This window comes from Urocampus carinirostris, chromosome 18, assembly GCF_059441175.1.
Source record: "Urocampus carinirostris isolate Australia breed hairy pipefish chromosome 18, RoL_Ucar_1.0, whole genome shotgun sequence".
Taxonomy (NCBI): domain Eukaryota; kingdom Metazoa; phylum Chordata; class Actinopteri; order Syngnathiformes; family Syngnathidae; genus Urocampus; species Urocampus carinirostris.
This window is the reverse complement of record NC_142366.1, coordinates 1107803-1381506: the sequence shown is the minus strand read 5'-3', so window position 1 is coordinate 1381506 and position 273704 is coordinate 1107803. Positions and strand designations below refer to the sequence as shown.

At 41.3% G+C, this 273704-nt stretch overlaps 2 protein-coding genes across 7 annotated transcripts; one reads left to right on the top strand and one right to left on the bottom strand.

The window, feature by feature from the left end:
• Positions 1 to 50189: 50189 nt before the first annotated feature.
• LOC148347979 (cadherin-7-like) lies at positions 50190 to 120050 on the top strand. 5 transcript variants are annotated; one of them, XM_088322757.1, is made up of 13 exons: positions 50190 to 50340; positions 57945 to 58330; positions 58884 to 59178; positions 88512 to 88631; positions 90459 to 90626; positions 92115 to 92305; positions 93622 to 93878; positions 98674 to 98810; positions 98900 to 99021; positions 107723 to 107840; positions 107939 to 108190; positions 115522 to 115790; positions 115875 to 120050. In XM_088322757.1, exons 2-13 carry the CDS (start codon positions 58121 to 58123, stop codon positions 116100 to 116102), a joined length of 2367 nt encoding a protein of 788 aa, XP_088178883.1. In that variant the 5' UTR covers positions 50190 to 50340; positions 57945 to 58120; the 3' UTR covers positions 116103 to 120050. The 5 variants fall into 5 exon arrangements, with proteins under 5 accessions (XP_088178883.1, XP_088178881.1, XP_088178882.1 ...); XM_088322755.1 differs by having other exon boundaries at positions 115522 to 120050; XM_088322756.1 differs by lacking the exon at positions 50190 to 50340 and adding an exon at positions 50419 to 50473 and having other exon boundaries at positions 115522 to 120050.
• Positions 120051 to 127429: 7379 nt separating this feature from the next.
• cdh7a (cadherin 7a) lies at positions 127430 to 228583 on the bottom strand. Of its 2 annotated transcripts, XM_088321960.1 has the most exons (14): positions 228314 to 228583; positions 206459 to 206569; positions 206238 to 206376; positions 205907 to 206141; positions 192938 to 193232; positions 187021 to 187140; positions 179767 to 179934; positions 171034 to 171221; positions 168402 to 168655; positions 157315 to 157451; positions 155789 to 155910; positions 149757 to 149874; positions 139710 to 139958; positions 127430 to 128376 (listed from the first exon to the last, which is right to left on the bottom strand). In XM_088321960.1, coding segments are annotated over exons 3-14 (2451 nt in total). In that variant the 5' UTR covers positions 206240 to 206376; positions 206459 to 206569; positions 228314 to 228583; the 3' UTR covers positions 127430 to 127813. The 2 variants fall into 2 exon arrangements, with proteins under 2 accessions (XP_088178086.1, XP_088178085.1); XM_088321959.1 differs by lacking the exon at positions 206459 to 206569.
• Between the last annotated feature and the right edge of the window lie 45121 nt (positions 228584 to 273704).

The following is a 273704-nucleotide window of genomic DNA, read 5'->3' as shown; positions in this document are numbered from 1 at the left end:
TGGGAAGATGGATGGAGCCAAATACAGGACCATTCTGGAAGAAAACCTGATTGAGTCCGCAAAAGACCTGAGACTGGGACGGAGATTTGTCTTCCACAAGACAATGATCCAAAACATAAAGCAAAAGCTACAATGGAATGGTTCACCAAAAAACATATCAAGGTGTTAGAATGGCCAAGTCAAAGTCCAGACCTCAATCCAATTGAGAATCTGTGGAAAGAACTGAAAACTGCTGTTTACAAACGCTTTCCATGCAACCTCACTGAGCTCGAGCTGTTTTGCAAGGAGGAATAGGCAAAAATATCAGTTTCTCAATATGCAAAACTGATAGAGACATACCCCAAGAGACTTGCAGCTGTAATCGCAGGAAAAGGTGGCGCTGCAAAGTATTAATTAACTCAATGGGGCTGAATAATTTTGCACACCCACCTTTTTTTTATTATTTGTTAAAAAAGTTTAAAATATCCAATAAAGTGTGTTCCACTTCATGATTGTGTCCCACCTATTGTCAAGATATTATGGTCCACAGTGGCCATTGCCAGAAGATTCTTGGTTACATTAATCAGGGCTGTTTCAGTAGAGTGGTTAGCCCTGAATCCTGATTGCATGGATTTAAAAAGATTGTTTTCGGATACAAAACAATTAAACTGCTGTGCCACAACTTTTTCAAGTACTTTAGAAATAAATAGGAGTTTGACACAGGTCTATAATTACATAAGCTTTCTGAATCAAGTTTGGTTCATTTCAGTGTAGGTTTAATAACAGCGGACTTAAAAGCCACTGGAACTACACCTAAGGAGAGTGATATGTTTATAATATTTAGAACTGAAGGTCCAAGGACCCCAAAAAGACCATTAATCAGCGAACCCGGAAGCGGGTCCAACAGGCAAGTAGTCGGTTTGGCTGTATTCACCACCTGTTTAAGATTATCAAGAGACAGATCACTAAATTGGGAAAAAAATCCTTGGACAGCCACCATGTCGCACATCTATAATTTTCAGACCTTTGATATGTGACATATTTACATGGTCTCTATGTGTTGAATCTTCTTACTTAGGAAGACCATAAAGTCATGGGCTGAATGGGTAGAACTATCTGGAATAATCTGTTGCCTTGTTAGCGATGCTACAGTGTCGAAAAGGATTTTGGGGTTATACTTTTGTGCCGCAATCACCTTCTAAAAATAGGCTGATTTTGCAGAGGCAAAGGCTGCTTTATATTTTAGAAAACTGTAACACCAGGTTTGACGGAAAACGCAAAAGCATTATTTCAAGCACCTGTAAGAACCCTGCAAAATGGTCTTTGAAATTGCCAAGCACTCACAGGCTGATAGCCCCTTTGTTATTTTCTCTCGCTTCGTGCGGCCACCCATCCTAAATAGGACCACACATCACCCGACAGGAGCTCAATTGATGTGGCGTTAGTGTCCGCGCTAATGCTAATCGAGCGCAGATAATTGAAAAGAGAATTGAATGAGGTCAACGATGGCAGCGGAGAGATGTTTACGAGCCATGTCGCTACTCGCTCTAATATCAAACTGGCGTCTTAATTGAGGCCACTTTTCACCGGGACGCAAAGTTGTCCTTCCATCTGTTTGTCCATCCGTTCGTCCGTCCGTTCGTCTGTCCGTTTGTCCGTCCATTTGTCCGTCTGTTCCTTTGTCCATCCGTTCATCCATCCATCATCTGTACGTTAGTCTGTCTGTTTGTCAATCAAGCAGCTTTGCACGATCATTTAATTTGCAAATATTTTTCCATAAAATTCAGAGAAATTCTCTCAACTCCCAGTGTGCTCCAATTTTGTTGCCCGACAAAGTTAAGAGCAGTTTCACTAATAATACATTAAGTCCCTTTGTGAAACATTACATTTGATACGGAAGCTGAGTGGTAACTACGTCTGCAGCAGAGGTCTGAGGTAATGGGTTCAAATCCAGCTAACCAGCCTTCCTTTGCGTAGTTTGCATGCTCTCCTTGTGCTTAAGTTTCCTCTAGGCCAGGGGTGTCAAACTCATTTCAATTTGGGGGCCACACGATAGAACAAACATTCTGTCGGGGGCCGGACTAGTAGATTAAAGAGAAAGAAAAAGAGAGATAAAGAAATAAGAGAAAGAGGGAGGGAAATGGAGAGAGGGCGGGATAAAGAAAGAAAAAGAGAGAAAGGGAGAGAGCGTGAGAAACAGAAGATGAAAACTCGTGAGAGAGGGGGAAAAGAAAGGGAGAAGAAAGAAAGCCAAAGAGAAATAGAAAGACAGCAGGAGGGAAAAGAGAAAAGAAAGTGCGAAGGGTTTGAAGAGAGAAAAAGAAAAGAGAGAAAAGGAAGAAAGGAAGTTAGAGCAAAAGAGGTTAAAAGACAGAGAGAGAAAGAGACAGAGCAACAATGGAAGAGAAAGAGACACAGAGGGAAAGAGACAGAGACAGAGTAGAAGAAAACGGGTGGAAAAGAAAGAAAGAGAGAGAGAGAGAGAGAGAGAGAGAGAGAGAGTGAGAGAGAGAAATACAAGTACAGTGTCTTTGTCAGAGGCACCTGGCTTTGACTCGTTTTTCTCTTGCGCTTCTCTGAGTGTTGTCTTGCGGGCCGGATTCAATCCCTTAGCGGGCCCGATTTGGCCCGCGGGCCGCCTGTTTGACACCTGTGCTCTAAGCACTCCGATTTCCGCCCATATTCCCAAAACATGCATGTCAGGTTAATTGGCTGGTCCAAATTGTCCCTAGGTGTGAATAAGCAAGTGAGTTTTCTGTGTCTGTGTGCCCTGGGACTTGGCTGGCAACCAGTTCAGGGTGAGCCGTGACCACTACCCAAAGATTACTGGGATGAGTTACTGAGGATAAGCGTTACAGATAATGGATGGATGGATGAGTATTACAGCAGTTGTATTTTTTTTTAGTATTTGTGGGTGCGGTGGTTGTATCCCAACTCAGGTCGTAGGGGCACCACTTCCTATTAAGTGGGAAAGTACAGCCTGGTGGCGCCCATCCCTATCCATGCCAACAAATGTTTCCACCTGGTATTGAATCTGCGACCTTTCGCATGTTAGGCTAAAGTGCTACCTCTTAGTTTTATTTTCGTAGTATTTCATTTGTAATATTTTTGGGGAGAACATACAAACTCCGCACAGGAAGTCCGGAGCTGGATTTGAACCCACGACAGGTTCCCATGACATTAACTGTGCCGCACAAGCGATAACCACTGCGCCGCCGTGCTGCCTGATACACGGTCTGTAATGGTTAAAAAAAAAAAAAAACATGAAAAAAAAAAAGCTTTTCTTTTTTTTTTGAAGGGGCGTCGCTACTTTGCAGAGTTTCACTTTTTGCGGCAGACGACCCTAGCACGGCGCGCCGTTCTCGTTTCCCGGTGCAGCTTCCGCTTCACCGCCCCCCCCTAACCCCACAGGTCCCCCTAGCTACCCCTTTCCCCCGCGGCCGACGGACAGTCGGCCGGAGCCATCGAGGGCCGTATAGCGCCATGTAGAGCCATCGCGGCCCAGGCGGGAGACGCCGGGCGCCGGCCCCCGCGCCGAGCGCCCAACCCGCTCGGCTTGTCGCGGTGTCGTGCGTATCGCGCCCGAAAGTACCTGCGCCTGCGCCGCTACTTCGCGGATTTTCACTTATCGTGGGTGGTTCTGGTCCCCATTAACCGCGATAACCGAGGTCTTACTGTATTATAGTTTTATATCTGTAGTTTTTTTTGTAGAATTACCATAGTAGTATTTTTGTAATATTACTGTAGTTTTATTTTTGTCGTATTTCTGTTATAATATATCTATAATGGTAATTTGGTGGTAAAATTTCTGTTGAAGTATTTTCTAAGTAATTCCATTGTATTTCTGTAGTCTTGATTAAAAATAATATCTTAGGTCCCTGTTTTTAAACACTAATTTTTGTATTTATCTTTTTAGTAAAATTGTTGCCCTTTTGTAGTCTATTTTCATTGTAGACACACAAAAGGGTAGCTGGGACAAAGTTAATATAAAAAAAAACGTTTCAGTAGTAGTACTTTATTTCTGATTATCTATATTGTCATTGTATTCTGACCATTTTCATATGGAAGCCAGATGAAATAGCCTGACGGGCCGCATGTTGCCTGCAGGCCGTAGTTTTCTCACTCTCATCTTTGAATAAATATACATGCTGATATTTACATGTGCATTTTGTATTTTATTTTATATTTGTTTATAAAGAGATGTATTTAATCAAATTGTTTTTAATCACTCAGAATTGGGGCAAAATAATATATTTGGACCTGTTTTTAAGCACAAATTTTTAAAAATTTAAAAAGTTATTTTCTTCCTTTGATAAGCGCATGTTACCATGGGGACAAGGCTGAGGCTGCAGAGCAGCGGTCAGTGGACATGTTGGGGCCTCGTCCAGGGGGAAAGCATCGACCAGCCCCGTCACCTGGGCGTCCCTGCCAAGTGATGACAGAAATAAATTGAGTGCCGGCAAATTCATCGTCAGGCGGGCCTGAAAACCAAGATTCCGCCGACAGGACGCCGTCGTCCTCAGGTGAGGGATGAAGAAAATTGACGACTCAAATGGGCGCGGCGGCCTCAGGACACTTGGGTTCAGCAAAACTCTCTGACCCTTGAAACTGTTTTGATCTGAATCATTTAAATCCGACTCAGAGAAAACCGAACCGGCTCAATAAAGAAATGGTCACCGCAGACAGGACGTTGGAGGAGAGGACCCGGGTTAAAAAATGACTGGGATTTTCTGAGGACCCAGGATTGAATCAGTATTCAGCCAAATTGAGAAAGGCTTTAAATGAAGATTGCCAAAAACAAGTTTTAACATCACTTACCATTAGAGAAAGGAAAACATGAGAAAACAAGGGTTGACACAATGATATGACCCATGAAGCTGTTTTGAAAGTCTAAAAATACTGAAATGATGAGCTTTCGTTTCAGATCCTCGTTAGGAAACTCTCTCTCTTTGACTTTTCCTCTTGTTCTCTCTCTTCCTTTCTCTTTCTCTCTTTATTGTTTTACCCTCACTCTTTCTCTCTTTCTCTCTCTTTCTCTTTCACCCTTTCCTTTGCTCTTCTTGCTTACAATCTCTATTTCTTTCTCTCTTTCACTGTTTTTTCTTTTTTGTCTTTCTCTCTTTCTTTCTTTCTTTCTTTCTCTTTTTCTTTCACTCTTTATTTCTTTCTTTCTTTCTACTTATAATCACAAACACAGTAAAAGCAAAGTAACAACATAGTAAGTAGTACAAGACAATTTGTTATTTTAGAAATCCAACTCAAACTAACTTTCCTTTGTGCTAACAAGTAGCAAAAAGTAGCTCGACGCTTTAAAAGGTTTGGGGACCCCTGGTTCAAATAGTGAAGAGAGACAGATGTGATAATTAGGACAAGTGACATAAGGTGTGGGATGGAAATTAGACAGGGAAGTGAGTGATCAAATAAGCTATGGGCATGCGAAAGAGCCAGAGAGAGAGAGAGAGAGAGAGAGAGAGAGAGAGAGAGAGAGAGAGAGAGAGAGAGAGAGAGAGAGAGAGAGAGAGAGAGAGAGAGAGAGAGAAAACATAGGACAAGGGTCTCAAGCTTGCGACCCTGGTACGAATTGTGTCCCTCAGGATGATAGTTTGAGGCTCCTGCCTTAATATGTAAGTCAAAGGTGTGTTATTTTCCCACTAGATGTCGCTGTATTCTGTCGTGCCCCCAAAAACGAGTGCTAAGAGCACAACGGAAGAAAAAACAAAACAATATACGGAGTGATTAAAACACACTTTATAACTTTGGAAAAGAAGAGTAATAAGAAACGAAAAAAGTCAAGTCAAGTCAAGTGACGTTTATTTGTATAGCCCTTAATCACAAAGAGTCTCAAAGGGCTGCACAGATCAAAGACTATTGCAAACTATTATAACAGACTATTAACCAAAATGAGGGCAAATGATACACATATTATCAACATAAAGTATAGGTTATTCATATGCTATAGAGTATAAGTGTGTTTTAAGCTTAGATTTAAACATTTCCACTGAGGTTGCAGATCGGATCTCAGGGGGAAGAGCATTCCACAGCACCGGGGCCCGAATGGAGAACGCTCTCGAACCTGCCAATCTCTTCTTGGCTCTTGGGATCACTAGTATACCATTTTCAGAGCGAAGGCTCCGGACCGGAACATAGGGGGAAATTAAATCTGAAAGATATAAGGGAGCAAGTCCAAGTATGATTTTGAATAATACCAACAGAACCTTAAAATCACATCTTAAGCTAACAGGGAGCCAATGCAGGTTAGCTAAAATCGGGGTAGTGTTCAAACTTTATTGTCTTAGTTAAAAGCCTCGCTGCAGCATTTTGTACCAGCTGAAGGCTCCTGATTTTGGACTTCGGGAGACCGGAGAGTAGTGCATTACAATAATTGAGACGGGAAGTAACAAACTCGTGAATTATAATCTCCACATCTGACTAAAACAGCATAGGATGAGTTTTAGCAATGTTGCAGAGATGGAAGAAAGCTGTTCTAGTAATATTCTTCACGTGTGTTTGAAAGGACAGATCGGGGTCAAATATGACACCTACATTTTTAACTGAGTCGCTCTGGGTGATCTTACATTTGTCAATGTTCAGAGTAGTTTTTGAGAACAAGTCATGGCATTTAGATGGACCTACAACTAACATTTCAGTCTTTCCAGAGTTAAGGCGCAAGAAGTTGAGTGACATCTACTCTTTTATCTCAGTGAGGCAGGCCTCAAAATTTCCACAATTTAGTGTCGCAGATTCCTCTATCGGAAGATATAGTTGAGTGTCATCTGCGTAGCAATGGAAACTGATATTATACTTGTGAATAATATTCCCTAATGGAAGCATGCACATGCTGAAAAGAAGGGGGCCAAGTACTGAACCCTGCAGAACACCACCGGTAACACTAAAGGGCTCAGATGTCATTTCACCATATTTAACACAGTGCGTCCTATCTGAGAGGTAGGATCTGAACCACAAGAGGACGGTTCCCGAGAGACCAATCCATTTTTCCAACCGTTGTAGTAAGATATTATGGTCCACAGTGTCAAAAGCAGCACTAAGGTCCAGCAGCAGCAGGAGAGATAAGATACGATCTGCAACCTCAATGAAGGTTTTTAAATCAAGGTTTAAGACAAACTACTATTCCAAAGCTTATAATTGATGCGCACATCATATTCTGTATTGTCCTGTCTTTTTCCGACTGCCTGTCCTGTCTTTTTCCGACTGCCTCCCTGGTGGTGATACGAAGGAGAAGGACGATTTGAGATGAGTCAGCGGACCAGCGTTTGACCTGAAGCATGTCAACGCCTGCATGGACCAGCTGGCAGAGATGGGAAGCTGCGTCGTGGCCGTCATAGACTTTCTGGACTAGTTTGCAGGCTGGGGGGCGTTGTTGAAGAAATATAGGTCGAGAATTCGTCTCGTGCGCTTTCAAAGAAATGCAGGAATCAGATGACGTCAGAGGGAGTTCTTGTTTTATTGGTACATCTTCAGCGTCACAAGAAAACTCAGAAAAACTCAGATACGCGTGGATCTTTATAGCTTTCAACACAGCATATGGAACCGATTTGGCCCACCCCGCTTACGTAACTTCTTCGGAAATATTTTTCCCTCAGTTTTCTCAGAAAGTATTGGCAGGTCAAACGCTTCCCTTAAGGAGGATTGTTTGTACTAATTCGTCTGCCAAGACTTTCCCGAAAGTCTGATGTCAGCACGTTTCTAATTGTTTGTACTAATTCGTCTGCCAAGACTTTCCCGAAAGCTGCTGTGATTATTCTAACTTTTGTTGTTTGTTTCATTTACAAAAAAACCTCCGACACTCCAATTACTTGACTTGAACATTTCAACCCATGCACTAATCCCCCTCTGCATTTATCTTCATCCGTACATACTGGATTATACACGTAGACTGCCGATGGTTGCTCGGTACATGATAAAGGTACATGCATATATGAACTGACAAGTGATAACAGCGGTTACAACAGTGCAAACTTCTGGTTATAGTTGTTGATACATTTCAGTGAGTGCATGATTGGATAGTGATACAGTATACATATTGGCCTTAGGCCTGACCCCCGTGAACACTTTGAAGACCCTGCTTCGCCGTATTCGTCATCGGGTGTCGTAAAGTCAGATGTTGGAGTGAGAGATTATCCCAGCAGGACTCACGCTCAGTTTCCATGCAGCCCAAAACCCAGAAGCGACAATGCATCCTGACCATCTCAGTCAGCAGCTTACTCCCCGGCAGTGTGACATACCAACAAGAGAATCACAATTAGAAACCAATATATTCGTAGCTATTATTCCTAGCGCTATAGTGTGTTGCGTGTCTAACGGAAGTGCTATTGGATATTGCATTTAGTCCAGATCATCATATGTGTCTCTTCCTGCAGATGCTCCATTACTAGTGTAAGTTTTCCTGACTGTTGACGTTGCCAGATAAAATTCAAGGTGTTGAATTCAGTTGAGTCATCTGTTCTTCCTCGCTCAGAAATAAGCTTGGATATTCAATCACTAACTGTGCTAATTGAGCTTCTGCCACCTTAGTATCAGCCAATACTGTCATTTGTTCTGCAAAAGTCTCAAGCATTCCTCTTTTTAGAATACGTATGATACAGAAACACAACAAACACATAACTATTACGACGGTTAGTACAAGAATTCCCCCTTTCGCTAACAGACCACCCCAGTACCCAAATGTAGACGAGCTCCAATCAAAGGAGATACTGTTCTTCTCAGTATTTACTGTCACTTCATTGCTTAACTCACAAATCTTCCTGATTTGGCTGTATTTAAAGGTATATAAGTGCAGCATTCCTCTTTTATCATATGACACACGCCTCCTTTACTGGCTAAGAGAAAATCAAGGACCTGACGATTCTGCCAGGCCATCCTAGATGTCTCATGTAATTGTTCTCCTATTGCACTTAAGGCCTCGTTAGTGTAATTAATAAAACATTGTTGGTTGTAATAAATGTAATTAATCCATTCTGTGTTCTTATTTGGAGTTATCCAGATAAATATCGATTCCAATCCAGACTTAATTTCATTCCTAGCTTTAAATTAATCTGGAATTCATCTCTGTTGTCCGATGGCATCCAGATATACTCGTCCATTCGGAACATATGCTCTCTTAACTCTGGCTTCTCCGGGAGTTCTTAGTACCTCATAAACCCCCTTATACATTATATGGACAGGTACTTTCATTCTCACAAGTGTACACAATACTATCCAATTTCGTGGGAGCCTGTTCCTTAAATAGTCACCCCCACACATCCAGTAACTGTCTGCTACTGCGACCGATTGATCCCTAAAATAATGTATGTCCGGAATTGTCATTGTTACGTTTTCGCACGACTGATCATGCACACCCGGATTTTCAAACCATATTGTTTTCTCTGGAAATAAAGGTTGCATCTTTGCGTGTGGAAACCAGAATAAAACCTAAGTTGTCTTACACTTCACTGTTGTGTTTCCTACTTCGTGTCCAATAAGGCCACTATACTTATACCCACCATTCGCATAACATTCATACTCAGCGGTTCGATCTACTCGATACCTTGTTGGAGGGCTTTTTTGGTCCGTTGTTCGTTGAAATTCTCTACACATCCTATACCTAATTTGCTCAGGTGTTGATGTCAGCCTTGGATAATAATGTCCACCTCTTTGACCAGAAGTAAATCTACATTCTATCGTACACATTGGCAGTGGAGGAGGTTTAACCACAAAGATTTGTGAAGCAAATCTTGGGTCTTTGCAAATCCGCCGCTGCTTCTCTGCACATGTCTTCATATTATGTGTTTCTGTAATTACAATTGAAACGCCTGGCGGCGCCATCGAGCATGCTATACATTCTTCATCTGTCATGTCTCTCGCGGTATACCATAACCATCTATACCACGTGTTGTACTTTGCGTTTTCCCACCCACGTCCTTCCATTGGGTTAAAACTTTTTGGCCTAAATCCACCAAAGCCTAGTCGACTGTCCTGACTGTCAACTCCACCATCCGCACAATAGTCTTCGTATGCCAAACTTTTTGATTTTTTTACTCCAATTGGCTTACCCACTGTATTGTTTTGAGTTTTAACTTCAATTGGTCGTCTTATTGTAGGGCTCGTGGTAACACGTTCTTCTAGACGTGGCTGCTTTGGCTGTTTAACCTCTGTTACATTTTCCTGTATTTTACGTACTGTTAGTGTACTCATTTTTGGCCTTTGGCGTGTTGTAACCTCACTCTTTGGTGTTGTCGCCGTGGGTGTAGGTTTCTCTGATTTTTGGTGTATTGTTACCACTCCCGTCTGCATCGTCACTTTAGGTGCTGGAGTGACCCACCAATTGGTCCACCAGCTGTTAGGGTTTGGCTTATTATCCGTTACTTTAGTCTGTACTGTCCTTAACATATTTTGTTTTTGGTATTCAGTCGGCACTTCGACTGGTTGCACGTCTCTCTTTTGTCGGACTAATCCCATAATACTCGGGATTTTAGTAGTTACAATTTGTTTACTATTTCGAATTGTACTTTCCAAATTTTCAACCGTTTCGGTATGTTGTACAGTAGTGTCACACTTAACCGGGCTGCTGTCTCTTTGATGCGTCAAGGTCTGCAACTGCAGCGCCGCTGTTCGGATCTCCGGCTGCACTTCCGGACCCGCGATATCCATTTGCCGCTGCGATTTCTCGAGCTCTGCTCCTAGTAACAACCATATTAGACATTTTATTACCACACACAACTTTATCATCCACATCTTGTTTTCCTAATTTAACGTTACTGCCCTGTTGATCTTGGTTGGTCTCATTGATGGTGGCAGCGTGAACCTTGGTACAGTGGTTCAGATAGTACCAGGTTGAGCTGCCCTCGACCTGGACTGCGGTCGGCGTTGCCCTTACGACGGTGTATGGTCCCTCACGGCTCGGTTGGTTCAACTTTCGTCGAAACACCTTGATGTACACGAGATCCCGTCTTCTCGAATGGTTGTTCGACCTTGGACTCTTGTCGCTTCACCTGCAGGTAGATGGCCCTCTGGATAGCCGTCAATTGTCTCATATAGTCTCTCAGTTCAGTTTGTAGTTGCTCAAGCGGCGGCCCCTTATAGGGACCTCTCAGATGCGGCGCTGGCATTGGTCTGCCTGTTAGCATTTCATGCGGTGTTAAATGTGTGATCCGATGAGTTTGCATACGATAACTCATCAGCGTTAAGGGTAGCGCATCCACCCAGTTGAGCTTAGTACTCGCACAGATCTTGTTTATCTTTGATTTTAATGTTCCATCTACTCTTTCCACCATCCCCTGACTTTGGGGGTGATACACCGCACCCAACCGTTGTTTAATGTGTAATTTTTGTAGGATGCCCTTCACGACTTTTTGAACAAATGCCGCACCGTTATCTGAGCTTATTCCTGACGGTATGCCAAATCGCGGAATAACTTTTCTGATCAAAAACCTAATTACTGTTTCCGCACCTGGATATTTTGATGGTACTGCTTCAACCCAACGACTAAACCGGTCGATCACGACGAGCATATATCATTTTCCTTGGACTGTCTTTATCATATCTACATTATCAATAACGAGATGCTTAAACAGCCCCTGTGGAACTGGAACAAATCCAATTGGTGTTCGTATACATTTCCTGATATTATTCTCTGCACAGATTTCACTCTGGTTGAGCACTTCGTCTACCATGGCCTGTAAATATGGAGACCAGTAACCTTGTTTATTCAGCTTTTTACAACCTCCCCCCTTGCACAATAATCTATATTGTGCGCTTCCGATATCAACATAGTCAGCAGTGACACTGGAGCACTAATCAGTCCTTCATGTGATTTCCAAAGTCTTTTATCATCACAGGTAGCACCCCTCTCTCTCCAGGCGCGAGGACAGTAACTTTGCTTTTTGACACTTCTTTGGCTGCTTCATCCGCTGCATTGTTCCCACGTATTACTGCATCATCTCCTCTTCTGTGTGCCTGGCACTTGATGATGGCTAATTTCGATGGTAACATCATTGCACACATTAGTTCCGTGATTGGTTGATGATGTTGAATTGGGCTCCCATCTCATTTTTTGAATCCTCTTTGCTTCCAAACAGTTCCAAAATGATGGCAAACTCCATGTGCATATGCCGAGTCGGTGTATATGTTTGCAGTCTTTCCTCTTGCTAGCTTACATGCTTCTGTCAAGGCTTTTAGTTCTGCACGCTGAGCCGAACAGGGCTGTTCACATTTTTCCACTTTCTGCGTCACATACTGCTCAGCTTCTTGACTGACAACTGCGTACCCAGCATGATTTCCTTGGTAATCTCAGAAGCACGATCCATCAACGAAATATGTCAGGTCTGCATTCAGTAGTGGAGTGGACTCCAAATCCGGTCACAACCTAGTGTAATTCATCGTGTCTGCAACGCATTCGTGTGCTTCACCCTCAAACTCAAACGGTATGGTGTTAGCCGGATTTGGTTGGTCTCATTGACGGTGGCACGAAGCTGGATTCTCAGTTTCGCCGAGAGTTTCACCTTTTAATGCCTTTGGACAATCTTGGCAGGGTATTCATCCCGTAGTGCTCTCCACACTACTGCACGGTAGGCGTTAAATTCAATTCCATCCGCCATTACATCGACCATCCATCCATTGTTGCTGTGACGCAAAAGATTCTCCATCGTTGAAGCACCTACACATTGCGCCAATACTGACTTGATATCGCTGATGGCTAGCAGCTTGCCAATAGTCTCTTCTTCAAACCGTCGAATCCACTTCCCAGCACCTCCATATATGTCTGGCAATCGGGAGATCAGTCCAGCAAGGGCGAGCGTCTGCCAAGGGATGTACTGACCTTTGTTTCCCTTGATTAGAATTGGAAACTGACCAGGGTCTATATATCTCTCTGGCGGCCGAATATTTGGCCTATACCTTAGGTCATAATTTCCAGTCGCATTCGTTGACGGTCCAGGTCTTTCACTGTTCCCTCCTGCCTCATTTCTTGCGTGAAGACTGTCTATCTCTTCTTCTAATTCCCGAATAGTAGCGCAAATTTTATCTCGCTGTCCCTCTTCCAAGCCCCGGATTGTTTGCCGGACACCTCCGGCTCCCATGTCGACCCAAAACGATTCACCTGACTTTCCCTTGACTGATTCATTTCTTTCTGCGTAGCAGTCGAGTGGTTCTTTACATTCCGCTCCGTTGAACTTTCTCCCCGTGCTACAATGCTTCGGGATAGGACAGGGATGGGCATACTACGGCCCGGGGGCCACATGCGGCCCGTTAAACATCTTAATCCGGCCCGCCAAATTTGAAATAATTAAATTAATTAACCTTGTTACTGTTTTATTTCCTGTGCAATTCTGATGTTTCACCACTGAGTGGCGCACTCTATATATATTAGCTTTGTTGAGGTGAAGCGTTGCACCAGTAGGAAACAAAGAAGAAGAGCTTGTTTACATTCAGCCGACTATCGATAGTTGACGTTACGGAGGCTGCAGAAACAAACAAGAGCTGGATGTGTGACTTTGCGTTTGCTACGGACGTTTTTTTTACACTTAAATGAGCTCAACGTGAAACTGCAGGGGAAGGAGCAGTTTGTGCACGACATGTACACAAAAGTGAAAGCCTTCAAATCCAAGCTAGCTTTAATCTCCAGGCAGATTTTGAACAAGTCATTCACTCACTTTCCTACACTTGCCACACTGAAAGATGCCGGAGCAAAGGTGAAGAAATACAGTGAGTCACTGGATGCACTGCACGCAGAATTCTACCGTCGGTTTTTGGATTTCGACGAAATTGACAAGTCACTTCATTTGGTGGCCTGTCCTCTGTCACAAGACCCCGAAACAGCTCCAGAGGAGCTTCAGATCGAACTGATCAACCTTCAGTCCGACCTTGTCTTAAAAGAGAAGTTCAACTCTATGAAACTAAATGACTTCTATGCTTCACTCAATGAAACGCATTTCCAAATCTCCAACGGAAAGCGCAGATGATGTTGGCTTTGTTCGGCTCAACCTACGTGTGTGAACAAACCTTCAGCATCATGAACATCAACAAAGCCAGCCACAGATCCAAGTTAACAGACCTACACCTCAGATCCATTCTGAGAATCGCCACAACAAAACTCATTCCAGACTTTGATGTGCTGACTAAAAAAGGAGATCAACAACACTGCTCCCATTAAAATGTGTGTGTCTCCGTGTTGCGCAGGTTGTCAAAATTTGTTCGTAGTTCGTGCAAATCAAATATAACGCGCTCCACAGACTGAATTGCTGCAACTGTTTCATTCTTGCACTGGTCGTTGTTCACTTTTGGCACCGGGGAAACAAATTGAAGAGAAGGAGCAGGACAAGTACATGTGCATCTTCTACCGTTTTTGAAAAAAAAAAAAATAAATAAAATAAAAAAAAAGACAGTCAAGAGGAGAGTGATGATGACATCCTGAAGGATAACAGAATTTTCAGTGCTTTAAAATAAAATAGTTATTCATTTAATTTTCTGTGTTTAAAGACTCCTTTCAAAGTCAGAGATTTTGTTGTAATGCTTTCCTTCATTTTCATTGGAAATTAAAGCATGTGTTTTCTCTATATCCCAGATGTGTATTTTTTCTCCAATGAGGTGAGGTTACCAAAGCATGTCATCCATCTGCTCCTGTTCCGGCCCCTTTGTCAAATCTTAGAATTCAATGTGGCCCGCGAATCAAAAAGTTTGCCCACCCCTGGGATAGGAGGATGTTGAGGACTTGTTGGCGCGTTGCCCAGGTTTCGTGTTGGCGATTTTATTTTGTCTCCTTCTCATTTATCATATTTGAAATCCCCATTTATTTTCATTGTTCCGACCAAAGTTGGATACAACCCAGCTGATCAAGTTGTCATTTCAGCGTTCAATGATTTATCTTTCAGTCGAATCAGTCCTTCCCTAATTTTCTCCCTATAATGCACTCCCTTCAGTCTTAAACAGCTTCAAAACCTCCTCTTCAGTATTCCTCTTCTCCTGTCGTTTCTTGCTATCTTTGCCAGACTTGTAGTCCATGATTCTCACCTCCGTGACGCCACAAGTGTATCTATCAAACGTACCCCCTTGTGGCCACGCCGGTTGAAGATTCTTCGTCCTCTTCTCCCATTTTTGTGACACCTTTTCAATCAGCTTGGCCATGTCCGGATAACGCAATCCCAAAAGCTTCACTGGTACAAGAATGTTCATATTTATTCAATTATTGTGTACTGACCTTGCTTTTGCAAAATTGGGGCTGATTTGGTGGTTTGTTGCCGATATTCCCAAATCGGGATGGGCTGAGGAGGCTCAGAATGGTGGGGGCCCTCTCCTCTGCTCGGCCCGCACGTAGCTGTCATGCACTTTCCGGACCACTTTTCAACATGTTACCTAGTGTTTATTATGTTTGTGTATTGTAATGTTAAATGTTATTCACCCTGGTCATCCTGAGATCGTGATTACCACTTGCTCACTTTCATTCTCTGTAGTCTGTAGTCTTTGTTGGACTCATTTTTCAATAGTGAACAAATATAAAACACTTTCCCTTTAAAAACAGCAGATTGTTTTTATCAGCGCCGTTTTCGTGTAAAAACCCCATTTGGCCTACTCTCAACCAGATGCTAGCTTCAGAGGTCCCTGACTCAATTGAGTTTGAGACCCCGGATATAGAGTGCCTGTTGTGACACAAGGCAAGGTGTGAAATCGCCAATTACGACTGCGCTAAATCAGAAAATATTGTCTTGCTCGGACCATGAATACAGGATGAATGATTTCTCAGATGACATCATCATTAATGGATGACGTTTTTTGGAGAAAGGGCTGTTAGCGCTAGCAGGTGGTGGCGGCAACAGGATTAATGTTAGGCAAAGAGGGGATCAATTGCAATTAGGGGGCTTATAACGGCACACCACCGATAAGCCCGAGCGTCATCCATCACAAGCCGGTGCCGCTGCGCTAAGCTTGCCCACCTGAGGTGCTAGTGACGCCTTGTTGAAGGATGGTAGTTTTATTCTCATGTCACTGTTCGTACGGGTGCTTGAAAACCTTAGAAATGCTTAAATTTCAATGTTGTGTTTTCAATGTCAGTAAAATGCTTTAACTTTGGGGCATTGCCATATTTCTTTACAGTCTGACTCGATAGACCCTGCAAGAAATTAAGAAAAAGAGAAAGTGCTTTAAATGATGCTGACACGCCTGCTCTGGTGTTGTCATTATGGCATGTTAGCTAACCTGCATTGGCTCCCTGTTAGCTTAAGATGTGATTTTAAAGTTCTCTTGGTATTATACAAAATCACGTATGGACTTGCTCCCTCTTTCAGATTTAATTTCCCCCTATGTTCCGGTCCGTAGCCTTTGTTCTGAAAACGCTGATCTACTAGTGATCCCAAGAGCCAATAAGAGTTCCGCAGGTTCGAGAGCGTTCTCCATCCGGGCACCGATGCTGTGGAATGCTCTTCCCCCTGAGATCCGATCTGCAACCTAAGTGGAAATGTTTAAATCTAAGCTTAAAACACACTTCTACTCTATAGCATACGAATAACCTATATTTTTTGTTGACAATGTCTGTGTATTATTTGTTATTGCAACATCCATTGCAGCCTGGTCATCCTGGAAGGGGGATTACCACATGTGCGGTCCCTTCTCAAGGTTTCTTCATCTTCCTCATTTTGAGGTTTTTGAGTTTTTCCTTGCTCTCATGGAGGTTTTAGATCAATAGTCTGTAATAATAGAATGTGGTTTGCAATGACCTGTGCAGCCCTTTGAGACTCTTTGTGATTAAAGGCTATACAAATAAACAAGACTTGACATGTGAAGTGTCACCGCCCCCCTTACTGTTTTTTTCTTTTTTTTGTCTTTCGTACTTTGCTTGATTATTACCCAACATCTATAGAGCCCTTTCTGTGTTTGTAAAGAAGTGTGACTTATTGAAGCTGCCCATGCATTGTTGAAGCAGAATGGCAGCATTTATGTCAGTTTATAGCAGCCCATTGAAACAAAAATATTGTAGATCATATATAGGAACAGCTCAAAATAGTACAAAGTTTGTGCACCAGCCAGATAGCAACTTTAGTTTAGTCATCAAAGTCAACAACAACAAAAGACATTCTTTTGATCGTCGCTGAATTTCTTTCTTTAAAAATACTAAACAAAGTAAAAAATTGTGCAATGCCATCAGAGGGCACATTGGACCCTACGAAGAAATGTTGTCAACTGCGCAGACAAAAATGGTATGGTCACGTCACAAGATCATCAGAACTGACCAACATAATTCTCCAGGCCACAGTCCGAGGCGGCAGAAGGAGAGGAAGACCGAAAAAGAGCCAGGCCGACAACCTTAACTGGTCTGGACATTGGACTGGTGCCATCTTTGCCACGACCCAAGAACAGGCCAGAGACTGTCAACAGTGGAGAAGGGTGTCCAGAGTTGCGTCCTCATTGGTGCCCTGAAGACCCCTGCATTTAAGGGATTTGTGAACCGTGAAAATCTGAGGCTGGAGATGAACAATTCTGCCAATAGTGAGCAGGTGACATTTGAAGCAAGATTTTTATATTTTTTTATACTTCTTGACATGTAGTTGAACTTGGAATTTGCACAAGAAGTATCACAATATCGCCAAAGCTCATGTACTTCATGTGGTGTTCAGAGCCACGAATCAGGGAAGCAGGATGGGATTCAAGTCTGTTAAAAGTTGTGCACACAGAGACACACGATTTTGTGTGGTCTTGTAATCGGCAGCTTTGTGTCAAGGCGTCCCTGGGGTCTTGCTGGGGTTGTAATCATTTTGCTTCCCTTTCGTTGCTGTCCCCTTGTGAAGAAACACAAAGAGCCTGCCGGCTGGCCGACCGGCCCCTAATAGCAGTGATGCGCGCCGGCGCTCTTTGTCTGGCAAATAATTGCCGGCCTTGCAGTTCCACCTGCAGGGAAAAAAGAACAGAACATTCAAATTGCAGTCACCACTTTGATTTTTACGGCTCAATCAGTCCAAAAGAAAGCCGCTGTGGGATTTTCTGCCATTTGGAGAAACTGAAGCGTTCTGTCATGGCTAATGTTCCCTCTTAACTGCCCAGACCTAAGAAAACCAATCCAGCGCATTAAATCGGAGCTCAAAATTGCGTATTCAGAGGCAAATTCAGCTAAAATGATGCATTCAGGTAAAAACAACACAGGGTATCTTAACAATGTATTTTAAATCCGCCATCTTGAAGTCAATGTCGAAGTTGCACTAAGATGAGTAGGTCAATAAAGTTTTTCGAGAACCGTCTCTTTCGGCTCGGTTCATTAAATAGAGCCAACTCCAAGATGGCTCTTCAGATTGTTTTTGTTGCTCTCGGCAGTAGCAGGCAGTAGACCCAAACGCGTGACATCTCACACAAAGCTTTACGTGGGAATCGAGGAAGTCAGGTGCGGGGAAACAAACGACAGTGATCCGGTGCTCGCAGGGCAGAAGGAGCAGGAATTCCTTGAGAACGGTACGTGTTCGGAGAACGGAAGCAAGTCGGGCAGCTTGTCACTTTGGGATTACCCCTTGCCGACTGGCAGGACATGCCAATATGCGCCCATGTCCCTTTTTTCCTGATTGGGCCCAATTGATGAGTAGACAACGCGTCTCATTGATCGCCCCAACGCAATCTGTGTGTCCAATGAGGGTCGGCTTTTCCTTTCTCCTGGGGAGGTCCCGAAGGCAGCGTCTCCTTAATCGATGGATGGGCTCCATTTGTTTGTGCAAATACTTTGTAACGTTGCTGATTTTTGGGGAAGGTGAAGCAGAAGACCATGCATGGTGTTCCTTGAGGGGGGAGGGGGAGGGCAGTGCCATCCCAAATATGACTTTATGTAGAAATGAGAGCGGTTTAAAAAAGAGAAAAAAAAGTGAACAAAAGAAGAAAAAAGAAAAAAAAGAGAAAGCAAAGAAGAAAAAAATAATAAAGCAAGAAAAAAAGTAAACAGCTCGGGAAAAAAAACAAAAGAAGAAAAGGAAAATATAAAAAGAGAGAAAAAAGAAAAAGAAAGCATGAAGAAAAAAACTAATAAAAAGAAGAAAAAAGGAAAATTCAAAAGCTAGGAAAAGGGTAAACAAAAGAAGAAAAGATATAAAAGGAAAAAATAAATAAAAAATAAGGAAAAAAAAAATCACAAAAAATACAGGTTTTGATGGGTTTATTTGTCAAGTATATTACCCTTGGTGATATAATGGAGAAAACTGCTCGGTTAAATTGTAAAACTCTGGAGGCCTGCCTCACGAATATAAAGACCGATGTCATTTAATTTATTGCGTCTTAACACAGAAAAAAATGAAATGTTAACACTGCTCTGAACTTTGACAAATGTAATATCATTTCAGTTTTTTCTGGGTTAAGGCGCAAAAAATTAAGTGACATCCATCTTTGAATCTCAGTGTGGCAAGCCCCCAGATTTCTTCAACTCAACTGTCCAGTTGTCTCCAGTGGCAGATACAGTCGAGTGTCATCTGCATTGCAATGGAAACTAATATTATACTTGCGGATAATGTCACCAAGTGAAAGCATATAAATACTAAAAAGAAAAGGGCCAAGTACAGAGCCCTGTGGAACGCCACAGGGGACATTACAGTGTTTAGTTGTCATATTGCCGTAACTAACACATTGCATCCTGTCTGACGGGTAGGACCTAAACCACGAAAGTACTGTCCCTGAGATACCAATGCATTCCAGACGAACAAGTAATACGTTGTGTTCGACAGTATCAAACGCTGCACTGAGATCCAGCAGCAGTAACCTTGATGAGGCACCGGAATCTATTGCTAAAAGGCGATCTTTGGTTACTTTAGCCAGGGCTGTCTCAGTAGTGATTTGCCCTAAATGCTGACTGGACAGTTTCAAAGAGGTTATTTTCCGACTTAAAGTCATTTAGCTGCTGTGCAACGACCTTTTCAAGTAATTTTGCAAAAAATGGCAGATTTGACACTGGCCTATAATTACCTAGGTTTTCCGGGTCAAGGTTAGGTTGCTTAAGCGTGGGTTTAATGACGGCAGACTTGAAGGCTACCGGAACAGTACCCGAGGATAGCAATATATTCATAATATTTAAAACTGAAGGTCCTAAGTTCCCAAACAGATCTTTCACCAGTAAAGCTGGAAACGAATCAAGCAGGCAAGTAGTTTATTTGGCCCTACTGTCCATCCGTGTAAGACTATCAAAGGACAAATCATTAAAACTAGACAATGTTTCTGAACAACCGCCGACACGGTCCTTACCTAACACCTCTGCATCTTTGAGGTCGGACGGGGTTGCAGAGCGTTTATTTAAGATTTCGTTCCGGATGAGTTGAATCTTTGTATTGAAAAATTCATTATCAGAATAAGTAGAACTATTTTAGTTAAGTTGCTGTCTGGTAAGTTTCGCCATTGTGTCGAACAAAAATTTCGGATTATTTTTATGTATAACAATAATATTAGAGAAAAATGATGCTTTAGCTGAGGGGAAGAGCTACTTTATATTTCAGCAAGCTGTCACACCAGGCTAGTCGGAAGACCTCCAGCTTCGTAGTGCTCCATTTTTGTTCAAGTTTCCTGCAACCTTGTTTGAGTGACCTGGTTTCTTCAGTAAACCAAGGTGTGTCCTTCTTAGGTCGAAATCTATGCCGTAGGGGTGCCACAGAATCAAGAACATTAACCAAAGCAGTATTAAAATTGTTTGTAAGTGAGTCAACAGACCCAGTGTACGAAGGGAAGGCCGCAGTTACCATAGGTCGTTGTGTTGAAGATAAGACCAATTTGTTGAATCATCTCGTACGTGTTCAAAGAAATGTAGAATCAAAATGACATAAGAGGGAGTTCTTTTTATTGATACACAATTTCAACAAGAGACTCAGCGAATCAAAGATATGCGTGTGTCTTTATAGTTTTCAACATAGCACGTGTACCCGGTTTGGCCCCGTCCCTTTTCACGCCTGAAGGCGTACATGCCCAGGGTTCCGTCCTTATTTGGATGTGTTTTTGAGTTTATGCCAGTTTATGTCACCTTGCCCTTTGCCGTTATCTGTTGTCCTCCTTTGAGGAGGATTGTTGAAACTAATTCGTCCTTCGAGACTTTCCCGAGATGTAAACAACATTTCTCACAACTGTAAGCAAGTCTTTCTACATTTCTTTCTAAATGTATGCAAATCTATTCTACAAATGCAAGTTTATTTTCTACAACATATCCCCCTATTGGGAGTTTATCTCCCACATTGAACGGAAATTAAAATCAATACAGGGTAGTGGTAAAATATCTTAAATCATAGCTACACGGACAGAATTACCCGAATCGAAAATAAAAATAAAATCCTGGCGGTCAGCCTGCTGTGATCCAGCCTTGGACTTCCGGGGTGAGAGGACGCTGGCGTGTATGTCGCCGCTTCTCACTCCAAAACTCCAAAACTTCTCCAAAACTTTTTCGAAGCTCAGATACTTTTTCTGATCTTTCTTTTGCCCTTCTGTTTTGGACTGTGGGTACTTTGGTTGATGTAACCTGATCAATCAAACCCTCGTAACTTAGCCCACGGGCTAACGCCGGTAGCTTAAACATACCAGCTGTCACTGCACCGGCCTCTCTCCCTCGTCATGGCGTGCCAAAACCTCGCCGCTTTTGGATTATTTCTGATACTCCTGACGTTCTGCCATCATCCAGCGACAGGATTGCTCCACTATTCTGTCGCGGATCTTCTCCGGATCCGGTGGATTGCACTGGGGCCTCCGCCACCGGAGCTGCTCCTCCATCCTGACATCGCTCGCTTGCCTCGACGCCGCCACATTCACCGCGGATCGCGCAGACACGTCGAGTATAAAAACCCTGGCTCAATCACCTCGACCTGGTCCACATCTCGACGCCCTCCCATAAACTGCGGCCGTAGGGCTAACTGCCATACATTAGCCCGCCTAGCTAGGTCGGCTAACAGCACTGCCGCCGTCAAACAAGACACCTCCGCCGTCAACTTTGGATTACTGAACGTCCGCTCACTCAGGAACAAGGGCCACCTCATCCAAGACGTCCTCGCCGAACGAAAACTCGACTTCCTCATTTTAACAGAAACCTGGCAACAAACAAACGACTTCGCTGCTCTGAATGACTCCACTCCTCCCGGCTTTGTTTACATCTGCCGTCCCCGTGGCAACGGCCGTGGAGGAGGTCTCGCGGTAATTCACCGCGAGAAGTGGAAAGTCTTGCCTGTCTCTGTCACTGCATCGACTTCCTTTGAATGCCTGGTGTTTAAGCTCCCTGGACCCACGCCAAACATTATTGCTACAATTTATCGCCCCCCAAAGCCACATAGTGATTTTATCAATGAATTCTCCAGCTTAATTACACATTTATCCACTCTCTCGCCAAATTTAATTTTATTGGGAGATTTCAATATTCACATGGACAACCCCAACCTGCCACTCACCAGAGACTTCACATCCTGCCTGGAGAGCCTCGGGATACACAGTGTTATTGACTTCCCCACCCACATTAAAGGCCACACATTGGACTTGGTCTGCTGCTCTGGCCTCTCTACTTCCAAGCCCACTGCCGACGTCTTTCCTGAATCTGATCATGTCCTCCTCACTTTTAACACCGTACTCTGTCTCTCTAATGTCAAAACCTCCCGTCTCATTTATTTTCGTAATACCAAAAATATCAACATTGACACCCTCTGCTCCATTATTGACCGTTCCCCACCCCCAGAAGCTCCCTCAAGCCCGGATGACCTCACCACTCACTACAATGCCTGCCTCACAAATATTCTAAATTCTCTTGCCCCCCTGAAAACCAGGACTGCCTCATTCTCCACATCTGCCCCCTGGTTTACACCCGCTCTTCGGTCAATAAAATCAAAGAACCGCCAACTCGAGCGACTCTATAAGAAAACCGGCCTCACCATCCATAAGGACATGTACATTACCCATACTGCTAAATACAAGGACCAAATTGCACAAACCAAATCCAGCTACTACTCCGGCCTCATCCTTTCCAACGAAGGAAATTCAAGAACTCTCTTCTCTGTCATGAACAAAATCCTCCAGCCACCAAATTCTCTCCCCCTCCACCTGTACTCCACAGCAACTTGCAACTCCATAATGGAGTACTTCAATCACAAAATCCTTAAGATTCATCACCAACTCCATCAAAACCTGTCTGCTCCCCCCCATCTGAATTTCCTTCTCCTTGTCACTTCTTCTCCAGTTTTGCTCCACCCACGACTGCTGAATTATCCAACCTCATACTCAAATCCAAGCCCACCACTTGCCAGCTCGATCCCCTCCCTTCATCCCTTGTTAAATCCTGCCTCCCTTCCCTGCTTCCTCTCATATCTGCCATTATCCACTCCTCACTCTCTTCTGGTATTGTCCCATCACTTTTCAAAACCGCTGCTGTTACCCCTACGCTGAAAAAACATGGTGCTGACCCCAACAACTTTGACAACCTCCGCCCCATCTCCAACCTTCCATTTATTTCAAAAATCCTTGAAAAAACTGTTGCTGCTCAACTCCACTCGCACCTGTCCCCCCACTCTCTCTATGAGCCCTTTCAGTCTGGTTTCCGCCCCCGCCACAGCACAGAGACTGCCCTAATCCGTATTGTAAATGATCTCCTCATAGCATCTGACTCCGGTTTAGTCTCCATCCTCATCCTCCTAGACTTGAGCGCCGCCTTCGACACAATCTCTCACCCTATCCTCCTCAATAGACTCTCCTCCATTGGTCTCACCCATACTCCCCTCAGTTGGTTCCATTCCTACCTCACTGGCCGCACTCAGTTTGTCCAGCTGAAATCCTTCACCTCAAAGCCCTCCCTAGTCACCACAGGTGTTCCCCAGGGATCTGTCTTAGGTCCTCTTCTCTTCATCGTCTACCTCTTGCCTCTTGGTCATATCCTCCGCAAATTTAATATCCACTTTCACTGCTTTGCTGATGACACCCAACTCTACCTCTCCTGCAAACCAAACTCCATACTCCCACCTCCCTCCCTCACCTCTTGCCTTTCCGAACTCAAAACATGGTTCACAACAAACTTTCTTAAATTAAATGCCAATAAAACAGAATTCCTCCTTCTTGGCACCAAATCCACTTTATCCAAAGTAAACAATTTCTCTCTCAACATTGACAGCTCCTTAGTGTCCCCCTCCCCCCAGGTCAAGAGTCTGGGTGTCATCCTGGATAGCATGCTTACCTTCCACTCACATATCAACACCATAACCCGCACTGCTTATTTCCACCTCCGCAATATTACCAGACTCCGCCCTTCCCTCACCCCCCGCACCACTGCTATTCTCGTCCACAGTCTTGTCACATCCCGCCTTGACTACTGCAATGCTCTCCTCTTCGGCCTTCCTCAAAAGTCCCTCCATAAAATTCAGCTGGTTCAAAACGCCTCTGCTCGCATCATCACAAAAACATCTTCCCAGCAGCACATCACCCCCGTTCTCCAACAGCTACACCGGCTTCCTATTCAGCATCGCATCAGCTACAAACTGATCCTATATACATATATGTCCATTCACAACCTGGCTCCTCCTTACCTGTCCGACCTTCTCCAGGTGCACGTCCCCACTCGCTCCCTCAGATCCTCGTCCTCCCTCCGACTGTCAGTGCCCCCTGCCCATCTGAGCACCATGGGAGCCAGAGCCTTCAGTTGCGCTGCTCCCAAGCTTTGGAACAATCTACCTCCGGACCTCCAAAACTGCACACCTCTCTCCACTTTTAAGTCCCGTCTAAAAACACACCTGTTCAGGACTGCCTACAACACATAGCTTCTCCATTTCCTATGTTTTTATGATTTTATGTCTTGTTTTTATTTATTATTTCGCTTACAACTTTTTAAACTGTATTTTTTTTCATTGTCTGTACAGTGTCCTTAGGTGGCCTGAAAGGCACTTTTAAATAAAATGCATTATTATTATTATTATTATTATTATTATTCCAACTTTTGTTATTTATGTTTTGATTACAAAAACCTCCAACAATCCAATTACCGGCAGCACGGCGGCGCAGTGGTTAGCGCTTGTGCGGCACAGTTCATGTCATGGGAACCTCCTGCGTGGGTTCAAATCCAGCTCCAGACTTCCTGTGCGGAGTTTGTATGTTCTCCCCGTGCTTGCGTGGGTTTCCTCCGGGCACTCCGGTTTCCTCCCACATTCCAAAAACATGCATTTCAGGTGAATTGGCCAGTCCAAATTGTCCCTAGGTGTGAATGAGCGAGTGAGAAGTCTGTCCCCGTGTGCCCTGCGATTGGCTGGCAACCAGTTCAGGGTGTCCCCTGCCCACTGCCCGGAGATGGCTGGGATGGGCTCCAGCCCCCCTGCGACCCTAATGAGGATAAGCGGTACGGCTAATGAGATGAGATGGAATCCAATTACCTGACTTATGCACTAACCCCCCCCCTTCATTTATCTTTATCCGTACATACTGGATTATACTGTCGATGGTTGATCGGTACGTGATAAAGGTAAATGAATAAATTAACTGATAAGTGATAACAAATTTTGGTAATAGTCGTTGATACATTTCAATATGAGTGCATGATTGGATAGTGATATAGTATACACATTGGCCTTTGGCCTGACCCCCGTGAACATTTTGAAGACCATGCTTTGCCGTATTCGTCATCGGGTGTCGTGAAGTCAGATGTTGGAGTGAGAGATCATCCCAGCAGGCATCACGCGCAGTTTCCATGCAGCCCAAAACCCGGAAGCAACGATGCATCCTGACCATCCTAGACAGCAGCTTACTCCCCGGCAGTGTGACATACCAACAAGAGAATCACAATTAGAAAACAACATATTTGTAGCTATTATTCCTAGCGCTATTGTGTGTTGCGTGTCAACCGAAAGTACTACTAGATATTGCAATTAGTCCAGATCATCGTATGTGTCCCTTCCCGCAGATGTTCCATTATCTAGTTTAGGTTTTCCCGACTGTTGATGTTGCCAGATAAAAATCATGATGTTCTCCTATTGTACTAAAGGCCTCGTTAGTGTAATTAATAAAACGTTGTTGGTTGTAATAAATCAATAAATGTAATTAATCCATTCTGCGTTCTTAGTTGGAGTTATCCAGATAAATATTGATTCCAATCCAGACTTAATTTCATTCCTAGCTTTAAATTCATCTGGAATTCCTCTCGGTTGTCCGATGGCATCTAGATTCACTCCGGCCAATTGCCAACAAAAATATTTCATTTAATTAACCTTTCCCCTTTTACATTTCTTCCCTTTTTCACTTGTATGTCCCTCCAACACTTGCTTTTTAGCCCACCAGTTTAATGGGAAATTGACAAATAACCATCTCACTTAACTTTATTTTATTTTTATTTTATTTTTATTTTATTTTTATTTTTTTTTCCAAACCAACTAAATCTACTATTTTAGCTTCGCCTACTTAATGTGAAAATGACGTGCATTGATCTACAACGGGTTATCTTACTCATTTGTATTCCACTCAACGAATTTTTCCTCCATATTCATTGAAAAGAAAGTATTTATTCACGCTTTTTCACTACCTTCGTATAACAATGCTTTCATCTCAAATTAATCCATCCCAATTCACTCAATTGGATTTTTTCCTCGCCTTTACATTCCTTAATTTTCCAATTTTGAACTGTAAACCGAAACATTTTTATTTATTTTTGTTATTATTTTATCTTTTCTTGGTGTTATTCTGGCATTAACTTAATTTAATGCATCTAAAATAACTCAAACATAATTTTTCTAAACTTTTCACCCCCAAATTTATCATTTTCCAATTGAAAAACAAAAAACATTTTGGACCGGAAAAAATATTTTTTTGGGAACTCCATAGGCCCGCGGTCATTACTTTGCGCACCGTTCGTGTGAAACGCCAATTTCCCAAAAAGTGAACATTTTCGATTCCTTACGAGATGTGCTATCGGTTCCATCTAAAACAATACATTTTAAACGGTCTTACTCTTTAAAAAACGTTTTTCTCGTTTCAATGAGCACAGTATTTTTTCCTTTTTTTTTTTTCCTTCGATATTTTTCTGTTATTTCTTACAGTTACGTGGGCCGATTAAACGCCAGCGCTGGACAAACATATAAGACAAGAAAGATAAGAATATAGGAAAGAATACAAACATTTACAACATTGAACAAACATAAAACATTTGACAAGACAGAGGGCCCACAAAAATTTGTGTAATTAAGACAGTGCACATTGAAGCCATGCGTTTACACAATTACTGAGTTTTGGTTATTTTTTTTTCCTTTTCTACACAATATTCCTGAATTTTACGTACTGGCAGTGTACTCATTTTTGGCCGTTGGCGTTGTAACCTCACTCTTCAGTGTTGTTGCCGTGGGTGTAGGTTTCTCTGATCTTTGGTGTGTCGTTACCACTCTCGTCTTTATCGTCACCTTAGGTGCTGGAGTGACCCACCAATTGGTCCACTAGCTGTTAGCGTTTTGCTTATCATCCGCTACTTTAGTCTGTACTGTCCTTAACATATTTTGCTTTTGGTATTCAGTCGGCACTTCGACTGGTTGCACGTCTCTCTTTTGTTGGACTAATCCCATAATACTCGGGATTTTAGTAGTTACAATTTGTTTACTATTGCGAATTATACTTTCCAAATTTTCAACCGTTTCGGTATGTTGTACAGTAGTGTCCGTTACTTTAAGCTAGAGTTCTTGTTGGTGATAGAAAGGAGTAGAGAGGTGTTGTGAAGGATAGTGGTATTGTAAGAGGCAGTGGGATTGTGGACACGTTCTTAAGGATGGGCTGGTCACCCGTATGATGCGGCAGGGGTAAACCAGTGAAAACTGTCGGGCCCTGCTGTTGAACAAAAAGTGTGGGTTCTTTTTTTGTGTTTCCTTGTTATTTATTTCCCTTTTATGTGTGTGCCTTAGAAATTTGATTTCCTAGATTTTTGCAATGATATTATGGGATAAATAGGATGTGGAGTTCGTGATTTGGGGTAACGGGTTTGTGAGGCTTGTGATCTAGTTTCTATATGTTCCTTGCTGGAGACTCGGAACGGCTGGAGTTAGCGCCACTCGTTTCGTGAATTGGATTTTCTGGGTCGCTCATTTGTATATCCTCTAAAAACTCTTATCTCTCACAAATCTGAATCAATTTCTATGTGTAGTTGGTACGGGGCTTTTTACTTCCTCATAGATCGCCAACATTTTGCATCCATCCTTGCCGTGATAATAACTATGTCTATAATAATTGAGACCCTGTTCTACTGTATTTTGAGACAAGTTTGCATCTTAAGGAAGAAATGATACGGCTATGCTATCAGGAATAGCGATTAAAAAGTTGCTCGCTGTTTTGGCCACTCTATTTTCTCCGCGTATGATACATGGATATCACATCAATGGTGGGCGTGGCGTAGCCTGCTCTGTAGGATCTATTAATTGCTTTTGTAGAAACAAATGTGTTTGTCTTGCTGTCGGTCACCCCTCTTGAGGGATATGACCAAAGTGGATATATAGATTTTTCTACTTATTCTAAAGCAAAACAACATGTTATGTCTATGTTTATTTGCCTTCAATTAGATATTCATCCTTTTATTAATTTTATTTTATTTTTATAGCTTATCTATAAAAATACTGTTATCCGTTTTGCACAATGCTGACAACTTTTTTGCACTACAATGACTATTTTTTCGCCAAATGCATATCACACAAACCTCAACTGTATGTAACATTTTACATGCAAATTTTTTTGTGTAAATATTGTATTAATTATAACTATAACCTTATCTTTTCCGTTCATTTACCTCACTTTGAAGATGGAGTGTCATGCCAATTTTAATTGTCAGTTACAATATGTTAACCCGTTTTGTAACTATGTCCGTAAAGGTATATTCTATTCTATCATAAATGGTCTGCATTTATATAGTGCTTTTCAAGACCCTGAGGAACTCCAAAAACACTACATAATGTGTTGTTTTTCATACTTTTTTCGCAAGTTTTTCATACCCAATTTTCAGCGAATTATTCTTATTTAAATAACTTATGTTGTATATTAATATTTTGTATGTTTGTCTTAGTGTTTCTTTTTTTATTTTCAGAATTAAAGCAAAACAATATACTAGGTTAAGTATTTTGTGGAATTCAGGGGCACTTAGAGTCTCGTTAAGTTTTATCGTGCTTACGTACTGAGATGTTTTAGTAAATTAGCCAGATTATTCAATTTCTAAATTTTTCTCTAAATTTAAGTACGAGTAAAAATTATCTTAGTTTAATTAATTTCTATCCATTCATTTCCCAATTTCTATCCATTCATTTCTATCCATTCATTTCCCATGCAGTTATATTTTTAAATCACCATGATATGTCTTATCCTCGTTAGTATAGTGGTCAGTATATGTTGTAGTTTTTTTTAATTGATGTAGTGTACTATGTCTTTGTTTTAAAGCACTATATTGAATCGTTAGTTTTGTGATAATGTTTTAGTATATCTCTAGTGGCATTGTTGTATTACTGTATTACTGTCGTAGTATTTTTGTAAAATTTCTACGGTAATTTTCCTTCAGCGAATTTAATTTCACTGTGTGATGTTTGAGGGTTCCATATCAATAGAGGTGTAGGACTTAAAATTCGACTCCCTCCCGCCGTTACTTATGAGTGCTGAGGCTCATTTTGTCTGTCATTTTGTCTTAAATTATTGATTTAAAACCTGGTGCAAGCAAGGTTATTTTGTGAAAATGTCAAAAATTCCTAAAACTGAAGATACTTACGTATTTACTTTTAGCACAGGCGCTGGGCAATGGAGTAAAAGTGCGCATGTCCTGTTCCGCCTATTCTTAACACTTACCCAATCAAATTGTTTGAGTTGCTTTGCTACAGCTTCTGGGTAAAACGTTTGTTTTGGGTTAAAGTTTTTTCTGTGAGTCTCTATTAAAAAATGTCTCGATAGTGAACCTAAATTGTTTAATCAGCTTCCTTATAAAGTATTTTTAGCAATTTACATCCAAAACCGGGACTGCTGGTGTGACAGCGTGACTGTAAACTGGAATTATTGGAGTTTTCCATAACATGAGCATCACCTAGAGGCAGTGGATATGACACAATAATTAGAAGAAAACAGTGCTTTTTTTGGGCACTTCGACTATCTTTATTTATTATTTTTTTTTTTCATCGCATTTTTTCCTGTTAAGCACTCTTATTTCGGTTGCACTACACAATGCAGAGACATCTTGGTGTCAAATTATACACACTGTCCCTTTAAAAGATTTTGAGTGCATTTTTCTTATGACACCATATTTTACAATTTACATTTTGCACGTTTTCGTCTTATCTCACTTTTTTTTTTTCCCGTAATAATTTAATTTTGGTACTTTTGAGCTTCCATACCTTGGGGCCAGTGAGCCTTTCATGAGGTAAAATGTACTTGTACTTTCCAAATTCTCAACCGTTTTGGCATGTTGTACAGTAGTGTCACACTTAACCGGGCTGCTGTCTCTTTGATGCGTCAAGGTCTGCAACTGCAGCGCCGCTGTTCGGATCTCCGGCTGCACTTCCGGACCCGCGATTTCCATCCGCCGTTGCAATTTCTCGAGCTTTGCTCCTAGTAACAACCATATCAAACAACTTATTACCACACACAACTTTATCACCCACATCTTGTTTTCCTAATTTAACATTACTGCTCTGTTGATCTTGGTTGGTCCCATTGACGGTGGCAGCATGATCCATGGTACAGTGGTTCAGATGGTACCAGGTTGAGCTGCCCTCGACCTGGATTGCGGTCGGCGTTGCCCTCACGACGGTGTACGGTCCCTCACGGCTCGGTTGGTTCCACTTTCGTCGAAACACCTTGATGTAGACGAGATCCCCTGGGACCACCGTCTTCTCGAATGGTTGTTCGACCTTGGACTCTTGTCTTTTCACCTGCCGGTAGATGGCCTTCTGGACAGCCGCCAATTGTCTCATATAGTCTCTCAGTTCAGTTTGTAGTTGCTCAAGTGGCGGCCCTTTATAGGGACCTCCCAGATGCGGCGCTGGTCTGGTCTGCCTGTTAGCATTTCATGCGGTGTTAAATGTGTGATCCGATGAGTTTGCATACGATAACTCATCAGTGCTAACGGTAACGCATCCACCCAGTTGAGCCTAGTACTCGCACAGATCTTGTTTATCTTTGATTTTAATGTTCCATTTACTCTTTCCACGTCCCCTGACTTTGTGAGTGATACACTGCACCAAACCGTTGTTTAATGTGTAATTCTTGTAGGATGCCCTTCACGACCTTTTGAACAAATGCATATTATGATTATCTGAGCTTATTTCTGACAGTATACCAAATCGTGGAATAACTTCTCTGATCAAAAACTTAATTACTGGTTCCGCACCTAGATCTTTTGATGGAACTGCTACATTTCCTGATATTATTCTCTGCACAGATTTCACACTGGTTGAGCACTTCGTCTACCATGGCCTGTAAATATGGAGACCAGTAACTTTTTTTCTTCAGCTATTTTACAATCTCCCCCCTTGCACAATGATCCAAATTGTGCTATTGTCAACTGATATGAAATCAAAGGTATTTTCCTGTTACCTATTCTCCTTAAAAATCCTCCTGATGCTCCTGCATCTGGAGAGACACATCACCGTTTCCTGGAAAGCATATTCAAAATACAATTTTAGCAGTATTCCTGTGTTAAAAATGAAATGATTTACAATCCAAATTTATCAATCTTCCTCAGATTTGTAAACACTTCGTCAATCAACAAGACCCTAATGTGACTTAATGCAGACTCGTGTTGTTTGTTTTCCCGCCTCGTTGACGTCCTTGGACGTCTGGCTCAGTCCATTGTGACGTTCACTCGTAATCCGCTGCTTGAATGTGTCCATGAGCCTTATCAGTGCAACACTGACCTTGGTCGTTGTCGGTTTTCTCTCTCTTTTTTTTCTTGAAACTGGCTGCAATCAGTTCAGATTGCTCTCTCCATTGACAAATCGTTTACTTAATTTACCCAAACTATACATATCAACATTTAACACGCTCAAATTCAAATTTTAAACTATCACACTGCCTAAGAATCAAAAAGCATTAAGATGTTTAACGGAACAAGATCTCACAAATCAAGAGGCCACACGCAGACGAAGCGGGCGAGATTTGCATACAATAAAAAATAGTCACTCCACTCTTTATTTATTATTTTGTCCTTTTTTTTCCCTTTTTTTCTTTACAAATCCCCCATCCCCAGCCGAAAAAAAAGAAATAATTTAATTCGCCTGCGTGTCTCTCACACAAACCTGTTCAGCACACAAATAGTTAATACTCACACGCGCAGCCTGGGAGAAAAAAAAAAACATTCATTAAAAAACACAGCATGACCATTCGTCTCAAATACCCCCCTTGTCAGTGCCGTCTGTACCCAAGGTAAAAAAGGTATCCTCGTCTTGAGTACCGTATTTTCCGCACTATAGGGCGCACCGGGTTATAGGGCGCACCCCCAAAAATAGTTTTTGGTCCTATATCTTCCACAGATAAGGCGCACCGGATTATAAGGCGCTACAATGGGAACGTCGACAAAACAGTCAGATGATTCAGTCCAACTGATTACCCCCTTAACATTCCCAAAGCTTGCAAAGAAGCAAATACGTGTCGTAGACACGTGCGGATGGGGTGTCCGTACGATGTCACTCAAATGCATCATTTCAAATATCATTCGGAAGGTTAAAGTCTTGGGATTCAAGAAATGCCAAACATTTCTTAGTTTCTATTTTCTTTTTCGCTCGCAACTTTACTGTGCATATGACAATAAACACTTGGAATTGAGTTTAATTCACTCAACTCATCACAGCAACATCAAGATCGTTCTTAAACAAGATACCGGGAAAATATAAAGCCGCATAGCTCACCTAAGTTCTCACGTTCAATAATGATACGCAATCATGGTCTTCTTACAACCGTGAGTGAAGTAAATCCAGGAGAGTAAATTATTTGCAAATACAGACTAATAAAACATGTTTCTTTATGGTGTACTTTAGCAAGCTTGCTAAGCTTACTAAGCTTGCTACGCCATTGCTAAACTTGGCCAATTGCAGGGTTTGTTTTGGCCATCTAGCCAATCCGAGGCTCCGAATAACTTCAGCCAATAGCGATCGATTTAACGGATGATTGACACATCTTTTTCGGCCAATTGCAGGGTTTGTTTTGGCCCTCTAGCCAATCCGAGGCTCTGAATAACTTCAGCCAATAGCGATCGATTCAACGGATGATTGATACATCTTTTTCGGCCAATTGCAGGTTTTTTTTTTGGCGCTCTAGCCAATCCGAGGCTCCGAATAACTTCAGCCAATAGTGATTGATTCAAATGATGATTGACACATTGGTTAGCCAATGAAACGCCGGTATATAAATCCCAGCATACACCGCGGACTACTCCACGTTCGGGGGAAAATCGAGTCGGCGGCTGTTGCGTAAGTTGCGAGACCTTGTGATTTAATGTTGATCCATAAATAAGACGCACTGTATCATAAGGCGCATGGTCAGCTTTTGAAAAAAATTAAGACTTTTAGGTGCGCCTTATAGTGCGGAAAATACAGTATTTTGTGAAATTCTTACAAAATTTGTTCGCACCTTGTTTTGAAACCATTATCTAAGGAGAAAAGGAAAAGAAGGCAGGTGGGGGGGATGGAGTGGAGAACGGGTCAAACGGAGAAGGGGGAGAAAAGCAACAGCTGAATTAACTTGCCCACTCCACGCACCCACCTGGCGCACGCACACACACACACACCACCGAACATACATTCACAGACAGAGAATACACGCTTTACGTGGGAATCGAGGAAGTCAAGCTGGCACACACAGTTACCAAAAAAAAACAATTTTTCTAAGACACCTGAAAGACACGAACACACACGCACATACAAGACCTTAAACGGCAAACGAACACATTACCACGGATCAGAAATATGTTAGTATTCCACACACACAGTCTTTACATCGCTTTTCTATGCGATTTGTATCTTAATAATAAAACATCTGATTAAGTGCTCATTTTTCTAATCGCCGGTATAATCTTTCAGATTGCCGGAATAGCGAAGTTTCATGCATCGCACTTGTAATTAAGTACTATATTTGAACGTCAACGTCCCAAACCTCAATCCTTCTAGAGAAACACATTCCCGTATAAACTATATCTAGATTGTCCACTCTTGAACTGTCACTTCAGCCATGATGACGTCTTATCACCGCTTTTTTTCACAGATCTCAAGACAATTACACAGATCTCAAGACAATTATAAGAACTACACATCCCGGGCGACCACTGCATCTTATCAGGTTTGGCAGTCAGTCCAAAAAGAAGGACAAAAATCCCTGAGCACCGGATTATTGTCGGACAAAAATCTCAACTCACTCTATACTCAATATATCTCATTCGTCCAAAATGGGCCAGACTATGGACTTGAAAATCACGTGCACGAATTGACAATAATTTGGCTCTTACGTCACAGAAACCTGCCCTTCAACTTACCCCGACAAGCAAAACGAAATAAGGAAAAAAAATTGCCCTTACCTCAATTGCTCGTCGGGGCAGCGTTCAAGACGAGAAATCTCTTTTGTTTTGCCAGCCCCACGTTGGGCGCCATTTGTTGAAGATAAGACCAATTTGTTGAATCGTCTCGTACGTGATCAAAGAAATGTGGAATCAAAATTACATGAGTTCTTTTTATTGATACACAATTTCAACAAGAGACTCAGCGAATCAAAGATATGCGTGTGTCTTTATAGTTTTCAACATAGCACGTGTACCCGGTTTGGCCCCGTCTCTTTTCACGCCTGAAGGCGTACATGCCCAGGGTTCCGTCCTTATTTAGAAGTGTTTAGGAGTTTATGCCAGTTTATGTCACCTTGCCCATTGCCGTTATCTGTTGTCCTCCTTTGAGGAGGGTTGTTGAAACTAATTCGTCCTTCGAGACTTTCCCGAGATGTAAACAACATTTCTCACAACTGTAAGCAAGTCTTTCTACATTTCTTTCTAAATGTATGCAAATCTATTCTACAAATGCAAGTTTATTTTCTACAACAGTTGTTTTAAAGCTAATGCCGTTGCAGGGTGGATATTGCGACTACTAAAGCCTACATTTTCCTTATCACAGTAAACATTAAACAGCACCTCACATTTAACAGGATAGTGATCAGAGATGGCATTAGGATACGGTAACACTGTAATATTTGAGGCTACTATACCCCGGATCAGAACAAGATCTAGAGTGTTCCCATTTTTACGAGTGGGCACATCAACTATTTGATTAAAACCAAATGTATCAATCAGTGACTTAAAAGCAATCGCCAGTGAATTTGATGGGGAGTTTATGTGAACTTTAAAATCACCAATAATTACACCATGGTCCGCATAAGTTATTAAGTCTGTTAACAGTTCCGAAAAATCATCCAAAAAATGTGAATATTGTCCAGGTGGGCTATACACAACAACTACATCAATTGGTGAAATGAAATGATCTGCATTTATATAGCGCTTTTCAAGTCAAGACTTCCCAAAGCGCTTTACAGTGTGCTTCACATTTCCCAATAGCGGCCATGCAGCCATGTAAGGCGCTAACCTCCTTATTAAGGACATTAGGGGTTCAGTGTCTTACCCAAGGACACTTTGACATGTAACACGGAGGAGGAGCCGGGATACGAACTGCCATTTCTTGATCCCAAGACAAGCGCTCTACCTCCTGAGCCACTGCCGCCCCCACACAATTGGTGTTAACATTAAAGACCTCATAACAAGTGCTTCAAACGTTTTAAAAACAGTAGGGGTACTGGGAGTAAATTTCAACTTACTTTCCGATATAAGAGCAACACCACCACCTTTTTTCATGGTCGTGCCAAGTGCGAACACACAAAGGTCGGGGGAGAAGCGTCATTTAGCACGACCAACTCCTTTGGCTTCAACCAGGTCTCACAAGGGCCAATAAGGTTAAGATTTTGATCATTAATAACGTCATTGACAAGTAAAGCTTTGGAAGCTAGTGATCTAATATTCAGCAGGCCAAGCTTCAGCACTGTGGACCGAGCTGAACCCTTTCCTGAGTTCTGAGCCTTCGGGGTAACCTTAGTGGTAACCTCTACAAGATTATACTACCAGTCTTGTGCCTTGCATGGCGGCAGATGCGGCCCAAATTCCATACCACAGGAATATTGTTGACAGGTGGAGTAACAGGATGACTGGCGGTATAAAATAATGTTGTTTCTTCTCCCTTCTCACCTAACAAGGAATAATTGAGAAGTAAGACGCACAGCAGATGCTCTAAAAGATTACAGATCAGGGTGTGTAGTGCAGACAATGTAACGCTCCAAACTACAAAAACTATGTGAATTGCATGAATCTAGCATAGCGCTAGTTAGCTCTAGCAATACAGACTCCACACCAGTGTTTACAAGGTTCACTAATCACTTGTGACCTGGCCTGCACTAGTGTACCCTGTCATGGAAGGCTTAAACACTATTGTATATTTTTAGAAAGAGTGAGAGCACCTTCCCAGTTAGGGTGAAGGCCGTCTCTCCTCAGCAAGTCAGGTCGGCCCCAGAAAGCGGGCCAATTATCCATATACCTGAATCCCTGCTGACTCCAGAAACTTGTCAGCCACCGGTTTAGCGAGACTAGTCTGCTAAGCCTCTCATCATTGCCTCTCGCAGGCAAGGGGCTAGAGACAATTACTTAATGCCGAGTCATCTTTCTGGCGAGATAACAGGTTCTAGTAATATTTTTCTTTGTAATCTCAGATTGCCTCATTTTAGTATCATTAGAGCCGACGTGACCTCTCACAGCGCCACGCAGTGGAAAGAAGCACTACAGTACTGTCCTCTACTCGGAAAAAGATGCACACAATACAAAATCTAACTTACGGCAATGTCTGGATATTTTTCGTCATCCCGGAAAAAATGATCGTATCTGCCTGAATCCGTAAATCAAATGTTCGTAAGTCGGGGAGCGTCTGTATACAACTAAAGCTACTTCTTATTCATCATTTAATTAGCAGAACAGGAAGGAAAAATATATACTGTAGTATAGAAAAAAAACCTTTGTCTTAACTTATAAACCGTGGCACAGCTGCCTTGCTCGGCTCTTGCTGGTCGCTACATAAGTTAGCAGCCCTGTGAAATATGCTGCTGCCAATATCTGATCCCTGCGTCTATTTCTCCACGACAACGGGGAAGAGGTCATGTCTGATTTAGCGAGCAGCAAGCAGCGAGCTAGCAAGCAGCGATCGCTTGACAAAGGAAGGTGGCGGGCGTCATGGCTGTCCTTATTTTTCAGCACCGCCCACGTCTGCAGAGACAAAGGCCAAAGATCATATGAGGCGCATGCATTTTTAATGCAGAATCCTCATCAAATTGGCCGTGGACGGCTGAGCGGAATGCCAAACGTGATCTTATCCGCATTGAAGACCATGCCGCATACATACCAATGCAACGCCTTCTTTGAAGGGCGCGTCCAAGGCTCACGAGGGCTACGGTGACACGCCTGCCATTAAACTTGGTTCCCTTCTTAATGAGGATATAAAGAAAATTGCTTTAAATTATATTGACTTAATTCAGAATCTAAGTATGCGGTTACCGATTGGCCAACAGGTAGTGCTCAATTAAAAAAAAGCCTCATATTGTGTCGAGCATTCATAAGGAAGGAACCAATACTACAAACATGTTTTATTTTTGGCTTTGGACAATTGATTTTTCAGTTCATTTATACGGATAATGATTGATCAGTCCAGATCTAAACTTAAGACACACAAATAAATACTGCAAGTGGTTTGATTCTAATGAATTTATTTACATGAAAAGGACAAATAAATCAAACGAATGAACAAAGAACATTTCTAATTGACAAAGGAGAAACTGTGTGGGAAAAAGGGAGTTGAGTACCGTAAATTCCGGACTATAAGCCGCTACTTTTTTTCCAAAATGTTCAGCCCTGCGGCTTATTCAGTGAAGCGGCTTATTTAAGTAATTTTTCTAACGAACACCAGCGGCACTCGAGTACAAAAGGTAAAATCTAGACCGGTGGAATTGTGTGCCGGGGTAAACTGCATCCTCTTGGATTATGATCGAATTGTCCGTATGACAGAGGATAGAGGTTCGTTTCAAACGTGAGGAAGACGCCTTGAAGACATCAATAATGACCAGAAAGACGAGGACGGCTTGCCGTGAATTTCATAATTAAGGCACAGCTTTTTTTTTTAACAGCTACGCTTTGAGCCCTGTGAGCGTCTTAGGAATAGCGTGGTGGTACTTTTCACAGGCACGGTTTGGGATGAAAGTTATATTATTATTATTAAAGCTTTGAAAACTCTCTCGGTGTACTGTCTTTCTTCGTAAATATGTGTAACCATGTATAATATGTATTTGAAACTGTATATTTTTGTCATGTATTTATTTGTATTCATTCGTTTGTTTTCATTTTCATTTTGGACACTTGTTCTGATAAGTCTTGCACTGACCAATTAAAAAGAAGGGGCGTAACAGACGCGGGGGATTAAGGGAAGTAGGGGCCAGTAAAGGTGAGTGTTTGTGGATACCGCAGACAAAGGTGCATGTATATTTTTCCCACCCTTACCTTTGGAAATATACACTTTTTTTTCCTTGGACGGGTACCTGGACTTTGCAGGTCTGCATCAAATGATAACAACCGGTATCATTTTCCATTTAATCTGCTGATCAAGAGAATCTACATGGGTCGGCATGAGATGGTCAGTAGTACTTGACGTATAGGCAATCAAACTGCGCCGATATGTGCTGGTTTGATGGTATCGTAGCCTATGAGGTTTTGATTTTTGCAAACCGGAGATGGAATAAGAGCTTGCTCTGTCCACTCCACGCATCGGCAGTACCTCCGGGAACGGTGCATTCGGACTGATCGGGAACGGTGCATTCGGACTGATCGGGAACGGTGCATTCGGACTGATCGCTGGCTAGGACCTTGACTCGGCCTCTTGGGTGAGAGCAAGTATCTCGGCCCCTTGGCTTTGTAGCGTATTATGATTTGACCGATAACGGATAATGGATAATTGATAAAGAATATAGAACAAGTCAGGACCTTGCTTCAGCCCCTCCGCTGTAAACGAGTGTTTCAACCTAGTGGCTCAGAGGTGTAATATGATATGTCTGATAATTAGCAAGCAAGAGAGAAACATCAAATCTACACAAGTTCTCACCGTTAAAACTGTTCAGTTAAAAAGGACTTCTGTTCTCAATGTGGATACATGCGGCTAGTATACCGGTGCGGCTTGTGTATGTAATAAATCCGTTTTCCTCCCGAAATGTGGGGTTGCAGCTTCTGATCAGGTGCGCCTTATAGTCCAGAATTAACGGTAAATGTGGCAACATTATAATTTCCTAAAGAAAGACAGGATTCTGTTTCGTCATGCCTAATCTGAGAAATGTTCCTAACAAATTGTCATGGTCGCTGTGGCGACCGGTCTGCCCCGCCCCCTGGTCACCAGCTGAAGCAGATCAGCTAATTGCATGGCTGCTACTTAAGGTTGGGTTGTGGGTATTGCGGGTGTTGGCTCATTACACCTTTTCTGTTCTGTTATGCCTTGTCCTGTTTAGTTTAAGTCGGAGGAAACCTGTACCTGACCATTCTGAGTGTAAGAATGTTTTTGTTCTGTTTTGTCCCGGAGTTTTTGGACAACTTTTATTTTGGTAAATAAAAGCTTTGATCGTACGCAATTGAGTTCTCCCTTCCTGCCTCCTGCCTCCGTTCTGGTCCGGTCACCCCTTCCACTTCGTGACACAAATGCGTACTAAATTTAATGGCTACCCAAAAACTAGCCCGCGTATTGTTCGTTTTGTGGCCAAGTTACCATGAGTATTCAAGTTTGTGAGTCACGTCTTGGCATGTAGCAGGAAACATTTTGGGGCCCACAGGTGATCTAACAATCTCGCCCAGTGGGCACTGCAACTCAACGAGGGGTGGCCCATAGGTGAGAGTCAGCTCCCAGTTACCTTAAGATGTGATTTTAAGGTTCTGTTGGTAGTATACAAAATCACGCCTGGACTTGCTCCCTCATATCTTTGAGATATAATTTCCCCCTATGTTCTGGTCCAGAGCCTCCGCTCGGAAAATGCTGGTCTCCTAGTGATCCCAAGAGCCAAGAAAAGATCCGCAGGTTCGGGCCCTGGTGCTGTGGAATGCTCTTCACCCTGAGATTTGATCTGCAACCTCAGTAGAAATGTTTAAATCCAAGCTCAAAACACACTTCTATTCTATAGCATATGAATAACCTATATTTTATGTTGACAATATCTGTGTATCATTTGTCTTCATGTAGATTTTAGATCAGGTGATGGTGTCATAATAGTCTGTGGTTTGCAATAATCTGTGGTCTGTGCAGCCCTTTGAGATTCTTTGTGATTAAGGGCTGTACAAATATACATGACTTGACTTGACGAAGGCATATTCAAACTATAATCACTACTATAATTTTCGTTACAACAGCTGTAACAAAATATCAATGAATGAATGAATGAAAATTTTATTTAGAACATTAAAATAAAAACAGGACAAAAATAATGAGTCGACAACAAAATTGTTACATAACATGTTTGAAAAGGGGTAGTCAGAAGAAGATGGTTATTTTCCCTCCCCTTTTATCTTCCCTATTAAATACATTTTACAAATCCTCTTCACCTCTTGTGTCTAATATAACAAAATCTCATGGACATACTTTTTACATAGGTCAGATATCAATAATTATAATAATTACAATAATCACATATTCTATACACTAATCTTCGTAATACCCATCCCTCAACGTCATAATGCCACTAGTTACCAAACATCACTGCGGCACCAATGATAATAACAATAAAAATAATATTTATAATAACAGTTATGATATAATAATAGCAACAATAACAACAAAGTTAACCATAGTTTTAAATGCAGTATTTCCAATCTCCCTCATATCCCATTTTCTTCATCCCTGTATTTCGCCAGTAATGTATTTGGTATTTAAATTTGAACACATGAATAGTTGTACATTGTTTGATCTCATCTTGTAAATTATTCCAAAGTTTGACTCCACACACAGACACACACATAGTTTTCCTGGTTGTTCTCACCTTTGGGATTTTGAATTTACTACAGCCCCTCAAGTTAAAATTTCCCTCTTTCTGAATGAATAATTTTTGGATGTTTTCTGGCACCATGTTTTTGTTGACCTTAAATAATAGTTGTGAAATAAAAAAAATTATTAAATCATCCAATTTTAATAATTTGGACTGCATGAATAAAATTAGTATGATCCCGATATTCTACCCTGTGTATGGTTCTTATTGCACATTTTTGAAGGATAAAAAGGGGCTTGAAAATGGTGCACTACAAAGCTTAAGGTTTTCCATCAAACCTGGTGTGACAGCTTGTTTAAGTATGAAGCAGCCCTTGCCTCTGCAAAATCAGCTTATTTTTAGAAAGTGATTGCGGCACAAAAGAAAAAGCTCCAAATCCTCTTTGACACTGTAGCATCGCTAACGATGCAACAGATTATTGCATATAGTTCTACTCATTCAGCTTATGACTTTATGGTCTTGTTCAATAAGAAGATTCAACGCATATGGTGAGAGAATTCTATATACCATGTAAATACGCCACATGTCAAAATTCTGAAAATTATAGATGTGTGACATGGTGGCTGTCCAGGGAATTTTTTTCCAGATTTAGTGATCTGTCATTTGATAATCTTACACAGGTGGACCTTCAGTTCTATATATTCTAAACATATCACTCTCCTCGGGTGTTGTTCCAGCAGCTTTTAAGTCCGCTGTTATCAAACCTACACTTTAACAACCCAACTTTGATCCAGAAAGCTATGTTATTATAGAACTGTGTCATACCTGCTGTTTCTAAAGTACTTAAAAAGTTGTGGCACATGAGCTAAACGATTTTATATCCGAGAATAATCTTTTTGAATCCATGCAATCAGGATTCAGGGCTAATCACTTTACTGAGACAGCCCTGGTTTAGGTAACCAATGATCTTCAACTGGCAATGGACTCCGGCGCCTCATTACTCTTGCTGCTGCTGGACCTTTGTGCTGCCTTTGTGGACCATACTATCTTGTTAGACCGGTTAGAAAAATGGATGGGTCCTTCAGGAACCGTCTTCTTATGGTTCAGATCCTACCTCTCAGTGAAATAACATCCGAGCCCTTTATTGTTACCTGCTGTGTTCCGCAGGGTTCAGTACTTGGGCCCCATTATTTTCAGCATTTACGTGATTCCATGAGGTGATAATATCTGCAAGTAAAATATCTGCCCTACTGAATTGTGGAAATTTAGAGCCTTGCCTCACGGAGATAAGTAGTAAGTAAGTAAGTAATTTTTATTTGTATAGCCCTTAATCACAAAGAGTCTCAAAGGGCTGATAAAAGAATGGATGTGACTCAACTTCTTGCGCCTTAACTCTGAAAAGACCAAAATGTTAATTATTGGTCCATCTAAATGCCGTGACATGTTTTCATAAACTGCTCTGAACATTGACAAATGTAATTTCACCCAGAGTGATTCAGTCAAAAATGTAGGTCTCACTTTGACCCCAATTTGTCTTCCCAAACACACATTAAGCATATTTCTAAAACAGATTTTTTCCATCTTTGCAACATTGCTAAAATTCCCCCTATGCTGTCCCTGTCTGATGCGGGGATTATAATTTATGCGTTTGTTACCTCCCATCTCGTTTACTGTAATGCCCTACTCTCTGGTCTCCCGAAGTCCAAAATCAAGAGCTTGCAGCCAGTACAAAATGCTGCATCAAGGCTTTTAATGAAAACTACAAGGTTTGATCACATTACCCCGATTTTAGCTAACCTGCATTGTCCAATGTTCCCTCTAAGCTGCGCGTGCGCGCAATTGCGCACTACCCAGAACTTTTCCGCGCACAAGAAAACCTAGCCAGCTCACAAAAATGAGGGCTCGAAATTGCTAATTAAAAAGCGAATAAGTCAAAGTTACAGTGCATGAAGGTAAAAATACACAGGTTCTCCTGACGCTGTGTTCTAAATGCAGTATTTTGAAGTCAATGTCGAAGTAGAACGAAGTTGAGTAAAGTCAGTAGAGTTTTTCGAGAACCGGCTTCTTCGGCTTGGCTCACTAGAACGAACCGGCTCTTTTGGGTCCCAAACGGCTCCTCAGGTCGTTTTTGCTTCTTTAATCGCTACATGGCCAAATATTATGTAAACTTGTGCACAAAATGGAGGGGGGAAAATAGAACCAATCAAAAGAAAAAATACCAAAATGAAAAAGTAGTGAAAAGCTGAGAAAAAAAAAAACGAAACAAAAGGAGAGAAAAAGAGAAAAAAGAGCAGGAAAAATTCTGAAAAAAAAGCCAGAAGAAAAGAAAGAAGCAAATAAAAGGAAAAAAGGTAATAGACAACAAAAAAGCAAAAGAAAAAAGTAACAGCTAGGAAAAAATAAACACAATGCGATTTTTAAAAAAAGGAATTTAAAAAAAGGAGAAAAAACAGGGAAAAAGAGGAAAAAGTTCGTGTTGCATTCAAATAATTTCCAATTATATCGAGTTAATCTTGTTGCCAGCATTGTACTTCCACTAAAAAATTTAATCAAATACAGTTTTGTATCGTGCAACCGACTAAATAAGCCCCCAAAATGTTAATATTATGCGACAAAAGATACCATAATAAAATAAATGGAAATCATTTGAGAGAATTGTAAAAACAAATGATGTTTGTAGACCCTGCAACCTTTGCAATCGTACATTAGTCAATTCATTCAAAAGTAAAAAAAAAAAATGCATTGCCGGAGACTCAGCAAAATGTAACATGATGTCAAGTTTTGGACATGTTTGATAATGATTTAGTTGCCACACTCGGTGTTGCTGTTGCTCACTGTTGTTTCAAGCGTTGCTCATCAACTTTGTGTGAACGCTCAGACCCGTGGAAAATTAGAGGGAACATTGGCATTGTCTCTATGTTGGCTTAAGATGTGATTTTAAGGTTCTGTCGGTGTATTATTTGTTATTGCAACATCCGTTGCAGCATGGTTATCCTGGAAGGGGGATTACCACATGTGCGGCCCCTCTCAAGGTTTCTTCATTTTCCTTATGTTGAGGTTTTTGAGTTTTTCCCTGCCCTCATGTAGGTTTTTGATCAGGGGAGGGTGCAATAATAGCCTGTGGTTTGCAATAACCTGTGGTCTGTGCAGCCCTTTGAGACTCCTTGTGATTAAGGGTTAAACAAATAAACATGACTTGACTTGACTATAAAGACAAATAAAGTTAGGTTTAACTTACTTTTGAAAGATGAGCTTCTAGAGTTAGGCGAAATCCTCCTCCGTGGTAATAAGTGGCCGAAAAAAAGCGATCCAACCATTTTCTCAACCGCATCAAACTCTCTTATTCCACGTTTTTCAAAAGAAACGGCTCGCTTTTTCTATACACTTTACACCAACCACATTTAATGGATGCATGACATATTAAACAATGAAAATGTCAAAGATTTTAGCATGCTGGAGATACAGAACAGTATGTTTACACACTAACTAGGAAGAAGAAGGGGATTTCTTCTTCGGGGTGGATGCTGGGTGAGCTCTCACAGCGCCAACCGCCAGTAGTGGCAGAAATAAGTACTACAATGCTGTCCTGTACTCGGAAAAAGGTCAAGTCAAGTCAAGTCAAGTCATTTTTATTTGTATAGCCCTAAATCACGGAGAGTCTCAAAGGGCTTCACAGATTATTACACTATATTACACAGACCACTTTTCAGAATATTATTATACATTCCCCAGCTCTGGAGCCGACGAAAAGAGTAGGTTATTCATATGCTATAGAGTAGAAGTGAGTTTTAAGCTTAGATTTAAACATTTCCACTGAGGTTGCAGATCGGATCTCAGGGGGAAGAGCATTCCACAGCACCGGTGCCCGGATGGAGAACGCTCTCGAACCAGCAGAACACTTCTTTGCTCTTGGGATCACCAGAAGACCGGCACTCTCAGAACGTAGGCTTCGGACCGGGGGAAATCAGATCTGAAAGATAAGAGGGAGCAAGTCCATGTATGATTTTGTATAATACTAAAAGAACCTTGTAATCACATCTAAGGCTAACTGGGAGCCAATGCAGGTTAGCCAAAATCGGTGTGATGTGATCGGACTTTTTTTGTCCTAGTTAAAAGCCTCGCTGCGGCATTTTGTACCAGCTGAAGAGACTTGATTCTAGACTTCGGGAGACCAGAGAGTAGTGCATTACAGTAATCGAGACGGGAGGTAACAAACGCATGAATTATAATTTCCGCATCCGACTGAGACAGTATAGAACGAATTTTAGCAATGTTACGAAGATGGAAGAAAGCAGTTCTAGTAATTTTCTTTACATGCGTTTCAAAGGATAGATTAGGGTTAAATATGACACCTAAATTTTTAACTGAGTCACTCTGTGTGATGTGACATTTGTCAATGTTCACAGCAGTTTTTGAGAATAAGTCACGGCATTTAGATGGACCAATGACTAACATTTCGGTCTTTTCAGAGTTAAGACGCAAGAAATTGAGTGACATCCACTCTTTTATCTCAAAGGGGCAGGCCTCCAAATTTCCACAGTTTAGTGTGGCAGATTCCTCCAACGAAAGATATGGTTGAGTGTCGTCTGCGTAGCAGTGGAAACTGATATTGTACTTGCGAATAATATCACCTAATGGAAGCTTGTAAATGCTGAAAAGAAGGGGGCCAAGTACTGAACCCTGCGGAACACCACAGGTAACAATAAAGGGCTCAGATGTCATTTCGCCATATTTAACACAGTGCGTCCTATCTGAGAGGTAGGATCTGAACCATGAGGTGCACAATTCAAAATCTAATTTACAGCAATATCCAGATATTATTTGACATCCCCCAAAAATGCTTGTATCTACCGTTTCTCGTAAGTCGAATGGTCATAAGAGGGGAGCGTCTGTATTGGCTGGTGCCATATAAACCTGCTTCTGATTTGCCAGGTGCAAACTATGAAATTTGACAATTCTTGTTGGCCACACACTCTATTATTCAAAGAATAAACTGGACCTATGAATTCTTAAAAAAAACGCAGTGATTTGCAGTTACACGACCGCACTGCGTTGCATCGTGATATTTCTGTCAATCGTGCAGCTCTAGATCAAACCAATAAAACCACCCAGGACTTAAATATCCATTTAGCAACACCTCAAAAAAAAGTATGGACGACTTGCTTCACACTATTTTCTGCTGTTCAATTTTTTTCCCCGATAAGTTGCTCATCTCCAGCCTCTGATTTTACCAACATTCTCAGCCCCCGAAATTCAACAAACATGCGAACAACAAAAAAAAAAACTCTTTCAACACGATTCATGTTCGACAGCGCATTGTTGCTGATATTAGCATTGTCACTTTTTTGTCTTGCTAAATGTTCCCGCTTGCTCATTATGTGCAGGGCCTTCAAATGTCAGCCGGCAGCCGCCTCGCTCACCTGATGTAAATAAATTGTGGAGCAAATCTTTCATCTGGAGTCTTCCTAATGAGGTCGGGCACAATTAGACATGGCCGACACGCCGCTCCAGTTGAAATGTCAGCGAGCAGGCCTTGACATTTCTTCTTTTGATTTGTTGTCATACTGGGCGAAAAGCGGAACTCAGTGCATTTGAAGGTGGGCCGGTTGTGCCTGGGTGAAATTTGCGGCCATCCATTTTCTTCAGCACTGTAACGATGGTATCCATGACGTTTGGGTGCGTAATAAGCCCACTTGGTAAGGATGGACTTGACTTTGACCTCCAATCGGCAGTGCAATTGTGGTATTTTCTTCAGCCTGACAGGGATTGTGCTAGTTAGTTGCACGTTTACACATTGATCGTGTTTTCTTGCCACAGAAAATTGCATCAACACTAAAGTTTGTGAGGTTTATCTAGTCCAATTTGATTGGGTGGGCGGTAGGAATTGGCAGAGCTATACACAAAACAGGACGTGCGCTCTCTCACTTTGCCAAGCGCTGTGTGCACTGAAGGTTAATACGTTGGTATCCTCATTTGCAAGATTTTGTGACATTTTCACACACAAAAAAAAAATTGGTTGCACCTTGTTTTGAAACCATTATTTCAGACAAAATAGATAGTCAAAATGAGCCTCAACACTCCTAAGTAACTGAGGGAGGGAGACACATTTTAAGTGGTATATCATTGTTATGGGACACAGGCTCTGGCATTATTGTTATTTCATAGACTTTGTGATACAGTACCATCAAACATCACACAATAAAATAAAATGGAGAACAGGTTGGTGGTTTTGTCGAATTTTTCTTAAAGTAAATGCTGTGGCTCAAAAATCAATATATTCTTTCTTTTATGGCTCTTTGGGTCAAAAAGGTTCACCACCCCTGTTCTAATGTAAAGGAAAACCAGTGCAAAATGAGCATAGCATAACAGCAAGATGCCAGACAAACACGGTATGGTATGGATTCAGCTATGTAAAAGAAATAAAAAAAATATTGACGTATTAATATTTATAGACATTAACTCTGGTATGATGGTTCATTTATTTCCATTATTCAAATTATTACTTTTTTCACTTAATTAAGTTTTTTTGTACTACTAAGAGGCACTAAATATTACACACTGTCCCTTTAATAACAGCACAGACAAATCCCTAGCATTTTATTGCTGATAGTAATGCCCATCGGCAACGCTCTCCAAAAAGCCCTCAACACCCCTTTTGTTTAGTAGGTTATCAGGAGACCAGAACAGACCAGGAAACCCCAGAGCATTCATTTCAGTTCTTTTTTTAAGGAAGCGTTCAGGGCTTGCGGGAGACGTGATGGCCGTCAGACATCAGCAGCAGAGCCGGATAGATAGCTTTGGATCAAGTGGCCAATCGGAGTGCAGAAGTCAGGCAGGTCGAGTTTACCAGGGCTGGAGAGGAGATCAAAGCGTGGGACGGAAACAGGTCGGATCGGAGGCAGGCAGAAACAGGTAAGCAGAGTTATTTGACGAACGGGAAATCAGGAGAGTCACACAGAGTTACCAAAGTACACTCTGACGAGGTCTGGGCACAGCGTGCTTAAGAGCGAAGTGCCAGCCAATCAGAAGGCACCCACATGATTGGTCCAGGTGATCAGAGTTAGTAATCATGACCTAGGTAACACATTTATCCAGCTTTGCCTTTTTAAAAACTGTGTTTTTTGTTACCTGTTTTTCGATTCCCTTTCTTTATTGAGCGCTTTTTGGCACTTCCATTGTTTACATTAAAGACTGTCACTCCGACACTTTTCTTCGCATTATCTGACTATAGCTTTAAGTGCTATAGCTTTAAGTAATGTTATCAGTTACATGTGACTGAGTTTCTCTACAGGTTTCGCACACCTTTTTCATGGTCACATTCGAGCACTTCTTAAAGACTTTTAAAGCCAAACTTTCAGTTACTTCAGTACCACAAAAACAAAAAATCCCATGTGAATCATGTATACATATACATGCAAATTTCAAATTTCATTCATCAAGACATGATTATTTTTAATCTTGAGTTAATTGCGAAATATATTTCGGGATCCGGGTGGCACAGCAGCCGAGTGGTTAGTGCGTCCGCGGCACAGTTCTGAGGTCATGGGATCGAATCCCCCTGTGCGGAGTTTCATGTTGTCTTGTGCTTGCGTGGGTTTCCTCCGGGCACTCTGGTTTCCTCCCACAATCCAAAAACATGCATGTCAGGTTTATTGGCCGGTCCAAATTGTCCCTAGGTGTAAATGAGCAAGTGAGTTGTCTGCCTTGCGACTGGCTGGCACCCAATTCAAGGTGTCCCCTGCCCACTGTCCGAAGATAGCTGGGATGGGTTCCAGCACCCTGCGACCCGACTGAGGCAAAGCCGCGCAGATAATGGATGGATTTCTGGATCTGGATCGACCTGTGTAAATATTTGTGAGACATATTTCTACCCATATAGGTAAAAACTATAAAACCGGCGTAACTCACCAATTACGACTGTGGCCGTCATCAAGTGTATTGAATGTCAGCAAAAATGGCTTTCTTACATTCAGCACAATCCAGAGATTACAACCGAAATACACGATAATGCCAACAGATAAAAAATAATTTCTGCTTTGTTGACATTCCTTGTAGTAATGTAGTTAGTTTTGCTCCAAAACTCACCTTTAAAAATAAACGGACTTTGGAAATTATTCCCAATATGGTAGTCAGCTTTTGACATTTTTATTGACACCACTTTTGACCAATGGCAGACTTTTTTTCATGGTCCACAGCCCGCATTAGCCTGTGTGGGCCTATTTGATAAAAGAGAGATTGCCTCCTGTAGTTACGAATATCTAATATCTAATAACCAAATCAAATGGTGATTGAGAGACTGTTTAGCCAATGAAACTCCCAACATGATTTTATTCTATTTTCCAGGTGTGCATTTTAAAACAGTGCCAAAAATGAACGTGCCCAACACAATTTTTATGTACCATTTTTTGGCAAGTGTGCACAATCATTGATTGACATCTGGAAGGAGATATCAAACAGTTACAACTCTTACACAATGTCTAAAAAAATTGACCTAAGTAAAATACACACTTGCAAAGGTTTTAGTGTTGTAAACGGCCAGTCTCCAAATGACCACTTTTAGAAAGGTCTAATTAGACGTACCTTTAGAAAAATGTGTAAAATACAATATTCAGGTTTCTAGATCGTGATCAAATTTGACAAGGTAACCTGTAAGGCTTCAAGCTAGGGTCTTACTTGTTTTCCAGCTAAGATTCCCATGCTACACTCATCTGCAGAAATGCAAAAATAATAAGCATCTATTTCTGTGTGTTCCGACTCAGTTCACTCAATATTAATAGCACTTTAATTAATATTTCAGTTTAGGACTTGAGAGTCCTATCTTTCAAAGCGAACAAAACGTTTCACATCCTCTAAATGGTTCAAGAAGAACATTAAATTGACATTTTGTTACATTCTAGATTGGGATTTTTGGCCAATTTTACAATTTACAATTTTACATTAAGGGATTAAAACACTACATTAAAGTTTAAGCATTTTTTGGTTTCTCTGATTTGAAATGTTAGGCGAGAGAAGCACAAGAGCTGGTATTATTGGGCGCCACAAAGACAGCAAGACCCCGCCCAATGACTTATGATTACCACTGGGGGGAATTCTGGTCCATCCCGGTCCTGACAAAGCGTCACATTGTTTCACAGAAATGACGGCCTTAGAAATAGAAATGCTTTGGTACGTGCAGGGGGCGGCGGGGGGCCTCGGAGGGTTTCTTGGAGGGTTTCTCTGAGGGTTTCTCGGAGGGCCTGCCATTTACATGAGGGCCGCAAGCAAGCACAATATCGCTTCTGTCTTATTTCCCGGGCATTAGGTTGTTTCTTTGGTTTGCTTTGTCGGTCTGTTCTGTAGGTGGTTTCGCCGGTTGTTCTGGTCCAAATGGAATAAGGGCGTCCCTCCTGGAAGCAGCGCCAACATACAAAGGTGGGTAACTGAGGGTGGTTCTTTTGACCAGCTTTTGTTGGCAAATAATGAGATGGGATTTGCGAGCTTACAGGAAGGGTAATGGAGGTGGAGATGATGGAGGTCTCTGCACAGATGCCACAAAGTCATCCTAGTAAGCAGCTGGTGCTTTTGTTTTGCCTCAACAACAATTACATTTTTTCAGTGTGTTTTGTTGTGTGTTTTTTCATGCACAGACTTCATATATTTCAGTAGGTCAGTAGAAATTTAGGTGGTAGCTGGCTGACCTGAAAACAGAGTCCCAGATTCTGCGCTTTACAGTCAAATAACAGGGTTTGTAAAAGTGACATTGATTGTGGCTCCAGTCTTCATTAATAAATTGTCATGTGAAGTGTTACAGCTACTGTCGCATCCAAAATAACAGGTTTGTCAGACTAATTATGGGAATTCCAGCTGTTTTTTGAGAAGCAAGAAAAGAAAGCCCAAAGCATCGCCTTCAACCTGAATGACAAAGTCTTCTTTTGGCTCCAAAATGGCTCTCCATATTTGTTTTTTTGGAGTGTGATATATTGTCATTATTATAAAACGCTGTGCACAAATTATTTCGTAATTAGTCATTTCTTATGTATTGCAAGGGATCCCTGCAAAACACATGAAATATCAATTAAAGTATTCACATATCTACAAAAAGGTAAAATAAAAAACAACTTTAGATTTCCACGCACTGAAAAGATTTAAAGTCGAACAACAACAAAAATCCCCGAAAATGAAAAACAATAAATACAAATTAAATAATTAACCTTATTGCTACAGTGAAAAAAAATAAGTATTTGAACACCCTGCTATTTTGCTATGTCTCCCACTTAGAAATCATGGAGGGGTTTGAAATTTTCATTGTAAGTGCATGTCAACTGTGATTATGTGTTATTTGTGTGATACAGCTGCAAATAAGTATTTGAACACCTGGTTGGCATCTACTGTAGAATTTTGACCCCGAAAGACCAGTTAGTCCGCCCATTAGAAGTCCACCTGAACTTCTTGAATCATCCTGAATCAGATGCACCTGTTTGAGGTCGTTAGCTGCATAAAGACACCTGTCCACCCCATACAATCAGTAGACTTTAACTTGTAACATGGCGAAGGCCAAAGACACAAGAGACAACATTGTACACCTCAACAAGGCTGAAAAGGCCTGCGAAGCAATTGCCAAGTAGCTTGGTAAAAAAAAGGTCCACTGTTGGAGCAATCATTAGAAAATGGAAGAATCTAAACATGACGGTCAATCTTAATCAGAGTGGGGTCCCAGGCAAGATATCACCTCGTGGGGTCTCAATGATTCTAAAAAAGGTGAGGAATCAGGCTAGAACTGCACGAAGGAAGTTGGTCAATGACCTGAAAAGAGCTGGGACCACCGTTTACAAGGTTATTGCATGTCAGGGGTCGGCAACCTATGACACGCATGCCACTGGTGGCACTGGTGGTGGTGTTATTTTGTTATTTTGGTGAGTGAACGTCAAAATAATATTTTTTTTTTTTTTTTAAAGCGCATTTACCTGAAAATTAGACATTTTCAGTTGTGCACCGTGTTATTTAGAAGCTTTACTTGAAAAGCACTATATAAATGCAGACCATTTACTATTTACAATTTACGGTAGCGCCCCTCCGTGTGTAAGCGCGTGTTTGCGCGGCGCCACGCAAAGGAGAGCTCTTAACCCAGCCAACGAAACACACGCGCGCGATAAATAAACGAATCATGGCGGATCCTCGAGCGAAAACATCTCGTTCTTTCCAGCCAGCGTGGACAGATTACTGGGGCTTTGTGCAAAAAATGACTACTGTTTTGTGCATTATGCCTCGAGAGCGTTGTACCTCGCGCATCAAGTGTTAAACGTCATTACGAGACCAAACATCAACATGAATTCAAGGCGAAGACATTAAAACGCGCTGTGTCCAGGTTGCAAACAAACACAGACCCTAAAAACCTTTGTCGCTGCTAAAAACACCACCACTGAAGCTATCTAACAATTTGCTCACTGAATAGCAAAGCACGGAAAACCTGATGGCGAATATTTTAAAGAAGTGTGTGTGTGCGCGCGTGTGCGTGCCTTCTGCATTGCTGCTGTTATTTCAAGTTAGTATTGGCTCAGGAGGTAGAGCGCTTGTCTTGGGATAAAGAGATCGCAGGTTCGAATCCCGTCTCCTCCGTGTTGTATGTCGAAGTGTCCTTGGGCAAAGACACTGAATCCCTAATGCCCCCAATAAGCAGGTTGGCGCCTTGCATGGCTGCATGGCCGCTATTGGTGTGTGAATGCGTAAGTGTGAAGCACATTGTAAAGCACTTTGGGAAGTCTTCATTGACTTGAAAAGCGCTATATAAATGCAGATCATTTCATTTCAGATCTTTTCATTTCATTTTTCATTTTAAGTATTATTTTCTTCTTTTCATACAGTAATTATCTGCTTATGAGGTAGTACAGTAAAATATTTGACATAACTTCATTTTCAAACATTTTCGACGGACGGTGTGCCAGGGAACTTTTTTATAAATAAAAGTGTACCTTGGTTCAAAAAGTCTTGAAAAACACTGAGTTATACGATGGGGTTGAATGACAGCTCTGTTGGATATTAAGAAAATGTTGTGCGAGTCATTAATCTTGGTGTGGCACACTGATTAACAAGGAAATTTGAAAGTGGCACTCTGCACCGAAAAGGTTGCTGACCCCTGCTGTGGGTAATACACTAAGACGTCATGATTTGAAATCATGCATCGCACGAAAGGTTCCCCTGCTCAAAACAGCACATGTCAAGGCCTGTCTTAAGTTTTTATAAGACCATATGGATGAAACAGTTGAGTTATGGGAGAAGGTTTTGTGGTCAAATGAGACCAAAATAGAACTTTTTGGTCATAATTCCACTAAGAATGTTTGTAGGAAGATGAATGAAGAGTAAAATTCCGAAGAACACCATCCCTACTCTGAAGCATGGGGGTGGTAGCATCATGCTTTTTTTGGGGGGAGGGGTGTTCTGCACATGGGACAGGACAAGCGCACTACATTAAAGAGAGGATGACTGGGGCTGTGTGTTGTGAGATTTTAGTGAACAACCTCCTTCCCTCTGTCAGAACATTGAAAATGGGTCGTGGCTGGGTCTTCCAACACGACAATGACAAACAGCCAGGAAAACCAAAGAGGCTCCGTGAGAAGCATATCAACGTTCTAGCATGGCCCAGCCAGTATCCAGACCTGAAACCAATCGAAAATCTTGTGAGGGAAACTCAAACCCAGTGTTTCTCAGCGACAGCCCAGAAACCTGACTAATCCAGAGATGATCTGCCTGGCGGAGTTGGTCAAGATCCCTCCTGCAGTGTGCGCAAACCTGGTGAAATACTACAGGAAATGTTTGACCTCTGTAATAGCAAACAAAGGCTACGGTACCAAATATTAACATTCATTTTCTCAGGTGTTAAAATGCTTATTTGCAGCTATATCAACCAAATAAATCTTTACAAAATAATGCATAGTGATTTTCGGATTTTTCTTTTTAGTATTTCTCTCTCATTGTGGACATGCACCTACGATGAAAATTTCAGACCCCTCCATGATGTGAAGTGAGAAAAAGAGCAAAATAACAGGGCGTTCAAGTACTTATTTTCCTCCCGTATAAATAATTGATAAAATCCAATAAAATGATAAATTTACAAATCTATTTTCACCAATTAACACAGATATGAAGGGAAAGGATAAAAATTAAAACAGGTAAAACAAGAAGCAATAGATCAGCAGTCTCTAAGATTGAAAGAGCGAATGCACTCTTATTCAGAAGAATCAATATCATTAAAATGTGTCTGAATTTGGCTCGTTATTCTGCTTTTTATTCATACATTACTTTTTTTGTCTTCAGTATTGATTTCCATCATTACCCAACAACTGTAGACCCCTGTATGTGTTTTTAAACAAGTGTGAAAATATTGGAGCCTTGTGTGCACTGTTGAAGCAGAATGGCAGATTTAATCTCAGTTTATAGCAGGCCATTGACACAAAAAGATTGTAGATAATAGCCTATAGGAACAGAGCAAAATAGCGTAAAGAATGTGTAGCACCAAGCGACTTTTTTTTAGTCATTAAAGCCAACAGAAAAAAGTTAGTTTGATAGGCGCTACATTTCTTCCTTTAAGGTACTGGAAAAATTGGCTTTTAAAGCGATTAAAAAGTGCTTGAATTTGGCCGTGAAAAAGGTGTACGAAAGCTAAATTAGTTTGCAAATACTGTATTCTTTATTCCAGCGTATTTCTGTAAAGTTATGATCATATTTTAACCTTCCAAAGCGAATCAACAAAGCAAAAGAAAGCGTGGTTGTTGATGCGAGCGATTAACGTCGGTGGGAATTGTCGCCGCCGCCGACTGTTTTCCGCTCCGTGTGTGCGGAAACAAATAGCGACAAATTGCTTACTAACAAGTACATGAAGCTCATGATGCTTATGATGCTCTGGATGCTTATGATGGTTTGACATTTCCCTTTTGGGCGCCGCTCATTGTTTTTTCGAGCGCGACTCTTCCCCGATGACCAATTAGGACATTTTGTCTACAAAACTCGATACCTACCAGTGGGGCTGAACGCTGTATTTTTGATTGGTATTTTGGGCAATGGCCCTGCGATTGGCTGGCAACCAGTTAAGGGTGTCCCCTGCTCACTGCCTGATTATTGCTGGGATGGTCTCCAGCACCCCCGCGACCCTACTGAGGATAAGCAATGCAGCTAATGAGATGAGATGAGATGAAATTTTGTGCAATGCACCTTTTTAACGTCATTAATGCCGTTAAACAAAAGTCAGTTTATTATTTGCTTGTTTTTTTAAATGGCTGACCTTTTTCTTAGGCCACGTTTGGCAGCTCAGAAATAGAGCCATGTTTAAAAGTGTTTCCTTTGTCAGGGTCTGGTACGCCTCTTTCCACCATAAGGGCGACAACCATGTTTAGAACTAGGCATAGGTGTGTCCAATCAGCTAACTTCTGTCACTAATTGTCCTGAACCTTTACAAGGACGTTTTGGACAACACACAGGTCATTTTCATTTCCACTGGCATTGCTACATCACTTTTTTTTTTGTTTTCTGTTTCTGATTTTGGACATTTTGTTAGTTTACTTTTTTGTTTGTTTATTTGTTCCTTGCTTTTCCAGTAAGGTCCTTGTTTCTGTTTTCTACATTATCAGGTTAGATTTTGTCTAGACATGTTGTTTTGTGACCCTAGTTTGTGTGTTCCTTTGTTCCGGGTTTTGTTAATCAAATACCTTTCTTGAGCAGCCAAGGTTTGATTCCTGCTTCCCTTCACTTGAACTCTAACATTTTGGGCTCCGATTGTGTGAAAAGCATCATTTACAGTGCAAAAAAAGAAATATGAAACTCAGCTCCTTAAGCAAAGGAAGTTGCTAAAGATAGTTGTGTTTTGGGTGCTTCGAGTGGTTGACCTCTACAACAATAAAAACATTTTGTTCAAATAAACATCTGGGTCACAAGACTAGATGAGTAAGACAAGTAAGGAAGTTTGTTGCTTTGTGGTGCTTGTACTTGTTGACCTTGACAACAACTAAAATAATTTGCAAAAATCAACAACCGGGTCACACAGCTGGATGAGTAAGAAAAGGTCCTCAAGCAAAGATAAGCTAACCTTCTCGAGCTAAGAAAGTTGCTAAAGATTGTCTTTTGGTGCTTGTACTTGTTTACCTTGACAAAAAGTTTCTACAATGGAGAGCAGGTAAACTTGAGCAATTTTTTCCATTTGAATGCGCAGCTAGCGCAAGTTGCAGCAATGTTAATCTGATCATTTCCAAGTTCGTCAAACGAGTGCTGCTTGAATCAGCGTTGACATTGTGCACTGGGGCGACAGCTAGCTAGCGACACCCCCCGATGTCAGCACCATGTTATAGTGTCCCGACTCAGGTGGCGGAACGTCATTAACCAACGAGGTCTCGCTGCGTGCTTCAGTATCGCTTGCTAATCATCACGCTTAGTAATGGGAATTGCTGTACTTTTTCCAGAAGCGGCTCTTCTGACTCTTTTCATGGAAAAAAGATGCCTTTTTTGGTTCCCAAATAGCTCTTTAGATTATTTCGTTGCTTTAATCCATAACACCGATTATGGAACATTATGCACCGAATGACTTCATTTTGAAAATGTGTTATACTCACTATATTATAATAGCCTTTATTGTTTCAATATGCAGTGAACTTTTACCTCATATAAACGTTCAAATTGTTTATACTACGAAAAGAACACAGAGATGACAAAGCTCATATTTACCAGTCATGGATCCCTTTGAGGGGAAAAAAAAGAAGATAGAGAAAGAAAGGAAGACAATGGCATCATTGAATTCTGAATTTGCAAGGTGAACAAGAGAAGACTGGAAAAAAAAACCCATCAAGATGCAAACATTTCAATCTGTTCCCAAGGTGGCTGTTTCAGATCCGGCTCGAAGGACCAAGTAAGAAGTTTATAGATTAGCAGACAATTCAAATAAGGAGAGAAGACATCAATCAATGTTGAACTCGCAAGGAAAACAAGAGAGGTCTATACAAGCAACTGTCATAAAGATAAATGCAAAATCTGTTCTTTGAGCCTTCCTCTGAGCCATTACTTTTCAATAAATATCCTAGGTTAGAAAACGTAGAAGGAGTGCATGCGTCCTTTCCTGTGTACAGCCCCGCCCATTCCTTTTGGGTTTAGGTTTGTTTATTGGCTTTTTATCATAAAATGTCTCAAAATGAACACAAATTGTTAAATAAGCTTCATGTAAAGAAATAATTAGCGATTTTAACCACAACAGGTCTGTTGGTGTGACACCTTGATTGTAAACTGTTGTGAAAATTGTGTCTTAGATATACTGGACCAAGGTCAATGCATATTGGTTTAGATTCGATTTTGCATGTGAGTCAATTGGCCCTACATCTATCGATGTATAAAAAAAATATATATTTTTTTTATCTCCGAGCCATATGTACTCATAAAACAGCCATATATGGCTCACGAGCCATGGGTTCCTGACCCCTTCACTAGAGACTGCTTGAGACCCCTCACTACCAGCATTAGCTTATGCGTTTCCTGTCGTGCAGACCTGATCCCGCACACTTGTGTTGTGCCTCTTTAATGGCATTGCACCCCTCAGAAGGAAAAGCCTTGGGGAACCACACGTTTAAACAGAAGGCCACTAGCCCCGACTGCCGAACCTCACCGTCTACAATCTGTTGCCCCCTCTACCACTTCGTTCCCCTTTAAAACCTAAACCAATCCATGGGGTACACAACACCAAGGTGGGGGTTTTAAAGTCATTTTATCATCATCTTATTTATCTTGTTCCTATTTTTTAATGTTCATGGATTTGAATGTGTTTTAGTGATAAGGAAGATGTCTTTTTTTAGCTATTTAGGGTTAACTTTTGGATGCTTTTTAGAGACTGGGAAGTACTTAATTGGTTTTCCGTCATTTAGTATTAGGACAATTTGCTCAGGGTATGAAAAATCCTAGGTACAAGCACGATCTGGGAACGAAATCTAGTATGTAGGGATATAACTGTATGCGAATTCTGCAAGTCTCTAAAGTATTCTGGTGCTGATCAGCTTTGTGCCTTGCAGGCTTCCCGGGCAGACGGTGGCGGGTTGACGGATGGAGATGCTCAGCATAATCTGCAGGATGCCCACGACAGCTTTTTTTGGATTTCTTTGTCTCATAAAAACCACACGAATAAGTTTGGGGATTTGATATAGTTTTTCAGTGTTCCATTAATCCTAGAAACGTGAGGCCTTCTGCCATGCCAGGAGGTTATTGGGTCAGCAAGGGAATGTTCGGTAGTGCCACTAGCTCGCTGGCAGCCCTGGCACTGATGAGCCTGCTGAGCAATTCCATTGCCGACAGCACGAGCAAGGAGTCCTCTGTGCTCCACCGTCGCTTGAGGAGAAGCTGGATCTGGGAGCGGCTCTTCGTCCAAGAAGAAGAACCCACGCCTCGCATCATCGGTCAGGTACAAAAGCGTCGCCACTGCAAACCACCACAAAACGGCACAAATGGGCACAAACGATCACATACCATCACAAACCGCCACAAACCACCACAATTTGCCACAAACCTCCGAAAACTGCCGTCACAAACTGTCACCACTAACAGCCACAAACCACCACAAACCGTCACAAATCTCTGAAAACTGCCATCACAAACTGTCAACACAAACAGCCACAAACCACCACAATTTGCCACAAACCTCCGAAAACTGCAGTCACAAACTGTCACCACTAACAAATACAAACCACCACAAACCGTCACAAACCTCCGAAAACTGCAGTCACAAACTGTCACCACTAACAAATACAAACCACCACAAACCGTCACAAACCTCCGAAAACTGCCGTCACAAACTGTCACCACTAACAGCCACAAACCAGCACAAACCGTCACAAACTTCTGAAAACTGCCATCACAAACTGTCACCACAAACAGCCACAAACAGTCAAGAAACGCCACAAATGGTCACAAACGGCTACAAACCACCACTAAACTCATTCCATCCGGTGGCACAGCTAAAATCGGATTCTGACCGTGGGGAGCGGATTGTCCGCTACATCTTGTCGGGGGAAGGCGCCGGCGACGTGTTCCAGATGGATGAGTATTCTGGCCAGATCCGGACGCTGCGCAAGCTGGACCGCGAGGAGAAGGCCTTCTATGTGCTCCAAGCTCAAGCCATCAACCGTCGTTCCCAGCAACCCGAGGAACCTCCGTCCGAGTTCATCATCAAGGTGCAGGACATCAACGACAACGCGCCGCAGTTCCGCCAGCGTTGCTACCAGGCCAGCGTTCCTGAGATGTGCCCCGTCGGTAGGTAACCCGCTCGGAACCTGCTTTTGTTTACCCTACGTCTGGGTGTCAGAACTGTTTTGACTCAAAAGGCCATGAAAGTAAAATGTTCAGCCATAAATGACAAGACAAAAAACAAAAACGGCATATGAGTTCTCCAGACAAAAGCTAATTTTTCGTTGCATTTGATGTTACAGTGTCACATTTTACAATATCATAAAATATTTGAAATAATAAAATGCCCATTTGCATCGGGTTTTACAAATTACAGTGGTACCTTTACTTACGAATGTCTCTACGGACAAAAGTTTCAAAGGTGTTTCAAGATACCTATTCAAAAATACTGTACAGTATGTTATTGGCCGCTGTCAAGGTTAAAACTTGAGATTGTATTGAAGTAGGAAAGAAAGAAATACACTCTGAGTCAGGTACAGTAATAGGTTTTGGGTAGCCCTTTCTCTGGATCTGCTTCCAAGATCGCTTGGAGAGGAATAACACACATCCAATAACTACTCTTCGTGTCACCGTCACAATTCAGAGTTTAGAGACAAGGAAGAGGAGGGGTCCCGGCAAGATGACGGGGAGGGGATGCACCTATAATTCAATCAGCCCAAATAAAGACATTTTAGCAGAATTCCACGAAGTCTCAGAATTGGTGAATAGGGAATCACCTGGAAAAAGTATTGACAAGTCGGGCTATCGCTCATTATGATGTCTGCCTTACGCATTTCCGACGGATTGTCAAAAGCTGGCAAAAGCGGATGCCATTGGATCAATTTTTCAAGAAACGCAAGGCATAAAGATAAATTAACATTTTTATTTGTCTTTTTAAATTATGTGCCTCTCGTTTTATGTTTATTGTGTGGTTTTGTGTATTGTGTCATGTTCTGATGCTCTTTTATTACAAGTTAAAAAAATACAATAGTGTGCGGGGCTTGGAATGGATTAGCGCATTTACATTCAAAATGCGTGTCTACCAACGAAGTTTTCAGGTTACGAAGCTCCCCTGATTAAAAATAAAAAATAAACCAGAAAATACAAAAAAACAAAAAACAATTGCCACCGAAAATCAGTCCCCCTCCTGCAGTTAACATCATTGAGGTTCATTTTAAGCGTCATTTTTGTCAATAATAATTGTTTGAAAACAAGTTGTGAGCATAGTTCTGTTCCAAAAATGTCACAAAGTACTGATGATGAGAAGGATAAGGATTGATTTAGCTTCAGCTATGTGACGTAGTCCTAGCTCTAACCTTAGGAATTGAGTGCTTGCTATAGGTCCTCCTTTTGGTTTTATACAAATGGATATTTGTCATCTTGGAAATTGACAAAAATTCGTCGTAAAAGTTCTCATTCGTCATTTTTATTCAACCTGTGCAAACTGGGCTTGAAAAAGTTTGCGGGAAATGGCAGAGGGTGGACGTCACACTCGCATGGATATTCTGATGCATCTAATTGGCTGAGACACAGGAAAAACATTGCAATGCTACTTCTCCTTTACCAGTCTAAAATGTAGAAAAGTGCTACGATGCTCTGGCTGCTAGCGGTAGTGTTACAGCTTGTAAGCCAAGGTTTTTTTTTGTACGTATGAAATAAAGTGTAACAGAATTAACCTAAACAAGAAAAATGGGAACCTGAGTGTGCTGAAGCAAAAAAAATCAACACAAGGTAATTTTGGCGTCTTGGCGCATGTTCACCTTCTGGGATTCAGTATTTTCGATGGAGATAAAATAGGCTAAAGAGAAGCAGTTCAGTTGAGGACATTGGAAACTTACAAAATTAAACAAATTATTGCACCACGGACCAATTCTTCAGGAGGGCATTCTCCTTCCAATAGGCACGCAAGGATGTTTTTTTCCCTCTCTCTTTGGAGTAAAACGGTGTGGATTTGCAAAAATGGAACATAAAGCTCTAACAGACCTTTCTGGGGACATTACAAGACGTCAATGTACCACACCCATCCTGCGGGCCATACCACCCTACGTTCCGTTATTCACACTAGCTGTGTAGCGGCTAGCATTTTTCAAACATGGTTAGCATAGCAACACAAGCATGTCTCTGTAGCTAATTTATTTCTCGGCTGCCAAAAAAGCCGAGGTCAATGCAATTGGGTGGTCGCCTTCAGCACAGCGGCCTCACTGCCGCCTCCTATCCAAATTCTCCGTCGTTCTGCTTTCTGGCGTCAAATAGATATCCTGGCGGTAGATTAAAAGCAGTAGCTCATATGAACTTCTGTCATCCGTCCACACGCGGGAATTGAAACGTATTGCTTAGCGTTGCGCGACCCGGATGCTTTTTTCTTCTTAAGTAATCTTATTACAGCCGCTGGCCTTTCTTAGCGCAAACATTAGCATTTCAATTTCTGTTTAATCTGACTTTGACCGCGCAATATATCCATCCTAATAAATCATAATGTATTCGCCGAGGAGTGCAGATGCCTTTGGAATAGCAAACGTGCCCCCGAAGAGAATCCCCACGGAGCATGTTGTTTTTCACTGTTACATTTCTTACCTCATAAAAAGCCTTCAAAACTGTGTTAAGTCAAGTCAAGTCAAGTCATGTTTATTTGCATAGCCCTAATCACAAAGAGTCTCAAAGGGCTGCACAGACCACAGATTATTGTTAAAATTCTGTTAATTATCTTATTCAATGGCAGATGTTTAGAAAGCCGCTTTCAGCCTATTTTTACCAGTTTGAGTCATATTTGAAGGCCTGGAGAAAATTAAAGTCTATAGCAATATAGGCATAGGACACATCAAAAGCAAGCTTTTACCCTCATCTGTAAAAACAAAAACAAAGAAAAAACAGTATGCCTCTCGCTCAAGGGTCTCCAACCTTTTTCCTGGCAGCAAGCTTCTTTTTTGTTGGAAGCAGAAAGAAGAATGAGAGAAAAAAACAAAAATAGCAAAAGAGAGAGACGAGAGAGGGAGAAAAAGGAAGAAAGAAATAGAGAAATAGAGAAAGAGAGTGAGGGAGAATAAATGAGAGAGGCCAAGAGAAAGCAAGAAATAGAGAGAGAGAGATGGGGGTGCAAGAGTGAGAACGAAAGAGCAGAAGAGAGATAAGTAGGGTGTGGGGTTTATTTGACTCTGTCAACCACACACAAAAAAAACCTAGAAAAATCACAATGGTTCAGTACTAGCGGGGTATTTTCAGAACAGGTCTGTGGGCACCTTAGCTGTCCTCGAAGGGCACGCAGGGGCCTGCAGGCACCAGGTTGGAGACCCTTGTTCTAGCTTTTACCATTGTTTAATAACATTTAAACATTGCTAGTTTTTAAAAAAAATATTGTCTCATGATTAGTCCATTGCTCTCACCTGCGCTCACTCGTTTAGCCCCAGCTGCCACTCGTTTCTTGGGTAGTTCTCCTATTTAAACACGTCATTCTCGTTCACTCCTTGTCAGTCCGTCAGCAAACCACCTCACATGCAAGGCAAGCATTTTGACGCTGGGACCCTGTTCTCTTTTCTGCTCGTCTGTCCCTGGCTTCCCGATCGTCTCCGGTTTCCTGACTTGTCCCGATCTCCGACCACGCTGTTTTCTCGTGTCCCGGCTGCCCGACTTGCTTCCGCCCTCCGACCACGCTCAGTTCTCCTGTCCCGGCTGCCCCACCTGCTTCCGCCCTCCGACCACGATCAATTCGCCCGTCCCCGCTGCCCGACCTGCTTCCGCTCTCCGACCACGCTTTGTTCGCGAGGGTTTCCCGCTCCTCCTGCCCAGCGAGCATCGGATCGCTGTAGTTTGTTTCCTATCGCCTGACTTCCTCAATTCTCCAATAAAGCATTGTTTGAAACGTTACGCGTCTGGGTCTACTGCCTGTTCCGGTCGTGACATATTAGTTTTCAAGAAAACTTGGAACATGTGAAAAAACGCTTTTTGTGAAGGGATATGTTTCATGCAAAGTTTTCGCATTGGTGCTTTTTTAGGGGATTTGTGATACCTCGAATATCTGAACAATGTTTTTTATTGACGCCGGCTCACTTTGCTTGCAAAACAACATTTTATTGCAAGAAATCTGAATTGATGCATAAAATTTGCAAGAACTTTTCAGCGCCTGATTTTCTGTTCAAGTAATCACACACTTTCGTTCACCATGGCCATTTCGAACATGCACAAAATGGCTTCCCTTCCTGCCCTGACGATGACAAAGGGACTTCTTTATCTTTTTTAGAAATAAAAAAGGTTTGAAGTCTTAACTGTGTAGTAAAGTAAATTAGATTTAGTATTTGTGTATTTCTCAGTCACCTATGTTACAAATAATCATGAGGAAATTAGCTTGTTTTAACCTGTTTTTTCTACTTCTGTTTTCTATTTTTCCATTTTGAATATATGAGTAATCATTAAAATACACACACATAGTATAATTAAAATACACACATGTTTCGGGTTTTTTCATTGTATGTAACGAAAAGCTCATGTGTATCTCCATTGTATGTTAATACTTATGCGCTGCCATGGCGCATGCGTGACTTCCCGAATAAATGAGACCGCAAACCCGGATGTGGGTGAAAAAAAGGTTTGGCCTAACAGGGACGTACCATTTTTTTCCCTGCTGTACAACGGTTTTTAAAAACTCCAGATTTGCCTTTGCCTGATTTCTTTGGTCAGCAGTGGATTAATAACTTTATTAACTCCAACATTTATTGGTGCATCAAAACTCGGGATGGCGCACTTTCTGGCGATGGCTGAAGATTGAGGAACGAGTCCGCGGCCTAGCATTTCGAGCACGTTTTAGCACGCTTCAGAACAAAGGAACACGTCACCGCGCTTTCTTCATTTGTAAAGAACTTTCCTCATCTGGACTCAGCCATCGATCCAGAAGACACCATTCTTCGGACAAAGCTGGCTTTAGCAATCAGGTACAATTCATTTTTAATATAAAATTAGAATAATTTTAGGAAGAAGCCATTTTATAATAAAACAAAATTGACGATAGGGGCGCTAGTGAGCGAGTCGGTGCGCGCGAAAGGGCGAAAAGGCCCTGGAAATCCTATAGGTAAATATTATCCGTTCACCCAAGAAAGTACGTATAAAAGAATTAGATGTACTTTAATTTTTAAATTATGCTAGTAGTTTAAACGGGATCGGGTGTCCGGGTCGGGTAAATTAAACGTTTTGTAAGTAGGGAATAACTTACACGAAGAGATAGTCGCTCACAGGCCCAAAAAATACACATTTCTGAACAGTTAAGGGCCGCGGGGCGGGTAGAGCCCCCTAATTAAAAATACTTAGTTAAAATTCTACTATGGGTGACGGAGCCCTCTGGGAAACAGTTAAATTCCGGGGACGGCGGCGTCCGCTGTGGAAATTGTTTAAAAATAAACTGATCAAAATAAACCGCGTGGCTTCAGGAAAAAAAAAGAAGTTTCAAATTAAACAAATTTAATTAGAAATTTGTTTGTCTGGGCCCTGTGTATGTCTAAATTGTTGTCTTGTGAATTGTTTGTAAAACTTTCCTATAAACCTTTTACTTCCATTGTCTCATATGTTTGTCATTTGTGTTTAAAAAAAACGTTTCAAAGTGCTCCTAGAGTAATCCTAATTATCTTTAAAAATAGCAGAGATTGTCTAAAAAAAAGTTATGTGTTAAGAGGAATTGATAAAACATATTGTAAGGAGTGGAAAAAATTAACTTTTTGAGAAATTGGTGTTCAACACGGACGGTGCACAACATAGGGAGCGTGGGTCACAGACGGCCCTGGAGATTTTTTTGTCTCGGTCCAAAATTTTGGTTTTTTTTTTTTAATTGAAAATCTATAAATTAAGGAGTGAAAAGTTTAGGAAAAATATGAGTGAGTAATTTTTGATGAATTAATTAAAGGTAATGCCAGAATGATACAAAATTTTTTGTTGGTAAATCAAGGACTGAAAAGACTAGGACCAATCTATTTGGGTATTTTTTTTTTTTTTGTGAAATTAGGGTTCTTTGTTAAAGCAAAAATGGGTCAGACCCAGAGGAAAATGTTAGAAGAGGACCCAGATGTGAGATTTATGAGTGGAATGAACAGTGATAGTTTGAAGTATTTGAAGAAATGGCTGAAGAAAGGTTTTAATCACAAGTTAAAGGAAGTAGACACGAAGCACAAGTTGAAAGCTAAATTAGTTCACAAAAGAAAAGAAAAGGCCAGGAAAGGAAGAGACACAAGCAAGGTAGACTCACAGTTAAGAGTTTTACGTCTGTGGATTGATCAGAGTGAGAAAAGAAGAAAGGATATTGCAAGTAAGCAAGAGAGAAAAATGTTACGTATGAAGATTGAAGCCAAAGAGGAAACCGGAGTGAGCAGAGCGAGGGTCAGAGAAGAAGAGAATGTAACCAGAACAAGAGAGGAGGGGCGACTACGTGCAGCTGCAGACGAGAGACGTAAAAAGGAGGAGCGGGCCAAAGGAGGAAAAAATGAGAGTGAAGACAAAGTGATTGAAAGTCCCTGCTCTCCCATGGGATGCCGCACTAGAGGCAAGACCCTTCCGGTGAAGGATGGAACTGCATGTGCATCCACTTAAAGACACCAAACGGCGAATATTAATATAACCACCACAAAACCAGCCAACCTGTACCCCCAACTACCCAATTTATTCGCAACAACAAATCCCCTGTATCCAATGATAGCTGTTGCAAACCCAGCATTTGGAGTTCTAGGCCAAGAAAGAGAAATTCACGTTTACCACCCTGGACCCAAGCTGAAATGAAAGAAGCCTGTGCTTCCATCCCTCCCTTAGAGCAAAATGTGGGAAGGTGGACCGAAGCAATAAGAGAGCTCATCAACAGTTACAGATTGAATGGGCCAGAGATTATGACAGTCCTCAGACATCTTCTAGGATACAGAGTAGGACGGATTATAGGGAATTTCAACCCCCTCGACGCAAACCAAGTTGCACGTCTATATGGAGATGGTCTGATTGCAGATTTCGCCCACGTCATGAACAGAGCAAGAGAAACATTTACCAAACCACCTGATTTCAGCACTGTCACCCAATGCCGCCAGGAGGCAGGAGAGTCAGTTAGACAATATGTTGAAAGACTGACAGACAAAATGAGAAATTGCAGTGGAGTTCCTGGAAGCTGAAGCCCCCGACACACCTTTCCAGATCATGCTCAGGTCAGCTCTCCTAGATGGTCTGAAAAGCAGCATCGCAAATAACATAAGAAAACATCTGGTAACCTGGAGAACAGCCACAATGGGTGACCTAGTGACACACGCCATCCACGCTGAAGACCTGAAAAGAAAGAAGCAAGACCAGACAGCTGCACTCACCATGACATAACTCCTTGAAAGTCTCTCCGCCGCTGGAGAAACCCTGTCTGCCCCCATGTACTATCAGGGGGGAGGGCGAGGTCATAGCAGAGGATGTGGCCGATCAAACAGAGGAAGAGGAAGAGGAAAAGGAAGACGTCCAGGAAAAGACGACAATTGCTACATTTGTAGAAAACCTGGACATTTTGCAAGAGAATGCAGATTAAAGCACAAACTAAGATATTATCATAACGACAACAACCCTTATTTATCCACAGATTGACTAACCGGAAGAGAAATGAATGAGGAAGAAGGGGAGGAGAACTCTGATGAGCCTGAATGTTCACAACCAACTCCAATTCTGGACCTCAGTGTATTATTTGGAAACATTTTATCTGTCAACCCACCAAAAAAGGCAATTACAAGTAGGACCAAGAGAAAAACCCGTTGATTTTATGGTGGACTCGGAAGCGCAATCATCAGTAAAAAATCTTCGACCTGGAGTAACACAGGCCAAAACATCAGTGTTAGTAATTGGAGTGGGGGGAAGACCAGCCAAAAGATATTTCACAAAACCAACAACAGCTGTAGATGAGGATGGGGCTCAACACAGAGGATTTAGCTTTGTCTATGTTCCCGAATACCCAGAAAATTTGTTTGGAAGAGACTTGATAAAAACGCTTGGGCTGACACTGACTGTTGAAGGACACCACATGATGGTCAAAAAAGAATATACATTTCAAATGATGGTCATGGAAGGAAGTGGAGCCCCAATGACATTCTACAGCCTCGACCCGATAGTCACGGGTCCAACTTCAATCACAACAGACCTGAAATCACTTCCACTAAAATTCTTCAAAAAACATTGTGGAAACCCCAAACATTGTACCCCTTGCATTGCACAATCAAATATGCCAGAGAGCCACCAAAGCCAGACTTCCCGAGACGCTGGAATGAACTTCAACCAAAAAGGATGAGTGCAGACAAAGTCTATTGGAGCAACAAGTCCGGATGGATGTTTGCCACCGTTCCACTTCCAAGAGACATTGAGCCACTCAAAAGGCACGACATTCCAGGAGAATTACTTCACATATCGCTGGCAGAGCCACGTGACATGAAGTGGTTCCAGCTGAGAAAAATAGTTCTCCAAATTTTCATCACCAGACATGAACCATGGCAACCACAAAAGGCTGGCTCATTTGCATGTGACATTCCTGATTTAGGACCAGTTTTCTACAAACCACTCAGATGGACCACAATTTTCACTCCACAAGTTTGAGCGAATGACTACAAGATGAATCTCTAAAAGGCTATTGTCAATCTAGTGACTTTCCAGACATTCCAGAAACATTGTGGTCAATTTCAAAGACTGACGTATGGCTCATGACCACAGCAACTGAGGTCAACATTGACCCAAAAGGAAATCACCGCCCACAGATATGCTTTGAAACCTGACGCCAAAGAAGGCATACGACCGGTGTAACAGAGTTGAAATATGATTGTTTTGAATGTTTTTTTGAATTCTCACAAAATCTGTGTTTTTGTTGTATTACTGTTAATATTCCGGTACCTCATTCAGTTGTTAAGTCATGGGCGTCTGCGACTGTTTTTTTCGTTTGGCACTTTATGGGCTTCAGCGCTTGCCGTAGCTTAAGTGAGTTTGTAAGCGTTGAAGATAATTGCAGTCGTGAACAGAGGCCCCTGACTTTTGTATTGTTTTGTTTATTGAATGCAGGCAATAAACCCAGAGATTGTGAAACCTTGTGTCGTGCATGAAAGAGGGTCGCTACACTGGTGCCGTGACTACACAACTGGATCATTTTGATCAGCCTCTGAGCAGATCCCGGCGTTGCTGCATATTCTTCTTGTGTCCACTAGAGGGTACTGTTGCACTGCATTGGCGCTTTGATTTCGTTTTTATGTATTTGTGCCACTGTGCATTTGCAATCAATACGTAAATTATTAGTTCATTTCTGGTTTTTATTTTTTCCCTTTTTTATTTTCAATTCTTTGTATTACTGAAAGTATAATGGCTGAAGGATATAGTAGTCAAAATGGCGATTTTCAGGGCTTTTCTATTGGCAGGGGTGTTCATTTTAATGGTTTGAATGCAAACACACTTACTAGTGGGTATGGAAGTGAAGGTGTAGGTGGTCTCCAAGAACATGTTAGTGATGGGAGGGACAGGGGGCGTGGTATGAGCCCAAACTGGTCTCCAGGTGAACAGTTCTTGAGGGAGAGTGCACAGACTTCAACCCCAATGAGTGATAATATTGCCCTGCAACACCTGACTGACATGGTAGGCCGAATTGGAGAGCAGATAGGCAACTCAGTATTGGCTAGTCTGCTCTCTTCTGGTTTCATTGATCGCACACATGCACATGACACACCAATGACTGGAAAAGCAGCGACTGTTATGACTAAAGACGACCCTACACCACATAACACAACGCAGGAAAACACTACACCGGTAATTGTCCATGTCAAGACGGAACGTGAAATTGTGACTTTCAGGGGAAATGGTTCTGACAAGTGTTCAATTCAAGAATGGATCACCATGACTAAAGCCCAGCTTCGGAAACAGTCTTATACAACAGCTGAAAAAGCAGATGAGATACTAAGCAGGCTTTTAGGGAGGGCAAGAGACGTTGTCAGAGTAGCTCTCAGGAGTGACGAGGCACTTGATGTGAGGCAAGACCCAGATATCATTTATGACATTCTAATACGATACTTTAGTCATTCCTCGTCAACTCTCCCGTTGCAAGATTTTTACACCACGCTACCCACGCCAAAGGAAAATCCAGTTGACTACTGGATCAGACTAAACAAAGCAGCAGACACTGCTGATGAGGGTTTGCGTCGCTTGGGCAGAAAAATGGAAAACCTTGGCGGGGAAGTGGCACAAATGTTTGCAAAGTACTGTCCTGATCCACAGCTATCGAACATTTTCAGATGCAAGCCTGTTAATGAGTGGACCTCTAAGGACGTTCAACTCAGGATAGATGAGTATCAAAGGGAATCAGGGGCGTCAACTAGGTCTTGCAGTGTCCCTCCACTGAAGAATTACCCGACTGCAGTGCTTGACAGTGAATCTTCTTGTTGTTCCTACTCTGGCTCTATAGAGACGGGTCTCCAGTCCATTTGTCCCCACCATGTTAACCCCGATCCATATACAGATTTTTCGTGTGTTCGACAGCATGCCCAGCGCCCACAGCATGTCTCACCGCCTGTCCGTGTCCCACCACAGCATGTCCCACCACAGCATGTCCCACCACAGCATGTCCCACAGCCTGCTCAGAAAGATGACAGTGATGTCCTTGGCCGAATGATGAGCATGCTAGAGAGAGTTTTGTCTAGAGTGGAGCCACGCAATCCTGAGCGTATTCAGAGGGGCTTAAGTCCTTTCAACTCCCCTCCATGTAAGGTGTGTGGTGGCGCTGATCACTCCACTTTATATCATTGCAAATTGAATAATCTGTGTTTCAAGTGCCTAGCCCCTGGTCACTCTAAGCAGCATTGCCCCGACAAAGTTTCTCCCCAAATCAGTTCAGTTTCGGGAAACTAGCTGACCTGTATTCAGAGGGAGGCCGTACAGGTCAAAATGAGTTCTCCCACCCATTTGATCTCAATTTCAATTCAGTTTTTAATTCTGACACGTTCACACTATCTCAGTTGCCTAATATTGTTTATCAAAACACACATACTGTAGGGGGCAGCGATAGTTTGTTTTATGTACCAGTTAGAGTGGGGAGCAGTATGACTTTGGGGGGGATGTTGGATAGTGGCTCCATGGCCTGTACCGTGAGTGAGACTGCTCTGCGTAAGATGCTCTCTGTTGGAGCAGTACGTACAGAAGACGAATTTTCCACCAACGTGACACTCATTGGTGTTGGGGGTCGACGAGTGTGCCCAAAGTCAGCTTTCAACATCCATATGGAAATCAATAACTGTAAAATGATTGTGCCAACAATTGTTGTTGAGGGGCAACCTGATGACCTAATCATTGGAACTAATGTTATCAGAAACATATTGCATGAGTCAAAGAAGTTTAGTGCGTACTGGACAGCAATCTCTGCTCCATCATCCACTAATGCTGAAACGGAGCAATTTCTTTCAATGCTAGCTGGCTTGCATAGATGGAGTGGTGGTGAAATGCCCGAGAAGATAGGCACAGTGCTCTGCAATTCAGCCACATGCCTTGAGCCTGGCCGTGAGTACCTCTTGTGGGGGAAGCTGTCAAAAACTGCACGAGTATCTCCTGGGAGCGCAGCGATGACAGAACCTACGTCGGCACGATCTGCCCCCAAGGGTCTAATGGTAGCCAGAATCGTCACACCTCTGTGGGCAGATGGATGGGTTCCACTGAAGGTCATGAATGTCACAGAATATCCGCTGTTTTTGAGACGCAATGCAAAGCTGGCTGACTTGGTGCCTTGTGTTGCTTTGGAGGATCTAGACCTGGTCAGTGGCCATCAGAGTACTTCCGTTGTGCAATTGCCTCCTGTCTGCTCTGATGTAAGTAATGCTGAGGAGAAGCTACAGTCTATTGGCCTGGGTGAACTAGATGTTGGCTGTTGTGATGCATCGTCTGAGTGTAAAGACAAGTTGTCAGAGCTGATCATTCACTACCAAGACATCTTCTCGCGTAATCACCTTGACTGCGGAAAGGCGAAGGACTTTGTTCACAGAATCCATCTGGTTGACCAAAAGCCGTTCAGACTCCCTTTCAGACGTGTGCCACCGAGTCAGTATCAAAAATTACGCCAAGTCTTGAATGAAATGGAAGAGAAAGAGATCATTCGAAAGTCGACAAGTGAATATGCTTCACCTTTAGTTCTCATCTGGAAGAAGAATGGTGATATGCGTGTGTGCACTAACTTTAGGTGGTTGAACAAGAGGACTCTGAAAGACGCTCATCCTCTGCCACATCAGGCTGATTGCTTAGCAGCACTTGGTGGCAACTCCTTCTTCAGTACAATGGACTTGACGTCTGGGTTTTACAACATGCCTTTACACGAAGATGATAGGAAGTACTCAGCGTTCACTACGCCTATGGGGCTTTATGAGTACAACAGGTTGCCACAGGGGCTCTGTAATAGCCCAGGGAGTTTCATGAGGATGATGACTTCCATTTTCGGGGACCAAAACTATTTAAGTCTGCTATGCTACTTGGACGACATTTTAGTTTTTGCCCCTGATGAAAGTTCTGCACTCAGACGTCTTGAAATGGTGTTCAGCAGACTCCGTGCCCACAATCTGAAACTGGCCCCCAGGAAATGTCACTTTTTAAGGAAATCTGTAAAATTCTTGGGCCACATTATTGATGAACTTGGAGTGTCTACCGATCCAGAAAAAGTTGAAAGTATAAGCAAAATGACTGTGGCGGACTTGATGGAGTCGGATGGAGCGACTCCTTCTGAGAAACGTGTACGGTCTTTCTTGGGCATGTTAAATTTTTATCAACACTTCATTCTGGGGTATTCAACACTCGCAAAGCCCTTGTTTTATCTGCTGGCTGGCCAGAAACAGAAGAAAGGCAGAAAGCCCAAATGCACTGTAGTGGGCCGCAAACTGAAATCAGGTGACTGGACTGCTGACCACGACCAGGCATTTACAGACCTCAAAAAGGCCCTTATCCATTCTGTGGTTTTGGCTCATCCAGACTTTAGTCGTCCATTTTCGCTGTCGACTGACGCCTCACTGGATGGCCTTGGAGCCGTTTTGTCCCAGGTACGTGAAGGTGACACAGTGGCTAGGCCAATTGCGTTCGCTAGCAAGTCTTTGACCCGGTCACAGAAGAACTACCCAGCTCACCGTTTGGAATTTCTTGCACTGAAGTGGGCTGTGTGTGAGAAGTTTAGCCATTGGTTGAAAGGCCATGAGTTTACCGTCTGGACTGACAATAATCCCCTTACACACATTATGACTAAACCCAAATTGGACTGTTGTGAGCAAAGATGGGTGTCAAAGCTGGCCAGTTACAATTTTGAAATCAAATATGTGCCTGGTCCCAAAAACACGGTTGCTGACGCTCTCAGCCGTGTCCCTTTTTGTCAGAATGTTGGCCACAGACTAGTCTGTGAACCTCTTCATGATCTCACTGCGGAAGCTGCGGTTTTGTCTGATACAGCCGTCCAACAGACTCTCAGAGACTCTACAGATCAGCTTGTCATGGCAGAGAAGCTGTCCCATTCTATAGCTACAAATGTCCAGTCATTACTCGTGTCGGCCAAGACTGTATCCAATCAAGAAGTTGCTGCTGTTGTCCAGTCACACACTGAATGGGCCTCCGGTGCGAGAACTCGTGCAGCTCAACTGATAAGCCACATGCCCCACCTTATTCCAGATACACTACCCAGTCTGCCTGCCTTCTCTATGGATGACCTGCGAGAGGCTCAGTCCAGGGACAGAGTTTTGTCTCGTCTTCGGTTTTATGTGGAACGGTCTCGAAGACCGTCTAGACGTGAAAGGGCACACGAGACAAGTCAAGTTCTGGGCCTCCTGAAGCACTGGGAGAAGTTTGTTCTGAGTGATGATGTTTTGTACAGAGTATCCCGTAATCAGATTTCAAATGCAAAACGCCATCAGTTAGTGGTCCCTGATTGCCTGAAGGCCGAAGTTTTAAAAGGGGTGCATGACAGTGCGGGCCATCAAGGCCAGTCAAGAACCCTGAGCATCGCCAGACAGAGATTCTTTTGGTTGCATATGGACAGAGATGTGAGGATGCATGTTCGTCAATGTCAGCGTTGCATAGTCAGCAAAGTCACTGAGCCTGCAGGGAGGGCCCCTCTGGAAAGCATTGCCACTTCCCGCCCATTGCAACTTGTTTGTATTGATTTCTGGTCCGCTGAAGATTCACACAACAAATCTGTTGACGTATTAGTGATAACAGACCATTTCACCAGATTGGCACAAGCTTTTCCATGTAGAGACCAGTCAGCCAGGCAAGTAGCTAAAGTTCTATGGGAAAAGTATTTTTGTGTTTATGGCTTTCCGGAGAGGATCCACAGTGATCAAGGCCCAAGCTTTGAGAGCAATTTGGTCGCAGAACTTTTACAATTGTCTGGGGTGCGTAAGTCACATACTACCCCGTACCATCCGATGGGAAATGGAAGTGTTGAGCGTTTTAATCGTACTTTGGGCAATATGATCAGAGCTCTGCCCCCTGAATCAAAGCAGGACTGGCCAAGACGTTTACAAACACTCACATTCATGTACAATTGCACTGCTCATGAAACTACTGGATATGCACCATTTTACTTGATGTTTGGGAGAGTTCCTCGCCTCCCAGTCGACACTCTGTTTGGGAACATTTTGTCTGACCCTGACATTACCACCTACGGCAGATATGTTGCAAAACTGTCTGAAGACCTGAGGGAGGCTATGTCAATTGCTCAGGAACATGCAAAAAAGGAACAGGGCAGACAGACTCGACTCTATAACAGGGCAGCAAAAGGGCCGTCAATTGGAGTTGGAGATAGAGTCCTTGTGGCGAACAAAAATGAGAGGGGCAAGAGAAAATTGGCTGATAGGTGGGAGTCTACCATCTACACTGTTATTGAGATGAACCCTCAAACACACACATTCAAAATTCAAGACACCATCACAGGGAATGAGAAGGTTGTTCACCGTAACCTGCTGATGTTGGTTAACTTTCTCCCAGTTCAAGACCAGCCCTCTATCCAGTCTGATTTGTCTTTGTCCTCTGCACAATCATCTGCCTCTGTTTGTTCTTCAATGACCAGTCCCACTGTCTCCGAAGAATCTCATGCTCGAGTGCCTGCTCAGCTAAACCGGTCTGGATGTGCGGCAGATGATGCGCAGAGTCTTGTAAGCATCTCAGGCCCTGACAACTACACAGATCTCACGCCTGCGTCTGGGGAGAGAACCAGAGAGTGGGTGCATGGGCTGAACTCTGAAAGTTCTGATCACTCTGGTCATTCCTTGACCACTCATACTCACGACACTGCTGTTAGGGATGACATTTCGACTCTTAGTGAGCATGATCATGTTCAATCTGTAGTGGCTGCTGTCTCTGGAGGTAACGTTGGCCACACTGATCAACCAGAGTCTGCACCGCACCGCACTACACGCCTGGGTCGTGTTATACGACCAGTCAACAGGCTTCTTCACACTATGGCTAGACAAGATGTCACCAGACACCTACAGTGTAATGTTTAGACTATGCGTAACACAGTAGTTCGAGCTCTTGGGGCATGACATTTTTTCCCTTTAAAATTCTTCTGAAATAACTTGGTTTTGGAGAGAATGTTTTGTGCTCATTTATGTCTTATATATGTCTTGGGTGAATGTGGAATGTGTAAGGCGTTCTATAGCCGGTGGCTGGTTCAGATAATTTTCTCTGTCCACTGCATCCTTAAAGGATACTTCTCAAGTCGGTCCTAATATGTGTGACCTAATGACTACTGTTAGATATTGATTTTGATTTTATAACCAAGTGTCAGATTTTGTCCAGAATTCGGTGGGGGTGGGTGTAACAGAGTTGAAATATGATTGTTTTGAATGTTTTTTTGAATTCTCACAAAATCTGTGTTTTTGTTGTATTACTGTTAATATTCCGGTACCTCATTCAGTTGTTAAGTCATGGGCGTCTGCGACTGTTTTTTTCGTTTGGCACTTTATGGGCTTCAGCGCTTGCCGTAGCTTAAGTGAGTTTGTAAGCGTTGAAGATAATTGCAGTCGTGAACAGAGGCCCCTGACTTTTGTATTGTTTTGTTTATTGAATGCAGGCAATAAACCCAGAGATTGTGAAACCTTGTGTCGTGCATGAAAGAGGGTTGCTACACCAGTCATTCAAAACATGATAACGGCAGGCATTCTAATCGAAGCACCAACTTCCATTTGCAACACACCAATTTTTCCAGTAAGAAAAGCAGACTCAGAATCATGGAGAATGGTTCACGATCTCAGAGCAGTTAATTCAGCAGTAAAACAAAGAGCTCCATGTGTTTCAGACCCACACACACTCATGAATGAATTAAAAATCACACACAGATTCTTCATAGTGATTGATCTCAGCAATGCATTTTTCTCAATACCACTGCATCCCTCAACCAGACATAGGTTTGGTTTCACATTTAACAACAAAAAGTACACCTACACGAGACTACCTCAAGGGTATGCAGAAAGTCCAACCATTTTCTCACAAGAGATTAATAATTGCATTAGTCAACACCAACATAAAGAGTCCACTCAAATTCTAATCTTTGTTGATGACATCTTGATAGCCTGTCCCACAAAAGAAGAAAATGCTTCGGAATCAACTGAACTATGCAAAAACCTAGCAAGAACTGGAAACAAAGCTTCACTGAAGAATATTTAGTGGGTTCAAAAATAAGAAGTTTTCTTGGGACATCTGGTTTCAGCTGAAGGGAGAAAACTTACAGCTGACAGAAAAATGGCTGTCTTCCAAGCCCCAAAACCACACACCAAAAGACAAATGATGGCATATTTGGGCCCGGTGAACTTCTGCAGACAATGGATCATAGATTATGCAGAAACAACCCAACCACTTCTGGATCTAATCCACACAGAAGACCTACCACCGAATGCCTCTCTAATATGGACAGAGAAAGCCGAAGAAGCCTTCGTTCAAACAAAACAGAAAATAACTTCATCAGCAGCCATCGGTTTCCCAAATTATGAGAAACCCTTTACTTAAACAGTGGACTGCAAAAATGGATTCATGACATCTGTGTAGATGCAACAATATGGCGGACAGCTCTGCCCAGTAGCATACTACTCCAAGAGGTTGGACACAGTGGCTCAAGCCTTGCCACACTGTGTCCAATCAGTTTGTGCAGCAGCAATTGCTATACGGGCCTCAGCAGAAGTAGTATTGTTCCACCCACTGGCCCTGCTAGTCAGCTATTCAGTGGACATACTACTCACACAAACAAAGATGTCATTCTTGTCCCCAGCAAGACACATAGCAATGACGGCTGTTTTATTATCCCAACCACACCTCACCATCAAAAGATGTAACACCCTCAACCCAGCAACCCTCTTCCCAACAGAAGAAGATGGACAACCACATAACTGTACAGAAAAGACAGAGGAAATTTGCAAACCTCGCCCAGACCTCAAAGACTCACCACTCAACGAAGGAGACACCATTTTCGTGGATGAATCATCAGGCAAAGACCAATTTGGACAGAACAACCCAGGTTATGCAGTGGTCAGCCAAACAACTACCTTAAAGTCTGAACCACTGCCCAGCAACTACTCAACTCAAGCTGCAGAGATAATAGCCCTAACAGAAGCCTGTAAACTGTTCAAAGGTAAACCTGTCACGATCTATACAGATAGTCGGTATGCCTTTTTAACCATCCACACCTTTGCTGCTATGTGGGCATGACGAAGAATGAAGACCTCGTCCGGCAAACCAGTCCAGCATGCAAAACTACTAATAGAACTGCTGAAAGCTGTACTACTGCCCTCAAAATTAGCAGTGTGCAAATGCAAAGCTCATACACCAAACAAAGACCCTGTTTCACTTGGAAATGCAAAATCTGATGCAGCTGCAAAGAAAGCTGCATTTCGACAATCAGACACCTTCACCCAAATAAATCAAGAAAATTCGTCTCATATTCCGACACAAATTCTAACGGACATGCAAGACAATGCACCTGACAGAGAAAAACAACAATGGACAGACATGGGAGTCACAAGTACTCCTGGAGGATTTTTTCAAAAAGACAACATACCTGTCATTCCCCGCAGTCTGTACCAAGCTGTGGCAATATTGAGTCATGGGAAAGCCCATGTCTCAACAGGAGGGATAATATCCTTGATACAACAAGCATTTACAATACCATTAGGATTACAAACCTATTTAAAAATGTTTGTAGATCTTGTTTGGTTTGTTGCCAACATAACGTTCAAGGAAATATTAGGCCAAAACGAGGGAAGACCCCAGCTGGGACTTACCCTTTTGAGGTTGTGCACATGAACTACATTGAACAGTCTAAAAGTGGTCCATATAAATACTGCCTCGTGCTTGTAGATTCATTATCAAAGTGGGTAGAAATTGTTCTATCAAAACATAACAATGCACTCTCAGTTGCTAAAGCCATTTGTAAACACATAATTCCAGAGCACGGCATTCCAAGAGTGCTCTGGAGTGACAATGGCAGCCATGTTGTCAGTGATATGATTGACAAAACGGCCGCCCATTTGGGCATAACACTCAGACACCACTGTTCCTATAATCCACAAAGTGCAGGACTAGTTGAGAGAACAAATGGTACAGTTAAACTAAGGCTCCAAAAGACAATGGAAGAAACAGGCAAGCCATGGCCAGAATATCTGAGCCTAGTTAAAACATACATGAGAATTACACCAACAAACACAGGCATCTCACCATTTAAGGCAGTGCATGGCAGACCTTTCCACCTTCCAATGTGGGAAGGCCAGTCAGTCACAGAGGAAGAAAAACAGGAAGATCCAATGACGGATTGGCTATGCAAACTATTTAGAGAGAAACAAGTTGTGTCTGCAAATGATCTGCCTTCTGGTTCTATTCCTTTGTTTCAGTAGACAGTGACCCCTGGTGACCTGGTGCTCATAAAGGTGGTGAAAAGAAAGAGCTGGTCCAGTCCACGCTGGGACAGGCCATATACAGACCTGCTCACCACCCCAACAGCCGTAAAAATCGCTGAAAGAGACACCTGGATTCACCAAAGTCACTGCAAAAGGTCACTGAACTCCAATAACCATGCTTTTCGACATCCTGGAGTGGGGCCTTATCCTCGCCCTGCTCCTCGTGCCAGTCCAATCGATGCCAAGCAACATCCACGCCAAAATCTGGGGTCCAGAAAGCCAACGAAAGACGTGTCTCATCAATAGAAGGGACATACACCTGGTCTGGAGGTCCAGCATATCCCTATACTTACTGTGTTCCACAGTCACGTGACCAAGTTAAGTTAACAATAACCCTGTCAGGATTAAACTCATTGCCCTATGTGCGAAGCTTACCTGGCAGGTGTAGGCACTGACTTTTCACAATATGACCACATACGCAAAGGTAGCGACTACAAAAACTATGAATGGTATGCAGGTGTGCAGACTGAAACCTCATTACGAGACAAGACTAAAGCATATAGTGAACCATGGGATATGGTTTTTCTTTATACATATTGGCTCACTCACAAAAATGCACATTATGACTGGCAATTGACTGAAACAGCCCAAGAATATAGGAAAGTTTTCCCAAACATGACAAAGACCCAAACACACCTCAACCTGATAGTTATACCAACACAACAAGGTTGTTTAACTATTGAGCTCTGTCCAGACATATCGGGAGCAGACACAAATTTTAGTTTTCAAGTTTGTGTCCTAACACCAAAAGCCAAATTTCAGGTCGCTGGAGGTAATATCGATTTACCAGTAAAGGAACGCCATATTATCCGCGTAGCAGAGTATCATGATGACGAAAATAATGTCGCGACTTTTGGTAATTTTTGGACTGGCCATAACCATGGTGATGACCATACACATCCACAAGCCGCCAACTTATGGTGGCGTTATGCTAATGTGACTGCCTCACATTATAATGTATCAAGATGTTATGTATGTTCCATAATGCCTCACAATGCAGGACAAGCTTACTTGTATGCCACCCCACGGAAACATAACCAAGCTTTAGGAGCAATCAATGAGACTCAAAATAAACCCACGACAGAGGCACACCATGACAAACTTTCGGCACTTGACCATACCAGCCCTACTGGACTTATAGTGACTCTACACCAGGGGTGGGCAATTAATTTTTATCAGGGGCCGCATGAGAAACCTGAATTGTGTCAGAGGGCCACCAACTTTCTTTCATTGTAAAATGCTCAAATTAAATATTTTGAATAGCTGATGCTGATAATCAGAAGAATATAGCACTCTGTAAATATTTATATTAGGCTATGTGAAATTCTGGTGTATTGGTTAAATAAGAAAAACAATCATTGAACCAGTGCAATTTATTTTTAACTTGTTAATTTCCACAAACAATAACTTGTAATGTTCTCCACCTCATGTTACCTCTTCAGTGAGAATAATCCAGTCTGTTCTGGGCTTGAACAAGGGCATTGAAATCTGGCGGAATGTCTGAAGTGGCTATGCGAAGGACAGCTGAGAGGTGGTCATCAGTCATAGAGGATCTATGTTTAGATTTATTAAACTTCATAACTGAGAATGTCTGTTCACAATGATAGGTAGATCCAAAGAGGACTAGGATCCTCTGAGCATGCTTCCTCAGGTGTGGAAAGTTCTCCTCTTTGAGGGAGGAGTAAAAATCCAGCAGTGAGACTGACTTCAAGTGATCTGCCAGAAGTGTGTCAGACTGCAGATCTATGAGTTCCATCTGAACTTCACTTGGCGCATCATCCACACTGCAGTTGAAGGGAGAAGAGACCATGTGCATTTCACTCTCAAGAGTTTTGAAATCTTGAAATCGCCTTGAAAACTCTGCATGCAATGTTTCTAACATGGTTGAGTACTTTTGGAGGTGATCGCCTGATGTTTTGGCTTCCTTAAGTGTTGGCAAGTGGGTCAGAATGTTGTCCTTCACTTGGCTTGAGAGAAGCTGCAGTTTTCTCATAAAAGCCTTCACTGCACTGTACATCTCATGCACTAAAAGGCCCTTGCTCTGCAGTTTGACATTAAGTTCGTTCATTAGTGCAGTCACATCCACAGTGAATCCGAGGTCTGCCAACCAGTCTTCATCTGAAAGTTCACACCAAAAATTGCGACAAAACAGATAACAACACTTTGTGTTTTTCAGATTGTGTCACCCAGTAATGCCCCCTACTCGTAGAAAACGATTTGTTGAGTTTCAACCACATGATCCAATTTCAGGATCAAACGTCCCTTGGGACCAGAAATACTGGACTACAAGGGACAGACTGACTCATGCCCTGTTCCCTAACATAGGAGTCGCCATAGTTGCCCTGCGCGTAGAAACTATTGACTACAGATTGAACTCCTTCATTAATGCCACAATAGATAAAGAGAGATTAGTGCCCTTAGGATCATGGCCCTCCAGACCAGGATGGCGCTCGACCTCGCCCTGGCCCACTAAGGTGGCGTGTGTGCTCTGATAGTGGAACATTGCTGCACCTACATCGCAGATGAAAATGAGACAATCATCGATGCCCTAGCCACGATGAAGAACCTCAGGAACACAACGGCCCAAGAAAAAGACGTTCAACAGGGATGGCTCGATTGGCTCTACTCTGGCAACTGGTCTCAGGTGCTGATGAAGATCCTGTCGCCATTTGCCGGAGTTTTGGTAATCTTGCTTCTCCTGTGTGGCGTATGTTCCTGCTGCGTCGTGCCCGCAACTAAAAGGATGGTGTCAAGAATGTTTATTGCTCATATGTACCATTACAAATCGATTCCCGACCCACAAGACTCTGATGACAATACTGACCCAGACAGCATTGTCTAATGGACTTATCCCTACAAGCTAAAGGGAAACCCCCTCACTGCACACACCACTGACACACGAAGATCCGAGCGGGTAAGGCCAGTCGGGCCCCTGCTTACAACGCTGCCGGCAGACGGCCAACGAAGTCACCCAGGCCCTGTTGATACCACCGTGCAGGCAGAGTTTTTTTAGTTTTGTTTTTTGTTGTTGTTTGTTTTATTTTTAATTCTCTCGGTCTCTATCAATGACCCGTATAGTTAACCATTGCTTACTACTTTGTATGATGTTTTTATTTTATTCCCTGGTTTATTAAGAAAAAAGAAGAAAATATTTTTTTTCCTTATCTTTATTCAAAAAAGAAAAAGGAAAAGAAAAAAAGGGTTTTCACCTTATCATGACATTGCCAACCTGTTGTATTTCTTAAGGATGTGTTAACTTGAAACCTCTTGTATTGTTTTCACTGATGTTCTTCGAAATTCACAACAGGGGGGAAATGTAAGGTAAATTTGATTTAGTTATTTGTGTATTTCTCAGTCACCTGTTACAAATAATCCTGATGAAAATGAAACTGTTTTAACCTGGTTTTTCTACTTCTGTTTTCTATCTTTCTATTTTGAATATTCGAGTAATCATTAAAATACACACACATAGTATAACTAAAATACACAACATTTCGGGTTTTTTCTTTGTATGTAACGAAAAGCTCGTGTGTAACTCCATTGTATGTTAATACGTATGCGCTGCCATGGCGCATGCGTGACTTCCCGAATAAATGAGACCGCCAACCCGGAAGTGGGTGAGAAAAAGGTTCGGCCTACCTGGGACGTACCATTTTTTTCCCCGCTGTACAACGGTCTTTTAAAAACTCCAGATTTGCCTTTGCCTGATTTCTTTGGTCAGCAGTGGATTAATATCTTTATTAACTCCAACAGTGTGTACTTATATCTTTGCCTTTCTCACTTCACTGCTTCACTGCGCCTACTCGTTGCATGGGCCGCCTACACCCTCTCAATTGCTGGATACGAGAAGAAAACTAGGAAGTGGGGGCTGCCTCAAAGTGTGGTCAAATATTGAATTAAGCCACTCGTGCTATCTAATGGTGATATTTTTATACTGAGATCATTCCCTGGATCATACTTTCTGATATGCTCTACCAAAGCCCTTATAATAGTTTTTAAAAGTAAAAATAAAAATAAAAACACATTTTTACATATTGACACTTGGGGACAATGCTCCTGAAAACGTATTTACAGTATTTTCACAAGCACGGGGCCCGATGTGTAAAAGGGCGCAGTCTCCTAAGATAGGGTGCGGAAGTTTTTTGCCTGCGGCTGCGTTACACAGGCAAGCATAGAAGTGTGCGTATCAAAATACAACGGAAGCAAAACAGTTTTGTTGTGGTTTATTTAAGGATTTATTAAAAGTAAAACACAGTTAAAAACGTTATTAAGCTTCCGGTGGCGCAATGAGGTAGACGGCAGCAAGGAAAGTAGCTCTGACAAAAATCACTAAAGAGTAATGTAATACTTACTTGGAGAAAGACAGAAAGGGTACAAATTGTGACTGATATTAAAGAGAAATTCTTCAACAAAACATGGTCAAGAAGGGGAAACTTGTTGAGGAAAAGGGCGCTAAGGAGAAAAAGATCGAGGGAGCAGAAGGAATGTCATCGGTCGACGAGGGACGTGACTCGGCCATCCTCCATGAAATCCGTAAATTACGGCAAGAACACACTGAAGCAGCCGGTGAGAACAAGATTTCTATGGCAAGACTGGAAAAAAGCATCGAAGAGCTTCTGGAGCGCACTGTGTTGCTGGAGCGGAGGGTGGAAAGCATGGAGGAGCTACATGCTAACACGGAAGAGCGAACGTCAAGACTAGAACAATTAACAGTCTCCTTGCTCCAACAAACCGCCAAACTAGCATCAAAGTGTGAGGACTTGGAGTCGAGATCACGACGGAACAACATTAGAATACATGGCATTCCGGAGGGTGCCGAGAGGAACGACACAATCGGCTTCATAACAAACTTTATTAAATCGAACATTCCGACAACAGGAAATATGGATTTGCGCATTGAGAGGGCACACCGCTCACTGGTGAACAAGTCTCAAGGTAAAGCACTGCCACGGGCAATTATCGTACGTTTCACCGACTACATAGTGAAAGAATCCGTAATGAAAGAAGCATGGAAGCGGAAGACAACGTACGAAGGCAAGACCATTTACTTCAACCAAGATTACACCACAGAAATCCAAAAAAAGAGGAAACAAGTAAGGGACGTTATCAAAAAGTTAAAGGAAAAGAACGTAAAGGCACAATCCCCATATCCCGCCCAGCTGAAGATGTTTTTGGACTCAGGAATAAGAACATTCTCTACACTGATGGAGGCAGCAACATTGCTAAAAGAAATGGGGATCGAAGTGGAAGAGGACAACACGGAAACACTGCAAAAGATGTTGTCAAAGAACATTTGGACCACAGTGACCGGAATTGAGAGGAAGACAAAAGAACACCCCCATCATAGAAGGTGACTTACAAGCTCTCATGGAGCAAAACGAAGCCAAATTCGGATTTGGGGTGAAAGAGTAAGGACCATATCTGCCCTTTCTATTATAAATTCAACAAGTTAGAAGTAAGTAAAATACCAAGTAAAATTGTTATCTTTAAATTAAAACAATATATGTGTATATATATATATATATATATTGGCATAGAGCTACGCTAAAATATTTAGTTAGTTATAACTATGGACGACGGTACAAAAGTTGTTCACGCACTGAGTGCATATTTCCAGGAGGGTAGCCACAACTCTCCGATTGGACTCTTGGAAGACATGGGTTTGTGTTTTTTGGGTGTGTTTTTTTTCTTTTTGGTGGGGAATTATGTGTGCTTGTCAATATGTTTGTTAGTAATTTGGTTTGTTTTTTCAATGGAGGTGTTAGTAATTAATGTAGTGTTTTTGTATGCTTCAAAAATCAGTGAGACTCAATACAAATCATGAGCAATCTAAATATTGTTTCATATAATGTACATGGGCTAAACCACCCCATCAAGAGAAAGAAGATATTGAATCAACTCAAGACATTGCAGAGCTCAATAGCCTTATTACAAGAGACACATTTGACAGAGATTGAACATAAGAAGCTAAAAAGAGAATGGGTGAACCAGGTGTTCTACGCATCCTATGGTAAAAGGAGGGGAGTAGCAATTTTACTTGGAAAAGGGGTGGCGTTTAAAGTCGAAAAAGAAGTGAAGGACAATCTGGGGCGATATATAATGATTATAGGGTCAATGGCCGGTTGGGAAATATCAATAATGAATGTTTATGCACCAATTGAGGAAAAGGGGACATTTTTTCAAGTATTAGCTAAAGTAATAACCAACTGTGCGAAGGGAATGTTACTTATAGGAGGTGACTTTAACACTGTACAGAATTGCAAAGTGGACAAGTATCCTTCAGTACATGGAACAAATACAAACAGGTCGAGGATGTTGAATAACATAACTAAAGAATTGGGATTGATAGATCCATGGAGAGAGAAGAATCCCCAAACTAAAGATTATACTTTCTATTCAAACCCGCATGGCAGCTATTCGAGAATTGATTACTTTTACATTTCAAGACAACATATGCATACAGTAGTAGAGTGTGGTATAGAGAATATTACTATAAGTGACCATTCTCCAATTACTTTGAAACTAAATTTAGACAATGAACCCCATTTTAGGTATTGGAGGATGAATGTATCTCTCCTCTCAGATAAAAACGTAGTACAGGAAATAAAACGGTGTATAAAAGAATATTTCCAAATCAATGACAACAATGAGGTTTCTCCATCAATACTATGGGAAGGAGGGAAAGCTGTAATAAGGGGGAAATTAATTGAAATATCGTCCCGACTGAAACGAATACGCTTAAAGAATCAGAAGGAATTGGAGGATAAGATTAAGGAACTAGAAAAAGAACATAAAAAAACACCAAATGAATCCAGATTACAGGTATTAAAAACAACCAGAAGCAAATTAGATGAACTTTTGACAAATAAAGCAGAAGGGGCTCTGCGCTTTGTGAACCAGAGATACTATGAAATGGGCAATAGAGCCAGTCGACTGCTAGCCTTCCAACTTAAAAAGGCCCAAACAGATAGAATTATATCACAAATAAAACATCCTATCTCTAAACAATGTTTAGTAAAACCCAAAGGTATAGCAGAAGCATTTGCAGATTATTATAAAGAATTATACAAGGACTCAGAAAATGACTTAGATAACTACACTGCACAAAACTTTTTAGGAAAACTACATTTACCAACACTAACAGGGGGGGATACATTAGAAATTATTCGCCCCATTACAAAACAGGAAATACAAGATACAATAAATAACTTAAAAATAAATAAATCACCAGGAACGGATGGATTCCCGGGGGTGTTCTACAAAAGCTTTAAGGAAGAATTAACACCAGTACTGCATAAAGTATTTAACTATGCTCTAACAAAAGGAGATCCCCCCAAATCATGGTCGGAAGCCATCATAACAGTCTTGCACAAAGAAGGAAAAGACCCAATATTGTGTGAAAGCTATAGACCAGTTAGTTTACTTTGTAATGACCTAAAAATTCTTACAAGCATACTGGCAAAAAGAATGCAGAAATTTATAGCGAAATTAATTAGTAATGATCAAACAGGGTTTATTCCGGGAAGGCAGGGTGCAAACAATATTAGGAGGATACTAAACATAATTACGAGCACAAAATCTAAGACCCAACCCTCGATGTTACTGAGCTTGGATGCACAAAAAGCTTTCGATGGGGTGAAATGGAGCTTCTTACATCAATCACTTATAGCTTTTGGCTTCCCTCAAATATTTGTTGAATGGGTGAAAATAATCTATAAAAACCCTAAATCTCGTCTTAGAGTAAATGGTCACTGTTCAGATTTCTTTGATATCAAAAGAGGAGTCCGGCAAGGGGATTGTTTAAGCCCACTCTTGTTTGCAATAAGCATAGAACCACTCGCAGAATCAATTAGACAAAATGAGCAAATAAGGGGGATATTTGATGAAGGAGGAACAGAACATAAAATATCATTGTTTGCAGACGACCTGTTGGTAATGCTGAAGGAACCTTCGTTATCAATACCACCACTGTTGGAGAGCCTTAAAATATATGGAGAAGTAGCTGGGTATTCAAATAATGAGAGCAAATCAATAGCAATGATGATATCAGGAAAATGTCCAACAGAGGTGATTGAAAGATTTGATTTTAAATGGACAAATAAAGGGTTTAAATATTTGGGGGTGACCATTACACCACATTCCACGCAGCTGTTTGATGCAAATTATGGAATGTTGATAAAAGAAATAAGGAAAGATTTGGAAAAATGGGAAATTTTGCCCTTAAGTCTTATCGGAAGGATAGAAACAATTAGAATGAACATATTACCAAGACTATTATTTCTGTTTCAATCCCTTCCAATTCTGATTCCGGCATCCACATTTAAAATGTTAAATAAATTGATAACAAAATTCCTTTGGCAAAACAAGAAACCTAGAATAAAATACAAAACCCTGTTAGCTCCTAAAGAAAAAGGGGGCCTAGACCTACCCAATATTAAATATTACTATTGGGCGGCTCAAATTAAAGCACTCATCTTGTGGATTACTACAGACAAAGATACGATATGGGTGGACATGGAGCAGCGATCTTGTCCAAATATGCCTGTGGAATCGTTACCATACATATCAGTCACGAGGTGGAAGAAACTAAAAATCCAGAATGAATGGATTAAAGGAACTATTAAAACTTGGTCAACAATACAAAAAAAATTAAAAATATCAAGATCTGTGAATAGGGCTACCAAAATAGCGAAAAACCCAGACTTTAAACCTGGGGCTATGGAGGTAGGGTTTCAAAAAATGGGCCCAAAAAGGACTGATGTTGATTACCCAAGTATTGGAAGCACAGGCAATGAAATCATTCGAACAACTCCAACAAGAATTTGACCTACCCAGAAATGATTTTTACAAATATTTGCAACTAAGGCATTACCTCCAGAAACACGAGGAATGGGGGAAAATATGTAAGGAGCCAACTAAGGTAGAGGAATTATTAATATCATATACAAAAGGACAATCAATAAAGGGGTTTATATCAAAACTATATAAAGCCCTGAGAATGGATCTCAGTAATGAGGACATGGCAGTTAAGGAAAAATGGGAACAAGAAACTAATGTAGCGATAAAAGACAACGAATGGGAAAAAACATTGAAAGAGGGACACAAAATAACCAACAGCCCGACATGGAGGGAGTTTGAATGGAAAGTAAAAATGCGATTCTTCTATACACCCTCTATCACTTCAAAATATAAAAATACCTCAAATCTATGTTGGCGTAACTGTGGGGGGGTCGGAGACTTTACGCATATTTTCTGGAATTGCCCTGTAATATTAAATTTTTGGAGAAGTATCCAGAGAGAAATAAAATTAATTACTGGCTGGGAGTTGCGGTTGGACCCAAAGGCTTACATAATAGGAATTTTGCCAGAAGAATTACTATCTGGTCAACAGAAATATATACTAAGGGTAATGCTTCTGGTAGCAAAGAAAATGATCACAGTGTCCTGGCTGAAACCACAACCTCCTGATATAAAACAATGGAGAGACAAATTAAAGCAAATGTACATTATGGAAAAAATCACTGCAAGACTTCAACTGAAACTTGACCAATTCGAGAAAAGATGGAAGCCTATCACACAAATTTTACTTGATGTCTAAACACCTCCCCCTATTTATTATGTTTTTTTTTTTTTTTTTTTTTTTTTTTTTTTTTGGGTGTATATTTTTATTTATTATTTTTTTATATATTTCTTTTTGTATGGATGTATTGTATGAACATTTATTCTTCTTTTCTATTAATAGTATTTTTTCTTCTTTATTGTTCCTTCTGTTATTTATGAGTGTGTCAAGTGTATATATTTTGTGTTGATGTAAGATGGTGGAATCAAACCTCTGTCAAAATTGGTGTGAGAAATAAAAAGTTAAAAAAAAAAAAAAAACGTTATTAAAAACAGTTTGGCAGTAACAATTTTACCGGTGTTCTGAAATTCTTTGCTACCCGTTGAAACATACTACCAATGCTGAGTGCAATCCTGATTTCCTATGGAGAGTATTAATTATACCCGTTTTTATTTAGTTTATTTAGATCTCACAAAAATATCAGATTTCACCCAAACATGTTTTAAGTGTTGACTCGGCCAGGGATTGAACAAGTGACCTCCCAGTCTCGAGAGCGGGCGCCCAACCTTAAAGCCATGAACTGGTCCGCTGCTTTGAATGACCCAGAGGGAGCATTTCATGACAGAGCGGCCCTCACTATTTGAAAAAAAATCGGAGACTTTTTGTGCGCCTTATGCTCATAAAAATATGGTATACGTTATGTCACTGAATTAGTAAATCAGACTAGACTACAAATAAGTCTCCTGGACTTGATGGGCACTAGTGGCTTATATCCGGGCTTGTGTTGGGGGACTTGTGGGCATAAAACCGGGCCGGTGTTTGGGGAATTGTGCCCGCCACTAGTGGCTTATATCCGGGCTTGTGTTGGGGGACTTGTGGGCATAAAACCGAAAGTAGCAGCAAATTTCCTCCGACACCTTTAAGTTTTTCTATGGTCACGACAGGAACTACTGTGGTCCAGGTGATGGCCACCGATACGGATGATCCCAACTTCGGGAACAACGCCAAGCTCATCTACTCCATCCTGCAGGGGGAGCCCTACTTTTCTGTGGAGCCCAAAACAGGTACGGCACAGTTTACTCTGCGGCTTGCCTCGTTGCTGGCGATTTCTGTTCCAAGGTTCCCTGATGTGTGTGAACGCAGAAGATTGAAATGGGTTTAAAGCTCAATCTGGAATCTTGAAACTTCCCTTTCGCCCTGGACGAGGAAAATTTATGATTGGTTGGCAGGCAAGCCATAATTGCAGACTTTACTCCAGTGCTTCTTAGTTATTTTCTCTCACGCCCACCCCTCGGAAGAAGAAATCCTCTGGCGTCCCCCCAAGATCAATCTTTTTTTAAATGTGATTATTGATCACCTGATATTGGTGAGAACACAACAAAGAGTGCTCAATATTGGGGGTACTGCCACCTTCCTCTATGCTAAATCTACGCTTTTAGACACATTTATGCCAGTTCCTAAAACGTCTTATCAGCTTTATTGGGTTGTAACATGTAGTCGTTATTTTTTTTGCATGAAGCTGTTAGCATGTAGCCTTTTGCATTGTTTGCTATTGACGTTAGCATGTAACCCGTTAGCATAACTTGGTATAATATACCCATTAGTATAACTTGCTACGTGTAGCATTTAGCATAACCTGTTAGTATGTAGCTGTAGGCCTTTCATTTAATATGTAGCCATAAGCATCATTCGTTAGCATAAAGCCGTTAGCATGTAGTGTTAGCATAGCTCGTTAGCATGGAGCCGTAAGCTTTTTTTAAATTGTTTCCATTAGCATCATTCGTTAGCATATAGCTTTTCGCATACCTTGATAGCATGTATCCATTAGCATGTAGATGTTATTAGATAGATAGATAGATAGATAGATAGATACTTTATTCATCCCCTAAGGGATTATATATATATATATATATATATATATATATATATATATATATATATATATATATATATATATATATATATATTATAACTCGTTAGCATGAAGCCGTTAACATATTTAGTTACCATGTACCCATTAGCATAACTAGTAAGCATGTAGCCGTTAGCATAACTCATTAGCATGTATCTGTTAGCATTACACATCAGCATGTAGCCATTAACGTAAATTGATAGCATGTAGCAACGAGTTAGCATGGCACCAACCAGTCTCAAAATAGCCAGCCCAACTCATTGCTGACATTGTTTACAACTAGCCCCAGTTAATATTTGATCTGGCTGTGCCAGCTCAACACTTTGCCACTGTGCTTATAGCACTCTTGGCAATAAATTAGCATGGCATCGACCAGCCCCGAAAAATATTTGGGCTGACTATCATCGCCGACGGTGTTGACAGCGAGCCCCAGCTAATGATTCGTTTGGCTTCCCCAGCCCAACACTTTGCCAGCAGTGTATGTAGCTGTTAGCATCTACTTGTTAACATCAACTCGTTAGCATCCCCTTGTTAGCATCAACTCGCTACCATCCACCATTTGCCCATGGTTACATTTGATGTGGGATAGTGAGCCACCTAGGTCACCTCTGGAAACTTCCCTGGTTACCATGTTGACCCACTGGATATGAATAGGCCTAATGCATTCCGGATGGGAAATTTCGAAATCCATTCAATGGGGCTTTTTTTCCGTTTCCGGACAACTGCTTTGCCCCGGTAACTGCTATTACTAACACAGAAAATAGCACAGGATTCCCAATCAGACCAGATTTTATTTGTATCTAAATTTTTGGGCTACTCTCAAAGTTCTGGGAGGAGTAACGAGCCAACCTTTTACAGAAGAATATAGATGGATATGATACAAAAACGGAGGAACTTAACGAATAAAAATTAGAAGACGAGTGTTTTGCGTAGGCGTTTGAGCTGAAGGCACTTCTAAATTGTGCCCTGGCCATTGCAGGGACCATTGTGACGGCCTGGCCCGACTTGGACCGCGAGGCTAAGGAGCAATACCTGGTGGTTGTGCAGGTCCAGGACATGCTGGGCCTGAGCGGCGCCTCCTCTGCTTCCGTCACCGTTAGCGTTAGCCTTGCCGATGTCAACGACAACGGGCCCATCTTCCAGCACCGTAAGTCCATCTCCACTTCCATCCCTGATTGTATTTAACACTAATGCGCAGACATCCCTGTTTCAGTTGAGGACAATAGTCCTTCGGTTATCACGGGTAATGGGCACCGGATAGATTGTTTTTCTTTATTTTTCTTATTATTATTTTCTTATTATTTTTTTTCCCCCTTATATCTGAATTTTTGGATTATCCTACATAATAATTGGTAATAAATGTACAATCTGAAGAGCCGAAAGAGCCGCGCTCTTTTAACTGAGCCGAAAGAGCTGCTTCTTGAAAAAGAGATGGTATTCCCTTCACTAAAGATGATGCGTTTGAATTATGCGTGTCGCGCACATGCGCATTCAGGTGCACTTTTTGCACATGCGCGAATCAATTTCAACATGGATGCTAAAGTTTAACATCTCCCTGCTGAGAGGGGTTGCTCCCCCTGTGGGGACTCAGACACATACTGTGAGCTTTAGGGGGGCAGCGGAGTCCACGCTAGTGTCGTTGAAATACACATTATTGTATGAATTGGATCCCATATATGTGGTGCCCAAAATGCCTTCAGTCATACAGACGCTTCCCTACCTATGAACGCGATCGTTCAGAGGTTGAATTTGTTGCTTCAGTGCAATATTTTGTATGTTTAAGGCTTCTATGAGTAACCTGTATTGTTTTGTACTAAAAACTAAATATTTCCTAAAATAATATGCTCTTTAAAGATATGAAGTTATGTTTAACTTACTTTTGAAAAATGGGCTTCAAAAAGTCCTCCTCCGTGGAACAGAGGGGACGAAAAAAAAGGTTATCCAACCATTTTCTCAACCACATGAAGCTTTCTTATTCTACTTTCATTTCAAAAGAAACAGCTCGCCTCCTCTTTACACTTTACACCAACCAGATTGAATGGATGCACGAGATATTAAAGACTAAGAAAGTTCTTAGCGCACTAGAAATACACGTAGTATGTGTACACACTAACTAGGAGGTAGAAGCCAGATTTCTTCTTCGGGGTGGATGCTGGGTGACCTCTCACAGTCACAGCGCCACCACACAGAAAGGGGCACTACAGTAATGTCCTGTACTTGGAAAAAGGTGCACACAATACAAAATCGAACTTACAGCCATGTCTGGATATTTTTCAACATTCCGAATTTTTTCTTCGTATCTACCGTTTTACGTAAGTCGAATGGTTGTAAGTAGGGGAGTGTCTGTACTTCCATTTTTATTTGGGTGGGCAGCGGAGGTCTGTGGGTGGTGCCCTAAGTGCTCTCTCACCCCACTAATCAAACACTGTCCCTTTAGGAACAGTGAAATGTTTTTATCAGCGTTGTTTTTGTGGAAAACCCCATTAGGCCCAATCTCACCCCCGGCTCAATTGAGTTTGAGACCCTTTTGCAAACAATAAAAGGTGATTGGAATCAAATGATGCAGGACATGCGGCTCTCCGGGACTGGAGTACCAAAGTCTGGCATAGACGCAAATGCATCCTTTGCATTTTAGATTTATACACCTTTTCCATTGGGGAAGACGCAGCGGTCGGAAGCACAGTGGGCAAGGTGAAGGCGGACGATGCCGACATCGGCGCCAACGCCAACACCAACTACAGCCTGCAGGCGGACCTGCAAACCAAGGACACCTTCACAGTCTACAGCCACCCACTGACACAAGAAGGCGTGGTCCTGCTGGCCAAGGTCTCATAGTATTGTCAGATAAACTGATAAGTTTATTTTATTTTTTAACCCCATAACGTTTCTAGGGTCTGCTTTTGGCCATCAGACTGTTGGTAAATAAAGTTATGTCTTCATGATGTCACCATAAGAAAGTTTAAACTCTTGATATTCCAAATATGATGACCACCTTAAAATTTACAATTTAATCACAGAAACATCTAAATCAGTCTAAAACAAGGTACCAAGAAACCATGCAGCCAGTATAGCTCACCAACAAAGTGTTTTTGAAGTCAGATGATTAAACGATTATACACATACATGGTCTGGTTACATTCAAGAGGGTTCAGTTAATCCAACCGTGTAGAATATTTACTCCATAAAACAAAATAATGCCGAAACAATTAAATATTTTGCCTAAAAGTATTCCTGCATCGTTTGACGATCTTCGTGGTAATTTTTCCGTTTGGCTTCATGACTTACCTTTGAAAATAAACAGACGCGTCAAATGACTTCCTGTATAGCCGTTAGCCTTAGACATTTTGAATGACACTTCTTTTGGCTCTTAGCCTGTGACCAACCACTAGTCTGAATTAAATTAAAAAAACATCATAATCAATTCGGCTTCAAAAATCTTTAGCTAATGATGACCCATTCAAATGTGGATTGACACATTGGTTAGCCATTGAAAATTCCAATGTAAATATGTACACATTTACGATGTGTATTCAAATCAAAGCCGAAAGGAAACATGCTCAAGACTAATGATGATTCATTTGTATGCACAATTATTACGTGCAAGTGTACACAATCATGGATTGACTTTTGAAAACAGAAGCCAAATTTCTAGATTTCTTTCACAATGTCTAACATTTGGCCAAAGTTAAATACAAAAATGCAAAGTTTTTAGGGATGTGATCTGGTCATCTCCAAATGGCCACTATTAAAAGATTGATACCCTTCTATTTCTGTGTGTTCCAACTCAGATTACTCAATGTTATTAGTACTTGCAGTAATTATTCTAGTTTGGGACATATTTTGACAGGGTGACCTTTCAAAAGAGACTAAAACCGTCCATATTCCTGAAAGGGTTCTAGAACGACAATGTCAGTTCCTTATTTTTACTCGCTATTGTTCGTTGTTTTGACCATTACATTATTGTCACTATTGGGTAATCGTGTTGCTGTTTTTAGATTACCACACCACTAAGGAATGTCCTTTTGTAACTTTGAAGACTTGATAGACTTTATCTCCCTGCCCCGCAAGTTCTTCTCTCATTAATTGGAGTGTCCACTAAAGTGCAAACTTGTTCAAACAACGATGTTTAAATGCAATTGCAGCCGCTGGACTTCGAGAGCAAGTGGCGCTACGCTATGGTGGTGGAGGCCGTCAACCAGGAAGAGGCGGATGCCCGCTTCCTGCACCCAGGGGAGTGGACGGACCAGACAACGCTGAAGATCTTGGTGGAGGATGTGGACGAACCACCCGTCTTCCTTTTGCCGTCGTATGAATGGAAAATTGCCGAGACAGCAGAAATAGGGGTAACAGTAGGGGTGGTTACGGCTCACGACGCTGATGCTGCCGTCGAGGCCATCAGGTAACTTTTCAGCAATGGTGACACTCTGTGTGGATGATTCAGCCACTTGTAGCGTAATTTGGATGGTCAATACTTTATCGACCAGTTAAATCAAAAAGCCGAGTTTATTCTTTTCAAAACTTGTCTTGCCTTTTTGGAGCACCACAAATATTTTGAAATCATTATATCGGGAAAAAGGATGGAAAGTCTGTTTTTAGGTTATCAGAAGGGTGGCTACACACAACTTTAGGTGAATTCTTTTTACTGTTTTTGATAGTTAAATATACTTTGATTAAGAAACACACACTCTCGGATATGCTGAGTTCTTTTACTGATCATCTACTAAAGAAACTAGAATAGAACACTTTGGTTTGATTATTACGTTATTGTAATTTAAATTCCCCCTTAACATTACACCATTACCTAGCACAATGTGATGGACGGTGGTTCTGGTTCGATGAAGGTAAAGGCCCAGTCTGGATGTCGGTCAAGCGGTGAGGGACCCTCAAGGCTGGAGACCCAGTCTGGACAAAGAGCACGGAATGCAGTATTTTGAAGCTGTCGTTGGCTTTGGGTGACTGGAGGCTTCTTTGAGGTCACTCGCTGTGTCTCAACATGTTGGCCGCTGTCTCGATCAGGTTTCAGCGTTGGCTAGCAAGGTTTTCTCGTTGCTTGTTATGCTGGGACTGGTTCAAGACCTTCTTGGTCGCGTGCAGGCCAGAATTTGGTCCTGTGCTGCCTGTTCGATTGGGACTCGTGTCTACTTGGCTGGCTAAAAAGAACGCTTTTGGGTCTCTTGTAAGCCAAACCTCTTGTCAGCTGGCTACTTTCACACTGAATTTCGGTTTCCAAGGGTTTGGCTCCAGTCCCCTGGGTAGGAGTCGTCATGGCGACGTTTTGATGTGTACTTGTGAGATAAAGCCCCAGTACCCCAAATGTTAGATAACAAATATCAAGCCTCGCTGTGATCAGATAACTTGGTCACTGTGAATAATTTGATTAAATCATATTATTCAGTTCACATGATCCAACATTGTCTCATCATTTTCTTTGACATTTGCAAAACAAAAATCTGACCCTAAATTGTATGCGCGACACATTGTAGTAAAAATTACAATTCACATGATTGACTGAATTCGTCCTATTGGACCAAAAATGATGACTTTTTCATGTCAACGCAACCAATCAATAAAGGAGTCAAGCTGCGTCCCACTGCCCATTTTTCATTTTTGTCATCATAAAAGCGCTAATGATTCAAATGGCATTCGCTAATGATACATGTATTACTTTCCCCCACGCGGTGACAGATGTTTCAGTTTCAAATGACGCAACTTCCCTGTTGTCGCCCTTCATCTCTACGCGCTCGTATACATCTCATTTAGTTTAGCCGGAAATAAGCCGAATACATCACAGGGATTTTTTTTCTCTTTGCTATCTCTTGCTGAATTATCACAAAGCGACGCTAGCTGGGATGCAGGAATGCAATAAAGCGCCCACGCCATAAAGATTTGAGGTCATTAGCAAGCGCGGCACGTTTTACCGCGAGTGGCGCACTCACTGGTGGCAGGTGCCGCACATCATCTGCCGCCAGCCTGCCGTGATGGCTCCTTTGTGACGCCACCGATTCTTTTAGGGCTTTGCAAAGTTTCAGCTCCAAAAAGTTGGGGAATGCTCTCGATTGCATTCTTTGTGGTAAAACTAGCCACGTTACAATGCTAGCACAATGCCACTGAGTTGCTGAATAGGTGACAAAGACACTCCCACCAGTACTTTGTCAGTTCTCTTTGAGGTAAAAGTATTTGGACACCAAGTTTATAGTCTAGTAGAAACTTAAAAAGGTTAGAAGTAATCAAGAAATTCTAATGAGGAGAGAAAATATCAATGCATTTTGAACTTCCAAGGAGAACAGGAGAGAACTGTACCAAACCCTCAAGATGTACAATATCCAACTCAAAGGACCAATTACCGTAAATTCCGGACTATAAGCTGCTACTTTTTTCCCAAATGTCCAGCCCTGCGGCTTATTCAGTGAAGCGGCCAATTTATTTAATTTTTTTAACGGCCACCAGCAGCGCTGGAGTATAAAAGGTAAGATAAAGACCAGTAGAATATGTGCGCCAAGAAAGACTGCAACCTCTAGGTTTATGCACACATTGTTAAGTAAAGGTATGTTCCGATAATGAGGAAGACGCCCTTAATGGCCATAGTTATGAGGAGGAAGTTGAGGACGATCTACCGTGAATTTCACAAATGCGGGATGCTTTATTTTTAACAGGCACGTTTGATGCGTTGCGAGCGTGATCCTACTAGCGTGTTGGTACCTTTCAAAGGCACGGTTTGGGATGAAAGTTATATTATTATTAAAGCTTTGAAAACTCTCGGTGTACCGTCTTTCTTCGTAAATATCTGTAACCATGTATAATATGTATTTGCAACTGTATATTTTTGTAATGTATTTATTTTAGAGATTCATTCTGTTATGTGTTCTACGGGCCAATCAAAAAGAAAAGGCGGAGCAAGCGCGGGCTGATGGGAATTGGGGTAAAGCTGAGTTACGGGTAGATCTGTCTGTTGTCGCAGCGGACAATAGTGGATATATATTTTTCCCACCCTTAACTTTGGAAATAAACATTTTGTTTCCTTTGATTACTTTCAATGGGACTCGGACTTTACAAGTCTGCATCATACGTTAATTACAGGTATCATTTTCCATTTATGATGCCGACTGTGGTTCTAAGATTATGCACTATTGACTTTTAGATTGTGTCAGTAGGAGGTAAGGAGGCTAGGATCTTGATTCAGCCTCTTGGCTGAGAGCAAGTGTCTCAGCCTGTAGGCTTTGGAGTGTATTATGATTTGACGGATAATGAGTAATTGATAAAGATTATAGAACAATTAATCTCTACAAAATCACAATCGTGGAACTTACAGCCTGGTCTGGGATAAACTTGTGATCGTGTCATTAGTTTAAATGCGGGCGCACGTGGCTTATACACAGGTGCGGCTTGCATAAGAACAAAAGTGGAAAATCACTTAAAAAGTGGTGGGTGCGGCTTATAATCAGGTGCGCTCTATAGTCCGGAATTTACGGTAATAGTCAAGTCAAGTCATTTTTATTTGTATAGCCCTTAACCACAAAGAGTCATATAGTTTAAGCGACAGTTGAAATAAGATAAGACAATGCATTTTTAACTTGCAAGGAGAACAGGCAAAGATTCGAAATGCAAAAATTCCAACTGGTTTTAAAAGTTGCTGGCTCAGATTCAGCTCAAATGAATTGATAAGTTTGTAGTTTAGCAGATCCTCTAATAAGGAGAGAAGGAATTGTTGAACTTTGAACTTGCAAAAGAGAACAAGAAAGGACTTTAAGAAAAAGGCTCAAGATAGAAAAAAATTCCAATATTTTCTAAAGGTGCTCCATTGAGACCTTTATTAGTTGTGATGGCTTTGACAGCACAACCCACTGCCACTAGTGCTGTAAATATTATTATATCTTCTTCCCTAAAAGTTTGGCTCCCTTCTCCTTCCAGAGCTTTTGGAGTAGCCCAATGATTTATATACCAAAAATTTCTAATCGGCCTAATCGGGAATCTTGTGCTATAGCTTTTTACACGGATACGAGTTACGATGTAAACACAATTAGCCGTCAAACAAGAAAAAAGCGACATAGACAATGAATGGAGAGAGTCCTACCCGGAATGCATGGAGCCCTTTCATTTCAATGGGTAGCCATGGTAACCAGGGCGTTTTCAGAGGTGGCTTTAGCCGTTCATTGTCCCACATTAAATTTAACCATGGGTGAATGCGAAAGAGCGGATGCTAGCGAATAAATGCTAATAGCTATGTGTGCTGCTAGCAAAGTTTTGGGCTGGCTTAGCACAAGTTAGCTGTAAACACTGCCGGCGATGAGTTGGGCTGGCATCAGCCTGTCACAGCTAATCCTCAGGCATAGCTTGCCCAAGGATTAGCTGTGACAGGCTGATGCTATGCTTACTCATGCTAGCTGTAGACACTGTCGGTGATAAGTTAACGAGTCATAGTAACAGCTATTTCCTAACAAATTCATGATAACAAATTATGTTAACGAATACATGTTAACAAGTAATGCTTACAGCTACATGATTACTGCTTCATGCTGACAAATAATGTTAATAACGGCTGAATGCTAACAACTTCTTGCTTACAAATTATGCTAATGGGTAGTAACTGTTCAATATTAACAAATTATGCTAACAGCTACATATTTACACTTCATAATAACGGCTAAATGCTAGCTGCTTCATGCTAACAAATTATGCTGATGGATATATGCTGACAACTTCATGTTTAATCCACTCCACAGTCCCCCCACAGTCCCAAGTTAAAAATCACAGATACATCTCTCTTAGTTTAAAAACTTTATGCTAACAGGTACATGCAGACGACCGAGGTTATATATACACCGGTATCATCTTCCAGATGCATTACAACTCTCACAATTGCCTCGGGAATTGTCTAGTTTTGATTAAACTTCTTGGTTTATTCAAAAACAGATCTACGCTAAAGACTGTGGTGGTCAAAGAACAGAAACATGATACTGACGATGATATAAATGGTGCAAACTAGTCAAACTAACAAACGTAAACCCTAGGTTTTTTCCCTCGCAGTTGTCCAGTAGCAAAAGCAGAATTTTCTTTGTTCATGTATATACTGTTTGTATACAATATGTCTCATCCTCAATGCTGCATCAATCATTGATTGTTGTTGCAGAAGTTACAAAGACTAATCTGAACGATCCTTTATCATCGATTAATCTTACCGTTGACTCCTTCCCCAGATATTCCTTCGATCTGCGCAATGAGGCTGCAAAGTTTTTTAGGATAGACCCGATAAACGGAACAGTCGTTGTGGTCAAGCATCTGGACCGAGAAACCTCGGCCTGGCACAACGTGACCATTGTTGCCACGGAAGTCAGTGAGTGCCAAAGCCTTCCCAAACTTTTTCTCAGGGCCCAGGTTTGCTGAGGTCTGGCCCCTAATCCGGTCTGTTTGTCTGTCCCTCAGCGTCCAAGCGTTTATCTTCCTTGGTTCTGGCATCCATTAAGGTCCTGGACGCCAACGACAATGCTCCGCAGCTAGCTGTAGCTCATCGGCCCTTTATCTGCGAAGGGGCACCGGCAGGACAGGTACAGATGCAGAGCGTGACGCAAAAACACCAACTTGGAATATGTCAGGGTTGTGCTGTTATTGTTTTTCTGTCGGGATATTCTGTGAATGTATTTCATCTTTGATGGTACCAGCCCTTTAAGAGAATCAGGGAATTATTTTAAAGCAAATGCAAACCAGGAAGTAGGAGCACAAGGTGATGAAATACAAAGAGTCCAGCAAACTGTTTAAATCCAGAGACATCTGCACACATATTTTGCCACACAAAGCATCCATCTAATAAACCTGTGGACCTAAATCTCTGAGTCTTCATAGTTTTGCTAAGACGAAAGAGTTTAGCGTACACCTAAAATATATTTAAACAAATACCGAAGGCAGGCGTACTGGTAAACAAGAGAGACTCATGCGGTGAGTTTTGACTTAAAGGATCTGAGCAGGAAAAGGCAGAGTTAATTGACAGTAAGCTAGTATATGCAAGTTCTAGTTATATGATTGGTTAGTAACAAGGACTTTTCAACCTTAACACATCAACAAATTAGGACAATCGGGGTGGCTTGACCTTCATCGGCTAGACAAGCATTCCACCACCATTTATACAATGACATTTTCTGCAGATGTTCTCCTCACAAGTTCATACAAACCAAACTGTTTTAGTTCATTATACATGACTGCTCGACTCCACCAGGCGCAATAATGACACATCATTTTTCTCGTTCTTGACTTGTGTCACGCCGTGCTGGAGTTGGTGCTCAGCCGCCATCTTTTGTCGTGTCTGGCTAAGTCCATTAGTGTTGTTGATTCGCCCAAGGCATTGGTTTTATCGTCTTAACTTATTATGAAGTGTATTGTTCATGAATAAAAGTATCAATAGATAGGTCTTCCACCAATATGAAAAATGTCCATGCAAAGAAAAATGACCAGATGACTTGAATGGCTGTTAGCTGACTTAAACATAGACACCTTGCTACTTTGGAATTTGGTTATGTCCCTGGTTCACATTGCTTCAGGGATTTTCATCGTGCATTGTGTTCTACATTCTGATAAACAGAGCAAGATGCTTTCTATCACCAAAAAGGTTCGACCTCTCCACCTGCTAAACCTGCTCAGGAGCCACAAGCGAGTTATCGCATTCCCTAGCGGCTACCAGACAGAACTAGAAGGTAAATACAGTTTTCAATAAAGACCAAATGATGGCGACAAAGTATCATGTAAAGCTAAGTGGGTCAGGTCCTTTAACCATAAAGTTTTCCAAGAAGACAGCAAAAACATAACAAAAATCAAATTATATTTGACAGTACAGAAGTTATTTGGAAAAAAAACCAAAACCTTTATAATTTACTGTCATTAAATTTGTTAGACTAATACCTGAGAATTGGGATTGTTCTTTAGTAATTGTAATATATGGATCTATTTTGTTTAGCTGAACCACTCCCTTAGTTTACACAGTTACCTTTTAGAGGTTATCTGCAGGTGCTGTGATATGTATCATTCGACAGTGGCAGTAAGCCAAGTAAAGTGATGTTAATGCCACCTCCAAGTTGAATTCTGATTTTACTATTATATCATGCTGGATTTAAAGACACAAACAAGTGGAAATGAAAACCTAAACTGGAGGGAAGGAGAAAGGACAAAATAAAGTAGGAAAAAAAAGTAGCAAAGTATCTGTGAGATCCGTGCATAACATGCAATGAGAAAGGGTATCGGACATAACCGAAATGGCTTGTGTTGGAAAAGTAGAAGTCAAGTCAAGTCAAGTCATTTTTATTTGTATAGCCCTAAATCACGAAGAGTCTCAAAGGGCTTCACAGATTATTACACTATATTACACAGACTATTTTTCAGAATATTATTATACATTCCCCTGCTCTGGAGCCGACGAGAAGAGTAGGTTATTCATATGCTATAGAGTAGAAGTGAGTTTTAAGGTTAGATTTAAACATTTCCACTGAGGTTGCAGATCGGATCTCAGGGGGAAGAGCATTCCACAGCATCGGTGCCCGGATGGAGAACGCTCTCGAACCAGCAGAACACTTCTTTGCTCTTGGGATCACCAGAAGACCGGCACTCTCAGACCGTAGGCTTCGGACCGGGACATAGGGAGAAATCAGATCTGAAAGATAAGAGGCAGCAAGTCCATGTATGATTTTGTATAATACTAAGAGAACCTTGAAATCACATCTAACGCTGACTGGGAGCCAATGCAGGTTAGCCAAAATCTGTGTGATGTGATCGTACTTTTTTGTCCTAGTTAAAAGCCTCGCTGCGGCATTTTGTACCAGCTGAAGAGACTTGATTCTAGACTTCGGGAGACCAGAGAGTAGTGCATTACAGTAATCGAGACGGGAGGTAACAAACGCATGAATTATAATTTCCGCATCCGACTGAGACAGTATAGAACGAATTTTAGCAATGTTACGAAGATGGAAGAAAGCGGTTCTAGTAATTTTCTTTACATGCGTTTCAAAAGATAGATCAGGGTCAAATATGACAACTACATTTTTAACTGAGTCACTCTGTGTGATGTGACATTTGTCAATGTTCACAGCAGTTTTTGAGAATAAGTCGCGGCATTTAGATGGACCAATGACTAACATTTCGGTCTTTTCAGAGTTAAGACGCAAGACATTTTGTGACATCCACTCTTTTATCTCAATGAGGCAGGCCTCCAAATTTCCATAGTTTAGTGTGGCAGATTCCTCCAATGGAAGATATAGTTGAGTGTCGCCTGCGTAGCAGTGGAAACTGATATTGTACTTGCGTATAATATCACCTAATGGAAGCATGTAAATGCTGAAGAGAAGGGGGCCAAGCACTGAACCCTGCGGAACACCACAGGTAATACTAAAGGGCTCAGATGTCATTTTGCCATATTTAACACAGTGCGTCCTGTCTGAGCGGTAGGATCTGAACCATGAGAGGACGGTTCCTGAGAGACCAATCCATTTTTCCAACCGTTCTAGTAGGAAATCGTGGTGCACTGTGTCAAAAGCAGCACTAAGATCCAGCAGCAGCAAAAGCAGGACAAGGAACGCAACCTCCACGTGGTGTCCTGTGGACGGCCACATGGCCGACGAATGCGTCTCCCACCCGCTACACGAACGCTTCGGTACAACTACCCAAAGCTGAACGCACAGAACTCATCCGCTTTCGGAGCGGCCACCATCAGGTGCTTCGACGCTGGCAATTCCTCCTCCGCAAGTCGGCCACCGACATCTGTCGACTTTGTGGGGAGAGCGAGGAATCGGCCGAACACCTATGGGTCGATTGCCCCGCCTTCATCGCGGACCGTCAACGATGGGCAGTTGGATCCGAATTCGCGGAACTCGTAACACAACCGAAGCGTTCCATGTCGTTCCTAAAGATCATCTTTAGACGACTTAAAGCGATCTAACAACAACAACAACAACAACAACAGCAGCAGCAAAAGTGATGAAGCGCCAGAATCCATTGCCTGTAGGAGATCATTTGTTACCTTGATCAGAGCTGTCTCAGTAGAGTGGTTAGCCCTGAATCCTGATTGCATAGATTCAAAAAGGTTTTTCTCGGATATGAAATCATTCAGCTGCTGTGCCACTACTTTTTCAAGTACTTTAGAAAGGAAAGGTAGGTTTGACACAGGTCTATAATTACATAAGATTTCTGGATCAAGGTTGGGTCGTTTCAGTGTGGGTTTAATAACGGCGGACTTAAAAGCTGCTGGAACTACACCTGAGGAGAGTGATATGTTTATAATATTTAGAACGGAAGGTCTAAGGACGCCAAAAAGACCTTTAATAAGTGAACCTGGGAGCGGGTCGAACTGGCAAGTTGTCGGTCTGGCTGCATTCACCACCTGTTTGAGATCATCAAGTGACAGTTCACCAAAACTGGACAAATTCCCTGGACAGCCACCCTGTCGTGCATCTGTAGATTTCAGCCCTTTAATATGTGTTGTATTAATAATGTCTTTAGCAATTTCTTCCTGTATGCATTGAATCTTCTTAGTAAAGAAGACCATTAAGTCATGAGCAGAGTGGGTCGAACCATCTGGGATAGTCTATTGCCTTGTAAGCGATGCTGCAGTGTCAAAAAGGACTTTGGGATTGTTCTTTTGTGACGCAATCACCTTCGAAAGGTAGGCCGATTTTGCAGAGGCAAGGGCCACTTTATACTTTGACAAGCTGTCACACCAGGTTTGATGAAAAACCTCAAGCTTGGTAGCGCGCCATTTCCTGCATTCTTGTTTAAGGGTTCTAGTTTCATCAGTAAACCAAGGCGTGCGTCTTTTAGGTCGTGATTTAAGCCTTATGGGCGTTATTGAATCCATGACACTAGCCAGGGTAGTATTAAACTCATTCATGAGTGAGTCTATAGAGCCATTGTATGAAGGAAAGGACGCAACTGCTCCAGGAAGGAGTTCAAAGAGCTTAGAAACTGTGCCAGTGCTTATATTGCGTCCGCAAAATCCTTCAGCTCTTTTAGCACTACATTTAGCTAGCACCTCAAATGTAACTAAATAATCATCCGAGATAACGATAGTACACGGTAACACCAAAATGTTTGAGGTTAAAACTCCTCGAGTCAGAACCAAGTCTAGCGTGTTTCCAACTTTTTGGGTAGGCAAATCAATCAGTTGATTAAAACCAAATGCATCAATTAGAGACCGAAACACAACAGTGAGTGAATTGAGTGGGGAGTTCATATGAATGTTAAAGTCCCCCATAATTATAATTTTGTCTGCATAGGTTACTAGTTCAGACAAAAGTTCAGCAAATTCGTCTAAGAAAGTTGTGTATGGCCCAGGTGCGCGATAGATAGTTATTACATAAATTGACAATAGAGAGGACCGCATAAAAAGAGCCTTAAACGCCTTGTAATTATTAGAGGTACGAGGAGTAAATTTGAGCGTTTTTTCAGAAATGAGCGCGACACCGCCACCCTTCTTCAACGTGCGTGCTACATGGCTACTCACGTAGTCTGGGGAAGAAGCATAATTTAGCGGTAAAAACTCATCCGGGCGTAGCCAAGTTTAACAAAGACCGATACAGTTAAGTTTATAATTGTTCAAGAGATCGTCACAAGATGTCGCCGTCCATCAGCGTTGAGATTAAAGCGTCGGTTGTCTGGCGAGGAATGAATGGTGGAATTAGTCACATCTTCGCGTCCTTCTTGCTCCTTCGACTTCACATTTCACACATTTACCCGCACGGCAACCACGCTTCTGTTTTCTGTCTCTACGGCGCCTGCGTCGTCGTTTCGAAGGAGTTGTTGTCCAGAGAGACGTTGGATTTCTTTGTAGCTCGTTTGGGATATCATAGGCGGTGTAAAAAGTGCCCGAAAAGTCGAAATTTAGACGCCCACCCAATCAAATAAGTTCGTCCCGACTGTAAGTCTCTTTGGCCATGCATGTATCCAAAAAAGAAAGCAAAAAAGACAAGAGAACGGTAGTAAATAGAAGATTTGCTGGAGAGCATCGAGCCGCAGCATCCATTGTATGCGCCGCCATCTTGCAAAAGTTTGATAGTTCATGCGAAAACTGGGAATCATACAAAGAGCGAGTGGAATTGTACTGCGACGTTAATTATATTGTGAAAGAGTACCAGAGTGCCATCCTTCTCCGTCTAATGGGAGCAAAAATTTACAATCTTCTCCGTAATCTCCTGAGTCCTGCTAAACTGTCTTGTATGACATTCAAAGACATTGTGGACATGTTGCAGAAGCACTTAAACCCCGCACCACTAGTGATAGCAGAACGTTTCAGATTTATCAAAGGGACAGTTTATAATAATTAGTGCCTTCCAGAGGTTGAATAAAAACGTTCTTTCAGTAAAAAGAAAAACATTGATTTGAATATTAGGCAAAAATACATGAACTATCATAACAATGTTAATTTTCATAGAAAATCATTCTTCTGAAAATTGGAATCCCATGAGGATGTTGAAGCCTATTATTGAGGATGGTGACGCCATGTTATTTTGAGGTTGCACTGCCACGGGTGCCCAGAGCAACAAAAAATGCTTATGTGTCTTGAATTTTCCACGAAGCTCGCCATTTGTCTGGGACTTTGTGCAACTTTTACATACGTAAGATATTACCCATTACATTTGGCCAAATCCTACCAATGGCAAGACAAAGACAACGTAGATGTTTTTCCGGTCCGCCAAAGTCAAAAGTACTACGAAGAAATATTTTGGTTCTCTCTCAAAGCATTGAGAATTTGCAGGGTATTAGATTTGGGATTTCAATCTGAAAGTCTAAAAAATAATCTAAAATGTACTACAACAATGCTCCTAAACGAAAGCGTCTTAATCAAAAACTGCACAATTGTACAATTTATCTTGGGGCTGCATTTCCAAAATGGAGAGATTTCATGGAAAAACTACAGATAAAAAGTGATGCTGCCTTTGCCAGCTTTTTCTTGACCGGTGAGAGGACTTTGTATTTGTGTTTTGAAGGAAAAATTATTTCACTTTGTGACTTTTATTTAATAAATCCCTGATTTTAGCATTGTTTTCCAAATGCAAAGGCATTTTGTTAGCCACGTACTTGAGTCGTATTTTTTCTTTGTAGTTGGTGTTCGCGAAGCTATAGTATATACACACACACACACACACACACACATATATATATATATATATATATATATATATATATATATATATATATATATATATATATATATATATATATATATCACACTATTATTAGCTTTAGCCTCACCTGTTTTCTTTTAACTAGTAGTAATATTGTTTTTGTGTGACATGATCACATTGCCTTGGACAACGTAATCCTTTGACCTTTGTATGACAATCGCTTGTGTCTGTGTGAGAGAAAGAGAATGTGTTTAATATTTATTATTTGACATGGGACTGTGTTGTTTATTTTAGGTATGAAAAGTCTGGTGAGGAGTTCAACTCCCTGAAAACCACAGAGACACAGTTGTGTCCAAACCTGGGGTGACAAGCATTACCAGTGCATGCTAATTCACCTTTTGTCACGATAATAACAATAAATACATCAATGCGTCTTCCCTTACAGAGATGTCCGTCGGGGAGTTGTGAATCCTCAAATTGAAGTGCTTGAGCTTACCAAAGATGCTTGTATTTGTATGTACATTAAAATACATCCCCTAATATTTTCTCCATTAGCTTGAGATAAGCATTGTTGAAGACAATTATGAGGAGGAGAAATATAATGACCTCAGGAACAGTATCTAAGTAATGGTGTATTATGGGGTTCAAACCCTATTCTTCTAAATATTATTTATTAAAATATTGTGTCTTTCAGAAAGGACAGGGCAGATGATTGATCTGCAACACATTCAGCCAGACATGAGGACAAAGACAGTTCAGAAGAAGACAATGACCCATTGATCGCTTTGCAGTTTGTAAATACTCAAAAACTACTATGCATGTTTATATATATGACGGTCTAAAAATTTGTCAATCCATCTGTTACACAGAATGGGAGGTGTAACCTCAATGGAAGTTATTAAATCTAGATTTAAGACATACTGTAATTCAATAGCTTATGAATGATGCTCACCTCTTACTTATCTTTTCTTGTCCTTTCCAGTTGGCTGGTTGGGGGTGAAATGAGGGAGAAGGATGTAGTGAGATGAGTCAGCCGACCAGTGCCTGAACCTGAAGCATGTAATCGTCTACATCGACCAGTCGGGAGAGATAGGGAGCTGCGTTGTTGCTGTCATGTTTTTTTTGGACAATTTTATAGGCAATTTTTCAGGCTGTCATGCACTTTTCGGATACATTTTTACATATGACCTATTTTCTTCTTATTAATGCTGACTATGTTTTATGTATTGTTACCCAATGTAAAATTGATTGCACCATAGTCATTCTGGAAGGGGGATTACAACTGTTGAGGCCCCTTCTCAAGCTTTCTTATTTTCCTCATGTAAATGTTTTGAGTTTTTCCTTGTTGGTTCAATCAAGGGATGGTGTAATTGTAAACTGTGCAGTCCTTTGAGACATTTTTGATTAATGCAACTTGAGTGACCAACCTTCCCAAGCCTTTGGGCTGAACATTGGTCAAATAAGACAACAGAAAAATGTCCAATTTATTCATTATGTGATGTATTCATGAAGTAGAAGCTTTTTTTAAAAGCGTTGTTAAACTTGTTAGAACCAGTAAACATTGGAGTGACTCATTTTGGCTTGTAGTTACTGTACTTTACACAACATCTTTTGTTTTGCCTAATGAATGTTGGAGGGTGGTTCAAATGTGGAGTTGCAGGACTTACTGTTTGTTTAGTATAATAATAATAATAATGGTCTGTTACAATTGACAAATGTTGACACAACAGTAATAAATTATTAAACAAATAAATACATTAAGGTTTCTACTTCACGGTGTTGTGTGCGAGTCAGAATCCTTAGTTGTGAGGGATTACAGTCATATTTTTTTGATTTAAATTATGAGAGGGGAGGAACTGCCTCAACTTTCTCTCCTGACTGCACGTAACTGCTCTTACCAGCTCAGTAGCCTAGATGGTCAGGCGCCCGCTTTGAGACTGGGAGGTCGGTGGTTCGCGCCCCGGCCGAGTCATTCCTAAGACTTAAAAAGTGGTCGGCGGCGCCCTCTGTTGGCTGCGGCTGCATCGGCTCGCTACAACGGGTCAGGTGCAATCGACATTTCGTTCTGTGTGCATTGTTACACAGAATGACAATACAAGGAAATTATTATTATTATTAAGTCGCGGTGCTTTTATTTTTTGTGTCTCAGCTCATTGAATTGCTCAGCGCCACCGATCCAGACGAGCCTTCTGACGGCCACCACTTCTACTTCTCCATGGTCCCCGACCACAAGATCAATCCCAACTTCACCGTTCGGGATAACCAAGGTCTCTTCGCCAGGACGAAATGAGCATGCATCACAATAAAAACGGTGGTAGACCAACATCGGAGATCTGAATTGATATTTACGCTTTGTCGCCCACAGACAACACGGCAGGCGTTGTGGCACGCCGGAGCAGCTTCAGCCGGTGGGATGGTCGGTACCTGCTGCCAGTAGTGGTGACGGACAGTGGCTCACCCCCCTGTTCTAGCACAACCACGCTAACCATTAGTGTTTGCGCTTGCGGGCCCGCTGGACGATGCCCCAGCGGAGGCGTGGAGGCCCTGGCATTGTGGGCCGGGCTTGTCCCGCGGACCCTCCTGACGCTTCTCATTGGCCTTCTCGCCACCGCCATCGGTGAGTCCGAACATCGACCGGGGAGGAAAGCGAAATGGCGCCAAAGATTGGATCTGATCGCAATCACAGATGTTGTGTGTGAAGAGAAAACATCATACTGACCCAGGGGTTGGCAACCCAAAATGTTTGAAGAGCCATAACAGAACAAAAAAAAACCTGTTTGGAGCCGCAAAAAATTAAAAACTTTAGATGAAGGAAAGCAACATGTACTGTTTATTTTTTCTGTATATTTCGATATTAATTGGAAAATGTGAAGAATATTTGTGACATTTTTTAAAATGTCTTACAGAAACCATATACTTTTTTCTTATCTGTATATATATATATATATATATATATATATATATATATATATATATATATATATATATAGATAGATAGATATATGGGCAGCGCAGTGGTTAGCGCGTGTGCGGCACAGTTCTAAGGTCTTGGGAACCTCCTGTGTGGGTTCAAATCCAGCTACCGGAGTTTGTATGTTCTCCCCGTGCTTGCGTGGGTTTCCTCCGGGCACTCCGGTTTCCTCCCACATTCCAAAGTCATGCATTTCAGGTGGATAACCCGGTCCAAATTGTCTCTAGGTGTGAATGAGCGAGCGAGTGGTCTGTCCCTGTGTGCCCTGCGATTGGCTGGCAACCAGTTCAGGGTGTCCCCTGCCCACTGCCTGATGATTGCTGGGATGGGCTCCAGCACCCCCGCGACCCTACTGAGCATATGCATATATATACATATAGACATATATATATATATATATATATATGTGTGTATGTATGTATATATGTATACATATACATGTGTATATATATATATATGTATATATGCATTTTATATATATATATATATATATATATATATATGGGCAGCACGGTGGTGCAGTGGTTAGCGCTTGTGCGGCACAGTTCATGTCATGGGAACCTCCTGCGTGGGTTCAAATCCAGCTCCAGACTTCCTGTGCGGAGTTTGTATGTTCTCCCCGTGCTTGCGTGGGTTTCCTCCGGGCACTCCGGTTTCCTCCCACGTTCCAAAAAACATGCATTTCAGGTGAATTGGCCGGTCCAAATTGTCCCTAGGTGTGAATGAACGAATGAGTTGTCTGTCCCCGTGTGCCCTGCGATTGGCTGGAAACCAGTTGAGGGTGTCCCCTGCCCACTGCCCGGAGATGGCTGGGATGGGCTCCAGCCCCCCCCGCGACCCTAATGAGGATAAGCGGTATGGCTGATGAGATGAGATATATATATATATATATATATGTATATGGGGCGACATTAGCTCAGAAGGTAGAGCGCTCGTCTTGTGATCACTACACTGAACCCCTAATGCCCCCAATAAGCAGGTTGGCGCCTTGCAGGGCCGCTATTGATGTGTGAGTGTGTGTGAATGGGTAAATGTGAAACACAATGTAAAGCGCTTTGGGAAGTCTTCATTGACTTGAAAAGCGCTATATAAATGCAGATCATTTCATTTAATTTTAGATATATATGATATATACTGGACTGTCTCAGAAAAATAGAATATTGTGATAAAGTTCTTTATTTTCTGTAATACAATTAAAAAAAACAAAAATGTCATACATTCTGGATTCATTACACATCAACTGAACTATTTCAAGCCTTTTATTATTTGAATATTGCTGATTTTGGCTTACAGCTGAAAAAAACTCAAAAATCCTATCTCAAAATATTAGAATACTTCCTCAGACCAAGTAAAAAAAATAATTTTATAACAGCAAAACTAAATCAAACATTTGAAAATGTCCATTGATGCACTCAGTACTTGGTTGGGAATCCTTTTGCACGGATTACTGCATCAATCCGGCGTGGCATGGAGGCAATCAGCCTGTGGCATTGCTGAGGTGTTATTGATGCCCAGGATGCTTCGATAGCGGCCTTCAGCTCATTTGCATTTGTAGGTCTGGTGTCTTTCATCTTCTTCTTAACTATACCCCACAAATTCTCGATGGGGTTCAGGTCAGGGGAATTAGCAGGCCAATCAAGGACAGTGATGCCATGGTCAGTGCACCAGTTACTGGTGGTTTTGGCACTGTGGGCAGGTGCCAGATCATGCTGGAAAATGAAATCCTCATCTCCATAGAGCTTTTCAGCAGATGGAAGCATGTAGTGCTCTAAAATCTCTTGGTACACAGTTGCATTTACTCTGGACTTGATGAAACACAGTGGACCAACACCAGCAGCTGACATGGCTCCCCAAACCATTGCTGACTGTGGGAACTTCACACTGGAGTTCAAGCAACTTGGATTTTGCTCTTCTCCAGCCTTTCTCCAGACTCTGGCGCCTTGACTTCCAAATGAAATGCAAAACTTGCTTTCGTCTGAAAAGAGGACTTTGGACCACTCTGCAACTGTCCAGTGCTTCTTCTCCATAGCCCAAGTCAGACGCTTCTTCCGTTGTCTTGAGTTCAGAAGTGGCTTGACAATGGGAATACGGCTATTGTAGCCCATTTCCCGGACACTTTTGTGAACTGTGGCTTTTGATACCTGGACTCCAGCTTCAGCCCACTGTCTTTGAAGCGCCCTCAAATTCTGGAAGCGGCTCTTCTTCATAATTTTGTTAAGGCTGCGGTCATCTCTCTTGGTTGTGCAGCGTTTCCGGCCACATTTTTCCCTTCCAACAGACTTTTTGTGGATATGCTTTGAAACTGCACTCTGTGAACAGCATGCTCTTTGAGAAATTTCTTTTTGTGTCTTACCCTCCTGATGGAGGGTATCAATGATGGTCCTCTGGACAGCAGTCAGATCAGCAGTCTTCCCCATACTTGTGATTTAGTTTACTGAACCAAGCTGAGTGTTTTTAAGGCTCAGGAAACCCTCGCAAGGTGTTTCGAGTTAATTAGATGATTCAGGTGATTAGTTGAATAGCCTACTTGTATACTTTTTCATGATATTCTAATATTTTGAGATAGGATTTTTGAGTTTTCTTAAGCTGTAAGCCAAATTCAGCAATATTAAAATAATAAAAGGCTTCAGTTGATGTGTAATGAATCCAGAATGTATGACATTTTTGTTTTTTTAATTGCATTACAGAAAATAAAGAACTTTATCACAATATTCTAATTTTCTGAGACAGTCCAGTATATATAATATATAAAAAGTCAAGTCAAATTTATCTATATAGCCCTTAATCACAAAATGTCTCAAAGGACTGCACAGGATTACAATGACACAATTACTTGATCTTAAACCAACATGCAGGCAAGGAAAAACTCAAAAACCTCAGCGTGAGGAAAAAGAGAAACATAGAGAAGGTACCTCACAAGTGGTATCCCCCTTTCTGGATGACCAGGTTGAACTACATTTAGCAGTACAGTACAAAAACATAGTAAACACTAGGTAACATGAAAATTTGTCCAGAAAGTGCATGTCAGCAGCGACGCCTCCAGCCTGTAAACTAGTCCAGAAAGTCTATGACGGCCACGACGCAGCTTCCCGTCTCTGCCAGCTGGTCCATGCAGGCGTTCACATGCTTCAGGTCAAACACTGGTGTGCTGACTCATCTCAAATCGTCCTTCTCCCTCGTATCACCACCAGGCAGGCAGTCGGAAAAAGACAGGACAATACAGAATATGAGGTGGGCATCAATCATTGGAATAGAAGTGTGTCTTAAGCCTTGATTTAAAAACTTCCATTGAGGTTGCAGATCTTATCTCCGGAGGCAGGGCATTCCATAGGAGTGACTCATTTTGGCTTGTAGTTACTGTACTCCGGATGGAGAACGCTCTCAAGCCTGCAGACTTTTTGGCTCTCGGAGTCACCGGTAGACCGGCATTTTCCGAGCGCAGACTCCGTGCAGGAACATAGGGGGAAATCTAATCAGAGAGACAAGAGGGTGCAAGTCCATGCAAACATTTATATGTTAATAAGAGAACCCTAAAGTCAAATCTTAATTGTACTGGGAGCCAGTGCAAGTTGGCCAATACAGGAGTAATATGCTCAAACTTTTTGGTCTTAGTCAAAAGTCTAGCTGCTGCATTCTGAACCAGCTGCAAACTTTTGATGCTAGACATCGGGAGACCAGAAAGCAATACATTACAGTAATCAAGCAGAGAAGTAACAAACGCATGAATTAAAACCTCATGCATCTGATTGGGAAGGCATCGAATGAATCTTCGCAATATTACGGAGGTGGTAGAAAGTTATTCTAGTAATATTTTTCACGTGTGACTGAAACGACAGATTAGGATTAAATATAACACCTAGATTTTTGACCGAGTCACTATGGGTGATATTACATTTGTCTAGGTTCAGGGTAGTGTTTGAAAACAACTCACGACAGTGAGCTGGACCAATAATCAACATTTCATTTTTTTCTGGGTTTAGGCGCAAAAAATTAAGTGACATCCATTTTTGAATCTCAGTAAGGCAAGCCTCCAGATTTCTACAACTTAACTGTCCAGTTGTCTCCAGTGGCACATAGAGTTGAGTGTCATCTGCATAGCAATGGAAACTAATATTATACTTGCGGATAATGTCACCAAGTGGAATCATATAAATACTAAAGAGAAGGGGGCCAAGTAAAGAGCCCTGTGGAACACCACAGGGGATATTAGATTGTTTAGAGGTCAGATTGCCATAGTTAACACATTGCATCCTGTCTGACAGGTAGGACCTAAACCATGAGAGTACAGTTTCTGAGATATCAATGCATTCCAGACGAAGAAGTAAAATATAAATATGTCGACAGTATCAAAAGCAGCACTGAGATCCAGCAGCAGTAACATTGATGATGCACCGTATTTTCACTTATTGCGGGTGGTTTTGGTCCCCATTAACCGTGATAACCGAGGTCTTACTGTATTGGGACACAAATCACTGATTATAGAATCAGCATACCTATTAACACAACGGCTTTACGCATTAGACCGAGGTGCCATACTCATATTAGCCTTGGGCCACATGCTATATAAAAGAAGAATCTCACGGAGTCCGGACAAGTAGGTTTAAGGGAGACAGAAAGAAAGAAATGAAAGAGACAACACAGGGGACAGTGAGAGAGAAAAGGTAAGATGGACAGAAAAAACAGAGCGAGAGGATTTAAGGAGAGAGAAAGTTGAAAAAAGAAATAGAGAAAAAAATTGAGTGAGAGCAAGAGTAAGCATGAGAAAGAGAAATGAAGTGAGAAAAAGAAAAAAGGGAGAGTGAATGACAAAAGACAAGATAAATAGTGAGGAAAAGAGTAAGAAAAAGAGAAACAGAGAGTGAAAAGGAGAAAGAGATGGTGAGAAAAAGGAGCGAGAGAAAAATACCACTATAGTTGTTTTGCGAGTGGTGCCTGGCTTGGGCAAAATGAAGCGGACTTATTTAAAACGGCAGCTTATTTTTATCTTGTGCTTCTTTAAGTGTTGTCCTGCGGACCGGATTAAAACCCTTGGCAGGCCTGAACTGTATGACACGGGTGGGCAACTATTTGGAGTCGGGCCACATTAGGTTAAAAAAATGGGGCTCACCTTGACAATATCTCATTTATGAATAAATACACGTTGTGGCAACCCGGGGTAGTAGGTTTTACACTCGAGAATATACACAACCAAGAGGCAGTTTTAAAGGGTTTCAGAAAGAGAAATTTATTAACTGCAAAAACATTTAGTGTAAATGGGGGGTGATGTCCGAAACTTACTTAGGTTCCTCTCCAAACGGAGGTGGGCTTGCTGTGGTCGCCAAAGCCTTGTTTGGTCGTTGCACTCATTTACTCTTCCCCTCCTGGGGTGAGAACACCTTAGGCAGAGAGGGTGAACAGTTAGTAACAAAAGCAAATAATTCCACAAATGCTCCCGAAGACCAGGGTTTGCCTTGTCTTTCCTAAAAAAAGGAAATCCTTACTTCAAAAAGGATTCGGCCACTGGCCACTTACCACAGAGGGGTGGAGGGAAAGGCACATTCGCTTCATCAACCAGGTCATCTCTCCTCTTCCCTCCTCTTCTCTCCTATTTTCTCCTTTATTTCCTCTTCTCTCATCTTGTCTCCTCTTCTCTATTGATAGCTGGAAAGTACTGCTCCCTTGTCAATTACTGGATTGGGCTGAAGTGTGAACACTTCCAGGAGTTGAATGAATTCAGGGCATGTACTGAGAGGTAGCAATGGTTCACGACTTTGCCCAATATAAAAGGTCGTGTCCGCACGCCCAGTGCAGTTTGCCTTTTCGGATGGGTCCTTGGGGTGCCACACCTTGCAGACATCAAGTTATATTCCTTTATATATATTTTTTAAAATCAAACTGGTATTGAAAAGGTCATAATTATAGCAAAATTATACATAAGGTCCCTTTCTTAAGCACTAAATTTGATATTTAGTTTTGAAGTATTTCTGTCGTTGTGTTTTTAGTAATTTTGTAGGATTTTTGCAGATGGATTTTTGTAGGATTTCTGTTGTATCAGATGTCATCTTTACTCTTCTTTCTAATGGCATCCTTGGAAATTAGCTCTCGGGAGGTTTTTTGCATCACCGCCGAAATTGTGTCCCAATATTCAGGCAACCCCTAAACTACAGATCAGAGGTAAGATAGGGTCTCAAAGCAGGTATTAAATCCCGACCCAGGTTCAGCCTGACCAATTCACTTGATCTGCAGGATAAAGCGCGCTAAACCCCAAATTTTAGATTTTATTTGTGAGGACTCTTGCAGAGTAGAGTTGATGAATGATAACAAAACAAAGCCTGATAGAGTTCCTTTAGAAAGAAATTATGTGCTGCTTCTGTTTATGTTTGGAGGAGCCATCCCGCACCCTCAGATCTTACTCCTCCCTCCATATCACTGCTTCTGCTGCCCGTCTCAGCTCCATGGGGAGCAGAGCTTTCAGCTGCTCTGCCTAGCAAGCTCTGGTACTCCTACCTGTCCTCTGGTATTCCGCCGCTATGTCCACTTTCAAATCAGGATTAAAAACCCAAGACTTGCCTATCTATTCATGATTATCTGCTTCACAATCCACACCGACCCCTGTTAAAAACAACAACTATACTTTGTTTTTTATTGGTATTTATTACTTGCCTGTTTTATTCTTGTTTTATTGTTGTTTCATATTCTGTGTACAGCAACCATGGGTGCCCTGAAAGGCACTTTAAAGTAAAATGTAATATTTATTATTTTCATGGGTTAAAAATTATGTCATAGACCACAGCAGCAGTACTTCCTCAAGAATCTCGTGTGGCATTTGTAGAGAGGCACAGATAAAAAAAGAAATGACCGGACCCAAAATAATGATTAATATTGTAGGCTTGACCACGATCGAAATTTGGCTCGGACCCGGGCTCGGGCTTGAGAACTTACCTGTCCTTCAGTTAAATGAATTTTCATTGTGGTCTGATGGCTTCCTATGTCTTCAGGCTTGTCCGTCGTCATGCTGTTACTGTGGCGACGCAGGAAAATGAAGAAGCGGGAAAAGGCACTGGAGCCGCCCGATGCTGTTCTCCAGAAGGTGGTGTTCTCCAGACCGGGCAAACGGTCCGTCCAGGGGCGGGTCCGGAGGTGGGTTCGGGAGCCGTGCCAGGGTCCAGGCCTTTGGGCTACAGTGCCACTGCGGCCACACCACGGTATGCGTCTGCGCGGGGAAGTCCATGCCAGCCTGCGCATGTCCCTGCGAGAACCTGACCTGGTAGGTCCAGGGGATGATGTCTTCAGGCAATTCATTCTGGAGCGACTACAGGAGGCAGACACCGCGTCGGATGTGGTTTTGCAGGACCGCACTACCGCGTTCGCCTACGAAGGATCCGGATCCTCCGCCGGATCGCTCAGCTCGCTGGAGTCGTGTGGCAAACCTGGGGAAGAGCCGGCCTTGGGACCAGCTTCGGATCCAGCCTCGGGTCTTGCCTCCGGTCCAGTCTCCGGTCTGGCCTCAGGTGTCAGGTCTCCATGGGCTAGGCTGACACCTTGGCGCGGAGTCAGGGACCAGGACAGTGTCTTCTGAGGAAAGCGAGGTTCACTTGTAGACTGTGGCCTTGACTCTTTGTCCCTTTGAGTTCTTGGGGGGTTGCGCTGGGCTAACCTGTCTAATCCTGATCTAATCATTGTTGCTTGCCTCAGTTTCAATTCCGCATTTCTGGTTTGTATCACATTTTCCTTATTTATCTGTGTATAACACTAATTTTTATCAAAAATGAGTATCAAATTTTGTTTGACTTTATCTCAGCTCAAACTGAGTATTGTAAGTGACAATCATTGGTGAACACATGCATGCGACCATGTGCAGAGATAATTTGGTAAAATGCAATGCTTTTTCTTATGTCATCCCTATTAACTAGTAATCAAGTGGTTAGGGTTTTGCGCTCCCAACGCATCCCTTTCATCCGTTAGCACCAATACTAATGTAACATCATTCACAAAATAAAATATAAGTTGTCAGGTGGAGGGGTTATGCGTATGTATGGACACACTCTGCCCACCCAAAGAAAACTGGATGTAGTGGTGAGAGACATCTAAAAAAACGGTGGAAAAAAGAAAAACAAAAGAAAAAATGAAAAAAGATAAAAGGTAGAAAAAACAATAAAGCAATAAAGCAGAAAAAGAGAAACCTTGGTATTTTTTTTAAAAAAAAGAAGCAAAGAATAAAACTTAAGAAGGTAAACAGGATAGAAAAAAAAGAAAAAAATGAAGCAAGCAAAAGTAAAGGGCTAGAAACCAGAAACAAAAGAAAGAAATAAAATAAAGGAAAGAGAGAAAAAAGCAAGCAGAAAAAAAAGGAAAAAGCAAGAAAAATAATTGAAAAGCTAGGAGAAAAGAAACAAAAGAAGAAAAAATAATAGGAAAAAAAGGAAAGACAAAAAAGCAGGGAAAAAGACCAGTTTGTTTAGTATATTACTACTAATGTATTATCCTGCACAAAATAAGTAAATATGTTTTACAAAAAACTATTATTCTACCAAATTGTGATAACATTTATTTTTTTCACCCCTCCTTGAACTTTTAACTCATTACAACCTTTTCATACGATGCAACCTTACACTGGAATGCATGACACACCAAAATGTCTATCAAAATATCGGCTTTTCAGTGCAACAACAAATAAACTACAACGTACAAGAATGAAATGTACGAAACACATCCCTGAAAAACACCAGAAATGGTGCTATGATTGGTAAAATAAATAAACAAGGTCTGATCTAAATTAAGGAAGACATTCTGGCCTGGATCAAGTTTGACAGCGGAGCACTAATAAGTTGTCGTTAGTAATTTATTCAAGTCTGAGCGATCGGTACTAATGTATGGTAATGGAATTTAATTAAATGAGGGAAGGAAAGACGGCTTTGCCATCTTGTCGAATCCATTTCTGCAATGTAAACAAGTTAGCCTCGCTGCCAGCTCACTTCATTAAATCAAGTTGAGAAAGAAAAAAAGGCTCAGAGATTTGCTGCTTAAGTGCTTCCCATCCCGACAAAATCTAGCACTCATTGAGGAAGAACGTTTTTGTCTTCATTCCCTTGCTCCCTCTGTTCTTCTTGTTGCTCTTCTTGTTCTTCCTCTTCATGCTCTTCTTTTTCTTCTTCTTGTCCTTCTTCTTGTTCTTCTTTTGTTCTTCCTGTTGTTTTTCTTGTTATTCTTGTTTTTCGTCTTGTTTCTTTTCCTGTTCTTCTTCTTCTTTTTCTTGCTCTTTGTCGTGTTCTTCTTCTTGTTTCCTTTCTTGTTCTTCTTCTTGTTCTCCTTGTTGTTCTTCTTCTTCTTCTTCTTTGTCATACTTCTTCTTGTTTCTTTTCTTCTTCTTGTTCTTCTTCTTCTTGTTTTTCTTCTTCTTGTTCTTCTTATTGTTGTTCTTGTTGTTCTTCTTGTTCTTCTTGTACTTCTTGTACTTCTTGTACTTCTTGTTGTTCTTCTTCTTATTCTTCTTGTCATTCTTCTTGTTCTTCTTCTCTTTCTTCTTCTTGTTCTTCTTCTTGTTCTTCTTGTTTTTCTGCTTGTTCTTGTTCTTGTTTTTCTTTTTGTTCTTCTTGTTCTTCTTCTTGTTCAACGGGGATTGACATTGTTAAAGAGTTGCTTTTTCCTTCATGTGTTCCTAGGATCCGAAAACCAAGGAGGCATATTTTCAAAATAAAAGCTGAAAACAGTTGGGCACTTCCGACCAAGGTTTTATTACAGAAAATTCTTGCCATAAATGAACTACTGTCTGTAGCTAATTACTTGTGCCAAGGCTGATAAGTTTTACCATCATTCTAATACAAAGAAGGCAGTCTATAAGTCAAACATACAGTTTAATGGAGCACTAATCTACTGATGACTGCTTCAAGGGAAATCTTACTCAAGCCGTGCAATCCATGATGGGAAAATAAATTGTATTGTTGTATAATGGACAAAAGCTGAGCTTAAGTTAATGTGATCTTTTTAGGAATGTGCTTGTTTAAACATTCTTATGAACTGAAATTGATAATTATGACTAAATAAATGAAGAAGTTATTAATGAAAAAAAATACATAACAATGACAATATGGTGGCATATTTCAATAAGGAAACAGCTATCCAGAACCAGCCAATGTCAGTGTTGGGTGTGTTTCTGAAAAAAGTAAATGCAATACCCCCCAAATTACTGGCACCAAAAAGTATGGTGGTATTCTGAAATTAACTATCTAGTGACAGATTGCCATATATACTCTCACTGAAGCCGGCCAACTAAAGCTGCCTAAAAATAGTAACATCATAAAATACATTTACACCAAGCTGTGGAAGCAGTGAACAATTTTCATTTTTCTTGGTTTGTGCCATCAGAGAGCTTGGAAACTAACACAGCAAGTACACTATATATACATTTTGGTTCTGGGCATAAACTACTTGAAGATATCTTTCTCCATATCTGGGTACTGCCCAGTATTTTTTTTTCTGCAGGCATTATTTATAGCGGCACTCTATTACTGTAGATTATGTGCTCTCATTTGGGCCTTTGAGTTTGTTGTCCCTGTATTAGCCACGCCCCCTCCCCCACACGCTGCCTACCATTCGCTACTGGTGCACATAGAAACTACCAGTATTTTATAGTTGTAAAAAAAGAGACCCCTCGCTACCTTGTGCTTTTGTTATTAATGGTTTACTTATTCGCGGATATTCAAATGAATTGATATCGACGTTGTTATCATGGTAAATGGTAAATGAGCCGCCTTTATATAGCGCCTTTAAAGTCACTGAAGACCTCCCAAAGCGCTTTACATTGTGCTTCACACTTACTCATATTGAGAATAACCCAATCAAATTAAAGACATTTACGCACATATGCATGGCCATTTGATTGATTCTCATTAATATCATTGCATCGTGCATTGTAGAGCAGTCTATTTGGGTGGGTGTGGCTGTCTGTGGGTATGACTGAGTGCGCGACGTGCTAAGCTGAGTTGACTGTACGCTTCGTCGTTATAAGCTTGTGTATACCTTCAGTCAAACAGCTTGGGTGGGCATGCGCAGTATACATCTCCGAATCAAAACAAACTCGGCGCACTGTTACAGCGAGCTTTTAGCAGCTCGTTACTTTGAAAAGAAACTCATCAATTAAATCAGACTCTAAGGAAAGTCAAAGGAATGTAAAAAAATGCTAAACACCAGCAGTTTTTTTGCCGTATTATTATAAAGTTCCAGAAGCGACTTGGGTGGCCTATGGGAGATGACACGAGCGGTGCTGCAGGGCCGGCCTACTGCTAACGCCTAGGCTAACAACTCTCCAAAGCCACCACTACAGACCCTGTATCTTGCAAACGCCAGGTCCTTTAGCTATGAAATTGATGGCCTGCAGCCACAACTCGTGGGAAACCACTACATTACGGGTGGTTTTATTTTGAAGAAAGTGGAGGCTTTCCTCTCATACCCGTAGCTGCGTGGGCTTTTGATAGATTTCCTCCAATTTCGTTGTATAATGACAATAAAACTATTAATTCAACTGCTATTATGTGTTGTGTGTAATTATTTGTAGATCTAGTTGAGGGAAGAAGGTTGTTTAGGAGTAAGAGAGATAGAGTCTCAGGCAGCATCTGTGACTTATTAATAATTAGCAAAAAAGGAAGCCGATACCGATATCTGTCAAATTCCAATTGGCCTTCCCTATAATCAGCCAACCTCTAGTAAGTACAGTGCATCCGGAAAGTATTCACAGCGCTTCACTTTTTCCACATTTTGTTATGTTACAGCCTCATTCCAAATTGTATTAATTTAATCTCTTATCTCAAAATTTTACACAAAATACTCCATTATGACAATGTGAAAACGTTTTTTTTTACTTTTTTTGAATTTATTATAAATAGAAAACTAAGAAATCACATTTACATAAGTATTCACAGCCTTTGCCATGAAGCTCAAAATTGAGCTCAGGTGCATCTTTTTTCCACTGATCATCCTTGAGATCTTTTTACAGCTTAATTGGAGTCCACCTGCAGTAAATTCAGTTGATTGGACATGATTTGGAAAGGCAGACAACTGTCTATACAAGGTCCCACAGTTGAGTGTGCATGTCAGAGCACAAACACCAAGCATGAAGTCAAAAGAACTGTCTGTAGACCTGCGAGACAGGATTGTCTTGAGGCACAAATCTGGGGAAGGATACAAAAAAAATTCTGCTGCTTTGAAGCTCCCAATGAGCACAGTGGCCTCCATTATTCGTAAATGGAAGACATTTGGAACCACCAGGACTCTTCCTAGAGCTGGCCGGCCTTCTAAACTGAGCGATCGGGGAAGAAGGGTCTTAGTCAGGGAGCCAAGAACCCGATGGTCACTCTGTCAGAGCTCCAGCGTTCCTCTGTGGAGAGAGGAGAGCCTTCCAGAAGGACAACCATCTCTGCAGCAATCCACCAATCAGGCCTGTATGGTAGAGTGGCCGGACGTAAGCCACTTCTTAGTAAAAGGAACATGGAAACCCGTTTGGAATTTGCTAAAAAGCACCTGAATGACTCTAAGACCATGAGAAACAAAATTCTCTGGTCTGATGAGACAAAGATTGAACTCTTTGGTGTGACTGCCAGGCGCCATGTTTGGAGGAAACCAGGCACCGCTCATCACCAGGCCAATACCATTCCTACAGTGAAGCATGGTGGTGGCAGCATCATGCTGTGGGGATGTTTTTCAGCAGCAGGAACTGGCAGACTAGTCAGGATAGAAGGAAAAATGAATGCAGCAATACATAGAGATATCCTGGATGAAAACCTGCTCCAGAGCGCTCTTGACCTCAGGCTGGGGCGAAGGTTCATTTTTCAGCAGGACAACGACCCAAAGCACACAGCCAAGATCTCAAAAGATTGGATTCAGAACCACTCTGTGAATGTCCTGGAGTGGCCCAGCCAGAGTCCAGACTTGAATCCGATCGAAAATCTCTGGGGAGATCTGAAAATGGCTGTGCACAAACGGCTCCCATCCAACCTGATTGAGCTTGAGACTTATTGCAAAGAAGAATGGGCAAAACTGCCTAAAGATAGGTGTGCTAAACTTGTGGGATCATATTCAAAAAGACTTGAGGCTGTATTTGCTGCCAAAGGTGGATCAACAAAGTATTAAGCAAAGGCTGTGAATACTTATGTAAATGTGATTTCTTAGTTTTCTATTTTTAATAAATTCAAAAAAGGTAAAAAAAAAAACTTTATACATTGTCATATGGAGTATTTTGTGTAGAATTTTGAAAAAAGAGATTAAATTAATACAATTTGGAATGAGGCTGTAACATAACAAAATGTAGAAAAAGTGAAGCGCTGTGAATACTTTCCGGATGCACTGTATATATGGAGGAGAGAATATCAGTAGGGAGAACTTAAGCAATTTAGACGGCGCCACTTTAACTGTTTTCAGTTGTATTTTGTCGGTACATATAAATACCCAACAAATGTTGTGATTAGCCTTGTGTAGCTGGAGGACTAAGGATTGTATGCTACTTCTTGATCAAGGGAGGAACCCTCAAGTAGAAAAATATGTTGTAATTAATTATCTGCTTTTGACAAAGTAACAGAGTAGCACACTATGTCGCAATGACACTGAGTTACAAAAGTTTTTCTAATCACGCGTTACCGAGAAAAGTGATTGCCTTCCTAACACCGGTCCTCATGTTTGCGGAAGCGTCGGCCATTGCGGCACCTCATTAATAACCAAGAGACCTTTTGAAATGTCTAATGAGGTTTGCTAACCTTTTGGAAAAGATCTGCACCGGAATGCTAAGCGGGGCTAGCGGACGTGTTGTAGTTGAGAGTACACATGCGGCGTGTTGACATTGAGTTCTGCAACCCAAAGAAAGTACACACTTAAAATTGGAGCCTCATTGCCATTGGGAATTGATTACCGTAATTTCAGGACTACAAGTCACACATGCTGGTTTAAGATCAGGTAATTGTGTAATTTTGTAACTGTAATCCTGTGCAGTCCTTTGAGACATTTTTGTGATTAAGGGCTATATAAATAAATTTGACTTGACTTGACTTGACTTGACTTGACATAAAATCCCCAAACTGGCTAGAAATTTGAAAGTGTGCACTATCATCTGATACGCCATATATCCCTCAAAAGTCTGTGTTTTTATGTGACTTTTAGACTCTGAAACGGCTGAACCAATTCGTGTGAAAATCTTTAAATCCTTCAAAATGCTTGAATTTTAATGTTGTCTTTTCAAGGTCAGGAAAATGTTTGAATTTAGTGTGAAGTGCTTGAAAAGAGATTATTTTTCTCTCTTCTCTCAATTTTCCTTGTTGCTTTCTTTTCCCCTAATTTTCTCTTTATTTCGTATTCCTTTTTTGCCTTATTTTCTTATTTATTTTTCCCTATTCCTTTTGATAAAAAAATCCGTTCAACTTTTTTGTCATTCTTTGTGAAAAGTTGCGTAAAATGGGAAGAAAAAGGGTACTTTTTCCTCACTTTCGGTCTCTGCAGTTTGAAGTCATCCTAGGACTAATTTTTTGGTTGCACTACACAAGACAGTGACATCTAGAGGACAAAGATAAAACACAGTCCCTTTAGGAGTTGCAGAATGTTTTTATTAGCGCTGTTCTTTGGAAAACCCCATTTCGCCCAACCTCACACGGATCATAGCTTCAGCGGCCCCCGACTCAATTGAGTTTGAGACCCCTGTGTAAGCTGTAGGAAACCTTCTCTGTGGTGTATATTTCGGAAAGTTACGTCGCGAGTGAAGGTGGAACAGTTAGCCATTGGAGGACATGTAGTAGATTAAAGCAATGTGTAGTCACGACAATAACGTTACAACCTATTATTCACCCCTTAACAATCCAATGGCCCGCCGGCGAAATGTCAGACGATTGATGTAAAATGTGGTGTCTTCACAATGTTACCAGTCACTGAAATACATCATACCACACATATGTGGAAAGCTTAAGCTCTTTGAGTTCAATACATAATGACCATTTCAAAATGTCTCAAACAGGTGGTGAATGCGGCCAAACCGACAACTTGCCAGTTCGACCCGCTCCCAGGTTCACTTATTAAAAGTCTTTTTGGCGTCCTTGGACCCTCAGTTCTAAATATTATAAACATATCACTCTCCTCAGGTGTAGTTCCAGCAGCTTTTAAGTCCGCCGTTATTAAACCCACACTGAAACGACCCAACCTTGATCCAGAAATCTTAAGTAATTACAGACCTGTGTCAAACCTACCTTTCCTTTCTAAAGTACTTGAAAAAGTAGTGGCACAGCAGCTGAATGATTTCATATCCGAGAATAACCTTTTTGAATCCATGCAATCAGGATTCAGGGCTAACCACTCTACTGAGACAGCTCTGATCAAAGTAACAAATGATCTTCAACTGGCAATGGACTCCGGCGCTTCATCACTTTTGCTGCTGCTGGATCTTAGTGCTGCTTTTGACACAGTGCACCACAATTTCCTACTAGAACAGTTGGAAAAATGGATTGGTCTCTCAGGAACCGTCCTCTTGTGGTTCAGATCCTACCTCTCAGATAGGACGCACTGTGTTAAATATGGTGAAATGACATCTGAGCCCTTTAATGTTACCTGCGGTGTTCCGCAGGGTTCAGTGCTTGTCCCCCTTCTTTTCAGCATTTACATGCTTCCATTAGGTAATATTATTCGCAAGTACAATATCAGCTTCCACTGCTACGCAGACGACACTCAACTATATCTTCTGTTGGAGGAATCTCCCACACTAAACTGTGGAAATTTGGAGGGCTGCCTCATTGAGATAAAAGAGTGGATGTCACTCAATTTCTTGCGTCTTAACTCTGAAAAGACCGAAATGTTAGCCATTGGTCCATTTAAATGCCGTGACTTATTCTCAAAAACTGCTGTGAACATTGACAAATGTCACATCACACAGAGTGACTCAGTTAAAAATTTAGGTGTCATATTTGACCCTGATCTATCCTTTCAACTGCATGTAAAGAAAATTACTAGAACCGCTTTCTTCCATCTTCGTAACATTGCTAAAATTCGTTCAATACTGTCTCAGTCTGATGCGGAAATTATAATTCATGCATTTGTTACCTCCCGTCTCGATTACTGTAATGCACTACTCTCTGGTCTCCCGAAGTTTAGAATCAAGTCTCTTCAGCTGGTACAAAATGCCGCAGCGAGGCTTTTAACTAGGACAAAAAAGTACGATCACATAACACCGATTTTGGCTAACCTGCATTGGCTCCCAGTTAGCCATAGATGTGATTTCAAGGTTCTCTTCGTATTGTACAAAATCTTACATGGACTTGCTCCCTCTTATCTTTCAGATCTGATTTGCCCCTATGTCCTGGTCCGAAGCCTACGATCTGAGAGTGCCGGTCTTCTGGTGATCCCAAGAGCAAAGAAGTGTTCTGCTGGTTCGAGAGCGTTCTCCATCCGGGCACCGGTGCTGTGGAATGCTCTTCCCCCTGAGATCCGATCTGCAACTTCAGTGGAAATGTTTAAATCTAAACTTAAAACTCACTTCTACTCCATAGCATATGAATAACCTACTCTTCTCGTCGGCTGAAAAATAGTCTGTGTAATATAGTGTAATAATCTGTGAAGCCCTTTGAGACTCTTCGTGATTTAGGGCTATACAAATAAAAATGACTTGACTTGACTTGGCCTGTGCTCATTAACAGAAACATCACGATCAGTCTGAAACCAGATACCTGAAAACTGTAACTATAGGTCACCAATCAAGTGCTCTTATAGAAGAATAGAATAGAATAGAATAGAATTTACTTTTATTGGCATTCTTTGTAACCATGCACAATGAACGAAATGTCGATACACCTGACCCGTACAGTTAAACTGTAGCGAGCCGATGCAGCCGCAGCCAAACAGGGCGCCGCCATTTTAGACCCAACGATTCTTTGGATGTTTGCGATACTCGTAAATGTGCCGTGGCACATCTGCGAGCTGCGCTCATCTCGGGACGTTTTTACGAACTTGGCGAGGAAAACTCTTTCTTGTGCCCACATAAAGAGCTTGGGAGTCATTAGGTGACCAAACCCCCCAATTCCAACCCTTGATGCCGAGCACCAAGCAGGGAGGCAATGAGTACCAATGTTGTAAGTCTTAGGTATGACTCAGCCGAGGCTTGAACCAGCAACCTCCCAGTCTTGGAGCGGGCGCCCTACCATCTAGGCTACCGAGCTGGTATGATGTAGTGAGCTGATAAAATTGTTATACACTAACATGGCATGGTTATATTCATGAGAGTAAATTATTTACTCCAACACACTATAATGCCGACAGATTAAAAAAAATCCTCCTAAAAGAATTTATCCATCATTTGATGATCCTTTTTGTAGTCTTCTGTTTCGCTCGATAACTCCCCTGTTAAAATAAACAGACTCTTCAGATGAATTCCAATACATTTAGCCTCTACATTAGCACGCGCAAATATGCAAGATAAATTTACTTCTGGAAAAAGAAGTCAAACATTTACAACTCTTTCACAAAGTATAGAATTTGGCCAAAGTAAAATACATGGTTGCAAATGCTTTAGGGCTGTAAACCTGTCGACTCTAAATGTCAACTTTTGGAAACATTTTGACATAGTTTTAGAAGAAATGGTAAAATACAAAGTTTAGTTTTTCAGATTGTGATCAAATTTGATCTGTGACCAGGTAAGGCTTCATGCTATCGTCCCAGCTCTTTTCCAGTTAAGTTGCCCATGACACACTCTTTTGCAAGCACATGATTACAAAAAAATAAAAATCTTCTATTTTTGCATGTTCTAAATTAGATTATTTAATGTTAGAAGAACTTGTAATGCTTATTTCAGTTTGGGACAGAGAGTTACCTTCCAAAAAACAAAAAACTAAAGCATCCATATTCTCCACACGATTTAGGAACAGCATTCAATTTACTTTGGGTACGTCTTGGATCGGAATTTTAGGCCAATTTTATAGGAACGTTAAGGGGTTGAAAGATACATTACAGTACTCGTTACCAAGAAAAGTCATTCCGTTTCACGATGGCGTTAAAATGCAAGGCGTTAGTCCCAACGTTGGCTTTCGCTGACTGCACTTGAGTGCAAAAGCCGTCTTGGCAGAACAGCTCCACACCTGTCAGCTTTCTTTTCGCGACAAGTATTTTGGCATTTCTGTAGTGCCGGCCAGCGATGTGTCGCAACATAAGTATCGGCTGCCTGCCTCTGTTAACGATTCCTTGGATGTTTGCGATACTCGTAAATCTGCCGTGGCACATCTGCGAGCTGCGCTCATCTTGGGACGTTTTTACGACCTTGGCGAGGAAAACTCTTTCTTGTGCCCACATAAAGAGCTTACTGCCATCTTGCATTCAAGCTGACGTTTCATTTTCTGTCTTTTTACGTCCGCCGCGTCACATTTACATTTTCCAGCGTGACAAATACTTGAAAAAAAAGTAGAAATAAAGAAAGCGTCAGGTTCTGTTTTTGCTTGTTGACGCAGTTAGCGTCATGAACAGACATAACACTTGATTGTCATTGATAACAAGGTAGTGAACATTGTTTGCAATTCTTTTTAATGTTTTTGGTGTGTTTTTTAGTTGGTAGTTTGTCTGGGTTTCTTGTCATTCTTTCTGTCTGTATTTTTGGTTTGTTATTTGGTGTAATTTTATTTCGTCAGTTTTGGCCTTTTATTGTTTGTTCTTTGGTCATGTGCATGGATGTGTTTTAAACGCGTTTCCGTCATTTTTGGGGTAATTTTTGTTGTTTTTTTTGTCGTGTTGTTTTTGATGTTAGGATAAATTGGCAAAATACTTATGTAGTCACATTATATATTTGTTTAACCTTCAAGAATAAATAAAATAGATTAGGCTTAGGAGGAGGCGGCAGAACAAGTGTCTACTAAAGTTAAAACTTAACAATAGCAAATATGCACATGCCAACTCGACAACTGGACTTAAAAGCAATTTTATTTTTTCGAAAATAATAAAATAAATTCAAATTCCTGCCAGTTGAAAATGATAGCAGAAGCATTCAGTTGCATGTAGAAATGTGAGAAAACAGATAAAGCATAAATGATGATAATACAGAGGGAAAAAAAGCTGGACTGATTCTACACAGGCAAAAATACTTAACTTTGACCAAAGCATTGCATTATTAAGTCGCCCATCAGTGTCCCACCCCTCCGACCACGTTCAAAGGTATTCTGAAAGCGCGGCCTGCCACCGCCGAGCCGGTGTCCTAGAGGTCGGCCAGCTTCTTAAAAGAATCCATGTACTACGCTTCTGAATCTGCCCCAGACGAAATCATTACCAAATAAATTGTTGAGTCACTTGTCAGTGTCCTGCCCCTCCGACCAGGTTCAAAGGCTTCCTGAAGCCACCGCCTGCAGAGGCATCGGCATTGCCGTAGAGGTCGGCAAGTTTCTTGAAGTGTGGCCCCCAGTTGCCGAGGTAATCATAACTTTGGTCCGAGTCTGGGCTAAGTGACTCCAGTGAGCTTAGTGACTCCGCCACCGAGCCACTACCTTCAAAGGCGTACGTCTGCAAAGAGTCGTACGGCGGTGCCGTCGGGTCCGTGTCGGCGTCCTTCAAGCGCTCCCAGATAAAGTCGCGGAACACTACGTTGTCCGGGAGCGACTTGTAGGTCGTACGCCGGCCCCCCTTGCTGGATGGGTACTGCAAGAAAACAGGCCTTTCCGGCGTGACGTCCCTTCGTGCCCCAGGGTCTCCCATGACCTTGAGGTTTCGCAAGGTCACCATGTCGAAGGCCTCTGTGTCCTCCTCTCCGCCGCCCTCGTCGTCGTAGCAGACTATATTCTCTCGGACGTCGCGTTCTTCCTCCAGGATGAGTGGCGACTTACGGCGCCGATGTCCGTTCACGATGACGAGAACTGAAACTGCAGAAGAGAGGACCAGTTAAGTTCATGGTTCAGTGATCTCTTTACCGCCTGGTTCATCAAGTCACCACTTTCTGTGGTGTGTCTTGGCAATTGTTTTGGCTTGGGATTGATTGTGTTTCTCATTTCCTTGTATAGCCTTTTGCAAGTCCCATTTCTTTGTATTTCATTTTAGTCAAGCTTGAGTTCGAACAAAAAGTAGTTGTGTTTTTTCTATTGAAGATCAGCAAAGGAGATTACTTATGATGCCAAGGTTGTTATCTTGACGATAATTCTGCACTGTTGGACGTTGTTTTGACCTATTAACTGTTCACATCATCGTCACTATCAAATCTATAAAAAGCGTCACCAAAATTTCGAGAGCGCCATAATAAAATACAAAATGAAAACGAAATTTGCCTGGAGCCACAAAAACAATTAAAAGCCTTACATACTTTAGAAACTTATTTTCAAATCAAAACCAAAAGGGTATTGCGAGTCATTTAACCCATCCATACATTTTCTGCACCGCATTTCCTCAGTAGGGTCGTGGGGGTGCTGGAGCCAATCTTAGCTGAACTGGTTGCCAGCTAGTTGCAGTGCACCCAGAGACAGACAACTTACTCGCTCATTCAAACCTAGAGACAATTTGGACCGGCCTGTCAACCTAACATGGATGTTTTTGGAATGTGGAAGGAAACCGGAGTGCCCGGAGGAAACCCACGCAAGCACGTGGAGAACATGCAAACTTTGCACAGGAAGACTGGTAGCTGGATTTGATCACATGACCTCAGAACTGTGCTAACCACTCATCCGTCGCACCGCTGAGTAATTTTATATTAATTCTAAATATCTTTAAACATTAGAAAATATTAAAAAATGCTAGGATTCAGAAGCCACTGTTCTCCAGAGGGTGTCAAAAGACAGACAAACTGGAGGACCACATACCTGTTCAACCGTAACTGACTTTAATCAAGAGTTTAGTATCAAAGAACAGTGCCCACAGCAAAAGATTTTGGGTTGTTGTTTGCCTTTGAAGTTACATCTCCTGTCTGAGTATACATGTTGATTTGTTTTAGACTAACTGAATTTTGACAACCGTAGTTTTGCCGAATTTTTTCAAGATTATAGTTTTGTTCCTCATTTTTCTCTCCCCTCCTTCTAATTTGTTACTGGACTGCTCTCTTCGCTTTTTTTTTATTTGTCCAAATATTCAGTCCAAATCCAAGAAGTTGAACATAAGGCTGTTTGTCTATGCCAACAACAACCAATAGTGAATGGAGTAACCCTTTTCAAAACTGATGTTATAGGCCCAGTCGTCTGATCTTCAGAGCAGTTGCTTGTACCGCGCCTCCATTAAGGCTTTGGACACCAACAATGGAATGGGAGGGAGCTCAGTGGAAGACTTTGCATTTCACAGATAGGCCTTCAGTAGTGCTACGTCTGGATCAATTGAACCCTCAATTACTACAAAGACTACAAAGTCAAATGATTCAGAAAAGCTAAAATTTGGTCTTTTAAATATTAGATCGCTTGCTCCTAAAGCTTTACTTGTTGATAACATTATTCGTGATCGTAAACTTAACTGTAACGGTCTTTGTGAAACTTGGTTACGCCCGGATGAGTATTTAGCGCTAAATTATGCTTCACCCCCAGACTACGTGAATAGCCATGTAGCACGCATGTTGAAAAAGGGTGACGGTGTCGCGCTCATTTCTGAAAAAAACGCTCAAATTTAATCCTCGTACCTCTAATAATTACAAGGCATTTGAGGCTCTTGTGATGCGGTCCTCTCTATTGTCAATTTATGTAATAACTATCTATCGCGCACCTGGGCCATACACAACTTTCTTAGACGAATTTGCTGAACTTTTGTCTGAACTAGTAACCTATGCAGACAAAATTATAATTATGGGGGACTTTAACATTCATATGAACTCCCCACTCAGTTCACTTACTGTTGCGTTTCGGTCTCTAATTGATGCATTTGGTTGTAATCAACTGGTTGATTTGCCAACCCATAAAGATGGAAACACGCTAGACTTGGTTCTGACTCGAGGAGTTTTAACCTCAAATATTTTGGTGTTACCGTGTACTACCGTTATCTCGGATCATTGTTTAGTTACATTTGAGGTGTTAGCTAAATGTAGTGCTAAAAAAGCTGAAGGATTTAGCTGACGCAATATAAGCACTGGCACAGTTTCTGAGCTCTTTGAACTCCTTCCTGAAGCAGTTGCGTCCTTTCCTTCATACAATGGCTCGATTGACTCACTCATGAATGAGTTCAATACTACCCTGGCTAGTGTCCTGGATTCAATAGCGCCCATAAAGCTTAAATCACGTCCTAAAAGACGCACGCCTTGGTTTACTGATGAAACTAGAACCCTTAAACAAGAATGCAGGAAATTGGAAAGAAAATGGCGCGCTACCAAGATTGAGGTTTTCCATCAAACCTGGTGTGACAGCTTGTTAAAGGATAAAGCGGCCCTTGCCTCTGCAAAATCGGCCTACCTTTCGAAGGTGATTGCGTCTCAAAAGAACAATCCCAAAGTCCTTTTTGACACTGTAGCATCGCTTACAAGGCAACAGACTATCGCAGATAGTTCGACGCACTCTGCTCATGACTTAATGGTCTTCTTTACTAAGAAGATTCAATGCATACAGGAAGAAATTGCTAAAGACATTATTAATACCACACATATTAAAGGGCTGAAATCTACAGATGCACGACAGGGTGGCTGTCCAGGGAAATTGTCCAGTTTTAGTGAACTGTCACTTGATGATCTCAAAAAGGTGGTGAATGCGGCCAAACCGACAACTTGCCAGTTCGACCCGCTCCCAGGTTCACTTATTAAAAGTCTTTTTGGCGTCCTTGGACCTTCAGTTCTAAATATTATAAACATATCACTCTCCTCAGGTGTAGTTACAGCAGCTTTTAAGTCCGCCGTTATTAAACCCACACTGAAACGACCCAACCTTGATCCAGAAAACTTATATAATTATAGACCTGTGTCAAACCTACCTTTCCTTTCTAAAGTACTTGAAAAAGTAGTGGCACAGCAGCTGAATGATTTCATATCCGAGAATAACCTTTTTTAATCCATGCAATCAGGATTCAGGGCTGACGACTCTACTGAGACAGCTCTGACCAAGGTAACAAATTATCTCCTACTGGCAATGGATTCTGGCGCTTCATCACTTTTGCTGCTGCTGGATCTTAGTGCTGCTTTTGACACAGTGCACCACGATTTCCTACTAGAACAGTTGAAAAAATGGATTGGTCTCTCAGGAACCGTCCTCTCGTGGTTCAGATCCTACCTCTCAGATAGGACGCACTGTGTTAAATATGGCAAAATGACATCTGAGCCCTTTAATGTTACCTGTGGTGTTACGCAGGGTTCAGTGCTTGTCCCCCTTCTTTTCAGCATTTACATGCTTCCATTAGGTGATATTATTCGCAAGTACAATATCAGCTTCCACTGCTACGCAGACGACACTCAACTATATCTTCCGTTGGAGGAATCTCCCACACTAAACTGTGGAAATTTGGAGGCCTGCCTCATTGAGATAAAAGAGTGGATGTCACTCAATTTCTTGCGTCTTAACTCTGAAAAGACCGAAATGTTAGTCATTGGTCCATCTAAATGCCGTGACTTATTCTCAAAAACTGCTGTGAACATTGACAAATGTCACATCACACAGAGTGACTCAGTTAAAAATTTAGGTGTCATATTTGACCCTGATCTATCCTTTGAAACGCATGTAAAGAAAATTACTAGAACCGCTTTCTTCCATCTTCGTAACATTGCTAAAATCCGTTCAATACTGTCTCAGTCGGATGCGGAAATCATAATTCATGCGTTTGTTACCTCCCATCTCGATCACTGTAATGCACTACTCTCTGTTCTCCCAAAGTCTAGAATCAAGTCTCTTTAGCTGGTACAAAATGCCGCAGCGAGGCTTTTAACTAGGACAAAAAAGTACGATCACATAACACCGATTTTGGCTAACCTGCATTGGCTCCCAGTTAGCCTTGGATGTGATTTCAAGGTTCTCTTAGTATTATACAAAATCATACATGGACTTGCTCCCTCTTATCTTTCAGATCTGATTTCCCCCTATGTCCCGGTCCGAAGCCTACGTTCTGAGAGTGCCGGTCTTCTGGTGATCCCAAGAGCAAAGAAGTGTTCTGCTGGTTCGAGAGCGTTCTCCATCCGGGCACCGGTGCTGTGGAATGCTCTTCCCCCTGAGATCCGATCTGCAACCTCAGTGGACATGTTTAAATCTAAGCTTAAAACTCACTTCTACTCCATAGCATATGAATAACCTACCGTATTTTCCGCACTATAAGGCGCACCAAAAGCCTTTATTTTTTTCAAAAGCTGACCATGCGCCTTATAATACAGTGCGCCTTATTTATGGATCAACATTAATCGCAAAGTCTTCCAACTAACTTGCAGCCGCCGACTCGATTTTCCCCCGAACGCCAAGTAATACGCGGTGTATGCTAGGATTTATTTACCGGCGTTTCATTGGCTAACCAATGTGTCAATCATCATTTGAATCGATCACTATTGGCTAAAGTTATTCGGAGGTCAAGGGGCGGATCCTTTTTATCATTTACAGGCTGGCATTCGCTTGAACGGCAAAACAAAGCCTGCAATTGGCCGAAAAAGATGTGTCAATCATCAGTTGAATCGATCACTATTGGCTAAAGTTATTCGGAGGTCAAGGGGCAGATCCTTTTTATCATTTACATGCTGGCATTGGCTTAAACGGCAAAACAAAGCCTGCAATTGGCCAAAAAAGATGAATGTGAATCGCATGTTAGGTCAAACTACGGCGGGGGAGGAAACAGTATTTTACTATTCTGTACTGTATTTGTAAATATTTTACTCTCCTGGATTTACTACACTCACGGATATAAGAGGACATTGGCTGCACATTATTATGAACACAACGACTTCGGTGAGCTACTCCGGGTTGTATATTATCCCTGTATCTTGTTTCAGACTGAACTCGATGTTTCTGTGATAAGCGGTGCAGATAATGGATGGAATGGAGTGTCTATTTTTAAATGAAACTCAATTCCAAGTGTTTATTGTCATATGCACAGTAAAGTTGCGAGCGAAAAAGAAAATAGAAACTAAGGAATGGTTGGCATTTCTTGAATCCCAAGACTTTAACCTTCCGAATGATATTTGGAACGATGGATTTGAGTGACATCGTACGGACACCGCATCCGCACGTGTTCTCGACACGTATTTGCGTCTTTGGAAGCTTTGGGAATGTTAAGGGGGATAATAAGTTTGACTGAACTATCTGACTGTTTTGTCCACGTTCCCATTGTAGCGCCTTATAATCCGGTGCGTCTTATGTATGTCAAAAATAGGACCAAAAACTATTTTTTCGGGGTGCGCCCTATAACCCGGTGCGCCTTATAGTGCGGAAAACACGTACTCTTCTCGTCGGCTGAAAAATAGTCTGTGTAATATAGTGTAGTAATCTGTGAAGCCCTTTGAGACTCTTCATGATTTAGGGCCATACAAATAAAAATGACTTGACTTGACTACTATTCTATGGCTATAAAACACTGCTTGTGACATATACAAAGCATCTATGATAACCTCATAAAACTGCACTATTATTTAGGATTACAGCCACATTTTGCACATCAATTGCTTTTTTTCCTCCAAAATTTTTCAATTACTCTGTCATACAGATTTTTCGTGCTTTTCAGTCAAGTCAAGAAGTTTTTAAAATTGCTCTTAATGTTAATGCTGAAAGTCCAGCTTGTCATGTCAAATTTCTGGCAGGTTTTTACATGATTTAGGCTGAAAAAGTCTTTTTGACAGAAGCAGTGGATACATAGATTCTTTATTCACAATTTTGTTGGGATAATTCCATTACTGCCCAATAGCCAATAGTAGTTTGTGAAGCAACAGACGTTTCACAAGGCTCTGCTTTGCCAACACGGAATCTGATTGGCTAAACCATCTGCTTTGTTGACACTTTTTTATGCTTCAGGGCCTGCACAACTGATTGTTAAGGCCTTCAGGCATACTTCTAACCCTGGGAAAATTGGCTGAAATGTCATTGGTTAAAACTAAAAAAAGAAACCACACAGCTGGAAGCAGCACAACAGAACAAGAGAAACATTGAAAGGAAGCTCACAGACATCCATCCATCCATTATCTGCACCACTTATCCTCAGTAGGGTCGCTGGGTGCTGGAGCCCATCCCAGCTATCTTAGGGCAGTGGGCAGGGGACACCCTGAACTGGTTGCCAGCCAGTCGCAGGGCACACAGGGACAGACAACTCATTTGCTCATTCACACCTAGGGACAATTTGGACCGGCCAATTAACCTGACATACATGTTTTTGGAATGTGGGAGGGAAACGGATTGCCCGGAGGAAACCCACGCAAGCACGGGGAAAACATGCAAACTCCACACAGGAGGTTTGATTTCAAGACTTTGAAATCTGTGCCGCACACGCGCTTACTACTGCGCCACCGTGCTGCCAGCTCAGAGACAATATGGAATAATTTATTATGTATTCATGGACAAGGTGATGCAGTCCCGTGCACTGTACACTGTATACTGGACATTATTAAATCATAGAGGTCGTCATTTCAAGTATGGTCTCAAAGTCTGTTTGCCATTTTTCTAGCGCACTATATAAAGTCGAGGGCCGGAGTGGGGTAAAATAATTGATCAATAGGCCTACCCTGGAGATCTATCCAATTTTTTTTTCATTTATGAATAAATATACATTCACAAATCTTTCTAGATGTTATATTTTTTCATATTTGCTTTTGAATAGATTATTTTCATCAAATTGGTTGCGAAACGGTCACAATTTTGATTTTAGTATTTATGCAGTATTTTTGTAGTATTCCTATAGCAGTGTTCTCGTTTGCCCGCGTCCCTGCGTCCTAGATGCATCATTTTTGCTGGGGACGCATAGTCTCAAATCAACGTGCGCCCCCGGGACGCAACTCTTTTGACACAAAATTGTCATTATTACCCGATTACAAAGATTTTATTTTTTAGTACTAAACAACACAGGTTACTGATGCAAGCCTTAAACATATTTATATAAACCTTAAACATACAAAATATAGCACTGAAGCATTTGTAAGTAGGGCAGCGTTTGTACTGTATTGAATTGAATAAAAATAAAAACATGTATTTTTAAAATAATATTGTAGTCGTATTTTGTCGTATTTCTGTTGTAATATTTCTTTAGTAGTATTCTTGTATTGTAGTATCAACTGCAGTAGTATTCTTTCTTTTCAGAATGTATTTGGTTCCTCTTTTTAACCACTACATTCTATATTCCTTTTTTTTGTAATTTTGTAGTATTTTAAGGTATGTCCTTAGTAGTATGTTTGCTGTATTTCTGTTGTAATGTCTGTAGTAGTATTTTTATATTATAGTATTACTGTTGTAGTTGTTTTTTAGTATTTCTATAGTTTTTGTTTCTTTTCAGAATTAAAGCAAAATAATAAATTATGGTTTCAAGCACAATTTTTTTTTTTTTTGTAAATTTGTTGTATTTTTGTAGCATTTTCTGTAGCATTTCTGTTGTAAACACACAAAGGGACAATAGGAAAATAATTGACACGATTTTATTAGAGCTACCTTATTTATCATTGTATATATATTTCTATTATATTATTATTTTTTTGGCAGACTGTACGAAAAAGCATGAAGGGTCGCATGTGGTCAAAGGGCCATAGTTTGCTCACCCCTGTGCTACTGCAAAAAGAGTATGTCTTGTGCTCTTTTCATGATTTCCTTTCCATATTCTTAAATAACCTCAAATCTTTTTTGTATAATAATAATATAGATACATAAAATATATAAAATAATAAAATAATATGCCAAACTGTCATGGCTACCCTAAAAAAGAAAAAAATCATATAATCGGATGTCGGCGTATAGGGCTAAAAAAAAAAGACGTGCGTTATATCCTAAATGGGCCTCCTGGGATTGGACGCTACAAAATCAAGGGATTGGCAACAGAAATACAATCATACAAACTGGAAGGCCTTCTTTGCTGGCCTCAAAAATATTTGAATCATGTGAGGTTAGTTATATTTTGTTCATCGATACCCTTTGAATTATTCCAAATTGTCTATCAGTTTGCTGTCATTACATTTCACCTGGTTGGACTGCTTCCATTAATTGTTTCCAGGCTCAGAAATCTACCCGGAGGCATGCAAAAACAATTCTGAAGGCCGGGTGGCATAGCATTAGGGTTTGATAAAGATGTTGATTTAGCCCAAGGATTGGGAACCTACATACGGCTTTTTTCATACGGCTCAGAGATAAAACAGAACTCTTGCAAAGTTTGTTTTATGAAATGATGTCGTACCAATTAAATCACATGTGAAGCTAAAACTTTCTTCTGAAAGGGGTTCAGCCCAGGATATATAGGACACAATTTTAACCTCAATTTACAGTGTCACACCAACAGACCCCAATGTGGCTGTAAATCTCTAAATAATCCTTTATACTGTATAGAAGCTCATTATATAATATATGTTTGTTGTTGATACACTTTATGATTAAAGTCAACACAAAAAAATAATTTTTACCCAGAAGCTCTAGCATATCACCTAGAGCAATTCAATTGGATAAGCAGTAAGAATGGACGGAGCTATACACTGGACAGGACAAGCGCACACCTTCTTCTTGCCCAGCGCCGTCTGCACTGAAGATAAATACGTTAGTATCCTCGTTTGCAGTATATGTGACATTTTTGAAAAAAAAAAAAAAAAAAAAAAAAAAAGTTTGCTCGCATCTTGTTTTTAAACCATTTTTTAGAACAAAATTGAGCTTTAACGCTTAAGAACACCTCATTTGGTAAACTCAAGTTATCTGAACTGATTTTGAGTTCAGTAGCAGCTCGGGGTTAAAATTGGAATCCAAATTTTAAATGGCATATTTAGATTGATATGTGACATGGCATATTTAGATTGATATGTGACACAGGCTCTGGCATTATTATTATTATTTCATAGATTTAATCAGACAGTCAAACATCACAAAAAGGTGTTAAGGCATTAGCAATCTGTGCAGTCAAGGTGAGTGCACAAAAGCATTACTAAATAAAATAAAACACACAACAAAGTGTTGCATCGCCAGCCAGCAGCAAGAACTCAAGGAGCCAAAAAAGAAGAAGGCCGAAGTAATTATCCTGGTGGCCCAGTTCCTGAAAAACGCGTTTGGTTATTCAGAACCAGCTGACCGGGCTCGCTCTTGTTTACCGGTTCTGAGATACGACTCAAACCTTCCTCAGGCGACCTCCTCCGGCAGCGATAATGAAGTGTGGCATTTGCACTTTGTCAACAACATCTGACGTGAACAGATTTCGTGTTTGATACTGGATTCTCCGTGTTATCAAGATCTGGGTCAAGGTGCCAAACACGTCAATTTTTTTTTTTTCCAAAGTTTCTCTAAAACCTGACACCCGTGATCTGATTTTGTGCGAGTAATGGAAAATATCGCAGATGGGTCACAAAAACAACCCAAAAACATTTTCCCTAACAAAGTGTATGTACAAAAGCTCATTTATTCTCGACCACCTCTCACCGAATTTATTTGAGTACAGTATAACATGCACCTTTTTTTGACCTTGGAAAAAACTGAAGTTTGGGTGTATGTTTTAAAAATGGCTGGGGTTACAAGTGTAGAGGGAGTTTTGACTATTATAAAGTGTTGACATTAAAGTCCCGATCATGTTGCTGTGTTTTGATTGCCACACCCTTTAGGGCAGATATTTTTTTGTAACTTTTTGGATTTGATAGTTATTTGTCTAGTCAAGTCCCATTTCTGCTTACTCTTATTAAATAATATAGTTCTGTTTCAATATTGTACAAATAAGATTGTATAGGAGACCAAGAGGACGGCCTCGATTGACGTGGATGGATGGTGTTACGAATGCACTGCAGGAAAGAGGTCTAAATATAATGGAAGCTAGAGCTCTTTCTGGTGTCTCATTTCATCTGGAGGGACGAAAGCATGACCACTTTAGGTGCCGAGGTGCCTAACTTGTTTGAGTGTTTGGGCAATTGGGTTGGCCATGGTCCAAAAAATTTTGTGTGTGTTTTTTGCTATTTTGTTTTCCCTTTGTTATTGTATGTGTTTGTCTTGCTGTCGGTCACCCCTCTTGAGGGATAGGACCAAGGTAAATAGATAAATAGATAGATAGATAGAATATTGTAGAGGATGCCAGTTTGTTATTTTGACTATTATACCTCACTGTTGTTAGTTGTTTTGACTTTTATAAACTCTTTTCATCATTATCACTATCGGACAGTTACTGTATGTTGCTGTTCTTTGATTCTCACACCCTTTAGATCTACTTTTATAACCTAGGCGATTTAATAATAAAAATATTTGTGTAGCTCTTAAATCAAGTCCCATTTCTTTGTATAGCTTTTAAGTCAATGCCCTTTTCTTTGTCTACCTCTTTGGTCAAATACCATTTCTTTGTCAGCTTTTGAGTCGAGTCCCATTTTTATTTAGTTCTTTAGTCAAGCCCCATTTTTTTGCGTAGTTCTATTGACAAGTCCCATTTCTTTGTCTAGCATCTGAGTCAAGTCCTATTTCTTTGTTGAGCTATTTAGTCTAGTCCCATTTATTTGTCTATCTTTTAAGTCAAGTCTCATTTATTTGCCTAGCTTTAAAGTAAAGTCTCATTTCTAGCTTTTAACAAATTCCCATTTCCTTGTTGAGCCTTTAAACATGTCCCATTTGTGCTTGCTCACGTTAAAAAAATGCGTCTGTATTATTAATACTCGACACCGGCCTAGGATGACTATACAGCAGTGAAGTAACGCACCATATTGTTACAACAGAGTAGTTACAAAATGATTATTGATAACGCTATAGTAATCGTTATCGAGAAAAGTAATTGCCTTCCAGGAACCTCCCAACGCTGGTGCTAACACCTTGGCACTTTTGCCGGCAGAGGAAGATAAATCCTTGCTAAAGGCCCGGTCGCACAGCCTTTCACGGGCGTATCGCGGCTGAATAACGGCCAGAAATTTCTGCCCGTGAAGCAGACGCTGTTGGACGCTTTGAGATCGCGATACAGACGCGATACAGCCGTGCTTTACACGCGGTAAGAAATTCACACGCAGTTGGCCGCGCGAAAAAGTTTTGCTCAAAAACTTAGACCACGGGTAACCGCGGGCGGCACAGCGATGCAACAGCGGTTACCCGCGATAAGGACGCAGAACAGTCGCCGGCCAATTTTGCACATTTTCCACCGCGGGCAGACGCGAAAGGCTGTGTGACCGGGCCTAAAGGTGGGGAAGGTAGCGAGTCGGCTGACTTACCGAGCAGTATGAGGATGCAGGCCAAAATAGCCAAGAAGGCGCCGGTCTTGAGTCCAGTGTCAGCGTGGGCCACGGCACCACAGGCCAAAGGCACCTCTGCGGTATCACACTCACAAACGCGCACCACCAAAGTGTTGGTGGTGCTCAAGGGCGGGCTGCCACTGTCCATGATCAGTACAGGCAAATGAAAAATCGGTTGTTGCCATCTCCAGAAGCCACCACGCTTGGTCAGGACCGATGCCGTGTTGTCTGCAAGGAAGACCACAAGAAATGTTTTGCCTTTTGCATACCTGTTAACCTCCACGGCTCCATGCCATTACAAACTGTTGTATTTTCCTTTACAAAATACAAAATAATCTTACACCATGTTTTTTTTTCAAACGTGTTTATTTATGTCGTTTAACATGTTATATTGTACATGTATTTTATTATATCATATATATTGTTAATTAACATTTTGTTGTGAGATACTGAGTTGCTCGACATGAATGAGGTTTATTATAAAAAAGTTAAAAAATTAGGTAGCTTGGACTTTCTCTGTAGAAGGAAAAAAATACATGCAAATATAATTAAGTAGAATAATACATTTTCTTATTCCAATTATTAATTCATTTTCTGCATTAAATTATTGTTAGTAATATACTGATTAAAGGGATAACCACAAACCTGTCTTTTTTTCATTTTCTCCTTTTATACTTCCTTTTTTTCTTAACTTCTTTTTACAACATAATAATTCGTAATATAATGCATCAAAGCAAGTGAGCTGTTTGAGAGCCGGCTCTCTTTAATGAGTTGAGCCGAAAAAGCCAGTTCTCTAAAGAGACGGACTTCTTTTCACTACACAACTCGAACTCGTTTTTGATTTGCCGTTTCCTGGTAATATTGCACACTCCTTACGATACCAACTGTATGTAACATCCCACATGCCGACATTTCTTGTGTAAATACCATGTAAATTGTAACTATAGCCTTATTCCCCTTGTTTTATAATCTTCTCTTCTCTGTTCCTTTATCTCTTGGCTCATACCTCACTGTTAATGTGTAAAACTGGAGTGTCATGCCCAATTTCGTTGTCACAATATGTTAACCCATTTTGTAACAATGACAATAAAGGTATATTCTATCTCTATCTATTCTATTGTAGTCGGTGTATACCGGATGGTACCCATAATTGACAAATTTGCGTTTTTCCGTACAGATTTTCTTGTACGTCGTACACGTCTTATGCATAATAAACGTACTTTGTACGGCAAAAACGTACAGGTTGACAGGTATGCTTTTGTGCATAGTCAAATGAAGGTAAAGCCACTTTTAAGTTCTACACAGTGTTCTTTTTGTGTAGTAAGTTAAGACAGAGATTATAGAGCCTTGTTTAAAATATAACATTTAGACCCGGATGATAAGTTTTATGTAGAAGAGATAAGAATGATAATTTAAAACAAAATAATTTCTTTTAGTGTGTGGCCCAGCATAAATAGCCCTAACCTTAACCCCTATCACACCCAAAAGCTCTAACCCTAACCCCCTCAACCTTAACTCCTTAGACTGTTGGTAAACTAAGTCGTGTCTTCACAATGTCACCAGTCACTGAAATACGTCATCCCACATATCATTGGAAAGCCCAAACTCTTGGAATCCAAGATATGATGACCATTTTAAAATATACTGATGACAGAGACATCATCATCAAGATAATTGAAAACTATAATAATAATAATAATAATAATAATAATTTCCTTGTATTGTCATTCTGTGTAACAATGTACACAGAACGAAATGTCGATTACACCGGATACCTCACCCAAAAGCATTGGGAACTTCTACTCATGAAAAATATCACGAAAATATGGTCTGGTTGTATTTTCAAGAGTTCAGTGAATCCAGCCATGTAAAATATTTACTCTAAAACACACAATAATGCCAACAAAAAAATCCGCTTTAAAGAAAACCTAATTTGTTTGACGATCATTGTTGTAATCAGCTTGTGGGGCTCAAATTCCCCTTTAAAAATGAACAGACTCATCAGATGACTTCTGGTATATCTGTTGTTCTCTGACTTTTGATTGATTCCACCATTGGCCATTTTTTTTCACGGTCCCTAACCCTGTTCATAGCTCTTTGATGTCCTGTATCGAAAAATACCCGTCATGACCTACTTCACTTCCAAAATCTTAAATTCAATTCATATTGTCATGTCCAGCATGGTCGCCGTGGCGACCGGCTGACCCCGCCCCCTTGGCACCGGCTGTAGCAAATTTTCTAATTTGCGTGTGTGCTTCTTAAGGGCGGGTTTTGGGGATTGCCGGTTGCGGGTTCATTGCATTACTTTGCATTATTCTGTTCTGTTTGACTTGAAGAAACCTGTACTTGCCCGTTCTGAGTAAAAGCCCGTTTTGTGAGTATTCCTAGTCTGAGTTCCTGTTTGCCTGTAAGCCTGTTTTTGTTTTTGTCCCTGAGTGTTGGACGACTTTTATTTCCTTAATAAAAGTAACTGATCGTTAACGCGAATGAGTTCACCCTTCCTGCCTCCTGCCTCCGATCTGGTCCGGTCCCGTGACACATATGTGCATTGACACATTGGTTAGGCAATACAATTCCCAACATAATTTTACGCAATTTTTCGATCTGTATTTAAATGAGATATGCAACCTGAGATCCATTTTTTCACGAGAGTATTACGCGCAAATGTGCACAATCGTGGATTCACTTTTGGAATGAGAAGTCAAACACTTACAATTCTTTCACAATGTATAAAAATTGACCAATGTAAAATACACAGATGCAAAGTTTTTAGGGGTATTAACTGGTCATCTCCAAATGGTCACTTTTGGAAACGCCTACACAGTGTTGCGTTTTTCAGATTTGACAAGGTACTAGGTAAGGCTTCAAACTATTGTCCCACCTGCTTTCCAGTTAAACTGCCCGTGCTTCACTCATCTGGAGACATTTGATTACAAAAATAGATTAAAGCAAGAAAAAAAAGCTATTTCTGTGTGTTCCAGCTCAGATTACTCAAAGTTGGTAACACTTGCAATGAATATTTCATTTTGGGTAGAGACGCTAGAGTGTTACCTTTCAAAAGAGACCAAAACCATCCATATTCTCTAAACGGTCTCAAGAACAGCATTCCATTTTACTTTTGGATACGTCTTGGATTGGGTATGTCATGATTTAAGGCAAATTTTACAGGAACGGTAAATGTGTCCAACCCGGTCCTTGAGAGCCGCATGTCCTGCATATGTTTGGAGTTTCTCTGCTCCATTACAGGTGATGCCAATCACCTGGATCATTATCAAGCTCACACAAAGCTTGCTACCAAGCTGAAAATTGGCATCACCGTTTTGGAGCAGAGAAACCTCCAAAACTTGCAGTCAGGTCAAGTCAAGTCAAGTCATTTTTATTTGAATAGCCCAGGGCTCAGCAATCTTTTTGGTGTGGAGAGCCACTTTCAAATTTCCTTATAAATCAATGTGCCACACCATGATTAATAGATAGATAGATAGATAGATAGATAGATACTTTATTCATCCCCTAAGGGAAATTCACATTTCCAGCAGCATCCCTGAGCTGAGAACAATACAATAATAAAGCCAAAAGAAAACAATATACAAATACCCAGTGTGACGTGCAAATGCCCACTTTAGCATGTTATATAGATTAACTAAATAGTGCTACACATAATGCAGTAAGATCCAATGTAGGTGGTGTGGTTTAATGTGGGCCTTTACTCTGCCGGGTGGAGTTAAAGAGCCTCATGGCATGAGGAAGAAAAGAACTCTTCAGTCTGTCCGTAGTACAAGACAGTGACAGCAGTCTGTCACTGAAACTGCTCTTCTGTCCGGAGATAATGCTGTGAAGCGGATGCGATGGATTGTCCATGATTGACCTCAGCTTTTTCAGTGCCTGTCTCTCAGCTGCTGTTGTTAGGCTGTCCAGCTCTTTGCCCACAACAGAGCTCGCTTTCCTAGCCAGTTTATTGAGACGAGAGGCATCCTTCTTCTTGATGCTGCCTCCCCAACACGCTGCCGCATAGAAGAGGGCGCTTGCCACTACTGTCTCATAGAATATTTTCAGGAGCTTTTTGCAGATGTTGAAGGACATTTTTTTAATATCCAAAGAGCTATAAATTTACACCAGTCCAGATATACAACATGGATATACATTTTAATCATATAACTGACCAATGTATCTTCCACTATTCTTGTTCATCAATCAACTACAAAATGAATGTGAATAACAAGTGGAAAGGCCTGTAGCAATCCTTGACTTCAACTTTTTGCCACAAGAATTAACCACAATCAACCATTCTTCATTAACAATGAACTACAATCAAAAAAACAAGTGCTATGGACAGCTACCATACCATTCATCAATTATATCTTGTTGCAGAAAATATCAGAACTTGAAATAACAGAGGCAAAGCAGAAGGCACGTGCACGCACACACGCACACACGTGCGCGCGCGCACACACATGCATACATGCACACACATGCATACATGCACACACACGCTTCTTTAAAATATTCGCCATCAGGAAATGGTTTTCTGTGCTTTGCTATGCAGTGAGCAATGCGATGATTTGCTTCAGTGGTGGTGTTTTTAGCAGTGACAAAGGTTTTCAGGGTCTGTGTTTGTCCGCCGTACCTCGGCACAGCGCGTTTTAATGTCTCCGGCTTGTCAGACTCATCCTTGAATTCATCTTCATGTTTCGTCTCGTAACGACGTTTAACACTTGCTGTGCGAGGTACAACTCTCTCGAGGCATAATGCACGAAGCCCCACTCATCTGTCCAAGCTGGCTGTAAAGAACGAAATGTTTTCGCTAGTGGAGTCGTCATGATTCGTTTATTTATTGCGCGCCTGTGTTTCGTTGGCTAGTTTAAAACACAGATCTTTCCTCCTCTGCGAGGCACGGCGCAGACACGCACTAACACACGAAGCAGAGGAGGAGGGGCCCTAACGTAAAGCCTCTAAATAACATGGCGCGCAACTTAAAATGTCTAAATTTCAGGTAAAAATGGGCATTTTTAAAGTATAATCATTATTATTTTGCCGTGCGCTCGCGTGCCACAGGTTAACCCCTCACATGCCACAGCTGGCACGCCTTGTATCGCTCTTAATCACAAAGAGTCTAAAAGGGCTGCACAGACCACAGAATATTGCAAACCACATACTATTATTATTACACCATCCCCTTATCTAAAACCTAAAACTTAATCCTTAACCCCTAACCCTGGCCAAACACAAATGGCCCTCCAGGACCGGGTTGCCCACCTCTGCCATAACCCTTAATCCCTTAACCCTGTTTATTGCTCTGAAATGTAGCTAAACAAATTTAGCTACTCTCCTACGTGCAATATTTGAGGGTACTTCTTTGACATGATGTCTATTTTCCGATAAACTGTTGGAGCCTAAATGTATGCTTGTGGTTGATTGTTATTTTTGCTCTATTCATGGAGTGGCACGGGTAAGTTTTTAGGTGTATAAAGGTAGAAATATTTTGTTGTCAGACAAGTGTCCTATCCGGAAGGGCAACAGGTGTTGACCACTAAGCTAAATGTGAAAGCTGGCCCACTGTTTTTGCCCCTTTCATATCTATTGATTGCACTCTGCGATTCTAACGGACTTTAACTGAATACATTGAATCATTTTAGTCCAACATCAAGGCCATTGTTAGCGTGTTACTTTAGATCAGAGTTAACTCAACAAAGTAGCTGAAGTGGCTTCAGTTAACAACTAGTGTGTCTGCCTAGGTCCACCTGCCTAAATAGTTGATCTTATCTATTGTGTTCCAGAGTGGCCGTCTCATAAGATATTGCAGGTTGGACAGGAATAATCCCACCCATTTTGAGTTACACCTTGGTGGTGTATTTCCTTAATGATGTGACATACTACCTGTATGTGTGACCTGTCTGATTGTTGGACAGAAGACAACTACAAATCATTCTGGTTTAAATAATAATTTGTTTTCAGAAAAACAAACTCACATTGGTCAGAAATACATAAGAGTAAATGTCAATGCTCTGGCAATTTGTCCACAAGATTATCAAAAAGAATCAGGAACTGCTCAGTTTTGGCCTCAGTTTCCTCGTGCCTTTTCTGCTCTCTAGCAGACTCCTATTTTAAAAAGTCAAGGAGTGTATCGTGCTTTCTTTTTTTCTGGATGATTTGGGGTTTGGTGCCAGAGCAGGAGATGACGACGTGCCCGGTGGTGTGGATAGTGTGGTAGCTATGATGGTGGCCAGCTTTTCCACGGGACGTTCTACATTGCCTTTAGGTTGGGTGGAAAAAAAGAATAATCAATTAATGCCGGTGTATGTACAAAAACAACTGTGTATAGGGTGCTGTTCATATAGAAAAGGCTACTGGTGGGTTAAGTTCCTGCTCCTCTCAACTTAAGGGGCCGGTCACACAGCCGTTTGCGGCTGAATCACGGCCAGAAATTTCTGCCTGTGAGGCGGACGCTATTGGACGCTTTGAGATCGCCATACAGACGAGATACAGCAGTGCTTAACACGCGGTCGGAAATTCGCATGCGGGTGGCAGCGCGAAAAAGTTTTGCGCTGCTCAATTCTTTAGAGCGCGGGTACACAGCCTTTCACGGGCGTATCGAGGCTGAACCACGGCCAGAAAATTCTGGCCGTGAAGCAGACGCTGTTGGGCGCTGTTGGACGCTTTGAGACCGCCATATAGACGAGATACAGCAGTGCTTTACTCGCGGTTGGAAATTCACACGCGGCTGGCCGCGCGAAAAAGTTTTGAGCTGCTCAAAACTTTGAGCACGTGTTAACCGCGGGCGGCACACGAGGTAATGACGCGGAAATGACGCGGAACGACGTGCTCTGGCCGCGGCCAGGGCGTGGTTACACATGGGTAGGACGGGAAATTTCAGCGGGTAATCGTCGGTGGAGCATGGTAATAGCATGTTCTGCGCCTGTATCGCAGTGTTATTACGTGAAATTAGCGTGAGACGGTCAAACGCCTTTCTCCGCGTATATACAGCGCGATTTTCCGAGCACACGTCAGTTGTGCTCGAGACGTCAAGGGGGTGAACATGGATCCCCGTCACCGTAGTGACCTCGTCTTAAGCCAATTTTATTTCTTGACATTTCTTTTCATTTTATAACAAGATAATAAAATAAAAATGAAAAACTATTACAATAATAACATATTGGCTTCTTCGGTGCCATAGCTTGAAATCTTGATCTTCACGGGACTGTGTCTTGAGCGGTTATGATTTCTACAGCCCGGTGTTATGCCGAGAAATACATCCCTGCCGAGATTTGCATCCCCTCGCTACTACAACCACTTTTACCTAGTTTTATCTCACTTTTATATCACTTTTAGGGAATGTAATGGCGGACATATAACCAAAAGCACTTCCTCTTGCATTTGTTGGGAATGTAATACAACTTAAACCATTCCGTCTTTGTTTTTGTTGTGAACGTAATTGAACGGTAATGCACACCGTATATAAAATCCTCCCCGCCTCGCGTGAACGCGCATTCTGCTGCGCTTCCAACAAATGCGATCGTATTCTATATAAAACGCCTATTAAAACAATAAAGCGAGCTAATTATAACAATTGGGAGATCCTAGTCTATATAACGCGTTTATTTAAACAATAAAGTGCGATCGTATTCTACAAAAGCATTTGTTAACGCGGATGAAAAAGTCACCAACATCAATGCACGCTTCCAACAAAAGCGATCGCAGCAGAATGCGCGTTCATGCAAGGGGGTGGGGGGTGAGGGGGTGTGTGTGCGTAGGAGTCGGATTTGGGCACAACACCGGCTCGGGAGCTTTTATACCCGTGGTCCACACGAGAAAATGACGCGGAAATGACGCGATGAGGAAGCGGAACAGTCGCCGGCGTCTGTTTTGCGGGCATACCACCGATGAACAGCGGGTTGGCCAATTTTGCGCATTTTCCATCGCGGGCAACCACGGGCAAAAAAAACCCGCTAAATTTTAGCTGTGATTCAGCCGCAAACGGCTGTGTGACCGGCCCCTAACATTGGTGGTTTTGTGCCTTCTGGTAGGGTGAATGACACCACCAACCGAGAACTGCATGCATGGCCTCATAATAATGCCAGTTTGATGCCGTCCGTTCCCTATCACAAGTGTCTGATCTAATTTTGGGCATTTTTAGGTTCTGCAATCACAACACACACCATAACATGACACTGTAATGCTATATATCGTGTATGTATTTGAAATAGGATCTACATAACGACAGCATGTTAGAATGACATAGATCAAGTAGAATTTTGGATTACCTTGTATTTCATTTTTAAGTTTTCCTATGTTTTTGATGCCTGTTGTCCTGTGATTCTCCCCTCCGGGCAGATCGCTTTGATAGCGGTCCGATGACATTAGAGTGGGTTAATGCATTATCACAATGTGGTTGCAACACTTCAGGTTAGGCTACTCACCCCCACAGTCGTTTTGTGGCCCTGAATTTGATCAGGGCTTTGGTTTGCTTCACAGTCCCTGAAACATTAGCCCACATGACCTCTTTAGACACAACTTGCTCAGTAACAACATCGACAGCTCCTTAGTGTCCCCCTCCCCCCAGGTCAAGAGTCTGGGTGTCATCCTGGATAGCATGCTTACCTTCCACTCACATATCAACACCATCACCCGCACTGCTTATTTCCACCTCCGCAATATTACCAGACTCCGCCCTTCCCTCACCCCCCGCACCACTGCTATTCTCGTCCACAGTCTTGTCACATCCCGCCTTGACTACTGCAATGCTCTCCTCTTCGGCCTTCCTCAAAAGTCCCTCCATAAAATTCAGCTGGTTCAAAACGCCTCTGCTCGCATCATCACAAAAACAGCTTCCCAGCAGCACATCACCCCCGTTCTCCAACAGCTACACTGGCTTCCTGTTCAGCATCGCATCAGCTACAAACTGATCCTATATACATATATGGCCATTCACAACCTGGCTCCTCCTTACCTGTCCGACCTTCTCCAGGTGCACGTCCCCACTCGCTCCCTCAGATCCTCGTCCTCCCTCCGACTGTCAGTGCCCCCTGCCCACCTGAGCACCATGGGAGCCAGAGCCTTCAGTTGCGCTGCTCCCAAGCTTTGGAACAATCTACCTCCGGACCTCCAAAACTGCACACCTCTCTCCACTTTTAAGTCCCGTCTAAAAACACACCTGTTCAGGACTGCCCACAACACATAGCTTCTCCATTTTCTATGTTTTTATGATTTTATGTCTTGTTTTTATTTATTATTTCGCTTACAACTTTTTAAATTGTATTTTTTCATTGTCTGTACAGTGTCCTTGGGTGGCCTGAAAGGCGCTTTTAAATAAAATGCATTATTATTATTATTATCATTAATAGGCCAATGCAACTTGACGTGAGACAGGAAATTATAGAATGTGTTCTGGATAATTATTTAATAGTGAATAGATACAGAAACCTGACATGTTATTCTTATGGCTGTAAGAGCCCTCTATTGGCCAGCATCACATATGCTTTAGAAATGTCGCCATATTTGGACAACGTGCTTAATTGTGGAAAACTACTTACGTTTGTGCAGTTCCTTTCCAGCCATGTTTGTTGATATTGAAAATTCGCAAAGTCTTCTGGGAAGTCACTTTGTTCTAAGTCAGCTCCTGACCTCCTTCCATCTGAAGGGGTTATTTTAGGTGTTGAAGGGCACTTCTCCTTCGGTCTTGAGAGTATCGGGACACATTGCACTTACACATGCACACGCAGAACCGAGTGCTAGGGCAAAGAGCGAGGGGAAGTGGGAGGAAGGAGACAGCCTAAATCTTGGATTAACTGTGGGCAAATCAAGGACTGACTGGGTCCAAATCTTGGATTAACTGAGGCCAAATCTTTAAACGGGTGAGGCAAAATTTGGATTGTTGGTGGCCAAATCTTGGATTGACAGAGGCCAAACCGTGGATTGACATAGGCCAAATCTCTGATTGACTGAAGCCAATAGAAAAAAGGGCAACAGCTGTGGCGGAGTTGATAAGACCTATTGTCTCCAGTGGTTCCGCCCTTGAAGATCCAAGCTCACCTTTGTTGTCCCGTAGGGTGAAATTGAGGTTTCCCACCACTGTTGTGTCCAAGGCAAAGTGGAAAGGGTCAGCACTCTGAGGCTCGTCCTTGTCCACTGCGCTGACTGTCTGGATCACCTAAAACACCAAAACGTAAACTTCAGTCTACGCATCGGCATGAAGGCTGGGGAGATTAGAATAATAATTTTAGGGAAGCAAATTATCTAAAATATCTTCATGTCTGCACAACATTAAAAAAGATTTACTCTTCTGTATGTAGAGTAAAGCTGTGGAACGGTTGCGTGCGGAGCTCAAGCAGTGTCCAAATATAACGCTTTAATAAAGCGTTACAAAAACATGGTATTTACAGGGTACAGGAAAATAATAAAGGTCTTTGAGGATCACTAGGGTTTTTTCACAGGTCAATTAAACACTTGCTAGCTAAATATGGGTTATTATTTTTAATTATTGTTATTATCATTATTATTATTATTATTTTGCTAATGTCTTGTAATATGAACGTTTGCAAATATGTACAGTATATTAGTGAGGTGTTTGTTACATGTCTAGCTTGGTTTCTATTTTTGAATTTCATATCAAAGGGGGTGCCCTTTGCGCTAAAAGGTAACAAAAAGTAGCTTGGCGCTTGAAAAAGGTTGAAGAACCCTGATTTATATATTAGCTTAGGCCTGAAAATTGAAAGCTGTCAACATTTAAGGCAATGTAATCCAATTTTTCAAGATCCCAAAATTCCTAAAATTGGATTTCTTTGAGTTGCTTGCGCTTGTTCTTTGTACACATTTGGAACACGACAAACAAATCTCGCATTGTGGGGAGGGACAAGTGCTTTCTTTGAATTTGCTGTGATAAAGGAAGCGTTTGTGCGTGATTGGAGGAGAATCAAGAATCAAAGTGGTGACCTTCCAGCAAATATATTCTTGCTTTGATGTTTTCTCGGGATTACTGCGTAACACAAAACAGAGCGCTAGGCAGAGCAGAGGCGGTGGCAGTGGCGGCGGTGTTCGCCGTAAGCCGATGCCTTCCAGTAAAAAGCGAGTGGCCGACTTTTGCCATTGATTATGAATGCATACAGGGGAAAGTTTGACATAATGCTGAAGACCACAGCTGCCATGGCATACACAGTACGCATCTCCAAACCTTGTTGCGTATCTGTCTCCAAAATTAGCCATGAGCAATGTTCCCTGTAACCTTCCACGAGTCGGAGCAATCACGAAAGGTCTGTGAAGATCGCTTGGAATAACAGTGAGCAACATCAATCCCAAGTGTGGAGACTGGAGCTGCAACTAATGATTATTTTCCTCATAGATACATTGGTCGATAATTTTTTTGATTAATCAATCATAGGATTTCTTAACAAAATTTTTAATTTCCTCTGCCTTATTCAAATATTGAAGTTTTGGACAAATCGAAAAATAGTGCTCATAAAAAGAAAATGTTGGATAATATAAAACAATACAATAATCCAGGTGTTTGTCATTTAACTTGACAATAACAAAAATAAAAATATGTATGCAATACACCTGAAAATATGTAATATACTCTTTTACTACCACCTTATCCAAATATCATATTTTATTCATACTTTTTATACAAAACAAAAAAGAAAGAGAAATACATTCCATTTTATTTTTTTTTATGAACAAAAAATATATTGGAAATGTAAACTCCACTTTCAACATATTGTCAACAATTCAATCTTTTGGGTTGAATCTTGATAAACATTGCCAATATGAAAATATTAAAAAAAAAAAAAACAGACGCTCCCCTACTTAAGAACATTCAAGTTACAAAAAACGGTAGATACGAACACTTTTTTTGGGACGTCGAACAATACTTGGCCGTTGCTGTAAGTTAGAGTTCATATTGTGCACGTTTTCCCGAGTACAAGACAGTACTGTAGTGCTTCTACCGATGTGTGGCGCTGTTAGAGGCAGAAAGGCAGAAATGTACTATAAGTTACTTACAAAGTGCATCCATCCACCATTTCAACAGTGAAGACAATCTCCTCCATTAGGCCCGCCTCTCCAGTAACCCCACCCGGCGGTGGGAAATTGCACACGCGAGCGGCTTAGAGGGAACATTGGCTCGAACGTCTTAGTCTGGTGACGGCTCACCCAGAGCCGCCATTCATGTGTTATGAAAATGGAGGAGGTGGTGCGTACTTGCACGTTCACACTTTAAAGCTATTGATGTCATTTGCGCAGCACCAAAGCTGATGTGCGTTGAAATCTCCTATCCGCAATGAAGTATTCAGCCAAAGAACAGCTGATGTGAAAGGCCTTTGCTTGCCGTCTCTCAGGCAAGCGGGCGGCTTTGTGACGACTAATCAGGCGGATAATTTGCTCGGGGGATGAAAGTCATCCTCTAAATACACATTCCGTCAATAATAACAAATCTAAATATAAATAAACTAAATCAAGTCGGCTGAGTGGATAGCGCGTCCGCGGCACAGTTCTGAGGTCCGGCTGCCAGCCTTACTGTGCAGAGTTTGCATGTTCTCCCTGTGCTTGCGTGGGTTTCCTCCAGGCACTCTGGTTTCCTCTTACATTCCAAAAAGATGCATGTTAGGTTAATTGGCCGGTCCAAATTGTCCCTAGGTATAAATGAGCGAGTGAGTTGTCTGTCTCTGTGTGCCCTGTGACTGGCTGGCAACCAGTTCAGGGTGTCCCCTGCCCACTGCCCGAAGATTGCTGGGATGGGCTCCAGCACCCTTGCAACCCTACTGAGGATAAGCGGTGCAGATAATGGATGGATAAATCAAGGGTGTCTAACTAATTTTAGCTGGGTCCCACATGTTAGAATAAAAAATCTCACAGGGGCCGGAACAGAAACAAAAAGAGAGACAAAAAGAGCGGGAGAAAAGGGGGGAGGGAGACATATTGAGAGATTAAAGAGAGAAAAAGAGAAAAAGAAATGAGAGAGAGAAAATAAAGAGCAAATAGAGAAAGGGGGAAAGGAAGAAAAAAGGAAAGAGAGAGAGATAAAAAAGAGAAAGAAAATTAAAACATGAGAAAAGATAAAGAGACAGAAAGAGAAAGGGAGGGAATAAGAGTGAGCACGAGAAAGAGTAAGGGAAAGAAAGGGAGTGAATAGAGGTGAAAGTAAAAAAGAAATAAAGAAAGCGTGAAAGAAAGAGAAAAAAGAGAAAACAAAATTTTTTGACATTTTTTGGGGTAGTTATTTTCATGTATTTATTTATTTATTTCATATGTGGCCCACAAGCCATAGTTTGCCCACCACTGTTGTAGATTTTGCCAAAGATTAAGTGGAAAAAGGGATGTGAGAAAGCTGAGTGGCACCAGATACCCTTAATAAGTTATTCTACTGCCGCCAACCACACGCTCACACCACCCTGCCGACCGGTGAGCAATATTACTCACTACGTATTACTCAGAGCATATTAGATAGATAGATAGATAGATAGATAGATAGATAGATAGATAGATACTTTATTCATCATTACTTCATCATTACTCATCTTTCATTCATAGGGAAATTCACACTTCCAGCAGTATCCTTTTGTTGTTTATTAACAGATTAACAGGATGGCCTCGGGGTGCTGTGTTGTAGTTTAGCAACAGCGGAGTGGATGACGTCACACGCTAGGCCAAAAGTTTGACGTCCCTGCAGCAGATGGAAATCTTTGTGCCCAGGGTTACACCACCTCGTGTTCACATAGATGGCGAGTCCACCTCCTCTCCGCTTCCCGCAGGCTTTTGTGTCTCTGTCTGCCCTAACAGCGCTGAAGCCAGGTACCTCTGGGTAGCTCCACGTCAGCGTCCGGGATGCTAGACGTGAGGTGTTACTTCATTTTTGTGATGTCCGGTAAATGCGAAAGCCAGTGGGCGGAAGAAGCGAGGGACACGGCCATTACCCGAGTGGCGCGTAGTTCAATTATGTAATTAAAAAGCAGAATTCTGATTGCATCAGCGGCAGCAGCGGCCTAGACCGGGTAGCAACTACTTGTTATTCTGTCCGTGTTCTTCAATTTAAATATCAGCTACCCCCGTTTCCCTGTGCCCCTGTTGAATCCGGTGGCAACGTTTCATCAAGAAATCTTCTACGGTATGTGCTGGTGTCATTACGTCAACTAAAAGCCAAGAACAACTGGCGGCGACAAAGCTATGTTCTTTGTATTGCCCCGTCCCTGAATACACTCGAGGCAGTCTTGTCTTTACGATTCTCTCCACTTGTGAAATAAAAATAGCCCCGACTGATGACGACATTGCAAGCCGATTGCCTTCACCTCGCCAAGGGGAGAATGGTGGCCCCCAGTATGGCTCCAGGGCATCTAGCTATCCCTTGGGACTTTATTTTAACCCTTTAACATACAGACAGCCTGCAAGCGACCCGCCCGACTTTTGATATACATGTCTTCACGATTTCCCCAGTCACTGAAATATGTCATGCCACATATCATTGGAAAGATTAAACTTTCCCCCTGTGCTTACTCATAACAAAAACATCACGATCAGTCTGTATCAAGTTATCCGAAAACTATAAAGCCAGCGTAACTCATCAATTGCTTCCCCTGGCTGTGTTCAAATTCAACGGATTTGAACACATAATTGGCTTTGTTGCATCCAAGACAGTCCAGAGAATCCAACCATGTAAAATATTGACTCAAAAACACATGACAATGTCGACAGATAAAAATGCATCCACCTTAAAGCATGTCTGTTCGTTCTAGGTTCCTTCTTGTAATCCGTTTGTTTCGCCCCAACACTCTCTGACCTTTAATTGACACCATTCGGCCAATAGCAGTCTTTTTATCACGTCCACAGCCCACATCAGCTTTGTTTACTCTCATAAATATTCTTTGTCCTGATAGAACAATTTCCACCTCACTTATCGGACTCTTTTGTAAAACGACTTTTAACACAGACCAAATTCAACAAGTGCAACGGGAACAGAGCTAGTAAAGATGGCTGCATGCTAACTACAGTCGTAACTTTTTTATGCAAATGTCTCTGAATAGTTAAAACAATTTTAAATTCAGGGTTGTTACAAGTGCTTGAAATCCTTAAAACTGCTTGAAATTTAATCTTGTGTTTTCAAGGTCAGGAAAATGCTTGAATTTTGGGTTAAGTGCCTGGTAATGCTTGAAATTGTTGCCATTGCCATGCTTCTTGGCAGTCTGACTCAATGGAACATGCAATAAATGAGATTTTTTTTTCTCAAAAAAGTGTGTTGAAAATGACGTCGGCACGCTTGCTCTCAGTCATAAGTGGGCTTGTCATGTGAAGTACCACCGCGCCCTACTGGTCTCACCCAAGATGGTTCTATTTAGAAAACTGGCTCTTTTGGCTCGATTTACTGAGAAGAACCTGCTCCCAAATGGCTCCTCAGAATTATTATTTTTTAATGATATATTATCAATGATTTTTTAACATTATGCACCAAATTATTAAGTAATTATTTAGTAATTTGTTAGATATTAGTAAGTCCAGATGTTCTGCAGGTGATCCCTGAAAATAAATTAAAAGATCCAAGACACTAAAAGATCTTAGATCATATGTAAGAACAGCTCAAAATAGCACAAAGTATGTACTAGCAGCAAAATAGCCACTTTAGTCATCAAAAATAACAACAAAAAATGTTCTTTTGATTAGCGCTGGATTTTAACGTTTGAAGATACTGGAAAAATTTAAAATTGGCCCTGAAAGTGCTTGATTTTGCAATGAACAAAGTGTATGAACCCTGCAAATTATTCAATATACACATGCATGACGCAAACAAAACCCATCCAAGTTTTTAAACCATGATCAAAATCCTTACTCTTTCAAACCTTTTATATTAACCTCCTCCTTTTACGACATCCATTAATCCCTCTCTCTGGCAAGAAATGAAAAGATCACTTCAACATTGATCCAAATATCAATTCAGCCATCCCTTAAAGATTTTTTTTCACCCATACATTTACATCAGAAAGTGAAGTCCACGAGACATTTTTGCAAAAGGTTCTGGCACGGCCGAGAGCGCTGCCCCAACCATGCGCAGACGGCGCTTTGGGAAAAATTGCAGCACGTACCGTTCCTGGCGTGGCATTTTCGCAAACCACCGCCTGGTAGTCGACGGCGAAGATGGGTGCGTTGTCATTAATGTCCAAGACCTCGATAATGGCTACGCCTTTTCCGATTTGCTTCGGGTCCTCTGAACAGAACGAGGAAATACAGTGTGTCAAATGGCTTAATCTGGTTAACTCAGACTTAGCAAAACAAAATCATTCAACGTATTCCAAAACTCTGCATGGCATGTGGCTGTTACCCCTGCACTTTGAAAAATGATCATTTTCCAATAAATTACAGAGATCTTTGAATAGAGGAGAGAGCTCTGAACAGTGGCACCATCAGTTATCGAAAAGCGATTCCAGTTTGACGCTAGCGCTCTGTTGCTGCTTTGCAGGGGCCTAAATGGTTCCTATCGTGCACAGCAGACAATAACTGGGCTTGGCTTTGCTGCCCGGCCTGCCAGCCAGAACCACATAACACAATCACAATACCACGCAACGGCAGAGATACGGGTGGTGCCCTGGGTGAGGGCCAATAACCGTTTGCAAGTGCCGCTGCCTGTGCTTACGCCAACTGCCTTTAATAATTTGTAGTTCTTACAGCCCTTTGAGACACCTTGTGATTAAGGGCTATACGAATATACATGACTAAACTTGACTTGACTTTTCTCGCTGTAATCCAGTAAAACACGACTGAGCAATAACAAGCGCTCACATTAAAAATTGACAGGAATATATATCATAATAAAGTTTTCATAATGTCATGTCTTCCCTTGTTCAAACAATGCAAAGTAACCCACAAAGTGAATACATTAACACATGCAAAAGAAATAAATACAATAGCTGATAAGATGATCCATATTTTACTACAGGACACCTGCAAGGGAGATTGTATAGGGTGCCAGTCCCCTGTCTTGACTATTGTGGTGCGCTGTTGCTCATTATTTGAGCATTATTCACTGTTTACATCATTTTCACGCTGAGCCACACCATTTTTCTTTTCTCAATTCCTACACCGTACAGGGGGATTGTAAACGAGGAGATGTATTTTCAAAAAAGTACTCGGGTCGGACCTTGTGAACAAATTTGGAATTTTGCATCATGATAATTTCGGTACTGTCCTTTCTTTTTCTCCTTGAAGCTCAAAATTCATTGATGTCTACTCTTTTTATTTGGAGTGTCTGTTAAATTAAAACTTTATTTATTTTGTCTTTCGAGCCAGATCTGTACAGGGCAGGTTGAATATTTTTCTTTGTATGGTCCTATCTTGTCTTGCAAGTTCAAAATACATTGATGTTTTCTCTCCTTGAGTGTCAATTAAAATAGACACTTAGCAAGCTCCAATCAAGAACTATTCATGATAAACGCTACCTTATTAAAGAAAATGCCAAGCGATTCTACAAATAAAGCGTTCTGTCAAAGATCATTGGCATCAAGAAAAAAAAAAAAATCAATCAATCTAATAGGCCAGAAAAAGCCGGACTTTGCGACTTGAACAACATAGAAGAAAAGCAGAAGATGTCTTATTTTGCCTGAGAAAGTCTCACCTGTTTGTATGGCAAGGACAGTAAGGTTATGCAGCGCGTTGGCCTCGCGGTCCAGGAGTTTGGCCGTGCTGATGACGCCGCTCAATGCGTCCACATTAAAAAAACGCTCCATGTCAGTGTTGCGATCGATGGAGTATCTGCAAAAAACGCTGGTCCAGTCAAAAATGGCAGCTCCTTATTGGCCACTCTCACTTGTATCGCGGTAAATAGAAAGCTTTGACACCTTTGATGGGGAAATGACAAGCTTTGATTAGCCTCGGCCCAAAGGCTATAAAAGCCTAATAATGCCACCGCGGCGGCCACGTTAGTCCCGCAATCGTTTTCATCTCCGCTGATGGAAAACAAATCGCATTGAAGACAAACAAAATAAAACAGAGCTTGTGGTAAAGGAATTTGATTACCTGATTAGGTGCAGTTTATTTTGACCATGTGTCACTAAAGTCCTGACAAGTAGAAGATTGAGTAATTTCAGAAAAGGGGATATTGGAGAAGTGCTCTGTACAGCCCTTTAATAATTTTGGTGATTAAGGGCTATACAAATAACATGACTTGACTAGAGAAACAAGAAATCTGTTGATTACATTTTTGGTGCTGGAAGGAAGATTAGCGGCATAATTTATGTCACTCGTTCAGTCTCAGTGTAGTGACTTAAATTGTGTTTTTAGGGCAGGAGTCAGGAACCTTTTTTTTGACCCAAAGAACCACAAAAGCACAATTTTGATTTATTTATTTGGAGAGAGCCACACCATATGATTTAAGACAAAATTCAACAAATCCGCAAAACACGCTCTCCAGACAAAAGCTAATTCCTTAACACAATTTTTTTTCAAGGTGTGATGTTTGATGATTTGATAAAATCTATTTCTCTCTGTGATTCGCTAGAGCTTCTGGTTAAAAAGTTTGTTTTGGGTTAAAGTTTGTCGTGTGGGTTTTCATCATAAAGTCTCTCAACAAAGAACAAAGATTGTTTAATGGGATTCCATTTGAAGGAATATTTAGCGATTTATAGGCATAACTGGTTCGTTTGTTGTGATACCTTGACTGTAAACTAGTTTAAATGGTGTCCTATGTACACTACACCAAAATATTTGATGATTTGTATCAACTCTTTCCGTTTTATCTCCGTGCAACATGATCTCATGAAAAAAGCCATATTTGGCTCATGAGCCATATATATCGCTCAAAGGGAGCCAATTAGCGGAAGTGTGTACTTAAGATCAACCAAAATGGGTTTTTCAGGGCCGAAACCGATTCTGATGAGTGGTTTATAGAGGAGGCTGATAACCGATATTTGCAATCGATATAGCGTTCATTTGTTTTAAAGACTTAAAAATCGGCGTGAGAAATCTTTAATAATGCTAAAAGGAACATAGAATATTTGTTATAAATTCAAATATAACATCAATAGCACAATGATAAGCTTTACAGGTAATACATTAGAATTTCAACAACACTAACATGACTAATCTTTCACTTTCAGATGACTAATAGGTGTGTTGGTATACATGGGGAGATCCAATAAAACCAACATCTAAATCACAACTCTGCCCTGGTCACAGCTATCAGTGAACAATAAACATTCATTACAACAAGGCTATTATAGCTCATGAATAATATAGTACTCTATATAAAGCCTACTTGTGTACTACTAGTTGGGGTTGTGAACATTGGTGTAATCTGACCGTTTTGGGGGGGGGGGTCAAGCACCCCTAAAAATTATAGCATTTTAAAAACTCTCTTTTCCTGACTATAGGACAGGATAAGGCTAAATATGATGAATACGCTAAACAATAAATGAAAAAAGGAAAACAAAACAAAAATGTGAGCGATGCAGCGTTGGAAATACTCCCCTGCTTTGAAATTGTTTAGTCCATTTGATTCCTAGTACCGCGTTAAGATAAATTCTGATAATTATGTATTTTCTACTCATCAGTTGACCACATTATCATCACATTATGATGGATTATCTATTGACCATTCACTACTAAAAATAATAATTGATACTGATTGTTGGGATACAGACGCTCCCCTACTTGCGAACATTCGTGTTGCGAAAAATGGTAGATACAAACATGCTTTTCGGGATGTTGAAAAAAATCCGTACATGGCTGTACATTAGATTTTGTATTGTGCACTTTTTTCCGAGTACAGTACATTACTGTAGTGCTTTTTTCTGCCGCTTCAGTCGTGTGGCACTGGGAGAGCTCATCCAGCATCCACCGACTTCCTCTACCTGTCACAGTACCAGTTCGTGTGTAAACATACTGTACTGTATCTCCAGCTCACTTAAAACTTCAAAATTTTTATAGTTTAATATATCGTGCATCCATTCAATAAAGTTGGTGTAAAGTGTAAAAAAGAGGCGAGGAGTTTATTTTGAAATGAAAGTGGAAGAAGAAAGCTTGATGCGGTTGAGAAAATGGTTGGATCGCTTTTTTTCAGCCACTTTCTACCAAGAAGGAGGAAGTAGCCAAACTCTAGAAGCCCATCTTCCACAAGTAAGTTAAACTTCACTTTATTTATCATCATAGAGTATATCATTTTTAAAAATGTTTATTTTTTTAAGATAAAATAATACAGGTTACTTATACAAGCCTTAAATATACTTATATAAACCTAAAACATACTTATATAAACTTTAAACATACTTATTCAAACCTTAAACACACTTATTTAAACCTTAAACATGCTTTATATATATATATATATATATATATATATATATATATATATATATATATATATATATATATATATATATATATATATATATATATATATATATATATATATATATATATATAAACATACTTAAATAACCCTTAAACATACATTCCATACAAAATATAGCACTGAAGCAACTTACGAACTTCGTAAGTAAGAGAGCATCTGTACTGTATTCTTATCTTCTTGCTAATAAAACAGCTTGCGTTTGAAAACACAAAGGTTGATTATTTATTCATCTTCATATTAATTATCACTTATTTAAATGACTGTATTAATATGTTTAATGAGTGAAAGATTTTTGTACGTTGATGTTTGTGAAAAGGTAAAGTGAAATGACAATCTGGGTGCTTAGCACGCCCAATGTTCTGAAACTAAAATTGCCCCTGGGTGTGAATATTATAGCGTTAAGCTACATTGGCTCACCTCCATTGTGAGTGACGTTGAATGACTGAATGAATTAAATTTTATTTGGAACAACAAGTCAAAAACAACAAAAAATGTAAACGTAACATGTCCGAAAAGGAATGTGAAGAAGCATATGCTTATTTGATCCTAGCCCCCTACCTAATAACTGTGTCTTATAGCTACTGTAACTATCCTGTGTATTTACAAATAACAAAAACCTCAAGAATGTACATATTTAAATAGGTTTTGTGGATGCACAGTCACTCCGTCATCTTCATCATCATCATTATCATCACCATTACCATTTTCACCGTCACCATCATTATCATTGCTGTCTTTATCTATTCTCAGCTTACTATATCATAAGGGTATCATTTATAATTGAAAAGAATAGAATACACCTTTATTATCATTGTTACAAAATGGGTTGAACATATTAATAATTCTCGTTGGTGATCATGGTGACAACTAACTGCTATGTGGTGTGTGTTTTCCATCACAAAAGTATCTTTGGACCTGCTGCCTGGGGGGTCTGGCCCCAGGCAGCAGGTACCACCATTCTTGAGTGTCCTAATCTTTTCATTAAAAAGACAAGGTACGGGAGCTTGAGCCAGATACCTCCAGCATCAAAACTCCCACTTGTCTGCCCTAACCAAGAAATGTGGAGGAATGTCCGTTTTGTGTTCTTATTAAAAGTTATCTCAATGTGATTGTATCTCCATTCATTTAGTTTTTGTTTAGTTTTCACCATCATAACCAACATATTTATTCACCTCATTGGTTTGTTTATAAATAAAGATCTGGATTAAATCATTTTTATAATTTAATGGTAACAGCAAAGTAATCACAATGAAGATTAGAATAGTCATATAGTTGATGACAATAATAACAGTAACAACAACAAAAATAATAGTCTCGATAATCATAACAACTTAACTATTAGCTTGCCCCATCTATTGACTGTGCAAGGCTGCTCACTAACATTACTTGGATACTAATAATACTACTACTAAAAATTATTTTCACAATAATAGTCACATGAGTTATAATACTATTAATCATCATCACAATAGTTATAATGATAAGAGACTAATTATTATTTTTACCTATCTATTAACACTTTAATGCAGCTTATCGCCAAATATTATTCAGACAACAGTAATAATAACAATAATAACAATTCTTTTAATAACAGTTAAAGAGTGTTATGAAAACAATAATTATAATATTATTAATAATAATGATAACAAGGTTGATTTATGGCTTAAACCACCCATTTGCTCTGTAATACTTCTAATCCTTAACTATCATTCAAACCCAATTTTCCTTCTCTCTGTACCTAGACAATATTCATTCTTTGTGTCTGGATTTGAACAGTTGAATATTTGGACATTGTTTGAGCTCCTCTAGTAATTTGCTCCAAAGTTTGACTCCACATACAGACACACACAAAATTTTCATGGTGGTTCTCACTGGTTGAATCTTCAAATTACTACATCCCCTCAATTTATAGCTTCCGTCTTTTCGCATAAATACTTTTTGGATGTTTTCTGGCAGTACCTATTTGTTCACTTTAAATAGCAGCTGTGAACTGAATTCCACAAGATCATAACGTTTTAACAATTTGGACTGCTGAAATAGAATGTTGGTGTGATCACTGTATCCTGCCTTTTGTATTATTCTTGTTGCACATTTTTGGAGTATAAAAAGGGGATGGAGTGCAATTTTGTAATTATTGCCTCAGACCTCAGCACAATATGTTAAACATGGCATAACTAGAGTACAATATAATAAATACAATGCATTATAGTTTAGGAAGAAATTGGCTTGGTTGATAATTGAAATGCTTTTAGATACCTTAGTTTGTATGTGTCTAAAGAGTGTTTTCCAGTTGAATATACTGTCTATTATAACGCCAAAATGTTTTATTTATGATACATTTTCTATGGCAACACCATCCATTTCACGGCCAAGTCTAGAGTTTCCTTGTGATTACCGAAGAATATCACTTTAGTTTTTTTTTAATTAAATATAATGTATAATTATCAATCAATTTTTGTTAACCAATTCACTAATAGTATTTCTTAATAGGGGCGGCAGTAGCTCAGGAGGTAAAGCGATCGTTTTAGGATTAAGGGATCACAGTTTGAATCCTGGCTTGTCCGTGTTACATGTCGAAGTGTCCTTGTGTAAGACACTGAACCCCCCAATACCTCCAATAAGCAGGTTAGCGCCTTACATGGCTGCACAGATCACGGCCGCGATTGGGAAATGTGAAGCACAATGTAAAGCGCTTTGGGAAGTCATTGACTTTAAAAGCGCTATATAAATGCAGATCATTTCATTTCAATAGATTAATATAATTATCATTGGAATAGAAATTGTTAGTGTCATCTGCAATGATGACTAATTTTAATAGTTTAAACATTAAAAAAAATATCGTTATTATACAATTGAAAAGCTTTGGACCTAGGACCGAACCCTTTGGTACTCTGTAACAGATGTCCAAGTATCCAGAAGTCATTCTCCCATTTTCACATATTGCTGCCTCCCGGTCAGATAACTTTGAATCATTCCAAAGCCACTCCTCTGATGCCATATCGTTCCAGTTTTTTGAATAGTATATTATGATTAATGGTATCAAAAGCTATTTTTAAGTCAATAAATATCCCAGCTGTGTATCTCTTCTTTTTTATGGTATTGGTAATTTAGTCTACTGCATTAATAACGGGCATTGTTGTTGATCAGCTATCCCTAAATCCAGATTGACTTTCGTTAATCAATTTATGCAATTATAATTGTCACTGTTGTTTTCAGTGAAATATGCATTACTTACATGATTACCTTTTATCACGGTAATTAGTGTTCCCCAAATACCTTTAATATTGATTTTATTCTTATGCAGTAAACTGGTATAATATGATTTCTTACTAGATCTTAATTCTCTTGTGCACGTCTATAGCGACTCCTCCTCCTGTTTCGTTTGATTTATTTACGTAATTTAAATTATAGTCCTGTAATTAAAACCCGACTCGCTTTTCATCATTAAACCAAGTTTTAAAAACTGCAATAATACTAAATGGGCTCCCAAATTGCTGTAAGTATTCTGTTATTGCTACAGAATTTGCATACATATTTCTACTGTTTAAGTGAATCATTGAGAATTTCCCTTTGGATTCAATCTGACAATTATAGTCATTTTCAGAGTAATGGTTATCCGGATCTGTCATGGTTGCCATGGCGCCCACTTGGCTGCGCCTGTGTGTGTCACGGTTGCCGTGGTGCCCAATTGGCCTGCCCGTATGTGTCACGGTTGCCATGGTGCCCAATTGGCCCCGCCCGTGTTATGCCAGCTGCGGCTTGTTTATAGGTTGACTTACTGTGTATATAAAGCTCAGTGCTCTCTTGCTTTAGTGTCAGCCCGTCAACGAACTTCTGCCCCACAAGACGTAGGTTCTGTCCTGTTTTTCCGTGATATTTGCAGTCCGGTATTGTTCCCGTTTAGTTTCGTACTGTTTAATTTAGGGTTCCAGTTTTGTTTTCCGTTTATTCTTGTCCTGTTGGTTAGTTTCTCCAGTTTTGATTTCCGTCTAGTTTCTCCTGTTTATTTTCGTTACCCTGATTCGTTATGGATCTCGTCGGTCTCTGGCGTCCTGTCCTTCCACGCCAGACCGGCTTCCTAACGTGCATGACTCCCCATTTCCCATAAAATAAAGGGCGTTGTGTGAGAATGTCACGCGATTGGGTCCTGTATCTGTTCTGATTCTGACAGTACGGGCTGACCAAGAAATGGACCCAGCAAACGCGCGCGGATTGGGGAGAGCTGTCAAGTGACGTCACCGTCCTTCAGCTGCTGGTCCAGAAAATTGAACAGATCGGGCGGCGTCGGCAGGAGAAATTAGCTAAGCTTACTGAGCTCCTGTCATGTCGGCTGTCGGCAACGGCCCCGCCTTCCGGGGGTTCTCCTCCTGCCGTGCTGTCTCGTTTCCTGCCCATTCGGCCCATGGACTCGCCCGCCATGGCAATTGCTGTGCCTCGAATGGGGTTTCCGGGGAAAATATTCTTATACTGTTGGTTAGTTTTTCCAGTTTTGGTCCCCGTCTAGTTTGTCCTGTTTTTTTTCGTTACCCTGATTCGTTATCGATCTCGTCGGTCTCTGGCGTCCTGTCCTTCCACACCAGACCGGCTTCCTAACGTGCATGACTCCCCGTTTCCCATAAAATAAAGGGCTTGTGTGAGAACGTCACTCGATTGGGCCCTGTATCTGTTCTGGTTTTGACAGGATCTAACTGATCAGCCAGTTCTAAAGGATTATAGTCCGTGGGCTCAATACATCTCAGTTCCGGTTGCTCTTGGTCTAATATATTTTGACTGAGTCCTATTTCATTATCCGTCAAGAATGAGTTTTGAAAAGATATATTTTCATTAGTTTATCCTCATTCCCTTGTTACTGTACACTCATTGAATCACTTACACCATTAGTCATACAGTTCTTTTATGTCCCGAATTACCAATACTTAAGCTAGTTCAGGGGGTTCATTAAGTTTTCTATATATTTTACAGTACCTAACCAACGTGTTCTGTATTTTATTTTGTTTCCTTAAGAATCTTGTTTTTTAGCCATGTCAGCATTTCTTTTGATTACACATTAGTAACTTTGAGTTTTCTTATCTGCTTCATCAATTCGACTTTGTTCTTCCTGTTAAAAAATCTTGAGATCATACTTGGGATACTGTTTTATTTTATTGGTAAAGGGTGGCAAGCTTTGGTGTTGTCCATCTTCAGTTTTATGTTTTTCGATACAAGGAACGCCACCACCTGTTCTTCTGCACCTGCAGCAGCCTTCTCGCTGGGCCTCACCCCGTTGTCTGTACCGTTCGAAGCTGCCCCTGCATACGAGTTGGGTTTGATCCTCACCCAGGTCACAGTGACATCATTCATCTTTTCCAATGTACAGTGGCTTGCGAAACTATTTGGCCCCTTGAACGTTGTGACCTTTTGCTACATTTCAGTTCAGTGAGGATCTCTGAATGATTCAATGTTGATCTAAATGACTAACGGTGATAATGGAATTCACCTGCGTGTAATCAAGTCTCTGTATGAATTCACCTGCACTGTGACTGTGATGCACATGAAGAGGAACAAACCAGGCAGTTCCGAGATGCTGTTGTGGAGAAGTTTAAAGCTGGATTTGTATACAAAAAGATTACCCAAGCTTTAAACATCCCAAGGAGCACTGTGCAAGCACTGTGTAATATCGAAATGGAAGGAATATTAGACCATTGCAAATCTACCAAGGCCCGTCCCTCTAAACTTTCAGCTCATACAAGGAGAAAACTGATCAGAGAAGCAGCCAAGATGCCCATGACGACTCTAGGTGAACTGCAGAGGTCTACAGCTGAGGTGAGAGAATCTGTCCATAGGACAACAATCAGTCGTATACTGCATAAATCTGGCCTTTATGGAAGAGTGGAAAGAAGGAAGCCATTTCTTAAAGATATCTATAAAAAGTGTTGTTTAAAGTTTGCCACAAGCCACCTGGGAGACACACCAAATATGTGGAAGAAGGTGCTCTGGTCAGATGAGACCAAAATCGAACTTTTTGGCAACAATGGAACACATTATGTTTGGCGTAAAAGCAGCACAGCTCCTCACCCTCAACACACCATCACCACAGTCAAACATGCTGGTGGCAGCATCATGGTTCTGGCCTGCTATTCTTCAGCAGGGACAGGGAAGATGGTTAAAATTGATGGGAAGATAGATGGAGCCAAACACAGCACCATTCCGGAAGAAAACCTGATGGAGTCCGCAAAAGACCTGAGACTGGGACGGAGATTTGTCTTCCAACAAGACAATGATCCAAAACATTATTTTGCACACCCACTTTTTCGTTTTTCATTTGTTAAAAAAGTTTAAAATATCCAATAAAGTGTGTTCCACTTTATGATTGTGTACCACTTATTGTTGATGCTTTACAAGAAATTCCAGTTTTATATCTTTATGTTTGAAGTCTGAAATGTGGCAAAAGTTCACAAAGTTTAAGGGGGCAAAATAGTTTCTTAAGCCACCGTAGAAATGTTTTTGTCTTTCTTCACAACTTGCATCCTTAGTTGTTTCACCTTATCAGTTTAAATGTCGGTTTATCTTGTTTGTTTGTAATATATTCTACCTATTTTTGCAAAATGTCCAATGTTTTTTACATATCCTACATCTAGTCTGAGGCATGATTTCTTTTCGGCCCCATAATTACCTCCAAAAAAGACCCTCTCAAGTCGCCCTGCTCATGTCAGCTCACCAGTCAGTTGACCAAGCTAGTTAGCCTAGCTTCCCTCCGCGTCATGGCTCGAAACCTCCTCGCACCGAAAACCACCTTATACTCGGAAAAAGCCACGGCCAAAAGTAGCCGGAACAAAAAAAGGAAAATCAAAAAGAAAGGAAAAAAAGAAAGCCCTCAAAGGACTCCTCGGTTGTTCCAAAAAAAAAAAAAAAAAAATCACGGACGTTCGCATGAATGTCCTAATAAACTCATTGTATAGACAACGATCTCTTTTTTTAATCACGCCAATCAATATTTCTTAATAAACTGATTTTACAGACTACGCAAGCGACACTCGTTCTATCGAAAGCGCAGCGCTCAGAAGCAAAGGAAAATCTGAGTTTGGGTTCACCTGAAAGGGAGTCAGATTCTGCAGGGAAGTCGGCATTAGGCACAACAACTTATTTTCCTGCTTCCATGTGTGCGTTGGTGCACGTTGACGACATTTACTCGACATTTCAGTCAAGTATGGTCACAAAGGAGGTGGAGAAAAAGAAAGGCACTAATTGCAAATGTGAAAGGTATTCGCTGAATATGAAATATATTTGCGAGGGACTTAACTTTCGCTCCAGTCTGTGTCTGCAGACAGTGCAAAGTGGGGACTTCTGGCTTCAGAGGTTCCTCCCTATATTTAATCCAATCAGTAAGCGAGGGGTGGGTGGCATCAGAGAAAGAAGGCAGGAGAGGAAAAAATGGCTCAGGCTGGCTGTTGCTCTGTGTTATCTGAATTTCGGCTATATCAACTTCAAAATTTCGCGATATGGATGTCCGTCAAATTCCCAAATATCTGTACCGGTAATTGGCCTGCCCGATAATTAGTCGACCTGTAGTGCGGACCTCACCTGCTGTTGACCCGTCCATGCGCCACCACCTTCACAGAAGTTCCCACACCGGTACAGAAGATGGTGGCTGTTTGTTGTGTACACTTTTGTGTCAGTACTTCAGTCTCTGACGAGCAACTCGATTTGAGTCGACTCAATTGGAGTTGCTAGGGATGCTCGCCAAGCGAACCGATTAGGAAGAGCGTATCTGACCGGGCGGTTGGCGGGGTTTTGCACCCACACCTTCCAAACAGAAGTTTTAATGCTGGCACCAAACACGCCAGTGGTTAGTGACGTATGGTTTGGTGGCAGTAGTTTGGTCTCGGACTACCGACTCGATTTGGGTCTCAAGGGTAATGCTCGGTGCGAACCGATTGGCGGAGGTGTGTACCTGACAGCATTGTTGAATTTAGCAGGGTTGTACGTTGACACATTTTTGTCAGAGGTTCCATGCTGGCATCGAGGACGCTAGCGTTTTGTGGCACGATTTGGTGCCAGTAATTTGGTCTCTGACTAGCAACTTTATTCTATTCAAGTCGATTGAAGTCACTGTGGTCAAAACAAATTGATTCACAGAGGTGCCTACCGACAGAGCTGTTTGAGGTGTGAAAGTTTTGCGCCGACGCCTTCCCAAAAAAAGTTCCCATGCTGGCACCGAAGATGTCGGTGACTTATGGTGTACGCTTTGTTGCCAGTAGTTTGGTATTGACCAGCCGCTTGATTTAATATAAGTCACTAGTTCTTTCTTGGACTAGTGACTGAATTTGAGTTACTAGGGTAGCGCACGAAGCGAACCGATTGGCGGAGGTGCGAACCTGACTCCGCTGCTGGATTTGTCGGGGTCAAACGCTGACATCTTCCCGACCGAAGTTCCCACGGTGGCGTCCTCGGCAACAGCCATCTTGCTCACGGCCGGGCTGAAAACAGGCACCTCGTCCACGTCCTCTACAATCACTTTGATTGTGGAGGTGTCGCTGAACGGGCCCAAGTTCAGGAAGTTGGAGTCAATGTGCCGGTTGGTTGCTTCCACCCGCAGTAAAAAGCTGCTTTTGTTTTCAAAGTCCAGAGGCTGCAACATAGGACATTATTTCAGACATTAAAAATACTTATCTTTTAAAGTCATCAACACAAGTTTCTATATACTTGTGGTTCGCAACCTTTTTGTACCAAGACCCAGTTTATTGTCTGACAATTTGGTTGCCCAATAATAATGATAACAGTAACAATAATAATATAAATTAGCTTGAATCCACTGTGTAATTATGAGACTAATAGGGATTTTTGGGGGTAAGGGCAATAGATTTTATCCCATCATCACACTATTTTTACTCACAGTACCATGTTGTAACATGGATCAGGCGATGGTGTAGTTGTAATCCTGTGCAGTCCTTTGAGACATTTTTGTGATTGAGGGCTACACAAATAAATCTGACTTGACTTGACTCTACTGATCAATCATTACTCAATTATGGCAATGTACTACCCTAAAACAACATGTATATCGTGCACCCAAGCTTTGAGTTTATTTTAGGGGGAAAAATTGTGTGTAAATATGAATTAATTGTATAAACTACAAATTAGGCAATTGTTTTATTCTTTTCATAAGGCCCGGTACCAAATGACCCACAGCCCAGTGGTTGCTGATCACTGCTATATACCACTTTTACGTAAGTGTCCTGTCAGCAAATAACAACTCATAAAGCAAACCCTTCACATAACAACACAGTATTCCTCCATTTTGCATTTGATTAATATTTTTTCTTATTCTTGAGGGCATTCAAAGCTGGTATTGCCCACTGTCGCGAGTACGGTCTCTTTAAAAAAGGCACAAAGAAATCATATTTACCCTAAACTGTGGACATTATTGTGAAAAAGAACAGCAATAACCTTGTATGAACTCTTCAAAACAGTACCTGAAAGGAATGTATCGTATTTTCTGAACTATAAGGCCCACCGGGTTATAAGGCACCCCCCAAAATTATTTTCTTGTCGTATATTTTCCATACATATCGCGCACCGTACTATAAGGCACTACAGTGGAAACGTCAACAAAACAGTCAAATAGTTCAGTCAAACTTTCCGACGGCTCGCAAAGAAGCAAATACGTGTCTCAGACACGTACGGACACAGTGTCTGTACGATGTCACCAATCACTCGGATGCGTCATTCCACATATCATTAGAAAGGTGAAACATTTGGGATTCAAGAAATGCCAACCATTTCTTGGTTTCTATTCTCATTTTCGCTGGCAACTGTCTGGACAGCAAAGTAAGAATTTAATTGTGCAGGTAAACGTTCTTAACTGTGCATATGACAATAAACACTTTGAATTGAATTGAATTTAAAAATAGACTCATCACAGAAACATCAAGATCAGTCTGAAACAAAATAAATTAAAAAGCCGGGGTCGCTCAGCAAAGTCGTCTTGCAGCCATCAAAATTAATAATAATACGCAACTACGGTCCTCTTGTATCCGTGAGTGTTTACAAACTCCAAAACATGCAATAATGCCGACAAATAAAAGAAAAAATCAGCTGAGAAGCATCTCTGCATCGATGGACATTGCTTGTTGCTAGCTTTCTGTTTAGCTCTATAATTCCTGTTTACAAATACAGACTAGTAAAAATGTTTTCTCCAGGGCATAGAACGACCTAATTTTTGATTCTTTTTTAACCAATTTCAGGCTTTGTTTTACGCTGTTTTAGCATGAGCCTGTAAATGCTAAAAAGGACCCGCCTCCTTTACCTCCGAAAACCTTTAGCCAATAGTGATCAATTCAAATGATGATTGACACATTGGTTAGGAAATGAAACAGTATACATATCCCAGCCTACAATGCAGACTACTTCTATGAGGGAAAATCTAGTTGACGGCTGCTTTCCTTAGTTGCGAGACCTTGAGACTCAATATTGATCCGTATATAAGGTGCACTGTATTATAAGGCGGGTGTTCAGCTTTTGAAAAAAATAAAGGCTTTTAGGTGTGCCTTATAGTGTGTAGAATACGGTAAGTTTTATTCAAGTGCGTTACAAGAGAAAGCTGGCATAACGGGAAGCTTGAGTGAACAGTCTTGACCAAAACAGGCAATGATTTTGCTACGGATGTGCGGTATCGATGAAATTATTATACAACTGTTACGTAACCAAAGAGTATATTTACTCGTTAGCATGTAGTGGTTAGCATCTACTCATTAGCATGCAGTCATTAGCTACAGTTATGAAATAGCAATAACATTGTGTTAATACACTGTGTGATAACAGAGTAATAACAAAATGAGTGATAACAAATTGGCCCATTCGTTTTGAATAGTCCCATTCATTTTAAATTAGCAGGTTGGAATATAGTCGTTAAAGTGTAATCTTTGGCACCTACCCATAAGCAGTGTAGTCAGTGAGCATGTAGCCATTAGCATCTACTTATGCTTACAGCACCGGTTGCAATGTTACCTGTAAAAGCATGAGAAGACCTTCTTGCGTGTTCTCATCAGTGGTGAAGTTAAACACACCAGGCCCATCGCTATCGACGATATGGTAGTCCATCTCCGCGTTAGCGCCCACGTCGGCGTCCACCGCCTTAATCCGGGCCACCACCTCGTGCACTGGCAGCGACTCCAGGACGGCGTACTGGTTGACTTCTGGCAAGGAACCAAACTGGTTATGACACCGTGAAGACCAAATGTTCCTAGAACACAAACAGATTGGTGAAGTTGTTGGAACCATAGCAACAGAGCCAAAAACGGCTTCTTTCATGGAACAGGGAGCCAATGACTGAGAATAGGAGCCAAATGACTCTTTATTTGCACTGCTGAATGTAAATTAATTTACGAGGCTTTTCTAAATAGTTCTGTCCCTGGGCAAGACGCTGAAGCCCTAATTCCCCTTATAGGCAGGTAGTCCTTTTGCATGGCTGACTCCGCTAATAGTGTGTGACTGTGTGCAGTAATGTTTGAATCTAAGCTTAAAACACACTTCTACTCTATATCATATGAATAACCTACATTTTTTGTTGACAATATATCTGTACTATTTGTAATTGCAACATCCATTGCAGCCTTGTCATCCTGAAAAGAGATTACCACATGTGCGGTCCCTTCTCAAGGTTTCTTCATTTTCCTCATGTCGAGGTTTTTGAGTTTTTCCTTGCCCTCATGTTGGTTTCAGATCAGGGGATGGTTTAATACTAGTCTGTGCAATAACCTGTGCAGCCCTTTGAGACTCTTTGTGATTAAGGGCTATACAAATAAAAATGACTTGACTTGACTTGACTATTGGAGGTCCTCAGTGACTGGTAAAGCACTATTTACCGTACATAAATGCAGTCCGTTTACCTCTTACCATTTGTTGTACATTTCTTTATTGTATTTTTACGTCTTTAGTTAGACTTTCTTGACTTTTGGTCTGAGACAGTATTTTTTTTTTACCGTGGTAGAGTTTGCATTGTAGTTATTTGATAAAGAAAAAACGATCCAACATTTCTTGTGCCTAAAGTATTTGTGCTTGTCAGGGACCAGAACAAGCACTCGGATCCAATAGCGTCAGTTTTATAGTTTATTGGGACAAGGTTCGGTGGAGCAGGCTTGAGACGTCGGGTCTTGGTAGCAGAAAGCCTCTTTGGACGGAATGGCAGCTCCGTGGTGAAACGCGTGACGAGCAACGTAGCAGGTAAGTCGGTGGCCGGGGCGGGAGAGTAGATCGTAAACTTGTAACAGAAAAGGGTCAGGCAACGAGAAGCAGGCTTGGAATAGACAAAGGGATCGTGGGTACCTTGAATGTTGGAGGCTCACTCATGGAAACGAGGAGTACACTCGAACGTCCATCTCTGGACGCTGACAGCTTAAGTAGAAAGCTTTCACCAATCAGGGAAGCGCAATCCAGCACGCCAGCTGATTACCTCAGGTGGCTCCAGTTAGGTAATCACGACAGAAACCCCCCCTCAAGGGACGGCTCCAGAAGTCCCCCAGGGAAAAAATTTATCCAAAACACGTCACATGGAAACACAGGTAATCCAAGGGAACAAAAAGTCATAGGCCAAATACGAATAATCCCCCAAAACCCAAAATACGTCACCGATAATCCAAAATAGAGGGTCCAGTGGTCGTCCGACGAACCCCAGAAGACCCCTCAGAATTTTTCTGAATGGACAGACACCCCATCGTCCACATCTGAAGGGGCGGTAGCGGGTGGGTCCGCAGGCGGAGGAGTAGCAGCGCCAGACCCACGAGGACGACCACGGCGCGGCGCTGGTTGGTCTGGATGTAGTCGATGGAACTCCGCCACAAGAGACCGGTCCAGGATCTGCCTGCTGGGAACCCATGACCTTTCCTCTGGACCATATCCCTCCCAGTCGACCAAGTACTGGAAGCCCCGACCCCTGCGTCGGGAGCGGAGCAGGCGGCGCACTGTATAGATAGGCTCCCCGTCCAAGGAGCGTGGAGCCGGGGGAGGAGGTGGAATGGGTGCCAACGGGCTCTGGCTGACGGGCTTGATCCGGGAGACATGAAACGTGGGGTGCACTCTCATAGATCTTGGTAGACGGAGACGGACTGCTGAGGGGTTGATAATTCTTACAATGGGAAACGGGCCAAGATACCGAGGAGCCAGTTTCCTCGACTCAACCTTCAGTGGTAGATCAGCTGATGCAAGCCACACCTTCTGGCCCACCTGGTAATTCGGAGCAGAACTCCTCCGTCGATTAGCCCCGACTGAATGAGCCTTGCCTGCCCGAAGGAGTGTGGCCCGAGCACGAGCCCAGGTTCGCCGACAGCGGCGTGCGTTCGCCCTAGCTGACGGGCAGTTAACTTCCTCTTCTTGACTAGGGAACATAGGAGGTTGGTAGCCATATACGCACTGGAAAGGGGACATTCCCGTGGAGGAGCTAACCAAAGAATTGTGAGCATACTCCACCCATGCCAATTGCCGAGCCCAAGACAACGGTTCACTAGAGACCATACAGCGAAGTGCCGTTTCCAGATCTTGGTTCACTCGCTCAGACTGACCGTTGGATTGAGGGTGGAACCCCGATGAGAGGCTGACTGAGGCACCCAACAGACGACAGAACTCCTTCCAAAACGCGGACGAGAATTGGGGACCCCGGTCAGAAACAATGTCCAGAGGGATGCCATGGAGGCGGAACACGTGTTGCTGGACTATCAACGCAGTTTCCTTGGCGGAGGGGAGCTTCGGTAGTGCCACGAAATGGACCATCTTACTGAACCGGTCCACGATAGTAAGTACGGTCGTCATCCCCTCAGATACTGGCAACCCCGTCACAAAGTCCAAGGCGATGTGGGACCATGGCCGGCGGGGAACCGGTAGTGGATGTAACAGACCGGCCGGACGTTGGTGGGATGCTTTGTTCTGGGCGCACACTTGACAGGCGGAGACATATTCCCGAACGTCCTTGGCCATGGAAGGCCACCAGAAGCGTCGGGACAAGAAACTGTGGGTCCGAGCCGAACCCGGATGGCAAGAAAAGTGAGAATTGTGCCCCCATTGGAGGACCTCGGACCGTAAGGGTTCGGGGACGAATAGTCGACCCTCGGGACAGGAGCTGGGACCCGCCTGATCGGGTAATGCCTCTCTGACTCGGGACTCGATATCCCAGGAAACCGCCGCCACCATACGGGAAGCCGGAAGGACCGTCGCGGGACCCTGAGGTATCTCATTGGAACTCTGGAATTGCCGGGAGAGCGCGTCGGGCTTCACATTACGAGATCCGGGTCTGTAGGACAGAGTGAAGTTAAAGCGGGTGAAAAACAGAGCCCAACGTGACTGGCGAGGGTTGAGCCGCTTGGCCGAACTAATATATTCTAAATTCTTGTGGTCAGTCCAAACTATGAACGGCACCGTTACCCCCTCCAACCAATGCCGCCATTCTTCCAGGGCTAGCTTGACGGCCAACAACTCACGATCCCCCACGTCGTAGTTGCGTTCGGCCGGGGACAACCGTCGGGAAAAGAAGGCGCACGGGTGCATCTTCTGGTCCTTGTCAGACCGCTGGGACAAGACGGCACCCACTCCCACATCTGAGGCGTCCACCTCCACTACCAGTTGGCATGCGGGGTCAGGTACCTGGAGTATGGGGGCCGTAGAGAAATGATTCTTTAAACAGTTAAAAGCTGCATTTGCCTCGGGAGACCACCGGAATGGCTCTTTAGGGCTGGTGAGGAACGTGAGGGGAGCTGTCACCGAACTGTAGTTCCTGATGAACCTCCGGTAGAAGTTGGCAAAACCAAGGAATTGTTGGAGTTTTTTGCGAGACTCAAGGACAGGCCAAGAGGTGACAGCTGATACCTTGGCAGGATCCATCTGAAGGGTCCCCTCCGCCACGATGTAGCCCAGGAAAGAAACCGTTTTGGCATGAAACTCGCACTTCTCCGCTTTAACAAATAAAGAGTTCTCTAGGAGACGACGGAGAACAAGCTGGACATGTTTTCGGTGTTCCTCGAGGGACTTCGAGAAAATTAAAATATCGTCCAGATACACAAAAACAAAACGATTAAGCACATCTCGTAAAATGTCATTTATCAAAGATTGGAAAACGGCTGGAGCATTGGTTAACCCGAACGGCATTACCAGGTACTCGTAGTGACCGGTGGGTGTGTTGAATGCTGTCTTCCACTCATCTCCTTCCCGGATACGGACTAAGTGGTAGGCGTTGCGCAGGTCAAGTTTAGTGAAAATTGTGGCCCCCTGTAGAAGTTCAAATGCAGAGGCAAGCAGAGGCAAGGGATAGCGATTTTTAACAGTGATTTCATTAAGGCCCCGATAATCTATACAGGGCCGGAGTGACCCGTCCTTTTTTCCTACAAAGAAGAACCCCGCCCCCGCTGGAGAAGAGGAGGGTCGAATAATACCAGCCGCCAAGGCATCGGAAATGTACTCCTCCATGGCCTTCCTCTCGGGAATGGACAGGGAGTAGAGGCGGCCCCGAGGAGGAACGGACCCTGGCAGAAGATCAATCGCGCAGTCATAAGGTCTATGAGGGGGCAGGGAAGAGGCCTTAGCTTTACTGAAGACCTCCCGTAGGTGGTGGTAACAGGCTGGGACCATGGACAGATTAGGTGGGGCCCTCGTGGAAGCAGGGTGATCCGGGTAAGGAGCGGCTCGCAGGCAGGTTTGGTGACAGTCCATGCCCCATTCTAGTATCGACCCAGTGCGCCAGTCGAAATGGGGGTTGTGTTGCACCAACCAAGGATGAACCAGAACAAGGGGTTGGCTAGGGGAGTGAAGTAAATGGAATCTGATCTTCTCTCTGTGATTTCCAGACAACTGTAGTTCTATGGGTTCAGTTATTTGGGATACGGTGCCTAACAGGTGACCATCCAAAGCCCGAGCTGATACCGGATTAGGAAGGGTTTTAACAGGTATCCCCATCTTGTGTGCGAGTGACAGATCCAGGATATTGGCTTCGGCGCCAGAATCGATCAGGGCATGTAAGGGCTGAGATGAACCGGAAAGAATGAGATTTGCTCGGAGAACAGGTCTATCAGTCTTGGGGAACGAAACTAAAGCCGAGCTCAATCGGACGTCCCCTATGTCCGACGAGCGTTGGCTTTTAACGGGCAATTGACCACCCTATGTCCCTGGCCGCCGCAGTAAAAACATAGCCGTTCGGAACGCCTTCGCTGGCGCTCTTCGACGGAGAGAGAGGTGCGGTCCACCTCCATCATCTCATAAGGTGTGGTAGAAGTGGTTGGGGGGTTCGGTACCTTACTAACGTCTTGACTATGCCTGGTGATGAATTGGCTGGTATCTTCTCTCTCTCGGCGTCTTGCCTGGACCCTACGGTCGATCCGGGCGGTCAAATCGATAGCATCGTCAAGTGTTACCGGAGGAGCGTGGGATACCAATTCATCCTTGAGATAACTGGACAGACTGTGGAGGTAGGCGTCGACCAGCGCCTCTTCGTTCCAGTGACTCTGGGCTGCTAGTGTGCGAAAGTCGATGGCATAGTCGGCAATGGAACGTCTCCCCTGGCGGATGTTCATGATTGAACGAGCCGCATCGACCAATGAGGAACCAGAATCGTATACTTTAATCATTTCCTGGCTTAGCAAACTAAAAGAGGTGCATGCTGTCGCCCCCCGTTCGTATTCAGCTGTTCCCCAAAGGCGGGCTCTTCCAGTCAAATGATTTATTACATAAGCCACCTTAGTCTTTTCGTTCACAAAGGTGCGCGGCTGTAGATCAAAAATTAGTCGGCAATTTATGAGGAAGGGGCGGATCTGGGCGGGCTCTCCACTGAATTTCTCTGGCGAACCTACTCGTGGTTCAACAATGCCGGTTCCGGCCTGATCGGAAAGAGGCGGAGCCGGATTTTGTGGTCGGGCTGCCAGGGAAGTGTCGCACTGTCGCTCGAACAATTGTTGGTGATGTTGTACTTGCCGAACCAGTGTGGACACGTCATGGGCCATCTGTTGTACCGCGCCTTCGGTGTGCAGTAGGCGCTGTAGCGCGGATTGCTGCTCGGCATTTCCACATTCTTCGGAGGTGGGAAAAAACGTCGCTGGATCCATTTTTTGGTTCGAGTGTTCTGTCAGGGACCAGAACAAGCACTCGGATCCAATAGCGTCAGTTTTATAGTTTATTGGGACAAGGTTCGGTGGAGCAGGCTTGAGACGTCGGGTCTTGGTAGCAGAAAGCCTCTTTGGACGGAATGGCAGCTCCGTGGTGAAACGCGTGACGAGCAACGTAGCAGGTAAGTCGGTGGCCGGGGCGGGAGAGTAGATCGTAAACTTGTAACAGAAAAGGGTCAGGCAACGAGAAGCAGGCTTGGAATAGACAAAGGGATCGTGGGTACCTTGAATGTTGGAGGCTCACTCATGGAAACGAGGAGTACACTCGAACGTCCATCTCTGGACGCTGACAGCTTAAGTAGAAAGCTTTCACCAATCAGGGAAGCGCAATCCAGCACGCAAGCTGATTACCTTAGGTGGCTCCAGTTAGGTAATCACGACAGAGCTGTGTTAATCATGATTATAAGGGAGAGGTAATTTTTCAATTACATTTCCAAGCAAAAATCATTGGTATCAGATCGGTATCGATCGCTCATAGAAGGGCCTCTGAACGTGTTAGAGTTCCTTATCTAAAGGCTTATCTCCATGTCCTGCTTGCATGTTCAAAATCCAAAGGAGAATAAACTTATCGAGATGTGAAGCTGAAATTCTGAAGTAATTCAAGTCCCAAGTTCATCCAGACAATTTTTCAGTCAGGAAAATAGTAATAGAATTATTTGATGAGTTGTAAATGAATTGATTTTGTAACGGTAGCTGCTTTTCTCTCAGCCACCAGGGTTGATTGTAATATGAGAATTCTATTCATAATCGTACACCAATTGGCATGACAGAGCTCATTACCATAGCTTTCTGTAAACACGGAGCACAGAGCTAAATGCTAATCTGCCCCATATTGTTTACGGCCATATCGAATGTCTTTTAATTTGCAGTGTCATAGATGCTTTCATTTGTTTTCCCTTCTAACCTTTACACCACCGATCTACCTGTCAGTATTTCATTTCAGAACGACAAGCAGTCTCTGTTGAAGAACTTTGCAAGGCAAGTCATAATTTAATCTGTCCACCCCAGCCGGAACTGGGTCAGGTTCACCAGATTAAAAGCTGAGAAGTTGTAGAAGTATCGGTCAACCCAGGAAGAGACGGCGGGATGCGCCATTGAACAATTGCTTTGCGAACCTTACCGTCTTTCAGCTCACCCTTCCCTGAGCGGCAGGAAACTGATTACCCAGTGCTAGCATGAAGCCTTCGCTAAGGCCATCAGTGGTCAACGGATCGCTAGTGCTTTAAGCCCCCGTGTCTTTGGAACAATAAGCTTAGCCAGGAAGCCATTAGTGTACCGGGAGATAAACCCACAACAACATAGACTAGCTAACGCGATCGAGGCCATCCCTTCCACCGCACACCTTGCACCAAGGCACTTTTTTTTAATTTTCTGCGAGTGGGATGAACTGATTATCATTTAAGGACATAGCAGCAGAGGAAGCACTGGACAAGTGTCTCTGCAATCTAAACTCCTATTTGAAAACTCAAGCTCAAAAGTGTTTTCCTCAATGCGCTTTATAGGTTAGGGTTCGGGCTAGGGATAGAGGGTAAGGATTAGACGGTTAGGGTAACAGCGGTAGTTTTAGAAGTTCAGGGCTAGGGTTAGAGGGTTATCGATGGGGTTTGGGTTTGGTTTTATGCGTAGGGTTAGAGGGTTAGGGTAAGAGGATTAGACATAGGGTTCGAAGGGTTATTGGTTTACGCTTAGTGGATTAAGGTTAGGAGCTAGGGGTAGGATAGAGGGTTAGAGATAGAAGGTTAGAGGGATAAAGTTAGAAGTTTAAGGGTAGGTTCATAGGGTGGGAACAGGCCTCAAAAGTCATATAAGACTCTTTTCATGAGTACATATAGTTCGGAGATCAAATTTGACCAAGGCACATTTCTACGTTCTAAGTCGGGTCAGGGTGTCTTACCAAATTACCCTTTTTTGGCGGAAGGTCCCTGAGAAATAATTTAAATAGAAGCTCGTTAAACTATGGATGTCCACTGTTGACATACTTTATGATAAAAACCTACTGAAATAAATGAAACACGTGGAAACGCCAGCAAACCCCAGTGGGCAGATCTTTGCACACAGCGCAAGGCACTGCTTTTATTCTTTCGCTCGGTGCAGTCTCCGCCAAAGGTAAATACGATGATATCCTTATCATTCAGTATTTTGTGACATTTTTACCAAATAACTTTGCCTTCGACATGCTTTGAAACCATTATTTGGGACATAAATGACGGTCAAATTGAACCTGACCACTCTTAAATAACTGAGTAAAGGAGACAAATGTTAATTGATATGGGACACAGGCTCTGGCATTATCATTTAATGTTCATGCAGTGAAACTAAATGTGGTAAAGAATTAGCTTTAGCCTGTAGAGCGGGTTTGGCGGTTTTGTTGAATTTTGTCTTTAAATATATAATGTTGCTATCCCCAAAAATGTTTTTAAAGATTTTCGCTAGTATGGCCCTTTGGGTAGAAAGGTTCCCACCACCTGGCAAAAATGGTGGGGTAAGGGTTAGTAGTTAGGGGGTATGGTTAGGGGTTGGGGTTGAAAGGGTTAGAGTTATGACTGGGCAGAAAGTAAAAATTTCAAATAAACTTTGTAGGTATGTGAAAGAGTTGCCTTACTGTGAGCAAAGCGAGGTGGGTTGTCGTTGATGTCGGTGAGCGTGACGGTGACGGACGTGGTTCCTGAGAGTCCGCCCATTTGGCCTACCATATCCTTGGCCTGGATAACCAGTACGTAATGGTCCCGGGTCTCACGGTCCATGTTGGGCAAGGCTGTCCTGATAACACCTGAGGGGACACCTAAAATGTTAAGTTTAAGCTTTGAAAACACTTAAAATAAGGAGAGAAAACATCAACAGATTATGAACTTGCAAGAAGAAACAGCAAGAGAATTGAATTTTATTCCCTGTTTCTGGCACTATTTCCTGAGCCTCTTCTTTTTAATAAATGTTCAACATCACAAAAAAAGAAATCACCCATAAGAGGTGTGGGAATCAAGGAACAGTAACATAATTGGTTAAAAGTGTCAATGATGTAATATTCAAAACCACTACGAACAGTGCACAGTAAATGTCAAAAAGAGGAGCTGGCATTCTATAAAATCTCTTTGGCATTTGCCCAATATTAAAAACAGAATCAACTTATCAAAACCGTTTCACTCTCTTATTATGACAAAGTGCGCTTGAAGCCAGTTGTAGAAATGGGCTTAGTTATTTTCATGGGCAGACCATTGGAATTGGCTGCATCCACACAAGATTTAGAACACAAATTGTAGGAAGTAGAATTGAAATTAATTGAGAAAATTCCGTGGCTTTACATGTCAAGAACATGACAGAGACTACATAACATCAACAAGCTTTTGGCAGAGTTGCTTCATTTGCTGAGTCTCTATTTTTAATGACTTGGCACGCAGATCTACATAGGGTTTTGCATTACACGTTACAATAGCAATAGTGGTCGTGGGTCAATTTCCTCCTTGTGTGGAGTTTTCATGTTCTTCCTGTGCTGCATGCATTCTGCTTTCCTCCAACATTCCAAACATGTGGCTGGGATGGGAACCAGCACTCCCTGCGACCCCTGTTAGAATAAGTGGTTTGAAAAAATGTAATGAAATGCTCTGCGCTTTTCAAGTCAATGACTTCCCAAAGCGCTTTACATTTTGCTTCACATTTCCCAATAGCGGCCGTGCAGCCATGTAAGGCGCTAACTTCCTTATTGGGGGTATTAGGGGTTCAGTGTCTTACCCATGGACACGTCGACATGTAACACGGACGAGCTGGGATTCGAACTGGGATCCCTTGATCCCAAGACGAGCGCTCTACCTCCTGAGCTACTGCCGCCCTGAAAATGCCATGTTCATTTTGCTTTGGGGAAATTAGGAAAGGTTTTATTGCCAATTTAGGCTTACAGTAATCCCTTGCTGCATTGCAGTTCATACAGAGAGGTTTGGCTTCTTCATGGATTCTCATTTTGCATTTTGTTCTGCATTCTGATTGGTTGAATAGAGGAAAATGCTTTTTATCGCAGACAAAGTGGGGCCTCTCCACCCGTTAACTCGCTTTGGAGCCACTTAGGGGTCTTTGGCGTACCCTAGTGGCTGACTGACACTTTTTAAATACAATGTTTGATAACGGGAACATATATGTATTCTGTAGAACAGAACTGGAACATAAATACAGTTTTCCATAACATCCAAACTATGGTGGCAACGTGTCATGTAAAGCAAGGGTCAGGAACCTTTTCGACCCAAAGCCATTAAAGCAATTTTATTATATTTTTTAATTGAGAGGCTAAACCTTATATTTAAAGACCAAAAAAAGCCAATTCTTCAGCACATTCTTTTCCACTGTGTGGCATTAGATTATTTTTTTAGAAGCTATTAAATAATAATAATGCCTGTGTACCATATCAATAACATACCACCTAAAATTTGTCTCCCTTCCTCAGTTACTCAGTTATGTGTTGAAACTCACTTTTGTCCTATATTAGGGTTTTTAAAACAAAGTGCAAGCAATGTGCAAAAATGTAACTAAATACTGCAAATGAGAAGGATATCGTTGACTTCCGTTTGGACATGTGAGTGAAGAAGACGTAGGACTGGGGGAGCTCCCGCTACACATAGTTTAATCCACAACTTTATGCAATTCAGATTAATTTTTGGACTGCCAGTAACCAAAGTTGGATGCTGAATCGTTTGTCTGAGGTATGAGTGGAGAAGGGAAAAAGCGAGTGGTCGCGAAAACACGGGGACCAACGGGCTAGCAGCATGGCGGATGCTAATACAACAGAACCAGGAGAGCTGCAGGCGCTACGCAGACTGCTGATTTTGAAGTGCTACGGTGGAATGTACTATCGTGAAATTGATCTCCGAGCCATATTACCTCATGTAAAGAGCCATATATGGCTCGCCAGCCATAGGTTCCCGATCCCTGATGTAAAAGAAAGTGGATTGTGTCCTTATCCCAAACAGTTGTGCAATGAAACTGCAAAATTATTGTCTAAATTTGAATTTCACAGTACGGATGTTATTTGTTAACAAAAAAGAAAAAAAAAAGAGGATAACAATATTTTACCTTTATTTCTTAAACAAATACTCGAACCTTCAAATAGAGTTTGTTCTTGAGTAATGAATTAATAATTCAATAAATAAATGAATAAAAGTTTTTACCTGAAAGGTTTTAATCCCTTAACCCCACAAAAAAACAGGGATTACTGTACTGATGAAGTCGTCCCAGCTGAATAAAATGCAGGCATGTGCCGCTTCAGACATTTTTCTCTGCTCCGGTCGGAGAATCAAATTAAAAGCCAAAGTGTCAAACAAAAAAAAAGGACAACTCCAATTTTCATTGGCCTAAATGTCAGAATGGACGCCTGCTAGCTCGCAGTTATGCTCTCCTCCTGATTGAGACGTTGGCACGCAGCGCTTGTGTGGGTTGCACCGAAACTCCCGAGGTTTCCCGCTGTGGCGCCCGCTCCAAATGGAGAACATTAGGACCCGAAGCGTCTCGTAAATCTCAAAGCCTCCCACTGTTGGCTAATTTAGCGTCTTGGCGTTCAATTATTTGCAGCTGACAAACAACCGGCAAAACTGCTGCGCCGTGACAAACACATCCTGTTGGAAGTGCAATGATGGAAACGTACGCAAAAGCCCAATTGTTGCTGTCCGACTGAGGCCTCCTCAAAACCAAAAACTGTGACAATGTCTTGAAAAATATGAAAATGTCTTGAGCAAGCAGAAAGCTGACCTCTACAACAAGTTCAACGTCAAGTTCGAGGTCCTCAACATCAAAATGGAGAACAATAACTAATCGACCAGGGAGACTGTTTTCATCGGATCAAGATTGACTTTTGGCTCTTCTCATAGAAAATAAGAAATAACTATTGAAAACAAATGGTTTAAAATGTGGGTGAGATGTCAAGGCAAACATGAAGCTAAACATGAACTGTTTTTTCATATTTTATATGTTTGATTATATCTCTTGTGTTATAATGATATGTGATTTTTATAACTCAAAATGTCATGTTAAAAAATATGATTACATGACATAATCAATGTGATTCTGTGTTAATCAATTTGATTCCGGTTGTTAAGGGGACAGAACCAAGATTAGCTCAGGCTTTTTCTTCTGCTCTGTCAATTGTAAATCAAAGTTACTGATTTTCAACCTTTATAACCTTGCACATAATGACCAGTGAAGAAAAAAAATGTGGAAAAAAAAAAAACCTGCCGCTTTGATCCATGGCTGCAGTGAGACTAAAAACTGCTTGGCCGAGCTCTCGACAGCAAATTTAAACAAAGTCAGAAGGTTTGCTAGACAATGTTCGGATAATCTACTTGCTGGAAATGGTTTTCTCATCGTCCACCTTCTCCAATTTTGTTTATCTAGAATTACCGTATTTTCACGCCCATAAGGCGCACATTAAAGTCTCAGATTTTCTTAAAATTTTAGGGCGGTGCCCTATCAGGTAGTGCGCCATGTGTCTTATGCAGTGTGACAGACAGACACCAGCTTGCTGGCCTTCGATTTGGCCGCATGTCCTGAGAATGGGAGGTCACATGTTCAAGCCTTGGTGAAGTCCAAACTTAAATTTTTTGGGGGTGAAATCCCATGTTTTTGTGAGATTGTTCACATTTCCAAAATAACTGTGACTTAAGCGTCTCTTGTTTGATTGCCATCATATCACGCTTGCGCGTAAGAGGGGGCGTGACATCACAGGCGTGACATCACAGGCATTGCATTACTAGCGGAAGTGCTCATCAATGCTAACGTCGTAGCGTATCTAGCAATTTTAAAGTCATTCTGCTACCGGAGGCTGAGAAGAGTTTTCCCCCCCAAATAGAAATTAAATCCAAAACCTCTCTTACCCTCCATTGAATGCTTTCCGTGTTTCGGCCGCTATTTCTTCACCACGGCAGATGCTACACCAATCCGTCTGTCGATCTCCCGTTCCAACCTATGCTCACTCCTGAACAAGACCCCAAACTCCTCCATTTAGGGCAGGATCTCATCCCCAACCCGTAAGGAGCATGCCACATTTTTCCGTTCTCGGACTTGGAGGTGCTGATCCTCATCCTGGCCACTTCACACTTGCCTGCGAACCGTTCCAAAGAAAGCTAAAGATTATGGCTTGAGGAAGCCAACAGCACCACATCATCTGCATAAAGCAAAGATGCAATGCTGAGGCTTCCAAGCCGGATACCTTCCCTGCCAAGGCTGCAACTAAAAAAAAATCTCTCCATAAAGGCCCGGTCACACAGCCTTTCACGGGCGTAAAGCGGCTGAATCACGGCCAGAAATTTCTGCCCGTGAAGCAGACGCTGTTGGACGCTTTGAGATCGCGATACAGACGCGATACAGCCGTGCTTTAAATTCCCACGCGGTTGGCCGCGCGAAAAAGTTTTGCGCTGCTCAAAAATTTAGACCACGGGTAACCGCGGGCGGCACAGTCGCCGGCCAATTTTGCACATTTTCCACCGCGGGCAACCATGGGCAAAAAAAAAAATCGCAAAATTTTACCTGCGATACAGACACGAAAGGCTCTGTGACCGGGCCTTGAAAGTTATGAACAGAGTCCAACTCCCACTGGAAACGAATCCGCCTTACTGCCTTTGCGGATCAAACTCTGGCACCGGACATAAAGTGATCCCACAGCCTGATAAGACTGCGCGGTACCCCATACTCCCAGAGCACCCCCACAGGACTCCCAATAAAACATGGTCAAATGCCTTTTCCAAGTCCAAAAAACACATGTAGAACAGATAAGCAAACTCCCATGCATCTTTGAGGACCCTGCAAAGTGTGTAGACCGAGTCCACTTTTCCAAGGCACGAACACAAAACACAATACTCCTCTTGGATCCGAGATTCGACTTCCTGATGGACCTTCCTCTCCAGTAACCCCAAATAGACCTACCCAGGGAGGCTGAGAAGTGTGATTCCCTTGTAGTTGGAACAAACTCTCCAGTGCCTTTTCTTGAAAAGGAGAAGCCCCACCCCAGTCTTCCAGTCCAGAGGTACTGTCACCGATGATTTTGCAGAGGCGTATCAACCAATACATGGCCACAACATCCAGAGCCTTAATGAACGAATGAATGGCACCTCAGTGACCTTAACCCCAGAGATATGAGAGCCCGCTTCAGAGCTCCCAGGCTCTGCTTCCTCAGAGGAAGACGAGTTGTTGGGATTAAGGAGATCCTCAAAGTATCCACCCACGACTTAACAACGTCCTGGGTCGAGTTCAGCAGCACCCTATCTCCACTTTACACTAGCCCCTATTAGTTTTTTACTTGTTTACTTTTCTTGCTAACTATCAGGCTACCTTTTCAGCTATTTAGCAAGCTATCGAGTTAGGTTTTTATTTTTTTGGGATGCTATCTCACTAACAGTTTACCTTTTTGCTAGTTATCAAGCTAAATTTTGGGCTACTTTCTAGCTAGTCGTCTAGCTTTGTTTTTAGCGTTCTATTTGACTATTTAGATGGCTTTTTACACTTTTAGGTCTCTATCTAGCTACCTTTTATTTTACCTGTTTTCCTTTCTAGCAAACTATCAAGCTACTACTTTAGCTTTTTAACAAGCAATTTAGCTAAGTTGCTATCTTAGGAATCCTTAACAAAGTGGGTGGCCTTTGCACTAATTAGTAACAAAAAGTAGCCTGACGTTTGAAAAAGGTTCGAGAGCTTTGATGTTGAATAAAGTACCAGCTCGTTACATCGTTTTTGTATATCGTCTCCAAGTTCTTCTCTCAACACTTGGTTGTGGATTTGAACCGACAACACCGTCGTCAACTTTTTTATAAACCAAAAGACAGGCTCATAGAAATGGGAGGTCAAAGCGTTCTTTGATTTTTTCTATAGCGGTACTGTAAATGTTTTTTTTTCTGAAAAGATTGCTGTGGCAGATTTCTTTAAAATTCAAATGGCAAAAATATTGCTTTTTGTTAGCTGGTCTGTAGCACCATCATGTATAACACTAGAAGTAACACAGCCAAGCCATTTGGCCTACCTACACATAATGCACAAAAAAGGGCCAACTGACTGGATATGGTTTTCCTTTTATCTGCAATTGAGGCAATCTCTGGTGTGAACAACAAAACGCAATGATGACCCTTGACATGCCAATGTGAAGAAAATAAAGTTTGGTGGGGGGTGTAGCCAGCCCATATTTTTGTAGTATTATTTTTGTAGTATTTTTGTGGTATTTTTGTAGTATTTCTGCAGTCTGATTTTTGTAGTATTACTACATTATTATGCAATGCTTTGCCTCCTCTGCAACATCAGTGGAACTAATTAATTCTAGGCTTAAAACACACTTCTATTCTCTGGCTTATGACTTACATTTCCTGTTGACGATATCAATATCCTGTTGTATTATTTGTTATTGTAAAATCCATTGCAGCCTCGTCATCCTGGACCTCAAGTGCGGTCCCTGCGGTCCCTTCTCAAGGTTTCTTCATTTTCCTCGTGTTGAAGTTTTTGAAATTTTCCTGGCTCTCATTTAGGTTTTAGATCAGGGGATGGTGTGATAATAGTCTGTGGTTTGCAATGATATGTGGTCCGCGCAGCCCTTTGAGACTCCTTTTGATGAAGGGCTATACAAATAAACATGATTTGACTTGACTTAATATTTCTGTAGCAGTTTTTTGTAGCATTGTTTTCGTAATATTTATCTAGCAGTATTTTTGTAGTATTTAAGTAGAAGTAGAAGAGGTCGCTCGTTTGATTCCCGGCTCCTCCAAGTTATCGGTGTGTGTAAAGAGCTAAGTGTGAAGTACGTTGAAAAGCGCTTTGGAAGGTCTTAAGTGACCTGGTGGAAAGCGCTATATAATTGCAGATCATTCATCATTTGTTTCTGTTGCAGCGGCCATCTCCCTACCTGTCTTGGGCTCTACCGAGAAATACGGCTGTCCTTGCACCACGCTGTACACAACCCTGGCGCTGTTACCATAGGTGGGGTCGTCTGCGTCGCTGGCCACCACTTGCACCACCATAGTTCCTGTGGGAGGCAAATGGCTCTCAGTGAGCTACCATGACCAACGCCGACGGCACAGCTAACAATTGAGCTGTGGCGTACGAAAGCTGAGTCAAGTCGGAGGAAGAGAAAAACAAGACAGTAGCTAAATAACATGACCGCAGTGTTTTCTTTTTAATTTAATGAGACACTAATTTAATGAAGAAGAAAGAAAAAAAGAAAGAAAGAAAGAAAAAGAGAAAGAACAAAAAAGAGGAGAGATAAAAAGGGTTAATTTGACTCAGTAAAAAAAATCACAATGACCCAGCACTGGTTTGTGGGCACATTATCTGTCCTCAGGGGCACCCGGTTTCCCGTGGGCACCAGGCTGGACAACCTTGAGCTAGGGGCTTTCTTCTTTTTTGACCTACTCAGAAATGTATGGCAGGCCCATTTAAATCATCCTGCGGACCGGATAATGTAGAATGTATTACAATGTCCCTGAAGATACAGGTATAATTGTATGCATCTTCCAGTTACATCCATTTAAATATTTGATTCATAACATTATTCATTTAGTTGTAGTTAACACAGTTAAGGATTTTCTATGATTTGAGTGAGGTATTCAATTCTGGTCGTGTTCTTCTTTGACATTTCATCTAGTCATTGTGCATACCTTGCACTTTTTAAGTGATGTAGTTAGTGACTGAACTTTTGCCAGACAACACACACATTCCAATAAGTCAGATTAGCTGCCCACAAATAAGCTCAATTTCTAAAGTTCCACTACCTTAAGAGACTCTTCTTTCAAACCAGGCCTTGGCCCGCGTGTTTCATGATGCTATTTGGGTAAAGATGGTCTCCTGAACAACCCCTGAATATTTTCTGCCGTTTTTATTAGTCTTTTTTTTGTATTCTGTTTTATTGTAATAAAACACCTCACGAGAACTACTCTGCTCCAGCGTTTTTACCTCCACATAATAATAACAATAATAATAGAACACAAAGAGAAGAACAAACTAGTCAGGCAATGGTTTTCCTGTTTGTGCAAGTGATTATGTCATAGCGGTCAAAAGTCGAGTAAAGATGTGTCACTGAGTATGTTGTCGCTATTGTCGCTATTGTTTTGCGCTATATAAGTTTTATAATTTAACCAGCACATCAATTACTTTGATAATCATAATATCAATTGAGTTGTTATAAACGCACAATATCCTTATCCACATATTTGAATGACGTGTATATGCTTTCTGTATTCATTTGATGTTTTAATGTTTCAATTAATTTGGTTCATTCGGTTTGCTAAGTGTCCTTGAATCTACCATGTTCTTATCAGAACACCTGCAAAAGCCAGTTGGATACAGTCCGAACAAAGGTTTATTGTGATGGTGTCCCTCCCTGGAAAATTACAGCCAATGTAAATTTCATTTTCTAATTTGTCAAATCCACACCTTTTCCTATAAGAGAGGGGTAAGTCATTTTCCCATGCCTTTTCTGAGGTGAACAATCTTCGATTTGGCCCAGAGTATACTTTTATTTTATATGTAACTCTGTGATAAAAGTCTTCAACTGAAATACTGTCTTCAGCTCTTTTTTTGCTCAAATACTCGGTCCAGAGAGTTGAACACGCAGAGAGACACAAACTGTCTACGCCAGGGGTCGGCAACCTACAACACGCGTGCCAGCAGTGGCACGCAAGGGGTTATACAGTGGCACGCGAGCGCACCGCAAAATAAAAATCCAATTCATTTTTCAGTCCAGAGGTACTGTCACCGATGATTTTGCAGAGGCGTATCAACCATGACATGGCCACAACATCCAGAGCCTTAATGAACGAATGAATGGCACCTCAGTGACCTTAACCCCATTTTAAAAAATGCGCATTTTTACCTGAAATTTAGACATTTTCAGTTGCGCGCCGTGTTATGTAGAGGCTTTACGGTAGCACCCCACTTCCTTAGCGCCGTGTGTGAACGTGTGTCTGCACGGCGCAGAGGAGAGACAAGATGCGTGTTTTAACCCAGCCAAGGAAACACCGGTACGCCATAAATGAACGAATCCCGACAGCTCCTCCGGCAAAAAAATCTTGGCTTTTCCAACCAGCGTGAACATAGGACTGGGGCTTTGTGCAAAAAAATTACCGTGCTGTTCGAGAGCGTTGTACCATGCACATCAAGTGTTAAACGTCATTACCAGACAAAATATGAACGTAAATTCAAGGACAAGTCTGACAAGGCAGAGACATTTAAATGCGCAGCAAACAAACAGACCCTGAAAATCTTTGTCACTGCTACCGAAAACCATTTACTTATGGCAAATATGTTAAAGAAGCTTTTGTGCGTGCGTGTTCCCCACTGTTCAGCTGTTATTTCTGTACAGTATTTTCAAGTAGCCTTCTGCTTTGCTGTCCATATCACTTGTCTTTTGATTGAAGTTCATTGTTGATGAAGAATGGTTGATTCTGGTTGATTCTTGTGGTAAGAAGTTGAATTAATGGATTTCTACAGGCCTCTCAACATGTTGCTCACATTCATTTTTTAGTTTATGATGAACAAGAATAGTGGAAGATAAATTGGTCAGTTATACGATTTTAATGTACAACCATGTTCTATATTTGAACTTGTCAAGACCAGAACGGAGACAGGACCCACTTGCGTAACAAGTTTCTCACGAGTTTTATTAAAGGGAAGAGAAAGGGCTGCGCCCACAAACCGGAGTTCGCTAGGCGCGGGAAGCAGGTCACTCTGAACGTGGAAGTGGCGGTGTCGGGAACGGAAATACAGGTCAGTAGCCGGGACAGGAGAGCAAAAATGTGGTCGGGGTCGTAAGCCAGGAAAGGAGAGTAGACGTGGTTGAGGACAAAAAATGTCGAAAGCCAGGACAGGAGAGTAGACGTGATCAGGATCTAAACACAGGCCGAAGCCAGGAGAACAGACGTGAGCTAAAACAGGTGGGAGACGGAGTCGAAAAAACTTGCTTAGAGTACACTGAGGTTTGCAAACGGACTTACAACAGGTGACATAAAAGAGTGGGTTTAAATAGTGACAGGGAGCCAATCATTGTCAGAGGCAGTTGTCGCCAAAGGAGCGGGCACAGGTGCATCACATCGGTAATCATTGCAGCCAGGTTGCAATTTCTTCTTGTGAAATTGGGCTCTTTCCTCTTTTCCTTGCAAGTTTAAAAATCCTTATTTTGAGTGTCTAGTGAACGTTTGAACTTAGCAATTGGCTCCATGAGCCAGATTTTGCATGGCTTCTGGGGTTTTGACAGTCTTTTCATGTTGTCTTTGCAAGGTCAAAATTCAACTATGACTCTTCTCCTTATTTTGAAAATCTACTAAACGATAAACTTATCCAAAATAAAAGTAGGCTCAGGGTTCAATCTTTGCTCTTCTTATCATTGTATCAATCTCAGCATTTGTCCAGCATGCAGGAAAGTTAAATAGTTCCTGTGGAGAGTTTGGCGTCGGCCTCGTCAAAAAAGGGAAGGAATTCTCGCCATGAATTACGGGTGAGGCGTCTGCAGAAGGACGCCCAGATTATATAACGACCTCTTAGTGTTGACAGCTTCCATTACCAACAAGGTCAAGAAGCATCAAACGCAAGACTGACGCTTGTAAAACAAGTGCGTCATCGCGAGGGGGACGTGCTAAGTAACATGAGATTTTGTCTGAGGATATAAAAAACCTGATTGTCTCTTAAACGAATGAGAACTCTGTTTTGGACACTGACGAAGATAAATAAACGGCTCTCCCTCTCCTGCCAAGATCTCCCTGCATCTTGTTTTTAATGTTTTGGGGCGAGGCAATAAGGTCTGCTCCCACTTCCGCGTTCAGAGCGACCTACTTCCCGCGCCCAGCGATCACCGGATCGTCTGTGCAACCCTTTCCTTTCTTCTAATAAAACTGAGAGAAACGTAACGCAAGTGGGTCCTGTCTCCGTTCTGGTCGTTACAATTAAGTATTATTCGTTCTCATTTAACTTCACAGTTTTAGGATTTTGTTTTTGTCACATGATATCATGAGTTTTACGAATGCAATTAGTATGCGACTACTTACTAGCCAAGCGTCTAGAGTGAGGCACTTAATGGCAAAGGCCAATAGTGAGACCAATAATTGTGAAGTATGAGTTGCCGCACACCTCATCACAGATGCAGTGTGGCAAACAATTATCTTGCCTCATGGCAAATGGGAATAGTGAGACAAAAGATTACTAGTTGGCACATACCTCAATGCAGACGCAGAGTGAGGCACGCAATTCTTTTGCCTCATGACAGTTAGCAATAGTGAGACCAAGGATTTTGATTTGGTGCACACCTTAGCCCCAAACAATAGAAATCATGATAGTATTAGCAAGCTAACAGAAAGTCAAGCCATCCAGTCACTTTTTTTCAAAATTGATGATTACCTACAGAACGGGTCGGCTACCTCTGATACGCGTGCCAGCAGTTTCACGCGAGTGGTTAACCAGTGGCACGCGAGCGCACGGCAGAATAATAGTGATTTTTTTTTAACGCATTTACCTGAAATTTAGACATTTTCAGTTGAACGCAGTGTTGTTTAGAGGCTTTACGGCCGTGCCCCTCCTCCTCTGCTCTGTTTGTGAGCGTGTGTCGGCGTGGGGCCGAGGAGAGGAGGAGAGATCCGTGTTTTAACCCAGCCAACGAAACACAGGCGCGCGATAGTCGAATGAATCATGACGGCTTCTCCAGCAAAAAAATGTCGTTCTTTTCAGCCAGCGTGGGCAACTGACTGGGGCTTTGTGCAAAAAAAATTACCATGCTGTTTGTGCATTATGCCTTGAGAGCGTTGTACCTCGCATATCAAGGGTTAAGCGTCAATACATAACGAATCATGAACATGACTTCAAGGACGAGTCTGACAAGCGGAGACATTAAAACACGCTGTGCCCAGGTACAGTCACAAACCCTGAAAACCATTGTCACTGCTAAAAACGCCATTGCTCACTGCATAGCAAAGCACGGAAAATCTTTTACTTAATGCGAATATATTAGAGAAGCGTTCTTTTCGAGCTCTGAGGTTTTGTTTGGTGGCTTGCCTAACAAATAGACAATCAAAAACAAGAACAAAACACATTTCCATGTCAGCCAGTAGTGTTGAATGTCAAGAGAAGGAGCTGGCAGAAAGCATGTGAGTGTGTGTGTGTTCAATTTGATATTTTCTGCTATAAGATTTCATTGGTGAATAGTTTGGTAGTTGTCCATATCACTTGTTTTTTGATTATAGTTCATTGTTGATGAAGAATGGTTGATTCTTGTGGTCTGAAGTCATGGATGTCTACAAACCTTTCCGCGTGTTGCTCACATTCATTCTTTAGTTTATTGATGAACAAGAATAGTGCGAGATAAATAGGTCAGTTATACGATTTCAATGTCGATCCATGTTGTATATTTGGACTAGTGTAAAATGACAGCTCAGTTGGATATAAAAAAAATGTTGTGCGAGTCAGTAATCTTGGTGTGGCACACTGATTTACAACGGAAATTTGAAATTGGCATTCCTCACGGAAAAGGTTGCTGATCCCTGACCTACACTATCTATTGATCCTTTAATTCTGAAATAACAATATGACTTTATGAGTAAAGGTAAGACAATTAAACCTTTTTTACTTTGCTACAGCTTACATATTGTTTTATTGCCTTGCCAATCAAATAATGAATAAGATGTAGGTTAATTTGTTTGTAAATCAGTATGTGCCTCACAGGACACCAACCGCACTGAATGTCACTGATGAAATGTGCCCCAAAACTAAATTGGTGACCCTGTTTGTGTCTCAATCCCTTCCTCGAGTCAAAGCTAGCTCACCTAGCGACAACATCTTACCTAGCGGCGACATTTCAGGGACTCCGGCAAAGTAAGGTCCATTTAAGAACTTTGGCTCGTTGTCGTTGATGTCCTGCACTTTGACCACAAACTCCGATCGGGGCTCGACGGGGACGTTGCTGGCCCGATCTACAGCCTGGGCCTGCAACGTGTAGTAGGCCTGCGCTTCGCGGTCCAAACGCTTTGTAGCGTGGATGTCCCCCGTGTTCTCATCGATGGTGAAGATGGAGCTGGCGCCATCGCCCGACAACACGTATTTTACCTTGCCGTCACCATTGTCTACATCTGAGTGGAGCTGCCAGAACACAAATGGAAAATGTAGCATTGGTGATGGTACTGTTGGCTTAGACATTCCGCGTCTCGCTGCTCGTTTAACCTTGACCGCGTATTTGGACGAAGAAAACAAGTAAGCTGAAGATAGAGAGCAGTCTAATTGAGTTTTGTTACGATGTTACAAAACGTATTAAAACAAAGATTGATCCGATGTCTCCCTCAAAAAAAGGCATCCAAAAATGTCTTGCCCTTCTCTTATAGGAAAAAGGCATGCATTTGACAAAAATAGAAAACAAAAATTACATTGGCTGTAATTTTCCAGACTGAATCTAACTGGCTTTTGCAGGGGTACTGATACGATCATGGCAGACTCAAGGACACTTAGAAACATTACTGGGAAATTACAGAATGAATGGAAACCTTGAAACATTGAATAACTACAGAAAGAATATACTTATTTTACATATGTAAATAGAATAAGGTACATTTATTACAACAAAATTATTAATGTGATTATCAAAGTACCAATGTGCTAGTAAATCAATAGAATAAATACAGGTGAAAAAAAATCATGCAATAATGACAACATATTCAGTGACGTATTTTAATATTCTACCAGTAACAACATTAAAAAGGCGAGGATTATGCATACCAGTAAAAGTTCAGGCTTATTGCGGCACGGTGTAATTTGGCGCCTCGATGGACCAGGTCAGCTTTTGCCCATACGACCCTGGATATAATTTGCTCAGATTGGAAAACATTTTTCATTGTCTAGCGCTTAAGACAAATCCTGTTTAGTTACGTCTTATTTCTAATAGCTTACAAAGAATTGAGTTCTGTTTTTGCTATTGAACACCTGCAAAGGAGATTTTTAAAATGCTAGGGTTGTTTGTTATTTTGACTCTTGCGCTCTGTTTCAATTGTCACAACTGGCAAATCATGTTCATGTTCTTTGATTACCACACTCTTTAGGGTGGATATGCCTCTGTAAAATAAAGAATTAAACTAAAAGAGGACTCAGGGGAGGGCCTCCAGGGCAGATTCGGTATTTTACATCTCGGGTTTTTCTGTACAGTCCTCTCTTGTTTTCCTTGCATGTTCAAGATGATTTTTTTTTCTCCTTATTTCGTTATTTGGAGTGTCTACTAAAGATTATCATTTGGTCATTCATTTCTGGTATGAATCAGCGACCTTTAAAGCGTGTTGGAATTTATGTATATATGTATGTATGTATGTATGTATGTATGTATGTATGTATGTATGTATGTATGTATGTATGTATGTATGTATGTATGTATGTATGTATGTATGTATGTATGTATGTATGTATGTATGTATGTATGTATGTATGTATGTATGTATGTATGTATGTATGTATGTATGTATGTATGTATGTATGTATGTAGCTTTTTCTCTGGCTCACCCCAAAAAAGTTTTTTTCTGTAACACTGTTGTCATCAGTGCCACTTGTTGAATGAATATTATTTATCAAGATATTTATCAAATGTCACTCCCCCCCAAAAAAACACATTTTCTTTTTGAGGTTTTGATCCACATTATCAAATTTAGTGCCTAAAAGAGGAAATATGAAACACATTCTATGAAATTTACCTACCGTAAATTCCGGACTATAAGCCGCTACTTTTTTCCCAAATGTTCAGCCCTGCGGCTTATTCAGTGAAGCGGCTAATTTATGGATTTTTTTCTAATGGCCACCAGCGCCGCAGGAATTTAAAAGTTAAGATTAAGACCAGTTGAATATGTGCGCCAAGAAAGACTGCAAGCTCTAAGTTTTAGCATATATTTTCTGTAAAATCAAGGTACATTCCAAAACTGAGGAAGATGCCCTTGGTGGCGATGGTTGTAAGAAAGAAGTTCAAGACAATTTACCGTGAATTTCACAGTTACGGGGTGCCTTTTTTTCACAGGTATGTTTAATACAGTGCGAGCGTGATCCTACTAGCATGTTGGTACCTTTCAAAGGCACAGTTTGGGATGAAAGTTAGATTGTTATTATTAAAGCTTTGAAAACTCTCTCAGTGTACCGTCTTTCTTCGTAAATATGAGTAACCATGTATAATATGTATTTGCAACTGTATATTTTTGTAATGTATTTATTTTAGAGATTTATTCTGTTATGTGTTCTACGGACAAATCAAAAATAAGGGGCGGAGAAAACGCAGCCTGATGGGAAATGTGGTAAAGCTGAGTTACCGGTAGATCTGTCTGTTGTCTCAGCGGACAATAGTGGATATATATTTTTCCCACCCTTAACTTTGGAAATATACATTTTGTTTCCTTGGATTACTTTCAACGGGACCCCGACTTTAGAAATGTGCATCATACCTTAATTACGGGTATCATTTGTTATTTGTGATGTCAACTATGGTTCTGAATTTGTATACTATCTATGAAGTTACACTTGAGGAATTAACGGTATGGCTCGGATTAAACTTTTGACTGAGACGCAAGTTTTACTGCGGGCGCCCGCGGCTAATACATGGGTGCGGATTGTATAAATACAAAAGTGGCAAATCACTTAAAAAGTGGTGGGTGTGGCTTATAGTCAGGTGCGCTCTATAGTCCGGAATTTACGGTATTTATGTCGGTTTTGGTGAAAACATTCACAGTTGTTTTTAGGCCTCTGCAAGTGACTTAAGCTAGGTTTCGTGTCAAGGCACTACCAATAAATGCCAATGACATCCATAAACCTGGCCCGGCAATGCCATTCTGCTTGTTCATTCATGAATGCATATAAGAAAAATGGATAGGCATTTTGTTATTTTTACTATCATACCTCACTATCGTTTGTTATTTTGAATATAATGCACTGTTTACATAACTCACTATCGGCCAGTATTTCTGTTCTTTCATTACCATACCTTGTATGGCTCACCTGTTTCTTGTAATCGAAGGGATTTACTTAAAAGAACGGCTAAGAGGAGAACCTTTAGTACATATTGTAGTATTTGCATCTTAAAAGTTGTTGTACAGTCCTCTACTGTTCTCCTTGCAAGTTCGAATTTCATTGATCTCTTATCTCATTCTTTTGAGTGTCTACTAAACTACAAATGTATCGCCTATCAATATATTCTTTTGTGGCCCATTCCTTGTGCTAAATAGTTAATCTTATGCAGCCCGCGGATCAAAAAGTTCTCCTGGGTTAGATGATTGTCAGCTGCCCCAATACCTGCTCGGCCTCCTCAGGCAATTGCGTATTTGGTCAACGCATAAGTCAACATTTCATTTCAGTGTGAGACTAAAACGGTTCTTTGTTCAAGGAGAAAGTCTTGGTTCCAGGGGAGGGGGCAATCCGGCTGGTTCTCTTCTCAGTAATGCTAACCATGTAGCAATTACAAAGAGTACAAATGTAAAGTGTCAGTTTTGATGTCAACATATTTGCAGGGATTCCAGGACAACACGTGGCAAAGAAGGAGTTGTGCGAGCCAATAATGGAATTCCCATGTCATTACGGCTGAAATTATTTTCTGCCATATAAACTAATTGCTGTGTAAAAGTGGAGGGGCTGCAATGTCAGCGCAAGGTTATGCAATAGTGGTAAAATCTCATTAAAGTATATTCTGTTTGAAACACGTTTGTGCTTCTTACGCTTTTGGGGGAAATCTCCCTTCCTATATTCACAGGGGACACATTCCATGTATTGCGCTTTCAACTTTGATCCCAAATTTGTACTGTATTTTTCACACTATTGGGTGCACATCCCCCCAAAAATAGTCTTTTGTGATATTTGTATTCATATGTAAAGGCCATTGGGTTAAAAGGCGCATGGATCAAAGATCAATGCGGCGCTGCCGCGTGCGGCAGCCTTTCCAGCAACTCCGTGTTATCTTGCACTTTTTGTGATTTATTGTTTTTATTGTCTGCTTCTATCTTCGGTGTTTTTCGTCCCGTATTGACAACTACATTTTGGATTACTTTCTATCCTATTTTAACTCACAAAAATGTGTTTATTCGAGGAATCCTTGCCCTGAAGAATTCTCGTGCCGGTGTGATGAGGGGGCCCTATCGTGGATGGAGAGCACGAGCTAGCTAAGCGTCTAGCAGCGTTATAAGTCTTCGGTACCGTCCGTAATCATGGTAAATGTGAACTCTCTACCAAATGAGACCGACGAACTGGCTGTGCTGGTGAAGAACATCAAAGCGCACAGGGAGTGCAGTTTGCTGTGTTTTACGGAAACGTGGCTCACGTCTAGCATCCCGGAACCTAACGTGAAGCCACCCGGAGCTATCCGGAGCTGATCAGATGACAACTATTTTTCAGGAGATAGGACATAAGTTGGCTGAAAGCATCCTGTAACGTATACAGTCGCACAGTATGGTAGCTCTTAGCGCTGCAGCCACACAAGATGTAGCGAACATATTGAGTAAGCCTATTCATGTGTTAGATGTATCACAGGTTCAGGTGGTCACACAGAGAAAGGTTAAGGAACCACCGTGGGGATGGCTCAGACTCAATCAAAGTACATGAGTGGGAAGATCTAGTTAGGACATTTATTAAAAAGAGTAATGTGAGGCTTGAAGAGCAGGCCGAGGAAATCCTTATGCATTTGAGAGGAAAAGCTAGAGATGTAGTTAGGTTTGGCGTTAGAAACAGTAATATAGACATCCATGCCTGCCCTGACCTGATTTATAGTCTTCTCAGGAAACATTTTAGCTGTACCGAGTATTCTGCTTTCCTTTTAGCAGACTTTTACTTTGACCTTGCCCCACCACCAGGAAGACCCCTATGACTACTGGCTGAGACTAAACAGAGCAGCTGATCTTGCCTCTGCTTGGGAGAGCAGGGCAAAACACTGGACAACCCTGAAATTGAAGTAACTCGCACGAACTGCCCCTGCAAAGTCCTGGCATTCACTTTCAGATCCAAAACCATCAATAGGTGGTCAGCACGTGAAGTACTAGAGGTGCTGAATAAATACCACGCTGAGATGATCTACAAACCAACTTCCCCACATCAACCTGCAAAGAGGGCGGAAATTGCCGTACACAAAGCTGAGTTGAGCCATAGTCCAACCCTGATGCAAGAGCCACCTCAGACTCCGAGCCACAGTATGTTTTTCTAATTGCATCTGCGCTTGTTCTCATTTGGAAGCGGAATGAAGAACTCGTCGTGTTATTTGTCAGATGAATGACCAGGTAGTAGGTGACAATTCTGTGTCCACAATATCTGCTAGTTCCTTGTTTAAGTTCTTTAGAGATGCACTTTCAGTTTGAGTAACAATGCTTGAGCAAGGAACAAGAATTGTGCCTATGTGAGTACTTGAAACTTTATGAACAATGTTTTATATTTCAGAGATGAATAGGCATCTTTGAGTCCGTGCTTTGTTAGGAGTTTAATCGCCTCCTTTCTTTTCACACTCCTTTTTGGGGAGAATTTTAGAACTGACATGCATTTCAGTTTGTTCCTTGTAATACTGTACATGATTTTCGTGTCTTTTTTTCATCAGTATTTGCACTTTTTCATGTGATTTTTTATTTTATTTTGTGTAACACTCCCATATTTAGCAAAATTTCAGGGGGTTTATGTAACGGGTGTAATAATAACTTGTGTTTTGTTGAAATTCCTGCTAAAATATGTTTGTATAGTTTGTGTATAAGTGTCCTGCAATGACGAGTCCAACAGCACCACCTGCTGGTATGGGGTAAGGTTTAGTATAGCCTCTGAGTTTATGACCGGAATGCAGATATTGTTAGCAGTCTCCAGCGTGCTGCTAACGGTAAGCCACGATCTTTCGGTGCTCCACAAAAAGTTAATTGAAAACATTAAAACCACAAATTACAAATCTTGCAACCTACACAGTAATGTAATAGAAGTTGTCACACTGTTTTGGTGTATTTTTGTTTTGTTTCTGTCACCATTTATGTTAGTTTTGCCGTACTTTGTACTGTACTGAAATGCTAGTTTCCCTTATAGATGTTGAAAACCAGCGGAGGTGCTAATCACATGGTGTGTGTATGTTGTGTCGCTCATTGCAGCAACTATGCTAAAAGCCTCATAATCCAGTCCAGCCTTAATAAAGATAAAGTGTATCGAACAAATAAGCCCAATGACTTCCACATTCTTTATTTCAAGTAACTTACTTTGGAATGGATGGAAATACTGTGTCCTCTTTTGCACAGTTTCCAGACGTACAAACTCACACTGTACCATAATAAAATCTGATGACATGAAGTTTTGAATGTAATTAAGCCATCCGAGGTAATGTATAGATAAAATAATGTTCTCACCGTACGTAATTATTTTGATTAGAGGGACATTCTCAATTATAAAACATTATGCAAATTTCTCACTTCTTTGCGTTTCTACCAAGTTTAGCAATTTCAAACACCGTCACCCGATACTGACACTTTATGATATCTAAGACCAGGCCTATCAGGGCATGATCTAGTCGAGCATCACTGGTCCATATAAAAAGAATTTGCTGAGCGATAGCCATTCTCTTTTCTTCTGCCTGCCTGCCTGGCTTGCTTGCTTGTTCGTCTCGCTTCTTTTTGCTCCCTGCCTTGACCCCACCTAACGGAGTCTCCAACTCTTCTTGCCCGGCTGTCCAATTTGTGCCACTCTTGCCCAAAATTCCAAATTGGCGAGTGTTCTTTGCGAAGCAACGCCTCTCCATCCGTCTTGCGGTTGAGCGCTATTGTCTCCAAAAAAAGAAGCCGAATAAAAGATGGTAAACATGCTCATGTGACCACAAAACCGGGGCCAGGACCGGCTGCCTGCTGTTCGCAACCTGACCGCCATCCATTAGATTGCCGCCAATGTCGCCTCGCCTCATTATTTCTGCCTTTGTCTCAACGCATGAAGATGCTATTTACAGGGTTGGTGTGGGTGCTTGAAATCCTTGAACAGTTTAATGTTTGCTTTCCAATGTCAGGAAAATGCTTGAATTTTGGGTGAAGTGCTTGAAAATGCTTGTAATTGTTGCCACAGCCATGTTTCTTGGCAGTCTGGCTCAATAGCCCGCCCAACAAATGAAAAAAGATTTTTTAAAAAGTGCGTAAAAATGACTCTGGCATGCCTGCTCTGGTGGCTTGTCATTATAGTTGTCTTGTGAAGCCTCAACTCCCCCTACTGGTCGCACCTAAGAGGACAGCTCTAGTTAGAAAACGGGTTCTTTCAGCTGCCAAATGGCTCCTCATATGTTGTGTTGTTTTAATCATATACGATCAATAATGATAAAACAGTATGCACCAAACTATTTAGTAATTTGTAATTTAATGTTTTGCAAGTAACCTCTGAAAAACACATGGAATAGAAATTAAAATATTCACAGATCGAAAATTGTAAAATAATTTAGCGTTTCACACACTAAAAATATTTTAAGTCGAAATACAACACAAAATCCCTGAAAATCCAAAACAATAAAATATAAATGACAAAAATTAACATTTCAGTGCCATAAATAAACAATAACATGCAAAAAAAAAAAAAAAGAAGAAAAAAAAGCAAAAACATATTTACTATTATATTTTAATAATTTTGGACACACGCCACGCAAAACGTATGCATTAAAATAAGTAAAAAAAGAAAAAAAGATAAACACTCTCTAAGATTAAATGATTGAATGCACTCTGCTTCAGAGCCATTGATATCATTAAAATGAGTCCAAATCTGGCTCATTTTTCTGCTTTCTTTTTTTTCTGTCGTCTGTATTGAAATCCGTTTTTACACAATAATAATAGAGCCCTCTCTGTGTTTGTAAAAAAGTGTGACGTATTGAAGCTGTGAGTGCATTGTTGAAGAAGAATGACAGAATTCATGTCAGTTTATAGCAGTCCATTGACATAAAAAGATCATAGATCATAGATAAGAACAGCCAAAAATAGCAATGCGTATCGTTATTGTATTAATTAAACACCTCAATCAAGATCCCCCCTGACAACTTGAAAAACGTCTGCTCCAGCGTGACGCTCAAATGGGAATAGGAAACCGGTTGTTTGCACTCATTCAATATAGGTAAGATCTTTAGCCCAGACTTAGCCCGAGTCGAGCATAAAATCATTACCGTTGGGTCAGGCTAAGCCCATCTCATGCTGGTTTATTTTTTAAAGGTTATGTGTAAAAATATTGTCCCTTAAAGTTTGTTATTTTATTAAGCATACTGTAGCCATAATGTCCAAGACATCACTTGTCATCCGCTAATAGGAAACCACTGAAGCAGAAGGGTAGATTTACTGTATCTTTGATTCTTTCCAGCTTTTAAGCTTTCAATTGCAGGTAAGTTTTGAAATCAGACTAAAAGTCGAAGTCAACTCTGCTTTTTTCTTACCCTCTAGGTTTTAGATCATAGGATGGTGTAATAAAAATCTGTAGTCTGTACAGTCCTTTGAGACTTCTTGTGGTTAAGAACGTCAGTAGCTCAGGAGGCAGAGCGCTCGTCTTGGGATCAAGGGATCCTAGTTCGAATCCCGGCTTGTCCGTGTTACATGTCAAAGTGTCCTTGGGTAAGACACTGAACCCCTAATACCCTGAGTAAGCAGGTTAGCGTCTTACATGGCTGCAATACAAGGCCGCTATTGGGAAATGTAAAGCACACTGTAAAGCGCTTTGGAAATTCATTGACTTGAAAAGCGCTATATAAATGCAGATCATTTCATTTAATTTCACAAAAACATGACTTGACTAGTAGGGGCCATGGTGTGGAAGGAACACCATGATGAAATCAGTACAGTTTTACCCTCAATGATTGCAGTTATGAGGGGCCATTTGCCTGTGGAGTAAAGCTGCATTCTCTTTGTTCCTTCCCCCAACGACCCCAAACAATTCTGTGAATAAAAAGAGGAGTTGGTGAAATTTTGGGCAGATGAGCATAAGGCCTGGAATTGAAACATCTCCTCATTAGCGTGTTTCTTATTGTGTGTTTCATTCAGAGATGTAAAGTGATAGACCTAACTCTCCCTCTCTCTTTAAGTGCCGCGCTACATTCTTAAGGACGTACTGTTACTGTGGGTTATGCTCCAATTTTGAAGCCGTCAAAATGACAGATGGCCTTCTAATTTTCCCACCAACTTTTAAAAAAGTCTGTCATTGATGTGAAGTCGTCGTTTTCTCTATCCGAGTATACACAGATAAATATAATATTTGGGGTTTGTTTTGGGCTCAGTCCTGCAAACCATCTGAATTGGTTGGGCTCGGGCTGGATCTAGCTTCATATGCTAGCTTCAGCACACTTGTCCGGACGCAGTCCGAAGCGTCGCCGCCGATCCAACCGCCTCCGCCGTGGTTAATCAGTCCAGGAAAAAGAAGCCCGTAGAAAAATGCCACCATCTCCAGCTATAAAAGTTTGGCGTCAAGGGCCTTTTTTGGCTGGGCCACATGTCACGTCATCCCCCAAAAGTCCTCTCATGTCAGAACAGGGCAGACTTTTAGGTGAGAACGGCGGACTCAAGAGCATGTGAAGATTTTGAGGAACGCTCGAAGATGGATGACATATGCTCTCCATGTGTGTGTGATAGACAATTTCTGTAGCAGCTTAACACCTCTCCGAAAAAACTGATAAATCAAGATTAGCCTCCAAGCTCCATTTTAATCCAAAACAGAGTAAAAAGAAAAAGGGGTTGATGGCACAGCAATTGAAACTGTTGATGGCAATATCATGTGTAAAGGAGAACGTTGGAATACTGACCCAATATGGATCACAATAAAACGAGGCTCCCCAAGGAACTTTTAGTTTACATGGCAAGTTCAGAGGTTGGGGGAGGGCATTGCATGCAAGCAGCTCCACTTAGTCTAATGATATTAAAACTCAAAACCGCTTTTGGCACTTTGTCTGGCGGGCTTCAAAATCCTGCCACAAAAGTAAAAAAAAATGCAAATTCTTCATGTGTTTGCGCGTGAGAAACCAATTATTGTAATGAGGCAAGTTAGCATTTTTGGGTACGGGCATGAGCATGTAACATATTTAGTATCAAATATTTAAGCGCGGGGCACGAAAAGCGTCAGCGTGTCAACAGGTCGGTTATAGTTTCCCTGAAAACAGGCTTTTCCTGTTCCACAAAATTTGCCTTACAGAAAAAGAACGCATAACTTTAGGTCAGCAAAGTTCAAGTTAAAATGAAATATACATTTTTTTGCACCATTTTTTTCCCTTTGTTTCCGGTTTATAGTAAAATCATCAAGGTCTCTGTGTTGGACGTCTTTGTTTAAAACCATTTCAAAGGGAGGGGTTATTCACCACATGTTCTCCTGGTAGCCAACCATTTTCATGTGGCGAGCTACTTTTTGTTACAGCGCAAAGGGCTCCCACTTTGATATCCATTTCAAAATAACAATTACGATCTTGTTACTATGTTATTACTAGGTTAATGTGGAAGCAGAGTTAAATGGACTCAATCAACTGCTAAAAAATATTTGACAAGAATTTCACAATGACGAAGAACTGGTGGGCAATTTTCAGAATAGGTCTCCGGGGACTTGAGCTGTCCTTAGGGGGACATGGTGGTGCTCGGAAGCACAATGTTGGAAATTAAACTAGCTAGTTGAAATTGTAAATTATATTGTGAGCTAGTTGGCCATTTACAGTGGGCAGGCCCACAGTTTGGATTAGTGTAGTAAGAACTTATCTTGCTACAACCATGTCGTTATTATGTTATTACTAGGTTAATTATTGGAAGTAGGGAGACTCAGTAGACCACTAAAAAAATATTTTAATCATTGGTGGGCTATTTTCAGAACTCGTTCTTGCGGGCAACATGTTGGAAACCCTGCTGTACATGATGTTAGCAACTTATGAAGTTGAGAAAACAAGAAAAAAAAGTGTCATGATGCCTTTCTTATGTTTATCGGCATTCTTGTCATGAATCAAAGCTTGAGTTTTATCCAAAATAACTCTGTAAGTCTGTTGAAAAGAATGTCATGTTTTTGAAACAAAAAAAAAACAACCCAAAGAATCAGGCTCATCAATTTCTTGGAAAAATATTAGTGGGTGGAAACGTTACATAAGGTTCGCCAGGCGTAAAATAGCGGTACAGGCGTCATCAGCATCTGGCTGCCGCTAGACTACTGAGCGGCTCAGGTCGGTAAAGATATTTATGGCGACTCCCATAAACATAATCAGCCATCACAAGGACCCGTCGTAAAAATCGGTTTCATAATTTGAAGAAAATGTTTTGCAAGCCCCGTCACGTGACGGCCTAGTCAAACTAAATATTTTCTTAGTATCTCCTGACGACAGAGATAGAGCAATCCTTTCCTCGGACGCTAGAGCAGCCTGAGGCTAGGACTGGCAGTTGGACAGTATCTCTATATCTCTCTTACCCTTTCTCCTTTCTCTCTTACTCTTTCTATTTTTGACTCTCTCCTCCTCCCTCTTTTGCTCTCTCTCTCTCTCTCTCTCTCTCTCTCTCTCCATATATATATATATATATATATATATATATATATATATATATATATATATATATATATATATATATATATATATATATATATATATATATATATATATATATATATATACATATTGTCACGAACTACAACAGGAAACTGAACCCAATCGCACAACGTTACTTACAGTTTATTGGGAAGAAGAGAAATGAGTGCACACTCGATCTGGGGATCGTTGTCGCGGAAGTGGATTGAAATCAAACAGGTTGGGGTGAGAACAAAACAGGAGCAAAAAACAGGGCAATAAACGGAGATTCACAGGGCTTGGCAAAACAAAAGCAAAAAACGCGCGCAAAAATGGGGATTCACAGGCTTGACAAATCACAACAGAGTTCAGAAGGAGTTTTGCAGACACTCTGACACCAGGAGACTCACAAGACAGCGTTTAAGTAGTCAGGCAGCAATCTGTCAATGCGTTTTAGCTGGTATCCATGGGCGGGGCCAATTGGGTGCTGTGGCAACCGTGACAGAACCTGGCGCCACACGGCGGGGACCAATGGGCTGTGACATGTACATATTTTTATATATATATATATATATATATATATATATATATATATATATATATATATATATATATCCATTCCATCCATCCATAATCTGCACCGCTTTACCCTCAGTAGGGTCACGGGGGTGCTGGAGCCCATCCAAGCAATCCTTGGGCAGTGGGCAGGAAAAGCCCTGAACTGGTTGCCAGCCAGTTGCACGGCACACAGGGACAGACAATTCGCTCGCTCATTCACACCAAGGGACATTTTTTTTTCCCTTCAATCTCTCTTTCTCTCTCGTCTCCTTTCTTTTTCTTTCTTTGTTTTCTCTCTGTCTGAGTTCTCTCTTTTTGTGTTATTTTCTTTCAGTCTTTATTTTTTTCTCCTTTTCATTCTTTCTTTCTCTTTATCCTTTCCCCCTCGTTCTTTGCTTAATCTACTAGTCCGGCACTGTGAGAGTTTTTTTTTTTTTTAACCGACAATGTGGCCCCCTAGCTAAAATTCGTTTGACACCCATGGTCTAGAAGTTAGGTTTCGGCACTTTCACCACAGCGATCTTGGTTTGATTCCAGTTGCAAAGAATGTTTTGCGATTATGATCAGCTATGTTTTTCAATTGATCAATCATTGTAAGACCCCGTGTAGTTTTGCACACGGATAAATACTGTGTACATTTTCCATTTCTATCCACGTATCCGTTTATAAGGCACACATTAAAATTTCTGGCCAATTTGAGGTTTTGAGGTGTCAAACATTGCGTATTTGTATAAGGCTAGCTCAAAATGTTTGAGGGCTCACTCACCTTTCCCACGTAGAGCGGCTCATTTCCCATAAACTCCTCCAGCACAAAGAACTGGTTCCATACCCAGCTGCGCCTGTTTCGACCCCTGGGGGCTGCACCTGGGCGCCGAGACTCGGACCCGGATCCGTCGGCGCTGCCCTCCCATCCAGAGCAGTATCCCTGTTGCATGGGGAGCAGGAGGCCGAGGAGAGCCAGGAGAGCCAGGTTGGAGCGTGACATGCTTCGGGCCGCCATCCTGCTCCCATGAGGGGCAAAAAGAATCACACAAAAAGGGGCAAGTAGGAAAAGAAGTGACTCAAATGTCAAACTCCCTGCAGATTCTTATACACACATTTCCAAGCGAGCGGGTTAGCGTAACCGGGGAGCAGTCCGGCTTCACATTCTCCTTTGAGGTCAGAGAGCAAAAATTATGTTCGTTACTTCTGCTCAGGGGAGCGCCTTGTTGCAGTTTCTTCTCAAATCAGCACTATCTAAAACAGAAACACACACACAAAAATGTCAGGAGACATCATGGGGGGACTGCAGTGCCAAGTGAACCCAGTGCTACTCAACTATTTTCTGTCATGTCCCTCCTAGGAAGAAGAAAGAGTTCTCCCCGGCAACACACTGCGTATGCTTGAATCCCGACATGCTCTTTGTGTTCCCTTCCCGCTCTGTAAACACCTGGCAACCGGGTGAATTGAAGACATTTTGGCAACATTCCATAAGGTCTCGGACTTTGTGGAAAAAAATCACCCAGGAAAATATTTTGACAGGTCAGGCTATTGCTCATTATGATGACGTCTGTATCGAGCAACGGACTGTCGAAAGACGGCTAAAGCAAACGTCATCGGATCATTTTTTCAAAAAGTCCAAGGCAAAACCACTGCTAAAGACCAGTAAACAAAGAGCCCAGTTAAAAGGTAAATTCATATTTTTGTTATTTCCTTTGTTCTATTTTTTTACATTATTTGACCCCTGTTTTATGTTTATCATGCGGCAAATGTATTTGTATCATGTTCGGATGCTTTTGAATGTTTTTTTTTTTTTTTTAATCCTAATTTTGCGGGGCTTGGAACGGATTCGCGCATTTACATTCAAATTATGTCCCTTTTTACAAGTGATTCAGGTCACAAAGATACTCCCAGAACGATTGAAATTCGTAAGTAGAGGTACCACTGTACTTTATCTATATAATTGCCCTATGTACAACCCTGCATTGCAATGTGTACTAACTAACTTTAAAGAGAATAAGAGAATGTAGGCCAAATTACTGTCCATCTACCAAGGTAGATAGATAGGCCAAATTACAACAAAGAAAAGCTTTATTAACTGTAACTGCAACTATTTTATTTGCATCTGAAATTCAAAAATACAAAATACCAGTGCATATGACTCAGAGAATCCACTCAACATTGAGTGAGGACTTCCCAATGAGAGTCCAAAATCCTTTTTCCGTCCTTGCCATTTTCTTTGCACCATCACTGCAAACAACAATGCACTTCTCACACTTGTAAAGCAAAACATTTGTTTTGAAGTTTATCTACTATCTGTTCTTAAAGATTGTTAGAAATGTCATTTTTACGTCTAGCAACCGTGTAATTGGACGGATGAAACATTTTTATTTTTGCAGCACTTGCCACATCCAACACTACAGAGACCATGTCTAATGCTGCAGGCCGTATATAAACGAGTCTATTGATTTTTAAAGGGGAGTTTTTGGGCCAAACAAGGATCATCAAACAAATCAGGAATGCTTTTAGGTAGATTTTTTTTTCTATCTGTCGACATTATAGTGTGTTTTGGAGTAAATATTAAACACGGTTGGATCTAGTGGACTCTTGTGACATTTTTTCCCCTTTTATTTTCTTTGTTATTGTGTGTGTTTGTCTTGCTGTCTGTCACCCCTCTTGAGGAATATGACCAAGGTAGATAGATAGATAGATAGATAGATAGGTAAATAGATAGATAGATAGATAGATAGATAGATAGATAGATAGATAGATAGATAGATAGATAGATAGATAGATAGATAGATAGATAGATAGATAGATAGATAGATAGATAGATAGATAGATAGATAGATAGATAGATAGATAGATAGATAGATAGATAGATAGATAAATAGATAGATAGATAGATAGATAGATAGATAGATAGATAGATAGATAGATAGATAGATAGATAGATAGATAGATAGATAGATAGATAGATAGATAGATAGATAGATAGATAGATAGATAGATAGATAGATAGATTATTTTTTAAAACCGTCACTAAATCTTGAATCCCAAGAGTTAAAGCTTTCCAATAAGTGGCTCATCAGCGTAATGTCGGTCTTTCTTTGTCTCCCACCATGAATACAGAAAATCTGAGTGCTACATTTTCTTTGGGTGTGCTTTCGGGCAAATTTTGTTTTTATATTTATCTCTTTCATTTTATTTATGTCTCCACCTGTCTTTTCATCCTTTTTAACTATGTTTTTATTGTGTAACCTGAGAATCTTCTACACTGTACGGCAGCCTCAAAAAGTGGGGCGGGCCCTTTTGGGAAATGCAAGCCTCTGTCAAGGGGGGCGCGGGTGCATTGGACTTCAGGGAACTTTTTATTTTATTTGAACTTTCCCAGAATAAAGTGTAATTGCACATCCGCTACACTAGAGTGCAGTATACCTGTCAACCTGTACGGTTTTGCCGTACAAAATACGTTTATTATGCAAGACGTGTACGACGTACAAGAAAATCTGTACGGAAAAAGGCAAATTTGTTAATTATGGGTACCATCCGGTATACACCGGTGTCACGAAACGGCAAACCAATCAAGTCAAACGAGTTCGCCGCGGAAGCCTCTATCTCAGTATCGTTTTTTTCGTTGCAAACAAAGCGAGCGGTTTGATGTAGTAAAAGGAAGTTGGTCTCTTTTTAGAGAACCGGCTTTATTGGCTCAACTCAATAAAGAGAGCCGGCTCTCAAACGGCTCACTTGTTTTGATGCATTATATTACGAATTATTATGTTGTATAAAGAAGTTAAGAAAAAAAGGAAGTATAAAGTGAAAAAAATATATAACATGTTAAACTACATAAATAAACACGTTTGAAAAAAATATTGTAAAGTAAGCTACTTTTAGTTGTCTATTTCGCAGACTCCTATGCTATGAAATTAACCTGTTTTTCTATTTTTTATATATAAGTAATCATCACACACACAAACATAGTCACGTTTGAAAGATCTATGTTTTTAATGTATTTCCATTGTTTGTAATGTAACACGCATGCGTGAATCCATTCATTTACTGTGCATGCGTGACTTTTCAATAAATACGCCTACTGGAACCAGATGTAGCCAGAGAGATCCGGCTAGCCAAACAAGAAGGCTGCCGGGTCGACCTCCTACATGCGCAGTAGTAAAAACCCTATTTTTCCTGCCTCTACCTGAATTCTTTTGGTCAGCAATTGGTTTATATCTGTATAGACTCCGACATTCTGGTGCCAAAACCTGGGATGGTGTATTTTCTGGCGAGATGGCTGGAGATTGAGAAACGAGTTCGCAGTCTAGCGTTTCAACCACGCTTCAGAACAAAAGAACACCTGACCGCGCTTTCTTCATTTTTAAAGAACTTTCTTCATATGGACTCAGCCATTGATCCAGAGGACACCATTCTTCGGACAAAGCTGGCTATAGCATTCAGGTACAATGCATTTTTAATATAAAATTAGAATAATTTTAAGAAGAAGCCACTTTAAAATAAAACAACAATGATGATAGGAGCGCTAGTGAGTGAGACGAAAGGCCCTGAAAATCCTATAGGTAAATATTATCCGTTCACCCAAGAAAGTACGAATACAAAAATTAGAGGTACTTTAATTTTTAAATTATGCCAACAGTTTAAACGGGATCGGGTGTCCGGGTCGGGTAAATCAAACGTTTTGTAAGTACGGAATAACTTGCATGAAGACAGAGTCCACTCACAGGCCCAAAAATACACATTTCTGAACAGTTATGTGGGACTGTTCACCAAGCTAAACCACCAAAGATGGAACATGGCCACGGTAGACATGTAACTGAAGCTTTAATTCTTTTTTTCATATGGTGAAAACTGTAAAGTACATCACAGACGCTGCCTTGCTTACGAACGAGTTAAGTTCCGGGCAATCGTTATAGTAAGTTGAATTTATAATTTATATATTTTGTATGGAATGTATGTTTAAGGTTTACATAAGTATGTTTAAGGTTTATATAAGTATGTTTTAGGTGTATATAAGTATGTTAAAGGCTTGTATAAGTAACTTGTATAAGTAACCTGTATAGCACGATAAGGCTCGCCGTTCAATTTGAAAATCTAAGACTTGTATGTGACCCTTGTGTCGTATTTAGATTTTGAATAATGCAGCCAAAAATTTACTTGTAACACAACAGGTACAAGATTATTCATTTTTCAATGAAATGGTTTAAGGAGCCATGATTTTCTTTTCGAGATCCCGGCATGCATGCCAGCACTCTAGTCCTAGTGCTGTGCTAGGCACGATTATAATAGGGCGCAGCGGTCGAGGACATGTTTGCCCCGCGTGCATGCAGGTCCCCACGTCTTGTCGGGCACGACCTCCTGCCATTTACGTGGCCTTTCAGGGTTGCCATGACGCCCCAAGAAGCTCTAGCGTTCTCTGGTTAAACATGAGCGACCGTCATCTTGGTTCCAAGATCAGGGGATGGAGTAGAGTCCCCTGATTTAAATAAATTAGTTCAGTTCTACTAAGGGCGGCGGACCCTCTGAAAAACAGTAAAATTCCGTGGATGGCGGAGTCCCCTGTGGAAATTGTGTAAAGATAAAACCGATTAAAATAAACTACGTGGCTTCAGTAAAAAGAAGAGTGTGCATGTTTCAATTCAAACCAAATTAATTATAAATTAGTTTGTCTGGGCCCTGTGTATGTCTTAATTGTTGCCCTGTGAATTGTTTCTCAACTTTCCTATAAATCTTTTTCTTCCATTGTCTTACATGTTTTATGTCATTTGTGTTTGGAAAAAAACAATGTACTCCTAAGAGGTGCAAATCACTTTTAAAATTGGCGAAGATCGTTTAAAAAAAATGATGTGTAAAGAGAAATTGATTTTTTTGTTTTTTAATCGAAAATCGATAAATGAAAGAGTGAGAAGTTTAGGAAAAATATGAGTGAGTGATTTTAGATGCATTAAATCAAGATAATGCCAGAATAATACCGAAAAAGATAAAATATTCCTGTTTTCAGTTTAAAATTGGAAAATTAAGGACTGGGAAAACTAGGAAAAATCTAATTGAGTGAATTGGAATAGATTAATTTAGGATAAAGGCTTTTTCATGCAAAAACATTGAAAAATCGTTGATACTTTTTTCTCAAAAAAATATGGAATGAAAATGTATCGATTGGAATACAAATGAGTAAGATAACTTGTTGCAGATTAAAAAACTTCATTTTCACATTAAATAGGTGAAGCTAAAATAGTAGATTTAATTGGAAAAGAGAGACAAAAAGCATACAAGAAAGAAAAATAAATGTAAAGGGGAAAGTTAATTAAATTAAAAAAATATTGAAAATTGAGTGAGACTAACCGTATTACCATAGATTGGGACAAATAACTGAACTTTTTCAAAATTGAACTGTGGGGCAGCATTAGCTCAGGAGGGAGAGTGCTCGTCTTGGGATCAAGAGATCGCAGTTCGAATTCGCAGTTCGAACTCCTCCGTGTTACATGTCGAAGTGTCCTTGGGTAAGACACTGAACCCCTAATGCCCCCAATAAGCAGGCTAGCGCATTACATGGCTGCACGCACGGCCGTTATTGGGAAATGTGAAGCACACTGTAAAGCGCTTTGGGAAGTCTTGACTTGAAAAGCGCTATATAAGTGCAGATTATTTCATTTTAAATCTAGCTGATTTAAAGTGAATGGGTAAGAATGAAACACAACACATTGTAGAGTGCTTTTGGAGGTCTTCATTGACTTGAAAAGCACTGTATAAATGCAGACTTTTTACCATTTATAACAGTACTTTTATTGAAAAGCTACAAAAATAAAAGAAAATTATTGCAAGGATGAATACTTAATCAAATGCTGATAAACATGGACAAAATATATTGTTTTGCTTTAGAAGAAGAAAGAAATACCACAGAATTCATACACATATAATATTATAGAGAGAAGATGCTGAGCACAGAGGTAAGCAAAATAATCAAATAAGTTGTTCCACACTTGGGTCCGAGTTAAACCTCTCGGGTTTAATTTATTTTAATTCAGCCATTCACTTGCAGTTAATCACAAAGGAAGAAGAAATGTAATGGCAAAGTATTACGATAATACAAATTCTACTACATAAATACTTTTAAATACTACTACATGAATATTATGACAGAAATACTATAATTATACGACAAAAAAATACAAAAATACTATGGAGATACTATACAAACACTACACTACTTCATTCTTACAATAATAAAATACTGGTACATAATATTACTAAATTACAACTACAGGAACATTAGAAAATACTACAGATATACTACGGAAATATTATTATGGAACTATTATGAAAATACTACCGTGGGAATACTTCAAAATCAAGTCTACAGTAACACTATTTCACTAACACTACTTCATAAGTGCTGGAGATCGAGCCAGATAACAATGAAATGCGGCTCTTTTGGACTCCACATGGCCATGGCCATACCAAGGAGGTACAGAAAAGAGAACAAGACGTAAGAGGTAAGAAAGTCAATATCAATTTTGAAGATAATCAAGTTATTAACAGAATCACAGAAGATAGAAGAACCAGGAACTGGAATGAAGAGGAAGGTATCAATAATGAAGGTGAGTAAAATAACAATGATGACAATATCAAACGAGTTAATAAAGGTGAGTAAAATAACAATGATGACAAAATTAAAAGAGTATGACAATGACTAAGGGTGTTAAGAGGTAAAAAACAAAAACATGTATATATATATATATATATATATATATATATATATATACGCTATATTACGAAATCGTTTGACATCTGAACTTTCGATAATGATAATATGATAGATGAAAAAGAATAGAGTAATAGAGATATTGTGGTGTATAATACAAGGTAACTAGACAATTCCCGCGGCAATTGTAAGAGTTGTGATTGATCTGGCAAATGTTGGTAAAGAACCGGTAGTGCTGAGTTGTTAGCATTAGGAGTTAGCATAAAGTTTTTAACTATGAGAGATGTATTTGTAATTTTTTTACTTGGTACTGGCAAGTTCATTTGAGATGGGCCCATAACCGTTAGCAACAAGGATATGCCTGGTGGAGGTCTAAAAATCACATTCATGGTAATAACATAGTAATAACACTGTTATTACACATTAAAAAATTAAAATGTACATGTTTGAAAGGATTGAGCCATTATGTTTGAATTGGCTCATCAGGAATGCATTGAGCACATTCAATTTGCTGAGTCGTTAGCATGTTAGCATTAGAATAATTTTCAAACCTGAAGCCTGTTAGCCGTTAGCATCACTTTTTGACATGTACCCATTAGCATAACTAATCAACATGAGGCCATTAGCATAATTTGTATATATGAAGTCTTTAAAATTTTGCCATTATCAAAAAATTTTAGCATGAAGAAGTTAGCATTAAGCCGTTAGCATCACGTTTAGCATGCATCTGTAAGAATAGCTCATCAACATGAGGCCATTGCTTAATCTTTAAATATGAAGTCTTTTAAGTATTGCCATTATCAAAATTTTTTAGCATGTATCCATTAGCACAACTCATCAACATGTACCCATTAGCATAACTTGTAAATATGAAGTCGTTAAAATATCACCATCACCAAACTTTTTTTTGCATAAAGAAGTTAGCATTTAGCTGTTAGCATTACTTTTTAGCATGTACCCATTAGCATAGCTCATCAACATGAGACCATTCACATAATTTGTAAATATGAAGTTGACACAATATAGCCATTCCCAAAATTTTTGGGCATAAAGAAGTTAGCATTGCGGACAGTGTTTACAGCTAGCTTGCGCTAATATTTGGGCTGGCTACGCCAGCCCATCTCGTCACCAACAGTTTTTACAGCTAGTATGAGAAAGCATAGCATCAAGCTCTTATTGCTAATACTTTGGATTGGCTATGCCAGCCCAACTAATCACCAACAGTGTTTACAGCTAGCTTGTGCTAATATTTGGGCTGGCTATGCCAGCCCAACACTTTGCTAACGGCGCACATAGCTGTTAGCATCCTCTCGCTAGCATACACTATTTGGAATTCACAATTTACCGTTAGCATCACTTTTTAATATGTATCCATTAGCAAAACTCATCAACATGAGTCCATTAGCATAATTTGTAAATATAAAGTCGCTAAAATATTGCCATTACCAATATTTTTTTGCATAAGGAAGTTAGCATTAAGCTGTTAGCATCACTTTAACGCATACAACCATACCAGCTCAGTAGCCTAGATGGTAAGGCGCCCGCTTTGAGACTGGGAGGTTCGGGTTCGCGCCCCGGCCGAGTCATTCCTAAGACTTAAAAAGTGGTCGGCGGCGCCCTCTGTTGGCTGCGGCTGCATCGGCTCGCTACAACGGGTCAGGTGCAATCGACATTTCGTTCTGTGTACATTGTTACACAGAATGACAATACAAGGAAATTATTATTATTATTATTATTATTAGCCTAACTCATCAACATGAGCCCGTTAGCATAATTTGTAAATGTGAAGTCATTAATATATTGCCATTTCAGAAATTTTTAGCATTAAGAAGTTAGCATTTAGCCATTAGCATCACTTTTTAGCATGTACCCATTAGCATAACTCATCAAGATGAGTCCATTAGCATAATTTGTAAATATGAAGTCGTAACAATATTGCCATTACCAAAATTATTTAGCATGAAAAAGTTAGCATTTAGCCGTTAGCATCACTTTTTAGCATGTACCCATTAGCATAACTCATTAACACGAGGCCATTAGCATAATTTGTAAATATGAAGTCGTTAAAATATTTCCATTACCAAAAAATTTTAGCATAAAGAAGTTAGCATTTAGCCGTTAGCATCACTTTTTAGTATGTATCCATTAGCATAACTCATTAGCATGAACCCATTAGCATAATTTCTAAATATGAAGCTGTTACAATATAGCCATTCCCAAAATTTTTGGGCATGAAGAAGTTAGCTTTGCCCACAGTGTTTACAGCTAGCTTGTGCTAATACTTGTGCTAATAGTAAAGTCAAGTCAAGTCATTTTTATTTGTATAGCCCTTAATCACAAATAGTCTCAAAGGGCTTCACAAGTTATTACATATAAGAAGTTTAGGTTATTCAATACAAAATGTTATTTGCTGTGATGGGGAACACAGTTAAGAAAAATTAACAAAGACATCCATTCATCCATTGTCTGCGCCGCTTATCAGCAGTGAGGTCACGGGGGTGATGGAGCACACCCCAGCTGCTTTTCGGACAGCTAACGGGATACCTGAACTGGTTGTCAGCCAGTTGCAGTGGAACTGACAAAAGACAATCGAGTAATTTCTTTTTTGAGATGGACACATTTTGGAAAAGTACTTTTGATGGGCCAAGAGCAACATTCAAATGATGAATGTACTGTGGAATACGCAATTCAAGGCCTGGAACATTCAAGAATATGTCTGCTTGAAGTTACATAGAGTCTTGTTAATAAAAAGTGTATATGTACATGAGCAAGATTGATACATTTATTTTGCAAAATTATAAATTCTGTTTTATTTCACTTTTATTCACAAAAGTTGAACTGAGTTTTTAAGAGTCTGGTAAATTCTAACTTAAGAACGAGACATGTGAAATGTTTTTGGTCAGACTTCAGTATAATAAGAGTTAAAATCTTACACTAGTTTTGTCCGCGATTGATGAAAAATTGTCTTCTGAATAAGCTCTCCATATGATTGCTTTTTGAAATTTCAATTATGAAGTTTTGGACGGATAAAAAAATATTACACAAAAATAATATGCTATGATATAAAACAATAAAATAAAATCAATTAGAATGACCATACAACGTTATGGTATTGCCCACATTGAAACCATTTTTGGGTGGCATTTTTCATTTTGCGGAGTCATTCACCTTGAGCGTGAATTACCTGCCTTTTTTGTAAAATACTGTTATTTTAAACAAACTTACTTACTGAGAGGATAATGCATCGGTTATGATTTTTACAAAAAGGTAAAAAAAGAGTGAATCATAACAGTAAAAGTGTTTTATTTGGCAAAGTTGATGATTCAACTATCTACCCTGGTCATATACCTCGAGAGGGATGGACAACAGCAAGATATCACATATAAAAATCAAGAGAAGAAAATAAAAAATAAAGGAAAATAGAAGGGCACACACACAGAATTTTTGTACAATGACCAATCCACAAACAAGAAAGCCGACTTTACTTCCTCAGAAGGCTGGCCTCCTTCAAAATCTGCAAAAAGCTCCTGAAAATATTCTATGAGACAGTAGTGGCAAGCGCCCTCTTCTATGCGGCAGCGTGTTGGGGAGGCAGCGTCAAGAAGAAGGATGCCTCTCGTCTCAATAAACTGGCTAAGAAAGCGAGCTCTGTTGTGGGCAAAGAGCTGGACAGCCTAACAACAGTAGCTGAGAGACGGGCACTGAAAAAGCTGCGGTCAATCATGGACAATCCATCACATCCACTACACAGCATTATCTCCAGACAGAAGAGCAGTTTCAGCGACAGACTGCTGTCACTGTCTTTTACTACGGACAGACTGAAGAGATCTTTTCTTCCTCATGCCATGAGGCTCTTTAACTCTACCCGGCAGAGTAAAAGCCCACAGTAAACCACACCACCTACATTGCATATTACCGAATCTTATTGCAATATGTACTCTGTGTAGCACTATTTAGTTATTCTATATAACACGCTACAGTGGGTATTTGCACGTCACACTGGGTATTTGTATATTGTATTCTTCTTGCTTTATTATTGTATTGTTCTCAGCTCAGGGATGCTGCTGGAAATGTGAATTTCCTCTTCGGGGATGAATAAAATATCTATCTATCTATCTAAGAAAACACCATGTCACTCAAATCAGGGTGAGTGATTCTGATGATGATAATAGTTAAACATATTCAGTGACTGAAATTAGTAAAAAGCCAAATTTGAGATTTAGAGCTAACAATTTTGAAAAATAAATTGTTTATTTTTGATTTGGAGTCTTGGGATATAGTGCTCAGAATGGATATGGCAACTTAAAGCGCGGGATTTTGCCTTCACTAATAATATATATAAATATAATTTAAGAAATTTTACAAATATATAAATAAATGAATTAGTTGTTTTTCCGGTTAAATTGAGCCATATGGAAATATCTCAACAGGGGGATAAACATCTAATTAGTATAACCTATTTTGAAAAAAAAAAAATTGGTAGGTCCTTCTATCTCTATCTATCTCTCTCTATCTCTATTTCCCTCTATTTATCTCTATTAATCTCTGTTTCTCTCATCCACACAGGTGACCCCTGGTGATCTGATGCTGGTGGAGCGAGGGGCCTGGTCCAGTTCAAGCTGGGACGGCCCTTGCAGGGTTCTTCTCGTCGCCCCCATGACTGTCGGTGTGCCTGGATTCACCAGGGCCACTGCAGGGGATGAAAATGAGACAATCATCGATGCCCTAGCCACCATGAAGAACCTCAGGAACACAATGGCCAAAGAAAAAGACGTTCAACAAGGATGGCTCGATTGGCTCTACTCTGGCAACTGGCCTCAGGTGCTGATGAAGATCCTGTCACCATTTGCCGAAGTTTTGGTAATCTTCCTTCTCCTTCTCGTATGTTCCTGCTGCGTCGTGCCCGCAACTAAAAGGATGATGTCAAGAATATTTGTTGCTCATATGTGCCATTACAAATTGATTCCCGACCCAAAAGACTCTGATGATGATACTGACCCAGACAGCATTGTCTAAAGGACTTATCCCTACAAGCTAAAGGGAAACCCCCTCACTGTACACACCACTGACACACGAAGATCCGAGCGGGTAAGGCCAGTCGGGCCCCTGCTTACATCGCCGCCAGCAGACGGCCAACAAAGTCACCCAGGCCCGGGTGACTGATATGTTAAAAATGTTGGCAACAGACAACAAAGCCACATAGATTAAGCCGTTACTTAAAACCATTACAACCGGACGATTCTGATAAGACACTTGAGGACTACTGCAGTGAAAATGTGCTGAAAGGCATGGATTTGGCATGGACGGAGGGGACATGTTACCACCTATATCAAGCAATAGCTTTGTCCCCACCAATATTAGGCCAGATTGAGCGAGCGTGCAACCAAGATGACGGTCGCTCATGTTTAGCCAGGGAACGCCAGGGCTTCTTGGGGCGTCATGGCAGCCCTGAAAGGCCACGTAAATGGCAGGAGGTCGTGCCCGACAAGACGTGGGTACCTGCTTGCACGCGGGGCAAACATGTCCTTATGTGCTCGACCGCTGCGCCCTATATCGGAAGTGGAGGATATTCATGTTAGCGTAATCTTTCGTACGTACGATTAGCCTGGGTTAGCTTCATGTTTACTTTCGTGGTAAACATTTAGGGTGTTGGAACGGATTAAAACAATTTAAGTTACTTTTAATGGAAAAAAACGACTTCGGTGATCGTACAAATCGGTTTTCCTACGAAGAAATGGAACGGATTATGGTCGAGAACCGAGGTTCCACTGTACATATGTATATATATATATATATATATATATATATATATATATATATATATATATATATATATATATATATATATCCTCCATCATCGCCTACTCTGACCCTCAGGACGCTAACTTACTTGGACCCTCAGGATGGGTTGTGCCCCCTTTGGCCCGAAATGGAGGATTGAGGGTTAGATCTACATGACTGACTGCCAACTCAAGATGGCCACTCATTAACCATTGCAAAAATATTTTGAAGCAGGACGGGTTTGGGCCATTTAGTCAGGCACACCTGCACTAGGTGCAAGACAAAAGGAAGCAAAAACAGTTGAGTGAAAGGGTCTAAAAACGAAGAATGGAATTATCGCCTTTGTCAAAGTCTCAATTTTGGTTGTTGTCGGTGGACAACTCCTTGCTAGAGTAAACCCAGATTCATTTTCTTTTGGTGTTGTTGGTTTTGTGAACACTCAAGCACCGGAGTTCAATTAATAATGTGCTAAAAGAGATTCTGGGGATATTTTGGCAAGGAAATGGTGTCAGTCAAATGTTCCCTACAAAAGTGCTTTTCAAGCAGTGTTCCATGTTCAAAACGGTTGTTTTTTATACTATTAAAGTTTGCATTGTAGTTATTTGAAAGAAAAACTAAACATCGCCTAAAATCTTTGCGGTATGTAAATCATAACTATGATAAGCTAACTTAGAGGAAGGGGTTCAATGACCATGGCATTTCTAAGCAAAAGGGTGAGTATTGGTATCAATCGATGCTACGCTGTATTTATTTGTATTAGATTGATACCAAAATTCACAGTATCGCCTACTCCTATGAACACATTTGGCAAAGTCTCTATATCATTGTTGTTGTCAGTGCAAAACTTGATCAAGTTTAGGCAAAACACTTTTCCCAAGCTGAATACTGAAATGAGGTTTCATTTTAGGCCGCAAATTTTTTGTGGAGTTGGAGTGGGAGCGTGTCCTCTTCCCTCGGCTCAATGCCGTGACACGTGTCGTACCAGCTGAAGGCTCTTGATTTTGGACATCGGGAGACGGGAGAGTAGTGCATTACAGTAATCGAGAAGGGAGGTAACAAATGCATGAATTATGATCTCTGTATCCGACTGAGACAGCATAGAGCGAATTTTAGCAATGTTGCGTAGATGTAAAAAAGCTGTTCTATTAATATTCGTAACGTGTGTTTGAAAGGACAGATCTGGATATAATATGACACCTAAGTTGAGTCACTCTGGGTGATATTACATTTCTCAATGTTGAGAGCCGTTTTTGAGAATATATCACGGCATTTAGATGGACCAATAACTAGCATTTCGGTCTTCTCAGAGTTAAGGCTCAAGAAGTTGAGTGACATCCATTCTTTTATCTCAGCAAGGCAGGCCTCCAAATTTCCACAGTTTAGTGTGGCAGATTCCTCCATCAGAAAATATAGTTGAGTGTCATCTGCATAGCAATGAAAACTGATATCATACTTGCGAATAATATCACCTAATGGAAGCATGTAAATGTTGAAAAGAAGGGGGCCAAATACTGAACTCTGCGGAAAACCACAGGTAACACTAAAGGACTCAAATATTATTTCACCATATATATATATATATATATATATATATATATATATATATATATATATATATATATATATATATATATATATATATATATATATATATATATATATATATACAGGTATATATACAGGTATATATACAGGTATATATACATATACATACATACATACATACATATACATATATACAGTGGGACCTCGCTACTTCGCGGCTTCAGAGCTTTGCGGTCGGCGGAGGTCACTACCGGGCGACGGAGCGAGTTCGGCGGACGCAGCGTCACCCTAATAAGTATAAGCGGTGCAGATAATGAGATAAGATGAGATGAGATTTTTTTTTTTTGAAGGGGCGTCGCTACTTCGCAGATTTTCACTTTTTGCGAGTGGTTTTGTTCCCCATTAACCGGGTCTAAAAAAACAATAATTTAAAAATATATATATATTTTTTTGAAGGTGCGCCGCTACTTTGCAGATTTTCACTTATCGTGGGTGGTTTTGGTCCCCATTAACTGCAATAGCCGAGGTCTTACTGTACATATATACATCCATACATATACATATATACATAGATACATACATACATATATATATATATATATACATACATACATACATGCATATATACATAGATACATACATACATATATATACATACATACATACATACATACATATACACATATATACCATCGAGTGGCGGGAGTTTTTGTGTTGCTCACGTCCTCGCGACTACGAGATTGATTCAGATTCCTACTATAGCAGAATTCTGGATTGAGACTTTTTATCTCGAACAGTTGAAAAGTTTCGGGTAAGTATCTCGGACGATTGGCGCAAGGTAAGTGCCGCGCACATTTGTTTTACAGTTGGAAGCTGCTGCCGATTGCTGTTGAAGGGCATCCCCTCGCATAGCTGCTAAGACGCTCTTTCGGCATCTGACTGCTCACAAGTGAGTATGGGTTGCTGTAAAGGTTGCTCCCGCTTCTGTAGACAAGTAGCCCTTCTAGAGGGTTGTGTCCGTGAGCTAGAGCAGTTTAAACGGAAAATGATAGGTGCCTCAGACACCACTGCTAGCGTGGGTTGTAGCGAACCTGCTAGTCCGGTTAGCACTAGCCTTAAACTGCATGCTAATCGCGGTGAGCCAATTCAGACACATAACAAGTTCAGCCCCCTAGCTAGTCCCACTCCATCCCGGTCTACTGGCTCCCGCACCCTAGTCATAGGTGACTCCATCACCCATAACATAAAGCTTAGCACCCCAGCCACGTTTATGTGTATTTCTGGAGCCAGAGCACCCGACAGTGAGGCTAATTTGAGGGAGCTGACATGCAAATCTAGACACCAGGACAGGGCTAGCTACACCAATATAGTCATTCACGTCGGCTCTAATGATACTAAAATAAGGCAATTTGAGATTACAAAGAAAAATATTATTAGGACCTGTAATCTCGCCAGAAAGATGAGTCGCCATCGAGTAATTGTCTCTGGCCCCTTGCCTGCGAGAGGCAATGATCAGAGGTTTAGCAGACTAGTCTCGCTAAACCGGTGGCTGGCTAGATTTTGCAGTCAGCAGGGATTTAGGTTTGTGGATAACTGGCCTGCTTTCTGGGGCCGACCTGACCTGCTGAGGAGTTACGGCCTTCTCCCTAACTGGGAAGGTGCTCTCACTCTTTCTAAAAATATAGATTACTGTTTAAGCCTTCCATGACAGGGTACACTAGTGCTGGCCAGGTCACAGGTGATTAGTGAACCTGTAACCACGGGTGTGGAGTCTGTAACGCCAGAGCTAACTAGCGCTATGCTAGATTCATGCAATTCATATAGCTTTTATAGTTTAGAGCGTTCTATTGGCTGCACCATACACACTGATCTGTACTCTTCTATAGCATCTTCTTCTGTGCTTCTTACCTCTGTTTCTCCCTTGTTAGGTAAGGAGGGAGACGAAATAACATTATTTTCTACCGATAGTCATCATGCTACTCCACCTGTCAACAATATTCCTGTCAGACAGGAATAATCTAGCACAGATGGTCAGTAGGGCCAAACAAACTACATGCCTGCTCGATCCGTTTCCAGCTTCACTGGTGAAAGATCTGTTTGGGATCTTAGGACCATCAGTTTTAAATATTATTAATATATCGCTATCCTCGGGTATTGTTCTTGTAGCCTTCAAGTCTGCCGTCATTAAACCCACGCTTAAGCAACCTAACCTTGACCCAGAAAGCCTAGGTTTTTTAGGCTAGTGTCAAATCTGCCATTTTTTGCAAATTTACTTGAAAAGGTCATTGCACAGCAGCTAAATGACTTCATGTCAGAAAATAACCTCTTTGAAACTGTCCAGTCAGCATTTAGGGCAAATCACTCTACTGAGACAGCCCTGGCTAAAGTAACCAATGATCTCCTTTTAGCAATAGATTCCGGTGCCTCATCAATGTTACTGCTGCTGGATCTCAGCGCTGCTTTTGATACGGTCGACCACAACATATTACTGGTTCGTCTAGAACGCATTGGTATCTCAGGGACTGTACTCTCGTGGTTTAGGTCCAACCTGTCAGACAGGATGCAATGTGTTAACTATGGCAATCTGACCTCTAAACAATCTAATGTCCCCTGTGGTGTTCCTCAAGGCTCTGTACTTGGCCCCCTTCTTTTTAGTATTTATATGATCCCGCTTGGTGACATTACCCGCAAGTATAATATTAGTTTCCATTGCTATGCAGATGACACTCAGATGTATGTGCCACTGGAAACAACTGGACATTTAAGTTGTAGAAATCTGGAGGCTTGCCTTACTGAGATTCAAAGATGGATGTCACTTAATTTTTTACGCCTTAACCCAGAAAAAACTGAAATGCTGATTATCCAGCTCACTGTCGTCAGTTGTTTTCAAACACTACCCTGAACCTAGACAAATCAGATTCAGATTCAGATTCAGATTCAGATCTACTTTATTGTCATTCTAGTACACGTGTATACAGAACGAAATGTCGATGCATCTGACCCCCACAGTTTCCTTGAATGTACAGATATAAATAATGTTGTATTGTATTTTGGCTACGTGTAGTATTTTACCATAGTGCCGATAGTGCAAGAAGAGTAGCTAACCAGATGTGCAATATGGGCAGTCAGGTTAACAAGTCAGGTACACAGTAACACAAGTCAGGTACACAGTAACACAAGTCAGGTACACAGTAACAAATGTAATATCACCCACAGTGACTCGGGTCAAAAATCTAGGTGTCATATTTGATCCTATTCTGTCATTTCAGTTACACGTGAAAAATATATATAGAATAGCTTTCTACCACCTCCGTTATATTGCGAAGATTCTTTCGATGCTGTCCCATTCAGATGCAGAGGTTTTAATTCATGCGTTTATTACTTCTCGGCTTGATTACTGTAATGTATTGATTTATGGTGTCCCGCATCAAAAGTTTGCAGCTGGTTCAGAATGCAGCAGCTAGACTTTTGACTAAGACCAAAATGTTTGAGCATATTACTCCTGTATTGGCCAACTTGCACTGGCTCCCAGTCCACTTAAGATGTGACTTTAAAGTTCTTTTATTTACATATAAATGTTTGCATGGGCTTGCACCATCTTATCTCTCTGATTTGATTTCCCCCTATGTTCCTGCACGGAATCTGCGCTCGGAAAATGCCGGTCTACTTGTGACTCCGAGAGCCAAGAAGTCTGCAGGCTCGAGAGCGTTCTCCATCCGGGCCCTGGTGTTATGGAACGCTCTGCCTCCGGAGATAAGATCTGCAACCTCAACGGAAGTTTTTAAATCGAGGCTTAAGACACACTTCTATTGCAAAGCTTATGATTGATGCCCACCTTATATTCTGTATTGTCCTGTCTTTTTCCGACTGCCTGCCTGGCTGATACGAAGGGGAAGGACGATTGGAGATGAGTCAGCCGACCAGCGTCTGACCTGAAGCATGTCAAGCTGCGTCGTGGCCGTCATAGACTTTCTGGACTAGTTTACATGCTGGGGGTGTCGTTGGTGTAATGCTTTTTCCTGACATCTTCAACATCTTACCTAATGTTTACTATTCTGTGTACAGTAATGCTAATTGTAATCCACCCTGGTCAATCCTGAAAGGGGGATTGCCATGTATAAGGTCCTTTCTCGGGGTTTCTCTTTTTTCCTCACGCTGAGGTCTTTGAGTTGTTCCTTGCCCGCATGCGGGTTTAGGATCAGGTAATTGTGCAATTTTGTAATTGTAATCCTGTGCAGTCCTTAGAGACATTTTTGGGATTAAGGGCTATATAAATAAATGTGACTTGACTTGACCATATTTAACACAGTGCGTCCCATCTGAGAGGTAGGATCTGAACCATAAAAGGACGGTTCCTGAGAGACCAATCCATTTTTCCAACCGTTCTAGTGAGATATTATGGTCCACACTGTCAAAGGTAGCACTAAGATCCAGCAGCAGCAAGAATGATGAAGTGCCGCAGCCCATTGCCAGTAGAAGATCATTGGTTACCTTAATCAGCGCTGTCTCAGTAGACTGGTTAGCCCTGAATCCTGATTGCATAGATTCAAAAAAATTGTTCTCGGATATAAAATTATTCAGCTGCTGTGCCACAACTTTTTCAAGTACTTTAAAAAGAAACGGTAGGTTTGACACAGGTCTATAATTACATAAGCTTTCTGGATCAAGGTTTGGTCGTTTCAGTGTAGGTTTAATAACAGCGAACTTGAAAGCGGCTGGAACTACACCTGAGAAGAGTGATATGTTTATAATATTTAGAACTGGAGGGCCAAGGACCCCAAAAAGACCTTTAATCAGCGAACCCGGAAGGGGGTCAAACAGGCAAATAGTCGGTTTGGCCGTATTCACCACCTGTTTAAGATTATCAAGTGACAGATCACTAAATCGGGCAGCACGGCGGCGCAGTGGTTAACGCATGTGCGGCACAGTTCATGTCTTGGGAACCTCCTGCGTGGGTTCAAATCCAGTTCCAGACTTCCTGTGCGGAGTTTGTATGTTCTCCCTGTGCTTGCGTGGGTTTCCTCCGGGCACTCCGGTTTCCTCCCACATTCCAAAAACATGCATTTCAGGTGAATTGGCCGGTCCAAATTGTCCCTAGGTGTGAATGAGCGAGTGAGTTGTCTGTCCTCTTGTGCCCTGCGATTGGCTGGCAACCAGTTCAGGGTGTCCCCTGCCCACTGCCCGATGATTGCTGGGATGGGCTCCAGCGCCCCCGCGACCCTACCGAGGATAAGCGTTGTAGCTAATGAGATGAGATGAGATGAGATCACTAAATCATGAAAAAGTCCTGGACATCCACCATGTCGCGCATCTATAGATTTCAGCCCTTTAATAAGTGATGTATTAACCTTGTCTTTAGAATGTCTTCCCGTATGCGTTGAATCTTCTTATTAAAGAAGATCATGCGCTGAATGGGTAGAACTATCTGGAATAATCTGTTGCCTCGTTAGCGATGCTACAGTGTCGGAAATGATTTTGGGGTTATTCTTTTGTGCCGCTATCACCTTTAAAAAATAGGCCGATTTTGCAGAGGCAAGGGATGCTTTATACTTTAACAAGTTGACACACCAGGTTTGACGGAAAACCTCAAGCTTGGTAGCGCGCCATTTTCTTTCAAATTTCTTGCAGTCTTGTTTAAGCGATCTAGTTTCATCAGTAAACCAAGGTGTGCGTCTTTTAGGTCGTGATTGGAGTCGTAGGGGCGCTACTGAATACAGGACACCAGTCAGGGCAGCATTAAACTCATTCAAAAGTGAGTCAATAGAGCCTTTGTATAAAGGAAATGACGCAACTACTTCTGAAAGAAGATCAGAGAGCTCGGAAACTATGCCAGTGCTTCTATTGTGTCCACTAAATCCTTTATTTTTTCAATACAACAGTTAGCCAGCCCCTCAAATGTAACTAGATAAAGATCAGAAATAACCGTAGTACACGGTATCTCCGTCACATTTGAGGTTAAAACTCCCCGAGTCAGAAACAAGTCTAGCGTGTTTCCATCTTTATGAGTCGGCAAATCAATCAGTTCAGTAAACCAAATATATCAATTGGAGACCGAAACGCAACAGTAAGTGAACTGAGTGGGGAGTTCATATGAATGTTAAAGTCCCCCATGATTATTATTTTGTCTGCATAGGTTACTAGGTCAGAACACAGTTCAGATAATTAATCTAAGAAAACTGAATATGGTCCTGGTGCGCGATAAATTGTTACTACATAAATTGACATTAAAGAGGACTGCATAACAAGAGCCACAAACGCCTTATGAATATTAGAGGTAGGGGGAGTAAGTTTGAGTATTTTTTTCAGAAATTAGCGCGACACCGCCACCCTTCTTCAAAGAGGGTGCTACATGACAGCTCACATTGTCCTGAGGAGAAGCCTCATTTAATGGTAAAAACTCATCCGGTCTCAACCAAGTTTCACACCGACCAATCAGTTCAAGTTTGTAATCACGAATAAGAGTATCAACAAGTAGAGCTTTCGGAGGTTGACAAACAAGATTGATGAACAGTGAACAACTACATACAATAAATATGCATTACGATAAGGGTACTATAGTACATCAAATAAAGTCAACTTGTGCACAACTAATTGGGTACTTGAGCATTATAGTGTTAAGCTACATTGAGTCACCCTGGTGTTGGTGACGTTTGCATGTCTCAATAAACCTATTATATAGACTATGGTCACTTTATTGTTTTAATTAAGCCATTCAATATTTTTAACTCTTTGGTTACAAAGGGGGTGCAGGTGCACCTGTTTGACAAGTGCTAATTAAATTAGCCGTAACCATTGGGCCAAAAGAGAAACTTCAAACGGTTCCTGAAAAAAGAGAAGACCATCCTGTTTTCAATTAAATTACAATAAAGTAGTTGTCCAAAACACTCACAGCAACTTCCCACAATTGATTATCTCTTAGGCATTTATAGTGGACGGTTGGATGAAGTCAAGTCAAATCATGTTTATTTGTTTAGCCCTTAATCACACGGAGTCTCAAAGGGCTGCACATGAGGGCAAGGAAAAACAGTATGAGTATGAGGAAAATGAAGACACCTTGAGAAGATACCGCACATGAGGTAATCCCCCTTTCAGGATGACCAGGCTGCATTAAACAATAAAAGTCAAATTATAAATAATTAAAGTAAAATATAATGACCAGGTTGCAATGGATTTAGCCATAACAAACATTATTCATAAGCAATAGAATGTCATGCAAAAATGAACACATTTGTCTGAAGTAGATCAATCTCAGAGTAGGTAAAGCATTATTTGTTATCTGCAACCAAAAGGCTGGTAGCTGGATTTGAAACGATGACCTTAGAACTGTGCTGCAGACATGCTAACATTTAGCTGCTGTGATTATTAGTTTTCATTGTCAAAGGGTGAGTTGTTTGGTCATGTATCTGTTTTCATCTATTACTCCATTTAGTTTTTATTCTCTGATATTTTTGTATGTATTATTTATTTATTTTGTACCTACCTTTCCATTAGTTACCTTCCTTTCAAGACTAACACATGCCTGTCTTTTAGGATGGATACTGCTGAACACCATTCTTCCCTGTACTGGAGAGGATTCGGGATCAGAGTCGGCGCCAGAGATCCGGTAAGATATATGGACACTGAGAGAGAAAGACTTAAATACTTTTTGGGGTGTTTATTTATAACAGTTTATCTTTCCGGTTTATATTATTTTTCAATATGTCAATTTGGAGTTTCAGTCTCTACTTCATTATAATACTGAAAAATCCAAGTCCGTATTTTGTTTTGATTTTCATTGAAACTGTTATTGCATTTTCTTAACAAATAGTTAAGGTAGATTTTGCCTGATATTGAAAGTTTTGGTTCTTCTAAAAACAATGTCAAAAATTAATCACTCATACCATAATTATGGACTCGTGGACAAAAACCCCCACTTGATCAATAAAGGGTTAATAAACACATTATACAGACTAGGATCGCAACAAACATTCTGTTGGAAGTGCAGCACCGAGAAGCATAGTTCACGCAGAGGGGAGTCAGGTTTTGCAGTGTGGGTCGGATTTGGGCACGACACCGGGCACAATGGCCGTGATGAGAGAGCAAATGAGTGGTTGAGGATCCACGTCATGGTGGAGGATGAGAAGGAGGAGGATAAGGCGGAGGGTTCGCACTCACCTGCCAAAAGGATGCCACAAGTTCCCACTGCTGGCGCAGATGTCCAAAGTTGACCCAGAGGGACGAGACCCAATGTGGACGGAGGCAAGATTTGTGGAAACGCTATAAAAGAGCTTGCTACGCCAGCGTTTGGAGGAAAGCAAGTGGCAAAATAATTACTGAAGCGATTTCCTTGCGTCTTGCCGCTCTTGTGGGAATGTGCAAAATGTTGCGCTCCCGTAGTCGGCTGCCGCCACCACTCGAATGTGAGTTGTCTCTTCCAGGTTGTCTCTCTCCATCACTCCCTCTCTTTTTTCTTTCCTGCGCAGTGCCACTTTCTCCCCCTCCTTTTCTCTTTTTTCACTCTCCCTCGCTCTCCTCTATGCACACATGACCATCTCCAGTCCTTTGCTGCCTTGAGCACCCATGAAGTTCTCCAAACTGCAGTCTGCAAGCCGTTTGTAGCCAATTGTTCCACAATCTTAAGGATCAAGTCAATTCACAATTATTTGTATAGCCCTTTATCATAATACGTATCAAAGGGCTTTACAGACTATCAATACACCATCCCTTGATCTAAAACCTAAATTAGGACAAGAAAAAACTGAAAACCTGAGCATGAGGAAAATTAAGAAACCTTGAGACAGGACTGAACATGAGGTAATCCCCCTTCCAGGAGGACCGGGCAGACATGGATCTTGTGAGGGGATCAACAAACAATACACAGACATCGTCAACATGAAAAATAGTTCAGTCATGAGCCGTAGAAAAAAAGTGTGTTTTAAGCCAAGATTTAAACATTTCCGCTGAGGTTGCAGATTGAATCTCATAGGAAAGAGCATTCGAGAGTACCTTGGCCTGAATGGAGAGCGCTCTCGAACATGCGAAACTCTTCTTGGCTCTTGGGATCATAAGTAAAACAGCATTTTCCAACCGACGGCTACAAGAATGAACTTAGCGGGGAATTAAATCTGCTCTGTTCAGCACAACTCTAAGAAGCTTGTAAACAGCGTCCGGCCGTCAATGTTCTCGCTTGGTCTCTTCTAACGCTCCCGGAAGGTCCTCTTTTAATTTTGCTTTCCCAATCGAGAACATTTTCTTTTCCACTCGGCTGGAGCAGAGTTCCATGTGGTCCGGCCGACTCAAGTGGATAATGAAAGGCCCGACACCTGAGAAACATGACTTTTGGTTTTCCTGTTGTCCAGTTTAAAGGGACACTGTGTGATATTTGATCATTAAATGTTGCAGAATTGTATAGTGTGAGTTCTCCGTTGACAAATCTACTCTTTGAGTGCTTATTCTGCATCTTATTGCGTTCTTGTCTTTTGATTGTTTGAGTTAGTGTTGGTTAACCCAGTATCAGGCGTGAGTCGCAGAGCCCGCTTTGATGTAACCTAAACTCCTTTCACTTTAGAAAATTGACAAACATTGTCGGCTTTTTCTACCTACTTCTCGTGAAAATAAATCATTTTCTAAATCTTATTTTTGTGTGTTTTTATGATTTCCACTGCTCTCGTCACTCTGGAATGTCACAGAATTATCTGAAAAATAAATAAATGTTTTTACTTCATGGGTTTTTACTATAGCGTGTCCTTTTTGTAAATTAGACATGGCATTCCAGGGTAAACATGTAATAAATACTTTAAAGAGAAAAAATAAGATAAAAGACTGTCAGAATAAATAAAGGTAGTACTCAGAGACTGGCCCAAGTGCAATAAAAAGTAGGGCAATAACAGCAAACAAAAAAAAAATCCCAAACAAGACACAACATAATTATTTTCACAGTTTTGCATGCTTGTTTAGGCTGCTGATGACCATGTGAAAGAGACTGTGTCTGAGCTTGTTTGTCCTTGCCTTAGTGGACCTGTGGGAAGAAGAGTCTTTTATAGTGTTGATGGCTCTGTTGTGGTATGGCAAGCTGGCAGCGTCCTTCAGAGAGGAGTCGATGATCTTCTGGGCTGTGTTGATGACTCTCTGTAGCGTTTTCCTGTCCGCTGCCATGCTCCCAGCATGCCCCATCGTAACGCTGTATGCCAGAATGCGAATTAATATTATTAAGTCATGTTTATTTGTATAGCCCTTAATCACAATGAGTATCAAAGGGCTGCACAAACCACAGTTGATTGCAAACCACTATTATTAGGGGACTATTATTACACCGTCCCCTAATCTAAAACATACAGGATGGCAAGAAAAACCTCAACATGAGGAAAACGAAGAAACCTTTAGATGGCACCGCACATGAGGTTAATTTCCTTCTCAAATCTGCATTCAGGCTCCAAGTCTCTGCACCATACAACACAGTCGGCACAATCATACTCTCATACAGTCCCCTCTTAACATCCATACTGATACTCTTGTTGCTCATCACTTCTTAGAGCACCCAAAACTTTGCTTCCTTGATTCACTCTGTGCAATACCTCACGCTCCATTCCACCAACTGCAGCCACATCACAACCCAAGTACCTAAAGCTTTCAACTTCTTTCAGCACCTGTCCATGCAACCTTATTTCTAACACCATGCCCACTCCATTACGTGAACATTTCATCAACTTACTCTTCCCAACATTCAAACATTACTAACTTTCTCAATATGTCCTCAGAATCAGCCACAAGCACCGTGTCATTGGCAAACAACAACTGACTTACCTGCTACACCGTTCCACCATCATCTCTACACCTCTGCCAAATACCCCTGCACCATCCATGTACACATTAAACAGCCATGGTGACATCACACACCCCTGTCTCACACCAGTCAACACAGGGAACCACTCAATTGTCTCTCTCCCTACTCTTACACATGCTCTGCTGTCCACATAAAAAGTCTTCAATGCTTCCAAAAACTTTCCACCCACTCCATACATTACCATCACCTGCCACAACGCCTCTCTATCAACTCTGTCATACGCCTTTTCCAAGTATATGAAAGCCAAAGAAACATCCTTACCTTTTGCTAAATATTTCTCACACACCTATCTTACTTCAAACACCTGATCCACACATCCTTTTCCTTTCCTGAAACAACTCTGCTCCTCCATCACCACCTCATTCGTTCTCACTCTCTTAATCAAGACTCTTCCATACAGCTCACAGACAACAAACTGATACCTCTCGAATTGCTACATTCATACTTATCACCTTTACCCTTATGAAATGGCATACTAACGAGTCATGCAACCGGCTACATGCTAATGAGAAATGCTACTTATCAACGGCTATATGGTAACTGCTACATGCTAATTGATATATGCTAACGAGTCACGCTAACACTTACATGCCAAGGAGTCCTCTACTCGTTGGCATCCACCTTTTACCCACCGTTAAATGCTATTTGGGACATTAACCCACTTGGTCCACCCCTTGTGACCCATCGAAACATATGGGCCCCTTGCATTCTGGGTGGGCCCATTCAATTTGAATGGGCCCATTGAAAATCTTATTACGCAGTGTAATAATGATAGTGTGATATTATTATTTTACTATTAGAACCAAATGAAAAAGAACAGAGATTTATCTCTGAGTTTAAAAATTTATGGTAGCAGTTACATGCTAACAACCGGTTTTCTGCTGGTAACATCTTCCAGATTCAGCACCAACTCTCACAATTGCCTCAGGAAAAAAAAAACATAAGCAGCTTCTTTGACCTATGTCAGATTCATTTCAACTGGAAGAAACTCTTCAGACATCCATGGAATGAACTGGCACAAATCAACAGGGTGCAAGGAAACCACAGGAGCAGCAGGCCATGATTATTAAACAAAAAGACAGGGTAGACTTACATGAATCACACAGACAGAGAACGACAGAGGAAGGGATTGGAAGGACACATGTAAGGGCTGAAAGACGAAAGCGGCAAAAAAAGGGAGGATTGCAAATAAAGATTGATGGCAGGAACAAGAAAGAGAAAAGAGGGTTCCAAAAAGGACACAATTAGCTGCAGGGACTCAAGACAGATCCCAAAGACACAAACGCAAAATTGGAGGATGAGACGAAGGCAACAGATTGAGAGGTTGCACAAGTGGAGCGAAGAAGAGGAGAGAAGCAAAAGCAAGGCAAGGAGGACAAACAAAAATGAGCAGTCCCCAAAAAAGTGAAAGGCAAAGGCAAAAAGAAAATTGTTGGGGGACATAAGAAAATAAAAAGAGTGAAACAGGGGTGTCAGACTCATTTTCACCAAGGGCCACGTCAGCGTAATGGCTGCCCTCAAAAGAAATGGAATTTAATGTAATGGGTATGTCAAATACACATAAATATTCTTTCATGTCACAAGTCAAGTCACATTAATTTGTAAAGACCCTAATCACAGAATGTCTCAAAGGACTGCACAGGTTATAATTACACAATCCCCTGATCTTAAACCAACTATTGGGCAGGTAAAACTCAAAACCTCAGCACAGGGAAAATAACAAACCTTGGGAAGTGGCCTCAAAGTGGTAATCCCCTTTCCAGATGACCAGGGTACAATAGATTTAGCAATGGATAACAGTGCATAAAACATGATGAACATCAATATAAGAAAACAATAGGTATTATGTTGAAATTCGTCGAAAAAGTCCATGACAGCAGCGACACAGCTTCCAATCTCATCCGTCCGGTCAATGCAGGCGTTGACATGCTTCAGGTCCAGATGCTGGTCTGCTAACTCACCACCAGTTAGGCAGTCAGAAAAAGAAAAGTATGAGGTGGGCATCAATCATAAACTATTGAATAGAAGTGGGTCATAAGTCTTCCACTGAGATTGCAGATATTATCTCCGGAGGCAAAGAATTCCACAGCGCCGGGCTGTGGAATGGACACCGGCCTTTTTTCAAGCGGAGGTTATGTACGGGAACATAGGGGGAAATCAAATCTGAGAGAAAGTTGGGTGCAAGTCCATGCAAACATTTGTATGTTAGTGAAAGAACCTTAAAGTCACATCATAAGCGGATTGTGAGTCAGTGCAAGTTAACTTATATAGAAGTGATGTGGTCAAACTTTCTTGTCTTAGAAAACTTTTGATGTTAGACATTGGGAGACCTGAAAGCAATACATTAGAGCAGTGATTTTCAACCACTGTGCCGCGGCACACTAGTGTGCCGTGAGAAATCTTCAGGTGTGCCGTGAGAAATTATCCAATGTCACTTTTTAAATTAAAACTTTTATAAAACGTTTATGGATCATTTTCTGCAAATATTATTTCATTGTCAAGTGTCTGTGATATAAAAACTGGGGGTATTATAAATTATATTGTAATTAAACATACTATTTAGTGTCATTTTATAACATTTTTGGTTAGTGGTGTCCCGCAAAATTTTTCCAACGTAAATAACATGCCCTGTCTCAAAAAAGGTTGAAAAACACTGCATTAGAGTAATCAAGCATATAAACACTAAAAACACCAGGCCTAGGGTCAGACCAAGGTCTAGAGCAGGGGTCAGCAACCTTTTTGGAGTGGAGTGCCACTTTCAAATGTCCTTGTAAATCAGTGTGCCACACCAAGATTAATGACTCGCACAACATTTTTTTAATATCCAACAGAGCTGTAATTTTACACCAGTCCTAATATACAACATGGATGTACATTTTAAAATGTACATTTCATAACTCAGTGTTTTTCAACCATTTTGAACCAAGGTACACTTTTTTCTATAAAAAAGTTTCGAGGCACACCGTCGGTTGAAAATGTTTAAAAATGAAGTTATGTCAAATACTTCACTGTACTACCTCAAAAGCGGATAATTAGTATATAAAAAGAAGAAAATAATACTTCAAATAAAAAAGAATGATGTTATTTATGTTTTTATTTTTTACAGTGCAATCCTAAACCACTTTGTTAAACAAATGAAGTTATTAAATGTACTGTGCTGTCATGATTACCCAATTGGAGCCACCTGGGGTAATCATCTGGCGCGCTGGAATGCGCTTCCTGATTGGTTCATGTTCCCTTTTTAAGCAGGCTACGCCGAGACCTCTTGGTCGGAGGATTACTTCTGTACCCCGTAAGACTCTCCAGATTACCTGTGCCTTCTTGTTTACCTGATTCTGCCTGCCTGCCTCCGATCCGACCTGCTTCCGTCCCACGCTACGATCTTCTCTTCAGTCCCAGTAAACTCGACCTGCTTCCGTCCACGCTACGATCTTCTCTCCAGTCCTGGTAAACTCGACCTGCTTCCGTCCCACGCTACGATTAGCTACGTCTTCCGAAGTTGTCTTCACGACGTTGCTGCTGACGTTCGACGGTCATCGTGTTTCCCGCTAACCCTTATGCTTCCCCAAATAAAGACTTGTAACGAACGCTCTGGGGTCCCCTGCTCTGTTCTGGTCCTTCCTGACAGAATCCTCCGACCAGAATGGACCCCGCGTTCGTACATTTGCTCCCTGACCACTATGAAAGCCTGAATCAGCAGCGCAATTCCCCTTCAGAATGTGCAGTTCGGCAAGTCCTTTCCGACGTGGCAAAATTGGCTAAGGCACCTCCGGCCGTATGACTGCGCAATGACTCCCATGCCTGCCTGTTCGACTCCCATGCCTGCCTGTTCGACTCCCATGCCTGCCTGTTCGACTCCCATGCCTGCCTGTTCGACTCCCATGCCTGCCTGTTCGACTCCCATGCCTGCCTGTTCGACTCCCATGCCTGCCTGTTCGACTCCCATGCCTGCCTGTTCGACTCCCATGCCTGCCTGTTCGATTCCCATGCCTGCCTGTTCGACTCCGACTCTTCTGAATCTGCCCGCCCTGAGTCCGACTCTTCTGAATCTGCCCGCCCTGAGTCCGACTCTTCTGAATCTGCCCGCCCTGAGTCCGACTCTTCTGAATCTGCCCGCCCTGAGTCCGACTCTTCTGAACCTGCCCGCCCTGAGTCCGACTCTTCTGAACCTGCCCGCCCTGAGTACGAGTCTTCTGAACATGTCCGCCCTGAGTACGAGTCTTCTGAACATGCCCGCCCTGAGTCCGACTCTTCTGAATCCGACCCCCCTGAGTCCGACTCTTCTGAATCCGACCCCCCTGAGTCCGACTCTTCTGAATCCGACCCCCCTGAGTCCGACTCTTCTGAGTTGACTCTCCTGATTTTCCTGTGTTACCCTGCGACGTGCCGTGGGTTTATTATTTTTTTTCCTGGGGAACTTCTGGAGCCGTTCCTTGAGGGGGGGGTTCTGTCATGATTACCCAATTGGAGCCACCTGGGGTAATCATCTGGCGCGCTGGAATGCGCTTCCTGATTGGTTCATGTTCCCTTTTTAAGCAGGCTACGCCGAGACCTCTTGGTCGGAGGATTACTTCTGTACCCCGTAAGACTCTCCAGATTACCTGTGCCTTCTTGTTTACCTGATTCTGCCTGCCTGCCTCCGATCCGACCTGCTTCCGTCCCACGCTACGATCTTCTCTTCAGTCCCAGTAAACTCGACCTGCTTCCGTCCACGCTACGATCTTCTCTCCAGTCCTGGTAAACTCGACCTGCTTCCGTCCCACGCTACGATTAGCTACGTCTTCCGAAGTTGTCTTCACGACGTTGCTGCTGACGTTCGACGGTCATCGTGTTTCCCGCTAACCCTTATGCTTCCCCAAATAAAGACTTGTAACGAACGCTCTGGGGTCCCCTGCTCTGTTCTGGTCCTTCCTGACACTGTGCTACCTCAAGAGCAGATAATTAGTACATAAAAAGTTTATAAAAATCTGCTGCCACCTACTGATATGGACGACTATTACAGTTCCTCGTCTGAAGATTGCAAAAATACTGAATAATGGCCTGATTTTTTGGAAAGATAAAATTGGGCAAATTCCAGCGGCACACTAGACAAGGTCTCACGGCACACTAGTGTGCTCCGGCACACTGGTTGGAAAAAACTGGTATAATTGACCAATTTATCTTCCACTATTCTTGTTCATCAATCAACTAAAAATGAATGTGAATCACAAGTGGAAAGGCCTGTAGCCATCCATGACTTCAACTTTTTGCCACAAGAATTAACCAGAATCAACCATTCTTCATTAACAATGAACTACAATCAAAAAAACAAGTGCTATTGACAGCTACCATACCATTAATCTATAATATCTTGTTGCAGAAAATATCAAAACTTGAAATAACAGCAGCAAAGCTGAAGGCAGGGATTTTTTCCATCAATATATTTTCCTTCACTAAGATTTAATCTTGTGTAGTGTTTATCAACTGTGCATTTGTAAACAAAGAAAAAAAAATATTTTATTTCCACCACTGTTTATCTACCTCTGGGAAATTATGGCAGACTGAAAATTGACAGAAATAGCACACAAAAAATAAGTATGATTTAAATGATTCATTTATTGTTTAAAAATTACTTCTGCTTTCTATTATTTTTTTAATGAAAATGTTTATGTAAATATGGGACCTTTGCTGTTAGAGTTCATACCTATTATAGAAAGGAGCTAAAGACTCTTTGAACTTCTACAAAGATACCCAGGTGCTATTTTTTTGCATTTTTGTATTTCCAAAACAGCACATCTGTTTTGTTTCAAATAAAATAGCATAAGGATGGGTTTCCTCAATATCCCCTGGTTGATTAATGATAGTAGGCAAATACAGTTTTCTGGAGTGGACATATTTAAAACTGCAAGTCAATCTGACCCTGAAATACCTGGTAGTCCGCCTATTACAAATCCACCTGCACTCATTGTATCATCCTGAATCAGAGGGCACCTGTTTGAGGTCGTTACCTGCATAAAGACACCTGTTCATCCCATACAATCAAACAGACTTTTACTTGTAACATGGAGAAGACCAAAGAGCTGTCCAAAGACACCAGAGACGAAATTGTACACCTCCATAAGGCTGGAAAAGGCTACGGAACAATTGCCAAGCACCTTGGTGAAAAAAAGTCCACCGTTGGAGCAAACATTGGAATATGAAAGAAGCTAAACATGACAGTCTTAATCAGAGTGGAGCCCCATGCAAGATATCACCTTGTGGGGTCTCAATCATTCTAAGGGCCCGGTCACACAGCCTTTTGCGTCTGTATCGCGGATAAAATTTTGCGATTTTTTTTTTGCCCGTGGTTGCCCGCGGTAGAAAATGCGCAAAATTGACCAACCCGCTGGTCATCCGTGGTATGCCCGCAAAAGAGACGCCGGCGACTGTTCCGCTTCCTCATCGCGTCAGTTCCACGTCCTTTCAGCGTGTGGACCTTGGGTATAAAAGCTGCCGAGCCGGGCTGTAGAAATCATAACCGCTCAAGACACAGTCCCGTGAAGATAAAGATTTCAAGCTATGGCACCGAAGAAGAAGCCAATATGTTATTATTGTAATAGTTTTTCATTTTTATTTTATTATCTTGTTATGAAATGAAAAGACATGTCAAGAAATAAAAATGGATTAAGACGAGGTCACTACGGTGACGGGGATCCATGTTCACCCCTTGACGTCTCGAGCACAACTGACGTGTGCTCGGCAAATCGCGCTGTATATACGCGGAGAAAGGCGTTTGACCGTCACACGCGTTACTTACGCTAATTCACGTGATGACACCGCGATACAGGCGCAGAACAAACGTGCTATGACCGTGCTCCACCCGCGATTACCCGCTAAAATTCCGCGTCCTACCCGCGTGTAACCACGCCCTCGCCGCGGCCGTAGCACGTCGTTCCGCGTCTGTACCGCGTCATATCCACGTGTGTACCACGTATGCCGCCCGCGGTTACCCGTGGTCTAAAGTTTTGAGCAGCGCAAAACTTTTTCGCGCGGCCATCCGCGTGTGAATTTCTTGCCGCGTGTAAAGCACAGCTGTATCTCGTCTGTATCGCGATCTCAAAGCATCCAACAGCGTCTGCTTCACGGGCAGATATTTCTGTTCGTGATTCAACCGCGATACAGACGCAAACAGCTGTGTGACCGGGCCCTAAGAAAGGTGAGGAATCAGCCCGGAACTACACGACAGGAGTTGGTCAACGATCTGAAGAGGTGAGACCACCTTTTCCAAGGTTACTGTAGGTAATACACTAAGACGTCATGGTTTAAAATCATGCTTGGCAAGAAAGGTACCCCTGCTTATACCAGCACATGTCAAGGACAGTCTTAAGTTTGCATATGACCATTTGGATGATAGAGAGGAGTCATGAGAGAAATGGAACATTTTGGTTATAATTCCACTCCAGCGTGTTTAAAGGAGGAAGAATGAAGAGTACAATCTGAAGAACAGCATCCCTACTCTGAACCATGGGGGTGGTAGCATCATGCTTTGGGGGTATTTCTCTGCACATGGGACAGGACGAGTGCACTACATTAAAGAGAGGATGACCGTGTATTGTGAGATTTTGGGGAACAACCTCCTTCCCTCAGTCAGAGCATTGAAGATGAGTCGTGGCTGGGTCTTCCAACACCACAACGACTCGAAGCACACAGCCAGGAAAACCAAGAAGTGGCTCCGTAAGAAGCATATCAACGTTCTAGCATGGCCCAGCCAGTCTTCAGACCTGAACCCACTCGAAAATCTTTGGACGGAGTTCAAACTCCGTGTTTCTCAGTGACAGCCCAGACACCTGACTGATCTAGAAAAGATCTATGTGGAGGAGTGGGCCAAGATCCCTCCTGCAGTATGTGCAAACCTGGTGGAAAAACTACAGGAAACGTTTGACCTCTGTAATAGCAAACAAAGGCGACTGTACCAAATAGTAACGTTCATTTTCTCAGGTGTTCTAATACTTATTTGCACCTATATTACACAAATCAATCCTTAAAAGATCATGCAATGTGATTTCTGGAGTTTTCTTTTTAGTTCTCACAGTAGATATCCACCTATGATGAAAAGTGGGAGAAATAGCAAAATAGCAGGGTGTTCGAGTACTAATTTTCTTCACTGTACATAGGAACAGCTAATCAACACAAAGTAGGTGCTGGCAGCAAAATAGCTTCTTTATTCAGTCATCAAAGTCAACCCAAAAAAATATTATTTTTATGAGCGCTGAATTTCTTCCTTTGAAGGTACTGGAAACATTGAAAAATTAGCCATGAAAGTTTTTGAATTTGACCATAAAAGGGTGTTCCAATCTCTGCCCCTTGTTATACAGGGCCTCAATTGAATTTTCAAAATGTCAGCACCTCATCGAGATTTTCAAGCCGCAACTACCTTGCCATGAGCTATAAATGCTAAATCTGCCCCTGTCGCGCTTACCACCTAAATGGATTTGCTTTTCAGTAAATGCAGATAAAATCTCCAAACGTGAATGTTACATCTGGAACCATTATGTCTTCCGCCCCAGTTTTATTCCCACCAATGACAACAGCTCTGTGATCTGGTGACAGACAGCACAGGGTTACGCCTATCAAATTGGGCGTTGTTAGACTATTGTAACATGTCACGGCATACATAGTCATTATTATGAGTTTATCCGTTATATTAACTTGAGTACTTGATTACATTATTCATTTAGTAATAGGTAATGCACTTAACCTTTTGGTAAACTTCCACTCATGCATTTATGAGCCCCACACCCGCCTTGCGTATCATAACTGACCTGCGCTGACCTGGCAGGCGGTTATCTGGTCCCTGATGACACGTTGCCTGGTGGGGCTTTTTCTCCTCAGCTTAACATGAGAGGAGCTGATTAAAATATAACCCCAAGGAGGGGAAGGTGGGAGCTGATAATGGAGATAGGCCACTGCAATTACCCCAAATGTGTTGTGCTGATGAAAAGACTTCTAAGCCCGGTTGCAAATCTTGCATCTGTCCGTTCTGTTCGGATTGGGCACGCTGGTTTTCTCCTGACAGTTGTGCTTACTCCAAGGTTACAAAACAAGGGGTGGCCTCGGTTAGGAGGGCCTAAGCAGGAAAAAAGGCTGGCTTATCCATGAATTTAACATGGACAAGTCTCAAAGGGCTGCACGGACTAATATCGAATAATATTACAACATCCCCTAACCTAAAACCTACATGAGGGCAACGAAAATCTCAAAAACCCAGCATGAGGCAAATGAAGAAACCTTGAGAGGGGACTGCACATGAGGTAATCCCATTTCCAGGATGACCAGGCCAAAATGAATGTTGCAAGGGCATCAACAAACAATACACAAACATTCTCAACATCAATATAGGTTATTCATAAGTTAAAAGATATAAGTGTGTTTTAAGTGTAGTTGTTGCAGATCGAATTTCAGAGAGAAGAGCATTCCACAGCACAGGGGCCTGAATAGAGAACACTTTCGAACCTGCAGATCTCTTCTTGGCTCTTGGATCACTGCTAGACCAAATTTTTCTAGCAAAGGCTAAGAGCAGGAACATAGGGGGAAATTAGATCTATAAGATATAAAGGGACAAGTACATGCGTAATTTAGTATTATACCAACAGAACCTTAAAATCTCATCTTAAACTGACAAGGAGCCAATATAGTTGAGGTAAATTTGCGGTAATGAAATCAAACTTCCTTTTCTTAGTCAAAAGCCTCGCTGAAGCATTTTGTACTAGCTGCAGTCACGACGTTTAGATGGACCATTAATTCAAATGTAAGTCTTTTCAGGGTTAAGGTGCAAGAAGTTAAGTAACATCCATCTTTTTATCTCAGTGAGGCAGGTCTCCACATTTCATCAATTAAGTGGGGCAGATTCCTCCATTAGAAGATTCAGTTGAGTTTCATCTGCATAGCAATGTAAAGTGATGTTATTCTTGCAAATAATATCACCTAACGGAAGCATATAAATGCTGAAAAGAATGGGTCCAAGTACTGAAGAGTGCGGAATGCCACAGGTAACACAAAATGGCTCAGAGCTAATTTCCTATATCTAACACAATACGTCCTATCTGAGATAGGTAGGATCTGAACCAGGAGAGGACAGAGCACAGAAGGCTCAGTGTCATTCGAGAATACATAACCGCAGGCCAATTGAAGGCGGTGCACAGGTAAAGCTAGTGGGGCCAGAGGTTCTGGCGATAAATGCAAGGCTTGAATTTCCTTCTAATGGAGTGATGACTGGCAGCGCGGCATGTTTCTGTTGCCTATTCACGTTGATGAATGAAACGCAAGCACCAAGGCTCGCATCATTTGTGGCAAAACACTCTTTATGGACTTGCTGGCCAGACGACATCGAGTCGTTCAGTTTTTCTCAGATGTAGACTCCAAGGGTCTCAGGTATGGGGTTTACTTACTATCACTCTGATTTGCATCACTCCAATTAAATTGAATGATTGACTAAAACAGGCTTTTATCAAGTTCTAGTCCTCTGCAGTGCATTCAAAGAAACAAAAACAGGAAAAACACGGTTGAAATAAATTACATGACCAAATCAATGAAATGATATGTGGTCCGGGGAAAGAATATGAGTAGAGCATATCAGTGAAAAAAAATGGTTCAATGCAGTTTTTGTATCAAACCTGACTTTTGGCCTTAAGTTGCTAGTTCATCAATGGAGTTTGACTAGAAGTGCTTGAAGGCAAAGCTACATAGCAATCCCTTAAATAGTAATCACGCTTCGAGATGAGAGTAAAAGCATCAAAGTGCAGACAAAGGTCTTCATTCATCTGCCAGTTGTGTGGACTGAGGCAGGATCTTTGATTCAAAATCTTAATGGTGATCTGAACCAGCTTGTGTTCAGTCGGTACCTTATTGTATATGATTGGCTGGAACAGGCATTGGATTACGATTTTCCATTTCAGAAAGGGAATCAAACCTGAAACATGTTTTAAAATCAAAGCTGGCAGACGCCAACGAAGACTTAAAATAACTGTCAGAATGCATCAGCCGCCAAACCTGGGGCTAACCAGGCCAACTCGGCTTACTTAAGATAAGTGAAAGGAAACACTTGGAAAACTTTGACTGTTTGGTACAATCAAGCAATGCCAAGGCTGATGTGACTCAATCCAAGTTCGTGGGCCTCAGTGGGCCAACACAAGTGCATAAAGCTATAAACAAGTCACGGCAATCCCTTTAAAAACCTCTTACACGCTGGAGTGTCTCACTCTGGCAGCAGTCAGGTGTCTTCTTTTCATTTGTTGTGACTTGCGTAGCGGCACTTTTCTAATGAGCTCTCCCCTCTGGCAAGGTTTGGCTCCTGCAGTCCCTCTTTTCCCCAAAAGATAGCAGCTTTACCCCATTTTCCAATCCCCTTTTTTTCCTCTCCCCAGGTATTTTCAGTTGGACTTGGGGTGGAAAACGTATGGCTCGTGAGTACATATGATTTTAAAAAAAAAAAGAAAAGAAAAAAAATCAGTATATTACTTAGCTAAAAGTCATTTGTCGCACATGCAAAGCTGAGACAATCTAGATGGAACAGGGTCCAGTATATATAAAAGCCAATTTTAACTACAGTTTGGAGTCAAATGACACACTGACAGACCCCTGTAAATCGCTAAATAATCAATTATATGGAAGCTCATTAAACAATCTATGTAGATTTCGGAGACGCTTTATGATAAAAATCCATATAACAAGCTGTACCCGAAAACAAATATTTCACCCAGAAATTCTAGCGAAGCATGTAGAGCAATTTGATTGGACGAGTGGTAGGAACTGTCGAGCTATACACAGCGCGCACGCATTGTTTCTCCTTTGCCCCGTGCCATCTGCACTGAAGGTTAATACGTTGGTATCTTCGAATGCAGTGTTTTGTAACCTTTTTACAAAATAACTTTTACTTACACCTTACTTTAAAACCAATGTTTAACAGAAAAAAGACAATAAAACTGAGCCTTAACACTCTTAAGTAACTGCAGGAGGGAGACCAATTTTAAGAGGTATATTTATTTTGATATGGGACACAGGCTATATTGATATGGGACACAGGCTCGGAATGATTATTCTTTCAAATATTTCATCAAACCTTTAAACGTCACACAATGAAAGGAAATGCGCTGAAGAATGATCTTTTCTCTGGAGTTTGGCGGGGTTTTTTTTGTATTTTGTCTTCAAACATATGGTGTGGCTCTGATGGAAAAAAACATCACAGTATTTTTGCTTTTATTTTTCTTTGAGTCAAAAAGGATCCCGACCCCTCAGTTAGACAATCAGCCACCTTTATAAATACCCCAGACTCCCTCCTCACTTTCCGGAACCGTTTTTGATTCCCAATTCACCAAAACGACAAGCCTCTCGCCTTACACGTCCCAGTTTCGCCACTCCAAGACCCGCCACACTATCTCCTACTCCGGTTCCCTCCTGGTCCCACAATCGTCCCTCCAAGTCTCATTCCTTAAAGACATGCCCAAATATTTACCTCAAGATTTGTTTTTACTCCAAGAGCCCCTCTCTCACAAACCTCTTTCTCAAGAAAACCTTCACTATCCCTGTCTCACAGTTTTTTGCTGCTGTTTAAATAAATGTCCCCCCTAGTGGGATTGGAACACATCCCCTGTGTCTCACATTTGGGTCTGTCATAGACCTCGTGACACCTACCCAAAGCGGCAAATGCAGCCTGGTTTTGGACCGCTGGCTTTGAAGGCAGGCGTGTTTCTTTTCGGTAGGACGCAATTAAACACAGAGCACAAACCAGCCCAAAGGCTGCTAACTAGACTAAGGCGTTGTCACGCTTGGCCCCTGAAGGCCCGAGCAAGACGCAAAGGGTTTGCAGTCGCATCCACCCCACGCTGGTAAAGGCACTCACAATAGCGAGGTTGCAAAAAATCTTGCTATCCGTGACTGTTTCTTTTGAAAGCATTCCTCGGGCTGCTGCCTAAAAAGCTACACGGCAAACAGCTGCCCTTTGCAGCGAGACTCAGGTGCAGGCGAAAGGCGCAAGCCATGGGCACGACCAAAGGGTACGAGCGACGGGCGCAGGTGATTGCGCCTTGTTGTATGCGACTTGGTACACGCCCTTCCTGTCAAGTGTATAGCAATCGTTCCCGCTGGGGTCTGCATCCGGAGACAGGTGCTTTGCTAGAAATTGGATACAAAATTTCCTCTGAGTTTTTTTTTCCCAAACACGGAAAAAATGTTTTTCACCCAAATGGGCTAAGTAAAAATAGAAGGCGTTACAATAGTTTGATCTGAACCTCAGCCTGGTTCTTTTATCTTCAATGTTTGCTACATTGGAATTATTAACCAGGAGACTGCATATTCTTATTGAAAAATTGAAAAGACAGCCGTTGAGCTTTTAAATCATGAGGTGGTAATAGTCTTATCTCAAACATACTCACCAAAATGGTCTTAACCATTTATTGACCAAGTATCATGCAGGCCCCCTGGAGTTGTTTTGTTATTTTGACCATAAAAAGTCAGAAATTATCTTACGATGGAGTACACCTTGGCGTTTTTCTTCAGAACCCAAACTTTCCATATCGCAATATCGGCAATATCAACCATTTCTATTGGTTAAGGAAATGAAATAACAGTTAAATAAAATCTAAACAAAAATTGACTTGGATTTTCAGGAATATAAGATAGAGACTTGAACTGAACATAACATTGTAAGATAACATAAACTGGAAATATGAACAGCTATAAGTACATAAAAAAAAGTTTTTGAGTCTTGATCTCCCGCTGTCCATATAATTCACTGGATAATCTGGCACCAACTGTGACCCTGAATCCTCCCCGTAGAGGGGATGATAGTAATCAGCAATATCCATCCTAAAAGATAGGCATGTATCAGCCTTGAAGGAAAGTGAATAATTGAAAGGCAGGTACATTGAAATAATAAAAATGATAATGTACAAAAAAATACAAAAATATCAGATGATAAAACAATGTAGAATAGAATAATAACAGATACATGACCCACCAACTCATGGCCCCTTTGACAATCAAAACTGATGAAATAATGTTCAAACCATTCAAATGTTATTTTGTATTTTTTTATTGGTTAGGAACAAAAAATGCTTTACAAGATGCATTACTTACTCTGGTTGAGCTCAATCTGCTCCAGACAAACATGTGTCTTTATCCAACCCTCCACTACCAATGCCTGAGCGATAATCCATTGTGGGAAGTTGCTGCAACCTTATGGGTGTTTTGGAGAACTACTTTGATATAATGTCGTTGAAATCAAGGGTTTTGTCGAAAACCTGTCTTCTTTTCTTTTAGGAACCGTTTGAATTTTGTCCTAGCCCAATAGTTGTGGAGTTACAGTATTTTAAATAGGACTTGTTAAACGGAGAGCCGGCGCCTCCATGGTATTTTAAGGGTTAACTTGGTACTGGGAAATGTGTACAAGGGTGTTTAGAGATCGGAAGGTGTCAAGTAAGGACAGTCACAACAACCTAGCGGGTAAGCTTAAGTCTTTTATCTAATATCTGGTAGACCTAATCTAACATCAACTTGACTTTGATATGAAGATAAAAAGTCAAAGGCGAACTTGGTTCGTAGCAGCCATGCTGTTTCAGATAGACAAATAAAGTGAGGACAATTTTATGCCGCCAACAAGAAGTCAGCCTAGCATTCTGTTGCGCCACTGTAGGACGGCAATGCAGAACTTGGCCTTAACGCACCTTTTGAGACCAGCTCAACAGATGTTGACCAGATGCACGGTGGGCTCTCAGTACCCGAGTCATAGACACCCAATCATCACTGACGTCTACTCAAGGGCAGCTCTTTGTTTAAGCATTCATTTTATTTTATTTTATTTTTTTATTTCAGCAGTGAAAGATTTTGCAAGATTTTCCGGTGCGGCGGAACCATCTTAAAGCTTGGCATACAGTGGCGTGAATTGATGGAGCTCATGGCTACAAAACATTGACTCTTTAAGGAAAGACCCCCCTGGGTGTTCTGCAGCCACAGATTGGGTGTCAAGCCCCCTGAACTCCCCAGTCTTTCTTGCTGGCAGCTGCCAAGCATGCAGAGCATTCCCTGGAAGAACAGGCTGACAGAAGCTCGAGTGCTGCTCAAGATCCGTCACAGCTTTTACTTCCCGAGCCAGGCCATCGATTCCTTGGCCGGCCGGGTAACGTTTTCAACTTTTAATCTGTAAGAAAGTCTTTTGACGTCTGCTGGAAGCCGGGAATTATGCTGCCGGGAACCGAACACAACCGGAGCAAAATTTGAAGAGCAGTGACACGGCGCTCCTTTTGGAAAACAACAGGAAAAAGAAGCAGCCAAATCACTGCAGTTGAAACAAAACTGATTCCTGATGTCTTTCTGAGTTAGCCCTTTTTGTAGAATAGAAGCGAGGCCCAAAGGTCAGAGAAAGCTCAACTTAAACCATGCAGTGGTGTTAGTTATGATTTGGGTTGTATCCTCACTGAACATTAACGAGAAAAAAAACCCATCACAAATAATTCGTCAAACTTGACTGTTTGCAGCTGGAGGTTACACCAAAAAACATTTAAAAAAGTGTATCCGTAAACATTGCAAAACAACATTCTTTAATACGTCTTTTTTTTTCTTTGTTGGAACTGCATTATTTTCAAACAATTTGTACTCATGACAAGTTGATTCTGTTTTTAGTATTGGACACATGCAAATGAGCTTTCATGGATGCTAGTTTGTTATTCTGACTATTAAGCACAGTTTAAATCATTTTCACTGTCTGCCAAATAATGCAGCTGTTTCTTGATTTCCATATTTTTTAGTGTGGCGCTGCTTTTTGTAACCTAGGAGATTTGATAGGAAAGGTCACATGAAAGGGGTTTTAGAACAGGTTTGCATCTAGAGGGGGTTCTTATCCTGCCCTCCTTGCAAGCTATACATGCTTAGATGTCTTCTTTTCTTTTTTGGGGGGTCTGTTAAACTGTAAACCTAAAATTTGGTCCTTATTGTGCATCTTGAATCAAAACAATCAAGTAAATTTGCTAGTTTGGGGATGACAATGTCAGATTGTTGGATGGAAAAGTAATCCACTGTGTTGCTGTGCCTGGTCCATGCTTTTGCATGTTCTCCTCGTGCTTGCGTAGGTTTCCTCCGGGCACTCCGGTTGTCCTCGGTAGGGTCGTGGGTACTAGAGCTCATCCCAGCCATCTTCGGGCAGTGGGCAGGGGACACCCTGAACTGGTTGCCAGCCAGTCACAGGGCACACAGAGACAACTCATTTGCTAATTCACACTTAGGGACAATTTGGACCGGCCAATTATCCTGACATGCATGTTTTTGGAATATAGGAGGAAACCGGAAACCCACGCAAGCACGAGGAAAACATGCAAACTCCAAACAGGAAAGTTCGATCTCATGACCTCAGAACTGTGCTGCGGATGCGCTAACCACTCAGCCGCCGTGTGTCGCAGCTATATATTAATATTGCTGGCAAAAACACATTTATTAAGTTGAAAACTACTGCGCAAATGTAGTGAGCCATCTTGCTTGGTCGCCCAGGCCGAACTGACAACATCCGGGTCAGTAGGCGTGGTTTAATGAAAGGTCACATATGCACAGTGAATGAATGGAGTCGCGTATACATATTACATTAAATACAATAGATAAACATTAAAAACGTATTAAAAACAATGTAATTAGACTGAAAATATGGATCTTTGAAACGTGACTATGTGTGTGTGTGTGTAATGATTACTTGCATATTGAAAATAGAAAAACAGGTTAAACAAGTTGATTTTTATAGCATAAGAATCTGAGAAATACACAACTACTTCACATTTCCCCCCTGTTGTTTCAAATTAAAACATCATAAAAGAAAACATCAGATTCGAAATCTCATGGAGAGGCAAAAACCTTCATAAAGGAAAAAAAAATTCCTCCCAGGAATGTCTTAACCTGGAAAAAACAAGAACAAAACAAACAAAAAAAATGGACACCTAAAATGAACAACAACAAAAAACGCGTATTTTTCAGTGTAGTTAATTCTTCTCAAAAATGAAAACAAATCTGTAGTTAAGCAATCGTTAACTACAAGGGTCATTGATGGAGAACGCGAGACCCAGCGGCCCCTCGCTCCACCAGCATTAGATCACCAGGGGTCACTGTCTCCTGTGTGGGTGAGAGAAACAGATAAATAGAGAGAAATAAAGATAGAGAAATAGAGGGATAGAGATAGAGAGATAGATAGAGACCTAAAAACATTTTTTTCAATTAGGTTATCCAAATAAGATGTTTATTCCCCCCTGTTGAGACATTTCCTTATGGCTCAATTTAACCTGAAAAACAACTAATTCATTTATTTATATAGATTCGTATATTTTCTTAAATTATCTTCATATTAATTATAAGTGAAGGCAAAAACCCCGCTATAAGTTGCCGTATCCATTCTGAATACTTTATCCGAAGACTTTAAATCAAACATAAACAATTTATTTTTCGAAATTGTTAGGTCTAAATCTCAAATTTGGCTTTTTATCAATTTCAGTCACTGAATTTGTTTAACTATTATCATCATCAGAATCACTCACCCTGATTTGAGTGACATTGTATTTTCGTGTTTGTGGATTGGTTATTGTCCAAAAATTCTGTGTGTATTTTTCTATTTTCCCTTCTTATTATTTTCTTTTCTTGATTTTTATATGTGTTATGTTGCCGTTGGCCTTCTCTCCCGAGGCATATGACCAAGGAAGATCGTTAGTTAAATCATCAACTTAGCCAAATAAATCGCTTTTACTGTTATGATTCACTCTTTGTTTAGCTTTTTGTAAAAATCATAACCGATGCATTATCTTTTCAGTAAGTAAATTTGTTTAAAATAACAGTATTTTGCAAAGAAAGCGGGTAATTCACGTTCAAAGTGAATGATTTTGCCAAAAATGAAAAATACCATCCAAAAATGTTTTTAATGTGGGCAATACTCTAACGGTGTATGGTCATTCTAATTGATTATTGTTAAGCCATTTGACAAACATTTAAATTGTTTTATATTATAGCATATTCTTTTTGTGTAATATTTTTCTATCCGTCCAAAACTTCATAATTGAATTTCAAAAAACAATCATATGGAGAACTTATTCAGAAGACAATTTTTCATCAATTGCGGACAAAACTAGTGTAAGATTTCAAACCCTTATCATAAAGTCTGACCAAAAACATTTCACGTGTCTCGTTCTGAAGTTAGAATTACCAGCCTCTTAAAAACTTCCCCCCAACTGAGTCCAAAACTCAGTTCAACTTTTATGAATACAAGTGAAATAAAATAGCGTAAATAATTGTGCAAGATACACTCATCAATTTTCCTCATGTACGTATACACTTTTTATTAACAAGACTCTATGCAACTTTAAGTAGACATATTCTTGAATGTTCTTGTGTTCTCTTTGATTTGCGTATTCCACAGTACATTCACCGTTTGAATGTTGCTCTTTGCCCATCAAAAGTACTTTTTCAAAAGGTGTCCATCTCAAAAACGAAATGAAATGACTTTATTGTCTTTTTGTCAGTTCCACTGACAATCAGTTCAGGTATCTCCTGTTAGCTGTCCAAAAAGCAGCTGGGGTGTGCTCCATCATCCCCCTGACCTCGCTATTGATAAGTGCAGCTGGGGTGTGCTCCCTCACCCCCGTGACCTCGCTGTTGATAAGTGGCGCAGACAATAGATGAATGGATGTCTCTGTTAATTTTTTCCAACTGTGTTCCCCATCACAGCAAATAAGATTTTGTCCATCTTCATTCTGATGTGCCCCCTTTTTGACAGTTTGACATGTCCTTTGGAGAGTCCATTGATTTTCAAACAATGTTTTTTCTCTTTTGTGGAACTAAGTGGCAGTTAATTCTATCGTGCTTACGTACTAGGATGTTTTAGTAAATTAGCTGGACTATTCAATGGCCCAAATTTGTATCCAAATTAAAGTACTAGTAGACATTATCTTAGTTTAATTAATTTCTATCCATTTATATCCCGTGCAGTTATATTATTAAATTATCATGATCCGTCTCAAAATCTATTAATCCGTTACTTTTAAATTCCTATGATCTTTTCCAGGATTGGTCAATTTGTTTTTCATTGTCTTCTAAAAATGCTCTTTTCCATAGAAACTGTTTCCTTTTAATTTAACCAAACTATAAGTCAGCATTTGTTACATATTTATTAATTTTGGGGGGCTGCAGTGGCCCAGGAGGTAAAGCGCTTGTCTGGGGATCAAGAGATCGGGGTTCGAATCCCGGCTCCTCCGTGTTACATGTCGAAGTGTCCTTGGGTAAGACACTGAACCCCTAATACCCCCAATAAGCAGGTTAGCGCCTTACATGGCTGCATGGCCGCTATTCGGAAATGTGAAGCACACTGTAAATCACTTTGGGGAGTCTTGACTTATCTATATATCTATATCTGTATATATATATATATATATATATATATATATATATATATATATATATATATATATATATATATATATATATATATATATATATATATATATATATATATATATATATATATGGTAGGGCGCCCGCTCCGAAACTGGGAGGTTGCTGGTTCAAGCCTCGGCCGAGTCAGACTTACAACATTGGTACTCATTGCCTTCCTGCTTGGCGCTCGGCATTAAGGGTTGGAAAGGGTTGTTTGGTCACCTAATGACTAAAATGGCTTCGCCCTGTTTGGCTGCGGCTGCATCGGCTCGCTACAGTTTAACTGTACGGGTCAGGTGTATCGACATTTCGTTGTGTGTACATGAATACAAAGAATGACAATAAAAGTAAATTCTTCTTCTAATCATTTGTCAATAGTAGCAGTGTGGAATCAATTGTCCTCCTAAGGGATCTTGTCCTTTGGGCTAAACTCATCAAAATTCCAAACCCTCAAACTGCCTAAACATCAAAAATCTCAAAAAATGCCAAATAGAACTCAATGTCAAAACTTTTTAATTGTCATATCCTCTCGCTATAATTATAATCAATCTTTTCTCATTAATTCAATATAAAACAATGCATACTTGTCACTTATGAATTATCTTGTTGACTCAAATTTATATTATTTTATCATCGTAAACTTTGTTCTGTGCAATAGTCTTTGTTCTGTGCAATAGTCTTCATTCTGTGCAGCCCTTCGAGATCCTTTGTGATTAAAGGCTATACAAATAAACATGACCTGGCCTGACTATTAATACTTGTGTGTCCTTTTTTCCTTCTTTTAAAAAGAAAACACATTTCTGAAATAGCTTCAGCTACGTTATTAGTGATTTCTAATATCAAATTTTGATTATTTGAAACGATTCAATCACCTACTCTTTTGTGTGCAATATTCTATTGGGAGTAATCTGTTATTGAATATGGGTAAAAACCAAGGAAATAATATATTTCCGTATTACACCTCTTTCGAACTGGTCCATTTACGAACGAACAAGAAAATGGACACTATAATAATGGAAGTTCCCAGTCGCAGTCTTTGCTTTAAACTTAAACTACACGTCTTAGAGTTTTTACCCTTTCGATATTCACATGCCCAACTAGAAATGATTAGTCGTGTTATTTACATATTTTTTCTTTTTAAACTATTCTGTATAATTATCTTGTATTATACACTCTGTGTTCTCGTTTGCCCACATCCCTGCGTCCTAGACGCATAATTTTTGCTAGGGACGCATAGTCTCAAATCAACGTGTGTCCCCGGGACACAAATTTTTGCCACAAAATTGTCATTATTACCTAATTACTCTTTAACAAATATTTACTGCACTCCAAACTTTTCATTGTGTTTTGGTCTCACAGTTCGAGTTTTTATTTTTCTGCACGCCGATCTTGGCTAACGAGATCTCGTCGTTTCGAGATTACGTCATTGTTGTGGTACTTGTCGTCGAGCAAAGGTTAAGTATATATATATGTATGTATGTATATGTATATATATATATATATATATATATATATATATATATATATATATATATATATATATATATATATATATGTAATTTAACCGTCTTCAACAGAAGATTCACCGTTTGCGTATCTAAACTGTGTCAGACTTACACTATTTCGAAAGAGAACGCCACCTTCTGGCGGACCGTTTCGGAAATGTGTATTCTTGGGCTAGTAAGCAGACATGGCTTCTTCTTAAAATTATTCTAATTTTATATTAATAAATGCACTTTACCTGAATACGTTTGCCAACCTGGTTCGGATAGAGGTTGTCTGAGCTGATTTCAACAAAATCTTTTGCTGTTAGCCTGATGTTGCTATCGCCGCCATTGTTTCTGACCACGTGAGTCCCAAATTTCAGGCCGCATGTTCGTCTGCGATCCGCGAGAATCCACTCAGAAAAAACAACTATCCGGGTCATCGGCACCAAGATGTCAAGCAATATTTTAATATAACTCCATTGCTGGCAAAAATATTCAGGCTGAGACATTTATTAAGTTGAAAACTACTGCTTAGTCACCCAGGCCGAACTGACAACATCCGGGTCAGTAGGCGTGGTTTATTGAAAGGTCGCACATGCGCAGTGAATGGATGGAGTCGCACATACATATGTAAGGATGTGTAAGGATGTGTGTAAGGATGACGATGTCCATCATTCAAAGCGGGAAGGCTCATTGAGTCTGACCCTTACGACAGCTTTACAACTTTGCCCGCTATTCTTTTTTAATTGGCAATCATCAATTAAGTTAATGAGTACGCCGATGCGGCTTTTAATTGGTCAGACTTGATGAGTTCCTGAAATGAAAGCCCGCCATATATCTCAACACCATCACCTTCTAATTAGTCAGCAGACAAATCAAACGTTCCGTGCCAACGTCTTGCTTCTCGCTCGTTGCCATTCGCGATCTTGGTGGTGTTTTTTACTCAAACGACGACCTGCTCAAGGTACCTTGAAACAAAAGAATAAGATCTAAGAGTGCCATGCCAAATAATGTGACTGTTATGTTGCTTTTCGAGCAGGAAAAAATTGTTTTTTCCCCAATCTTTCTTCTATGGAGAAAGGTAGGGTCCAGAGTAGGGGTCAGGAACCTTTTTGACTCAAAGACCCATAAAACAAAAATTTTAGATTTTCTTTTCCAGAGAACCACACCATAAATTTTGAGAATAAATTTCACAAAACCAGCAAATGCACTCTCCAGACATAAGCTAATTCTTCAGCCCATCTTTTTTTCACTTTGTGACATTTGATGATTTAATAAAATCTCTGAAGTAATAGTAATGCCAGAGTCAATATAAAAATCCATCCATCCATCCATTATCTGCACCGCTTATCTTCAGTAGAGTCGCAGGGGTGCTGTAGCCCATCCCAGCTATCTTCGGGCAGTGGGCAGGGGACACCCTGAACTGGTTGCCAGCCAGTCGCAAGTTACAAAGAGACAGACAACTCAATCGCTCATTCACACGTAGGGACAATTTGAAATGGCTAATTAACCTGACATGCACGCGCTAACCACTGCGCTGCCCTAATATAAAAATACTACATAACATTTGACTCCCTCCCGCAGTTGCTTAAGAGGTTTAGTTTAGCTCAGGAGTCTACCTCACCTGGGGATCACGAAATTACAGGTTTCGATCCTGGCTCCTCCGTGTTACATGTCGAAGTTTCTTTGGGTAAGACACTGAACCCCTAATACCCTCAATAAGCAGGTTGGCGCCTTGCATGGCTGCACGGCCGCTATTGTGTGGTTGTGAGTGAATGGGTAAATATGAAGCACATTGTAAAGCGCTTTGGGAAGTCTTCATTGACTTGAAAAGCCCCATATAAATGCAGAAAATTTCATTTCATTTCATTACAATTTTTGTCCTGAATAATGTTTTCAAAACCATGTGCAAGCCAAGTTATTTTGTGAAAAAATCACAAAATAACGCAAATGAGGATATTTACGTATTTACATTCAGTGCTGGCCAAAGAAGAAAGGGCGCACATGCCCTCCGTATAGCTCTGCTCGTTCCTCCCGCTCACTCAATCAAATTGCTCCAGGTCAAGGGCCCCTCCGGATGATCGCTCGAGGCCCCGGCCTTAATGTGAAAGTTAAAGGGACAGTGTATATTGTTTTCCCATTAGATGTACTGTATTCTGTTGTGCCACCAGAAATGAGTGTAAAAGACTGACAGAAAAAGACGAAATACGGATACTCAAAGTGACCTTGTTACTTTTGAAAAGAAGATAAATGACAAAAGAAATATGTAACGAAACAAAGAAATAGAAGAGAAAAGAAAAAAAATAATAAAAGAAAAGAGAAGAACAAAAATAAGACAAACAGTAAAACTCATAAAACGAAAAAGAAAAAGGGAAAAATAAAAGAGAGAAAAGAAAAAAAAAAGTGAAAATTGATTTTTTTTTTTGTTTTGTCTTTATTTCCTTTTTTTCTTTCTTTTAAGCAATTTTTCTTATTTATTCTTCCCTATTTTCTATTCATTTTTTAAATATCCCTTTCCCTTCTTTTTGTCTTTCTTTGAGAAAGGCTAGTAAAATTGGAAGGGGTGCTTTTTGCTAACTTCAGTCACCGTAGTTTGTAGTCTTTTTTGGACCCATTTTTGGTTGCACCACAAATGACAGTGACATCTAGTTGCCAAATATAAAGCAGTGTCCCTATAAAAACAGCGGAATGTTTTATCAGTGCTGTTTTTGTGGAAAAGCCCAACCTCATCCTAGCAGACCCCTTTTTTAACACCTCCCACATTTTCCCCTAATGTTTAGAGAATCCCTAAGGCACCGAGACTCACTCTATACTTTTACATACAAGGTCAAATGTTCAAAGCTTTGCCTCCCCTTTGAAAAGAATAAGGTGGAGAGGATTAAAAATTAATGGACTGATGAATAAATATTTAGTGTCTCCAGAACTCAACACTTTCTTGCTGTGACTGCAGCCAGCATAATTAACTCTGCAGCCATTTTTTTAAAAATAAATGAACATCTTTCTGTGGCAGGTGATCTCCCCTTTTCTCGAGATTGATGCTTCGAGTCAGCTTTTAAAGTTGCGGTAGATGGCTGTCAGCAACAACATACTTGTTCTTGTATTGAGCAAATGGCTTCAAGCCAGGCAGCGAGCGCCAGGTTTTGGGGCAGGGTACCCCAGACTCCCAAAGAACCCCCCACAGGGCTTCCAGAGGAACACGGTCGAATGCCTTCTCCAAATCCACAAAACACATGTGGACAAGCAAACTCCCATGCACCCCGCAGAATGTGTACAGCTGTTCCACTGTTCCACGGCCCGGACGAGCACCTGACTGCTCTTCTTGAATCCGAGATTCGACTTCCTGATAGACCCCTCCTCTCCAGTACCCCCAAATAGTTAAAAAGGGGAACTACCACCCCAGTCTGCCAGTCCAGAGGTATTGTCCCCGATGTCCACGCATTGTTGCAGAGGAACTCCGGGTGGCTTAGCCTATCGGGCCTGTTTTATAAAAGGGTGATCGCCACCAGTGGGTTCCGAATATCTTCAGACAGGAATAACCAATGATTGACACATTGTTTAGCCAATGAAATTTCCAACAGAAAAGTATACAATTTTCCTATGTGTATTCAAATCAGAACCAAAATTAACGTGTGAAAAGCAATTCGTGATTCATTTATACGCACTAATTTTATGCACCATTATTACGCGCAAGTGTACAAAATCATTGATTTGACTTCTGGAGAGATAAATCAAACGTTTAGAACTCTTTTACAATGTCTAAAAAAATTGAGCAAAGCAAAATACACATGTGCAAAAGATTTAGTCTTGGAAACTTCTCGTCTCCAAATAGCAACTTTTGTAAACGTGTGGAACTAACAATAGCAACATTTGTAAAGTACAATGTTTCGAGATAATAGGTAAGGCTTCAAACTACTGTATTTTCTCACCTGTTTTCATGCTACATTCATCTGCAGGCATTTGGTTGCAAAAAGCATTCAGAAAAATTAAAAACTAAGATTACTCAGATTACCTAATGCTAGTAGCACTTGCAGGGATTATAACAGTTTGGGACAAAACTTCAGCGTCTTTCAACTTTAAAGTGATCAAATTCGTCCATATTCTCTAAAATGTTCAAGAACAGCATTCAATTTACTTTGGGTACATTGTGCATTGGGATTTAAGGCAATTTTTACAAAAAGGTTAAGGAGTTAACTATTTACAATTCTATTTTTATCAGTTTAGATAAAGATAATCTGAAAACACGCAAAAAAGATCAATAAAAATGAGTAAAAAAAACAAAAACAAAAAACAAAAAAACAGCAGTCTATGATTGAAATATTGAATGCACCCTGCTTCAGAGCAATCCACATCATTAAAATGAGTCCAAATGTGGCTCATTTCTCTGCTTTTTATACATACAGTACTTTCTTTTTTTGCCTTCCATATTGTTGTATGTTATAACCCAACACCTAGAGTTGTTTCCGTTTTTGTAAAAAGTGTGACATAGCCAGGATGTGCGTGCATTGTTGAAGAAGAACGGCAGAATCCATGTCAGTTTATAGCAACCCACTGACACATAAAGATTATAGATAGATAAGAACCGCGCAAAATAGTACATAGTATGTGGTACAATAAGATAGCAACTTTAATTTGGGCATCAAAGTTAACAACAACAAAAAACATTATTTTAATGGGTGCTGGATTTCTTTGAAGGTACTGGAAAAATTGGGAACATTGGTCTTGAATTTGGCCACTAAAAAGGTGTACAAACCCTGTGGGAGGAAAATGTCCAATATTTGTTGAGAAGAAAAATGTTATCATACCGCTAGTGGCTGCCAAACGGGCTAGATAAGATTATAGATGGAGTGCCCCCTACTTCCTTCTGATGTTTGGATCATGTGACCGACAACTCTGAGAAAGAAAAAGGATCTGTGGTAATTGTCTACACTTCAGACTTGAAGGCAAACATGTTGACGTGACATAATATGTGTGCTGCACTACAATCAAACAAGCTCTCAAAATAAGTTGATAAGATGATTTTGTTTTTAAAATTGGACAAATGCAAGAGAGATTTCATAGGTTGCTAGTCACTTCTGCTGACTGTTTTTGCCCACAGTTGTTAATTGTTTTGACTATTACACCTTTTTTTAGTGGCCAATCATGTTGCTGTTCTTTGATATTGTTGGTGTTGACATTTAATGTTTTGCAGCGTGTTCAACTCCCTGGACCAGACGGATAATTTGGACAAAGAAAAAATGAGATGAAGAGAGCAGTTTATTGAGGACTTTAATTACAAAGTTACAAAATAAAATGGAACAGAGTATACTCTGGGTCTGTTGATCGGGAGAGCGTTCTCCAAAAGGGCATCGTAAATTTTCTCACCCCTCTCTGATAGAAAAAAGGCAAGGATTTGACGAAATAGAAAATAAAATTTACATCGGTTGAAATTTTTTCAGGGAGGGGCACGCTCACAATAAACTTTTGTTCAGACTGGATCTAACTTGCAGGTGTTCTGAAAAGATTATATCAGACTCCAGGACACTAGGAAACATCACTGGGAAAGTACCAAATTAATGGAAACCTTAAAACATTGAGTGAATACAGAAAGCACATACTTCTCTCAAATATATGAATAAACATAAGGTGCATCTATAACCATTAAATTGATAACTTGATTATCAAAGTAATGATGTGCTGATCAAACAATAAAAACAATACAGCTGGAAAACGTATGTTATCGTGTCAACATACTCAGTGACAGATTTTAATAATTTAAGAATGCCAACACCCCTGATATATTTTTGTGACCTTTAAGACTTAATAAAAAGAAGGGGGCTCGGGGTGGGTGTCAGAACAGATTGGAATTCCTTATCTGAAGGCTTCTTTCCCTGGTTTGATTGCATGTTCAAAATCCATTCAAATGGTTGTCTGAGGTTTTCGGTATGCCACTTCAATTTCCCTTTCTTCTCAACATTGGACTCTAAGACCTTTGATCAGAAGCTCAAGTTTAGTTCTGTGACCCTTAAGGGCAATTCAATTAGGGTGGTTATTTGATAAGGCCTCTCAGATATTAGATAGAAGACATGAGTTGAACAGCTAGATTGGTTGCCTGGTACCATCCTGTCAAGGAGCACTCTTACACACATTAGCCAGTACAACTAGTTAAGACCATTGGGTCACACACTGGCACATTGTTGAAGTTGAGTATTCTATCCTTATTTTGAGTGTCCACTAAATTTTAAAAGGTATCACTTTGTTTATGAATGAAACGTGTTACGCTTCCATGATTCCAAATTTTTTGGGGGGAGCAGGAAAATCGGTTTTGCCTTACTCCCTTTGCACATTACATCTGACCCTAAATCTCAAGGGTGAGTTGGCGGGTGGGACGTGGTTTTTCACGGCAGCTTTTGTTTGTTTGCATGGGCGAGCTTTAAATGTGACGCCGGCTCATTAAACGTTAGTTTGTGCTGCTAGAGCGGAAAGTCAATGATGGTGGCAGGCGCAGAAAAGGGCGGTGCAAATCGAACGACTGCCCTCTGGGAGCGAGGGATCAATAGCTCCTCAAAAACTTGTAGCCAACATCTTAAAATGTTTGGCAGCCATTGGTCCAGCTGCTACAAGATGCAAACGTTTGAGTTGTGAAAAGGCCTGTCCAATTTAAAGGGTTAGAGGAGTAGTTGAACTTCTTGAAAATGCTTGGATTTTAATGTTTTGTTTTCAAGGTCAGAAAAAAAAAGACTTTTGGGTGAATTGCATAAAGTGTTGCCATTGCTGTGTTTCTTGGAGGTCTGACTCTATTGACCACGCAAAAAATGAAGGTTTGGGTGGGTGTGGGTGAAATTGAGGCTGACACACTGGCTCTGGTGGCGTTGCAATGTCAAGCGTCACCGCGCCCTACTGGTCGCACCCAAGAGGACCACTCTGTTAAGAAAACGGTTTATTTTGGCTTTCAAACAGCCCTTCAGGTTTGTGTTATTTTTTTTTCTATCTATCTGTAAACATGCTATCTATCCATCTACTCTATCCCTCGAGAGGGGCGACAGACAACAAAACAAACATATTCACAAAAATAAAGAAAAGAAAAAGAAAAAAGTAAAAAGGTAGCAAAAAACACAAAAAAATGACCATGGCCAACCCAAATGACCAAAAACACAAACAAGTTAAGCACCTCGATACCCAAGTTTATCATGCTTTCGTCGCTCGAGATGAAACGGGACAAATGAAAGCGCCCATGTCACTCGGGTCAGGGGGACACAACACACTCTTCTGTTCTTTCACTGCCTCTTGCACCTCCCATGTTTCCACAGGCTTTAGATTTAAATCCCCTAACATGGGCATTCTCCCCATACCACCGATCGGCTTGACTCTCACTCCCATCTTCCAGATTTAGCAACTCCTCAAAATACTCTACTCATCTCGCCTGGACTACACTACCACTCACCAGCAATCTACCGTCCCTATCTTTCACTTTCTCTTCCTTTCCAGACTCACTCTTTTCACTTCTTTCCAGAACACTTTACTCCTTTCCTCAAAGTTCACTCCTATCTTTCGACACTATCTATCATTTGCCTACCTTTTTGCTGCTTCCACTACCGCTTTTACCAACCTTTTCTTCACTTTATACCTTTCATACGCATCACCATTATTATCTTGCAGCGACTCCTCAAAGGCACATCTCTTCTCTGTCACAGCCTCTGAGACTTCATCATTCTACCAATTACTTCCTTTCCTAATACCACGACCAACTTTTCTCATTCCACACTCGTGTTTCGCACTCCTCAACACTGCCTCTTTAAACCACCTCTTATTCCATTTCCACACTCTCCACTTTTGTTTTACTAATCTGCTCATACTTTTCCCCTATCACCTCTTTAAACTCTCTCCTTTTCTGGCTGTTTCAACTCTGACATTGTCACTTGTTCCCTCACACTCTTCCTATAACTAACTCCACGATATATCTTATCTCAGTTTTTCTTCGACATAAAAATGATCAGTAATACCACTTACATCACCTCTGTAAACATGCCATTTATCTAGCTACCCTTGTCATATCCATCGAGAGGGGTGACCGACAGCAAAACAAACACATACAAAAACAAAGAAAATAAAAAAGAGAAAAAGTAACAAAAACACAGACAAACTTTTTTGGACCATGGTCAACCCAAATGCCCAAACACCCGGACAAGTTAAGCATCTTGGCACCCAAGTTGGTCATGCTTTCGTCCCTCCAGATGAAATGGGACACAAGACAGCGGCCATGTCACTCGGGTCAGGGTGACACAACACACTCTTCTGTTCAACAGCAGGGCCCAACAGCTTTCACTGGTTTAGCCCTGCTGCATCATACAGGTGCCCTGCCCATTCTTAAAAATCCCACTATCCTTTTACAACACCTCTCCACTCATTCCTATCACCAACAAGAGGTCTAGCTTCCACTATATTTAGACCTCTTTCCTACAGTGCACTCATAACACCATCCATCCACGTCAATCACGGCCTTCCTCTTGGTCTCTTTCCATTTACTTGTGCTCTGTAGATCCTCTTCAACATTCGCTCCTCATCCATCCTCTCCATGTGTCCAAACCAACCGAGTACTATTTTATCCACACACTTGCTCAGTTCCAGTACTACTCCAGTTCTGTCTCTCACAATTTAATTTCTCAATCCGTCCAATGTTGTCACTCCTGACCTACGCCTCAAACACTTAATCTCAAAAACATTTAATTTCCTTCGCAAATCTGCGTTCAGGCTCCAAGTCTCTGCACCATACAACACAGGCACAATCATACATCGGCACAGTCCCCTCTTAACATCCATACTCATACTCTTGTTGCTCATCAGTCCTCAGAGCACCAAAAACCTTGCTTCCTTGATTCACTCTGTGGAATACCTCGCACTCCATTCCTCCAACTGCAGCCACATCACAACCCAAGTACCTAAAGCTTTGAAGTTTTTCCAACACCTGTCCATGCAACCTTATTTCTCACGCCAGGCCCACTCCATCACGTGAACATCACCTTACTCTTCCCAACATTCACACATAACTAACGCCTATCACACACTCTTCCAAACTCCATTACCAACCTTCTCAATTTTTCCTCAGAATCAGCCTCAAGCGCTGTGTCATCTGCAAACAACAACTGACTTACCTGCCACACTGTTCCACTGTTATCCATGATCTCTACACCTCTGCCAAATACTCTTGCATTCACCTCTCTCACCACACCATCCATGTACACATTAAACAACCATGGTGACATCACACACCCCTGTCTCACACCAATCAACACAGGGAACCACTCACTTGTCTCACTCCCTACTCTTACACATGCTCTGCTGTTCACATAAAAACTCTTCAATGCTTCCAACAACTCTCCACCCACTCCATACATTACCATCACCTGCCACAACGCCTCTCTATCAACCGTCATACGCCTTTTCCAAGTCCATGAAAACCAAAAAACATCCTTACCTTTTGCAAAATATTTCTCACACACCTGTCGTACTGCAAACATCTGATCCACACAGCCTCTTCCTTTCCTGAAACCACTCTGCTCCTCCATCACCACCTCATCCATTCTTCCTCTCACTCTCTTAATCAAGACTCTTCCATACAGCTCACAGACAACAAACTGATACCTCTCAAATTGCTACATTCATACTTATCATCTTCACCCATATAAAATGGCACCACACATGCACTACACCAATCAACAGGAACCACACCACTTAAAAAACATGCATTGAACAAGCGTACTAACCAGTCAATCATAGCCGTAACATCTTTGTTCAAGCATTCAGCAGTACAACCATCCAACCATCCCCCTTTCATTTCATTCACTGCCTCTTGCACCTCCCATTTTTCTACAGGCTTCAAATTTAAATCAAAATAAAAAGAAGAAGAGGGGAAAAGAAAACAAAAAACAAATTGATAAAAAGAAAAAAAAAGTAAAGAAAGAAAAAAAAAGAATTAAGTCAAGGCAAGTCATATTAATTTGTATAGCCCTTAATGACAAAGAGTCTCAAAGGGCTGCACAGACCACAGATTGTTGCAAACCACATATTATTATAACAACACTCCCTGATCAAATGAGAAAAATGCAATTTTTTCTCTTTTCTTTATTTTCCTTATTTTGTCCTTTTTTCTCCTTTTTTTCTCTTTTTTATATTCTTATTTCTCTTCTTTTCAGAAGTAACACGGTGTGTTTTGGTCACTTTAAGTCTCCTTATTTTGTCTTTTTCCGTTGTACTTCTAGCACTCATTTTCGGTGGCACAACAGAACAAGCGACATCTAGTGGAAAAACAATACACACGGTCCCTTGAACTTTCATATTAGGGCGGCGGGGGGGCTTAAACTATTATCCAGGGGGGGCACAATTGGCCCCCGAGCCGCGAGTTTGAGACGCCTGATATAAATTGTCAGCTTCATTTCATTTCTTTTCTGCTGGTTGCATTACTTCCCTATGTATGTTTTCATACTAAAGAATTTAACCAATCACATTTCAGCCATTACTTGTTGCCAGGGTCAGTAATCTGCCCAGTGGTCCTTACAAAGACTTTTTAAAGGCCCTAAGGCATAACATCAGAGTACAATAAAGCTGTTGGTTGGGCCAATCAAATTCTGAGTCGGCGAGTCAGCACTAATTGGAAGCCTTGGTAAACATCAGCGGTTTCACAAACTGTAATTGGCTAGGGGCCGGTAACAGAAGTATAAAAACAAAAACAGACGGAAAAACTACCCTGTAGCCAATGCTTCTGTCGAACGAAAGTTTTCAGCCCTAAATCTAATAAAATACCAAAAATACGACAAGACCAACTGGACTTTAAACATTAGCTTTTGGTGGCGTTAGAAAATAACTTGTTGGTGGAACTAAAACACATGATTTAAGAGCTGTATTACAGAGTCATTGAAACATTCTCAAGTAAAGAAAGGAGGATGGATTTTGTGCACGAATTAAAATAATTTTTGCTGACTGTAATGTGGCTATATTCCTGAATAATTTTGCAATTTCATGAGGTTATTATTGATGATTTTTATATGTGATGCAGTTGAAGCTGTAGTAAATGTTTTACAGCCATAAAAGGCTGTAAAGAGCCATGAGGCTCTTTAACTCCACCCGGCAGAGTAAAGGCCCAAATTAAACCACACCACCTACATTGGATATTACCGAATCTTACTGCAATATGTATTCTGTGTAGCACTATTTAGTTACTCTATATAACACGCTACAGTGGGCATTTGCACGTCACACTGGGTATTTGTATATTGTATTCTTTTGGCTTTATTATTGTACTGTTCTCAGCTCAGGGATGCTGCTGGAAATGTGAATTTCCCTTCGGGGATGAATAAAGTATCCATCCATCCATCCATCCATCCATCCATCCATCCATCCATCCATCCATCCATCCATCCATCCATCCATCCATCCATCCATCCATCCATCCATCCATCCATCCATCCATCCATCCATCCATCCATCCATCCATCCATCCATCTATCTATCTATCTATCTATCTATCTATCTATCTATCTATCTATCTATCTATCTATCTATCTATCTATCTATCTATCTATCTATCTATCTATCTATCTATCTATCTATCTATCTATCTATCTATCTATCTATCTATTGAACCAGAGCCATAAAAAATGGTTTAAATGGTTTGAAGTTTCCAGTCAGCCCTGGTCTCAATGTAATGCTGGCAACAAACCCGCCAAAGCCGAATATGGATTTGTTTTGGGACGAAATTAATTGCAAATTACTTTCAACTCTTCTTACGCCCACTGAAGGTCAGAATGACTTGTAAACGCACAAATGTTTGTTTTAAACAACAGGGAGACAGTTCGGCTAGCCACCACTGCTGTGTACCTCAATGTGCTAATCACCCACCTGCCGTGCCGCTAAGAGGGTTCACAGACTTCTTTTGTAAAAATCTCACAAAATCAAGTGTGCAGCAAACAGGGATTCCAACTTATTTACCTTCAATGCATACGAAGCTTTGTGAGAAGGATTGTGTGCGCCCTATGTATAGCTCTGCCCATTCCTACCGCTCACCCAATCAAATTGCTCTTGGTGCATTGCTAGAGCTTCAGTTTTTGCAGTTCTTGAACCGTTTTAGCGCATAAGGGCGGTTTTGGTTTCTTTTGAAAGGTAACAATCAGAAATGTTGTCCTTATTGTAAATAATCACTACAAGTGCTGTTAACATTGAGTTATTTGAGTTGGAATACACAGAAATAGAAGTTTTTTATTCTTAACTAAAATATTTTGCCTGCAGATGAGTGTAGCATGTGCATCTTAGCTGGAAAACAAGTGAGACAACCGCTTGAAACCTTGTCAAATTTGATAAAAATCTGAAATACTAAACATAGTATTTTACACATTTTTTTAATGGTGGTGGCCACTTGAAAGACGACCAGATTACAGCCCTAAAACATTTGCATTTTTGTATTTCACTTTGGCCATTTATTTAGACATTGTGAAAGAGTTGTAATTGGTTGACTTATATTCCCAGATGTCAATCAATGATTGTGCACACTTGATAATCACGTGTAAAATGGATCACCGGTTGCATTTACGCAATTTATTATTGGCTCTAATTTGAATACAGCTCATGAAATTGCATAAAATTACATTCAGTATTTCATCGGCTAACCATTGTGTAAATCCACATTTAAATCAACCACTATCTGCAAAAGATTTTAGTAATCAAGGTAGGTCATGACGGGTTTTTTTTTTTTCAATACAGGCCCTCATAGGTTGTCACAGGCTAAGGAACATGAAAAAAACAACAACTTACAATTGGCCAAAAGTAGTGTCAATCAAAAGGTCGGGGGCTAACAGTAATATGGGAAATCGTCTGATGAGTCTGTTTATTTTTAAAGGGGAGTTATGAAGCCAAAGAGACAGATTACAACAAGGATCGCCATATAATGCAAGAATGCATTTAAGCTGATTTTTTAAATCTGTCGGCTTTATAGTGTGTTTTGGAGTAAATATTTTATACGGTTGGATTCAATGGACTCTTGTAAATGTAATCAAAACATATTTGCTGTGAATCGTGTCATGAGTACAATTTCCCAGCAGTTTACAGTGAGTTGTACTGCCTTATTAGTTTTCTTGTATCTTGTTTCAGACAGATCATGATGTTTCTGTGATGAGTATATTTTGAAATGGTTATCTCATCTTGAATCCCAAGAGTTTATTTTTTCCAATGAGAAGTGGCATTTTAGTTACTGGTGACATTGTGAAGACACAACTTTGTTTATCAACAGACTGATGGCCCAAAAGCAGGCCCTAGGAACATTGAAAGGGTTAAATAATTGTTCTATTGTGGCCCGACCTGAGAGCAGCTATCCAGGAGCGTGGCACAGCTCCATGGATCCTGCGGCGTTCTTCGGCGCACTGCAGCAATGTCACAGTCACCGTTGCATCAAACAGCGCTGCCGCCGGCCCATCTTTTTGTTCTACTGCTTCAATTTCCATTTGCTGGCGGGAACAATTAAGACTCATCTGTCAGCTCGCATTTAATGTACTCCCTCCCCATTTTGTCCAGGAAATCGGTCCTTGATTGTGCCGACGTAAATAAAGCCTGACGTCTCTTGCCACATGTTGCTGCCATATTGCGAAGAGTTTGTTATTGTTGATAAGGACGTCTTATCTTCCAGTTGTGGATCACCTCAAATCTTTTCCCCACTTTCAAAGAGCCAATCGGAAAGTGGCAACGTTTGGCAGCAAGCAATCAGCGGCGGCTTTTTGGTGATTTTATCAGATGTGACAGCTCTTACTCAATATAGTAGTCGACTCTTTAACGAACCTCGTCGGCCGAGGTTCGGGTTAGATTCCATCTGGCCCTTTTCAGCGAATTTGGTGTGTCACTTTGCCATCATTGCTAATGTTTCTCTCTAAACTCAAGGTCAATAATCCCAAATTGCTTAGAAATGGCCAAAAAGGATCAAAAACAACCAAAAATGACCATAAAATGATTGAGGGGAAAATGACCAAAAACGATCCTTATGAAATGTGACAGCTCGAACCCAATAAAGTCCAAGATTCCACCTGGCTCTCTTCGGCCAATTTGGTGCCTCACCTCGCGGCTACTGCTAATCTTTCTCTTCAAATTTAAGGTCAAACTCCTGCTTAATACGTTCCACGATCAAGCTTGTAACACATATTGCTCCTGCATTGAGCCAATTTTCCAAATAATATTTCAAAACTAAATGGTCAGCTTCCGTCCTTCCAAAAGCATCCAGGTGAACCGTAAATAGCTAGAAAAAGCATCTTCCTGATCCCTAAAAACACCTTCAAATAAGAATCAAACATACAAAAAACGTTTTATAGTCTCTCGTTTGCAATAATCTGTGGTCTGTGCAGCCCCTTGAGACTCTCTGTGATTAAGGGCTATAGAAATAAACATGATTTGACTTGACTTGACTATAAGATAAATAAGATGAACAAAATAAAATGTGAGTTTATTTTGAGCACTTGCAATGGTTGAGGACCTGTGAGGAAAGGTGGAATATGCAAGTTCGCATGCTTGTTAAATTATACAAATTCCCCATATTACATATGGATTTGGATCCTTTAAAATTGCATACATATTATAACAGAGTGTCCATCTGGTGGGGTGTTATTAGGGATGAAGGTAAAACACTGATTCAAGTCAAGTCCCATTTATTTATATAGCCCTTAATCACAAAAATGTCACAAAGGACTGCACAGAATTACAATTACACAATTACCTGATCTTAAACCAACATGCGGGCAAGGAACAACTCAAAACCTCAACGTGAGGAAAAAGGGAAACCTTGAGAAAAGACCTCACGAGTGGTAATCCCCCTTCCAGGATGACCAGGGTGAATCACAATTAGCATTACTATACACAAGCATAGTAAACACTAGGTAACATGTTGAAAATTTGTCCGGAAAGTGCATGACAGCAGCGAAGCCCCCAGCCTGTAAACTAGTCCAGAAAGTCTATGACGGCCACGACGCAGTTTCCCATCTCTGCCAGCTGGTCCATGCAGGCATTCACATGCTTCAGGTCAAACGCTGGTCCGCTGACTCATCCCCAAATCGTCCTTCTCCTTCGTATCACCACCAGGCAGGCAGTCGGAAAAAGACAGGACAATACAGAATATGAGGTGGGAATCAATCATAAGCTTTGGAATAGACGTGTGTCTTAAGCCTCGATTTAAAAACTTCCATTGAGGTTGCAGATCTTATCTCCGGAGGCAGGGCATTCCATAACACCGGGGCCCGGATGGAGAACGCTCTCGAGCCTGCAGACTTCTTGGCTCTCGGAGTCACAAAAAGACCGGCATTTTCCGAGCGCAGACTCCGTGCAGGAACATAAGGGGAAATCAAATCAGAGAGATATGAGGGTGCAAGCCCATGCAAACCTTTATATGTTAATAAGAGAACCTTAAAGTCACATATTAAGTGGACTAGGAGCCAGTGCAAGTTGGCCAATACATGAGTACTATGCTCAAACTTTTTGGTCTTAGTCAAAAGTCTAGCTATCGCATTCTGAACCAGCTGCAAACTTTTAATGCTAGACATCGGGACACCAGAAAGCAGTACATTACAGTAATCGAGCCGAGAAGTAATAAATGCAAGAATTAAAACCTCTGCATCTGGTTGGGACAGCATTGAACGAATCTTTACAATATTACGGAGGTGGGAGAAAGCTATTTTAGTAATATTTTTCACGCGTGACTGAAACGACAGATTAGGATCAAATATAACACATGGCTTTTTGACCGAGTCACTATGGGTGATATTACATTTGTCTAGGTTCAGGGTAGTGTTTGAAAACAACTCACGACAGTGAGCTGGACTAATAATCAACATTTCAGTTTTTTCTGGGTTAAGGCGTAAAAAATTAAGTGACATCCATCTTTGAATCTCAGTAAGGCAAGCCTCCAGATTTCTACAACTTAACTGTCCAGTTGTCTCCAGTGGCACATACAGTTGAGTGTCATCTGCATAGCAATGGAAACTAATATTATACTTGGGGATAATGTGGTGACATTATCCGCAAGTATAATCCCGCTCGGTGAAGCGAGATCATATAAATACTAAAAAGAAGGGGGCCAAGTACAGAGCCTTGTGGAACACCACAGGGGACATTATTTTTTAACACATTGCATCCTGTCTGACAGGTAGGACCTAAACCATGAGAGTACAGTTCCTGAGATACCAATGCATTCCAGACGAATCAGTAATATGTTGTGGTCGACAGTATCAAAAGAAGCAGTAACATTGATGAGGCACCGGAATCTATTGCTAAAAGGAGATCATTGGTTACTTTAGCCAGGGCTATCTCAGTAGAGTGATTTGCCCTAAATGCTGACTGGACAGTTTCAAAGAGGTTAATTTTTGACATGAAGTCATTTAGCTGCTGTGCAATGACCTTTTCAAGTAATTTTGCAAAAAATGGCAGATTTGACACCGGCCAAAATTACCTAGGCTTTCTGGATCAAGGTTAGGTCGCTTAAGCGTGGGTTTAATGACGGCAGACTTGAAGGCTACAGGAACAATACCAGAGGATAGCGATATATTAATAATATTTAAAACTGATGGTCCTAAGATCCCAAACAGATCCTTCACCAGTGAAGCTGGAAACGGATCGAGCAGGCAAGTAGTTTGTTTGGCCCTACTGACCATCCGTGTTAGACTATCAAGGGACAAATCATTGAAACTGGAGAATGTTTCTGAACAACCGCTGACACAGTCCATACCTAGCACCTCCACATCTTTGATATAGGAGGAGGTTACAGAGCGTTCTTTTAAAATTTCATTCCTGATTAGTTGAATATTTTTATTAAAAAATTCCATAATGTCATTAGCAGAAAAAGTACGACTATTTGGGTTAAGTTGTTGTCTGGTAAGTTTCGCCACTGTGTCAAACAAAAATTTCGGATTATTCTAATGTGTAACAATAATCTTAGAGAAAAACGATGCCTTAGCTGAGGCAAGAGCAACCGTAAATTCCGGACTATAAACCGCTACTTTTTCCCCAAACTTTCAACCCTGCGGCTTATTCAGTGATACGGCCAATTTATGTAAATTTTCTAACGGCCGTTAGCGGCGCTCGAGTACAAAAGGTAAGATTTAGACCGGTGGAATATGTGCGTCGAGGAAGACTGAGACTTCTTAGCTTGTGCACAAATTAAATTAGCGTAGACATATCCTCATCATGCATATTGCACAAAGTAAGGAACATGACACAACTTTCAAGCCAAACGCAATTGAGTGGTCCGATAAAGGAGGAAACAGAGCTACTGCACGCAAACTTTACTTTGCGAGCGTATTGCTAGCGTGTTTGTGACTAAGGGGCCGGTCACACAGACATTTGCGGCTGAATCACGGCCAGAAATTTCTGCCTGTGAGGCAGACGCTATTGGACGCTTTGAGATCGCCATACAGACGAGATACAGCGGTGCTTAACATGCAGTCGGAAATTCGCGCGCGGGTGGCAGCGCGAAAAAGTTTTGCGCTGCTCAATTCTTCAGAGCGCGGGTACACAGCCTTTCACGAGCGTATCGAGGCTGAACCACGGCCAGAAATTTCTGGCCGTGAAGCAGACACTGTTGGGCGCTGTTGGACGTTTGAGACCGCCATATAGACGAGATACAGCAGTGCTTTACTCGCGGTCGGAAATTCACACGCGGTTGGCCGCGCGAAAAAGTTTTGAGCTGCTCAAAAGTTTGAGCACCTGTTAAACCGCATGCCGCACACGTGGTCAACACGAGGTAATGACGCGGAAATGACGCGGAACGACGTGCTCTGGCCGCGGCCAGGGCGTGGTTACACATGGGTAGGACGGGAAATTTCAGCGGGTAATTGTGGGTGGAGCATGGTAATAGCATGTTCTGCGCCTGTATCGCTGTGTTATTACGTGAAATTAGCGTGTTACGCGTGTGACAGTCAAACGCCTTTCTCCGCGTATATACAGCGCGATTTGCCGAGCACACGTCAGTTGTGCTCGAGACGCCAAGGGGGTGAACATGGATCCCCGTCAGCGTAGTGACCTCGTCTTAATCCATTTTTATTTCTTGACATTTCTTTTCAAGATAATAAAATAAAAATGATGCCATAGCTTGAAATCTTGATCTTCACGGGACTTATCCGAGAAATGCATCCCTGCCGAGATTTGCATCCCCTCGCTACTACAACCACTTTTACCTCGTTTTATCTCACTTTAGGGAATGTAATGGCGAACATATAACCAAAACCACTTCGTCTTGCATTTGTTGGGAATGCAATACAACTTAAACCATTCCGTCTCCCCCCCTCGCGTGAACGCGCATTCTGCTGCGCTTCCAACAAAAGCGATCGCATTCTATATAAAACGCTTATTAAAACAATAAAGCGAGCTAATTATAACAATTGGGAGATCCTAGTCTATATAACGCGTTTATTTAAACAATAAAGTGCGATCGTATTCTACAAAATGCGTTTGTTAATGCGGATGAAAAAGTCAAAAGCGATCGCAGCAGAATGTGCGTTCACGCGAGGGGGCGGGGGGTGGGGGTGTTGCGTAGGAGTCAGATTTGGGCACAACACCGGCTCGGGAGCTTTTATACCCGTGGTCCACACGAGAAAATGACGCAGAAATGACGCGATGAGGAAGCGGAACAGTCGCCGGCAACTGTTTTGCGGGCATACCACCGATGAACAGCGGGTTGGCCAATTTTGCGCATTTTCCATCGCGGGCAACCACGGGCAAAAAAAAGCCGTGATTCAGCCGCAAACGGCTGTGTGACCGGCCCCTAAGTCTCTTTCCCATACTGAAGGAAGACAACTTTGATGACGTCAGTTATAAGGAGGAAGATGAGGACGGTTTACCGTGATTTCTACATGTACGGTATGTTTTTTTTAACAGACCTGCATACTGTGACGCGAGCGTGTTCCTAGTAGCTGTGGTGTCGTGTAATACACTCCTCTTCCTGGGGTGTCGCTGTATACTAATGTACAGCCTTGTACTTGTGCTTGAGGACTACCGAGGAAGAAGTGAAGTAAACACTCTATGAATGTACTGTCCGTGCCTGTCTTGAATCCTACTACAACCCTACTACATACACAACATATTGGCGACGAGTATGACTTGGATCGGAATCTCACAACCCCCTGCTTTGCTTAAAACCCCGGGTGAGCCTACGATGTTGTACACCACGTGGATTCAGATGTTCGAAAATTACCTGCTAGCATTGACTGCAAACGACATGCCGGACAAACGAAAACGCGCACTACTGCTGCACTGCTTAGGCACAGAAGGGCAGGGAATTTTTCTTTCCCTTCCCGACACTGGCACTTCTTACAAATCCGCCTGTGATGCGCTAAAAACTTTCTTTGTACCAAAGATGAATGTCGTGGCTGAGCGTAGCAAGTTCTGTCAGCGTGCACAGAGACCGGGCGAGACCACTGCTCAGTTCATTGCCGCATTGAGGGACTTCATTACTAACTGTGACTTTGGCACGTTTGCTGACGATATGATTAGGGATCAATTCATTGAGAAGATGTCCTCTTCGAGGATCAGAGAACGCTTGCTGTTGGAAACGGACTTAGAACTTTACAAAGCGATCACTATTGCTACACAGATCGAATCCGCTATGACAGAAGCTAAGGCTATTGCTCCTGTGCACGTGCCCGACGTCCCTGTGAAGCTCGTGCAACAAAGAGATAAAAGGAATCGGAGCAGTACGCATACACATCGCTCGAGAGATAAAAGGAATCACACAAAACCTGCTACCGTTGTGGCTCCTACTCTCACCTAGCAAATGACCCCAAATGCCCTGCTAAAAATGCAAAATGCAACCAATGTGAAAAAATTGGACATTTTGGTAAAGTGTGCCGCAGCGCAATTCCTACTCGATCAGTGAGAGAAGTTACTGTCCCAGACCTTACTGTGTGTCATGTAGCCCCCACAGCTGCAGTCCCAAAGCGCCTTCAGTTGCTCTCCATGCGAATGATGAACAGTCAATTACTACTGACCTGCTTGTGGACACTGGTTCAGCAGTCTCAATTCTGCCAGAGAGAATTTACAGACATTCATTCATGCACGTGCCTCTCTCAAAGCCTACTGTACGCCTGGTGACCTACATGAAGAAGCCAATTCCAGTGTTGGGCTGTCTTCAACTTACTGCTACATACGGCAACCAGAGTGCACATACTGACTTCTACAAAGTTCCTGACGGTACTCCACTACTGGGAATGGACCTGTTCACTGCACTTCGCCTTCACATACAAGATGGGCAGATTGCAACACCTGCCGCATCAGAGATGAGTCACACTGTCAACACTACAAATGCTTTAGGCGTTGCTACAGGTTTTATACGCGAAGTTAAAGCGCGTGCTGACGTGCCTCCAGTCCAGCAAAAGCTATGCAGACTCCCATATGCCGTGCGTGACAAGGTGTCGGAGGAGCTGACGAAACTGGAAACGAATACAAAACCGGGACATGAGAATGTTACTGCAGATTGCTTGTCACGTTTGCCTCTCCCCATCACAGACGACCACGAGGAGATGGAGTTGGAGATGGTGGCTGCTGTGTCTTCTAATTTTGCTGCAGTCACTGCTGATGAGCTATCCAGTGCGTGTGAGGAATGTCTGGTGCTACAGAAGGTGCGACACTACATGCAGAAGGGATGGCCTCGTACTGCATAAGGCCTTGACCCCCTCATCGTGCCATACTTCCGTGTGCAAAATGAGCTTGCCGTGCAGAACAGTGTCATTGTGCGTGGCACTCATCGTGTTGTGATACCACAACAGCTACAGGAAAAAAATGATCCAACTTGCTCATGCTACACACCAAGGGATCGTCCGCACAAAACAAAGACTGAGAGACTTGTTCTGGTGTCCTGAAATGGATTCTCACATTGAGCTCGCCATCAAATCATGCACCACCTGCTTGCAGCAGGACAAAACCGCAACCACACGTACTGCCCCATTACAGCATGTGCCTACCCCAACTGCTTCCTGGGAAAAGGTTGCTGTGGACATTGTTGGTCCTATTCACTCTGCGCCTGCTGATTGACGCTTCGCCATTGTTAAAGTCAATCATTATTATTACTATTTCGTGGCCATATTTGCACAGATAAAATACATGTATATAGTTTAATCTTACATGATGGTGGGAGCAAAAAACTCACGACCCTCTTGGAGAAGTCCCGAACAGAGAGAGAGAAAGTTTATTCGTGACATCAGAGGAATCAGTACAGAGCCAGAACACGACTTCAAAATAAAAAAATACAAGATTGATAAAAGTACAAGAGATATAATTACACTCATTGTTGAAACGTTACTTTATGTGTGTGTTTGTATGAGAAACAATGTTTTTATATTTAGTAATATAAAAACAAGCTAATTACCTTGAGACAGATAATCAAGAGATTTACATTGAAAACCTGACATTTCCCCCCTGTTGTTAATCTCGAAGAATTAAAAAAGTAGATTGGTAATCACACGGAGAAGCAAAAAAACCTTCAAAAAAGGAAAAAACTTTGTCGCCTCCAAAGAATGTCTCTTTCTGGAAAAACAGGATAAAACAAAAACGGACAAAAACATACAAAAGTTGGCCAACTAAAACGAACAAAAACAAAAAGGTGAAAAAGTTCAAAAGTGAAGAAAAAATCTCCAGTTAAGCAATCGTTAACTCTATGGTCATTGATGAGACCGCGAGAATTAAGATAAACAGAATGAAAAGATCCCCAAAATCATTTTCGAAACTGTAGCATCACTAGATAGGTAAGAGGTTAGAATGCATGGTGCCAATTTATCAAAAAATTGTATGCATAAACAAACCTCTGAAACCCTTAAGAAAAATATTGTTTTAAATTATAGCA

What these genes read in the sequence shown, in the direction of transcription:
- cdh7a (XM_088321960.1), bottom strand. An exon ending in AGCCGCTCTACGTGGGAAAG is followed by an intron (nt 193,233 to 205,906) that starts GTGAGTGAGCCC and finishes GTGTTCTGGCAG; the next exon opens with CTCCACTCAGATGTAGACAA. An exon ending in GTCTTCTCATGCTTTTACAG is followed by an intron (nt 168,656 to 171,033) that starts GTAACATTGCAA and finishes CCTATGTTGCAG; the next exon opens with CCTCTGGACTTTGAAAACAA.
- LOC148347979 (XM_088322755.1), top strand. Translation starts at nt 58,121, where the DNA reads ATGCCAGGAGGTTATTGGGTCAGCAAGGGAATGTTCGGTAGTGCCACT. An exon ending in TCCTGAGATGTGCCCCGTCG is followed by an intron (nt 59,179 to 88,511) that starts GTAGGTAACCCG and finishes TGGTCACGACAG; the next exon opens with GAACTACTGTGGTCCAGGTG. An exon ending in CCTTCTCGCCACCGCCATCG is followed by an intron (nt 108,191 to 115,521) that starts GTGAGTCCGAAC and finishes CTATGTCTTCAG; the next exon opens with GCTTGTCCGTCGTCATGCTG.